This window comes from Podarcis raffonei, chromosome 7, assembly GCF_027172205.1.
Source record: "Podarcis raffonei isolate rPodRaf1 chromosome 7, rPodRaf1.pri, whole genome shotgun sequence".
Classification (NCBI taxonomy): domain Eukaryota; kingdom Metazoa; phylum Chordata; class Lepidosauria; order Squamata; family Lacertidae; genus Podarcis; species Podarcis raffonei.
The window spans coordinates 87617547-87826383 of record NC_070608.1 but is presented as its reverse complement, the minus strand read 5'-3'; the positions used below and the strand labels follow the sequence as shown (position 1 = coordinate 87826383).

The following is a 208837-nucleotide window of genomic DNA, read 5'->3' as shown; positions in this document are numbered from 1 at the left end:
TATTTCCCTACGATACTATGTGATGGGCTTGTCAGAATTGTGCAAAGTATTCCAAGTGTGTCTGCACTGCAACTACATATTAGGACATTACAGTACTGACAGTTGTATTTTAGTCCTCTTTCTTATAATCAAAGCTACCACATATATCCAACATTAGCCAGAAGTATGACTAATTTTGGATGTTACCAAGTATCTCTCGGGTTGGGAGAATATTTTTTTATTCATGAAAGAAGATAGAATACAGAAAAGAAAAATACAGCTAATATCCTTTGAATACATTAGGACAATTCACAAATTACAAATCATATCCATAAATTATTGAAGTCAGAAGGATTCTACAGCATCAGAGTATCAATCAGAGTTCACAACTATCTCTCTGTATCTCGGTATTTAGAGATCTTCTGAAGAAAAACTTTCCATATTGTGTGGTGCTGGGAGCTGGTAACAAGTTCTAGACGTTGGTGTATTGTAGTAGGATCATGTGGCTGTTGCATGAAGAAATAAGGAGTTATTTAAGTCTCTGCTTAATCCAAGCTGATAATTCAATTTCTCTGATATGGCCATACTTGGTCATATATTTTTCTTTGCTTACACCTAGATAGTTTCAATATCTTGATATTAGCATTCTTGCAGTTGTAAGTATCTGCAGTTGTAAGTATCCATTGGTCTGGGGGCCATCCCCAAAGAGCCATGGTGGGGACTGGCTATGAGTTTTGCTTTGTGATCAGATTTCTGCAAACACAACTTCCCAAAATTCTGCTGCCCAACACTCCTGCCAGATGAGCATATGTTTGCCTTTTACTTTCTTGTATCTCCAGCATCACAGAGAGATTGTTGCTTTTGTAAGATAGAGCTGCAGGTGTGCAGTACCATCTCAAGGCCATTTTTAACAGGGCCGCTTGGGTGTGGGCTGAGATCAAGGGAATGGAGACTGAAAACCAAATGTTTCCCTAATCTGAGGTGTCTATTGTGCTAACTTTTCCCAGCACCCTTGGAACACCTGAGTCTAGCCCAGCCAATAGCCTATAATGTATGAATTTGGGAAACATGCCGTGGCATTGGTATTGTGGGTAAAAATCATTTGCTCAAAGTACCTTTTTTACTGCAGCATCATATGTTGTTGGCCTTTCTTGAGTAGACCTAGCAGTCACACTAATTTCAGTGGGCCTACTCTGAGTAAAATCTATTTGACTAGGACCCAAAGATGGTTTTAAAACCATTAAAATTGAAAATAATCATGCTAATAGATTAAAACTAAATACCAGTACACAAAGAAGAGCCAATCAAATCTAATGCTGTCAAAAGCTAAAGCATTTTTAAGTGGTACCTAAAACTTATCTTTGGGAAGGACCATAGCTCAATAGTAGAACATACGTCCAGCATGCAGAAGGTCCATGTTTTGCCTCCAGCACTTCTACATAAGGCTGAGAAAGCTGTTTGAACCCTGGAGAACTCCTGACTGTTAGTATAGAGTACATTGAGAAACTACAGGTGGTGGTCTAAAGTTTGAGACCCACCGAAGAAAAAATCCCTTCTGTGGCCACCCACCTTTCCTGTAGGGTCTTTTAATATATGGGTATGGTCGCATTTTTATTCGACATAAAGTATAAGTCCTTATATTTAAAACAAACTACACTAGGATTCTAGCAGTTTATTATTTTTTATGCACAATTTTGACCAAGCTCCCCAGCTTTCTCCTCCCAGCCCTGAGGCAGATTAGAGCTAGTGAAGGAGCCCAAGGTCACCCAGTGAGCTTCATGGCTAGTCCAGTGCTCCATGTTTGCCCTACACTGACTTGCACTTTGACTCCTTTGGACACTATATTTGTAGAGCAAATTGCCTCTAGTAGGTAAGAAACCAAGGCAGGGGAGCTGAATCTAAAACATTGGGAAGTAAATCACTGAATACAATTGCTATTGTTTTTCAATGTTGGTGTTGCAGTGTTGGGAAGTGGTTCTTGGAACACTTGAGAGAAGAGGAGCAAAAACATAGGGCAACCCTTGGTCACAACTCCATGGGTTAGTCTGGAGCTAAACAATGAGTCTGGGTTCAGACAACACACTAAGCCAAACTATGGTTTAGCTCAGCATGGCAGAAGAGAAAAGTGGCTGCTGTCTCTTCTCCTAGAGCCCACGTGCTCATACTAAGCCATGGTTTGGTTTAGCATAATGTGTGAATCATGCCAACATGTCGACTGTTGGCAATGTCCAGTACAGCCTAGATGGAGGATGACACCTTGCTTCTGAGGTGTCGTTGGCTTCTAGCTGCTGTTATGCTTGTGTACAGCAAGACATTTAAGAGGCCCATTTGCAGCCAACAGCTGGAAGCTGGGAACTTGTCTAATATGTGTATTATACAAGTTAAGATACAAGACTTGTTTCTAAGAATTAGCAAAATTAAGGTGACAACATAAGCCTTAACTTATAGATGCTGTCACTGAGCTGTCGTAGCTCAGTCGGTAGAGCGTGAAATGCTTAATATCAGGGTTCTGGGTTTGAGCCCCATGTGAGATAAAGGGGAAATAAAGTGTAATGCTACCTTGAAACTGTGTACACAGTATTCCAATTAAAACAAACAAACCACAAAAACTTATAGATGCTGTCAGCCGATCAGAAGGATCATTGCTGAATAACAGTAACTCCCCACCCAAAGGTTAATGGAATGTTACTATTGAATTACTATAGTAACCTTCAATAGTTGCCACAATGGAAAAATTACTTCCAGAATTAAACTGCATTGTTTAAGACTGAAAGAAGCAGGATGCACAGCAACTGTTGTCATCATATTCTCCACGCTGCCCCAAGAGCGTGTGGAAAGAACGTCACAGTGGGAACTGGTTGAATGGAAGCCAGTAGAGGGGTTACAGTAAAAAAACTTATAGCAGCATAATATCCTCTCTACAATGAAGACATTGCAGTAAAAAATGGTTCCTTTAAAATAAAATAGAAATAGCATCTATCCCAGGGGTCAGCAAACTTTTTCAGCAGGGGGCTGGTCCGCTGTCCCTCAGTCCTTGTGGGGGGCCAGACTATATTTTCTTTGGGGGGGGGGACGAATTCCTGTGCCCCACAAATAACCCAGAGATGCATTTTAAATAAAAGGACACATTCTACTCATGTAAAAACATGCTGATTCCCGGACCGTCTGTGGGCCCGATTTAGAAGGCAATTGGGCCAGATCCGGCCCCCAGACCTTAGTTTGCCTACCAATGATCTATCCCTTCATTTTGGTTGAATTTCTGAGGACAGATATGCAATTGCTGGGAAACATGAGACCTCACTTTTGTACAGCATACATTTTCCTAGAAAGATTTGAGTGAAAAATACAATGTACATGCAACCCAATCTATATGTGGGGGGGTGCGTTTCAGGTCATTGTGTCCAGTGGAGGAGCATGCACAAGCCCACGCCTCCCCATTCCACCCCCTTTTCCAGCCACTTCTGGGTTACCGCAATGCGCATGCGTGCAGTCACACGTAAATCGGTCGTTGCCTGTAGATGAAGACCAGGAACCTTATCCAAACTGAAATGAACTCCAGAGCAGCAGTAGCTGTAAGTGCAAGCTCTTCGTTTCAGTACCACATGTATCAGTCTGGACTTTCATTGTACACTTGCATTACAATTGCATCACCAAGTCACTTCCTTCCATTTTGTACCAAGTCCAGAAAGGGTTGGCTGTTTTTAACCACAGTCACCAATTTCAAATAGCTGCACAGAATTCTCCAGCTTACTTGAGAGATTCTCCTTAAGCTTTGAGCTTTGGTCAGATTGGCAAAAATTAACTTGAGTAGGTCACCAATGCTCAGGCGATAAAACACCTTCCTCTGCTGCTTAGGAAATCAGTCCCCTGCGGGCCCAGTCTTATACTGCCAACTCCTTGGACGTGGCCTAATCTTACTGGCATTCTGGTTCCAAAGAGGTTTCAACTTTTTGCTCGTAATCTTCTGTGGCCAGATCTTCTGTATGCAAGTTTCTTGTTTCTGCAATGAGCCTTTTCACTCCTACCATCCACTGGCTCACTTCAGTGACATGGTCCACAATTAGTGAGCGATGGATCTCATCAGCTGCATCCCAGTGCCGCTTCTTGAGCTCTGAAAGTAAAAAGAAAGCATCTCAGAACTGCAAAAGGTAATGAAAAAGTAGCCCAATTCAACTGCTTCCCCTGACTCTAGCTCCTAAGTCACTAAAGAATTAAGGAATGCAGATGTTTGTGGCTCCACAGGCCACACACATGGACTGCATGCTAATCCTACTGCAGCAGTAGTTCTGCTATAGGAATTATTTAAGGTGGCGAGAGGCTGTAAGATAAGAGTTTACAATGAGGAATGTTGCTGCAGAGCATTGAACCTTGTCCTTGCTGCTTACCTTGTGTCAGAATCTTCATTCCCTTTCTCACTGGGGCAGAGAGTTTCCCTTGTACCCACATCTGCTGCAGGATTCCTAAGCGCTTGCTGATGTCATCACAAACCTGTTTCTGAAAAAACCAATTCTTATTAGGAAGCACATCTCGCAAAGGTTATGTTTATAACTTCTCACCACAGTCTCCTTGGTCCTCTTAAGAGAAAAGGGAATGGCAAAACCCTCATTAGCTTTGAGCTCACAAAAAAAGGAAACCCTGGGTAAAGCTGTTTGCCTGCCTTCATTTTCATCCTACCAGTTTTATAATTTCACTCTAATCTCTGCTAAAGCAATAGCTATACCTAAGATTTGTCACTGCAGACATTGTGCCAAACCATAGTTCAATATGATGTCCTAGTTAAACCATCTATTTTCAGAGTCTGGCACGATCTCTAGCTCACTGAGGATGCCATCTTTTCAACACTGCCTGACACATTAATCAAGTCCTCATTGCAAGAAGTCCACAACAACAGAGCTCCAATTTTATATAATATCTAGACCTGTTGGAATTCCAGCTACAGAAAGTCAAAACCATTTCATGTTAGATGCTACACTTAGATGTGATCCACAGTAATGCAAGAGATAGAAGCCTCATTCCATATATTTGTAATGATCAGCACCTCCGTTTTTTAGGTATTTGGCTTACACACACATACAGGTGGCTGGAAAACTGCAAGCATCTTGCCATCTCATCCTCTTACTTCCCTTTCCCCAGAATGTCTCCAGTATCTGGGGATCATTTTGCCTGTGTTTTTGTTTGCTATGTCTTATGTTTTTTTTGTGGGGGGTTGCTTGCTATCTTTCTCTTCTTTTTCATCTTTCTATAGTTACTGGGAGTGTTGTGCCGTTTGTTTACTGGAAGATGTTTTGTCTGGGGGTTTTGCTACCTGCTTGCTTGTGTATGCTTGGGGCATGAGTTGTGGGGGAAGGCAGCCAGCTTTTTTTTTAAAAAAAGTGCTTTGTTTTGAGGTGTATATAGGTGTTTTTATTGTTTCATAAGGTTCTGAGCATTGCCAGTTTTTTCTTCTGTGAAATGGTCCCATTACACCTTCTTAGATTTCCAAATGCGCCCCCACACCCTCTGCTCTAGCTGATCAACTAATCACTTCAGTACAACGAAGCAAACCACAACTGCTCATACAGAGGCAAAAGAACTTTCTTCCCTCCAAAGTAAAATGGGGAAATCCTGAAAAGGCAGCAATTCTACTTACTGGTACAGATCTCCTGCAATTGGCCAGAGCCTCATTCAAGGGCTCAAGAACATCTTCCACATGGCAATCCTCTCCAGCCTCAGTGACGGGTTGGTTTGTGGCATCTACCCTCACAGAGCGGCCTGGCAAACCAGGAGGAGGCAAGCCCACCGGTGGCGGTGGAACAGCTGACAACGCTGCTGAGCAAGTAGCACTTTCTGGACCAGGTGCTAAAAATACAAGTCAGGAGAAAGACACAATCAAGCATACCACCAGTGTATAGTACATAGAGAAAATAGAATACTGGGTCTCAGAATCAGGCAAGCAAAGCAAAGCAAAGCCACACCCCTTAGATAGAAACCAAAACTTTTATGTCATTTGCCCAGTATTGTGGAACGCTCTGTCAACAGAGGTTCAGCAGACACCTTCTGTTTCAACTTTTAAACATCTGATGAAAACTTCTCTATTCCATCAGGCTTATGCAGAGAATTAAGAACACAACTTTCCACAATAGTTAGCTGATTTCAACTTTGTATATTTTTTGTTGTATGTTTTTATGTACAACTGTTGTAACTGTTGAAATCAACTGCTTTGATTTCTTTTTAAGAATAGCAGTATTTGTGTAAGTAAATAAATAAATTTGATTCAGTTATGTAGTTCCCACCCTCAGAATTTCTGCACGCACTTCCTTAGAACACACATCACACAAAAACCCAACCTCCTGATCAAAACCAAATAGCTCTCAGAGGATGACCAGTTTTTCTGAAGAATATCTATTGATCCCTTTAAAAAATGGGCTGGATGAAGCAGTTTCATGTTGAGAGTTTCACAGAATATTTTTAAATAGATATATCTGATGGGAAACCACTAGCAGAAAGAGTGCAATTGTGAGGTGGGTCCAGGAATTGCATCAGTAATCCTTAAGCAGGTCACAACTTTCTCCAAGAAGAAAGGGGTGGGGCTTCCGGTCTGGGAATGGAGCTGTGAGGGACGTCCTTCTGATCTCTCCGACTAAAAGGCCTTTAAATACTTAGAAAGCAGCTCTGTGCTGCCAAAAGATTAATGTCAAATGGTAAATGAACTTTCTACTATCTCTTTACTACTTAAGATAAATCACCATGTCTACCAACAAGAGAGCTGCTGAAAGAAAAAAAGCGGCAGAAACTAACACTGAAAAAAAATATGACTGATGCAAAAAAAAAAGCTGACTCACAGGCTACTGAGCATTAACAGGCAGATGCAAACACGGCTACTTTACAAAATATCCTGGCCCAATTTCAAAGCCTAAACCATATACAAGACCAGCTGAGAACTCTAACAAAAGACTTGAATGAGTTCTGGGTACAACTGGCGAACTGTGAAGGCGGACTAGACTTGCCCTCACTATATAACCAGCATCACAAATATCAAACAGAGAAAAGCCTTTACAGCTCTGCAGTTCCAGCCTATGCATTCTGCCATAGTTGAAGGACACTATTGCTGGATCCCTTATGAAGAGAGTTTGCCCACATGGAGGAAATCTGCCTGAAGACTTACCCCACTAGACTGGTTGCCCAGTCTATGAGGATTAAGAGCAGCCTTGTTCAACAAGTTAAATCTCACAGGTGGGAGATTGACTGGGTATTTGAACAACATTTTATTAGAGTACAAATAAAAAACAGCCAGCTTTGCTTTTAGAGTGGCAATTTTAATGAGACGTTTGTGGGGGTGACAAGTTGAGGTCTTCAGGGGAGCAAGCTCTTATCCTCACATAATGTCTGGTTTTAATAATTAAGCTAACTGTTTAATGTATGTCATTCTGTTTTATGTATTTTGCCCTTTGTAATAGCTTCAGCTCTTTGCATGTTTCTTATGGGTACAATATTTTTATTTTTTAAAAAACCAAACAAACTAATAATGCAAGCAAGACTCCTGAGTAGCCCTTCTACAGGAGGCCCTATGGCTTGGAGTGAAGTTGGTTACAGGAGGCAGTGGGAGAGAGGAAGGAAGGAAGGAAGGAAGGAAGGAAGGAAGGAAGGAAGGAAGGAAGGGCCTCAGGAGGTGGGCTCCTCGTTCCTGGCAGGTGTGGGGATCTTGACCCATCTCAGCACAGGAAGAGGTGGACAGTCCAAGAGGCTCCTCCTGGGGTCACATTAAGACAGCCGCTTGCAGGGGCTGTTTGCTGGGTTGTTTACAAATTCCATGAAACAAATAGATGGATGACTGAATAAGTGAATGTATCGTGATGGAGGCGGTCTCGTTTTGGGATGCGGGTGGTGCCGTGGGTTAAACCACAGAGCCTAGGACTTGCCGATCAGAAGGTCGGCGGTTCGAATCCCCGTGACAGGGTGAGCTCCTGTTGCTCGGTCCCTGCTCCTGCCAACCTAGCAGTTCAAAAGCACATCAAGTGCAAGTAGATAAATAGGTACCACTCCGGCGGGAAGGTAAAAGGTGTTTCCGTGATCTGCTCTGGTTCGCCAGAAGCGGCTTAGTCCTGCTGGCCACATGACCTGGAAGCAGTACGCTGGCTCCCTCGGCCAGTGAAGCGAGATGAGCGCCGCAACCCCAGAGTCGGCCACGACTGGACCTAATGGTCAGGGATCCCTTTACTATCGTGACGGAGAGGGCTAATCCGACAGCGAAGCGGATTTGGCTGGAAACCTTGATTTTATAGTCCCGAGTTTTGTTTTGTATTTACGCTTTCCCTGTTAACAATAAGGAACGGAGGGAGGGAGGGAGGGAGGGAGGGAGGAAGCATCTCCGCGTCTCCTCACCTGGCCCGGGAGGAGGAGGAGGGGGCGGCGGTGCTGCTCCCGGAGCCGCTGCCGGGCGTCGCGTCAGGATCCCCCGCTTCCCGCCGCCGCCGCCGCCGCCTCCTGCCCCGGAAGCCTGAAGCTGCTGCAGGCCGTACGAGAACTGAGGCGGGTCGTTCCAGCCGCGCTCCCGGTTCCCTGGAAAGGAAAGCGAGACATCAAGGCCGTCCCTCCGCCGGCAGCCCGCCCGCCCGCCCCTCCGGCGCCCCTCCGGCGCCCCTCACCCGGCTTCACGTAGAGCTCCGCCATGGCCTCCCCTCAGCCCGGCGCGCCCTCAGCCGCTTCCCGGCGCGTGACGTGGCGGGCCGGATCCGGAGGCGAAGGGCAAAGGACGCCTGGCCCGCATGCGCCGAGGAGGCGGCCCTTCGCGGGTGTCGGGCGGAGGCCGGGAGGCCGGCCTGCCGGGAGGGCGTGGGGTTGGCCGGCCTCGCCCGCCCCGCTCCCTTCGCCTGGAGCCGCCGAGGTAAAGGTTGCTGCGTAACTCAAAGGTAATACTTAGAAAAATAAATATGAATATGAATATACACATTTAATTAAAATAATATTAACAACTCGGTGGGTCCCCGCCGTTGCTGTGCAGAAAAGCAGCGCCTTTTTAATAACCATGTTAACAACAACAATAATAAATTTATAAAAGAAAGACAAGAAATGATTGTGGGCAGAGAAAAGAAGGGGCTTTTTGAGGCAGCGCTGGGTCGGAAGTGCGGACCTGGCTCCCTCCGGAGGCGGCGGAGACCCAACTCGGGCGGCTTTAAAGCAGGATCAGAGCAGTTCGCGGAGGAGGAGGAATTTTTATTATTTCGGTCACAGACCAGTTCCAGCCACATACAATATCAAGGAAGTCATAAAACACGATAGGGATACATTTGAATTTGCAATTAGGTATAACGGAGACAATGCAGGTATAGCAACAGTTAAAAAACATATAAATGCTTCCAAGTACCAGTTGCTGGAAACCGCAGGAGGGGAGAGTTGCTCTTGGCTCTGGTCCCGCTTGTGCCTCCCCATAACTGGCCCTGGCCCTCATCAGCTGTATGCCAAAGAAGGGCCTCCCTTTGTGATTGCAGGGTCCAGGTCAGTTCATAGGGAGGAAGCAGGCCTTGAGGTAATGTGATCCTGTGCCGTTTAAGACTTTATAGGTCAAAACCAGCACCTTGAATTGGGCCCAGAAACTAATTGGCAGCTTGTGTCGTTGGGCCAGGATCAGTGTAATATGCTTAAACCTTCTTGTCCTGGTGAGCAAAAAAATTCAAAATGTTTATTCGGCTTTACGCCCATCATGAAACACAACACAACAAAACAAATCAAATAAAACAGCGGACTCATACAAACCACAAGTAGTATAACACAGTTCACAACTCACAAGGACAGATATTAGCCGTTCATTAAAAAAAGTTTAAGATTAAGATTAAAAATTTTAGGCACTACACTAAAATCAATATCTGATGTCATTATAGAAAATTCTTATAACTATCAATAATCAGCTAACATTCCATTCTGTCTCTTGTACAAGAGGACGGCTGTTACGAATTTAGCAACCTGTAGGGTAATATAAGGATCCACATCTTGAAGAACCCAGGCAAGCTGTAGGTCTACTGGTTTGTCAGCCATAGGCTGGATTATGGAGTTTAGTATACTAGCACGGGCTGAACTGTACAAAGGGCAGATAAACATGACATGATGTAGAGATTCAGATGTTTTCATTTCACAAGCACACATAGAAGGGACTTGGCCCTTAGTGAATCTATGTCTCATCCTGGTGAGCAAATGTTGTACCAGCTGGAGTTTCTGAACCATCTTCCAAGACAGCCTATTTATAACACATTGCCGTAACCTAACCTAGAGGGAACCAGAACATAGATGGCAAAAGTATTCATCTTTGGTTTGCCCTTTTTGGCAATCACTGCAGCTCATGCATGACTAGTTCTGCATTTGATTAGCTTCATCTTAGAGCAATCTGGCAATCATACCGGCAGGCCATGTAACTCTTTTTTCATGCTATTTGTCAATCAATGCTGCTGTCATTATGATATTTCCCTTATTAAGTGACCTTGCTATCTTTACCATAATCCTTCTTATGTGTTGTAGCTAGAGATAGGCATTGCATCTCAGCCACTGTGTGGATTATATGACCTTTGTTTGCCTGCCTGTTTATATGATATAATAAAACAAAAAAATGTGTTGTATTTCCTACTCATACTCCACTTGGCTAATAACCCTGATGATGGCTCTATTCTTTCTCCATGATTGATGGCAGTGACGCTTCTGAATACCAGTTGCTTGAAACCACAGGAAAGTAGAGTGCTGTTATGCTCAGGTCTTTTGGGCTTCCCGCAGGCATCTGGTTGGCCACTGTGAGAATAGGTTGCTGGACTAGATGGGCCCCTGGCCTGATCCAGCAGGCTCTCCTTATAGTTCCCCCACAGCATTGCACATGCATTGTTAATACAGTGGTATGTCTGGATGTGGACGGGATCCATTCCGGAGCCCCGTTCACATCATGATTAGAATGCAACCTGGTCTGTGCATCTGCGCGTGCACGGGTCGCGATTCGCCGTGTCTGCGCATGTGTGTGACATTCTGAGCGTCTGCGCATGCGAGAGCGGCAAGACCTGGAAGTAACCTGTTCCGTTACTTCCAGGTCGCCGAGGGACGCAACCTGAAAAGATTCAACCTGAAGCAATCGTATGACTGTACAGAGTTTTTGTTTTATTGCATGCCAGTGTCTGCACAGCCAGTTTCTAATGGTCTGTTGCATCTTTGCCTTTTCGTTTCATAAAAGTGCACAGCCCAAGGCCCAGTATTTCCATAAGCCCTTTGGGTTAAGTCATTTTAACAGCTTTGTCTAAAATTAATCCAGCATGAATTACTATAATTTCGATGTACAGTGTTTGAGTTCAATCACACAAGATTCCTGTCCTTAAGTGTACCGCAAAGGTACAATCCTGAATTTCTCATAAGTTGTTTTAGTTGGGCCTTAATCCCTTTCATAGACGTTCCCTCTGTATGGAGGCATTTATCTTTGGGCTTTTATAGGCCTTTGGTAGTTTTTCTCCTAAAGGACAATTTTCTGCAGATATGCCTACTCTTTGACCAAGGCAGATTAGAAAATGAGCAGCTATACAGATGGCAGACCACTCACCTCACACTGTTCCTGCTAATATCCATTCACTCCTTCCATTTACTCCACTTCTCTGCTGCCATTCATGGTAGGTAACAAACCACAGGAGGCAGGAGCTGTTCAATCTAGGCTTACTTGCTGCCTATCCCCCTTTCTGCCTACTTATATCATAGAAAAGGACTCAGCTCCTCATTCAGAACTTGGCATTTTCCACTTCCAGTTTAGCCTTGAAGTGAGCATGGCCATAGAGTTGACACTGGACAGTGACACCAAAGGGAAGTCATTCATTTCCCACCCATATCAGCAGCTCATTCTAGCACCAATAAAATTACCTGGAAACAGAGACCAAAGATAAAACAACTCTAGATTTCTTCCATATTAGTAGTTTATTTGCACAAATGATCAGATATAAAGTATCACTGAGGTAGACTTGAGTCTATCTTAATCTGGGGCTAGTTATAAATAAGATAAAGTTGATGGGTTACCTTATCTCCCAAACAGAAAAGAAAGGAACTTGTTTGGAGATTTACGCTTTTATCGCACCAGCCTTACTCCCCATTTCTGGACACAGATCAAATGAGACTCAGCAGTCACTTTTGCCAATGTTGGTGCAATAAGCTCTCAATATTTATAGGCTTTTTCTTTTTTTAAAAAATGGGGGGGGGGGAGAATCCACAGGCAGCTTTATATTCTCCTTACCTGCATCTTACAAGTGTGAATCGCTTGTGTCTGTCAGAGTTGCTAGCCAGCATTGGGTCCTACCATGATGGCCTGGTCAATTGATTGTTCCCAATCCAAGTGCCTGACTAGGCATGCTGGTGTTATTAGGACAGTAATGAGTTCTGATGACTCTCTCACTCACATACCAGACATTTTGCTAGTGAGCACTGGAGCTAAGTGCACCCTTTGATTATTCTAGGCTTCATTATGGTCACTGGCTTGTTTCAAAAGAATAGTTGCTACAGCACGTACAGAAGTTAAAGGATTAGCCCAGATGTTGCCAAAGAAACACAGGCCTGTTGCAGGCTACACTGTGAAGAGATAATAGTGTGGTGGCATTGATGGAACAGTGTATGGGATGTAGCCAACATAGCACTGTGTGAAGAACATCCAATTGCACAACGTGGACCCCCCTCCTCCCCCTGTGTGCCCCCTAAACTGTTATGGAGCAGATTTAGGGAGGGAGGGAGGGAGGGGGGTTGAGAGAGTCCTTATGTCTCAGTATGCCGATTCAAAAAGAAGAAACTATTTGTCACTTTTCAAGGGAAATGTGTATCTGTACTGACATCTGATCAATCCAGAGGCTCACAAGCATCTATTTGCTGCCGCAAATTAACACGAGTGGCTGTTCCATGGCCTGCCTAGGGTTGCAGTCAGGTTTCGTATGCCAAGCATTCATGCTACAAGCTGGGGAAGGAAGAGTGGCGATGCTCACAGCTTTTACTGCAAAAAACCAAGTGGAGCTACTGCTTCAAGCTACTGCTTCAAGCTGGCATGCCTGCTCTGCCCTGTTCCATAACCCACCCTGGGCAAGCAGGAACAACGTTTTAAGCCTGTGTGGTGCATTGGATGCTGCCTACTCCACATGCCAGGGAACATTGTCGGAACATTCAGGTGCAGCTTTGTTTATTCTTCCCGCTGAAAACAACATTGCCTCCTTCTCAAAGCATCTACATGGCAAAGGACTAGCAAAACTATGCATAACATGTCTAGAATCAGCCACAGACCTCTCTCAGGGGCCAGATTTGCTTGGATCTGTTGGCTCTTAGATTCAATGAAAGAGTCAACAGACAAAAGTACGCTATTTACATTCTGAACCTGGATATCAAAGGAAGGCCACTGTTAAGTATCACGAGGGGCCCACCATCCCTGTCTCACACCATATATTTTGGGCTAAGGGGTGTGTAGTATGGAATGTTTTTGGCGAAATGCTTCGAAGAATGAGAATAAACCCCTCTTGCGTGTAGTGGCCGCGCTGCCATTTTTCTGCAGGGAGTGCCCTGTGACAGGAAAGGAACAGACTGGCGAGTCGACTGACACTGTCCTTTTCATCTTCAGGATGGAGCGTGAGCCACTCTTTGGTCTCATTCGCGATGTAGAAGCCACTAAGCACTTCTGATACTGGACCTACCAAAGAAACAATAAGCAAATCATGGTGGATTTACAAAAGGCAGAGCTTACCAAAACCTGGTGGTTGCTGAATCTAGTTATTTCCTGACATAAATTCTTTCAGTCTATGATATATGCTTATAAAGCTCGGAGCAGCACATTTGTAAGTGGGGGGGGGGGAGAGAGCTCCAACAGCATCATCAATGCTTACAATGCACATATGAGAACCTTTGATGCAGGATCCCAGCTTCAGAGGCTTTGAAACTGCTGAGGGCAGAGATCAAACACTAGGGTTTCTAACTGATGGGGTGGAAGTGGGGTGAGATTGGTCCACTCTGAAGCTCAAAGTGGGCAGTGTTGGTTAAGAGGCCTTGCAAAGGGTGCAGCCCCCTTGCAGAAGCTGAACAGTGCGTGGCCAGGGTTTGGAAGGGAACCTTTTGTATGGCGCCTGGGATCCTTTGGTGGAAAAAAGGTGGGATGTAAATGTAGTTAATAAATAAATGGACATGAACTACTGAGCAAGCCCTGCTTAAGTGTCTTGGCATTTACCATGCATGCGGCCTGCACCGCTTCTGAGATGGTGCCGGCATCTGGCTCACACCAAAAAGCTGTGCACTGGAAACGTTGTTGGCCCATGTCAGTAATGAGTGCGAAGGTGTGGGCGTCTTTCCCAATCCCAATAAAAGTCACGTAGCGGACCTGACATTCCCACAGGCAAGAGCCGTCCTCATCCTCAGCCTCAAGAAAGAACACAAAAGAGATTAGACTTAAGGATGCATTCAGGCCAGCATTCTTCCTGCATTTCAGTTTTATCCTAGGCACTAATATTTATATGTCCTAGGCCAAATATTGAACCTGTGTGCACATTCTAATAAACCTGATGCAGTGGCCTTGGTATACAAATTCAATACATAATCATAGCATAGGCTTCCAACATTGTAAAGCATGCTAAATGAAAACAATAAGAAAAAAGGTAGATTTCATTGTTATACTGCAGCTTGCCTGGTGGAATGGTCTCCCCTCTCCTCCCCCCACCCATGCACTGTTCTTGGAGTTCTTCTGACCCCTCAGAGCCAGTTGTGGGGGTGGGGTGGGGAGGGGGAATCCCTGTTGCACAAGGGGAAGTCCTTGCGCAGGGCTCTTGATTATCTTTCTGTAATCCTTACAGCAATAAGATCCAGAGGGAAGCACAAACTGTGGTTGACTTTAGTAACCAGCCCAAAATATGTGGTCACTAAGATTCTGTCCCTCTCCTTCAGCCCAGGTTGTAGGTTCAGGTTGTATTCATTGGGGCTTCCTCCTCCATAAATGTACATAGGATTGCAGCGTTAAGCCAGAGGGAAAGTAAAGCCAGGCAGTGTGTTGCAGAGGAATTTTGAGCACCATCTCTAGCCTTCCTTTGGAACTGGAAAGTAGGGAGGGGGTCTTCCCCATAGTTGTGCAGCACCCCCAGAGGCTCAGTGCAGCTCCAGGGGAAAATCCCAACCACTTTCACAATTTTACTAAAATAAAATGGTACGCGCCAGGTGCTCAACCATTTGGCAGAAATTAGCAAAAGAAGGGGGGATCTCGTAAGGTTTTAGGAAACAGTGGGAAAATGTCGCTGCCCAGCGTGTATCACGGGCAACTCTTTAGTAATTTCTTTCACCAGATACCGTATTTTTCGCCCCATAGGACGCACCAGCCCATAAGGTGCACCTAGTTTTTTGGGGGGGAAATAAAGGGGGGGAATAATTTCCCCTCCAGGCGCGGGGCTGGGGCGGGGGAAGCCCAAGCTTCCCCGGACCCCAGCCCCCAGAACAGGCAGCTCTCCGCAAGCCGTGGGAGCCCAGCGTGGGCTCCCACGGCTTGCGGAGAGCTGCGCGAAGCTTGAAGCCTGGGCGTGCTGAGCTCAGCGCGCCCAGGCTTCGGCATGCAGGCAACTCTCCGCAAGCCGTGGGAGCCCAGCGCCGGGCTCCCACCGCTTGCGGAGAGCTGCACGAAGCCTGGAGAGTCCGAGAGCGATGGCAAAGTTGCACGCAGCTTTGCCATCACTCTCGGAGCTTGCGGGGCTGGGAGCGGGGGAAGCCCGAGCTTCCCCCGACCCCAGGCCCCAGAATGGGTCCCAGAGCGATGGCGAAGTTGCGCGCAGCTTCGCCATCACTCCCGGAGCTTGCCGGGCTGGGGGGATAGCTTCCTGAAGCCTGGAGAGCGAGAGGGGACCCCCCTCGCTCTCCAGGCTTCAGCGAAAGCTTGCATTTGCCCCATAGGACGCACACAGATTTCCCCTTCATTTTTGGAGGGGAAAAAGTATGTCCTATAGGGCGAAAAATACGGTAATATCATTTTTGCTGTCTTCTGTACCAATTCAGTCCATCCAAAGGAAGGTCTTAACTATATATATGTTAAAAAAGAATATGGGCTGCAGCAGTTTTCTACAATAGACTTTTCTGTCCCCCTGGTGTTACCCTCCACGGCTTCCTTTCTTAATTCCTTCTTCACCCTTTGGCACTCTTGGTGGTGGGCAGTAGAAGGTTGATTTTTTAAAAGGACATGTGAAGGGGCGTGCAGAGTGAAGAATACTCAAGTGAACCAAGGAAGCCGTCAGTCAGTGCACATGCAGGATCTCAATGGAGACCCCAGCAATGCCTCCTAATGATTTGTGACTACCGCAAAAATATATATCTTAAGCGGCAGCATTATTCTGGTATTCTGCTTTGAGACTGTGCCTAACAATTAGAACTGCCACCAGCACATAATTCTTATAGACAGTTTGTTTTATTTTGTGAGAGCCTATGAACAGAATGTATCGGTATTTTCTCTGACTGCACCAATGTTTATTCAAACAAATTTCTTGTAGTTCTGCCTTCAATTTCAGAAATATGTATTCATGACTAAAAAGGGTTTGTGCAGGCAGCAAATTTTTTTAAAAAGATCAATAAAAGGAAAGATGTTTTGTAACTGTCTCAGCCTCATTCCACAGAAACTTGTGATTAGTTCTCATTGAAATCAATAGAACAAACCAGCTACAAGTCACTTTCTCTGGACTTGATTCAGAGTCTTATTGTGTTTGCCATCTGTTCTCCGAAAACTGAAATCACTGGGAACAAAAAAGGCTAATGAGGGGTTTGCATGCCCACTAGTGAACTATTTTCCAAATTTGTATTTAATAAATTAAATCAAACTATGCACATAATCCAGTCCCATTGATTTCAGTGGAAAAGATCAATGAAACTGTTCAACTCTGTGATTGAAATCAATTGGACTTGTATGATCCAGCCAAAACTAAGCACTTTAAGGTTCCATTGATTTTGGTGGGAGAATTAAGCAGTTGCATCAATCTCTTTCACTGAAATAAATGGGATCTGAAAGTGCTTAGCTTTGTCTAGATCACACGATTGCCATGGAAAATGGCTAGCGTACAGTAAAATACTGAGGCTACACTCATAACACAATGTCTGCTCTGCTGCCCTCCCTGCATTGGGGGAGAAACATCTGCAGGAGGAAGCCTGTGCTGCTCATGGAGGATCCCTACACCACCAAGCTGATGATGATCAAGTGCTTCCAGGACAGAGCAGGACAGAGTTTGGGGTCACACACATAACATAGATTGTGTAGCCTTGAATATCTGGAGAGAGCTCATAGATGAACTAGGGCATTGGAAATTAGGTATAAAATCACTGGATTTCTACTTGGCATATGTAGAGCTAAGATGTCCTGACTACATGTGGCAAACTCCTGATTATGGCATTCAGCGACTGGCTTTACACTAAAGTCCAACGGTCCTCTTGTCATTCTGGTCTAGCTCCTTTTCCAGTCTCTCAGCCTCTGGGGCAGGCAGGATGCCAGATAGGAGGGCTACTGTCAGTCACTTGGTCAGAGGAGAAAGCTGCCAGGGAGGCCAGTATCACAAGGAGCCTTACCTCAGCTTGGTCTGCTTGCATCACTGAGTCTGAAACACTGACAACAGATGGAGTCCACTGGTCACGGCCATGGCTGCTCACCAGGTCTTCGATGGCAGTATTTAGCATATCCATCCCTGAAGTGGTGAGGCAAGAAATACATGGGTGATCCAAGGGAAAGTGAGAATGCTCATCAGCCACAGAACAGGGTTCTCTCAAGACTTCCACCATAACTGGGGCACAGAGAAGGGCCCCCTTTCAGATTTTAGGGGTTGACAGACTTGGTAAGGGAGGAGGTGCCCCATAAGCAATAACTTCACCCATTGAACACACCAGAGATAGGTAGCAGAATTCAAAGAGCACAGCTACTTACCCATGGCCTTGGACACTGGTGAGGTGCCAATATACAAAGCTTCATATTTCCGGACAGACTCTCCCACGGCATCCAGAATGTCAACTGCCCGAAGCAAAAGGAGGAATTCAACGTCACACTGAAACAAATGCTTCATCAGCACAAACATTTATGTTTGCCTGATGGAACAACCTCTCTTCTTCCCAGACACAGTTCTGAGGGTTCTCTCAACCTTCTCCCAGCCAACTGGGGTGGGTGGGGAGTCCTATTAGCCAAATCCAGCACTTTATTTCAAGGAAGAAGTAGGGATGCTTCTTTAGACCAAGGATGGGAATAATTACTTCAATTCTGTCAGAGCACGGAACTGATAAAGTGCTGACAGGTGCCCCAGAAAGGGACTCATGGGATTTGTAACTTTTGTTACCTTGTAGAGAGACGTCATCTGGAGTGACAGGTTCAAAGGTAACAGATCGGCTGAGGCTGCTACTTGCCACGGCTCGCTCAGCCATGATCTGTAATACAGAGAAAGGTCATGAAAAGTTGGGACCACCTGCTGGAACTTCCCACCTAAACTTGGGTAGTGGTGGTGGCAAAGCTCAGGGAGAAGACCCTCCTAGATGGTAACCCAGGAGAAAGTATAGAAAGAACATTCCCAGTCTTCAATGACATGGCTAGAAGTTGCAATTCAAGTGGGAATCCCATTAGCTTTATGAATGTTTACTCAGAAGTAGGTTCCCCTTCTTTCAGTAGGACTTACTGCCAAGTAAGCATGCACAGAATTGCCACTCTCCTTATAGCTGTGCCCCTCTACCAACAAGGACTGCTAGACTCCTAGAAATCTGACAAGATTCATTTAATACAGAGGTCCGATGAATGCATGGTTCAGAGGAATTTCTTCCAGCCCCCAGCCAACCAGGATGAAATTCCATCTGCCACCTCCTTGCAAAATGAGAGCAGCCTGGTGCAGGGGACTGGTGCTGCACTTCAGGGGTTGGGACACTCTTCCTTCCTCGTGTGTGCATGTGTGTATGTAGGGAAAGAACCATGCCAGAATCAGCAGGGATACCTTGGAGCACATTTCATGCAGGGCCTTGGCAATGGCCTTGGCAGGCACATTGCAGTGGAAGACGTGGCACTTCAGCATACACGTGTCCTTGTCACTGGCCACGAAAGCAAAATCCCTGCAAGGAGAGGAGAGCCCAGTAAGCAAGGGCAGGGCTCCAGGCACTGGTCCTTGCTGCAGAAGGAAGAAGGGGCCTTACCTGTCCCTTGGGTCAAGCACAGCATGTAGGGAAAGAAAGAAAAATCTGGTTAATGCAGAATCCCTCAAGAAGCAACCCTCTTAATGGGCTGTGTGCTATCAGCTGTAATAGTTTCTGGCAAGAAGAGCAAAGGTTTCTTTGTAGTGAGCAGAAGGACCTCGTGGCAAGGCGAGGACAGCAAGATGGACACAGAGAGAGAAAGAGAGAGAGAGAGAGAGACCACCATTTCAAGATTCTCCCTCCTAAGGGGCCTGTGGCTCAGTTTGGTGCAATGCTACAAGACTGAGGAGTTGTCCTTCATATTAATTTCCAGCAGCAGAAAATGCCCTCTCCTCTCCACCCCCAGAGCAAAGGTTCCCTCACCTGCCGTGGTTGCATCCCACACCCCAGACACGGATGTTGATGATGGGTTGGGAGTGGATGAGGCTCTGGTCCAAAGGATCCACTAAACTCATTGTGTCCTTCTTCAGGATCATCACCATGTTTTGGCCCTGTAAAGTGAAGACTAGAGGACTGTGACTGAGATACAGTGCAGGGGTAGGAAAAAACTTCCACTTGCCTCTTGCAACTAGAGCGATAATGATGTCCCTTTCCTAGGGAAAACAGGGACTGGCATGTTTATCCACCCAGCAGTGCATAAGAACACCTGTATGTAATGCCATGGACTGAATGGGTGCATTTTTGGCAAATATGCACAAGGAAGAGGATATGCACAAGCTCATGCCTGGGTCCCTGCCAAAGGTGGAAAGGATGCAAAGCATGCCTAGACCCAGGAAATCAATTGCTCCATTGAAGGGTGACAACTTGAATAAAATATGGAGGGGGCAGACAGAGGTGGAGCTAGTTGCCTCAGTGCCCAGAGTGGCACAAATGCTGTGCACCCGGGGGCGGGGCTAGTCACCCGCAGGAGCGGGGCAGGCGTCCCAGGGGGTGGGGCAGTGATGTCAAACCCCCCCCCCATGGATGACACCCGGGGCAGACCGCACCTACCACACTCCCTTCCTCCGCCAGTGGCAGGTAAACCCCATCTCACATAATTGATCACAAGATATGGTACCAGCACACCATTGGAATGGCAATGCCCGTCCACATAGGAATTGGCCCCTATGGCTGCATTCAGCACAAGGGCTGCTGGAAGTCTATGTGGGAGAACACATTTGAGTAGATCTCTCCCTGGGCCTCCCGCACTCACCTCGCCCCACCTGTCCGCAGGGTCCCAGTCGTCACACTTGTTCTGGGAGAGCTGCTGGATGCAGTTATTCACGGCAATGCTGCTTTTGCCAGGAGCCAAGTCCTCCTCAGGGATTTCTACCCAGCCCAACGAACGCACAACGAAGCACTGGCAAGAGAGGGGCGGAGGGGTCACCATAAGGCCTTGGCCTTCCTAGCTCACCATTGGCTATGCAGCCCAGGCCATTGGCAGCTTTTTGTGACCTTTTCAGCTCATGTGAACTGGAGCAGCCCCTCCCTCCCTGACTGTACCTCAAATCTAGCCATCATGAACACTTCTGGAGAGCATCAACTGATACCAACACTGCCAATTCATTGTGCTCTTCTTTACCACATTGTATGTCACAAAGGAGTCCTCATGCCTCTCCTTATTCATAGGATGTCCCACCAGATTAGGGATGGGGAACTTTTTTCACCCTGAGGGCTGCAATCTTTTGGAGGGGGGCATGGCTCACATGCCAGAGGCAAAAGTGGGTGGAGCAAGAGGGACTGGACTAGATTATCCTTGGGGTCCCTTCCAACTCTACAGTTCTATTATTCTAAGAAATGTGGTTTTCACCTTTGCACAACAGATGAGTTCCTACTCACGCCCCTCTCTGTCCTCCACCTAGACAATCAGTAAGCATTATCAGTGTTCAGTGACACATCCCAGGCAGGCAGAAACATTCAAGGAGGGTGCAGGGCCAGTGAGGGTCTGGGGAAAGAGGCCTGGAGGGTCACACTCAGCCCCTGGGCCTCTGAGGTCCGTCCCCCACTCCTTGTGCTGCATGGAGGAGGACTAGAGGTATAGAAAGTGAGGCTTTCCTAGCTTCTTTTCCCTCATCAAATCGTAGCTTGTTAAGGATTCATAGCTCAGACTGGTGTGTCAGTGAACTAGTCTTAATTGCCTTCCTTCAAATCTCTAATTATTTACCCATGTAGGAAAAACACTTCCCCTCATTCCCATACTTCCCAAGTGCCCCAGGACATCCTGTTTTTTCACAGGAGATTGTGGTGGCCATTTTGGGTGCTGCACTCTTGCGCTGTGCTCTTGCCCTGAACAAAAATCACTTTTTTAGGGCCATGATCTCATGTGGCACCCAGGAGCGCATTCCAGAAGATGCGCATCCTGGTTTTGGCTCCAAAAAAGTTGGATGGCACGCCTTCAGGTGAGAGAAGGGAACAGCAAACCAGCTCTGTGTAATTGTATGTGAACTCTCAAAATGAAATAAATCACAGGTGACACTGCAGGGAGATGCTGTCAAGGATAAACCTACCTAAAAGGGTATGGATGGGAAAGGCCATTATCTCCTGCCCACATCAGAGACAAGTTCTTCTGCAGATAATATCTGACTGGAAGTGGTAGAAGTTCCAATCCTGAAAATTTGCTTTTAGAAAGTCCTTCCCTCTCCTGCTTTCTAAAGCATTCTTTAATTATTATTTTGCTATAAATTGGACTTGCAGTGCTGTGTGATTTAAGAGCTGTTTAATTCTGATTCGGTATTAGGTAACTCTGGACTGAATAACTTATTCTTCTGAGGCAGGGTACTTCATACATGTTTATAGTGATCTGACAACAGGGATGGATGGCACAGTTACTCATCTGTCTTCACCAAGCACAGCACACAAGCCAGTTCACAATTAAAATTACAACTTATCCAACTAAAACAATAGATTCCAAAATACTTGAGCTATGTTTAAGTTCTGGGGAAGGAGCTTGTAATTTTTAAAAATAATTATAAGAGAGGTATCATTCAGTTTTTAAAAAAACACATAGGTTAACCAGTTAAAAATAGTTCAGTTACTTGATAAACTATTTTATCAAGGAAAGAGGCCACAGGGTTCAAGGATAGTTGAGGGAACATCACAAAGGACATGGATAAGACCACTCAACATGCATAGATTACTCATTTATACCATCTAGCCAATCTTTCACATGAATGAAAGGGTAGTTATAACATATTGAGTGGTACTGGGAATGCACTGTAAAATGCCAAGGGAATATTCAAAGCAGCTGCCATGATTTTCAGAGCAGTACCAGAAGGTGATACATGCCAGCTTCTCCAAAATAGGAGAGACTCCCAGGTTCCAATGAAGAGCCTGATATATTGTGTTGTGAACTGCCCTAAGATATATGGGTATAGGGCAGTATACAAATTTAATAAACAAACAAACAAAGCTCACAGAGGGGTAAATTTTCTGCAGCAGTCTCGAAGGGCGGGCCTTACCTATGCTGAATCTGGACCCCTTGCCTCAAAGAAAGGAGCTTCCTCAATCAGCCAGGTTTCTGAGCTACATACCCCCTGTGTCCCCCACCTCACCTGACTGTACCTTGGAGCCAAGCTCTGGGTTGCCCTGGTGATGCTCCTCCCCATGCCAGCTCACTGATGTCCTGTAACAGGTAGACAAGCATAGCAGTGACATGGAGGTTCTCAGTCGTGGCATAACTCTAGCGAGCGTCTCTTCATCCCCAGAGTGGCAGCTGTGGATCCCATCGTTCTCTCAACTCTCCAACACATCATTAAGTTTAATTCACTTACATTAAGTTTAATTCAATGGTTCCAGCCTCCATTGGTCCTAACCAAAGGCTTGTCAGCTCTAACCCTATTGATGTGATTTGCAGGGACTAGGCACCTCAAGCCTGTACTTTGCAAAACCCAGTCCTTTCCCATTTTGGTGGAGCCATCTGAGTAGGATGGAGATTGGAGCAGACGATCAGTATTTCTTTATGACTCAAAAGTTAGACCAAAGACTTGTGGGATGGAAACAAACCTGCTTGCTTCTGCATCTGCACAGAGCTGGGCTACCTGTGAGGTCACCAGAAGAGACCATGAACAGGTCCTAGAGCCCTCTTTCACTTTTACTCAGATTCGATGTGCCCTAGTGTTTGGATGAAATGCCCCTGCCCCCAGGAGACAACCCTACCTTCTGGGCAGCGATGCCATCGGACTTGGGATAGGTCTCTCCCTTGGCAGATGTCTTACTGCTGCAACCTGAAGATCCTGAATGAAGACAGAAAAGAAGGTTGTGAAAGTGAAGAGAATGTGGCACTGTTGTTTTATTAACACTGAGGCTCAGCCGAGCAGCTAAACTGTGTAAGGAGAAATTCAGTCTATGGTTGCGAGCAGTTGAGCCATGAAACATTTGTGAGGATTTTTAAAATATAAAATAGAAGGGAAAATCCCGGGAGGAGGGGGAGAGGGAATTGGCCAGCTTAAGCCACTATAGTAGTCTGGAGGGATGTACACCTTGATATTAAAAAGCTCTTATCCCCACACTTCTAATGAAGTACTGAGTCCTTTAGCACTATTTAGACAGCACAGGAACATTTCAGAAAGGTGGGAAAGAAAAAAAAACATGTCATCTGCAAGCCCCAAGCAGAACTACAAGGACTTCTGTTTTGGGCTGGCTGGAGCTGTGAAGGAGAGAACTTGTGAAAGGAGCTGAGGGCATATTTTGTTGTACTCTCCATTTGTTTTCTTCTAAAAAAGCAAATTCTATCATGATTTTCAAAACAGATGCATTGAGCCAAGTCCTAATGGAAAGCAGTTTGGTACCCCAATAGACAATGTTACTTTACTGCATGAATAAAAAAAGATCATTATGGCAAATCAATAGATCTTAGCATTGATTACATCTATTTTATCCTAGGCATTCACAGTGCCTTACTGGATAGCTTCTGCTGACTAATGCTACAATCCTAAACATACCTGGAAGACCCATTGAAATCAATCCAAGTAAACGAATTTAGGCTTTTTAAGACATTGCATTTTACAGCAGAAGCGCCACGGAAAATGCAGCTGTAATCTCCCTCTCTCCACAGCTGTTCACCCAGTCAAGTGACTCAGTTGACCCCATCCCAGTTCATGCCCTCTGGATGTTATCAGTCAATGGAGTCAGCTTTGAAAGCCAGAAGTCCCTGTTGCCCAGTAAGAACAAGAAGATCATGCAGAAGCATGCAAACCTACAAATGGTGCCAGGTGGGACTGACAGTCCACAGTTACTACTCTGTTAAATTTTACCACACAAGGCTCTGTATATGTGTCACCACGAGACACAGGCGAGTGCATTTATGGGTATATGTAAAGAAAAACAGCAGCCCTAGAGAGAACAAGGGTTGGGCTGCTGGCATTACTTTCCACATGGGTCCTGTCAATCATACACAAAAAGGCTTTGGAATCCTGATACCGTTTCTGGCAATGCAGCTTCCCCAGTGTGCGCTAAACCAGAGGGGCAAGATGGGTGTTGCCACTGGGTGGTGCCCGTGGGCACATGCCAGTAGTAGGTCCCAGAGGAGTCGTGGATTTTCCTCCATCCTGGGGGAAGATCAAGATCTGCCTCCAGATTCTGGTCGTTCCATAGGTTGTCTAAAGAGAGAAAAGACTTCAGATGAGGAAAAGGGCAAGTTTCATTTCAAAGGATGGTGACAACAGCTTCTACAGAAAGGCAGAAAAAAGATACATCAAAATGCCACTCTCTCTGTTTTAAGACACATCATTTCTGAATATTCCAGCTGAAAAATCTAATGTGGAATAACAACAGAGGACAGGTGCATGAAGGATATACATGTACATGCTTCCATCTATTCTTACAAACCACAAAATATTTCTGGACATTTCCTGACTGTCCAGTCCTTGCTGGGCAGTCCAGTGGAAAATTTCAGTCAGTTTTTACTCCTATATTTGCAAGGGTTAAACTTAAAGCCTTCTTCTCCCTAGCTGGTTAATAAAGAGTTAACAAAAGTCAAGGATGTAGTAACATTACACAGTAGGGTGTTCAGCATTGAACAGAAGATTCAACACTGTAAAGATGTGAAATCAATACCCACAACCCCCACAGCCATCACACAGATACCAGAAGCAGAGCACATAGTAAAACTATGGAATTTGTTCCCAGAAACAGTGGTGATGGCCACCAACTTGGACGGCTTTTAAAAGGGATCTGACAAATGCATGCAGGATAAAGCTATCAGTGGCTACTAATCATGGTGTCTATGCACGATCTTCAGTATCAGAAGCAGTATGCAAAATTTCTGGAAATCCTAAAAAGCACGGTTTTAATGAGGAGTGAGATGGAGCCCAGTTTCCCTCCCTCTCTACTTTCCTGGAGAATGAATGTACAGGCACCAGAATGTGAAACCTGCTGTTTCCCTGCAGGACTTCCAGGAGCAGAGCTATGACCGTAACTGTATCTGCCCCAGCGCACACAGCTAAAAATACCCAAAGGTCAGTGTGCCCCTTCTGCTTTATTATCCTGTTGATTCTCCCAGTATGGAGGGGACAGAAGGTGAATAATCCATCACTTGCCATTCAATTACATACTGCAGGCCCTGCTGTCTCTTGCCTGCCAAGCTGCATTCTATTTAATCAGGTCTCACCATCCTTTAGAGTGGCTCAACCAGCTGCCAGAAGTAGCAGCACAGAGGTTGACACTTCCCGCCTGCAGAGATCAGAGCAGAGAAGCACCAACCAAACTGCTTTCTGACATTCACACATTTCCTGACTGCCAGTTGTCTCCCAGGAAACAGCACCCAAGAGCCTGACCTGCACCAGCAAAGGCTGCGCTGATGGACAGCCATGACGCACAGACCATCTGAAATTATTCTCCAGAGCAGCCTTCTTCAGGTAGCAAGCCGTTTACACGCAGCATCGCACCTCGCAGGCTGGGCAATTTTCTCCCTGCCACACGAAGCTATTTCTGTGCCAAACTTTGTGGCAAGATGCTAGATGTGAGCAGACGGATATGCTGAGGCTGTTGCTATGGGGAATAAGATAAAATAGCCTCCAAGTAGCAGTTGATTTGGGTGCCTCTGGCTGGACTGAATGTGGCTGGCTGTTCACACCATTCTGGAAAGGGTAGCCAGAGCAAAATGCAGGCACTCCTAGTGACTAATCAGTATGCACAAGCACAGCAAGAACTTAACTGTTAGAGTCAATAGACAAATTCTCCTGACTGCCACTGGATTCATCAAACTGGCTCCCAATTAACTAGTTGAAAATTATAATTAAAGCTTGTTGACTTCACCTTAATGATGCCCCCATTCAGGCAATTTCCTGAACTTGTCCGGGCTCAAAGTGGGGACAAGAAGGGCTGCACATGCAAGTCCCAGCCACTTGCATTCGGTTGAATGTGCTTAGAGACCTCATCACTGTCAGGATCCCTGTCTTATCAGCGTTTTTCTTCACAATGAGGATTTGAAGCATGTTCCCATGAATGCACTTAGAAACCCTGTGCAGATGTCTAAAAGGAAGCCTGTGTGCCCAGGGGGTGTTAGAATGGGGCTTAAGCACGCTCATCTCTGCCCATACCCACTTTGAGGCTACAGGTGAACACACAAACAGGTCTTATGTGTATTCTCACCTGGGGAAGCAGACTTAAATCCAAACCATAGCAAAATTGTTGGTCTTTCAGGTTTGTATTTTTTCTATAACAGACTGTGTCTCTAAAAGTTTTTCTGAAAATCCTGGAAATTGATAGTGGATCTGGCAAGTTTTCCTGAAAAAGAATGCTCCAATTTTCCATTTCCTCCAAATAGTGTCCTGCCCTGAAATTCATACTCAGCGTAGCTCAGGCAGTGAGCTGACATCTTAATTCAACCAAAGCTGAGTTCTAGTTTTAATCATTTACCTCTGCCATCTGCTCTTGTTTTCAGAAGTACCCACTTTGGAAAAATTGGTGATATCCACATTTTGCAAAGAGAAATGGAGTGTCTTCCATTTGCCTGGCCTCTCTTTTCCTTCAAAATCCTAGGAATGTGGGAGGCAAGTTTCCCTGTTCATCAGCGTGGCAGGGAGTTAGAGCAACAGCTAGTTTTGCTGTAAGACCACCTGCATAAAGGAATGCGGTCGGAATGAAGCCCCAGCCCTCCACTGTCCAACTCGGCCTATTTGTATCCAAATGCCGCAAATGGCACTCCATCCTTTTCCCACTTTAATCATCTAGCATCACAGGTGAGTCAGATTTGGCAAAGAAACTGTCAGCTGCTGACTTCCAAATGCAAGGACATAACAAAGGATTAGCATCTAACCAAGTCCACCACTAACTTGCCCTCTGTAGAGAAGCAGTTGGTCAGTAATGGTGCAATCTGAAGATCAGCAAGAATAAAAAGGAGAGATCACTGAAGAATAATACATGCTTTTCAAGGCAGCATTATTCTTTAAGAAGCAAAACAACAAACAAACATCAGTGAGGTAGCTGTAGGCTTAATTTTCTCTGTCGTGGGGTTTGGGAACTGGAATGGAGAGGCTATTCATACTAAACAGCAAGTTAATAAGAAAGATTATGTAGATTGGCAGGGTAGGGGAGAGATTTACAGGTTCTTTGCCATAGCCCTCTATGTGCATACCTGGCCTGCACACCAAGCTGTGTGTTGACTTGCCCAAAATTACACAAAATAAATAGTCCCTAATTCTGTGTGCACTCCAACTATTAGGATATGACAGCAACTAGGAACACTCAACACTACCCAGAATTAGAGCTTCTATTAACAGCTTTCATTAAACTACAGCATTCACCTCAAGGCCCCTTCATAATCAAAGTGTGTTGACTGAGTTATGAGACGTGAAAGAGGACAGAACACCTACACCTTGAAGAGTTATGCAGAAATGGGACTTGGAGCAGGCATAGCTTGTCACATATGCTGCACCTTCTAAAACTCCCACTACTACACAACTATTAAAGAACACCGTCTGCTTTTACATCTGGCCACGCTAATTGCCAAATGGTCAGTGGGAAAAGGGTTAAACATATCCTCCCTATCACTACAGCTCTGAGCAAATTCATACTGCAATAGAGTAAGAAGAAAAGAAGTTAGATAATTTGTGCATCTCACCATAGTATTTTGTTTGATAGGCTTTTGTATGGTGGCTTCTTATAAGATCTGTGCTGCTAAGGACCCTTTGTACAGTAGAATTGCCTCTTCTACTGTCCCTTTACTAAAATGGTTGCACGGGGGGGAAATAACATCTTAACCTTCCTCCTCCCTACCTTGGCAAACCAATAAATTGTTACGCTTGTGCCAAGCTCTGAGAATTTAATCAAGGAAATGCAGCTTTCACAGATGGGATTGATTTGGCTAGAACAGTGATGTCCACAACTCAGTGCAGCCCGTTCCTCCCAATTTTCAGGCCTTGGGAATGGAATATTTGGGATGAGGGATGGTAGTAACTTTCCTTCATTTTTACTTGCAAAGAAATGGAAGCATTTCCCCTCTTGGAAAAAGGCAGCAGATGGGCTCAAAAAAGCTGGGAAATTGTGTGGGAGTGATTTTCTTAGCAAGTACCGTACTTATCTTTAGCAAAATCCTGCTCTCTTTGCAAATCTTGCAGGTTCAGAGCAAAATTTTGTCTTTGAGAGTGAATCTTGAGAATCTCCAAATAACATAGCTCTTCTCAAACAGACCCAGATACATTTTAAGTGACAATTGGCAGGTGGTAACCAAGGAGAGGGTGTGGTGCCATGCCTATTAAAAGCTCTCGACACAGAGGTGCACTGGCACCAAGTTTATTGTCTTGCCAGCACCAGGCAAATATGCTTGTATTTGCCCAGGTTTGGAATATCAATATAGCATCTATGGATGCAATGGCCTCCCCTGGCATATGTAAGACCTATGTGTGCCCCCTCTCTGTGCTCACTACCCGTTTTGAGTACATACAGCTGGAGGAGGTGGTGGGAAGAGCAAAATGCAAAGCTCTGTGTGCTTTTTAAGACTCAGGCTCAGATCTGAACAGCAAATAAAATGACCAAGAGGTAAGAAGGAAAGTGAGTATCAGAGAGGAAGGAGAATGATCTGGGTGACTGAGAGAAGGAAAACATAGTAATGAAGGGGAAGGTGAGGCGATAGCAGGATGCCACATGAATCCAGGTGGAAGAAAGACCTGGAGAAAGAGAGACAGACAGACAGACAGACAGACAGACAGAATGGAGTGGCAGAGACAGGCGAAACACGTACACCCATGTCAGACCAGGAAACACCCATCCTCTTGAAACTTCAGGTTTTTTCACTGGCTTATCAGCAGTACCACATCACAGATCACATCTGTTCCTATTGACTGAACCATTGATCTGAGGCAAAGATCCCTATGGGCCCTCATCCTTTTTCAAAAGGGAACTCCTCAAAACCACCATCAAACCATAGTTCGCCCCTGTATCCACATATATTTATTGATTTTTTTGTCACCCTCTGCAAAACTCATGAAGATCCATGCCTAAATAATTTTTTTTTGTGATGCCTAGATAAATGTTTTTTGTGATGCTGGCAAGCACTGGATCTGTTACTTTTTACTGTGTAGTATACCACAATGAACTTTATCTTGGTGGTTTATTTTAGAGGACACTATGTGAAACTATTGAAATTGAAGGGGATCTGTTGTTTATTTTATCTTAAACTTTCATTGTCAGAAACAAATAAAACATCAAAATAACCATGTTGATATACCAGAGGTCCTGTAGCATAGACTGCACAGGTTTGGTTAGTGATATTACACCCGAGTGTATAGCTTCCCTACCCTTGAAGCATGCAGGCAACTTCATAACTACATTTCTCCCCTCCCCACCCCCTTTTTGACAAGTACCCTCCCTCATGGCCCCAGAGCTGCTGGGCCACGACAGCAGCATTGGAAAGCAAGGAGGAGGGAGGGAGGCAGCCAGCCAGTCAGCCAAGGCTGGTGAGGGCCCAGGTCAGCAAGCTGATGTTTGATGTGGTATAAGGGGTGAGTAGATGATGAGTTAGGCTTTCATGAGTAAGAAGAGGGAGAGGGGTGGCTTTGGCAAGGCATAAAGGGAGAGTATTGGTGGCTTTGGTGAGGGGTAAAGGGAGATAATGAGTGGATTTGGTGGGGGTGGGGTGGGGGTAGGCAGGGTTGGTGAGTGAAACAAGGAAGAACATAAGAAGGCCCTACTAGGTCAGGACAATGGGTTATCTAGTCCGGCATCATGTTTTCACAGTGGCCAAGTGGATGCCTATGGTGCAGAACTTGCTATGGTTCCCTGGAGACTTTCTTGCAGTTCAGAGTGCCTGAAGTAAGAGCTCTCCTGTCAATATGAAAGCAACGGGGAGTGAGTGTAATTCAGAAGGTGGTTAACCCTGGACTATTAGACTGAGATCCTAAGCGTATCTCTTGGGAATGAATTCCACTGAACTTGAAGGGACCTTCTTCCATACAGTTGTATTTAGACTGGGTTTTTGTTGGCCCTGTCATCGCAGGCTTGCCTTTCTATTCTGCACACAGTAAGAAACTGATGAAATATGGTACAATTTATCCTTTGCGTGTGTGTTGTACTCCTAATCCTGTGAAGTTGGGGAACTCAAGGGGGATTTCAGAACTCGAGCCAACTTTCCCTAGGGTCCAGCGGGCTTCTCCTTTCAGCACCATGGAAAGCTCCCCGGAGGCTGCTGCCCCCGCCCCCAACGCAAAGCCAGAGAGCGGGACAACAGGCGGCGCTGATCCTCTGCCCCACGGCGTCGTGCAAGGGGTCGCCATAACCCTTTCCCCGACAGCAAGTTTCCCACTCCCTCCTTTTCTCCCCAAGCGACAAACAGCCTGAGTGGTTTGTAGTACATAGGGGGGACCTGGGGACACGGAGAGGGAGCGCGCACCCTCGCTGCTTCAGCCGAGCCACTGGGTAACCCCTTACCCAACTCCCCGGGAGCAGAACTTGGTCGAAGAGCCCGAAGTCCCAAACCGGCCGGTGAGCGAGGCAATGCTCCCCGCACGGGGCTGGGGGGAGTCCGGGCGCCCCTTCCAAAACAGCCGCGCAGGCGAAGGGAAGAGGCGCTCGCTCGCGCGATCACGCCCGCCTCCGTCATGGAGACGCCCGCCTGGCTCTTCGGCGGCCCCCGCTCTCCGGAGGGGGCTCCACTTGGGGCTGCGCCCCCAGCACCCCCGGGTGGGCGCCGCGACCATCTTCCCCACCCCAGCCGGCGCCCCTTGCTCTTACCGTCGCAGTTGACCAGGATGATGGCCAGCATATAGTCCTTGCCGAGCATGGCTTCGCTCGGTGGGGCGGCGAGCAGCCCCGAGCGCGGAGGACGGCGGCAGGAGCAGCAGCGGCAGCAGGAGCGCTGTGCCAGAGGCCGGCCCCAGAATGCGGGGCGGGCGGAGCGAAGAGCCCGGACTGGGCAGATCCGGGAGGAGAGAGATGCTGACGAGGGAGGGCGATCCAAAGCCGTGACGCAAGAGGCATCGTGCAACACCGAGGCCCACGGGCTCCAGTGGGACTTGGCCTCCCAAATTGAGCGTGCACAGAATGGCAGCCCAAGGTGGGAGGAAGTGTCTGCTGATCTTACTTCCGAGTAAACAGGCTGGGGGGGAAAAGAGCCTTCCTGGATCAGGCCAAGGACCCACCTCGTCCAACCTCCTGCTCTCAGACTGGTGGACCACATGCCCCTGATAAGCCCACCAAAAGGACCAGAGCTTTCCACACCTGCGATTCCCAGCAACTGGTATTCTGAGGCACACTGCCTCAAGCACTGGAGCCAGAACACAGCCACAAACACTCCATAAATTTCTCCAGCCCTCTTTTAACGCAATCCAAGTGGGTGGCCATTACAGTCTCTCGAGGTAGCTAATTATTTAGCCTACCCTGAATGTTCCAACATTTAGCTTAATTGGAGAACCCCACTGTTCTAGCATTATGGGAGAGAGAAACTCCTTTCCCACTTCCTTTACACCTTGCATAATCTTATACACCTCTTAACACCTTATTACACATTTTTCTAAACGAAACAGCCCAAAATATTGTAACCTGCTCCAACCCCTTGATAATTTTGCTTGCCTTTTTCTGCCTCCTTTCCAGCTACACAATGTCCTCTTTGCAGTGAGGTGGCTAGAATTGTGCACAGTACTGTATTACAGTATAATGACACTTTGTATAACGGCATTATGATACTGGTAGTCTTATTTTCAATCCCTTTCCCAACGACTCCTATCATGGAATTCACCCTTTCACAGTTGTCACACACTGGGTCAAGATCTTCATCCAGCTACCCACTATGATGCTTCTTCTGTGCCTTGAAACACGTCCACTCTCTATGGGTTGGGCAACCAAGTCAGAACTTGGGAGGGACACCAGAAGCTGCCTTATAGCAGCTCAGCTCCACATTGTCTACTACACTGACTGGCAGTGGCTCTGGGGTTTTTTGGACATGGGTCTTTTCCAGTTCTGCCTGGAGATGCTAGTAGTTGAAAGAGTTGGAGGGGATTCCAATGGTCTTCTAGTCCAACCCCTTGCAATGCATGAATCTAAAGTATAAATGACAGATGACCATCCAATCCCTGCCTAAAAAAACTCCAAGGAAGGAGAGTCCACCACCTTCCGAGGAAGTCCGTTCCATTTCATGCAACCAAAGTAATGGGCTGTAATCCATCAAAGTGTAAACCTTAATAAATTTGTCCAGACTTTAAGGTGCCACAAAGCGCTTCGTTGCTATTTTTTTGCCCCAAGAGACTAACCCAACTACCCCTGTGGTTGACTGACACTCATCTGTCTTGGGAGACAATGGAAGTGTGCGCCTTTTGCGGTGTAGTCAAACCTTTGGAAAGTTAGTGTGTACTGTGGCTGTAGAGACCGATACCGGACATGTTTTGTTGCAGCTGGGGCAAATGAAGGTGTCTAGTTGTGGTGATCCTTGGGGATCCTGCCATTTTACATTCTATGGACATAACCAAGCCAGTGTGGATGTCACTGAGACAGGAGTGAAAACATTCTGGGAATACGGGCTTGGGAGAATAAGTACTTATCTGTCCTGCCATGTGAATCCCAAAATCTGCCTGACACAGGCATTGAGGAGTCTCTCCTGGTGGGTGCAAGTTGCCCACATCTCACTTCCATAAAGCAGCGTGCTCAAAACACAAGCCTGAAAAACACAAGCCTGGTAGACCTTCCTCTTGGTATCAGTCAATAGCATCACATTCTCCCATACTCTTTTGGAGAGGCGAGCCATTGCCATAGTTGCCTTGCCAATAGGCTTGAAATTGTATAGCTTAAGTCATGGTCCTGGCTGGTAGCCAGATTCTGCGCCCAGATTTGTAGGCACAGGTCATCCTCTAGAATAAAATAGCTCATTAGGGAAATGCTGAAGTCGCCCTTTGGGGCGCCTTAGGGTCCATTTTTTATGGTAGCCCAAATCTCAGTTGTATGGGTGTATGTATATATCTCAATTTTAACTCATGAGCTAATGCCGCAATCTGCTCCGATTGTATATTTTATCTTTATGAACGCTGTTTTTATTGTGTTATGTTACGTGAGCTGGTCTTTGACCGTAATAAATTATCTCATGGTCCATCCTTTAGTCTCTGTGGTGCCACAAGACTGGTCATTTCGTGGTTTGTTTGTCTGTATGTCTGTGTGTTATGCTGTGGCAGCAATAGCTCTTCCAGCTACGATGCCACTGCCGCTAGGCTGCTACCTGATGTTTAGTTTCCTATTTATTTACTGATTTATTACTTTTTTAAACCCCAAGCCCCGCATCCCCCTCAGTCACAGAGGCAGCAGCTCAGACCATGTGAGAGGAGGACAAGGGGGCCCTCAAGGACCCTGGGACCTTTAAGGGGTCGCGACAACCAAGATGGCGGCTCCTGCTGCCGCTTCGTCCCGCGCCTATTTCTGAGCCGAAAAACAAAACTTAACGAGCGCCCCGCTCGGCGAGGGCGACGCAAAACTGACGTCAGGAGCACGTGGCGACGCTGCGGCAGGAGAACGCCGTCGGTAGGCAGCTATACTGAAGCCATAGACACAAGAATCTGTAGAGTAAACCACCTCGATGGCTGGATAGGGATCTTCCGGATCAGCCTTGGGAAGCCGCAGAAATCGAAGCAGTTCTTCTTCTTCTTCCTTAGACGTTGCTTCATGTGGAAATGGTTGTTATTATGACTTCTTAAATCTGTTATCCGCCCTGCCTCCGAAGAGCCGGTTCACAACAGGGGGAGAACGAGAATGCAAAATTCGTAACAAAACAAACACACATAAAAAGCCATGGAATGTGAACCTGGCTGAGGAGAAGCGTTTCCGCCTGGCGCCTAAAGGCTGGCAATGGAGGCGCCGGGCGACACGTGTAACGTATAACGTGTGAATCCCCGTCCCCAGCCTCACTTCCTTTCCCTTGAGTCCTGCCTAGCAGGGGGCTGGACTAAGTGGCCCTTCCTCCTCTACCTTTCTACTGGGGGCGGGGGAGCAGCCCTCAGAGCCCCCCTCGCAGGGGCTCCTTGGCGAGAGGAGCCGGGGGAAGCGGCGAAGGCCGGTCCGGAAAGCAGGGCGGCGCCTGCGGAGGGCGGAGCCGCGAGGAAGATGGCGGACGACAAGGTACCGGACTCGTCCTCTCGGGGTGGCGGGAGGAAGGCGCTGGCGGCCTCCTCGGCCTCTCGGGTCTGGCGGGGCCTGCAAGTGGGGGGGGGGCGAGGGGGAAGCTTTGCGGCCACGTTTACTCGGGAGTCGTCGTGCCTGAGGGGAAGCGGGGCAGCTTCGGGGCGGAAGCCAGAACTCCTTAGGATGCGGCCTCTTTCTGGAAGCCCTGCTAGCTCCCCTTTTGCCAGCTGGGCATAAGCTGGATGCTCTTCTTTAACACCCGCACTTTTAGCTTCTGCTTACCCATGTTTTCCTGATAGTTGTGTGGAGGGTTTTTTGGGGGGTGGGATTGTAGCTTTCTTGATGATCTTTGGCTTCTTTTTTTGTAAACGGCCTCTTTGGAACTTTCTTGCTTTTTTAAACAGCCTCTTAGGCCTAGTTTGTAGGACAGAGACGTATCAAGTGAGGGAAAACGAAAACACGAAACTGCTTGTGTGAACATGGGCACTTGCTTGTATAAGACGGAACTTGAAGTGGGTTCTGTCGGGAGGAAGGGTGGAGTATAAATGGAATGAATAAATAAAATAAATAAATAAATGTTGACATTTCCTTCCCAGTTTTGGGAAGGAACTAAAATAACTTACCCCCCAATATATATTTTTTAATCCAGAAAATTCTAGCTGTATAAAAATGAAATCAAAATGCATGTCTTTTGTTAACCTATCCGGACTAAAATAGTGAGCTATCCATATGCAGCCTATAATTGTTCATGGCAGCAAAGTATAAAAAGACTAGACAGATGATTTTTTTCATTGATTTATAACACAAGTTAATATGTGAAAATTAATCCACTGATCAAGTCCATTTCCCACACCCAAAACAGCATCATACTAAATTGCTTTATACTATTGTATAGAACTCATTGCGGATAGAAGCACCTGGGATAGAAGTTGGAGAGTAAAAACTACCTAAAGTGCCCCCTCTGATGTGGTGGCAGTGATAGCCAGAAACAGAATACTGGTCTTAGATATTAGACATACCATTAGAATTTCTAGACTGTGCCTTTCCTCTTAGATATTTGCTTTCTATAACAAAGATACTAAAATGCATGTGTGCATGCAGTTTGGAATATGTCATTTATGTTTCCAATGTATAGGACTCTCTGCCAAAGCTGAAAGATCTTGCTTTTTTGAAGGATCAATTGGAAAGCTTGAAACGAAGAGTCGAAAATGAGGTACAGGCTGGAGTAGGACAGGTAAAAGTGGGGGTGTTTAATACTGATTTCTACAAGTCTGTTGTCACTGTATTTGTATCTCAAAAGTCATTAATAATGTGTTTGATATGTCTGGCCCAGTAACTCAGGCATAGGCAAACTCCAGCTCTCCATATGTTTGGGACTACAATTCCCATCATCGCTAGCTAACAGGACCAATTATCAGGGATTATGGAAATTGTAGTCCCAAACATCTGGAGGGCTGGAATTTGCCTATGCCTGCAGTAACTTATTAGAGTACAATGTACCGTATTTTTCGCCCTATAGGACGCACTTTTTCCTCTCCAAAAATGAAGGGGAAATGTGTGTGCGTCCTATGGGGTGAATGCAGGCTCTCCAGGCTACAGCGCTGCGCTCCCCGGGCTTCGGATAGCAGCAAGCTCCGGGAGCGATGGCGAGGTTGAGCGCAACCTCAGCATCGTTCTCGGACCCGTTCTGGGGTCGGGGGAAGCTCGGGCTTTCCCCACCCCCAGCCCCGCAAACTCTGGGAGCGATGGCGAGGTTGAATGCAACCTCGCCGTTGCTCCTGGACCCATTCTGGGGGCTGGGGTTGAGGGAACCTCGGGCTTCCCCCACCCCCAGCCCCGCAAGCTCGGAGGGGGGGGGAAATAATTCCCCCCTTTATTTCCCCCTCAAAAAAGTGCGCCCTGTGGGCCGGTGCGCCCTATAGGGCGAAAAATATGGTAATTATACCTGTACGGGACTGTAGTTTATTTTCAGTGTGTTACATCTGGAAAATACTGATACTGTGCTTGCTCCTTTGATTATAAATACTACATCAGCCTTGAATTGTAATCCAGCATATTAGGAAAAATGGATGAACCATGAGAACACATCCCAGTCTGCATTTTAGTTGTGTTCAGATGGCTGTTTCAATTGTCCATTTATGTTTATGTTTTTTGTTTTTTACAGGAAGTCTCTTTGCTGGCATCCCCATTTCTCAAAGGGTTTCTTGCTGGCTATGTTGTAGCCAAACTCAGATCGTCAGCAGTCCTTGGATTTTTAGTGGGGACTTGTACTGGTGTGTATGCTGCTCAAACCTATGCAGTTCCTGATGTGGAAAAGACAGTCAAAGACTATTTCAGTTCATTCAGGAAAGGACCAGACTAGAATATAGTCTGCAATACACTCCAGAAAACCCCTCTTATATTAGGCTTTCTAAACAATGTAAACTCAATTTAGGTCAGAAATGACTCCTTCTGCTCCCCTTTCACCAGTCATATCAATCGGAAGTGTTTTTATATTGGATGAGATGAAATTTCAGCAGGTCTGATTGTAAGTATTCTCAGACATTCAATCATGAAAAGTCTTGGTGGCTGCTTCAGCCATCCAGGGATTAGATGGTTTCTGACTATCAACTCGGACAGCTGCATTTCTCACGTGATGGGATTCTCATTCTGATGGAACACAGAGCAACTGCTGGGTCATCATGCCTGCCAGCTTTAAACTGGAACCCACCCCATGTCCTTTCATGTACCCAGAAAATGTGGCTTGAGTGGTTCACATTGTCCAAACCTTTTCTTAATCATGCATGCATATTATACTGACATGTGAATCTCATCACAAATGTGTCATATTGCTCTGATTCATTGGATACTTCTGCCTTTCCATGAGTATGACATTTTTTAAAAAAAAAAGCCTATATTAACTTCATTTTCCTCCTCCTATAAAAGTTAGAGGTTGATGTTTCCCTTGCCTCCACACTTCAGAGAAATGCTATTTGACAACGCTTGGACTGGTGATAGCCGGGTCAGCCCAGCTGCTGCTGTCGTTCTTGGGAAAATCTGGTGGGGGCTGATGCTGATCTTGTCTGTTTTTATCTATGGCTCCCATGCACCACTCCTGACTCTCTGTAAAGAAAATGGCCGGATCCCATTCAGTGCCTCCTCTGTGGTGGTTTTGATTGAGTTAACCAAGTTGATGCTCTCACTAGTCTTCCTGATGATCTGGGGCTGCGGACAACAAAAGCTGTCTGTGTCATGGCATCATGCTGCTCCCTTTGCTCTTTCGGCATTGCTCTATGCAGCCAACAACAACTTAGTAGTTCATTTGCAGCTGTTCATGGACCCTAGTACCTTCCAAGTGCTCAGCAACTTGAAAATTGGAAGCACCGCCCTCCTATTCAGCATGTTCTTGCACCAAAGACTGACTGCCCGCAAGTGGCTAGCTCTTTTCTTGTTGATTGCTGCTGGAGCCTTTTATACATATGGAGGCCTGCAGGACCCACAGCACATGCCTGCTTCTGACATGCAGTTGCACATCACCCCCATTGGCTTAGTGCTGATCTTTCTATATTGCCTGATCTCTGGCCTTTCAGCAGTCTACACTGAAGTTGTCTTGAAGACCCAGGATCTGCCTCTTAACCTCCAAAATGCATTTCTCTACTTTTTTGGTGTTTTGCTGAACATAATAATCCATCTGTCAAGCAGCTCAGGGGCTGGGTTCCTGGAGGGTTTCTCATTTTGGGTTCTGTTAATTATTGTGAGTCAAGCCTTGAATGGCTTGATAATGTCTGTGGTCATGAAGCACAGTAGTAACATCACTAGACTCTTTGTGATCTCCTCCTCTATTATGGTTAATGCTTTGCTCTCTGTCCTCCTATTTGGTCTTCATCTAACCACCTTTTTTTTCCTTTCTGTTTTGCTGATTAGCTTCGCTGTTTACTTTTATTATGGAATCAAATAGCTTCCTTGCCTCTGTGTATCTTTAGAGAAGTCATTTATATGGAAAGAATTTGCTGCTTATATATTTTACCTTGAAAAAAGTATAATAGAATGCACAAGTACTTTACACCTCCCTTGTGAATGGCTTAATAGCTATTGTTTCATACTTCTCCCTGGGCTCAGAAAAAGCATTTGTTGTTTGGGCTGAGCTGCAGCTTAAACCTAGTATGCTAGTATGCTAATCTTGTCATTAACCAGCAAGCATAGTTTGAGGAAGCAAATTGTTATCTAAAAGCCCACTTTCCTGTCATTTTGAATAGGCATTGGTGGAAAAGAGAAGAGTTGTATGTATTCTGTATATAGCTGGTTTCATCCCACAAGAGGTTAAAAATTATGCTTCCTTTTTTTGGTTACAGCTCTGTAGGATCTGCCACTCCTGATATCAAACAGGAAACTGGACAATATATCACTCCTCTACTCCTTCCCACTGTATTGTCTACCTAGTGTCTAGATTCATGAGTCCTCAAAAGGAAAGAATGAATTATTATTTCTTAATGAGCAAAAGCAGTCTCCCAGGCTCCCACTTCTACACTTGTGGAAAGGGAAGCTCTGTATCTTTCTTTTCTTTTTTAACTAACACTTTCATTGTTACTAATCTGGAAGAGTGTAGTATGAACAGCTATTTATTCTGCACAGGGAAGTGTTTTGCTTTTGATGTTCTTGGCAGAGGTTCTGCTTCAACCCAGTGATTACAAATGACAAGTGCCTTTTGCAAGTTAATGCCCTTCTGTGTTTGTCTGCTCCTGAAAGAGTCCATTGCTACCAGATAGTTTGTGATGAGTTGTGAATGTTTTGTAAAAACCCTCCAAAATAAATGGAGCACAGTTTCCTGTTATATTTCTCTGGATGTTTTCCAAACAGGACTCATTCTCGCTTTCAGTATTGAATCTGAATGTGTAGACCTGCCTCAATATACAGCCAGAGGTTCCAGCCATGTAAACACACATGCTTAACTTTTCCAGGTGATGTTCTGATAATCTGTATTCTGCTGAATTCAGCTGCTGGTAATTGGGAACACTATGCAATGCATCACCATTTCCTTATTGAAGCAACTATAATCCACCTCATCCAACACTAAAGTGTTCAGGTAGCTTCTGACAACATTCGCATTTCTGCTACCACACAGCTGAAATTCCCCACACCCTAATATTTCTGCCTGTAACATGTACTTTGCATATATATATATATATATATATATATATATATATATATATATATATAATTTGCTACCAGTACAGATGTTCAGAAATGTACTGTGCGCCTCTTGCTTTGTTTTATCTTCAGTATTACTGATAAACTTCACAAACTGGGTTGATCACTCTACCTCTCATGCACCTTCTGTGCCAATGTCTGGAACAGGTGTGGTGGGGTAACAGCTCTAAATGAGAGCTATGGTTACATAGGGTTTTTTATTACCATTTGTTTTGCTTTTTCTCTCTGTGTTTATCTGTGGTGCTGCGGCATTTATTCTAGCTCATGATTTTGATAACATTTTGATAGCTCAGTGATTGGATGGGATTGTATCTGGATTGTTATACACTCAGGTTCAACTAGTATCAATTCAATGCAGCAAAAATGTCTAGTTTGAAATAAAATTAAAATTTAGTTTACAGGGTTGTGTGTTTGTGTGATCTCTTATTGTTTGCTTGTTGCAGAGGAAACTATTTAAAATGCTGAAACACAAAGACAACTTTGAATTTGACATGGAATAGAATTGAGCACCTTCATGTAGAGATAATAGAGAAAGCTTAATCACACAACTCTTCCAGAACAGTTTCTGTGTGCAGTTTCAAGGTGGGGGCACAGTACTTATCTGATGTTTGGGAGAAGGTAGTTTCACTAGCCAGGCAAAGAGCAAAAGAACTGATCTGTTCCACTGGGCAAGCCTGCCTCTTCCGAATGCAACTTCGGGTTCCTCTTCCAGAGAAAGTTATTTCAACAAATGTTTTACTATTTTGATTATGGTAGCCTATGTTTTCCTTAGGGGACTGTTTTATTTAACACAGTTGAAATAAGCATATGCTTAGCACACATTCCCATATTCAGTTACAGTGGTACCTCAGTTTACAAACAGTCCTATTTACGAACTATACGGTTTAAGAACTCTGCAAAACCGGAAGTAGTGTTCCAGTTTGTGAACTTTACCTCAGTCTACGAACGGAAGCCAAATGGTGGAAGGGCACCGGCAGCGGGAGGCCTCATTAGGGAAAGCGTGCCTTGGTTTAAGAACCAGTTTGGTTTAAGAATGGACTTCAGGAACAGATGAAGATCGTAAACCAAGGTACCACTGTATTTACATCTCCAGTGGACAAAGGATCTTGAGTAGAAGAAAGCCTCCTATGGCTTTATTTTTAAACAGTATTATCTAACTTACTGCTTGAAGAAAGTAGCATAGTGACTATGCAGTGGTGTCCAAACTTTTTTTAAAGAGGGCCAGATTTGATGAAGTGAAGGGCCGTTGACCTTTATTTAGGGTTGAAGTTGTTGAGGTTTTTTAGGATTTTACCCCAGGAAATAAACTGCCACAGGGGCTGGATTAAACCGACCAATGGGCTGGATTAGGCCCCCAAAATAGACTTTGGGCATGCCTGATCTAATGGAAATAGACACAAAAACAATGAAATATAAGCAATTGAGAATATCTGAATTGAATAGGCTAGTCGAGGAGACCTCAGAGAAGATTGGCTTACAGTATTTACTATGGGTTCCATAGTAAATATTTGCTTGCTAATATGGGACAGGTGTAAACAAATATTTTTTTCCAGTAATGTCATGTATATTACCAATACTTTATGGTGAGAGATTTAAGTTAGACACTTTGTGAACTTACACATTTGGAGGGAAAAACAGCTGTACTTCCCTTAACTCCAAATAAGATCATATTTACTCAAATGTAGCGCGGGTGGCGCTGTGGGTTAAACCACAGAGCCTAGGGCTTGCCGATCAGAAGGTCAGCGGTTCGAATCCCTGTGATGGGGTGAGCTCCCGTTGCTCAGTCCCTGCTCCTGCCAACCTAGCAGTTCGAAAGCACGTCAAAGTGCAAGTAGATAAATAGGTATTGGTCCGGCGGGACGGTAAACAGCATTTCCGTGCTCTGCTCTGGTTCGCCAGAAGCGGCTTAGTCATGCTGGCCACATGACCCAGAAGCTGTATGCCGGCTCCCTTGGCCAGTAATGCGAGATGAGCGCCGCAACCCCAGAGTTGTCCGTGACTGGACCTAATGGTCAGGGGTCCCTTTGCCTTCTTAATGCTCCATTAAATCTAATGCGCACCTCAATTTTCAAAACCTTGAAACCAAATTTTTTTTGCTGGAGGATGTAAATGTGCCATCGAATCTAATGCACACCCTAATTTTCGCCATGTAATTTGGCCAAAAAAGGTGCACATTACATTCAAGTAAATACAGTAATCTGAGCATGTGGTAGAGAAAATATAGCTAACTGTACACACACCCTTCCAGTAGGGTAATAGTTTCATATGAGAAGAGGTAGTATTATATTGTGGGCTCCAGCCATTCAGGACAAAGTATTGCTCAATGCATGGTGTGTAGAAGTGCATTGTAGCATTAAACTTACTCGAGAATGACTTACTCAGTTCTGATGGGGAACCAGTCTTCCATACTACCTTGGTGGTCAACACCAACCCATGGAGACCAGGTAGAATACTAAACCCCAAGCCCAAGGGGGCAGAGTAGTAGCTTCTAATGCCACCTTTTGAAACCCACCATCCCAGAACAGCAGCGCCCTGTGTTCTGTCCCACATCACAGCCCAAAGCTACCAAACCAATGCACAGAAATAGAAAATGCAAAAGACTATATGATTTTGAAACTGGCAAACAGTCCAAGAGCCACCTTCCCATCATACATTGCAGGTTGTTAACCAGGCCGCTGAGGCCATTTCCATCCCCCAAATCAGATCAGATTGAGAGGGATTCAAGCACCCTTCAAGCAAGCCACACATAGAAGGGTATGCCAGTGGTCTATTCATATATCCAACCCGTGTTTGCTCAAAACTGAATGTTACTCAGTATTAATCTGTTCCAATGAAACAGGTTTCCTGTCTTAGTTGAGATTCCATCATCATCATCATCATCATTATTATTATTATTTCTACCCCGCCCATCTGGACGGCTTTCAACAGAACGTTAAAAACATAAAAACTTCAAACATTAAAAACTTCCCTAAACAGGGCTGCCTTCAGATGTCTTCTGAAAGTCAGATAGTTGTTTATTTCCTTGACATCTGATGGGAGGGCGTTTCACAGGGCGGGCGCCACTACCGAGAAGGCCCTCTGCCTGGTATTGAACCAGCTGGATGTGGATAATCTCTGTTCCTGTCATAGAATGCCATTCTGCCTTCTCAAATTTACTTTGGAGAGAGATCATTCTTCAGTTTCAACCATTGCTTTCTTTACATTTCAGCGTGTGTACTGGCCACAAGGAAGCAAATAGGGATGAAACATCATTAAAGTACTTACTAAATGTTTGCCTAGGCTGGGGAAGTGTCATCCGTGAGACAAAATTTCAGGTAACTTTGTGTAAGCAATACCTTAGTTGTGAAAGCTAATGTGTCAAAAGCACATAAAAATGAAATTACAAAGCACAAATACAACTCTTAGGATGGGGCGGCTCTCTCGTGGCTCTGTGTAAGGGTCTGGAAGTCAGTCTGGGTAGCTTTCTCCATGTAGCCCAGTTGCTTCTGAGCTTGTAGTTGCTGGTTCTGAGTGGAAAGGAGAACCGCATCCTGAAGGGACTCCTGGAGCAGCTTTCGATATCTCTGTTCAAGGACATCTATATGCTCTTCAGCATGTTTCCTATAAGCCTGGAATACCTGTAGAAGAAGTTCAACAAGCCTTTTAGTAGATGAAAGAGAGAGGTCAAGGCATGAAAAGGGCATCATCTAGTACTGCTGAACTCTCCCATTCTCTTACACATTCAACAGGAAATAGCCTGGCCTGACAACTGAAACTGTGCTCTCTTCCTCTACTGCTGCCCTGCAGAGCAAGTATATATATGGAGAGATGTCCCAGTGATCCAATAAATAAAGGAATTGCAGGGTTTTTATTGTAACATAGAATTTTCTTGCTCCAGCTCCAAAAAAAGAAAAATCAATTGGGCTCTTTAGGAGGTTATACCATTGGAATCATGTGTTTTAGTCCTTCAGGCAAGCTGCTAAGCTGTCAGCTATATTGATATTTATTTCAAACTTCTAATGTTGCAGAGGGTTGCTGTTTCTCTCACGCAATCAAATGAAGCACTTATCTGATGCTGCCACTAGAGGTCTGTCACTCCTGAAGATTCCCTGAATCTAAAGGTTCCCACTGAGCCTCCAAACAATGAAACAAAAGAGCTAGTTATGAGCTTAAACCTGCCATCTCAAAGGGGCTACCAAACAATGGCTGGTTTGAAACTCAGAAGGACCCTTCCCCAGGATTAGTTTGAACTGACAGCTCTCTTGACCTGCAGGATGTGTTGTTTTTGTGTTTCAGTTTCTCGCTGGCATTCTTGGTACAGCTCCTCCAGATCCCTTTCTGCTTCTGCCTGTTCTCTTTGCAATGCCTCCATGCGCAAAATCAGCAAAGACTTTTCTTTCTGCCAGAGCATGGCTCCTTGCTGGCCTGGAGGAAGCTGCAATTTGAGAAGAGAAAGAACCTTTCAGATGAGTTGTTGTGAGACTGCAGACTATGGGACAGATAAAACAGAGGTTTGGAATTTGTTTAGTTACGATGTTAAGTCCTGGTACTGGTTCCAGCATTGTGTGATTGGCGGGAGAGCCCTTGTCTCATCTGCCCTCCCTTGCTGTATGTTTCTCTCCCACACACAGTCTGCTTCCTCAAGGAGCTGATAAGTTGGTCTCCTGCCACCACAGACAGGAACTATTCACCTCTTGACTTGCCAGCTCCTCTTCCATTCTCAAAAGTTCTTGTTGTATCAGGAGATGGTGTTGCTCTTGAAGAACCTGCCAGCGGGCTTTTGCTTGAGAGAACCTTCCCTTTGTGTCTTGGTGCTGCTCACCAACCAGGCTCTGAAAAAGAGCAGCGCAGGAAGACAGTCCAAAGTACTGCAATAAGTGCTCACAATGCAAATCTTCTCCAATCTCTGGTTTTCTCAAAGCAATATAAATAATTGTTCATGCAGCTCAATCTCTTTGAGTGCATTGAGTTACATAAAGTATACACATGAAATATTTGTGGTCTGGGGCTGTTTCTGCTCCCTCCTGTGCCTTTAAGAATTATGCAAAACATTATCAGGCAAAGCTTTTCCTGCTACAGGACTGGAAAAAAACAGAAAGCCAGGGCCCTTGTTTCTAAGGTCCAGTTTTTACGTGCGTAGAGCCATGTGGTTGCTACTTAAAAACGCAAACAGCTGGAGGCTGTCTATGACGCTGTGGCAATGTTCATGTCCCTGGTACAAACCATTGAATGGGGTGGGGTTGAACGGATGTCCTGGAAATCACCATGCATGCCGTGTGTGGCTGCCTCTGTTCATATTACATTTCAATTAGCATGCAACTACTTGTAGTTAAAAGTAGTTCACACAAGTGTTTAGGGGAGAAGCTGTTGAAGTGTTCACATACTTTCAGCATTCTATGGGCAATTATTAAAATAGTCTGCATTGTGGGGGCATATTCCATGATGCAGGTGTGAGCTACTGTAGACTCAGGATCCCCTGCTACATTCAAAAGCAATTCAAGTGCATTGCACTTGAAAAATCTCACTGCTGGTGGTGAAATCAAATCTTCCCAGTCTTCTGAGGACTTGGATTCAGGCACAGACCATGGTCTGAGACTCCCACATGTCACTTACAGGGCTGGATGATTTGGTTGCCTCGCTCAAGTCTCTGGCTCTGTGCATTGCAGCAGTGAAAGGTTTGTCTTCCATGGCACTTTGAAGTACACCAACCTGCTCAAGCTGGATCTTTGGGATGTTGCCACCTCCTGTCAGAAACAAGTCTTGTATGAAAGAAAGCTAGTAGCAAGGAGGAATAAGACAATATTTAGACACAAGGAAGGGGATGTCTTGCTGTGTATGGTGAAATAAAATGTACCAATTCCTGCCCCCCCGCCATATAAAGATACCTGATTTATATTAGTACGTCTTGCCGTACAGCGTGTTGTTTACATACACAGGTCTTTATACTGTAAAACCATCGCTCTCTCCATATTTCTTTCCCACACTTCATGTTTTCCCTTGATTGCTTCCCGTAGGAGCTGAAAGGGCAATACCAAAGGGTCTTTTGGGCGATTCACAGGCAGGCTCCATGAGTGGAGATTGTAGCCAGAGATGGTCCATGGGGGCGGGGGAATGGGGGGTGATGACAGCCAGGTAGACCTGGGTGAGTCAGGTGTGATGGATATCAGGCTGTGATCTCAACTGCAGTTGTATTAGCATTCAGTTCATTATCTCCTAATACTTGCTTCTTATATACAGTACTCTGCAGCAGAACTTTATGAATTAGCACTTGTGAATTATTAGTTCTTAGCATTTTGTGTGATTGCTTTCCTGAATCTGGGAGGTGTTGTGGTGACCTGTTAGTTGTTCTTGGATCCACCATTGTTAACGAAGATCCCATGTGGCCGGGGTGGCTAGGCCTACTTTCAGCTACAGCTGTTTCACCAGCTACAGCCTCTCTGAGACACTATATTCCATGCTCCAGTAGCCTACAGGCTGCTGACAGGCTACTGGCAGTTGCAATGTGCTCTACGTGGGGCTGCCATTGATGATGGTTTGGAGGCCACAACTAGTGCAGAGTGCAGCAGCCAGGATGGTGTCTGACATGGCAGAAAGGACTCATAGTACATGTATCCTGAAAATTGTGCCAATTCAAGGTGCTTATTTTAATGTATAAATCCCTAAATAATGTTGACCCCAAACTTCTGAAGGAGCGCCTCCCCCAATATGTGCCAGCTTGGGTATTGAAATCAATGGAGAAAGCTTTGGCAGTGCTGCCACCTTTAGAGGCTCAGGGTGGTGATGGCTCATGACAGGGTCTTATCTGTGGCAGCCCCCAAACTGTGAAACTCCTTTCTCATAGGAGTGTGCCTGGCACTTTACATGTTTTGGCAGATAACTTAGGTTGCAACTGTTCATCCTGGCCTTTGGATGGTTTATCTATTTCATGCCTTTATTGTTGTTCTGTGGTTTAAAGATCACTCACCGTTTCATTTATCCTACAAATCAATGAGTTATCTATATATTTATCAAGCTGTTTCACCTCCAGATAGGTACAGAGTAATTCCGGCCTTGAATTGTTTTCAAACCTGATGTTTCTTTGTTCTGCCATGTATCATCTTGGCTTTGCTGATTCCCAAGTTCACCCCCATCATCCATATCTGATGTAATTTTACCCTGAAGTGGAACACAGTCAAGTGATTCAAAATACAGAGTGGCGATGATACTGGTAGCTTAACAGAATTCTCTCTACCTTGAACCCCCTTCACACAGAGACTGAAAGAGACTTCAGTGGACATTTTGGGGCCTAGCAGGTTCCTTGGTTTGCTCAGTTAGGACTGGGGGTTGGCAGACACCCGCTCCCTCTCAAACACGCATACATGCACTTTCATGTAACACTGCTTATTTTTGTTATTCCTAAAATAATAAACAAGATGCAATAAGATTCTTTTCCAAATGAAAGGGCCAGTTCACTTCAAAAGCTAATTGTATAAAGACTAAACCATATGAGGGTACTTTTACAGTTTTGGGGTTCCTGACAGTTCCACTGTGAACTTCTACACTGGGCTTCCTGCCACACTGTATACTATGATAAAACATTTATTCCCCTAAGGTTACAGGGTGGGTCTGATAAGCTGAAACACCTGAGAAGTACTTACCTTGCCTTCAGGAGAAGTCTCCTTTGCTTCATATGCTGAGGCCTCTTTCTTTTTCTTCCAGCGTTGGCTTTTCAGGACCTTAAAAACAGTCGAGCCCAATTCCTCAGCCTCAAAATAGTCTACAGCTATTGTGGGCACGCTTCTTGGAGCCCTACACCCAGCCCTGCTGTAATAGCCAAACAGTTAGCAAGCAAAACCATGCAAATGGTTACCATCTCCACTAGTTTCTATGGCCATTCAGAAAGACTCAATGAATCTGAATGGCAGCAGTGGCTTCTGGAAGCCGGAAGCTGCCACAGATGCTTCTCCTTGCTTTTCTGGCAGCGGGGGCGGAGGGGAGGCATGCCCAGGGGGTGCCCCTTGGATTCTGCCACCCGAGGCAGCTGACTCATGGATGGGCGGGCCCTGAGTTGGCACAATGTGAGTTTTAAAGTGCAGTTCATTTCTCTCCTGCCAGCATCCTTCGCATAGGGACACACGCACACACACGGACAGGCTCGAACCAACCCCTACCCTATCTGAAATTTCTTGCAACATGGAGGAACAGAAATGTTGTTGCGATGGATGAATGATGGTATATAAATTTAATCAATAATAATAACAAATGTTATGGGCAGCCCATTGTACTTTATATTTTTGCCACATTCTGCCGGGTGACAGAAATCAACACAAAGCAACAGGTGCACCAGGATTGTCTTACCAGTTCACTCAATTATGGAACATATTCAGCCTACTGATTAGTCTAAGCCAGTGGTTATGCTATTCCTCGACTAGGGGTGGGGAAACCTCCAGCCTCCAAGCGCACGAAGCCAAATCAAGCAGCCCTGGGTTTTTGCAGGCATCAGCTCTAAAAGGGACTTCTCCCTCATGCAGCTGATGTTTGCAAAATGCAGCCTTCTTCTCCCCTCCCCATCAGCTGATGGAAACGAGAGAAAGAAGGCTTTGCCAGCCCTGTGCTCAGAGCTTTGGAAAGTACCTCAACCTACACAAATGCACATCTACCACAACTGTGTACCCTAAGAGACTGTGAGATAACCCCTTGATTTTTTAAACCAGAGAAGGGATATCCCTTCAAAAGCACTTCATGGAATGCATCGTAAGATTCCTTATCCACTACCAGGCCAGTAAAGTGTAGCATCTGAAGCACTATGACAGCTAAATTAAAAACCTGGAGCACAGGGGCAGCTGGGGACAAACAACACGGGGAGTTCTGCCTCCATTCCCCACTGTTGAGCTTCCCAGAAGTACTTTTTTTAAAAAAAATATTTATTGAAATTTTCAAAAAATAACAAAACCATAAAAAACATAAAAGAAAAACAACAATTAAAAACACTTAAAATTCACCTCTTACTGTCAATGCCAAATTTCCTTGACTTCCCCACACCTCCCCTTCTTGTATTCCAGTTCCAATTTTAGCTCAGCAAGTTCTTGTCCCCAAACTTTACCATATTTTCTCTAATTCATTTTAGTTATCCAATTTTAACTTATAAACCTCAGTCTTTGTACATCAATACTTATTCTTAAAAATCTTTTTCTAAGTTCACCCCATCAATTTAATTAACCAACTTTAACAAGTACCTCAATCTTTAAACGTCAATACTTATTCTTAAAAGTCTTTTTCTAAGGTCGGCCCCAATTCCCTTCCCTAAAATCCCCATTTTTATGTTAATGGCAAAGCCAAATTAATTAAAACAATATATAGTTACACACCCTTCGGATTCCCAGGACCCCACCAAGTACTTGACTGGCCTCTTTGGAAACAGAATTGACCTGATCCAGGATGCCAAATCATATGTTCTGATCTGATTTAAAGCAATATAATTTACTGTAAAACCACTTTTCATTCAGATTTTTTTAAATGTCTGAATTTTCATTTTTTTTATTACAGTCAAACCCTGGTTGTCGAACGGAATCCGTTCCGGGAGTCCATTTGACTTCCGAAAACGTTCAGCAACCCAGGTGCGGCTTCTGATTGGCTGCAGGAGCTTCCTGAACTCAATCGGAATCCACGGAAGCTGCGTCAGATGTTCAGGTTCCAAAGAACATTCGCAAACTGGAACACTCACTTCCAGGTTTGCGGCGTTTGGGAGCCAAAACGTTCAAGTTGCAAGGTCTTTGGGATCCAAGGTACGACTGTACTGATTTTTTTGGGGGGGGAACAGTGCAATTAAGGGGGGGAACCCCCCACATAGGTTAGATACCATAATTAAAATGTAAGAGACTGGTCAATGATTAGCATTTTCAAAATTAACTTGTTTTTAAATTGCTAAACATTTTTCAAAATCTTTTATATATCTATTTATAAGAAGAAAATAGTAATATTACAGTTTAATTTTAATTTAGCTTAGTGAGATGAATTCAGTGTTAGGGATAACTAGGAAACAGACTGAGACTAAAACTGAGTTTCAGTATTGCAATGACCACAGACAAACCTACAGTGCAGCTGCAATTAGAACATGGCATATAAATGGAGTTGTCCCATCTCTAAAAGGATGTTGTAAACTTGGAAAAGTGAAGGAAAGAGCAGCCAAAATGATCAGGGATGACTGGAGCACCTTGCCTACAATGAAAGGCTAATGTGTTCGAGGTTTTATAACATAGGGAAAAAAATTCTAAGGGACAGGGGCTGACACACACTCGAGCTTTATCAATTATGCATGGTGTAGAGAAAATGAACATAAGTTTTTCTCATTATAATAAAATTTGGAATCCACCCATGAAACTAATTGGTGCCTAATTAATTTATGGAACTTGCTGCCACAAGATGTGCTTATATAGCAAATAAACTTGGTTTTAGCATACAATGTGACGTGTTCACAGCTGTCCTGTACCAACTATTAGTCATAATGGCCATGTGAAACTCTCACACATGGGGGCAGTATCCCATGGAATACCAGTTGCGAGGCAGCAATAACAGGAGAGGGCTCCTCTTTCTGACACCCCTGGAGGCATCCGGCTGGTCCCTTTGGGAGGCAGGATGCTCTGTTGGTCTGATCCAGCAGAGCTCTATGGGTGGCTGTGTTCTACTTATTTAGGCTTTAATTCAGATAACTGTCCATTAAATGCAGATCATTCTTGTGAGTGCCTGAGAGATTCTACAGTTAACTGCCCAGTCTTCTGCGAGTCCAGAATACTGTGCTTCAAACATGGCCTTTCAACTCTGGCTGCATGAGATTTCCGGCAAATACTTCATTATGCAGAGTTCATACCAACTAGAGTGGTACCTTGGTTTGCAACCCTTTTGGATTACAACCATTTTGGATTACAAGCACGTCAAACCCTGAAGTGTGTGTCCCTGTTTTTTGGATTACAACCTCTCTCTTTTTGGATTACAACCAATATTTTGTTTGGAGGCCCCATTGGCAAAAGCACGCCTTGGGTTACAACCTGTTTTGGTTTACAACCGGAATGGACCAAGGTATCGCTGTATGCTGATGCTGCGCAGTTACCTGTATCTCCTTGATCACCCTCTCCAATTGGCTGAGCATGCTCTCCTGCTCCACCCGACTCCTGAAGGACAGCTGGGCTCTCAGTTCTCCTATCACCTCTCTGCGTTTCTGAGCCTCATGAATGGGATCCCAATGGACTGGTGCCACTTTCTTTGTCACAGTCCTCACTTGTTCAGTCAGTGAGATTGCAGACCGTATCTCTTCTCCAGAAGCATCTGGGGAAAACCCCACAAAACTCTCAGCCAGACTTTGTAACATCTGGGTTTCTTGGTTGACCTCTTGAGTAGTAGTCACCACTTGAGGCAAACACCATTCTCTTTTAAAACTCTGATAAAGACACACTGTGGGCTTATCCACACATATTTTGCCTTGCTCATTCCAAGTACAGGTCCATGCTTAAAAGCTCTATGTCCAAGTGTTCATTTGGTGTGTGTGTGTTTTTCTCCAGAGCTTTCCCTGCAAAAACCTGCTCTTTAGCACTTGGACATCAATTCAGGTTTTCCATTATTGCTGTTTGCTCCAACTGAGCTTTAAAAAGCGGGTTTTTGCAGAGGAAGCTCCAGAGCAAAAAAGAAATGCAAAAGGGCAATCAGACCCAGTGCTTTAAAATGTGGACTGTTCCTAGACAGAGCAGAGGAAAGGTAAGTGAGGTAAGCCCTGAGTTAGCACAGCTAACTTTAGTACTTTAGTAGTACTCTGCAAAGATTTTGTTTCCAGATTAAACGGGTAGCAGTGGCTACTGAGACTAACTGCCTTTCCTGCTAAAAAAATAAATCAGATCTTCCCCTAAAGCAATATACTTGTGCTGGATCTGAACCAACACGAGAAGGATAACTATCCTACAACCACAAGTTTAAAACTTGTTTTATTTTGATGTTATTTTGATATGTGTTTAATTTTATGTTCTTGTTGTATTTTTATATTTCATGGTGGTAGTTTTTGTTTTATAAAACTATTGCAGTAAAATTTTAAAACTCTTTTACACAGACCATTATTTGCGTGAGAATTGCAGTGTTTTATTCTAGTGCAAGTTAGCCGTATACACTTGCTGCAGCCACTTCCCACTTGGTTTGCGCTGTTTCCTTCATGCTTTCAACAGGCAAAGAAATCTTATCATTGGCCTAAAAAATATCTAGCTAGCATTTTTCACTGCTCGTTAGTTAAAGGATAAATATTAAAACCCTACACAACAGTCCCAGTTTGGTGATTTTGAATTCTCAAAGTGCGCCTTTTCAAGGAGGAGCAAACAGATTCTAGCTTGTTTATTTTAAATTCTGTAGTGCAGAAGCAGGCTGGTTTTATATTTAAGCTGCAACCTATGTTAAGAATTCCTCTGCCCTATATGTTTTATGAAGAAACAAATCCAAGCTATGTACTTGCTAATATTTTGGCCTTAGAGTGGTTGAGTAAATGTTGGGGCTATGTATTTGTGGCAATGTTTTTTCTTACCAATTCCACTGAAAAACAACCACTGCTGCTTATAAGACAGAGTGGAAAAATTGCATTGCATAACCATGTTTCACATTGGTTGAAACAGTCACTTCCTATGAGTTTTTAAAATGTTAGGGCTTTTAAGACAGATGTTTCTCCAGTTCCCTTTTGCAGTGAAGAGGCAGAATCAGCTCAGCACACCAGAATAAAATAAAAGGAACACAAAATTACCTTACTTATTCAAAGCACAATATTTTTTGAATAATGCAAACCACCTAGAGAATGAATTGTTAATGGGGAGTATGAAAATGCTGTAAATTGATAATAAATTGATATTACTCATGGAAGTGTAGTTTGGTAAGGTGATAAGAACCTTAGTTCCCTGTCACAGAACTGCAGTTCTCAGCGTCCCAAGATTAATATTAAACTGTTTTAAGCCTGTGGTATGGAAATGCCCAGAAGCCGAGTATCCTTTCCCCATCTAATGGGTGGAGAGATTGTCTACTTCAGGCAGAAGAGCCTTTTTCAGGTCTTTGTAGAAAAACCAACAAGCCTCACAATCAGATCATGGAACATGTATGTACAGTGGTACCTCGGGTTACATACGCTTCAGGTTACAGATACTTCAGGTTACAGACTCCGCTAAGCCAGAAATAGTGCTTCAGTTTAAGAACTTTGCTTCAGGATGAGAACAGAAATCGTGCAGCGGTGGCATGGTGGCAGCGGGAGGCCCCATTAGCTAAAGTGGTGCTTCAGGTTAAGAACAGTTCCAGGTTAAGAACAGACCTCCGGAACGAATTAAGTACTTAACCCGAGGTACCACTGTACTTGAGAAGGGAACAGTGCTTGACGAGCTACAGCAAAAACAAAAAACAACCTTCCTTCAAAATCATACAGAAAAAGAAAAAGATACGTGTAATTGTGGTACCTGGCAGGGTCAGGCACAACAGCAGGAAGGTGAGGGCATTTTCTTCCAGCAAATGCTTCAGCATCCAGCAGAGGAACCCTGTGTCAGCAGGAAGAGCCGCAGCCGATGAAGCTCGGAAAAGAGGCAAAAAACTGTACAGGAAAGGAACAGATCACCCAGCAGGCAGAGAATAAGCACATTTCTTAAAGCAGAATTAATTTGGCCGAGTCCCGAGCAGTGAAGGTTACTGTGCCCCAGTACCAAAGATTTAGGGGCTACACATTCCCAGAAAAGGAGGCCTTGTGCTTCCTGCGCATTCTCTGATAATCTGCTTGACCTCTACTCAGGCCCACCCCATACTCACGGATCAGCAGAGTGTTGCTCATTTCCTCCAGAAAACTCAAAGATCTTGATGGCAACACGTTGAAGCCCCTGACCACTCTCTGCTTTTGTCTCCATGGTGATGGTGAAGAGGTTGCCACATCTCAGGGGGAAGGTAGGAAAGAGAAGGTTAGGATAGTCTGGGTAGATAGGTGAGAATTGCCATCTCTAAGCTCTCACTACCAGTCTCTGGCCATTGTCATTTACGTTTTACATAAAGCTGTTGTCCTAAACTCAGTTTCACTGTTAATGCTCCACTGTGTAATTTCCAGTGCTGTCTTCACCTCTGCTTCTGCAATGTTCTGGAATGGCGGTGAGGGAAAGGATACTGGAAGGCCTTCTTCTAAGTTGCATCAGGAATCCTGATGGAGCAAACAGCCCTGAGCTATATGGACCAATGTATGACTCGGGCTGTGTCCAGACTAGGGCGTTAATGCATACATGGGTTGCTGTTTCCATGTGCACATATGTGCACCTTTGCCCACACATGAGTCACTCAAGTATATACAGTACTTCCAAAATCTACCTTTATGCTTCCTGGACGGTGCTTGATGGGAGGTTTTTGTGTGGTTTTGTGTTGCCTCCTCCCCTGAGTGTTTCCCCACTCACTATAAGTTTCTGGAAGCTGAGGTCTGGCATGCATGCAAGTATGAGGACTGCAACCAACACTGCAGCTCTGCTGCTGCAAGGGACTTCTGTGTCTGCAATGGAACTTCCTTTCCTGTCACTTCCATCACGCTCTGCACCCTCAGTATCAGTTCTGGAGGGTTGCAGAACCTTCCACAGCAGATTTTGAGGGCACGCTGGGGGCCGGGTGGGAGTGCGAAGAGGAAGCAGAAGTCCTCTTGCACCAGTGGAGCTCTGCTAGCACAGCATTTAATACTACCCCTTTTTTACATTTCCTTGCATGAATATGCATATATGATTTGCACAAAAGAGTAGTTTTAAAAATGTATGTGGGTCGCTGCTAGCCAGGAAACTTGAGTTCCTTTGTGGGTATCCAGACATGCATTTGCAGCTACGAACACATACCTTTTTAAAGAAAAATAATGAAATACAAGTTTTTAATATATACCAGATTTGCACAAAAGAGCAGTCAATGAATGAATGAGTGTGCCTCTCTAAGCCAGGCAAAGGTTTGGAGTCACTTGGACAAAACGCTGCCACTTCCTTTCCTGCCTTCCTTTCTCACCTGCAAGGGCAATTGTTATTTTTAATACAGCTGTGCTATTTTTGGAGATTGATTCTCTTAAGTTTAATTTGGTTTTATTACAGTGTGGTTTTACTGTTACGTTTTTGTTCTCTTTTATATGTACAGCCCCCTAGACAAATTATTTTATGAGGTGTCTCGCAAGCAAGCAAGCAAATAGAGTTGGTGGCAAAGTAGGCAATGGGTGCTCTCAAGGATCGGGGCCATTAGCAACAAACTGCCTGATGGTACCAATTCTTGATCCTGGGCCTGCTCTGCTGTCGGGTGGAGCAAAGGTCTCTGCCAGATATTGATGTCCTGCACCGCTTCCCTAAGCAACATCCCTCATCCAGACAGACTGGTATACTCTGGAACCCCTTGGCATACCAGGACTGCTACAGCTTAAGTTTCTGATTACCTCTCAGATCAGGTTTTTTCTTTTTATAGTGCAGTGCATGACTGTTTTCCAAGGCCAGGTGCAGAAGGCAGTGGGCTGGTGGCAGCAGGGGGGCACTAGTGTGTGTGTATCTGTGCTCCTCACCTCCAACCTAGTGCTTCCCTTGCCCTTCTCCCTCACAGTCCTAGCAAGCAATAGCACCCCACCTCTTGCCCCATGGCTGAATTAGTAAGATCCAAACCCTGGAAATGCAAGGTCCCAAATGTGCAGAGAAGAGACAACTTTGGATGGACGGGTGTCTGTTAAACTTCAGGTTGAATGTATATAAGTTAAAGGGACAGCTCACTGCTGGGATGCTGCTGTGTACATTCTAAAACCACGTGAAACGGCTGTGGCATTACTGTAAAACCTGGGGCGTGAAGCGCCAACTGCAGAATCGGTTCCTAGCAGGCATTGTGCAAGTTCTTAGCTCTTTCCTTCCTCAAACTGAAAGGACTGGCAGGGAAGTATTCTTGTGTCATCATGAGTAAGAATAGCCTTGGTTTTCAGCAAGAAATGATGATGCTTTAAAAAGCAAATCTTTGATCGTAAGTCACAGAAGCCAAAGGCCTAGTGCAGGAGATGCCAATGTGGTGCCCTCCCAATGTTCTGGGCTACAGCTGCCATCCTAATTGGCCATGCTGACTGGGTCTGGTGGAAGTTCTCATTCAAATAATCTGCAGGGCACCAAGTTGGTCACCCCTGGCCTAGGAAGAACCAGGAAAAAGTGTGTGGGCTGACTCAGTCTAAACTTTCCACCAAAGAGTAGTGATTGTACCAGTGACTGTGCAGCTCCTGATGCTAAACTGCATGTCCATGATGCAAGCAGCTTATGAGCTGCACATATGTGAGCAAGGCCAAAGTCTGGCCAGTACACTTCTAAGCGGCACTCAAGTGGCACAGATTGCAGGAGGAGAATATTCAGCCTCTCAAGTGGAGATCTCCAAGATGGGTTCAGGAAGGTGCATCAGAGAGAATGTCAGAATCTTGAGCAGCGTTAGCTGTGTGTGTTACTCTCTTCCCCTCGAAAGAGCATTCCCCTTCCTGCGGCCCTTACATGGCTGCTTTGTGCTGCTTCTGGAAAGATTTCTGCAAATAACTTTGGTGCAACGACATCCCCTGCAAGTAGCAATGAGTGGCAGCTTGTGAATTGGCTACAACTACTTCAGTCGCTTCTTCTACCATCCTAAAGAGAGAAGGAGAGAGTTGATAGTGTGAGGCATCTTAATTAGGCAGTCAGAGGTACCTCAGAAACTCGGGGCTCATCCAGAATTTACGCCACCCTTTCCAGGCACAGGTCTGAGCTTTACAGCTCCATGATCAAGCAGGATGTTGGGTGTTGCTTTTTTACCCTGGCACTTTTCCTGGAAAAACCCGATTGCTGTTTGCTCCGATTCAGTGGTAAAACACAGATTTTCCTAGGGCAAGTGCCAGGACAAGAAAACCAAGAACATATTCACATTCCTTATGTCTTAAACTGTAATCTGTCTGAACTACATTTCTTGTGCATACCATCCCGTCAGATCCCTCCCCAGCCATTCACAGAATCATAGAATTGTAGGGTTGGAAGGGACACCAAGGGTCATCTAGTCCAGCCCTCTGCAAGGCAGGAATCTCAACTAAAGCACCCATGACAGACAGGCATCCAAGCTCTGCTTAAAATCCTCTAAGGGAGGAGAGCCCACCACCTCCCAAGGGAGGCATTCCACTGTTGAACAGCCCTGTCATATTCTGTTCCATTGGGTGAAATTCTCCCTGATCTCTGAGTAATAAAAAGTGAAATCCCAGATTCTTCTCTGTTTTCTGTGCTAATGTTTCCTCTCCTCCTCAAAAAAGACCAATCCAACACCATAGCCTTGGAATTGGATGCTTACAGCCCCAGCGGAGGGAGGTCCATCACCTGCAGGACATGACTTTTGGGGCTGAGGAGGTCTTGAGCCTTTCCATCTGTGTAGATCTGAAATGGGATGGATGTGAGAAAAGTATCAATACAGCTGGGACTGGGATGAACCCTGGAAAATGGCAGTGGCAAACCCGAAAGGGCAAAAACTATTATAGTCACATCAGTCAAAACGAAAATACAGCTTCCATGGCTTGCAGAACAAACAGATACTTGGGACAGTGACCCGTGGGCCACAGCAATGAGGACACAGTCAACTTACAAGAACGTTTTTATGGAAGAGCATTGAGTGCATAAAGCTGGTGCCACCCTATGCAAGGTATGCTCACCTGGACAAAGGTGATGGTTTGGAGGTACTGAGTACTATTTTTGGCAGGGCTAGTTTCTTGCAAGACAGATTCTATTACCTGAAGACAAATGGGAGAAAGAAAGAAAAATGTGTATGCCTTGCATACACTAGTGACTGCTTACAACTGATACTTTTGCATCCTTTTGGAATTGTTGTTCAGTACTTTGGTGAGTATTTGCTCACCTATTACAAAGCAGCCCAGTGATGTCATTATCAGCCCACAATGCAATCCAGTGTTTTCTGAGCTGCTGATTTGTGGTGAGTTTCTCAGTGTGCAATGGAATTGAAGCCTTTCACGTGTAGACTGGCAAAGTGCTATTGGGCCAGTGAGGGCTTTGGACTGGGGATGAGGCACAGATTGGGGAAAGTCTTGAGGACCACATGGAGAACATTGGAGGGCCACATTCAGCCCCTTAGCCTGAGGTTCCCCACCCCAATGTTATGGGGAATGAACTGCATGTAAGCTCTCATGCATCCTGCTTTCTAAGGTGCCATCTATCATCCTCCCCTGATCATAATTTCATTCCATAATGACTACATATTATAGAAGTCTCCCTCACCTTCCGGACAAAGGCTTGGATTTGTGTCTGGGTTCCGTCGTGATGGGCTTCACAAACCAGCAGGGACACACTGTAGCCCAAAGGCACCATGTCCAGCAGAGGTTGCAGCTGCTCCAGGAAAAGCTTGTCCTGGAGTGAAGGACAAAAAATGATAATCTGCATGCCCAGCATTAGTGCATATCAACCCAGATAAGGCCTTGGGTTAGGTACCAGGGCTCCAGACACTTGACAAAATGAAGCCCTCTTTACTGGTTTATTCCCTAAATACAACCTACTGTACAGCATGAACCGTTTTCCTTTTTCTTTTTTACAAATTAAATGTTGAAAAATTTAGTGAAAACATTCTTCCCCAAATTTATTTTGGAACTTGTTTGCAACAAATTATGCTGCTAATGCTAACACATTTGTTGTTTTCACATGGAAGAAAAGCTCAGTAGCTTAGCTTAGAAAAAGGCCGGGGAATGCATAATAGAAATTTATAAAATTATACATGGTGGAGATAAAGTCCCTCTGCCATGATACTAGAACTCAGGACCATCTAGTGATACTAAATGGCAGAAAAGACAAAAAAAAAAAAAGGGTATTTCTTCACACAGTGCAAAATTAATTCATAGACTTCACTGCCACAACAGCTGCCCTAGGTTGTGGAGGTGGGGACTTGAACCTCTCAAAATATCCTAAGAACTAGCTCTCATTTGTGAAATCAAAGCTGTCATGTCAGAAATCAAAATTGGTGCACCAAGTGTTCCACCCTAGCTCAGCACATCATCAAGTTACATATTGCAAGGGCTGCACAGAACAATATCCTGGGTTTGTTGTACCTGCCCAGTGTCCAGACTGAAGACTCCATCAATGGTGAAGCATCCTTCCTGGAAAGAGACAGCAGTGCTCAATTAGTGCTTGAAGATTTGAGGTCTCTCTCAAATCCTTCCAGTAATTTACCCATCTTTCTTTGTTGTCAGTGTCTGGTTCACGGGATAATACAGACAAGGCAGATGCGGTCAGGACCTTGGGCAAATCACTGTGAGAAAGCTGGCTAATGTATCTTGCGTCTAGAAAGAAACTGTGCACAGATCTCCCATAGCCAACTGAAGGCTGGCTAGCCTAGAACGAGTTGGACCTATCCGCTCAGAGGAGCTGTCTGTAGCCTAAAAGGGCCACTGCCTTATTTTGGAGCCATTGACTCTTATGACATTGAGGTGATGGAGACTGCCCTGAGAGTGAGTCTTCTGAATCTGATAATGCCTTATGGCCTGGAAGAACCCAGGGGCTGGCAGCATTCCAAGAGGTGTCTTCCTCTGTGCTTGAATGGGGTTAGGGCTTGGGAACACAAAAACATCATTCCTGACCATTGGCCATGCTGGCTGGGGGCGATGGGAGCTGGAGTACAACAATATCTGGAGGGTACCCCTGCTCTGGGAGCTTTCTCACCTTCACTCCTTTGTCTGCCTTACTAATGAATATCAGACGGTTAGAATCTTTGTTCACCACCAGGAAGCTGTCTTGTTTCAATGAGCCTGGAAGGAACAACAAGCAAGAGAACTAATTAGATATACAGCCACCTTATTCTTTAGCATCATATGGGCACAGGGAGAAACTTTATTAATTATCATTTCTGAATAATAATGTCATTAATTAAAGGCTCTCCACCCTTATGGGAAGAAAAATCTGGGATGGGGCAATTCACAAAGAGATCAAGTGGAAATGACTCATAGGTATCCCAGCCAGAATCAATACAAAGCAATAACATGGGCAGAACCTGAAAGCAATGCAGGTTTTTTTAAAGTGGCCTTTGCTGAATGAAACCTTTGTTGGTAAAGTCTACATGATTTCCATAAGACAACCCGTGCAACACATGCTGCCTTTGGCTTTAATCTCAGGAGAGATTAAGAGCAAGGGAAGACTCACTCACACTTTGCCCTGTGCTTTCTAAGTACAGGTTTATACTTTAAACTGAATGCTTTCTTTCTTTCTTTCTTTCTTTCTTTCTTTCTTTCTTTCTTTCTTTCTTTCTTTCTGCCCCACTGCTTTCCCTGGGGAACCCCTCTCTTTAACGGTGAATCAGAAGAAACAGCAAACTGGATTTTCCGCAGATTGCCATTTGTTCTGATTCAGTGGTAAAGAACGGATTTTCATAGGGAACGTTTTGGAGCAGTAAAAAGGAAAAGGGGAAAAAAGGGCTCAGACACAGAGCTTTGAATCGCAGACCTGCTCCTAGAAACATACCACAAAAGAAAGTCTGGAGGACTGACCAAAACAAAAACAAAAAACTAGAATGGAATCCTATCTCACAGTAGGTAAACAGTTCACACGTCTTCTGGGCATCCCCTGCAACCAAGCTCATTCCAGGTGTGTGGCTGTCTATCCTTCTTCTGGATTTACTCCTTTGAACTTGAGTAGGTTAAAGTCTTGAGAGAGGCTTTAGCGCAGGCCAGAGGGAACATTTTGTCTTTGGTTTTGAGGCATCTGATCATAGCCTGCATTTTTAATCAAGGCTTATATTTTGATCAGATTCCTGTATTCTAAAAATGACCTTAAAGAAATATATATTTGTAAATGTTTGTATCTCTCATGCCAGGCAGAAACCATACTCTGGCAGCTGTTTATCTTCTTGATCAAGGGCCCCCCTGATCTATAGCAGTGTCTCAGGGTTGTAAAAGGAAATTACAGGCTAGGAGCAAAAGGTCACACTGACCATACAAATTATAGAATACAATCAAGGTTGCAAAAATAGTAATAATTATGGTGCCTCCCATTAAACTTGAGCCACATCTTCCTAAGGTTAAAAGGGCAAATAAACAGCAGCTAGACTAGGGAAGAGGCAGCTCTCTGAAACTGCTTTGAATCTTTGAAGCTTCAGAGAATTTAGAGAACCTAGCTTTTACTAAGTTCCTTTTTACTTAGACAAGATCTTTGCTTCTAAAAATCTATATATGTTATGTTATGAAATATATTGGCTTAAATGTAATTATGCAAAGGATTTAGAAGAAATGTTAAATAGAATCATAGAAGAGTTGGAATAGACCATGAGGGCCATTGGGTCCGGACCCCTGCCAGACAGAGAGACGCCATCGGAGCACTCCTGACATATGGTTGTCGGGCCTCTGCTTGATGACCTCCAAAGAAGGAGATCTTTCATTGATAATGTGTGGGAAGATGAAATGTTAGTTAAGGCGCCTAGTCTAGGGCAAAAGGTTATCTGGTAATTAAGGTGCCTGGTCGAGGTAAATGTAAGATATATGACTACTTATTTGCCAATTATAAATAGAAGGAAATATAGCTCTTTGTCTCCCATAAAAGGTAATAGGAAATGGGTGTATCTTTTATGATTGGTTCTAGCAAACAGCCAATAGGAATTTTAACCAGGCTGATTGGACAGAGGCAGCCAAAGGAGGAGCAAGGGGGCTGAGCTGAGGGAATATAAGTGCTGGCCATAATGGCAGGAGGCCAGGCCAGAGCTTGGTAACCATATACCACTGTGCCTCTTATTTATTTGTCCGACAAATAAATTATTATTTTAATTTCTCTATTGCTGCGTTGAATATTTCATTCCAGCTAAGCGTTAACCACAAGCAGGGTGCTACAGTTTCATCCAGAGTATCACATTATGAATGAAAATTGAGTCCTGCTAACCACAGTGCTGAGTAGAACATCACCCATATGCAAATCTTTTGTCAAAGAAAGGGCAAGGAGGTTCATGTTATATATTTTTGTACCCCATAACTTATTATCTCCATGTTAAAATGATCTAATCAGACTCCTTACTTATAGGATTAATTATAGAATAATAGAATTGTAAAGTCTGAAGGGACCCAAAGAGTCATTCAGTCCAACCTTCCTCTTCTGTCTGTCATGGATTGACTGGACGCAGAAGAGTGGTGGGAGGCACCAGCTGGGGAACCCCCAAGGGAAGAAGGCTCAGAGCCCAGGGAGTGGTGGTGGGACGACAATGATGAGTGGTCAGAGCGATCAGACTGGGAGGAGGAGGTGTCAGAAGCTGAAGAGGTAACAGGGTTTAGTAAGCAGGAAGAGGCTATGGCAGAGAACAGTCCAGACTCAGAGGCAGAAGGGGAGGCTGGAGACGAGGGGGGCCAAGAGGAGGAAGTGATGAGTCAGGCTGGTGAGGAAGCCAGGCTTTCCCCCTCCTCCCAAAACAGGCAAGACAATGGAGCCTCAGATAGGGAAGGAACTGGGGGAGGAAGAGACTTAGGGAGCTGTGTGAAGGCGGGAACTTCAGTCCCCACAACTGCCTCATGGGGCAAGTTCTACTGGGGAGAGCTGCTGTGCTGTCTAGGCCTGATCTCCTGAGCTGTCTGGTTTCTTGAATAAAGAGTTAGCTTCACTGAAGCCGTGGAAATTATTCTTGACCTGCTCCTGACACCTCACACCTTCCAGCTTGTCAATGCCCTTCTTAAACTGTGGTGCCCAGAACTGGACACAGTACTCCAAGTGGAATCTGACCAAGACAACAGAGTAGAGCAGTACTCTTACTTCCCTTGACCTGAACACTATAACTTCTGTTAATGCAGTCTAGAATTGAATTAACTTTCTTTTTGCTGCTGCATCACACTGTTGACTCGTGTTAAGCTTGTGGCCTACTATTGTCGTGCAGTTTGATAAAGTGGAAGTTGCGGCAGAAAAACTATTTTAAAGGAAATTATGAATATGCCCAGTGCTTTTTTTCTGGAGAGACGCAGGGGTAAGCATACCCCTGAACATTTTGTGATTCTAAATTTGGCCTCATTGAGGGGCAGTATTTCAATATGAGTAGGCAAATGAGAGTACCCCTAGACTTTTTAAAGGAAAAAAAGCACTGTGTATGCCTAGCATGCAGCATGTGATAGGGTTAGCTGTGGAACTGCTGAATCAAGAGTTATGCAGCTGATTTAGGAACACCCATACCCCCCTTAGCATCTTACAAGAACCCTGAAGCCTCAGCACATGTAGTCCATCTCTCAGCCCCAAAGGCTTCCTAGAATCTCTGAGAGGCACAACCTTTTCTGTAAAGGTCTCTGAATGATGCTGGGTCCTTTAGGTGACATCATGAAGCCCAGGGGTTTAGGGCCAATGGCAGAGTGTTTCAGCTAGATTTTCTAATCAGAATAAAGATTGACAGGATTGAGAAGTGAAGTGCAACAGTACCTAGTAAATACTCGCTAAAGACATTCTTGGATCAAGAAGGCAACAAACATTTATTCCCACACCACATATGGAAATAGAGGAGAAGACAGCCCACAATGGCAAGCAGGCAGCATTGACCTGAAAGCAGGAAGGGATTGTCAAAGTGGAAGACAATCTTTACTATTACAAAAAAGTGCCATCAATAAAAATGGGACAAGGAAAATTAGCTTTTGCCAACTCCTGCTAGTCCCTCGTTGCTCACATCTGTACATGTCACTCCTCAAGGCCATTTTTATTCTTGTTAAGAAGAGGTTGTTCCTCATTGTAGGCTGCAGAGAAGGTTCCTGTTTCCCCTAAATGTTATTGCTGCTTATATGTAATTAGCCAATATGAGAAAGGAATAGTGTAGAATAGGATACAGCAAAGTTTTTGGTGCTATGCAGCCATCCCCAAAGAAAGCGGGTTCCCATTCTCCAGCTGTTGAGTACTATACCTGGTATCTGTCGAATTCCCACAGCTGCTTGAACACGCACTTCCTGTTCAGCCTGTAAGGAAACACAGCAGAGACAGCTCAGTTTGGGGTGTCAGTGAGAGTCAGTCCTTGGGAATCTGTTTTGGAGAGGCAAGTGCAACCAGGCAGCCAGGTCCCAAATTCTGGTGGACATCAATATCAACATAGAGCTCTAGCAGAAGATGGAAACCTTGAGCAGGGTGCAGGGGAGACAGAACAGTTCTCAGCTCCCTAGAAAGAGTGTTCTCTACAACGCCCTGCATGTTGACTAGCTCATGCAGGGCTCTCCTCTGCAGTACCCACCTGCCCAGCATCCATGGCTGACTGTATTGCGCTCTTATTTGCCTAATGCTTTCCTCATGGGAGCTGTGAAAAGCAGATAGCATTACCAGAGTGATAGGGTTACCGTTAATGTTTCATCCTTCTGTCTGTGGCCCAGGCATTTCCTGGCAGCTGTCCTTGAAGCACTAGAAAGGGCAGATTGGGGCCTAGCAGTGGCAGCAAGAAATGGACAGGCAGGCTAAGGGAGAGAATTAACTGGCCCTGTGGCAACATTGGCTAGGGCTTCTGGGTGTGAAGAGTTAGGCAGCAAACAGCCGTTGCTCTTCTGCTTTAACCTGCAAGTGGAACAGCTTCTCTGCTTCCAGACTTCTGGAATGTTATTTCAACATTCTGTAGCCAGGAACGCAACCCCCGTTTCCCCAACCCCAAAAGTTGGAGGGGCAATTTATTTTTGGATTATGATCCCTACTCCCTTGATATAGCCCAGAACATGATTGTTCCCCATTCTGGAATTTGGAGGGGGGGAGAGAGAAAAGAAGCAGACATGAAAGCAATGCTGTTTGGAAAGTGAAAGGTTACAGCTGCCCTAGAGCAGAAAGATGAACCCCACAGAGATAGAAACTGCTTGCACATTCCATATAGCCTGTGGTTGGCCATAAACCCTACCATAGCTGTCAACTTTTCCCTTTTTTTAAGGGAAATCCTATTCGGAATAAGGTAATTTCCCTTCAAAAAAAGGGAAACGTTGACAGCTATGAACCCTACTGAGTAGCAGAACTTAGTCCACATCATGACTCAGTTATTGTGCAATGTTGTCCCAGAAAAACAGCAGCATACATTACACCATTTCCACTGAGATTTATTGAGAGCCTGGGAAGAAGGGCAGGAAAAAGGGACGGGGTGGTCAAATCAAACTTACCCGATGGTTGAAATGGGAATCAAAGGCCCGCTCTGAATCACTCTGGGTGGGTGAAGACCCCAGGAGGACTTCCTAGGGTTAGGAGGAGACCAGCAGTGCCTCTGATTTGTCGAGAGTCTGCTGTGGAGGAGGCATGGGGGACACTGCTGAGGAGGGGGCAGAGCTTGTGAGCCACAAGGAGGGAGCCACCGCTGCCGACAGTGATGCATTCCTTGGAGGCCAGATCTGCTGCCCCTGGAGATCCTGCCGCCTGAGGCAGTTGCCTCCTGGGCCCTGACCAAGACCTATATCCCACCCCTCCATTATCATTCAGGTGACATGGAACGTAATGGGGGCATACACCACTCTGGCCTCATGTGGCACTCAGAGCATGCATGGTGAATCTTTGGCAATGGCAACTATGGCAAAAGGGCACTTTGCAGAAGAAAGCAGTATGGTGTAGAAGCAATTTTCACTGCTTCCTAACTGTTGGCTCCGAGCCCTACCTAATTACAGTGGTACCTCGGGTTAAGAACTTAATTTGTTCTGCAGATCCGTTCTTAACCTGAAACTGTTCTTAAACTGAAGCACCACTTTAGCTAATGGGGCCTCCTGCTGCCACCGCGCCACCGGAGCACGATTTCTGTTCTCATCCTGAAGCAAAGTTCTTAACCTGAGGTACTATTTCTGGGTTAGTGGAGTCTGTAACCTAAAGCGTCTGTAACCTGAAGTGTATGTAACCCGAGGTACCACTGTAAGCCTTCTGAAGCTCAGCCCCTGAGCCTCAGGCAATGAAGCCTGTCACAGCAGAAAGGGAGCAGCATCTGAACTAGCCAGGGAGGCTTTTAAAAAGATCTAAAGCCACACCTTCTAGCTGACTTCCAACATAGAATCATTGTCCCATTTCCTCTTTATTTTATAATTTTCATTTTATTAGATATAGCTTCTCAAGTCTACAAAGAGTATTACCTTTCAAGATAACATGGGATAGCTAATACAATTTTATAATGACATCTGTCAGCGCTGCCCAAGGTCCCAGCTCACACAAGACCAACGCTGCTTCTTGCTCAAGTTTAAAAGTCTTTATTGAAGTTCAGTCTCATTTCCAGACGCGCAGCGCGCAATGCTACATCTATCCGTCAGACCGTAGAAGTCCCATCTGAATCTCCTCCCCCCTGACACCAGCTTAAGATTCTAGCCTTACTCCACCTCTTCCTCTGTTCCTTCTTTCTCTGGGTCCTTCTGCTAGTCGGAGTCTCTGCCCTCCGAGATTCTTCTGACGCTGATTCTCCCGACTCCTCCCCCCCCCCTCTTTCGGGCTTTAGGACCTGGCTCCCAATCCGGGTTTTCTGCTGTCCCGCGCTCCTCCACATTTGAACTTGGCGCGCGCGCGCAGCCTCCCACTTTCCTTCTGACCGTTACACTTGTGTCACTGCTCCCCCTTTCGGGGAGGCTAGCTGGACCTGGCCTTCCCTCCGTCTCCCCACTCCCCGATGGAGGAGAAGCTGGTCCTGACTCACGTGACTCTTCCCCCCCACTGTGCTCTGGTGGGGGAACTGGCCCTACTCCTCCGCTGCTCCTTTGGGACTCCCCTCTGGTTCCTTGTTTATGGATCGTCCCCTCTGGGATTCGCCTCGCCCTTACCATAGGCGCCCTCTCCTGGGAATCTTCTGATTCGCTGGAGAAGCTCATGGAATCTCTTGGTCCACTGTCATATTCCCCTACGCTCCCCTCTGATTCCTCTCCTCCGCTCTCTATCTGCTCTCTCCCCTGCTCTTCTGCTCCTGAGCCTCTGACAACATCTTATTTTCAACGGTCCAAGGAAGGAAAGTATATTAATCCAAGGTCCATCCAAGGTTTCTTTCTAGGGTCATACAACCTATTAAACTGTTTATAATAGATTTATTAGTTTTCTAGTAGGCTGACTGTACTTGTACACCTCCCTCTCCCCCACAGTGAGAAAAAGATTCTGAAGACCAAACTGGACATATAGGTGGCTGGGTCTCTTACGGTTTTTAAACATGGCAAATGCAGCCATGGGAGATTCAGATCACAGTGGCACTGGGGAAGGAGTGGAGCACATGGAAATTGCCTCTCACTGTTTTCCACATCCACGGATGACCCCTCTTAGAGCAGGCTCTGTGGGATGTATGCTGTGTATGGGATCATTATATCTCTCTCTTAAAAATGGCATCTGTAAGCAGCTGGAGATAAAATGTACACTCTACCTTTTTGTTGTTGCTTTATAACAATTGTAAATATTTATGAGTTTTTAGTACAGGGGGTTATTTTAAAAAGATGTTGGAAGACTGTGGTTAATTTTTAATAAAAATAACATGTGTGTTTCAGCAGGTAGGGGAAAAGTTACAGTTAAAGCAACATGGAATATTCTAACTGAAGCATACTCTTGCTCCCCCTCTTTATTTTATTTTTTTACAAATTCTTCACTCATACCATTTGCCCAGTAATATTCAATACCCAACCCCAAATTCTAATTTTCTAGTTTATTTATTTATTGAGGTTTTTATATACCACCTGTTATGCAGGCATTTTTATTGCATTTATAACCCAGCTTTTCCTCCAATAAGCTTATGGTTCTGCCCCACCTCATTTAATCCCCTGCAACAACCCTGGGAGGTAGGCTAGGCTGAGTGATAATGACTGGCCCAAGCTCACCTAGTGCACTTCATTGAAAGTGGGGATTTGAACCCTGGTCTCCCACGTCTGATCGCTACACCACACAGGCAGTGTCATAAAATAGTATCATAAAATACAGTACAAAATGTACAAATACGATTCAATCTAGCCCAGTCGAGCAGCTTACACTTAATTCATGCCACAATCAATTGTGATCTGCTTGTTAGTTCCCTGACGAGTCCCAACAGTTCAGAATTGCTGAAAGAAAATGTCCAGAAATTGTAGCACTGAAAGCAAACAGAAAAACAAGGTGAAGGCATATCAGCAAGTTGAATATTGAGCCACGAGTGACCAGAGCCTTGCACCGCAGTGATGAAAAATGTGCATTTTTTACCAGGGAGCCCTGGTAATTGAGAGGGGAATGGCATGTATAATCCTGAGGCCAATCAGGCAGCAATGATGGTTTTGCTGCTAAGTCCTGGATATCCCTGGAACAAGAACAATTGTAGAGATTGTGGCCAGCTTTCAAGCTCTGCAGACGCAGGAGATGGTTGCTGGGAAGCTGTGAGATCTGGTTTTGATCAAGACTGAGGACCTGCAAACTAGGAAGCCTGTCAAGTGAGGGAACAGTTTGCAGCCTGTTTTTGGACAGGTAGAGCTCTTTCAAGGCAGGGAGTGAGAAGTCAAGGGTAAAAATGTTATTGGCACTCAGGTCTAATATCTCAATGTTGGGTGGCAGAGAGTTGCCTATTTGCTCTAACCCTGTACTGGACAAATTAAAAATATGAAGTGAATGTGGCCACGTGCAGGAGGAGGAAAAGACTCGGGGCTGAAAGTTATTCTGACTTAGGTCTAAGTGAGTGAGCATCTTGAGATGGCCTAGAGTCCTGCACACAGTCTCAAAAGAGGTCAGATTGTTGTGGTGGAGTTTTAAGATTTGGAGTTGCAGGAAAACTCCTTCGCAGAATGTTGACTTCAAGGTTTGGTCCTGGAAATTGTTTCCCGAAACATCCAGTAAATGCAACGCTGTGAACATCTTGCTAATTTCGCACGGGACAGATGTGACTTGTGACTCTGTAACTGTCAGATTCTGCAGGGTCTCCAGCCACCTTCTCAGGCGGGACATGTTCAGTCTGTCATCCAGGGGGGCAGACGTCACTTTGTGAAAGCGCAAGGAAGAAACCTTCAGGTCCCGCCAACCTTGGAGGCTCCAGTCAGTGGCTCTAAGGAAAGTACAGTTTACAAATTCAAGTTCTGAGACCTGAGTGTAGGAAAGAAATTGCAGGGACCCTGGCACGAGAACCTCTGGCACAATGAGGTCTGAAAAGATGAGCTTGCGAACTAGCAGGGCCTCCAGAATTTCAATTATCTGTGAGTTTGGCTTGATTCCAGAAGAACCTGCAAATTGTTCCAGATTTCCTCCTCGAAGCTCATATGTGGTGGCTGGAAGGCACTGAATGAAGTTATTCGCCTCTAGTGAACAAACACAGTGACGTTGGGACTCTGTAAAGTTACAGTTGGCTTTTGCTTTGGGGAGTTCCAGTCCCAGGAGAAGGGAGAACACAAAGGCCTGAGCTCTGAGCATGGTGCAAACCCTGAAAAGAGAAAAGCCACAGTTGTTGTTTTTTAAAATAATTTTTTTGTTAAAGATTTTATTGGTTTACAAAAGCACATGCCAGAAAAGTCATAGTTAAATCACAACATTATTTCCTAAAGTGTCAGCAACGATCTGTATGCTGCAGGATTTGACAGATCACATGGGAAGTCAGTGGGAACAACGTACTCCAAGTAATGCCACACACCTCTGAGGTTTTAACTATTTTCCCATCCTGGATTCCTTTGCTAGTGGAGATGGGAGAGGTAGCATGGCACCCGAGACCCTCAAATGCCTCTTCCCTCTAGAAACTATATATATATTGTTAAGTTGTGGGCGAACATATCAGATGACACAGCGATTCTTCCAAAGCAACTCTTTATTTGTAAGCTGGAACTGAACTAACTGAGGAGCTCAGTCAGCCTGCTTATATAGAGCTCCAGAACAATTGCAACCGTTGCAACTTTCTAAAACTATCCAATCACAGAACATCACTTTTCAATCCTTCATTTGCATACAAACTATCCAATCACTGAACGTTCCTTTGGATCCTTCATTTGCATAACTATCTACAGTATCCCCCTGCTGGCCCAGGGTGAGAACACCAGTACATAACATATATATATATATAATATATATAATATAATTTTTATTGATACACAAGAAAAAAGAAAAAACACAAATACACACAGTAATAACCATAGACACATAATTTTCTTAACAAACAATAAAACATATATTGGTCTTAACACTAAAGACCCAACCTCCCGTCTATTCCATATTTCGATTTCATATTACTTATTGCCAATACACACTTTTATCATAATTAATTTTTTTCTTTATATATCTAGTTTCTTATATCCACCTTGCAACTATTACTGAAGTTCCTCGAATGCTGCTACAGAATTTAAACAACTATATTTATTTTTCAAATATTCTTTGAAAACCTCCCATTTTGAAACAAATTCCTGTTTTGATTTATTCTTAATTTTTTCTGATAGACCGTCTAATTCAGCATATTCTGTCAGCTTTTGGATCCAATCTTGTATAGAGGGGATTTCATTACTCTTCCATTTTGCCGCAATCAGAACTCTTGCTGCCGCCGTCGCATATAAAAAGATACCCTTCCATCCCTCTAGAAACTATAATGGAGACACAGCGCAGGTTTGGCCTTGTGATGCTACACGCCACTATGCCAGTTTCCACTCCTGGCTCAGCCCCATCTGCATTTCCATCCAAAATATACCCCTCACAGGCTCACACCATGTGAAATAGCGGTGTGTGCAAAAACTTCCCTCACATAGAAAACTAGCAGCCCAGGGAGAAGCTAGAGCACTTTGTCCTGATAGACAAGTTTTCTATGTACAATGATTATTTGATTTTATTTTTTGCATGGAAAGGCATTCAGTCTCATGAAGTGCCACCTGCAGTCAGAAATGGGACATTTGTCTCAGTAGGCAAGGAAATTGCTGCTCACTACTTAACAAAACAAACAGGAGATGGGTTTTGTTGTTTGTGAGCAATGAGGAGCTGGAGAGAGGAGAGGATCTTTTCCCTGGATACTTTTAATTAAAGAGAGAGGGGACACAGCCCTGTCCGTCTTACTTCAAATAGCACATAGCCAAGGAAACACTCCTAACAAGCCTATTGTTGAGAGAAATGTGACACAAATGACACTATTGTGCTACAACTTGCTGTTGGTTTATGGTTGCATTCAGTGATGTGGGACACAAAATTTTCCAGGGCTTAATTTTTCTGCAGAAAAGTTTACATTTCACAAGTTCTTTAATAACAATGGGTGCCAATTGCAACTAAATATTAGACAAGCTTGACACTATCAAAGTTCATAGCTTTCTTTACTAAATTCAGTACAAGTAAAAATAAACATGCTAAATGAAATCACTCTCTAAGGGCATCAGATAATCACTATATGCAAATCACCCTATTTGCATGTGCAATTTTTCCTGGAAGACTCACACCACTGACTATGTATAGTTCATCCTTAGAAAATAATAATGTTCGTGTCTGGGGTTTTTGTTTTTGGTTTTTTTTTGCATTCTGCCAGTTATAGTGCTCTCCTGGAACTGAAATCTATTTAAATATTGCTATGTTCAGAGGTAGGCCACAAAGCTAAAATAGAACTGGAAAGTAGTGTAGCGTATGAGATGGCATTTCTTTACCTGCAAGGTATGTCAGAATCACAAAATGCTTTTGTTTTTTGTGTTTTTTTTTAAATTATATTTTATTAATTTTCCATACATTTATACCACATTAACAATTTGCATTAAACTTTTCGGTTTTTTTACTTCCTTCGGCTTCTCTGCCAATCATTCAAATTCTAACTTTTTTTTAAATACACATTTCCAAATTTTAGTATTGCCTTTATACCTTCCCCCCTCTTATATTTTGCTTTTTTACAATATTTCTTATTCTGTTACAGAGCTTCTTTAAATGCCACTAACGTTATTCCGTTATCACTTATACATTCCCAGTATTCTACTAATTTTCTCCAGTCCTCGATGAATTTTTGATCTCGTTGATATCTAATCTTCCCAGTCAGTTTATCAAGTTCTGCATAGTCCACCAGCTTCGTTCTCCACTCCTCCAACGTTGGTATTTGTTCTTGTTTCCATTTCTGGGCCAGTAGTATTCTTGCCGCTGTCACTGCATATTGGAAAATTTTGTAATCCTTTCTATTTATTTCATTACCAACAATTCCTAAGAGAAAAGCCTCTGGTTTCTTAACAAATGTATATTTCAACATTTTTTTCAGCTCATTATATATCAACTCCCAGAAGCTTTTCACTTTCTTGCATTCCCACCACAAATGAAAAAATGTACCATCTTTTTCTTTACATTTCCAACACTTCTTACATGTTTTGTACATTTTTGCAAGTTTTACTGGTGTAATATACCATCTATATATCATTTTCATAACATTTTCCTTTAATGCAGTACATGCAGTAAATTTAATACTTTCATTCCATAGTTTTATCCAATCGTTAAATTGTATATTATGTCCAATATCTCTGGCCCATTTTATCATAACTGATTTAACTTCTTCATCCTTTGTATGCCATTCCAACAATATCTTATACATTTTGGATAGGATTTTATATTCATTATTTATTATTTCTATTTGAAATTTAGAATCCTTCTCTGCATATCCATATTCTTTAAGATCTTTCTTAAACATTTCATTTATTTGGAAATAATGTAGCCAATCATACACAAACTCTTTCACTTCTTCATAAGGTTTCATTTTCCATTTCCCCCCTTCTTTAATAATCAAATTTCCATATGTAATCCAATTCTTTCTCATATTAATTTTTTTAACAGTCATAACCTCTAACGGAGACAACCAGTGTGGAATTTTTGCTTCCAGTAGGTTTTTATACCTCTCCCATATTTCTATTAACGGTTCTCGGAAAATATGGTTTCCAAAACCTCTATGGATTTTCTTCTTTCCAGCCCATAAATACGCGTGCCATCCAGATCTATTATCAAATCCTTCCAAATCCAGCAGCTCTGTATTTTCTAATTTTATCCATTCCTTTAACCAACAGAGACATGAGGCTTCATAATACAATTTCAGGTCTGGCAAGGCGAAGCCACCTCTTTCTTTTGCATCAGTTAATAACTTAAATTGAATTCTTGGCTTCTTTCCCTGCCAGATATACCTCGAAATCACTCTTTGCCATTCTTTAAAAACCCCAGTCCCCTTGATTATTGGAATCGTTTGATACAAAAACAATAGTTTTGGTAACACGCTCATCTTTATCGTTGAAATCCTTCCCCAAAATGACAATTTCATTCGTCCCCACACATCCAGATCTTTCTTTATCCCATTCCACACTGGTGTGTAATTATTCTGATATAAATCTACATTCTTGGGGGTTATCCAAATACCTAAATATTTCACCTTTTTCACCACCTCTATACCAGTTTGTTGCTGTATATTTTCTATCTTATCTAAATCCATATTCTTAACAATTATTTTAGTCTTTTTCTTATTCAGTATAAATCCTGCCACTTGGCCGAATCTCTCTACCTCCATAAGTACATTTTTTATACTTTCCAAAGGATCTTCCACCGTTATGACCACCGTATATGTGCTTCGGCAGCACATATACTAAAATTGGAACGATACAGAGAAGATTAGCATGGCCCCTGCACAAAACGCTTTTGCATACTTAGCTGGAAGAAAGCTACCACTGAACACGGTGGGTGGGTGGCAGGGCTTACTTCCGAAAATACATGGATAATACGTACAGGATTGTGCTGTACATGTGCCAGAATGGCCCTCTAGTGCTTAGGAGGAGAAAAATGGCATTTCAACAACAAAGCTAAAAGTTACCTACCAACTGCTCTGGAAGTTGAGACTCGTTTCTGCCACAGATCTGCCACAGATACCCTTCTGCTCCTTTCCACACACAACACGTTGTCTTAGGAACTGTCCCGTTGTGTTCAGTAGCAGCAAAGGGTCAGAGATTACTCAGTTTTAATTTTCCAGCTGAGTTCTTCCTCCCAACCTACTTCTAGTTATTTTAGCAGAATTTCACAAGCCTTTTTGAGGAACTTCCAACACAGGAAGATTACATAACGAAGAGCTCCAAATTGGGAAAAAGTGAATCGGAAAGTGATCTCAACTTTCAAGTTCATTTCCGAAAAATAACAGGCAGAAGGCATTATTGTCAAAAGTAGCCTAGCAGCTACATTTGTTTTACTAATTCCACATGTCCATCCTGCACACACTTCCTGAAAGTCAGGCTAGCTCCCGGGCAGAGGATGGTATTTGTTAGTATTCCAGCCACCACCTTAAAGAACAACAAGATAAATAGACCAGACTACTCAACCCCAGGCTGGCTCCTATTCAGAGCAGACAGCATGTGGTTATTGTGGTATGAAAAGCAAACAGTGAAATCACATTCCTGAGTGCTGCTTTGTACAGGATTTTGGGCTGTACTGTGCTAATTTTTATGTTGGTGGTACGGTACTGATAATGTTCTGATAGTGCTTTTAAGCTTATTTTTGTTTACATTTTTACCAATTTGTATGCTTTGTATATAAAACTCATGCAAATTCATGAGGATCTATGCAAATAATACTAGATCTGGTTTTTTATCAAGGTCCATAAAGGTTAATAAATGTAATTCAGTAACATGGAGGGAATGCCAAAATACAAGCAGGCACTTGTAGCATACAAATTGTGAGTGACTATACATGCAATGAATATGCATTTTCTGTTGAATTGATGGCAACCAGTTCCATCATGTTCCCTTCATAGATAAGGAGGGAGCGGGGAATGGACAGACTTGAATTTCCAGTTTCAACAGACCTGTGGGGTTTTTTTTAATCTTCTGGGGTGGGGAAGTGAGCTGTCCACATAAATCAATTAATTTTAGGCTGGCATGACCACAAAGAAACCAAAAGAAACAACCAAGGATGTGGTTTGTTTGTGTTCTTTCTCACTTATGTCTTCATGTGTGTTAAAAAAATTAATGTGGGGTTGTTTTTTTTACCATTTAATCTGCATTGTCCAAGAAGGTATTTTGCTCCCTGAGGGGAAGGAAAAATGTTGTCCTAGTAGACACAGCTACTAAATTTCACATCAACACTGGCAAAAAGGTCAGCACACATGAAGGCAGCAAGCTTGCTCAGGGATCACTGGGCAGGCAATGTGGCACCCAGTTCTCTCCCCCTCAGACACCTCACAACTGTACATTGCCCAGCATCTGTGCCTGAGGCAGCCACTTCACTCTGCCTACTATCAAGGCTGGCCCTGCAGTAGAGCACAAGACTTCTGCATGCAGTTGGCTGCTGGATTTGGCCTGAAGTTGTTAGCCAATCATGGGGACACAGGTGGTGCTGTGGGTTAAACCACAGAGCCTAGGACTTGCCCATCAGAAGGTCGGCAGTTCGAATCCCTGCGATGGGGTGAGCTCCCATTGCTCAGTCCCTGCTCCTGCCAACCTAGCAGTTCGAAAGCACGTCAAAGTGCAAGTAGATAAATAGGTACCGCTTCGGCGGGAAGGTAAACGGTGTTTCTGTGCGCTGCTCTGGTTCGCCAGAAGCGGCTTAGTCATGCTGGCCACATGACCCGGAAACTGTACACTGGCTGCCTCGGCCAATAAAGCCAGATGAGTCGGTCACTACTGGACCTAATGGTCACGAGTCCCTTTACCTTTACTGTTAGCCAATCAGGTTCTTGATCACCAAATATATACTGATTTTGCCAGCTTTCATCATGTCATGGTTGATGTACCTGATTGTCCTAAAAAGGGATTTTATACAGCCAGTGACCACTGGTATTTTTTGTTACAGATGCAAGAGAAGACAGACGCAAAATGCCTTTGTGATGCTTTATTCATCTTATGATAAATACAACTCTTATAAGCAATACTTCGATACACACACATTATTCTAATAATCAATCCCATCAACTGGTTGATCAGGCCAATCAGCTGGTAGGAATCACACTAAACCAGCAGTTGCTGAGGTTAGATAACGTGGGGTCCCTTTTCAAATGTATACTGTCTATGTGTATATCCTAATGGTGAACACTGGAGTTTGTATATGATTTTTATCAAAATGCCTTGCTTAGGCCGGTGCAGATTCACGAGCTGCTCTAGTGTGGATAAGCCCTCAGCCTTCTAATTCTACCTACTATCAGCAGTCAAAACGTTATGCTTCAATTAACCTAAGCTATTTTAGCCATTTCACCATCGAAATTCCCCTCTTCTATGCTAATATAATTCTCTATTCCTTAACTTAACATATCAATATTTCTTTCATATATTAAAGTTCTTTCCCATAGCTGGTATGATAACCAAGCATGATTTATTTAGAGGTCCCATCAAAGAGATTATTTCTGTACTTCTTTATTTCAACGTCGTCCCCACCCCAACCAAAGCATTAATATGAGTAGATTGACGCCTTTGCTGCAACCTGTGGGGTGCTTTCTTTGGGGGAGTTTTGTCTGTAACTCAAACCACCTCTCCCGCCCTAAAAATATTTGACTTGTAGCATTAACAGTAGGCTTCACTGCAGGGCTATCATAAGCTACCCTCACAATATATCCTTTCTTGCCACAGGGCTACTGAAGTTCACAAAAAGGAAAAGGAAAAGAAACTTACGTTGCTTCATGGGCGTAGTCAGGATTTTTTTGGGGGGGTGCAGAACCGACATGGTTGGTCAGTTACTAAAGTATTTCTGTTGTTTTACTTGATCGCGGGGGAGGGCAGTGACGTGTACAGTGGTACCTCGGGTTAAGTACTTAATTTGTTCCGGAGGTCCGTTCTTAACCTGAAACTGTTCTTCACCTGAAGCACCACTTTAGCTAATGGGACCTCCTGCCTCCGCTGCGCTGCCGGAGCACGATTTCTCTTCTTATCCTGAAGCAAAGTTCTTAACCCGAGGTACTATTTCTGAGTTAGCGGAGTCTGTAACCAGATGCGTATGTAACCTAAGGTACCACTGTATTGCAGGGTTGTGGCAAACCGCCCTCTCAGCCTTAGTTAGACCCCCCCGTCAGTCCCAATATTAAACACTGGCCTGCGCTGCAGGTCTGGTGTAAGTCACAAGCTTTCCTCCAAACTCACCCTTCCTGTCCTCAGTAAGGAGCTAAGAGGGGCTGTGTGTGCATTGGAATAGGCAGTATAAATTATAAGACCCGAATGACCTCATCTCTTTGCTCCTATCTCGCTTCCAAATGATGCTAAAGAAAAACCTCGAATTCCTAAGGGCATCCCTCACTTCTGCCCCGGGGAGACGGTTGAAAATAACATCGCAATGTGACAAGAGAAGTCTTTCATCCAGGGAGCTCGACGACTCTACACTTTTTGGGTCTATGGTTCCCTTCATTGAGCTTTTCCTTTCCCGGACGGAGTGCGCAGGCGCACTGAGCCAATAGTGGAAACATCCGCCAAGATGGCTGCCCCGCCCTCTCCTTACTTCCTTTCCTCCGGCCGCGACCCCGCCTGATAGCTCTGGGTTTGTTGTCCTGGCAACCGCGCGGAGTTGGTCTGTGCCTGGACCAAGGCCTCCGCCCGGCCCGCACTCCGGTTGCGGCGGCTCTGCTGGTCCATCTCTCTTGCCATTCAGAGACCTTCCCCGCCCTCCTCCTCCTCCTCCTCCTCCCGGCCTCGCTGGTGTTGGCCCCTGAGAGGCAGGCCCGGCTCCTCTGGGCGGCAGCCCCTTGCTGGGAAGAGGGAGAAGGCCCCTGAGCCGTGGCCCGCGCGGGGGGAGCCATATCATGGGGTCCATGTCAGGGAAAAAGGCGGGGTGCAAATAAATATATAATAATAATTGCACCCAAATGTGTGGCTCTGTGGACACGAGTTGGGAGCCGACAGTAGTGACCGGCTGCTGGTCCTTTTAAAGGGACAGCTCCGCCCCCATTTTTAGGAGGGGTGCTCTGTATGTTGCTACCTGCTGCTAAGGGGGCATCCCAGGCTCAGAGCAGGAGTTATGATTTCTCTTGGGTCAGCCCCTGGTGCTGAAGTAGCGGCAGCTGCTGCCTCCCATGGAGTCGCTGGTCCAAGGAGCTGGAGAAAAAGCCGCTGGGGGCCACGCAACTGCAGCGTGGAGGACCTGCGGACTTGGAGGAGAGAACGCGAGTCAGGTTTGTGCGTGACATCCTTCTGCAGCTTTATTGGGGCGAGAGAGAGTTGCATATTACTTTGCTCTGTCTCGCAGTCTCATAAGTCACATTTAACAAGCTCTTTTTGCTCCTTGTATTGCGGCAGTTTCATAACAATGTGCTGCTTTGTTTGCAGCTCTACGGAGTGCGCGGAGGCATCAGCAGTTGATCAGCAAGCGGCTTTTATGTGAGGACACCTTGATGGATGAAGGGCAGGTTGGAGCAGACAGTGGGGCAGCAGCTCCTTTCTCTGAAGAAGAGGTAGGAAGATCGTCCATTTTTTGAAGTTGATTGGGTCTTAGATATTAATAAATGCAGTGCATTTAATCACACAACCCTTTGATTTGTTTAGAGATAACTGATATTTTTGATTTATAGCCAGCTTATGATCACAGTATATGAAAGTGCCATGTAAGTGCTACAATGTCCAAGTAATATTTCAAGTTGATGTCCTTTTTCTTTCAAAAAAGATGTTAAAAATTTCATAGCCCACCGCACCCTGGTCTATGAGACTCCAGGATTGTTTCAGCCCTTCATACCACAGAGGTGGACAGCAGCAAGAGGCTTCCACCTGAAATTTGCTTTCTCTTCAAGTTCTGTCACTGATTTAGTATTGCTCACTAGCAGATTTCACTGCTGCTGAAAAACATCCAAAAAGGAAAAGAAGACAGGGCAACATCTCTGCGTCTCCTTCGACAAGGACTACAGCACAGAGAAAACCAGCAGAAATTCATCAGGTTAGTTAATGTGCACTTGACCTGCTGACGCCTATTCTGAGGGGGGCGGGGCGGGTGCTGCTTGTCTGTGCTGAAGTAAATGGAACTATTTAGGTGCAGTACAACATCTTACCTTGTGCAGAAACAACCCAACTTAAGTGGAGAGAGGTCCAACTTCCTTGTTAGCTCGATTTGTATTAGATGTCCATGACCTTGAAAGTGTGGCAGCTCCAGAGATTAGATGAGCACCCCAGAAGAAGAGAGGCACTCTCTAGTGCACAGAAATGCTCTCCTCTTCTTCATCCAACAGGGTGTTGAATGCTGGTCTGTTATAGTTTCTGGCCTCCCAAGGACAAACTTTCTTTTAGATTTTGGATGTTTGTTTTCACTATTCTTTGGCTGTGGCCAGTGTGTGCACAACCTCCTGTTTTTTAAGACAGACTCTAACTTTGAATTGATAACCTGAACAAACTTGTGGGGGTTTGGTGTGGGAAGAACGGGTAAACTTTATATTCTGTTCCAATCTGGGTTAAATAAACTTTCCAATGTTCTATTCCAGTTTGGGCTGGGTGGGAAATAAGTTGTCAAGTTGTTTAGGTTTCTTAAGTGCCATTCAGTTGGAATTCGTCTGATTTCCTGGGCCATGCAGATGAACAGTAATATCCCATGGGATATTTTTTGATGAGTGGCTATGTCAATGTAAAAGATAAATATAATGATAATAATGATGATAGTAGGAGCAATAGTGACAACTACTAGGCTATTGGGATAGCTCCAACTTCACACTTACTTTCCTTCAGTAGAAGAGATAAGTAAAAAGAGTATGTGATTCTGGCAGAGGACTGCATAAAGATGGTGTTTTAATTTTGTAGGCTGGAGGGCAGTATGCGTGTGCTGATTGGTCTCTTCACTGGCAATCTGGCAGATCTGCAGATGGATGCAGCTCGCTGTTTACATGAACTCTCCCATTCCAGTGACCCTGATGTGGTTGAGGCGTGTTTGCCGGCAACCTCCTACTTCTTGACGTACCTCTCTGGACACAGTGTAGCCCTTATGGTAAGATCCAGGCTGGCGGTACTTGGCTGTTCCAGCTTCTGGTAAGGCAAGTGAAGGGTGACCTTTTGCCTACACGTTACAGAGTATGAAAACTATCCTCTCCAGCATACTCTTTATTTTTTGAGTTTAAAAAGTGGCTCAAGGTGGAACAAAGTACATTGCTATTGACTTCAACTTAATTGGGTTTTATCTGATAAAACAGGCCCTTTTGCACATTTGAAGCAAATGTACCCCAGTGTAGGCCACTAGATACCAGCAAAGTGTGAATTAAAGGTCTGAAGAACATGGGAGAGGTAAAAGTGAAGACTAGAGAAAGTTGCGGCTGCCTGGGCCTTTTGCAGTGACATGAATTTGGCTGCAAGTACATTCTGGAATGAGGGAGTGATTGTAGTCCGGCTATAGTTGGAAGAATCATTGTGAGGTTCATTGGATAGGAGGTTTCCCATTGAGGGGTGGTAGCAAAGGCTCACATGGATGCTGACCTCTGACAATTGGTGTAAAGTTATTGATCACATTAATATTATTTTCAGAAGTATATGCTTCCATTGCCTATATTTCTTTTCGCTGCTTGAGCTGTTACATCTCTGCATCCCCAAATGTTCTCAGCTACTCTCCGCTCCAGTGGAAATGTTCCCTGTCCCTAGAGCTGTTTGCAGGTATTGTAACATTGTGCAAGAAGTTGCAGTTATAGAATAGTGAATACGGAGCATGTTCCTCCCCGCTGTATTTCAGGAGCTGTGTTTGTACACATTGGGGAACTTGGTGGTTGAGATGACGGCTGTGAAGAAACAACTTCTACCTCAGGGCATTATCCCAGTATTGGCATCCTGCATCCAGGTAAGTGGGAAACAGTCTTTGCCCAGACATTCTGAATGCCAGCTGCGTACAAGCCTTGTCAAATCAAAGAGTGCATTTGAGTCATGCACTATCCATTTACCACTGTTAGAATAAGTAGAATCCCTCGACTGCATACGCAACACAGAGACTGAGGACTCTGTACCCTGCTGCCCAGAACTGAATGATTTATTGTGACTTATTTCATTTGATTATACAATAACCCATGAAAGCAATTAATAAGATGTTCTCAAAGAGCAGCTTGCTGTTCTTAGCATCGTTAAGCTTTTTGCTTATATTTTTAACTTCCTGAGAAATGTCTGAAGGAATACAGCAGTTAATCAGCACCCTCCACCCCTGCAACCACGTATGTGTTTCCACAGGGTACATAACACACTGAAGCCTTTTACTCTGAACCAGTGGATGGTGACTGTTGTACTCTGATTTCAGTCCCCTCATGTGGTGGTGCGGGAAGGTGTTGGCTACGTTCTGTCACAGCTCTTGCAGTCTAAGGAAGCTGCAGCTGAAATCATACCGTAAGTGGAATAATCTCTTCATTTCAGAATTTGACGTGTATCTGTGTGTGTCTGTGCATGACATAGCCAGCTTCCTTCTTGGTTACTCCAAACCCTTAAAAAAAGTATATGTGCACACGAGGCACCAATCTTGGTGTCACTCATTTACTAACTTATTATTTATTTTATTAATTGCATTTATATATCTCATTTGTCTTCCAAAGAGCTTGAGGTGGTGTACAAGGTTCTCCTCCTGCCCATTTCATCCTCATAAGAACCCTGATGGTGACTGGCTCAAGGTCACCCAGTGGGCTTCATGGCTGAGTGGAGATTCAAACCCTGGTCTCCTGTATGCTGGCAGCAGAAGTGAATCAATCAGCTCCACAAATAAGCTTTCTATGGGGACATACTTTAGCTGTAATCTTAGTCTTTAACATTAATAGGATGATCTGACTTTAAAATCCTGAAGATTTATTTTGCCACACCAACATCTTTCTCATTGGAGTTTGTGTCGTGTTAACCATTTTAGGCGGTGGACCTTGCCTATGCCCTGTGAAATTTCTTCCTTTATTTTATGCTGTCTTTCATATCCCTAATTTACAGTTAGATTCATAGAAACTGTCACTTTTATATCATTGTTGCAAGAAGATCAACCCCACAAATTATACACTGTATTTTGAAGTATCAATCATGTGAATCTTGGTACCTTGTCCTATTCAAAATACCCTTTTAACATTCCAAGTTCTGCATGTTAATTAAGCAAGTAGATAATAAGCTGCACATTTAGTTTCTGAAATGCTGATGTTTTGGGGAGGCTGGGAGGGAGGAAATCATGTGGCTTGAGGAGAGGTGGATGTATTGTTAAAAGGCTGTGTCTGATGCCCATGTCCTGACAGTGGAGCTGTTGGAGGAGTTTCATGTGTATCTTCCTCAACCCCTCACTAGAACAGATATATTTAAAAAGTCAATCAGATTTTTTTTTGTCAAATATATCTATGGAATGGTAGATGATATGTAGCTTGTCCTTAAAACTATACAGAAAGGCATGTGTAAAGCTACCAAAAGCAATATCTCCTCCAGCTACTATCACTCTCTGCCTCTGGGATAGTTGACATGGTTCCCCTAATAACTTAACAAAGTATTTTCTTTCTTCTGCCCCCAGCTTGGTCCTAAATTCCACCCTCCCCAAAGACATGCTTCACTTGGTTTGTTCCAACCTGGAAGAAGGAATAGGAGCTGCAGTGGAATTTGCATGGGGTCTTCACTACATTATTTGTAGGTAAATGTTTCTTTGGTACATAGGAGGTCTAAACAGTGGGTTAGGATTCTTGAGTGAGACATGGAGGTGGGTTGTCTGTGCATGTTGGTAGTGCACATTGGGAACAAAGATGCAAAGGGCATGGGCCTGACTTCCAGTTTAGGGATGCTTGCACAATATTTGCTCCGTAAACAAACTACGTTCCCCACCTCCCACCCCTTTGCTGAGGAAATATGAAGAATGGAAAATGTTGGCTCTTTAATGGCAGATCATTTTTATCCATGCCAGCCATCTTGATAAGTGGGAAGTATCCGTTGGTTCTAAATCCTGCTGGTCCCCTGAAGCTGTCAAGTGAGGTTCACCTGAAAATGGCCTAAGACCCATTGAGCCTCATCACCCAGGGTGATGAGGGAGATAATATAGCAAGGTCACAAAGTCTAAGTCAGTTTTTCATGGCTACTGTTGCCTGCACCTTACAACCATTTCTAACATCCCATTCTCCCCACTTTCAACTTTGCATATTCAGAAACTGATTTCACTTGAAAAATGAGCAGACTGAATAGGAGAAAAGCCTTTTAATGGGTTGGATAGAGGTGGGACTCTACCTAGTCCTACTCAAGTGGGATAGCTGTCCTTTATTTTCCTTTCTGTAGCCGGGTGAACAACTCACTGCTGATCTCTCAAAGGACTGTGCCATCCCTTGTGCAGCTGTTGCTAGAACTGGCTTCTGTGATGTCAACAACTTCAATTGAGGGTGTAGAACTGGTAAAGTAAATAGGAAATATATCTGAGGTGCCAGGCTGTGCCCCTGACTCTCCTTCTGAATGTATTTTTTTTCAATTCTCTTGTCAGTTGATTTGTCCTGTGGTGCGGTGTGTGGCCAATCTTCTTGCAGAAGATGAAGTAGGCGATGCTGAACTTGTAGAACAGGAAGAGAGACTTCTAAGGGCCTTGTTTGAATTCATACAGTACTTTGTCTCCGAACACCTCTTCATTGCCCAGGAGTGTCTGTGGCTCATCAACAACCTGACAGGTATGTCCTGGCACACACAGTTAGCACTAGATGACAAACCAAGTGGTACTGCTGCCTTGCCTTTCCTTTGTTATCTATTGGAGTCTTCTAATTGGGCAAAGAATATTGACCTTGATAGTACTAAGGCTAGGTAGATCTCAACAGTTACAGTAAATTGATGAGATTAGCATTTTCTTTTACAGCCTAATAATTTACTTTACTTATAACGGGGCAGGGACCTTTTTGGCTCCACAAGCCAGTTTCTTATCAGGATTGGTAGGTGGGGCTGCCTGCTTGTCAATCACATGACATCACAATGATATGTGCAAGGTGCTGCTAAAAATAAGAGGCTTTCCCGCATCGTTTTAGCAGGCTTGTATGGAATCACCTGCTAAAACAATGTGAAAAACACCCCTTTAGCAGGAGATTCTGATGCATACCCCCTTCTGATACATGAAGGGAGTGAATGGAATCCTCTGCTAAAGGGTGAGGTGGGTGTCCATTTTAGCAGGTGATTGCAGTGCAAACACCCTCCTGAATCAGGGTTTGCATTGAATCCTGCCAGACTGAAAAGATCTAACCCCTGCTCCTAAGCTGATGTGTGGGGCTTAAATTCTTCAGGATTTAAACCCGCCTGCACACCCATTTAAAGTCACCTAATAACATTGTTGTCTAGGTGGCATACAGCAGAAGGTATTATTAAAAGTTTCCAGTACAGAGAGGTTTTCAGGCAGACAATATGATTTGTGAGATCTACTATCCTTGCTCCATGCAGCAAAAAACTAGGGTGACTTGCTCGGCTTCTCTCCATTGGGGCTGGGAAAGGCTAGATTCAGTAGTTAAAGCCTGTTTTAGCTGCCTACTGTAAACATGCTGAAAGTTTCCTCTGCAGATGACTCTTCCAGGTAGCTCAGTTTTTCTCTGTTGAACAGAATGCCAATAGGGATTGAGATTTTTCTTTCTTTCCCCAGCTGACAGCATCAGATCATGTTCTGCTTTGCTCAACCCAGACCTCTTTCCAGCTCTACTGAAACTCTTGAGCTACGAGAGGCTGAGCTTGCTGGTAGGTTACAGTATTGATCAGGGTTGAGGATGGATTTCCTCCCCTCTATGAACACCAGAGAATTTGAAACTGTGCAGTTTTGGGAAAGGTGACTTTTGGCAATTAGGGCTGCCTCTTAATACTGATTGGTATTGGTAGAGAGCCTCACCAAAATCAGCCATATTAGGAAGTATCCATTGGGAACCCCCTAGTGCAGCTGCTTGGCTTTTAGTGTTCATCAGCCGATGGGTGCTGAGAGCCATCCCTTTGAAGTGTGTTGTGTTCAAATTGCTTGCAGATGGACGCATATCGGGATGGCTCTTAACAGCAATTTCAGCCACTGATGTGAAACTGGCAATCTGTCTTTTTAAATTATTCTTACTTTATTGTTTGTTCAATTTGTATACCATCCTTAATCCTTAGATCTCAAAGTGGTTCACAACATAAAAATAGGAAAGAAAAATGCAAAATACATAATAAAAACAAGGAACAAAAAAATAAAAACAAGGAAAAAATACTACAAACCAAATGCAATAACCTCCCTCCCCTCTCCCATAAATACATTTAAAAGGGTATTTAGTAGAATAAAAATACTAATTTATAAATACTGGATTTGTCAATGGCGATGAGATTCATTCTGTACTTAAATTCTTCTTAGCAAAACTTTTTTTGCTGTTTTGTCAGTTTTTGTCTTTTGGTTCTGTAATACACCATTTTCCAAGGGGTTTTAGAGGCTAGGGAGTTTAATTTATATATTGCCTTTCCCCACAAAGGGAGGAAGCATTCTAAAAGCAATTAAACATTTTCTCAACCTCTGATTTCAAGGGTTGCCAGGAGCAGTATCTTTCAGCCATCAAAAGCTTGGCTAAACAGTAATGTTTTTAAACTCTTCCTGAATGTCAGTGGTGAGGGAGACAAATGCACTTCACCAGGAACTGCCACTAAGAAGGCTCTGTCGCAGGGCAACGCCAACAAGGCAGCCCTCACCAGCAAGGCCTCATCTGCTGATTGTAGGGTCCAAGGTGGTTGGTACTGGGGAAGGTAGTTGGGTCCCAAGCCCTGCTAGTATTCCTCAGGGTTCCACTAGGTATGTGGAAACCTTCATTTTGCTTGAGGGTGCCCTTCTTGCTTCCAGCCCAATTGAAATTAAGAGAGATGCATCAGCTAAGGGAACTGAGCAGGCTACATATACTGAGCGCCAGTTCAACAATATAGGAAGTTCTAGGTATGTCACTAGCTGGTACAGCTTCCTGAATCTTCAAAGAGGAGGCAGTGAAAAGCAAACAGGCAATCAGTGCCAGATATTTAAGGCCATAGAAGTTCATTGATACTACTGTAAAGATCAGAGTGGCAGAATCCTAACCTTAGCCTTTTGGTGTCGTCTTCAGGTTCTGACAGTGCTGTGCAACATAGCTGCTAAGGGCTCTGTCTACTGCCAGGCACTGCATCAGAAGGCTGTACTCTTCCCCCTCATTAGCATCCTTGCCCTTCCTGATGACCAAGTCGTGGCTCAAGATCTTGAACTACTGCACCTCGTCTTCCATCACTGGCCAGAGGTATTTAGCTATCTGTTGTTCCTGTATTTTCTGAAGGCTCAAGAGTCATGAGCAAGCTCAGAACTAACTTTGGTCTTCTCTTTTTTGCCCCAGGCTGCCGCTGATTTTGTAGGTCAGTCAGGACTGCAGGCCCTAGAGCAGCATCAGGATAAACTACAGCTGCAAGAACGGGTCAAAGTGCTCATTTGGACTGCCAAAGAGCTGACCGCTCTCCCTCAGAATTGTCCCCTTCGTGCTTCAGCTGAAAATCTACCGTCTACTTCCTTACAAAGTTGATAGTGATACATACAAAGCAGCCATGCTGGTTTGTTGCTAACAAGCCTGTGAACAGAACACTTTCTTGTTTTTCTGAAGAGTGGTAAAAGTAAATATCCTGGCACTTCTAGAGAAGCCTTATTCTGTGATGTTTACTGTTCTCTAAACTGTTCTTTAGCCTAGCACTGGGTGTGCAAAGATTAACAATAGTGAGAAGAATCAACTCACAGGGGACCATCTTGGCTTAAACAAGATACTTCAGCTTTATTTTCTAAGTTGGATTCTTTTATATGCAAGTTACACATAGAAGTGATCTACATCCGGAATTAGACTCAAATTCAGTTGCCATTTGTTTTCCTTATGCTTTGCTGTTAACAACATTCTCCAAGGCTTTGGCAACTTGGTCCACGTTTAGGTTATTCAGTGGTACACTCTTCTCTCTGCCAAACGCTGAGGAAAACACAAAAGTTGGGTGAAAGGCATATACCATGGACGGTTTTCATTTGAAGAAATGATTTCAGACACTTTGATTGAGCCACCATGTGTTTGCAACCTACACTGCTAACAGCTCCCTTTAGACATGCTCTGCTTTACTATAAAGGTACCCCTGCCCGTACGGGCCAGTCTTGCCAGACTCTAGGGTTGTGCGCCCATCTCACTCTATAGGCCGGAGGGCCAGCGCTGTCCGCAGACACTTCCGGGTCACGTGGCCAGCGTGACAAGCTGCATCTGGCGAGCCAGCGCAGCACACGGAACGCTGTTTACCTTCCCGCTAGTAAGCGGTCCCTATTTATCTACTTGCACCTGGGGGTGCTTTCGAACTGCTAGGTTGGCAGGCGCTGGGACCGAGCAGCGGGAGCGCACCCCGCCACGGGGATTCGAACCGCCGACCTTTCGATCGGCAAGTCCTAGGCGCTGAGGCTTTAACCCACAGCGCCACCCGCGTCCCTACCTGCTTTACTATACACAGATGTAAATGTAGGTACAGCAATAAAACTCAGGAAATGCATACACATAGCAGCCTCACTTTTCTACAGTTTCACTGACAAGCAGTGTTAGGAAACAAAACGCCCTGCACAGACAATGCATGATACAGGGATTTCTACTTTCAGGAAGCCACTACATTAAAAACTGATGTGTTCCACCTATAACCTGAATTGCTTTTGGATGCACTAGCACAGGCTTGGTGCAAAGAAATGCTTTTCAGAAGAGCTGACATTCACTTCTGCTTTAGGGGTGGGGAACAGGATTTGGCCAGCAGGTCCATCCTTAGCTCCCCCACTTTGTGGAATACCCAGTTGAAATCAAAGCTGCCACATCAGATAAAGCTAGAAGAAAGGTTTTCAATATCACCTCAGTCCTCAGCTACTTTAGCTATTGGGAACTCTCTAGTCTGCTGTAGGACTGACGCTATGTCAGTATTTACAGAAGGTGTTAAAGCATATGATTCAATGCCAGTATTCTCTATTTAGATGTATCTGGCAAAGTACTAGTAAAGAGGCCTCATGGTGCCAGTTATCAGAAATAGTAAGTCAGGGGCCTGAGCCTTAATTAAGTCAAGACTAGCTAAGTTTACTTTAAAACTTTAACACTGTTGAAGTTTTTCAACAGCTCCTAAACTTAAGTACCTATTTTCGAAGAAAATGACTGGGATAAGTGTTGAAACAAGAGCCCTTGGATGGCGGGAGAGAGGGAGATAATTCATTATTTGCCATAGGCCATGTGCTCAATTAACTTTCCTCTCTGGCAGCCACAGACCATTGTGATCCACTCTCTTGTCTTACGTTCATAAATTTTTCTCTTCGTCCCTTCTGCATTACAGAGATGCAGCAATTTCCAACAAAAGCAGCTTTCATGTGAACCAAAAATTTCTAACTCTATTTTTTTGACTTTTTAAAAAAAAAAATTCTAAAAGGTAAATCCGGGGGGGGGGGGGGGGGAGAGAAGCACCCTGGGGACACACATTTGAAATATTTCTATCAGAAGAGAGTGCCAGCTTTTTTCCCACTAGATACTACATGTAGGCTGCCAGCCAACATTTGAAAAAGCTGCCTAGGTTTCTGTTGTCTGTCAATGGAAATGTTTTCTGGCACGATCTATTTGTATAGGAGAGAAAACATTACAGAGCAGATTTGGAGTAGTTGTGGGGAGAAAGTGTAGGTGGCTTACTGGGCTGGAGTTGTCCAACTCCAGTGTTTGCTAGTGGCCTTCAACAACAGAAATCCAGGCAGGGCTGAAAAGCTTTATTCCTCAAGGAAAGGCTAATACTTGAACTGTCCAACATATTATTTCTACCTAATCGTACAGCAAACTTGTAACATACATCCCATCCCCCCCCCCAACTCACCATATCTAGCCCAGAGCTTGGGTTGCACATCTGAGCACTCTCTGATCAGGATAGGGAAATCTGGATTTGCTTTCTTTAAAGTCACATAATGTTGTTTAATGAAATCTCTGCAAAGAAGAAGCAAACACACCAGCATGCATTAGAGTGAGGGTCTTCTACACTTTCATGAAAAGTCAGTAGGATACAGATAGTGGCTTTCAAATGTCAAACCTTCAGAGAATACTTCCTATATTTATCTGGAGCACAGGGTTTTGGGGGCATGTTCCAGGAGTCTTGCCATTTTTGAAACAACTGGGTGTGCTCCAAAATTCCAGAGTTGTAGTGATGAGTACACTGTATTTCAGAGCAGCTTGTCCAACATTACAAATTTCTTAAAAACCCAGTTTCCCATGAACACAGTTTAAAAAACTGAGCTAAAGCTCAGCAAGGTGTGAAGAAAACAAGATGACTAGTACAGTTAAACCTCAGTTGTTGAATGTAATCCGTTCCGGAAGCCCGTTCAACTTCTGAAATGTTTGACAACTGAGGCACGACTTCTAATTGCTTGCAGGAGCTTCCTGCACTCAAGCAGAAGCTGCACTTTCCCCCTACAATATCACTTTTTTCCTACAATTTTCCCAGTAGCCTAAGAGGTTAATATAATCCAGTAATGTTCAGTATATCCTGAGGATACCAGATGTGTTTAAGCTTTAGCAAACTTATTGAGTGGCATATACTGTATATATAACAACTAGAACAGCACTGGACTTGGCTTTGTGGCTTCTCTGCTCAGCTGGTTAGCTGCTATCACAATAAAGTGTTCAAGGTGGGTTGACCTATTGGATACATCCAAATCAAATTAGCATAATCCGTGTTAGGACACCCACAGCACCTTTGTCAAGATAGGAGTATTTGTTGGAACCTCATTTTTTACTCTTCCTGCTCCCCCCCTCCATAAAAGCACAAGTTGGCCTTGTAAAGGTATTACTTCTAATATTATTGGCTGATTAACATCCTTTATCATTTAAAATGTGGGGGTTATTTGAATGGTTTTTGTTCTTGTTTTATTAAATATTTTGTGTTTTTATCTTTTATTTTTGTGCTGTGAACTGCCCTGTTATCCAGATAAAGGGCGGTATACAAATTTAATAAATAAGAAAAATAATATGCCTTTTGGGCTTTTTTCCTTATCGGTCAACATGGTTTTTACCTTTACTTTTGTGATTCAAAACCAATGTCCATTCCTAGTAGTAAAGCTAGTGCTCTGCTGTTTCTATTGTAATACACACACACACAAATTTCTATCAATCTAGTCCAACCCCTGCAATGCAGGAATCTCAGATAAAGCATCCAGTTCAGATTCCTGCATTGCAGGCGGTCGACTAGATCACCCTCGGGATTTCTTCCAACCCGACTATGATTCTATGATTCCTTTTTGAGTATAAGTCCACTATGGCTTATTCTGGGAGTTTTTTCAAGTGTTTGATACGAACACGCAAAAGGACAACTAACGGCCACTATTACTGCTTTTCATACCGGCGCCCCCTCATTCCCTAAGCAAACCAGCAAACCTCATCTTGCGAAAGAGGAGAGAGGCTAACAATTCTATGATTCTATGAATACTTAATTGTTTTTAATTATTGCTTTTCCTATTTTTGTTTTGTGGTTCTTAATTTTTATCTCTAAGCCGCTTCAAGTCCCTGAAAGTGAAACAAGAGGGACATGAGCACAGTAAATATATGATAGTAACATTGAGGATTGGACATGTAACATCTAATTCCTTAAAAATCAGCACTAGCACACCACAGGGATGTGTGCTAAGTCCCTACCTGTATTCATTGTATACATATGATTGTGTATCATCTGACCCGTCTACTGCAATTATTAAGTTTGCAGATGACACCATCATAATAGGTTTAATAACAGGTGGAGACAAATCAGCGTATAGAGGGGAGGTCCAAAAAATATCTACATGGTGCACCTTAATATCAGCAAGACAAAGGAGATGGTGTTGGACTTTTGGAGGAAGAGAGGAGAACTAGCCCCGCTGTACATCAGGGAGGGCAGTGTGGAGAGAGTCTCTTCCTTTAAATTCCTAGGAGTTTATCTCATTGAAGACCTTGGAAAATAAATACAATCCAGGTGGTTAAGAAAGCCCAACAGAGACTCCATCTCCTCAGAGTATTGCGGAAGAACAATGTCAATCAACATTTGATTATCTCCTTCTACCAGTCAACCTTAGAAAGTGTCCTTTCATACTGCCTCACGGTGTGGTACGCTGGTTTGACATCAACTGATAGGAAGTGCCTACAGAGGATGGTGAATACAGCACAGGATATTATGGGCTGTCCCGTGAATCCGCTGGATGAAACAGAAGAACGTTTCCTCAGGAGAGTGAGGAAAATTCTCAGGGATGATTCACACTCTGGCCTGCACTTTCTTGATCTCCTGCCCTCGGGCAGAAGATATAGAAGCAGGATTAGTCGTACCAACAGGGTAAAGAACAGCTTCTATCCGTGGGCTGTTAGGCTGCTGAATGAAGAGAGAACAACAGGACAGCTGACTTTCAGGTTTGGTGGGTGTGCGTCAATAAACGAGGGGAATTAAGGCTAAGAGAGCTGAGTGGAGGGTGCTCGTGTAATCTCACTGTATACAAGTTGCACAAGTGACAATAAAGTATTTCAATTAAATATTATAATAAAGCTGCCTGTGAGCACCTGCCCCCCCCCACGACCTATCAAGCTGCAACCTTTTAAAAAAATGAGCGGAAAAGGCCGGGCTGTCAGGGGAGGGAAAGGCCTCCCCTCGCCTCGCGTACCTGACCCCTTGGCTGGCCGGCGAGCGCTGGCAGAGGTGGATCCGGAGCTCCTTGAGGTTCCGAGAGAGTCCGCCCTGAACGACCCGCGCAGCTGAGGAGGCCGCCATCTTGGCACTCGGGGTTCCCCCGATCCCCGAAGCGCAACCTGCTGGCCAATCGGCGCGTCCCGTTGGTTTAGTCTTGTCGTCTTCGCGGCCAATCAGCACAAGGCGACGGGCGTGGCTATGCAAAGTTCTTCTGGGGAGTCGCGCGGTATTGTGGGTAAATCATCAATCAGTCAATCGGGGGCACCGAACCATAGACTTAATAAATAGAGTGATACACCAATGGTGCAATGTGGCTACTTCTAATTTTACCCCCGCCCGACGCCTCTCTCCCTGGGGCCGAATAGAGACCACCAACCCATTGGAAATCCAAAATTTCATGCTCGAGTCTAAATGCATATCCATTAATTAAGATTGGCACGGCTATTTTCAAAAAAATAAAATGTGAGTGTTTTTGTTGGGGGTGACGGGTGACCACATGAAATAAAGCCCAAGTCAGAAGAAGTAGGAACTGCTTATCTTCTTGGTGAACATGCTACATTCCCGGGTGGATTTCCAGCGCCAAATTTCACGCCCCAACCCCCTGCCAGGGGAGTAGTATTATAATAATAATAATAATAATAATAATAATAATAATAATAATAATAATAATAATATAATACGTGGCTTCCCAAGTAAACCCGGAATTTTACTACTGAGGCAAATGACAGACAGGTTTATAATATTATTTCTCTCTATATTCTCGATCTCCGCGCAGGGCGTTGTGGGTCACAGGCTGTGCCCCTTCCCCCGCCTCCTTCCGCCGCGCGGTGCCTTGTGGGAAAAGCGAAGGGGTTTCGCTGCGTTGTTGTTGTGTTTCTTTTTACCTCAGGCCGAGACCCGCGGCGGCGGCGGCGGCGAGAGCGAAGATGCCGGAGCGGGAGAGTGAGTGTCCCCGGAGGGGGCGGACGGCGGGCCGTGTTTCTCCGTGGGGGGGGGAGCGGTGGGGAGGGGGGGTATAGTTGCCCACTGAGGCACCGGCCGCGTTGAGAGAGTTTTCGTCGTCTTCTTGGCCGCCGCCTCGCCCCCTCACGCGCCCCCGAGTTGCAAGGCCCGCTGCGCCCCCGGAAGAGCGCGGCGCTTGAGACCAGGCCGGCGCCTTCGCCGTGTCCCCCTTTGGGGCGCCTGCCGCGCTCAACCTTCCCGCGTTTCAATCTGGGGTTGTGAATCTTCCTCGATTTTATCGCCTCACCTTTGTGTAAACCGCTCTGAGGGTTTTGTGTTGTTTTAACGACCAAGGAATGTGTACGTTTTGTGAAATACCGGCAGGTAGATAAACTTAGTTGTGCCTGTGGCACATTGCCTGGGACTTAATCTGTGGGGTGGCTGGGAAGGAAGGGGGCGATCCTGACTTGGGTAGGCAGTGGCAATCCAGAGCAACTGTGGGGAAAACGCTGCAGCCCTCCAGGCACTGGTGTACTACAACTCCCATTTTTCTCTTGCCATTAGCCACATTTGCTGGGGCTGATGGAAATTGTAGCTCAACAACACTGTGTGTGTGTGTGTAGGTTCCTCACTCCTGCTGTTAGAGCCTCCTGCTCTTTGATAACTTTGTCTCCAGTCACTTCCTTGCAGCAGATATAGCAGCTGGTCACACAACTCATTGCAGAGCTGCAAATGTGCTGTCTCTCTGACACACTGAAGTTCCATCTTCATTGTTTGTTTGTTTCTTTTTCTCTGGGTGGTTTCATTTCTGAATGAAAACCCTGCAATAATCTGTGCAAATGGTATGTTTACATGTTTGGCAGCGCAGCATGCATGTCACATTGGCTTGGAATCACTTCTTTTTCTTCTTTCTAGGTGAGCCGTTCTCTAATCCTCTGGCCCCAGATGGCCATGAGGTGGATGACTCTCATTCTTTTCACCAGTGAGTAGAACTTTTCGTTATGTTTTGTGTTGGTTCAAGCGTCCTGTTTTTACCATTGCTGCTGTCCAAGTGTCACTAAACTACTCACTGTGGTGAATGTATTATTGGCTTCCAGCAAGGGTGATTCAAGGATTGCCCATCCTTCTCTTTTCTACCTTAGAGCTGGAGAGGGGTGGGAATATCCTACCAGTTGTGCTGGGATAGCGAATCCCAAGGCAACCACATGGACAGTCCTGAACTTGAAACTGGAGGTGAGATCACGGGATTGTCCATAGCGTCCTACAGAGATGCAGCATGTCATTTGGGATAAGGGGTCTTGGCAACCATGAGCCCGGCTATCAAGATTACTGAAAAGTTCTGGATTCATGCCACTACTATTGCAAAGTACCAAAAGAACTGGATAGGTGGAATTCTAGCCAGTGTAAATGAGGGAATCATGTGTAGTTCATTACAACTACCAAATCACGGTGGAACAATAGTGTGTGTCCTGCAGTGGCCCTAATGCATTTTTTGTTCAGCGCCCTCCCACCCACCAGTGTCTCACCATCCATCAGCTAATTTTCCTGCTTCAACCAGTGGAGGAGGACAGGACACCCAGGGGTCAGCAAACTTTTTCAGCAGGGGGCCGGTCCACTGTCCCTCAGACCTTGTGGGGGTCCGGAATATATTTTGAAAAAAAGATATGAACGAATTCCTATGCCCCACAAATAACCCAGAGATGCATATTACATAAAAGGACACATTCTACTCATGTAAAAACAAGCTGATTCCCAGATGGTCAGCAGGCTGGATTAAGAAGGCGATTGGGCCAGATCTGGCCCCCGGGCCTTAGTTTGCCTACCCATGGGATAGCCTGTTTGTTTTTGTTTTTTTGTTTTGTTTGCAGAGGTTTTTCAGTCCATACAAGCATGTTGACTATTTGGTATCATAAAATGGAATTTGGAAAGTTTTTGTCCTTCAGTAAATCTTGTACCATGATGTGTTGAAGGCAGGATAATGTATTGAGGGGTTTTTTTTGGCAGTAAATCACAATTGTTTTTATTCTAGATCTAAACTGACCAATGAAGACTTCCGAAAACTTCTTATGACCCCACGAGCAGCTCCAACATCTGCACCACCTTCCAAATCTCGCCATCATGAGTAAGCATGCAATTTCTGTATCATTTAACAAAACTTTGTTGAGGTCTTTCTCCCTGTCCCCTGCCCACCCCTGGTCAGCTGGTACATATTTATTCAGTACTTAGTTTTGGCATAAGCTTGTGTATTCTGTATAATTTGGGCACAAAATAGAAAGAAACTAAATTCAGAATTAGGTATCTAATGAGGCTAAGCAATAATGAGGCTAAACTTCAAACAATAGTGATCATGCTTGGCAGTAATATAACACCTCAGAGCAGCAGTATTGTTTTTAGTGCCCTCTGGATGTTGCTGGATTATAACTCTCGTCACCCTAATCATTGGCCATGCTGGTTAGGCCTCATGGGAGTTGGCTACCAAGAGGGCATCAAGTTGGCTACCCCTGCTTTTGAGTGTTCAAAGCATTTCACATACATTATATCAGTCCTTACAGCAATGAGAGATAAGATAGTATTATCCTAAATTGTTAATGAGATGGGCAAAGACTGAGAGAACGCTACCATAAATGACTGGGGCAAAAATTGTTTTGGGGATCTTGCAGCTCCTAGGTTTTGCCAGTATGCTACATAGCTCTCAAAATCTATATGCATATCTTAAAGCATCTTCAAAAGTTACTCAGAAGGCTTTCATGGTCACCTTTGGCTTCTTTTGACTGAGCTAGTTGTTTTATTAAATGGCATGAAATGTTCCTAGCACATTCTCAAAGTTGGGCATTCTGTGAGCACAATTTTTTGTCCTGTTTAGGATGCCAAGAGAGTACAATGAAGATGAAGATCCAGCTGCTCGGAGGAGAAAAAAGAAAAGGTAAATTGAGAGATTTTGATCCAAAGCTTTCCTAAGGCCCTGATGTTTCCTTAATATGGAGGAAAATTTCTAAATAAAAAACCCTGCCAGAAAATGTCGGGCTCCCAGCTGTCTCCTCGCTAAGAGAGGGATACCCAGTGATTAGTTGACCTTAAAAGAAATATTGTGCCTTATTTATCCCCATTGAATTACCTTCTGTATAGTGGTGGTAATGGACATCTTCAGAAACACCTGGGAACTTAGTTTTCAGTGCTTCTGCCATCTTGACTTTTACCCTTGTTGTAGTGCTGAGATTACACTTGTGACTTCAGTCAGTGATTCACTTGGAGCTTGATGGGGTATTGCTTATCCTCTTGATCTTATTAGATCTTTCTGTGGCCTTTGAAATCATTGAACATGAAATATTGGTGACATGTCTACAAAGCCTGTAGCCATGTGTAGCTCATCACTTCAGGGAGGCAGGATCCAGAAAAAAGGCATGTAACTGGAGATGCCAGAGACAAGCCTTCACGATTCTAGCTATTATCTCTGAAGCTGTTAAGAGAACTGGGAATTCTCCTATAATACCATGGTCTGAATATTTCAGTGATAATCGGTTTGTCTTTCTCACTCCAGCTACTATGCAAAGCTACGCCAACAAGAGATTGAGCGAGAGAGGGAGCTGGCTGAGAAATACAGGGACCGTGCAAAGGAGAGAAGAGATGGTGTCAACAAGGACTACGAGGAAACGGAGCTGATCAGCACAACAGCTAACTACAGGGCAGTGGGACCCACTGCAGAAGCGTGAGTGCAGTCACTGTTTTTGCCTTTCTGCTTTGCAATACAATGTGGCTCTGATGTCATGGAGTTCTTTTTATTGCATTAGGGACAAATCAGCTGCAGAAAAGAGGCGGCAGTTGATTCAGGAGTCCAAATTCTTGGGTGGTGACATGGAGCACACTCACTTGGTGAAGGGTCTGGATTTTGCTTTGCTACAGAAGGTAAGCCAGATGATACAATCAATAGTAAATCAGCAATTCTCTTGTTTGAGAACCTCTTCCCCATGTGTTCAGTGAGATCTCCAGTAATACATGTTGTTGATAGCTAAATTGCTATTCACTTTGCCACCATTCCATATTTGATATGTAATGTCTGTCCCTTTAAGGATTTTTTACTTCTGTTTGATCAAGAACACTATGATAATCTATGTAGCATTAAACTTGTCTGGAATTTTGGAATAACTCTGGATTATGCTCTCTGCTTTAAGAGCTAATTAATTTTCTGCAATGCTTTTTCTGAAGAACGTCTTTCATAAATCTCCAGTGTCTTTTATTGGCTGCTAGAGATTTGGTTGTTAAGAAATTGTTGTTGGTTGTTAAGCTATGCAGTTGGCCTTTAACTGCATAAGATAAAGTGCTTCATATATGTGGTCACCTGGTACTTCCACTGTCTGAATGGCCACTGACTGTATTTTTCAGATGTGAATAAAGCAACAGGTGGGGGAAATTTGACTTTATTCAGCCTCCACCTTGTTCTGGTAATTTATCTCTTCCTGAAGAGATTAAGGCTATTATAAACAAACAAACAAACAAACAAACAAACAGTACTGTTGATTTATTTTTCAGTTCTCAATATTGTTTATAAATTATTTATAGCTTAGAGTAGCATTTTTTAAAGTCTTCATTGAGTTTTCCAACATACATTGTATACAGAGCACACATGGTGTGATAAAAATCACATCCACCCAAAATTAGTAACAAAACCAGGAGTAACATAACACACAGTCTCATACAAATAACTTCAGGTTCATATATTCTGTGTAGATCAGCAATTGATACTGCCACACAGGTAATTCCAGAGCAACATACATTCCTTTGCCAACGTGTAAGATAAAGGGCATCTAAACCTTATCCAATTTGTTGGGTTTTGGGACTCTGCTAGCATTTTGAAGAAAATTTCTCTCTGGTCAGGTGCGTGCTGAGATTTCCAGCAAAGAAAAGGAAGAAGAGGAACTGATGGAGAAGCCCCAAAAAGAAACCAAGTAAGTGGTAACAAGACAAACTCTGGCTTGTGACTTTCTAGCTCAGGCATAGGCAAACTCTGGCCCTCCAGATGTTTGGGACTACAGTTCCCTTCATCCCTGACCACTGGTCCTGTTAGCTAGGGATGATGGGAATTGTAGTACTAAACATCTGGAGGGCCGGAGTTTGCCTATGCCTGTTCTAGCTTAACAGAGAATGTGGTCTAGAGAAGAGGCGTATTATATCTTCATTTTTTTCTCTTTTAGAAAAGATGAAGATCCAGAAAACAAAATTGAATTCAAGACTCGTTTGGGTAGGCATGTTCATATATGTTCCATGAACCTTGGTGCAATGTTATGACTATCACGGTACCATGAGCAAGTAGCTGAAATATTCTAGTGTCACCAAATCCCCATCTTTCCTAGGTCGAAACATCTACCGAATGCTATTCAAGAGCAAGGCGTATGAGCGAAATGAGCTCTTCCTGCCAGGGAGGATGGCGTATGTGGTGGATCTTGATGATGAATATGCAGACACAGATATTCCTACCACCTTGATCCGAAGCAAGGCAGATTGCCCTACCATGGAGGTATAAGTTATGAGTGCTTTCTCTGAATGAGCAGGTGCTTTTCTTGTTGTATGATGAGGCACACATTATCTATTGGGGTCTGATACCTTTGACTTTCCTTCTAGGCCCAAACAACACTGACTACAAATGACATCGTTATCAGTAAACTGACCCAGATTCTTTCCTACTTGAGGCAAGGCACTCGTAACAAAAAGTTGAAGAAGAAAGACAAAGGTGGGCCTTGTATTTTGGGATCTGATGGGATGTACGGATCTGACGGGATCTTTTCCCATAAGCACAAGGGGAAAGTGTCATTAAAAATTTGTACAAATTAAGCAAATGGCAGGGAGACACCAGAGTTTTGCTTATCAGAATTCTGATGCTAGTGTTGTTGTCTTTTACCCTGCAGGGGTGAGTTCCTAGTTGAGGAAACCACTTAAAATGGGAGAAATTAGGGTGAACTGTACTTAATCTGCAACTTCTTGCCTCTTCAGCAGGTGAAGAGGCACAAGCTGAGTGACCTCAACTGTCGAGCATGTAGTTTCACATGCCACAATGCACAGATGCCACATATATCTTGCAGTATAGTGTTTTCATTATCCCCTCCTAAGACAACAAAACTGAAACAGATAACATGAATACAGAAGTAGGTTTATTCTGATTTCTCTCTGTTTGTAGGAAAACTAGATGAAAAGAAACCTCCAGAAGCAGATATGAGGTAAGTAAGCTGGGTGGATTATCCTCCAGGGTTTTAGCAAGACTCCTTTTAATTGCATTTGGCACCCTTGACAAGAAGCTCTTACTTGGTTGAAATGAGAGGTCTTGAAAGCTCCTCCAGCAGACCTTGGGAGGGAATAAGTAAGTGGGCTAATTTTGGCTTATCACTCTCCCAGAGCGAAGGAAACAGTAATATTTTAGCAAGTAGATGCCACCTTGGGATCTATCAGATTGGTAGCAGGATTGATTGATGGGAGTAATTTGTTCAAGGAGCCTGTAAGAAATGTTCTGCTGTTTTTGAGGCTAGTGTATATTTATGTTTCATGTGTTTTTATCTTTGTGGCAAAAAGTATTTTTGAGGACATTGGTGATTATGTGCCGTCTGCTGCAAAAGTGCCACGAGAGAAGGAGCGAGAGAGGTACAGGGAACGGGACCGAGAGCGGGAAAGAGAGAGAGAGAGAGACAGGGAACATGAGAGAGATCGTGAGCGCGACCGAGAGAGAGAGCGTGAACGTGAGGAGGAGAAGAAGAGGCACAGCTACTTTGAGAAACCCAAAGCTGATGACGAGGTGAGCAGACAGTACTTTGGCCATGAAAACTTTCTATACTGCCCTTCCTTCAAGGGTCACAGGGCTGGTTACAATATAAAAACACAAAAATACACAACATAGTAACAAACAAAAAATAATCACCCACATTTAAAAGGCCATAGCTGGTTTAATCAGCTGGAAGAAGAGGAATGTTTTTGCCTGGCACCTAAACACTACTGGGATAAAAATGGGTATAAAATCCTCCTAGAGTTAGGGATAATTTGATACTGGTGATTTGTTTTAAATAAGTTGAGACTGTGTTAAATGGTGCAGATTTTCCAGTCTGGGCTCAGGATGAATATTTTGGCAAGGGAGAGAAGGCAGTGGAGTATACTGTATGTATGGAGAAGAATTTGCACTTAACAGCACCACTTCACCCTGCTCCCAACAAAAGACTGATGTTCACCTTGCTTTTTAGTTGCCATGTTAGAGTAATGTGCTCTTTCTTTCCTCCTTAGCCCATTGATATCGACAAAGGTATGCTTCTTTAATTGGTTTTTCACAATTTTATACATTTCATACATTAAAATAAAAGGTTCTTTTGAACCAAAGGTATGCTTCTTTCTTAACCTTCTTATGAAACTGTTTCCAGGACCTGGCTCAGCCAAAGAGTTGATTAAATCAATCAATGAGAAGTTTGCTGGAGCAGGTGGCTGGGAAGGGCCAGAATCATATCCTTTTTATATGCATGTACAAATGTGTGCTGGCACTGGGTGCAAATGGCTACAGTTGGCTGTTTGATTTATCTTTTCTAGCCTCTTTTATAGAAAATTGTCTCTCGCTCTAGGCTTAGACTTTCATTTGAAGGTGATATTTTCCTCTTATGTAGTTGGGAAAGCTCCAGAAGACACTGGTCCTTTAGGCAGAAGCAGTTAGTTTTAAGTATTCAGTTGTTGTTCATAGGAGATCCTTTCTGTGTATGTTTCAAGTGACCAAGAAGCTGCTGGCTACTGGCTTCTGAGAACAAGATGGGATGGGAAGATTTCCTTGACTTGAACTAACATGGTAGAGCATTTTAATTACCACTGTGAGACAAACAAGTGTAGGGAAAAGGTATTTCCAAATACCTGTAACTTGCCTCAAGTACTGCTGGTGTCTATAAAGAAGTAGCTGCTTTAGATGGAGAATTGGAGCAATAAGTGGGGAGGGTCCATCTCTGACCATCAAATTTTGGGGCCATTAACTCCTTGGCTTGCTAAGGAGAAATGAGGGACTCTTAAGGACTGCTTCTTTTCTATTCTGCCATCCCATATAGATCTAAACTCCCCAATTACTTTGGGTGACAACGCTTTCCTATGTCAGATGCTTTCTGACCCTAGATATGCCTGTATTCTATTTTCCCTTAACTTTGGGCACATTAAAAAAGCCTGAAGACAAAAAGCAATTGGGCGACTTCTTTGGGATGTCAAACAGCTATGCTGAATGCTACCCTGCAACGTAAGTATTCCTTGAAATGGGATGTTGGCTCTGGGGAACCACATGAAGCCAAGCAAGATATTTACTTGCCTTACCCTAATATTTAGTGGACAATGTTAAGGGCAGCTGTTTGCCATATTTGTGATTAAGTACTCCTCTTCACTGGCAAGCTAATTATATTAATCTGGAATCTTTGCAAACTGGTGAAACTTGGAATTATCCAGACTTGGGGCTGCAAGTATAAATAAGAGCTGCCAATTGTATCCCTTTTCTTTTTAGCATGGATGACATGGCTGTGGATAGTGATGAAGAAGTAGACTACAGCAAAATGGATCAGGTAAACTGTCAATTGGTTAGCTTCAAGAGAAGCATCTCTACTTCAGGGTGGGGCTGATATTTGGGGGGAATATTATTAGTTGTGATGTCTCCTAAAGTGTAGATTTTGAACTGCCTAAGATTTCACATGACTCTCATTTCCCATTGGACTATGTGGTGGCAGCTCCTCACACACTGGCCTGGCTGGTGGCAGAATGATTCTACTGCTTCAGGCTGCATGTGTGGGACTAATCCTGCCCCCACCCCAGGTGCTCCTCAATATAACAACCAACCTCCTTGCAAGTAGAAAACTATTATAGCAAGGGTCAGTGTGGTCTTAAACGTTCCTCCTTGGCATGATAGCTGTGGGGAGTCCAGTGGAATTTTTGGTTGCTGTTTCTTAGGGAGGCCTGCAGAAATATGGTTCTCCTACATGGATATATTGAGATTATCTTTTTTTCTCTCTCTCCTCAAGGGAAATAAAAAGGGACCCCTTGGTCGCTGGGACTTTGACACACAAGAAGAATATAGCGAGTATATGAATAACAAAGAGGCTCTGCCCAAGTAAGTTTGTCACTTGTCCTGAGGGTAAGAATGGGAGAAGCAGAAGCAGTGGGTTAGGTGGGTCCAACATTTTAAGCTTTTGGGAGGACCCTACAGGTCAGCTGCTTCCTGTAAAATTGGTGGGAATGTATATTTAGACCATGGGAAGGCTTTTTTGAACCTAGCCTTCCTGCTGAAGGAATTTCACCTCCATTTTTGAGTTTTTGCTGTTTTATCCTAGAGCGGCTTTCCAGTATGGAATTAAGATGTCTGAAGGCCGTAAGACACGTCGTTTCAAGGAGACCAATGACAAAGCAGAGTTGGATCGGCAGTGGAAAAAGATCAGTGCGGTGAGCATTTTGAGCAGAATGGCTCTTTAGTTATATTCCCTTTTCCCAGCTGAATGTGCAGTTTTTTCAGAACTTTATTCAGAGTACCACTGACACTTTCCTGAGTTTATTTTAAGATTAAGAGGAGAATGGATCTTTGGCCAGCTTACTCAGTCACATGCATATATTTTCTCCGTCTTTGTGTATTGGTCTTCAGTATTCCCAAGTTGTTCTACGATCCTGTTTATTCTATTGCTGCTGAGAAGCCCAGCAAGGAAAACAATGCCTTCTCCTATAGAACTTGTAGACTGTTCCTCTGCTTTCCCTTGTGTAACAGATCAAATGCTGATCTAGCCTGCTAGAAATCAGTTGTTTTCTGTTACGTGTTGTTGCATGCTCCTTTGCTAAACCTCAGTACCGTCCTAACATAGGAAGTTTTAAAAGTTGTGGGTTGTATGTAATGAAGTGGTTTGGTTTGTGCAGTGGAACTGCTCTCTGCCAGTGCTGCCCCCAAACCTGCTCCAAAACACATCTGAGAGGCATGGGGGGGGGGAGGGGAAGTTTTGTTGTGCAAGTGGAAGTCCTTGCGCAAACTTACGTATGTCCTTGGATACAACCCTGTATACATAATACAGTAATTGTAATGCATTGATTTTAACTTCTCTGCAGATCATCGAGAAAAGGAAGAAGTTGGAGGCTGATGGGTTAGTAGAAATGCTTTTACTTGAGAATCTGTTGCTGTATGAGTGCTACTCCTAGAGTCCACTCCCTGCTGTGCACTTGCCCTTATGGGTCTTCAACAGAGTGCTGTGACTTAGTTTTGGTGGTCTTGTGGTCCAGGGGGTGAGGGTTCAGCATGTATGAACTGAGGAATAGTCTCCTTGAAGGTTTTTCCTCTGACCCATGCATTTTTTTTCACATTCCTAAAAAGTGAGGCCAAATTACACCTTTCACAAGTCCAATTGTCCAGACCCCCAACTATGATTCATTAACTATGGGGTGCACATTAAACTGAAATAGGGCCTCATCTTTATTCTGTCACCTCTGTACTCTGTAGAGTTTTGCCCATGCAATTTATCTGCTATTTCATCCACCCCTTTACGGTTTTATTGCTGGCAATATGTGGGTGCCGATAGATCAGAATCCCACTGAAATTACCTGCCCATTCAGTCTTCACCATGTCAGCCTTGTACAAAGGCTGAAACTCTTCTCTGGTCCTTTAGTTCTGATGTTCTGCTTGTAACTGCATTCTAGCAGAAGCCTTGTCTCTGCAGTACTTGTTAGCTGTGAAGGAAAAGGCACTTGCCAGAAGGATTCTTTTGTATGTCTTAGTAACTTTGCATGTTACCATCCCTGAGGTTATGCAAGGCCATATTTTGTTCTCATGGCTTGAAAAGGTGATAGATGTTACTGCACACAGTGCAGATTCTTCGCATTAGTGAGCATGTCTGCGTCTGTGATGGAGTGCAACTCTGAAGATTTGAGTGCAAGCCTGAAAGAGTTGAATTAGTGCTGAAGTCCCACTGAATGTAAATTTTACTTCCTGTGAGCTGTATTCTGTATTGGACTCTTCTGTATCATGTGTCTCATAAAATGTCTGTATTTTCAGGGTTGAGGTGAAGAGACCAAAATATTGAAGTTACCGTGAACTCCTGGCCCCTTCAGCTGTATTGGAGATGGGGCTTTGATGGAAGTGTTTAGATCTTCTTCCTGCTCTGGAGCAAAGCTAATTTGTTTCCTGCTCTCAGAATCATGTCTTGGGCATATAAGCACAAAGGGCAACTGCTGAGGAACCTTCTTGCCACATCTCCTTGTCCTGTATTGGCAGCACTGGTGCCTGTTCACTGGGAGCCTGTACTTTAGGTTTTTGTGGCTTGTAATCCTTTTAGATGCAATAAAATCTCTTATTGGTGTCTGTATTACAAACCTTTTGATCTTTTTCTTTTCTTGCAAACAGTAATGCAGTTAGACTTTCCTTGAATAGTATGATGGAGTGGGGGGCGGGTATTTGCTTTTGGAAAGTAATGATTTCTTCATTCTATTAAAAGCATTACGGCAAGTCTTTCTTGAGTTGATCGTTAGAATATGATGTCAATCGATAATGTTCTGCAGTGTCTTTACGTTTTTCTCCTCACTCCCAGCTCATTAATGTCTCTAGGGGAGCGTTTATAAGAATACTAACGGATTGCAGAGAAGAAAAGGAAACATTTGGATACAGTTTAATTAAAAATAATAATTTCCCAAAAATAACATGACAGGGAGGTAAACAGCAGGTTAACAGCAATCTTATATACTAATTAGCATGTCTTGATCAGATACAACAGGGATTGTGTGTACTTCTGTTACTTGTATAAATGTTACATAAATCAGCTCTATTTGAATAATATTTACATAACTTAAAACCGTCTACCAGGCATTGGTATGGAAAACTGCAGAATAAATCTGGTCTTTTAACCACACAGTTGAGATACTCATCTGGCTTCTATTATAAGTAACCCTATTAGGGTTAGAAACTCAAACTGGCAAGTACTCAATCAGGCCAGTTCCCTCCTTCTCTTTACTTTTCCTTTAACACCCTTGACATTCCATAGTTATCGGATCTTTTCAGCATCTTCTTCAACAGACAGTTGGGCTTTTGGGCTGGCATACATGACAGATAATACAGGTGCTTGGGTGCCTGTCCCACTCTTGGCAATTGGTGGGCAAAGTGGTGGCAGGAGACGAGCCATAGTTTCACTTGGTCAACAAAGTCTCTTAAAAAATCTAGTTACAGGTAGGTAGCCGTGTTGGTCTGCCGTAGTCGAAACAAAATAAAAAAAATCCTTCTAGTAGCACCTTAGAGACCAACTAAGTTTGTTAAATCTGTTCATTTGGTCATGAAAAAGGAAGGCTGAAGCACACTGGCTGCTTCCTCATTCTTGGGCTTTTGTAGAAAGGCAAACACTAGAAGTTTAGATACAGAAGTGTATAAATCAAAAGTACATTTCAATGAAGTTGAGGCAAAAAGATCAATTTCTGTGGGATTTGAAGCACCACCGATTCAGAGTTGTGGTGTGAGAAAACACATCCTTCAAGGACACAAGAGGCTGCTAATAGAGATAAGTATCCCCCTTTATCAAATCCCCACACAAACCTCATTTTCGTTTTCTCTCTTCTAGCGCAAAGGTGAAGCAAATTTAGACTGATATCTTGTCCCACTGTTAGTGTGATTAAAAAGTTCATTTGGAACTGCATGAAAGTCAATTGAGCACATAAATTCCAGGTAGAGGTACTTCGTGACCAACAGCTGGCAATATGAAAGCTAAGAGGGTGTGGAAAATTGGGTGAAGGATCTAATGTATATGCAGCCAAATGAGATGTATCATGAAGTGTCGTGAAACGCTGGGTGGGAAGTCAAATAGATTTATTGTACAGGAAGACGAACAGAATCCATTCCAGAAGTCTGTTGGACTTCCAAAACATTCGGAAACCAAAGCACAGCTTCTGATTGACTGCAGGACGCTTCTGTGGAAGCCCTGCCGGACATTCGGGTTCCAAAAAAACGTTTGGAAACCAGAACCTGGGATCCAAGGTACGACTGTATATAGTATGGAAAAGAAGATGTAACTGTAAAACTGAAAAAACATTCAAGTATTTTTTTTAAAAGTCAATTGAGCACAAGGCTTCTGTGTACTGTACAACTTAGTGCTAGATTTCCCTGGGTGGGTGAGCTTTGGAGGGACCTATTTAAGATTACGTTTGTTTGCATAGTATGGTATCACTTGCACTTTGCCCTTCATCAACGATATGTTTTTGGTGGTATACTGAACCAGCCCTCAAGTGATGGGGAGCAGCACTGCAACAGCATTTTAAAGCAGCTTTTAACCACAGTCCAAACTACATACCTTTTTTAATTTTTTTTTTACAGAAGGTGTTTTCTGGGTGGGGTGCAGGAGATGCCTGCATAGTTAATCATAACAGCAGTGGGGCTTCAGAAGGGAGTGATTAGCTCAATGCTGGCAGCAGCAAAAAGCCTATAGCTGCCCCTGCCACCGTTTCAACTAGAAGATTGGATAATGATGGTTTTCTTCACTATGGTGTTGCTATACGGGTGTAATTCTGGATTGCATTACAGTGTTGCTGTAAACCTCTCTGCTTCAGTTCTACCTCAAACATGCATTAAGTAGCAGGCTCAATCTCTGAGCTTCTCTGGTGCACAATGCTCTTCCACCGTTTGTTTGTTTGTTGTGGGGGAGGAAGGGAAAGGGGAATTGTTGGCTGCTTTGAGACTCCTTAGGGAAGTGATAAAGCAGGATATCAAATCCAAACTCTTCTTATTCACTGCTACCAGAGAAATAATATGGATGGATTGCATTGACATTTTTTCATTGACGACAATTTCAAAAAGTTTAAAAATTCCACATCTGGTGCTTTTTTTCTGGGGAGATGCAGGGGTACACATGCCCGTAAACATTTTGTGAATCCTTATACTTTTGTCCATTTACTGTATTTATTTTTCCTGATTTAAACTATAAAATGGTGATTTTCTTGAGTCAAAATGAGAGTACCTACCTCTGAAGATTTTTTTTAGAAAAAATGCACTGTCAACATCACTTTGTAGCATTTACACACTGCCTTCCACCATCAGCAACCAGAATCTTTCACACAACTGGGTCAGAAAGAGCATTATTTGGGCAACACACAATAGTTTCTTTACTACTATTTATAATTTCCGAGCAAATTAAATTCCTTGGAGGTTTTTAAACAGAGGTTAGACGGCCATCTGTCATGGATGCTTTAGCTGAGTTCCCTGCATTGCAGGGGGCTGGACCCTGGGGAATCCTTTCCAATTGTATAATTCTATGACCATAAATTAAATCCAATCGACATCAGTCAGAAAACGCAGTTATTGCGGAAAAACAAGATTTCATATGGACAGATCGCACAATATAAGTCATAACCCAGTTTTCACGAATCCGGCTACCAACCTTCCAAACAAAACTGGCATTAAACAAGGAATCAAATTGCCGCCTCCCGCTTTTAGGCGTTGAACTCTCCTCCTCTAATCGCATCTGCGAGCCCGGGAGGGAAATCCCTCCTCCGCGCCTTCCTCTCCGCCCTCCCGGCCCCGCGCCGGCGCCAGCATTTCCGGGCGCATCTGCCGGAGCAAGACGCGCGTGCGTAAAAATGGCTGCATCCGAGCAGGTGAGTGCCGCCCCTGAGCGCCTCTTGGCAGCTAAGCGGAGACCCCTCCGCCTTTGCCAGAACAAGACCCCGGTGCCCACCGGGGGCCAGGGGTGGCTGCTCGCCCTCCCGCCCGCCTGCCCTGCGGAGGCTCGCCCGAGCGGCGGCTGCCTTTTCCCGGCCCCAGAAGAGGCTCGGGAGCCTCGCGTGCTGCTGGAGAAATGCGCCCCCGAAGAGGGAGAGAGGGTGATAGCCGGAGAAAGGCGGGGTTGCCTCCGTGGCCTCTCGAGCTATACGGTTTAGGAGCAAAAGCACGGGGCCGCTGCCGCCGCCGCTTTATTTTTATTTTGCACTTTATTTATTATTAATGTTGCATTACATATATGAAATCTTTACAAATTGATACATATACATTATATGCGTAAATTCACATTTTCACATTTCATTGTGTACCAACATTTATCCATTTCTTATTTCTTGCCCTGTGTCTTCCCTCCACCCTTGGGTGACTTCCTTGTTACTATTTTGTAACTTTATTATTGAGATTGTAATTTCATATCTTAATAATTAAACATTCAATTTTATATATCTGCTTAGATTAGCTTAACTTAACTTTGTTGGAGCATCTTTTGGTTATGTATTCTTCTACACATTTCCATTCCAGTTTGAGATTTGGATTAGACTGCATTCTAATTGTTGCCGTCATTTTTGCTAATTCAATCATTTCAAAAAAATTATTTTGCCAATCTTTCAATGTTGGTACTTTAAGGGGAAGCCACGCACACCTTGGGGGCGTGGGCTGAATCTGCAATGTAAAAGGTTCCCCCGAGTCTCTTTTGGTGCCATGTGGATTGCAGCATGCGAGACATACATCATCATCATCATATTTTATTTATACCCCGCCCTTCCCGGTTCAAAAAACCAGGCTCAAGGTGGCTAACAACAAATTTAAAGCACTTCATTGTAAAAGCAACATAAAACACAGTATAAAAACATGAATAACAATAAAATTCAAAGTTCAGAAATCAATTTAGGGGAAATCCATCTAATAAGCATTAGTCACCAGGGCTAGCTGGCTGAATTAGTCCTACCTGGGCCAGCGAGGAGGCCAGAGGAGAATTAGCTGTGGGGTCTCAGAGCAGGTAATCTTCATAAAAGGGGAGGGGGAGGGAAGAGAAGGGGAAAAAAAGATCAAGCTGAATTCAAATTAAAGGCCAGGCAGAATAGCTCTGTCTTACAGGGCCGATGGAAGGAGGTTAAATCCTGAAGGGCCCTAGTCTCATGGGACAGAGCATTCCACCAGGTCGGAGCCATCACTGAAAAGGCCCTGGCCCTGGTGGAGGATGATCTGACTTCCTTAGGGCCCGAGACCTCTAAACTATGGTTATTCATGGACCTTAAGGTCCTCTGCAGGGCATACCAGGTGAGGCGGTCCCGTAAATATTTGTCTTGGAAGAGGCAACACTTCATTCTAGGTAATTGTGTTAAAAGTGTTCAATAAAAGTTTGTAATTTAAAAGAGAGAGGGTTTTTGCCCCCTAGCTGGTAACTCCGCCCCCCTTTTTTTTAAGGCGTCGGACAGCATATCAATACAGGACAGTAAGTATCCCATACCGCCCCCTCCCTCGCCTCGCAGAATGCAGAATACACACATACGCCAATTACAACGTTTCAGCACTGCAGGAGCAAAACTGGGGGCAAGAGTGTTACCGTAAGTTCTGTGATGCCTCCCATAGTCAGCTTTGCTAACTATGCAATGAGATGACTCACCAGCTTAATGTGAGAGGCATTGCAGAGGAGATGTAGGCATTCACTGGTCAGATGGGAATGTGGTGCACAAGAGAAATCTGGCTTTAAAAAAATGCTTGGCAGGGTCAAGCCAGTGACGTCAGTGTTACTTGTCCAAATGCCCCATCTCTGGATGTTTGGATGCGAGACCCCATTTAATACTGCGGCTGTGGCATTCAGCGTTTTGTGTGACCTTGATCTAAACTAGAGCAGGAGCCTGGGATGTTTCTGTTAGTGAATGGATAACAAGGTTCATGAATGTATACCACAGATCAGGAAAGGTACTGCCAGTGCAGTTCAAGAGCAGAGTAGAGAAAGCTGTTTTCCTTCAGGAAATGGAAATCCTCTGCTTGAGGAGAAGAAAAGAGGAACACAAACTTGAGCCAAAGAAAATGCAAGCAGACAATAAGGGATTTTTAGAAAAATAATTGAAGGAGCATGTTGCTGAAAGTAAAGATCATCAACAACAAAAATATCTGAATACATTATATGCAGGAAACAGGTAAGGGGGTGGTTGGAAATTTGGATAAGGAAGTCTCTGAAGACCCATTGCTGAAAACTGCAAAGGAGGAGGGTGCAGTTGTGCTCAGGTCCTGCTTGAAGGCGTCCTGCAGGGATCTAGTTGGCCACTCTAAAAACAGGCCTAGACAGGTTTTAGGACTGATCCAGTAGGACTTTTCCTATGTTCTTACGTTCTTACTAGGTGGCTGTGCTGATTCAGACGTGTATGGCAATCAGCTAAAGGTAAAGGTAGAGGGACCCCTGACCATTAGGTCCAGTCGTGACCGACTCTGGGGTTGCGGCGCTCATCTCGCTTTATTGGCCGAGGAAGCTGGCATACAGCTTTCGAGTCATGTGGCCAGCAGGACTAAGCCGCTTATGGCAAACCAGAGCAGTGCATGGAAACGCCGTTTTCCTTCCTGCCAGAGCGGTACCTATTTATCTACTTGCACTTTGACGTGCTTTTGAACTGCTAGGTGGGCAGGAGCAGGGACTGAGCAACGGGAGCTCACTCTGCCGTGGGGATTCGAACCGCCGAACTTCTGATAGGCAAGCCCTAGGCTCTGTGGTTTAACCCACAGCACCACCTGCGTCCCCTATTGCAATCAGCTACTGCTGTATAATTCATGATTGGCATGGACTGAACAATTCTAGCCTGACTCCAAAGTACAAAGCAAAGGTAGGTGTTTTGACCCATTATAAAAATTCAATAATCCATAGTATAGCAATTTTGGTTGACCTAATAAAGGTGTTTGCCTACTATGTATTTTGGAATTGCACAAAAAACAAAAAATCAGAAAGTTCTATGTTGGTACATCAAGACCCATCAGCGGTTGGTGAAGACCAGGCATGTCTAAACCAGTTCTGAATAGTTCAACCAAAATATAACATAGTGCCTATGATGGTGACCTCTGAAAGTTGAGGGTTGTAGGGCCTCTGCGGAGTTCTGATTCTTTCCTTTTATTCCCCACCAAGGCATATTCAAGTGAGGAGGAAACAGAACCTGAGCCTAGACCTCGAGACACCCCGGAAGACATTTCCCTTGAGGCAGCAGCAAACACCATCGCTTTCCACCCTTGTCGGGATGTCCTAGCTGCTGGAGACGTGGATGGTGATGTCTATTTGTGAGTACAGCTTCTCTGAGAAAAGTACTGATGGCGTAACTGGGTGAGCCCTTATGGGGGCGATGGAAGAATGAAACCCAAAGAGTGCTCCTCCTTCCCATATCAGTAGTCCAGCAAGATAGAGGACTTACATTGTCAGTTTGCACTATAGGGAGAACCTATCATGACATAGTTATCTGATGAATGAGAATCTCCTGCGTAAGAGAGCTTGGTGATGGAGCTGTTCTAGAGCCTTTTTCTACCCATCACCCCAGTTGCTGGCAGAAAATACATTCTGCAGCCAGATGAAGGCATGCCAAGAAAAGTTTGCAAATATTAATAATATTCCACTTGCAAGTTTTTTGTTCCTTCATCTGTTCATATCATATCAAGGGCTCATAAGCAGGGCATGAAGGCAACAGCTTTCATGGCTGCAGAACTGGGGAGTTTCAAGACACAATCCTACAGATATCTAGCTTGCCCTTCCTTTCAAAAATAAAATAAAATAAGGTTGTTATAAATTTTTGTTGTGTACCATATCTGAGACTGAAATTCCCTTTTCTTCTTCCTCCTCTTCTTCTTCTTCATTGAAATCCCCTTTCAACTCTTCTGCCAATCTTCCTGCAGTACAAATTTCATCTTTAAGTATAATTTTTCCAGTTGCTTTCAACAGGTTCTTTGATTATCCCTCCACCTTCTTCTATATTTCAGGTATTCATATTCCTGTTTGGAAGGTGGGAACAAGGAGCTTTGGTCTTCAGGACATCATTTAAAATCCTGCCGGGAAGTGTCCTTTTCCCATGATGGACAAAGTGAGTACTTCCCTCTTTGGGGCTCGTTTATTTCATGGTTCCTAACTATGCAGTGTCTTGGAGACGTCTTCACTAGAACAATGAGCTTCCTCTGCTTATCATCCTGGAGAGGGGGTGTTAAGACTGCAATCCCAGGCACACCTTTGTGGGATTAAGCCCCCTTGAACAGAATAGGATTTCTGAGTAAACCTGTATAAGTCTGTTTGAATCCCAGTAGGAGAAAAAGCTTAGAGTAAACTTTTTTAAAATGCATTATGGCGTGACAATTTACTAGATATTTATGTTAATCCCAAAATAGCAAGCAAGTACCGTATTTTGGCTGTTGATCACAATAACAGGCAATGCAATTTCATGCTGGAGAACATTACATACAGTGCTTTTTTTCTTAAAAAAATGTTTAGGGATACTCTCATTTTCCTACTCATATAGAAATACTGACCCTCAATGAGGCCAATCTTAGATTCACAAAATGTTTAGGGATATGTGTCCCCCCAGAAAAAAGCACTGAATGTATATGTTAACAGTTTCTTGAAGAATTATCTGTATGTCATTATTTGCAGATTAACATTTATCTTCAATAAACTTCTGAATAATGCTGGGACAATGTCCTTTGAATATTTCTGGAAAGTCTAATCAAATAAACAGGACTGCTTTTATACTCTGTGGATTTCGATGTGAAGTTCTGGCTATTCTGTTTCAGAAGGGAGTCAGCAAATATTCCCTTTAAATTGCTGAGTATATCCAGTGATCTGTGTGTTCCTCTCCATTTTCTAGAGCTCTTTACGGTGTCCAAAGATAAATCCATTCATATTCTAAGTGTGGAGGAAGGTCGTCTCGTGACCAGGTTCTCCAAGGCTCACAAGTAAGCATTGGGGACTCCTTGATTGTTTGCTTTTATAGGAGTGCGCTTACTCCTTTTCCTCCAAGGAGCTCAAGGTGGTGTGCCTGGTTCTCCCCCTTCTCATTTAATCCCCACAGCAACCATGTGAGACAGATTGGGCTGGGAGGCCATGACTGGCCTTAGGCCACCCACAAGTTTCAAGCCCTAATGGGGATTTGAATCTTGGTCTCACTTCCTAGTTCTTCCATCAAGGTGGTGCTTCTAGTAGCCAGCAGGAAATCTGCAAACCTTCCTTGCAGTCCCCTCCTGTGGATGCTTGCAAAGGGTTGCTAACACCTGCAAGCAGTTAGCCTCCTGGCATCAGCAACCATCCTGTGACCTTCATGGCATGTCATTTGCTGGATGGTTGTGACCTATAAAGCCCTACACAGCTTAGGTTCGGGTTATCTGATAGACCATATTCCATCATACAAAGCTCGGGCTCTGAGATCTTTGGTGGGGGGGCCCTTCTCTCAGTCCTGCCACCTCACATGCATGCTTGGTGGGGACACAGAAGAAGGCCTTCTGGGTGGCTGCTCCCAGATTCTGGAACTCTCTCCCTGGAGAAGCTGGACTGGCTCACTCCTTCTTGTCTCTTCACTGGCTGGTGAAGACCTTCCAAAAGGCTTTGGGGAACTGACAGTTTTTAAGGAAGGGGCTGATGCCGTGTGTATGTATGGCTATAATGAGAGAGAGAGAGAGAGAGAGAGAGAGAGAGAGAGAGAGAGAGAGAGAGAGAGAGAGAAGAATAGTACACAGCCAGTGTGGTGCAGTGGTTAGGAGCGGTAGTCTCATAATCTGGTGAACCGGGTTCACTTCCCTGCTCCTCCACCTGCAGCTGCTGGGTGACCTTGGGCTAGTCACACTTCTCTGAAGTCTCTCAGCCCCACTCACCTCACAGAGTGTTTGTTGTAGGGAAGGAAGGGAAAGGAGATTGTTAGCCGCTTTGAGACTCCTTAGGTGGTAAAGCGGGATATCAAATCCCAACACTTCCTCTTCTCTTCTTTATAGTATATACACACTATAACTTTTCACCACCACTTTAGGGGGCAAAGCAGGGCCAGAGATGGAGTGACCTGGGGAGAGTTCTGAGGGCCAAACCAAGAAGCCTTAAGGCAGCGGTTCTCAACCTGTGGGTCCCCAGATGTTCTTGGACTACAACTCCCATCATCCCTGAACTCTGGCCTTGCTAGCTAGGGGTGATGGGAGTTGTAGTTCAACAACATCCAGGGACCCACAGGTTGAGAAAGGCTGCCTTAAGGGCTGCCTTTTGGCCCTGGGCCAGGTTGCCCACCCTTCCTTCAAACCCTGCCTGTACCTCTATTGTTATTCCCTTGTACACTTCATTCAGGGTGAGGAGGGAATACTGCGAGCTGGAGAGCGTGGACCCCTTGAAGTTAATGGTCATGACTGACAGGTTCACTAATTTCATCTGCAGTTGGGGCCTCATCATGGTTGACCCATGATTAAGGCCCAAGTGCAGATGAAGTAAGTCTTGACATCTTTCAGGGAGGGAAAATGAATTTTCTCTTGCTCGTGTGGCTCCCATAATAGGAGTGTGTGGAGAAAGAATTCCCTTTGTTCATAGGATCAGATGAGCCTCTCTATCACACCCCTCATCCTGCCCTTTAGCACAGTTCCAGTTTGCTTCCCTTCTTCGTGGTCCCTCTGTGGGGCTGTTGAGACCTTGCAGAGGGCAACAACTCTGAGAGGGAATAAGGCACATGTGTAATATAGTGGCTATCTGTAGCGTGGATTCTGCTGCTACAACTCTGGAATTTCCACAGTTCTGCTCTGAACAGTCTGCTGGTGATAGATGAGCACTTGTTTGCCACAGGAGATGACCGTGGGGAGTTGAAAGTGTGGGATCTGCGCAAAGGCACCTCCGTTATGGAGATGAAACAGCACGAGGAGTATATCAGTGACATGGCCGTCGATGGGAACAAGAAACTGCTGCTCACTACCAGGTATTCCTGAATTCTCCAGTTTAAACAAAGGGATTAGTGGGCTTGATTTATTCTCCCTCGGTGGTGGAGATGCATTGACTGCAGTGGGAGGCCAAGAGCTGTTAAGAGTCTGTCTCCCTCTGTCTCACACACACAATTCTTTTCCAAGGGCCACTGAAATGGATACCTATTGATATCCTGAAATGTACTTCTGGGGGGCAGAACACCAAACTAACTGGAAACACTTGATTCTGCTGCCTTGGATGCTCCCGATAAGTAAATGATCACTGTGTTCCATTCTGTTTCTTGCAGCGGAGACGGAACTATGGGAGTCTTCAACATCAGGAGAAGGCGCTTCGAGCTGCTCTCAGAGCCTCAGAATGGAGACCTGTCAGCCATCGCCCTGATGAAGGTCAGCCCTATTACGCAGCGGCCCCTGAGGAGCAGCTGCTGCAGAACTGATAGGGACTGATAAGCTGAACATTTCTGGGAGCAGGGACTTAAAAACATGTTCTTGCCCAAAAAAGTACGCATTGATGGGCAGCATAATATTCCTATTTCATTGCCATTTGCTTTAGCATAAGACAGGAAAAGGCCTTTTTCAGGGGGAACTCAGTTCCAGCACCTCTCAGGTGGGTACCATTGCCATTCTAAGAGAACGAGGGAGGTTTCTATGGTGAGCTCCAGCCCCTCTTTTTCTAGGAAAATAGCACTGGTGAGGGGAATCATGACAGTGCTTTTTTAGGGAATCATAGAATCATAGAGTTGGAATAGACCACAAGGGCCATTGAGTCCAACCCCCTGCCAAGCAGGAAACACCATCAGAGCACTCCTGACATATGGTTGTCAAGCCTCTGCTTAAAGACCTCCAAAGAAGGAGTTAAACAGTATTTATTTCTTGTTTGCTGCTCAGAGAGGAAAGAAAGTGGCCTGTGGCTCCAGTGAGGGAACCATTTACCTCTTCAACTGGGATGGTTTTGGTGCTACTAGTGATCGGTTTGCACTGAAGGCGGAGTCCATTGACTGCATGGTTCCTGTAACAGAGAGCATTGTGTGCACAGGCTGCACTGACGGAGTCATCAGGTGAGAGGGCATTGGGTAGTTTGTCAACCTGGGAACCACAGGCTTATCCTGAAACCTGCGGGTATAGGGCAATATACAAATTTAATAAATAATAACAGTGTACATCTCTAGAGGATTGTTGTTAAGATTTGCATCCCGCCCACCCTCCCCCTTTTAAGCTTCATTCTTGTGGTTTGTTTATACAGCTTTGTACAGAGTCTGCTACGGTAGTGTCTCATTGTTTTGCATGAATTATATTCCATAAAGCGATTAAACCTTTAAAAGGAATTTTGAGCCCTACAAAGATTCCTTTCCCAACCCTCACCGGAGCATCTTAAAGTGCAGGTAGAATGAATTTCAGGTGCTGTTCTGGAGGAGCTGGCTTTTTTCTTAATCAGGCCTTTTCCTGTTGTTTCAGGGCCGTGAACATCTTGCCCAATCGGGTGATTGGCAGTGTTGGGCAACATGTTGGGGAGCCTATTGAGCAGCTAGCCAAAAGCCATACTGGCCCATTTCTGGCCAGCTGCGCCCATGACCAGAAGGTGAAGTTCTGGGACATCTCTTCGCTTAACTCAGTCATTGTGGACGATTACAGAAAGAAAAAGAAGAAAAGTGGGCAGCTGAAGTCTTTGAGTCACAAGGCATTTGGTACCGGGGAGGATTTCTTTGCAGGCTTAAGAGAGGAGGCAGCAGAGCCAAAGGATGAAGACTCCAGTGGCACGGAAACGGATAGTGACTAAAATATGAGCAGCACTCTCCCCTGAAGGGACCTTTATAACCTAAGACTGTTTGAAACTCTCATGTTTTTGCAGAGATTTGGCTGAACAAACAGCAGGATATTGGGCAAAGGTGTGGGAGCCTAATGAAACCCGTACTGCAGTCTTCTGGGTACTCCTGCAATCCAGTGAAACAAATGTGTGTTTCCACAGCAAAGTCATGAGAAAAGCATGGCCTGGCTGCTACAAAAGGGGAAGGTGTAGATCTCAAGTTACCCAGGACAAAGCCTGTGCTTTCTGTTGGAAGAGGAGTATCTCATGGAATGAAAAGGCTAGAAAACAGGATTAATACTAGTGAGGAGGGAAGCTGTTGGCTCTATATGTATGTACTGGTTTAACTACTACTTTCAAAGGAGGGTGGCCAGACACAAAAAGGGGATAGGGCTCCTGTTCTTCAATACAGAAGGACGACTCTGAAACACACAACATGAAAATGTCGGCCTTTGGCTAATTGACCCCCAATGCCCTTTTTAATGTGCTGTGGGAAGGGGGATTATTGGTTTGCTGTCTTTATTATGGATTTTATATTGTAATTTTATGTTGTGAACCACCTACGGAACTATGAAGGGCAGCATACAAATTTAATAAAATAAACAAAACCCAGCATAAATATCATCTTATCAGATTTCAGATGCTTCACACAAGGAGATTGCAACACTTATTTCTTTCAAAACAATTTTAATATTCAAGTGCCTATGTTTCCAATGTTACATATTCATTCACTATTTTTGATGCACATTAAAAAGTCAAAGAATTTGAAGGGACTCTGCCTGATCCTTTCCCTAAAATCTTCATACATCCCATATGTTACTCACTGGGTACTTTTTCTAGTGTTAAAAAGACACCTGGTGTTCTGCTATTAAGAGGCACATGAAGGAATTCAGGGAACACCATCCTGAATCCCCAGGAAGACATAATCAGTACAGGCGGGTTTCTTCCTAAAGAAAAAGGCTGGATTGTAGAGCAGCACACAAGGAACTTGTTACATACCAGCCTTGTGCATGAAATATTGTCCAATGCCCCTCGCCTAAAGCTACAAAACAAATTCAAACTGTCACAAACAAGTGAGAAAGCTCTCCAAACTCTTAAATAAATACAAAGAATAATAATGTTTTCTATGTGTAAACAAAGAAGATAAGCAGCCCTAAATCTTGGTGTTGAAAGGGGCGGGAGTCATCCCTATAGTTTTACACAGTACTTGTCATGCTTGAGGGGCAGAAATAAAGTTGTGAATGCAAGATATGCCCCCAGTTTAAGATTGCCTGCGGAGAAATATGCATGCATATTTTTCCCCAAACTGAAAAGGATACTCAAATAACTAACCAAAAACAATTTAGTACCGAGATCTGCATGGACAACCTTTTTAAATCTAACAAGACTCCAAAAGCAGCAATGCTTCCCGCCAAAAAACAAAAAAAAGACAAGATGTCAGGCAAACTTTCTCTCCCCATGGGTTTTAGTGGGCAAGCTGGTTTTAGTGGGCAAGGACAGGACACAGAGACCTCTCCCGAACTTGAAGACTGTCCTCTTACACCATTGGGCATCCTGTTGGAAAGAGAAATAGGTTAGGCTTTAGGGTTGCCAACATACAGAAAAGCAGTCAGCACACTCAAAACAGGGAAAAAGCAGGAAGGCACCTATTCTGCAAACATACAAGGCAGGAAAACTTGCTTTTCTGAAGTGCTTGGAGGCTGAAAAGGCCCGGCACTGGCCTCCACTTGTCTCACCCTCTATCCTTATTGTTACCTCTGTCTCTTAGGGATGCCCCAGAGGCATTCTCTCTCCAGGCAGCCTAGCCTGGAAAGTTGAAAGAATTTGTAGTGCGAGGGACCTCCGGCCAGGTTCCAAAGATATCTAGGGCACCCACAGGCACTGTGTTGCAGTCTCAAGCAAGTGAAGCTCAAGTTTTCTACCTCCAGCTTTAACTTACCCCTCTCAGCCCTGTGCTCTTCTATATATAATGCTGCCACCATTCATTAGCTTCAATCTCTCAGCAAGTTTCATATTCCTATCACTTTGTGCCGGGTGAAAAGAACAGGCATCCTTCTTTGACAAAAGATTTACTGCTTAAAGAGCTGCTAATTTAGGTAGGTTCTACCTCCTTATGTCAATTTTATAATGGTTAAAAGCCCCATGACCTAGCTGAAGATTTCACGTGCCTTGCTCACCATCTGAGAGGCCTGAAGGCATCCTAGTGTCTCTTTGCTGCCTTCAGCAAATCTGAAGCACTGCTTCCAAGATGAAGTTGTGCCAGGACACTTACCCAGAGCTTTGAGTAGCTGCAGTGCCACTGCATTCTTGGCCTTCTCATGGGCCTCCAAGCCAGAACGTTCTGGCTTGATCCAGATAAACCCACTGAAAGGTGATGGATATTTAGGTATCACCACTTGATACCAGAACTGCAACCATCCTTCAGGATTCTTTTGCATACATTTTGTAAGAAATACAGGGAGCCCCAGCTGCCGTTCCTTGCACTGCAAATTCAGGTAGTCCAGCACACTGCCCACTGCGGGTTGCACAGGCCCAGAAGGTGCTTTGTAGGGAACATCTCTGTGGGGAAAATTGGATGGTGGAATCTCTGGAAAGCCCTGAACAGAGGCACTGTGGAGTTCCTGTTTTATATTTGGTTTTAGCCAATCCACTTCAATGTCATCTCCACAGAGGCACAAACTACCTGCGGAACAGAAGAAACAATTTAAAATTTGGTTCAAATATAGGCCTCTCCTCACAGTATTCCACCTGCAATTTACAGCAACGCAGGAAAAAATAAAAGTAGACTACATATGAAAGTACAGCTTAAAAATATATATGGATACTAACTGCATTGCTTGCATAATTTGAGTTTGTATGTATGCACTAGTGATAGCTCCAAAGTTCTCATCTACATTAAGTGATGTAATAATTCTCATAGTGGTTAATATTGTCACTGAAATTTCCATGAAGGTGAAATTGACAGGTAACTAGGTGACCAGTGCCACTTAATAATAATAATTTTATTATTTATACCCCTCCCATCTGGCTGGGTTTCCCCAGCCACTCTGGGCGGCTTCCAGAAAAATATTTTTTTTAAATAAAAAAGCCAAACATTAACAACTTCTCAATATATGGCTGCCTTCAGATGTCTTCTAAAAGTTGTGTAAGTTCTTTTATCTCCTTGACACCTGAAGGGAGGGCGTTCCACAGGGAGGGTGCCACTGCCAAGAAGGCCCTCTGCCTGGTTCCCTGAAATTTCACTTCCCGCAGTAAGGGAACTGCCAGAAGACCCTTGGAGGTGAACCTCAGTGTCCGGGCTGAATGATGGGGGTGGAGTTTGGCCCCTGTACTTGAGTGGTGGATACAATGAAGAGCCAGTTGCACCCCATGCTCCCAGCCTCTATTGCCTACGGTACATGAGACTTTACTGCTATATTTATGAGACAAACCTTCCACAAGCGCTTTCCTGGCGATTGCAGCAGCCTGGTGGGAGCTGTATTTCACCTCTGCCAACTGCCTCTCCCTTCTGAAAGGGCTTGGGTGCAAGGAAACACTCAGGACTCCGGCAGTAAGTTCCTGCAGCATTGGAAGAAGGTGTCCCTCTCTCACAGTGAGAGACAAACCATCAATGGAGAGCTCACACTTGTCTGTACTTCTGCAGACCAAAATGGGGTGGCCGGCCTGGATTTCAAAGGCGTTGAGCACAGCAATAGCATCCTGGGCACTGCGTCTGTTTGCGTATTTCGCATAGGCAAAGCCGCGGTTAAGCCCGCTGAACGTCATCATGAGACGAAATTCATAGAGCCTCCCAACACTCTGGAAGAGAGGAATTAGTTTATCCTCATATATATCCTGTGGAATCTTCCCTATGAAAATCTCAGAGCCAGGTGGTGGAACACTGCCAGTCCAACCTGCGGAAAAAGAAAATGCATAATTGACTTGTCTTTTTTAAAAATGTTCCATACAAGGAAAACAGAGCTAAGAAGTTGTACAGAAAAGAAAAACAGCAGCTGATGGTTGTCATTTTAGATTTCCAAGAAAGGAATCAAATGAAAGTGTCTCTCTATAAGGCTCCATGAGTTAGGGTGAAAACAATGCTTGATTGTCTTAAAGTAAATAAAAGAATTCCATGTCTTAGCCGTCTTGTCTTTTATACCAGCTTCATCCCCATACAAGATTCTACAGCAAAGGGAAAGACTTCAGGCAGTAGCGTACGTGAATGCAGGCCTTTAGTTTATAGCAATTTTTATTACAATTCTGTACAATAAGCAAGTAAAATAGAAAGACTTCATGGAACTTCTAAGGGCTTGGGCATTAGCAGGGAAATCCAGGCTCCCCTCACCCACTTTGGGGGGGACAACAGCTTGAGAGATTTCCAGCAACCAGTACAGTGGTACCTCAGGTTACATACGCTTCAGGTTACAGACTCTGCTAACCCAGAAATAGTGCTTCAGGTTAAGAACTTTGCTTCAGGATGAGAACAGAAATCGTGCTCCGGCGGCGCGGCAGCAGCAGCAGGCCCCATTAGCTAAAGTGGTGCTTCAGGTTAAGAACAGTTTCAGCAGGAGGTCCCACTAGCTAAAGTGGTGCTTCAGGTTAAGAACAGTTTCAGGTTAAGAAGGGACCTCCGGAACAAATTAAGTACTTAACCCGAGGTACCACTGTAATGACAATTGAAAGATGGGTAACCTTTCAATTGCCTCCAAGCAGCTGAAGTACATACAAGTATTTCTAAAGGTGATCCTTGGGTATCTGTGTATCCCAGGCTAATAATCTTCCACTTACCTGGAGGAGGGCCACCGTATTTCCTCTGGCCATTGATCTGTACCAGTTTGATTCCAGTCTCTTCCACCCAAGCCAGAAGGGCAGTTTTTTTAGCCTGGTTTACTTCCTCGCTCCACGCAGGAGAAGACATCTACAAACACAACACGGAATCAGGGGCGGACTTGGGTCATCTTTCCTAATTTGGCACCCCCAAGCATATATTCTCCATAATGGATCTTCTCGATCCTGCTGCCCTGATGGCACTAAGGGGGGCCCATTCTCAAGCCCTTCCAAAAGCAGCAGCCCAGGAACGACGAAGCTTTTGCTCAGCAGCCCCATGAAGCAGAGCGTTTGCTTCTGGAGCACCTTGGGTACTTCGGAGTCACGACGACTCTGGCGCTGCACTAACAAGCCGCTCGCACTTCGGCAACGGGGCTTTGCTTTGGGGGGAAGGAGTGCAGCTAACCCGGCCGGCTTCGACCATTTTAGAAGGTAATGCCCCTCCAGGGAAAGGAAAGTTGAAATTTCCTTTTTTTGGGGGGGGCGGGGGCGGGACAGGACCAGTACCTCAGTAATCAATCATGGCCAAGAGCGGTCTCGCAAAGACACGTGTCAGTCGCGAAACACACTGCGCACCCCTGATTTCAGAAACCAAGAACCTGTTTCCCAACTCCTTGGGAGCATTTTTGGGGAGCGGGGGGAGTCCCTTTGCGCGAGAGGACCTCGTGCCGCGCAGCCGACTTGTCTTGCGAGGGAGGGAAGTAGCGACAGCGGCGCTCCAAAGTCAGCGCCACGAGATTCGCTCCCAGGTAACAAGAGCATCGCCAGGTCCCTGGTTTGCGCCAGGCGAGCTCCCCGCCCGCCCAAGAACTAGATTTGGCTCAGACTCTCCCCCCCCCCCAGTGGATAAAACGAAGAGGCTTCATTCAGTCTACCAACCTGCGCGCCATCCATAGCGCCCTTCTCGGCCAACGCCTTCCCAGCCACACCCTCCTCGCTGGCGGGGGCGGCCGCTCCTTTTCTAGCCCGGGGGGGGTTGCTCCCCCGGCCGCTTTCCTCTGCTGATTGGTAGATTAACAACCCGCCCCCGGGGCGGGGGTCCTTCCTGGTCAGCGGGATCCCTTGCGCGCGCGACAGGCGCCGTCGGCTTCTTTCGCAGAAACTGCGCGAAGCCCGCCGTTCTCTTCGCTTCGACCCCGAGATCGTTCCCACCACTTTCCAATCCTTTGATTAGCGGGCCCAGGCCATTCACACGTGACGCAGCCAAGTAGTAGCAGGCTGGGGCCATAAGCGCGCCTTGCATAGCGCCGGCGGCCTGCTAAGTTTAGGCGCCAGGAGAGCAGCGGCGCCCCCTTGCAGGCTGAACTTCTTGGGGTTTTTTTTCAGAAATAAAGACGCACAGGACCACATTTAAAAAATATTCCGAGCTGCTGGTGGGCTATTTATTGAACAGCCTTATGTCGCTAACGCGGCAAATTGGGTTTCTTTTGTTGGTGGTGGCAAAGGCTGAAATGTCAACTCCTCCTCTCCCATATAATACCGAAATTCAACAGGTGACTATTTTCTAGGGAGAAAAATTTCACCAATGTCTCACACTTCCCTGGCACAGCCTACCACCATTGTGCTGACCAGAGAGAGAACTCCTTTGAAGGAGGGACTCATTCCGCATGCAATCCACTATGTGTGAAAGACACCTTCACCCAATACTTAAGGAGAACAGGAGGCAGAGATAAGCCTGATAAGCTGTGAAAACTCCTGGAATATTTGCAGGCTAGAGATTGTCCACACCTGAGTAGTGCACCATTATTGTTAATTGAAATACCTGTGAATCACTCGCAAAGGCTTCACCAACTGCACTATTCTGCCCAGTCCACACCAGCACCCCCCTTTAAATATATCATGGTAAAGATTGTAAGGGTTGCTGTTGCATACTTTTAACTGCACCAGTCTGGGGCCCACCTTAAAGGCAAGCAATTTTCATACAAGTTGGCTGGGCACAGGGCCCATGTTCACTCTTTTGAAAGCTTTGGCTATTCTGTTGTTATTTTGTTTAGGGAGAAGTAAACAGTTCCTGTGAGTAATAAAGGGCTACCAGGTCTGCTCCTGAGGCAACACCTGGCCAAAGCTAAAACCAATTATTTGACATGCAGAGGATTGGTAAAATAGCACCCCTGCTGTGAAATGTGCTTAATTTGAGAAATGCAATGGTGGCTGCGCATCATGTTTGTGTAGCTGAAAGGGAAAACATGAACACAGCAGAAAGCATGGGGTTGTAATAAGCTTTATTAATATAATGCTGACAGATGAAGTCAGAACAGGGAGCGTGCATAGACCAGAATGCTGAAAGGGTCATGCACTCTCCCTGTTTAAACACCAAGATGCTCACAGAGCAGATGGCATTCCCTAGAAAACAAAGGTTTTTTTGAATTATTTTATAGGAGCAACTTTAAAAATAAAATAAAATAATGTCCTGTCACTCCTCAAATCCAGCGAAAAGAAGCTTCATGGTAAAATAAATACAGCTTTGAGGACCGCCCCCCCCCACGTCCAAGGATGTATTATGAGCAAAACAGGCATTATGTTTTGAAAAGGGTCTCAGCAAATCTTCCCAAGGGAATCCAGTGAAAACCTCTAGGGAAGACACGTTCGTCTCTTGATTTCCTCAATAATTCCTTCTCTGCGAACATTCACCTGCAAAGCAGAAACATGAGTAAGCTACAAAACACTGGTCTCTCACTCCCTACCCCAGCGCATTCGCCCCTCAAGAGCCTACTGAAATATCCCCCAACACAATGGCTTAGTTTGTACAATACAGTAAGCCCAGCTATGCCTTACTGGGGCCATGCAACTGTGTGGGCTCCCAGAAGAGAGCTTGCAGAGCCGCTTTGCTGCACCTCAACCCTTTGCTAAGCGAAGCTTTGGCTTAGCCTGTCATCATGGTTAAGCTCTCTCTCTGCTCCCTAATCACCAACTATAGCCAAGAACAAGCCAAGAGTTTGACTTAGACACGTGAATCAGGCCAGTGTATTCTGTGTTATAATAAACCACCCCTCTAGCTACCTTTTCCTCTGTTAAATTGACTTTGCAATTTTTCTATCACTTTAAAGTTGCAGAAGGTTTATCAAGTCCTCAGCTGGATCACTCATTTGCCATATTTTTTGACACTATTGAAGTCTACATGTGCCCTGAATGACTGCTTTTACATTGCTTTTTCTTGGATGTCACAGAATGTGTGTGGGGGGAGGGGGGACAGGGTTTTTTTAGGCAGAGCCTAGCAAGATAAGATCTCCTGTGGTTTTGCAACTGTGTGAGAGAAATCCTAGACAGAGGAACCGGGGTGGGGGAGGCGGAAATCTGCCCTCCAAACAAAGTTGAAGAAAGTTTTGTTGCCTTTTCTTTTTCCCTCTCCTCCACGTCTCAGAGATCAATTAACAGCAATGAAGAGATCAGACCTCCTCACCCTGTCCTTTTTTGGAAACAGGAGGTTTTGCCATGCTTAAACAATTTAAATGGCAAGTTCACAAGATAAGCCAAATTAGTCGTATTTCCTTGCTCTGTAGCTAAGAACTATTACTCCTCAAATGGGACATACACTGCACTTTCAGTACTGCAGTATTTCAAGAGCATGATTCACCTTGTCCTGCCCTATGAAACAGTCACTGGCAACACCACCAGTACAGGTGTAAGGAAGGCAGGATGGAAAAGTGGTCAGACAGACGTATTTGTGCACTTGGATGAAGTTAGTTGTGAGATTAAGCAAGAATGCATATGTTTAATATATAGTTTAAGTGTATAATATCTAGGTTCCCATATAGTTTGTATTCTCGAACTGTTAAGCAGTTCCCTTGGGCTTTCTGTTACCCAACATAGCTGCTGTGGCTGGCTAAACAAGATCAGGAAAGAAAAACAAACATTTGAATTATTGGGTTAGCAAGGAATGTATTGCTGTCTCCAAAATATATGTGGAACTGGCCTGAAAAACAAGTTGTAATTGCTTAAATTATAATAAAGTGTGATGTACCTCATTCAATACAAAGGAGCCAGTAAGAGCACCTTTATCTTTGGATTAGATAATTCACACCTTATTCGAGACTTCTCTAATCTTACGACTTCTTATCTCCTGCCTTTGAAAGACTTAAATGAATAGCATCAGTGAGCCTGAGTAGCAGCAAACAACAAGAACACTAAATTTGACCCCAGGGCAGACCTGATAACACTTGAGAACCAGTGTGACACAGTTGTTCTAATGCTGGACTAGATTGAAATCTCTGCTCCAGCCATATAGCTCAGTGGGTGATAACTGGCCAGGCACTGTCTCTCAGTTGAACTTATCTCACAGGATTGTTGAGAAGATAAAATAAAGTGGGGAGAATGATGTATACTGCTTTGAGCTACTTGTAGAAACGTATAATATAAATGTAATAAATACATTTACGTTTGCGCAGATATAGCTTTATGTTGTGTGCAGAGCCCTTCTGGCTAATAAGACAAAGGAATTCAATTTTTATGAAATTACTCCTGCTTTTAGCTGGACATTAGTTATAGTTCTACCATCAGTATCTTTCTCTTTGCAAAAACCTAAGATGAAGAGCCATGAGTACCTCTTCTCTAGTAGCTACATCTCGCAGTTTGACCACTCCGTCATTTAGCTCCTGCTCTCCCAGGATGGCAACAAGAGGGATTCCCGCCTCCTCACAGTACTGCAACTGGTTCAATAGTTTGGGGTTCTTCTTATAAAGCACCTCTGCCTAAAAAGCAGAGAAAAAAGTTAGTAGGCCAAGACAGAGTAACCTCCACTGTTCTTTGCAAGTAGGTTTCAAACCGTGGTGTTGGGGGACCATTTAGAAAGCTTATCCAGGTTTTCTCAATGAAAAGAACACTGATTGTACATAAAAAGTAAAGTAAAGGTACCCCTGCCCGTACGGGCCAGTCTTGACAGACTCTGGGGTTGTGCGCCCATCTCACTCAAGAGGCCAGAGGCCAGCGCTGTCCGCAGACACTTCCGGGTCACGTGGCCAGCGTGACAAGCTGCATCTGGCGAGCCAGCGCAGCACACGGAACGCTGTTTACCTTCCCGCTGGTAAGCGGTCCCTATTTATCTACTTGCACCCGGGGGTGCTTTCGAACTGCTAGGTTGGCAGGCGCTGGGACCGAGCAGCGGGAGCGCACCACGCCACGGGGATTTGAACCGCCGACCTTTCGATCGGCAAGCCCTAGGCGCTGAGGCTTTTACCCACAGCGCCACCTGCGACCCATGATTGTATATAGGCTTATCTAAAAAGAGGCTATTCATCATTCCCATCCCTCCCCAGCAATCTGGAAATGTATGCCTAGTGTGTTTCCTAGGGCAAACTGTTAGCCCACATGAAATTCAGTAGACTTGACCAATGACCCGTGTGAACCAATCAAACATACCCAGAAACTTCAACACATTGGCTTTCCATGGCAGTTTTAGGGGGTTCTTGGTAGGAGTAATGATGCAAATAATATTTCCTGATGACAGAAAGATTGAAGCCTGTTGTGCTATACACTACCCACTGGCAGATGCCTCTAAATGCCAGGAATATATTGAAATCAACACCTATATTCCCTTATTGCAGAACATAATGATCCTCATAATGCAAACTTAATTATACAAAGTCCAAGTCATCGCCACTGCATGTTTCACTTAAGGCTGTAGATCTAGCAGGATTTTACGTTTTTTTAAAAACGAAGGGTATGTAATATAAATTTATCTAACTATTTTAGGATGAAGTATTAGGCTATTTAATTAACTACAGGGCAAATCATGTAGCTACATTGCCACAGCTAAGCACCTCCCCCAGGCCACACCCATCCTCAAATGCCTTTCTCAAGGTGCCTCATCCTTTGGAAGTGCCTTGAACTGCAATATTATTTTTTGCTGCTTGAATGGAGGGTGAATTGTGCATGGGTGTAGCCGGGGGGGGCAACTGCCCCCCCAGTTCAAGTAAAACAATAGAAATATTTAACTAACTGACCAATCACGTTGGTTCTGCCCCCCTAACAAAAGTCCTGCCCCCCCTTAACAAAAATCCTGACTATTCCCATGTAGATGTGTGTAGTAAGGTCTGGTCCCCCCACCTGTCAAACACACCCCTATTCCTATTATTCATTCCTGCCACATGACAAAGACAGAGCAATAGAAAGAACTCCCCTTCTCCCCACCCCCAATTCTATGACCCCTATTTTGGGCCCAACCCCTTATATACTGCATTTGCACCTTGATCCCAGAATCCCACAGCTCAGAAACAAGCTTTAGCCTCTCTTCAAGGAGTTTCTTCTGAGCAGACGCCACGAGCACCTGGGTCCCGGTTGTCCGGATCTTTTCCTCAGAAGCCTGAAGGTGGAGACAGAAGTTTGAAAAAGATACATAGAAGCACTCTAACAAGAGAATCCCAAAATTCATGTATGCCAGACGATTTCAAGTACAGTCATACCTCGTGTTACAGGTGCTTCAGGTTGCGTTTTTTCAGGTTGTGGACCGCCGAAACCAGGAAGTACCGGAACTGGTTACTTCTGGGTTTCGGTGGTTGTGCATGCACAGAAGCGCCGAATTGCAACCCGTGCGTGCGCAGACGCACCGCTGCGGGGTGCGGATGCTGTGGGTTGCAAACGTGCATCCCGCACGGATCACGTTTGCAACCCAAGCGTTCATTCTAGTTACATGAGCTTATTGCACCATGCAATAGACTACTGAACCATCCCAACAGTACTGAAGAACTATGCTACCCTTGGTACTACAGCAGGCAAATAGGTGCTGTTGCGCATTAGAGACAGATGTGTTTATAGCAAACCTGTAGATCAGGGGTGTCCAACCCATCAACCACGATCGACAGGTCAATCCCTGGATGATCCCCAGATCCTTATCTCCGCCATCTCCCCCCTCGGTCTTTCCCTGCATCGTTCCTTTGTTGTCTCCTGTAGAGCTGCGTTCATCTGTTAGCGGCTGTGTTGTTGGTGAACAATTTATTTTAATCCTGGTCACTTACTGTTTTAAAAAAGCTCAACAACCTTGGGAAGCCCCCCTAAAAAAAATGGGTAGATCACTGCCAGTCCCCCCCCCCCCCGGAGTAGATCGCAGTCTCCTGGGAGTTTGACGTCCAACTACTCTATTAAACTTAAAAATGGAAAGCGTAATGCTGGTGGTCAACAAAAGAGGTTTAAAGACAGTCTCAAAGCAAATCTAAAAAAATGTAGTATAAACACTGACAACTGGGAAACACTGGCCTGCTAGCACGCCTTTACCAAAGGTATCATGGGCTTTGAAGACACTCGAACTCAGGACGCAAGGGAGAAACGTGCTAAGAGGAAGGCACGCTTGGCAAATCCACACTGTGATCAACTCCCACCTGGAAATGTGTGGATCCAGAACTGGCCTCCACAGTCACTTACGGACTCATTGTTAAAACTGTGTTTATGGAAGACAATCTTACCCAGCTATGAGTGATCGCCAAAGAAGAAGAAGCTGTAGATGCAGCACATATCCCAGTGTAAAAAACAGTGAGATTCAAGTAGAAATTCCCCACCACCACAAACACAACAAATCGTACCACAACAGAGCCTTCCTACTACTGATGGACCTGCTAGCTATCATAAGGAAAGTACGCCTTTCCACCCTTTTCACAGCAGGAACAGCTTAAACAGTTAGGGTCAAGACTGGATAATAAGCTCTCTGGCTGTTAAAATAATAATACATTCATTTTTCTTTTGAAAAAAAAAAGATCAAGGAGAAATGTGATATGAAGTTTATAAAATAATGGATTGTGCAGATGAAGAGAACATAAGAGGAAATGTTCTATTTGTACATACCCTCAAAGAACTTCAAAAAGCTGGCGTGCAAGCGTAATGTATCCTCTGAACTGAATTACATTTTTCACTTTGAATTTCTATGCAAAGTGATTCTGTGGAGAAGTTTATCACTCCAAAGATTTCTAGTTTGGGACTCTGTACCCTGGCATACAGAGTAACCTCTTCCACACTCTGTCTTTTCTAGAGAGTTTAAGCATACACATAACTCTATCCCCATTCCATTGAGACACTGATACAAATCTCATTTAGCCCCCACTCCCTTAAATACTTGTGTAAAGAAACTATGGGGTCAGCTTGGTATGTCTACAACTATGTTGTTCAGCTAAGCTCCAGTTCCTCCAATAATGGATATATTCCTCAACATTTTGGATGAGCAGGTACTCACATGACAACTTTAGTTGATGTAAAAAGTCTCTCAAAATATACAGTGTACTTAAAAGCTCTTGAGAGTCACATGGCCACAGACTCCAAAACTGACAGAGCTTGTAGCTGTTTGTTGTCAGCTAACCAAACCTTGAGAAAGGGAAAAGCAAGCAGTCCTTACCGCCACTTTTTGTTCCATGATGGAGAAGATCCGTTCAATGCCAACGCTGAATCCAACACAAGGCACTTTCCGCCCCTTGGGGTCAAACATCCCTACTAGTCCATCATAGCGGCCACCTCCAGCTATGCTGCCCACACTAACAGACTCATCTGTTTGCTCACTTTGCTGGAGAACAGCCTCACAGATTACTCCAGTGTAGTAATCCAAGCCACGAGCCAGGCTCAGGTCAAAGGAAACCTGCAAAATAGGATCAGAACCTCCTTAGCGGTCAGAAACACACAGGTGATTAGATAGACCAGGATTAGAATTGCACTGCCCTCACTCACTTGCTCCAAAATGCCGAAAATAGTCAAGTACTCAAACAGCAGCTTCATTTCTTCAAGGCCTTCCCTAGCCAGCTTGTTCTGTGACAGCTTTGGATCTTGGAGCAACTGCTCGATCAGACTCAGCCCACCTGCAGAAGTGATACATGTGGTACGTATTATCCTCTGCAAAATATGCATCAGGACCGACAGAAAACCATCTCCTGCCAACCCAGCTCAACAGTTCTTTCTCACTTCTCTCATCTGATGCAGTTGTGTCTGTTTTAATATGGCTATACTTAGGTTAAATAGAATTTTAGACACTGGAAAGTTAAACCCACAGACTCCTTTGCCCATCAGCTAAGTGCTTTAGCCGCAGTTGCCAGGAATCTCCAGAGGGGGTGAGGAGGCTGACGACCCCTTTGGTATTTCAGACTATGTGCAGAGTCAGACATGACGACCTTACAGGAAAATACAATGACCCGTGTGCTTTTGCTTCCAGACTTTGGATTGTGCTTCTCTTTTGATCAGTATGGAGATATACTTCCCTTCTCCCTGCAATGTGTCCACAGAAATACAAGAGAACAAACAACATCGTTTCCTGTTCTCTGTCCCTCCCCCGCTCAGTTGTGTATGCATTGGTGCTAACACAACATCCCTTTCTGTGTCACAGAGATTAAACACTATCTTGAACAGCAGCTAGATGGATTGCATGAGCATGAGATCCCAAGCCCACATGCCTCAGAATAAGAATGACAAAGCTTTCCTTTTTCATACTCACCCCTAAGCTGAACATATTCACCAATATGATCTGCAATCTCTGGCGAGAGACCCTTCTCTCCAACCATCTCACTTCTCACATCATCCCAAGCAATCTGTGTACAGAATGAGAGTTATATGGTCTCTTAATGTTTTAACAAGTCATTTATCCAGTGTTTTTTTTAACCACTTATAAGAGCCTGGGATAGTTCAGAAGCATTTTCCTTGTCTCATTTCTATTCTGATTCCATGGGACTTCTCTCCATATTTCAAACCCCCGTTGACTACAAATGAGAAAATCATCTCCAGAGCATTCTACACAGTCCCTGAGGGGTGGTGTGCAATAAAAAAGCAACAGCATTACTGCAGAAAAAGGTGCCTCATTTGATGGGAGATACACATAAGACATGTTCAGGCATTTGCCATAGTGAGTATAGGGCCAGGAGTATATATACAAGCTCTGCCTCGAAACATGCACTCTCCTCCCCTCCCCTGCCCAGTCCCTGCCCTTCCTTAGGTTGCACAGATCCTTCATCACACAAAACTATTGAGAGCACGGCTTCCCTGATCCTACCCACACTTAATTTTGCATTAATTTGAAAAAAAGGAGCAGGGAAAGCAAAATATTGTTGTGGTGCAAATTAACTAGACACTTGGGATTTGTGATACATGTACTGGAACCTAACCTTTCCACAGAAAACAATTCAAAAATGAAATAATGTTAGCATTCTGCCTTGGCCTTATTAAGTGTGTACTATTGCATGTGGAACTCTGTGTGCTAACTTGGGTCTGCCATATTTGAATGGCAGCCCTTTGAAGAGGTAAATAGTGTGATGTGGCAATCCAAGCATTTCAATAGGACAAAAAGAGATCCGCAAACTGAGCAGTTAAGCTAAGAAGTCAAGGTAATCATTACTCATTACTCCCAGCATGTGGGATCTTAAGAAGACATAAAGAGTAACTTTAAACTGCGGACGTCTCAAGTTGTCATGAAATACTAGATTAATGTTAATGGAGCAATTAAAAGAGTAATTATAGAATGAGTGTTGATCTGAAAACTTTATTATACCAAGATATAAACAGTAGCTATAGCGAAAATTAGTCTGCAAGATATGAGCACTGATAAGCACCTTCTTTCCGAGGGTTAAAAAAGAAAAACCCTCAAGGTCAGCCTAAGGGGAAACTGTCCACTGATCCCAGTTGCAGGATCGTGCCAAAAAAACAGAAGCAAATAAAAAGTACCCCACTACCACTATGGCTCATGATTATGCATTTAGTTATGTCATATTGAATGTTATCTGTAAACTGTTCTGTCCAGTTTCCTCTTTTTGTTTAAACGAATTCACAAAACAAGAACTTATACGCTGATCACTAATGACCCATATGTTGTAGATATCACTGCAAATGTATTATGCTATTTTTGTAATATACGAATGGCATGAAAAGGCTTGGTCTATTTATTAGTAGATATTAGTAATATTCCTATGATCCTTGCTTATAAAAGGCAATAAATTCTCCCCCCCAAAAAAAGTTTTTCAAAAGAACAAAAGCTGCACCTCCTGCATATGTGTCAACTTCTTCTAGACTTGACAGTTTCTCTGCCACTCATAAATAGCAATCCAGTATGCGTTTCATTCTCAAGGAGCAGGGTTTCAGAAAAGGGGTGAGGGTGAATATTCAATGCTGTACCCACGAGGAAAGTTCTTAGGAAGCCTTGAAGACCCTCTTTTCTCTGATTATCATAAGCGTTGCCTTCCTAGACCCAGCCAGCAGCCCCCAACACACTGTAGTTCTGAGGGAGGACCAAAAACTATCGCAACGTCTTCTGGTAGCCTTAGGTGCCCAACTTTTTCTTTCTTTCTTTCTTTTTATTATACACTTTGATATTTTCTCTATGGTCACACCATGGGAAATGCAGTGGGATGTCAATGCCTTTCCATGTTTACCAAACACTTGAGCCACGGTAAAAACAGTATTTATTATCCTGATGTCCTTACCTTGTCTAGCTTGTCCACAGCAGAGCAGATGGACCGGAATTTGCTCTCTGGAACTCCACATACTGCAAACATCCCATCAAGGATACGACGGTCATTGACCTGCAGGGAAATTGATTTTTTTCCCCAAGTAGCAATTCATGGTTCATGCTTCCGCATGTTATTACCTCTGAGGGGCAGGGGAAAGATGAGGCCATTGGATGGGCAGCTGCCTCTGGCTCACTTTCCTCCCTCAAGAAAGCTAAGTAAATTTTTGTGGTGAAAAAGGTCCCTGAAGTACTGTAACTGAAACCAATAGGAGTTGGTATTGAAGTACTGAAACTGAAATCAATAGGAGATACATGTGCACATGTATCTTGTGGAAACATTATCTCACTCACGGCAGAACTGAACACAGCCCTCCTCTTTCTTTCTACAGTATGGAGAAGATACCAGCATTGAGATAATTAGTAACAATCTAACTCTGAAATGGGCCTTTTCTGCAGTGGCTCCCTGCTTGTGGGATGCTCTCCCCAGGAAGACTCATTACGTTTCTTTAGGCACCAGGCAAAAACATTCCTCTTCTCCCATGCCTTTGGCTAATTAAACAATCTATGGCCTATCAACAGTCTATGTATAGTCTATCAAGGTATATATACAATGTAAGTGATTTAAGTTTGCTAGGACAATTCTGGTAAGGGACCTGCAAATACAAATAAGGAAAAAGCAACAAAAGCTGGGGAAATAAATTATTTCTAATTAAATTTGAGGAAGCACAATGAATATATACTGAAAAATTAAGACAAAACCAACTGTGTTCCTCATTTTATGTTCACAGCAAAGGACAAGATTAAATAAATAGAATAATATTTTGTGTACATTCTGGATAAAACTGCTCTAGATTTCTAGACTTGTTCTCACCTTGATAACAAATGCTCCTATTTGTAGGGCACTCAGGATCTCATGAATAATCTTCAGGCACTCTGCATCAGGAATCATGGGGTCATACTGGCCAGCAATGTCAAAATCCTGGGGCACAAATTGCAGATGTGAAAATCCTTAAAGCATAAAGCATGCACCTGAGTGACAGACATGTAGGTTGCTTGATACATAGTTCACATCTTCCCCAAGTCTTGACAGCACAGCAAGGCAGTTAAGTCGTTTAAACCAATTTTAACATTGTATATTTATATTCTTGTAACCTGCCTTGGAACTCTATGGTGAAGGGCAGGTAAGAAATGTAAAAAATAATAGCAGCATGGATTGTCAGTCATATGGGATTTGGAACAAGGCACACATTCAAGTATCTTTATTCATATCAAGGTACCCACAAATATAAAAAGGTGCCAAAGATGATTAAAAAATGTTCAGGCAAATCAAGGTTGAAAAAGCATAGTGAATGTATGCAGACAAATTAAGACAAGATGTCAGTTAACTGCACTTTGGTGGCAGCCGGTAAACAAGCATGTAGGCACAGCAGTGTATCATTTATACAGCACCATTTATGAACATACAAAGCAGCATATCAACAGAAAGGAGATAAAAGCCCAGTTCAGACATTGTGCCTGAACAGAGTACTACAACACGGGGTGAGGGGCTTGCTTGTTTGGTTCTGCTTGCTGCATCCCTAACTTCCTCCCACTGAGTCCACTTAAAAGTGTTCTCCAGGTTTCCTGCTGTGAGATTTCATGGCTGAATACACTAAAAAACAAAAGAACTGGAATCCGTAGAACTCCAATATACTCTAGAATAAAGGAAATCTGGAAAGGAAACCACAGACTGCGCTACAGGGAGTTTTCCACCTTCTCCCTCCAGGCAGTGTTCTTTCCCTTATTTCTGTAAGGCAGCCCTTCCCTCCATTCCTGAAGCAGCTGATTGTCAGTCGACAGCCTAGCCACTATATCGACTGTATCTTTTTGGCAGCTGTTCCAGGTCCTTCTATAGTTGTCAGTCAAAATGAAAACAATTGCTTGTGTGTCCCACTACCTTTAAGGTATTTTCATCAGGCTTTCACTGAATCAAGGGAAGTGTTCCTGTAGAAAAAGGGCAGGGGGGTTGAGGATAACTACAAAACACTCTGTTACATTACTCTATTTTAAGCTCTGGAAGCAATTCAGGCAGGAGAAAGACGTGACAGCCAAATACAGGAGGAAATGGGAAAGGCACCAGCTGGGTCTGACTGGGAGAAGGAAGTAGAGCAAAAATGTTATATGCAGAATGAGAAGGGAGGAACAAGCAGGAAACCAATTAGAGCCACATACGCTTTAAGGCCATCCTACAGATACTCACACACTGGTAGAACTCTCTGTATCGGCCTTTTGTCATGGCTGGGTTGTCCCGCCTGTAGACCTTAGCAATATGGTAACGTTTAATATTGGTAATTTTGTTCATAGCCAGAAAACGAGCAAATGGAACCTGAGAAGAGAAGGCTAAGGAAAACATCTAAAATCCTAATGTATATAATTCAACCTATACAGTGGTGCCCCGCAAGACGAATGCCTCGCAAGACGAAAAACTCGCTAGACGAAAGGGTTTTCTGTTTTTTGAGTCGTTCCACAAGACAAATTTCCCTGTGGGCTTGCTTCGCAAGACGAAACGTCTTGCGAGTTCTTGCAAGTTTGTTTCCTTTTTATTAAAGCCGCTAAGCCGTTAATAGCCGCTAAGCTGCTAAGCCGTTAATAGCTGCTAAGCTGCTAATAGCCACTAAGCCGCTAAGCCACTAATAGCCGTGCTTCGCAAGACGAGAAAACCGCAAGACGAAGAGACTCGCGGAACGGATTAATTTTGTCTTGCGAGGCACCACTGTACTACTGGATGCATTTGATCTAGTGGTTTGAAATGAGTTGAAGAAATGACTTGGCATCTGCTAGCTGACATTAGGAGGCAAAAAGAACAAGATGCGTAAATGAATAGAAGCAATGGTGCATATTCACTTTTTGAAAAGCTTATACTTCTTTAAATGAGGCACACCATTTTTTTAAAAAAATGCAAATACTCCTAAAAATTGAGAGCAACAATTGTTCCTGTGATTCAGCATCAACTGTGACCTCCTCTTTCAAAAAAACAGGATTGTACAAAACCTGCTAGTCTGCATGACCCAACGTACACGTATTACCTCAATTTTTACACGTCATTGCCTGTTTCCATGCTTGTGACAAAGTGACAAAAAAAAATTGTTTGTTTTTAAAAAGAATTGTGCCATCAAAATGATGTTCCAAAAGTTTCTGAATCTACTTAGCTTGAGTAATAAAAAACCTGCATTTTTTAATTGGAATAAGTGCAATGTTCCTCATCTGCTGAAGAGTAGTTTTCTGCCCAAGCTAGGAGCATGGGATTTAAGGATACAGTTAAATCATAGCGAAGAGATAGGAGCTCTCCCCCCTGATCTTTCAGATCATAGATCAGCTTGGAATCTTCTCCATACTTCCCTGTCAAAGTTTCCTAAAAAGTAAGGGACAGGGGAGGAGATAGAAAAAATAAAATAAATCAAAGGCAAGTAAAGAGTTATGGTAAGCAATAGGTTTTTATAGGGCAAAACAAATGCATATTCAGGCAAATTTGCTCTTATAAAGCCGTAAGGTGCATGGGGAGGGACCTTAATAAAATCTGTATTCTTTCCACCCAACTTTTCTTCTTCCCTATGAAAGTGCCCCTTACAAAATGTACCTAACAAAAACCAACAGAATAATAAACTAAATAAACTAAATAAATGTAAAACTGACACCGCAATCCTATACATACCTAGTCAGAAGTCTCACTGGGTTCAGTGTGACATTCCTGAGCAGGTGTAGGACTGCAGCCTAAGTTAGGAAGTAATTCCACAGGAAGGAAATTCAGTATGACACTGGCTCTTTAAAACATTTCTTTATTCCCCCTTCTGGTGTTATTACGTTTCAGAACTTGGAATCTATGTCTGACTTCTGGACTAACGTTTGACACTTCTACAAGTATTGTACCTTTCCTCAGTTGCCCTATTCCCCCTGCTGCCCCCTCTCACCTTTAGTTCAAATACTGGAGTATCTATTGTCTCAGCTCCATGGCGTTTGAAGCAATCGATGATGACGCTGAAGACTCTGTCTCTGATTGCCATCTGCTTGGGACTGTAATCCCGGGTACCCTGAAAGTCCAGAACAGAAGACAACTTGATGGACTTCTGTTCCATGGAATGCATGCTATGTTCAGGCAAAGTGAACAGAGAAGGTAGGCAAAGTGGTGAACCATTTTCAGCACTCAGTAATGGGAAGAAATTCCATGACAACTCTTCTAGAACATGGTTCTGGTAGGATCTTACCTGGGCAGAAAGGCAAAAGAATTTTGTGGTTTAAGAAAAGGTTTTAAAGTTATGACTTTGCCCTAGGACTCCCCACCCCTAAACAGGGTCATCTACCACCAATGGCCCTAAAGGGAGGGTCCTCATGAATATTATATTTTTATTTTCCTTATAAGCCGCCTTGCTTTTTGTCCCCCTGACAAGGCAGCCAAAATCTAAACAGTTATCAGTCAGAAGGAAGAAGTCTGACTGTTCTAGGGTGGAAGACCTACATGTGGAGGTCTATTCCTGATAAGAATGCAAATAAGCAATTCGACATGCTTGTAAGCCACCTTGTATATATTTTGAAAAAGTTGAGATGCTTAATCAAACTATAAATCAACACTAAAGCAGGTAATTCATAGATTAAAACCAGCCAAGCTTTAAAACAACTATAAAAATAGTCTGCTAACTGTTTTTCTCCAGTCTGCATTGGGGTTTTAGCAATTCAGCAATTGTTTTACTTCCTGCAGTTTTAAAATGTCATTGTTTTTATTTTAATAATTTAGAATCTTAAAATCTTATACTGTTACATGTTACAGTTGAGGTTGCAATCTGTTTTGTGAGGGTAAATAACTAAACAGATATCAAAGGCAAAGGAACTATGCCAAACTTTGGAATTCCAAGTGTAAGTGGAATTTAACATAAAGTTTTCAAGCTTCAAAGCCTAACAAGCCAACTAAGCTAGGAAACAAATTAACAAGCAAAACTAGCTCTTACCTTTACTACATTCTACATGAATTTTTATATTGAGCTGGGGTTTAAATGTGGCTGCTTGTGATAGCATCCAGATCTTACCAACCCAGTTCTGACCTAGCAATTGCCATACTGTACTAGCCTGTTACAACCAAAACAAAGAAGAGGCTTGTGGCACAGTAGGCAGGGATAGACAAGCTTCAGGTCTGATGTACCGACTTTTTAAAAGCTAGAACCTTGAGTTCCACCAACCAGAAACAAAATGATGGCTCTGAACACTTAGAACGAAGGGCCAGGATGTCTCTGAGCTGGTCTAGTGTGCGCCTACACACAATCATGCTGAACTTCAGTCTTTTTTTCAGAACCCAGTGTGGAAAAACAGTACAGTGGTGGCCCGCAAGACGAATGCCTCGCAAGACGAAAAACCCGCTAGACGAAAGGGTTTTCCGTTTTTGAGTTGCTTCGCAAGACGATTTTCCCTATGGGCTTGCTTCGCAAGACAAAAACGTCTTGCGAGTCTTGCGATTTTTTCCGCTCCCCCCCCTTTTCTAAGCCGCTAAGCCTTTAATAGCCTTTTAGCCGCTAAGCCTTTAATAGCCGCTAAACCGCTAATAGCGCTAATAGCGCTAATCCGCTAATAGGGTTGCTTCGCAAGACGAAAAAACCGCTAGACGAAGAGACTCGCGGAACGGATTATTTTCGTCTTGCGAGGCACCACTGTATTTATGAAGCAGTGTGTTATTTGCGCAAGAGCATCCTCTAGTGGCTGCAAGATTTTATAACAGCTGTATTTGAGATACAGTAAATGGAAAATGGAGAGTAGGAATTTCTGTAAAGTGTTTTCTTGTCAGTGGAGAGTAGAACATATTGGAAAGGATTAATTTATCTTCTGGTAGGCAGGGGCCAAAGTTTATAAAAACTATGGTAGTGGCCAGCTGGAACAGGAGGGAAACTTCCTCTCAGGTGGCAGCCATAACTTTTAAAAAGTAACTAATTTCAATTAAGAACAATACTGTATATAAGGAAAAGGAAACCTCTTGACTGGAGCACCCAAGAAATGAATGTAACAAAGCAGTAGCCACCAGAAGGTGGGAAGAGAACCCTGTGACAGAACCTGCTGGAGCAACCTCCTGCCAAAGGATGTTTCTGCAGAAATGCACTAGGCCGCCTTAGAATGTCTGATGAACATGGCTGGATGGGATCAGGCTGCCTCTGATTTACGCAGATAAATTTATGCAGTGTGGCAGTCATATATAGAACTGCTGTGGTCACTGCCCCCTCAGAGAGATGTCAGTGGGCAGAATCTGGGATCTGGCATGATAAAGCTGTGCAATAACTACCTCTGGAGGGGATGGCATGACTTGGTCTGGAAAAACCCTGTCTCTCAGTGTACTCCATTCAACCTCCTGACATGGAGCTGGAGCCCATCCAGATTTGAGTGGAGAATAAAAAAAAGCCAACAGTAAATCCAAAGAAACAAGTTCAATGTCTTCTAGATTAGTTGGTAACACCCTTTCCTCAAAGTCTTTGTGCTGTTCAAGTGCAGCGTTTATCAAAATGAGAATGGTGGTTCCTGTTCCAAAACATATTGGAAAAACAGGATGTTGGGGAATTCCAAAACAGAAAGACAAAGCCTTAAAAACTTATCCTTTGAAAAGTGGAAAAATGAAAACATACTAGCAGCTCAGATTATAATGTGAAATGTAACTTTTTCAAAAATGCAAGATGTTTTTTAAAAGGCTAGGTAAATAAATAAGTCTTCCACGTGCCACCAAAAACCCACAAAAAATGGAAGCTGAGGTGTCGATGTAACAAGGCCCTCTTCCAAGCAGCCATCTGGTTCACTTTCCTTGATAGGAACACATGGAATACAGCTTCAGAAAAGGATCTGAAGGATCAGGGAGGTATATATGAAAGGCAATCCTTCAGGTAGTCTAGTCCCAAGATGATAAAATCAAAACAGGGCACAGAATTGGAAGCAGACTGGGAGCCGGTGCATCTTATAAAGCACTAGCATAATATGATGAAAATGTCCTGTCCCAGTTATCTTGCAGTCCTGTTTAGGACCAGCAACAGTTCCCCAACCATAATTAAGGGCAGTACCACAAACAATGCATTTTAACAGTCTAATGAGAAGGTTGCTATCTCCACTCAGGTATGGTTGCAGCAGGTATAACAGCTGAAGTGGATGGAATTTGTCTAATGATTGTGCTGGATCAATAAACACCCAGATTGTGAACATGATCCTTTAGGACAGGAATGGGCAACCTGTGGCCTTCCAAATGTTGCTGGAATCCACAACTCCCATCTGCCCCAATCCGCATGGCCTACAATGATGGGAGTTGTAGTACAAGAACACCAGGAGAGCCATAGTTCCATATCTTTGTTTAAACAGATATATACCTGGAAGAAGGCTGGTGCAGATTTTCTTCAAGGCCAACACATCCCAGTTTTCTATTTCAACCAGGGGCAAAACTAGACTTTATTTCATCCAGGTCAAAGACCGAGTTGGCATCTCCCACCCGCATTTCCGTACACCCACCCACACAGGATGGGAGCCTCAATGGTGCCCTTCTGGAGGCTTCACCTAGGGCAAGAACCCAGATAGCCCCCCCGTCCCATAAGCCACAGCACTGATTCCAACAATGTATGGTCTTTGAAGATAAAGTGGCCACTCAGTACTACATGAAAGTTAGGATCCTACTGCTTGGTAAGAACTGCACAAGCAGGAAGATTACAACATAAGTCCCCTTGCACTGGTGCAATGCAGCTAATTACTATGCTAAACCTCTGAACTCATTTAGAATTTGGTGCAGCAGTGCAAAGTGTTTGTTATATGCAGCTAAAGTAGCCTAGCTGCACTGGGAAAGTGTGGAATTGGGTAGGAAAGTTATTTTGGTGAGAGAGGGAGAAATGGCCAATTTAGTCAGTGTCCTATTCGTTATTCCTGGATCCGGTCTGCATCTTGCACCAGCACAGCAAAGCACATTGAAACATGAATGGGATAGCATTGCTAGTAGCAAATCACAGCACCCTTGACATATAAGCAGCAGCAGGAGATGCACTTCAGTCATCAGGTCACTATTCCAAATTAATGAAACCATAGGGTTAAAAGCTGTCATTGGCAAATTAATTAACTATACAGTAACTTTAGTCTATTCCTAAACTGGACTGCAAATTACTTATTTTTATTTGAAAGAAGCATGCACTAGTGGAATGGAACTTAATCCTCCTCTCTTCTGTAGCCCCCTCACCCAGTCCTCAAAATCACCTCTGAGAGGTTGGTGGACTCTCTGGAGAAGATTTTGGGAGGGCATGGGGCAGAGAGGAGGAAATGGAAGTGCCAGTGAGCTCTACTGCCACTGCTTGGATGCAATCCATAGTGGAAAGCTTGATGTGGAAATCAACCCAATGTGCAACACCTGCAAAAAGGGCAAATTTCATGTTAGGAATGATTGGAAAGGGATTGGAAATAAAACTGCCAATATCATAACACTGTTATATGAATCTACAGTAATATCACACTTGGAATATTGTGTACAGTTCTGGTTACCTCACCTCAAACAGTAAAGATGGAAAAGACTGAGAAAAGGGCAACTAAAGCTACAACACCTTGTAGGGACATTTATGGAGTATTGGGTCTGAGTCTTTTCATATCTCCTATATTGCTGGAGGCTTCAAAGAAAACTGATCCCAGTTTGAGTATATAGGACTCCACAGTGAGCGGTGCAGCCTGAGGAAGGAGGGCAGATTGGGATGTATAAAAAAGGCCAGATACAAGAAGACTGAAATACTGCATTCAATTCACAGGATTTAGGTTCCGCACCCCTGCTATGTACACTTACCAGACAACAAGACCCACAGAAGAGAGTGGGGCTCACTTCTGAATACACACCTAGAATTTGCAGGTGTAGGAGCAACAAACAAATCCCCTATAGTTTCACTGAGAGAAAGACATGTTAGATTCCAGGAGGACATGACTTGAGCCATCAGAATGGAAATCACAAGACAGTCTTCCTAAACCCTCGTAAGCTTTCATTTGCATAAAAAGTGTGCACACTTGAGAAAATAAGAGTACTGTACATGAAGGAATTTTGCTCTGCCATGCACTGGTGCTTATCACAGTACTGGTGGGGCTAAAAGGTTTACCTTTGGTGTCTTGAGGACAAACTTAGGTCTGTCTTCTTCGGGACATATTTTTGCCTTCATGTCCAGCAGCTTTGCCACCTGCTCTGCAATCTGAAAGGTAGCATTTTTTTAATCAATTCAAGTTACACAGCTTTTATCTAATTCATATTTATACAATAGCTTTACTTAAGTAAGCTTGGTAATGGTTAATACTCTAACCCTGATACCATCCTCAATCCATTAAAACTCACTAATAATGGCAAATCCTGCTGTGGGTGAAGCCTCTCTCCTATGCTCATTTTACGAAATACAAATCTTTCAGCACAAGATGGATTTAAAACAGTTTGGATCCATTTACAAATTGCTTATTTTAATTGATGTGTGTTAGAACTCGCTTGTTAGAGAGAGAGAGAGAGAGAGAGAGAGAGAGAGAGGGGAAGGAGAAAGGAAAATAGAGGAAAACTCTCCTTCCTTGGAGGCCTTTAAGCATCTGTCAAGGATGCTTTAGCCAAGATTCCTGCAATGCAGGGGGTTGGACTAGATGACACCTGGGCGATCCCTTCCCACTCTAAAATTCTGTGATAAATTAGGTCTATTAATTTTGACATGTCCAGTCTGAGACCTTGTCAGGGAAAAACATAGAATAATAATAATAATAATAATAATAATAATAATAAGGTCCCCGTTTCCTAATTACGTATACAGTATGTGTTTATATTTATCCTGTAGAGATCCATCTTTTTCGCCCCCGATAACGACTTGCGCGGAAACCTCTGGGTCGCTTCTTCCAGGCTGTTAGCGCCTCGGAGGCCTCCTCGCCCGCGTCCCAAATGACAGGGACAGGCAAGGAAGGAGGAGGCGGCGGCGGCGGCGGCGGCCGCTCTTTCCCGCAGCCTCTGCCGGGGGCGCCGCTCGCCCGCCCGCCCGCCCACCTTCGGCCTGAAATATGAGGGCCACCCCCGCCCCGCCTCACCTCCTCCTGGGGGGCCTTGTCCTGCTTCAGGCGCCGCACCAAGTCGGCCTGCTTCCTCAGCGACTCCTCCTCAGCCATGGCCACCGCCGCCCGCCTCGCTCAGCGGCTGAAAGGGAAAAGAGGCCGCCGGCGCCTCGGTTCCTCCGCGCTCGCTACCTCAGCGCCTCCGAGCATGCGCAGTCGCCTGTATCGAGGCTGCGAGGGCTGCCCGCTCTTTAGGGGGCGGGGCATTCAGCCGCGCGCAGGCGATGCCGGCTTCTGAGCATGCGCAGTGGCTCGCGTCGATGCCCCGAGAGCTGCCCGCCCTTCAGTCTTCGGCTGGCGTCCGGGAGGCTGATGCAAGACGGGCTCGGAATGGCACGAGGAGGAGAGGGGCGGGGCGGGAAAGGAAAGAATGGGAGAGAGGAAGTGACGCGAATAGCACATTGTTTACATGTCCCCTTCTCTGAACCCATGTGCATATATTTAGCTCCCAAGTCTGACATCAGAAATGGCTCTGTTTGTGTGTGTGTTTAAACAGGGAAGGGGACATTTCAGCCTTCCAGGATACTCTGGCAATAAAAATAAAAAATATTTCCTTAGAGCATTTGGTACTCCTCTCTTCAGCCAAAAAAGGCCCCTAAAGTGGAATTACCATATCGATAAAAACAAGACTGTCTCTGCCTGCAGGCTTTATAAAACTCCCCCAAACCATATGCAACATACAAGGGGAAAGGAGGAAAGTGGTTAATATTAAAATATCCCTTATTTGGGAAACGATACTAAAAGGAAGACTGCAACGCTGAAACTGCAGAATTCATTTGAGAGGTTTGCTTGTGGGACTGAGGGTTGCATGCTCACTAATGCTTACTCAAAATGAGACCTGTTGAGTCATGTTCATTAATTTCTGGTCTTGTAGAACTTCATTCAGAAATCGGAACCGAGACCTGCTTACTGTCAGGATGCCTGTGTTATCAACAACTGTTACATTAATAATAGTACTAATAATAAATCACATAATTATCACTGTTGCTGAATTTTCCCATTTAGTTTCCCTCAGACCCCGTGTGTGTATACCTGTAACTCAGCATTTCAAGCATATGAATTGTAACGCAGTCCAATAAAGCTGGGGGACGCGGGTGGCGCTGTGGGTAAAAGACTCAGCGCCTAGGACTTCCCAATCGAAAGGTCGGCGGTTCGAATCCCCGCGGTGGGGTGCGCTCCCGTCGCTCAGTCCCAGCGCCTGCCAACCTAGCAGTTCGAAAGCACCCCCGGGTGCAAGTAGATAAATAGGGACCGCTTACCAGCGGGAAGGTAAACGGCGTTTCCGTGTGCTGCACTGGCTCGCCAGATGCAGCTTGTCACGCTGGCCACGTGACCCGGAAGTGTCTGCGGACAGCGCTGGCTCCCGGCCTCTAGAGTGAGATGAGCGCACAACCCTAGAGTCGGACACGACTGGCCCGTACGGGCAGGGGTACCTTTACCTTTACCAATAAAGCTTAAATAATAAATGTCACAGTTTCTAAGGTGCTGAAAGACTGCTAATTTTGTTGCAACAAGCTAACACCACTAGCTATATGGAAAATATCTTCCAACTGAGTCTTGTATTTAACCATGCAATCCTATGCACATCTGCTTGGATTCAAAATCCCACTGGGCTCAGAGGAACCACTGCTAGGCAGTTGTGTACAAAGTTGCTGACTAACCCTGTGATCTTATACGTGTATGTCAGTGTTTCCAGTGCAACTATTGCAGAGGTCACATGACCGGATGATATAATTTGTTATGATTGTATGTGTGGGAACGGAAGGTTGTAAAACTTCTGTTCTTTGTTCTTCTCTCTCAGAGAGGATGATTGTGTGAGATGCAACTCGCACTGCTAGTTATGCTCTTTTACTTAATTTGCTGTAAATAATAAAATACTTGATGCCACATATCTGGACAGTTTGGCTTCTCGCTGACTCTGCTATTAGCATGCACACAGGTCCATCAGATGTGTGTCGCTGGAGGTACGGGACTGCTGCCGCCAAGTCTTGATAGTCTACTCAATTTGATGGGGCTTACACAAATGTGTGTATAGGATTGTAAGGTAAAGGTAAACCTTACAAAGTTGCGACAATTTGCTACACGGTAGGCAAAAACCAAGTGGCACCAGCCAATCAGCCAAGTGGCAAAATTCCTACCGGGCCCCTGCTCCAAAAACAGATGGCCCCTAGACAGGCATAGCAAGGTTAAAAGGTAAAGGTAAAGGGACCCTTGACCATTAGGTCCAGTCGTGACCGACTCTGGGGTTGCGGCGCTCATCTTGCTTTATTGGCCGAGGGAGCCGGCGTACAGCTTCCAGGTCATGTGGCCAGCAGGACTAAGCCGCTTATGGCAAACCAGAGCAGCGCATGGAAACGCCGTTTTCCTTCCCGCTGGAGCGGTACCTATTTATCTGCTTGCACTTTGATGTGCTTTTGAACTGCTAGGTTGGCAGGAGCAGGGACTGAGCAACGGGAGCTCACCCTGTTGAGGGGATTCGAACCGCAGACCTTCTGAACAGCAAGTCCTAGGCTCTGTGGTTTAACCCACAGTGCTACCCGCTATGACCATTTCTGCTGTAACAGACTAATACAGTTCACCCTGAGGAACTTGGCACTGAATGAAACCAGTCTTTGCATCTGAACCTCTCCTAATTTAACATCAATGGAGCTCAATGGAGTTTATTTTCAATTCTGTCCTGCAGGATTTACTGTAGTTAACTGGTGGAATCTAGGCACATTAATGTGAAGTAAGTTCTGCTGTGTTCCATGGGGCTTAGAACTGAAGATGAAAGTGAGCTGTTTCAGTGGAATGGCCATAAATTTCAGACAGGTTGCTCCGTGTGAAAATGTCCATGCAAGTCAGCCCGCTTGGGCATAACTTGATAACATTTTATTAATTTTCAAAAAACAAAAAACCACAAATAAAAAACAATACAAAATCAAATCAAATCAAAACAAAACAAAACAGATTGACTTCCTCCAAGTCCCTTCCTTGGTTCCTTTATTAATCAACATACCACACGCCCATTGTTAAAATTGAAAACCATTTAAATTACCTATTGCCCATTCATATCAAAATTACAAGTAGTCCTAAAACCCTGCTAATGTATTAACCTGTGTACAATGTATTGTATATATGCAATAAACATCTTCCATTCTTCCTTAAATTCATTGTAGTCTCTTCCTCTTAGTTTGTCAATTTTGCCATTTCAGCCTATTCCGTTAATTTAACTTGCCAATCTTTTTTTAGCTGGGGCATAACTTGGTGACATCAAAGAATAGCCCATCATCAGAGCAACAGAGAGACATTAAAAAAAAACAAACCTACAGAATTATTTTATTTTTAAGTGAATAGTCCTTTTTAAAAAAAATAAAATACATGAGCAACCTTTACATTTTATAGGCTCATCATGCTCAGAGAATGTGGAGACTGTACCAGAGAAGAAAGTGTGCAGGTTTTAAACGTATGGACTTTCTTTGGGCTTGATATGAGGCTGCCACTAGATTTGTATTTATTTGTGTGCATGCATCACAGTTAACCTGCATCACAGTTAAATTTTCTGCTATATACAGGAATGCATGATACAGGCAGCGGCCATTTTATGTATGTCTGATATGTGTGCAACTGTGCACATGTGCATCGTGCCAAACCTGGAAGTGACCTGAAAATGTCACAAAACATGACAAAAGGGGATTGGGATAGGATGGGGGCAGGTGAGACAGCATTATGTGGGCCCCACCAATGCGCATGGGGGTCTGGTACGTAACCCCCGTGCAAATCAGTTACTGCCTGTACAGTGGTACCTTGGTTTAAGAACAGCTTAGTGTATGAACAACTTGGATTAAGAACGCTGCAAACCTGGAAGTCTGTGTTTTGGTTTGTGAACTTTGCCTTGGAAGCAGAACATGTTCCGCTTCCTGCTGAGTGTGTTCCATTTGTAAATTGAGTCCCCCGCTGCTATGGGAAAGCATGCCTTGGTTTAAGAATGCTTTAGTTTAAGAACGGACTTCCAGAACGGATTAAGTTCATAAACCAAGGTACCACTATACAGTCATACCTTGTTTTGCAACCGGGATCCATTCCGGAGCCCCGGCCGCTATCTGAAAAGGATGCAGGGCAAAGTGCCGCATCTGCGTGTGCACACGGAGCAGTTTGCACCTCTGCACGTGCGTGAAGCACTATTTGGTGGGCCTGCGCATGCGGCAAACTCGGAAGTAACCCATTCCAGTACTTCCGGGTTTGCCGCAGACGTTCGCCGGATTGGATGCTAGACGAGGTGGACATTCGCAGAGATATTACTGTACAATGCTCAGTAAAAGTTAGCTACAATAGTAGCAATGACAAACTTCTCCACTAGGGGGATTTTCATTATTATTGTTATTCAATGTCATTAAGAACATCTAACTGTACATTATACACAGTATAATTTAAATGCTATTTATATAAAAATATAGAGATATATAGTAAGTCATATGCAGAGTAGGCCTACTGCTGTTAATGAACTTCATTCCATTTATTTCAATGGGGTCATACAGAGCATGGCGAACATAGGGTATCACCCTATTTGGGTTGTTCCAAGAGACACGAACAACTATGGAGCACATTGTCCTAACTAAGGATGTTGTTGTTTTTAGAGGGGGGAAAACCAAGGCTGCAAGTTTCAGTATTAAGTATTCAAACCCTTCTGTGAGAATGCAGAATTCACTATTCCCTTTCATTCAGTTCAAAGTGGCACAGTCCAGTGCGTAGGTTTTCTGCAGAGTGTTTGGAAAACAGAAAGGAAGAGCACCTGTACCACATTTCATGTTGCTTTTTCTGTACTCTCCAACAAAGACCAAAGAAAGAAGTTTTGCTTTTTGCCAGCTTAGGTTCAGGTAAATGAACCTGTTATATTTAGATACTATCAGGACATCAACTTGCTGTCAAGAATTTTGTCCCTGTAAACTGGTCGTGAAATCCTAATATTTTGCCTGTTCAGGAGAAATATTCTGATTTCACATATAAAAGTAGAAGTAATTAAATAGAATACATAATTCCTGGTTGCTGTAATATCAGATGCTATTCCTGTACATTTTCATTGTGATTTAGTTATGCAATGTGGATATAAGAGCAAATTTATGCTGGTTAGAAATTAGCATCAGTCATTGACTGCCACTATTGGTTTTAGGGTCAAAACTACAATATATTTCCCAGACACAGATGATTTGGATTCCACAAACAAATTCCTATAAAATAGCCTCAAAACCTGGGAATCTCCCAAATCATTATTAAAGGCACAAAAACAGGGTGGAAAAAGGTGGCAACTGAATGCAATGTGAAAACTTGCTTTCAACTTCTAAAATGTTATTTGTCCCAATAAAAGCATTGTCTCATCTGTTCTGTATTCCATGTTTCTCAAAAGTCCAGTTCTTCAAAAATGCTGAATAACTCCAGGTGGCTTTATGGACCTGCAAAATTCTCTTGAGGGCACACAGCTGCCAGATTTAAAAAAGGGAAAAGAAAAGAAATGAAAGGGTTCTATTTTTCCAATCTCTTCTTGATCTCCTCTATGAAATTCTCCTTAGGAACAATGATCTGAAAAGCAGATAGAGAACATGGGATTAGCATAATTTATCAAAACTAATTATCTTCCACTGAAGGAAATTCAAACTATAAACTTTTTTTTTTTTTAATAAAAATGAGTGACAGATCAAGGGGTTCTGGTAGCCTCCTTTGAAGCACTAACCTCTTTCCTGCTAGAGACATCCCGAAGTTTCACAACTCCATCTTTCTGCTCCTCTTCCCCTATGATGAGAACAAGTGGGATCCCATTTTTTTCACAGTACTGAAGTTGGTCCAGAAGTTTGGGGTTTTTCTTATACAGCATCTCTGCCTGAAATAAATGCACAGTGACTGGAAAGTTAGACATTCACACTGTGTGTAGCATGTAGTAGCAAGTGAACTGCCCAGATATTTATTTGAATCATTAGCACTACTCTATAGGCTTTCTACCAAATCAGAGGCTGATGCTGTCCCTAAATTTCAGGTCTGCATCAAGCATGAAACAGACTGGAGGGCCTGGTTATGACCTTATTCTCTGAGAAGGCTTTCCCACTTCCTTGTACTTTGGACTCAAATAATACCAGCTTCTAGAAATGCAGCAGTATAGCCTGACTCCTCAGTGTTACCTTGATGCCAGCACCCCACAGTTCAGAGATGAGCTTTATTCTCTCCGCAAGAAAGTTTTTCTGAGCAGCTGCCACCAGCACTTCCGTCTCTGTTGCGCGGATCTTCTCCTTGGACATCTGAAGGGGGAGCAGGGACAGAAGCTCATCACATCAACTGGAACCTTATTACAGTATTTACCAATCAAGCCAAAACTCAGTTCAAGTCTTTGTTGAGACCTGGAAATTGGTCCTAATAAATGCGCTCTAATAATGCTGCTTTTGTACTTTTTCTTTTTCCAATGAAGTTTAGTTTCACCTCTAATTTTAAGAAGTTGGCCATCCGTACTTATCTAAATTCCAAAATATGATTAGGTATACAGTATACTAAAATTAAAAAGATAAAAGGAGAGAACTAAAAGCACTGATGTGGTCACATTTTGTTGTGGTTGTTGGTATTCATCTGTCTCGAGAGACAATGGAGTGTGCCTCTGGGGATGAAGTCAAACCACTGCGTTAGCAGCAGCAAAGTGACCTCTCTGGGGGTGCAAGCCTGGGCAATGTGCATATGAAGGACCTGAGCTGCCCAGACAAGAAGACTCTCCTCTCAGTCTCGCTGACATGGTCCAAAGGAAAGCAGAGCATGGCGTTTGGCATCAGCTTGGCTGCAGGAATTGCCAGAAGGTGGCATACAAGACTCTGGATTTGTGTAGGGTTTATTCTTTAGCTTTTGCTTTCCCCAAATATATCCCACAAGGCAGAAGAGGTTTAGGATCAGAGCTTTTCTTCTCCTAGATGGGCTACCTTCCCATCTGCCCCATCTGCCCCTCACTTCCCTCTACAGCATGTGCACAATGCCTTCTTGATCATTAGACTCACTCATCCGCTCAATCTGCCAGAGCAGAGAATTTCTTTGCATGCAGAGAAAGTCCCTAACCTCACCAGGTTTAGACAGCCATTTGAAGTCGTTCCCAGGGTGATGTATTGCTGCACTGTAGTTACTACGAGGATCTACGCCTGACCCTTATTGCCCCAGTTCTACAAAAGCTTAAAAATGAACCAGAACTCCAACGTATGAGAGCCTTGGTAGAAGATAAGGTTCCTGAAATTACGATCAATGTTGCCAAATTCTGTGTAGCCGCTATTAGGCGCAGGAAACAAGAGCTTTCCAATGCCAATATGCAGGCGAAGGCAAATACTTAATTTTATTTATGCTGTCTAATTTTAAATTGCTGTTATGGCCTAATCTGTATTGAAATTGTCCTTTGTTTTTTCCGATGTTATGCTTTGCTGACTAGCTGTACGAGTTAATCTGGTCTGTGACCGTTTAATAAAATTTGATTTGATTCCCAGGGTGTGGCTGCTGCTGCATGCTGACAGCTTCTGGGAGGCACAGATGAGAGATGAATCCCCCAACAGAGGTACTACCCTTCCCCTAACACCCCGCGGTAACATCAACATACACCATGAGTAGGCAAACTAAGGCCTGGGGGCCGGATCTGGCCCAATCGCCTTCTCAATCCGGCCCATGGAAGATCCGGGAATCAGCGTGTTTTTACATAAGTAAAATGTGTGCTTTCATTTAAAATGCCTCTCAGGGTTATTTGTGGGGTATAAGAATTTGTTCTTTTTAAAAAATATAATCCGCGCCCCCACAAGGTCTGAGGGACAGTGGACCAGCCCCTGCTGAAAAGGTTTGCTGACCCCTGGCATACACTGTTCATGGAAAGCTGAAGCCACCTAGACAATTTGTGTACTGAGAGTAATAAAGAGCATGAGCTTAAATCATCACAGTCTACATCAATTGTGAATTCATTGGCTGGCCTGCTTGTCTCTCTTACAGAGATTGCTGAGATAATGTAGTGACTATCACTGTCTTTGGTGCCTTTTCAAAAAGATTTAGGAACTGATGAAGAAGTCGTCTAATAGCTATTCACCACAATAGCTAAATGGAACATCCAAGTTCCGAGGCAGCATATGAGGCACTTGGGACTGGGAGAAAAACAGAGAAAGCCGCCCCCTCGTGCGTTGCTTGTGATTCTGCACAGGCACCTGCATGAATTCTGATGGAAACAGAAAGGACCTTTATCCTGTGACCCTTATCCTGTCCTGATAATTCAGTTGAGGGAAAGAGATCAACTAAGTAACTCAGTACTGCTGTATCTGGGGTAGGGCAAATTTCACACACATATTTGCCTTTGTGGATTTTTGTTGTAAAGCTACTCTAATACATATTAACCAACCACTTGTTATTTAGTTATTTAGCAAAATCAAGCTAATAATAATAATAATAATAATAATTATTATTAAATGCCAGAAGTTAAGCTGTTTGTGCAGTGTCACCTCTGCGCCATTCCAAATGCATGCTAGCCGTCAGAGACTTTAAGCAGACATGCAATGCTTGTGTCTTCTTTCATTGCATAAGAGGGCTGGTATTGGAGAAGTCAAGCAATAGTTCAGTATTGCTTTCTGTTGTCCATTAAAAGATGCAGCCATTCCCTCATGCATTGCTAAAACCCTGCCCTGAATATTTTAGTGGAACTTTCCCCAAGATCTGAGTGCAGTGTTAAATAAGCATCAGTGATTTTGCTTTCCTGCATAAGAGGCAAACCAGTAGAGCACAGGAAATTTGTACCTCTCCAGCAACAAATGATGTTCATAGAACAATTAACAGAATAAAAATCAAATAAAAAACAAACCTTGTCAGAAAAGCACCATTTAAAAGAAATAAAACTAGATATAGTGGACTTTAAACCAAATATCTGCTTTTATTATTTACTGTTTTAAAAGCCTGCTTAAAAAAACTAACTCAAACATTCAAAGTCAGGTTTTTATAGGTCTCCCTTTCTTTCTGCTGATAGGAAAGTGTGTTGTATGAAGTTTTCATGAAAAAGAAGGCATGCCAAGAATCATAATGTATTAAATATTTGGCTTAAATAACACGTTCAGGTAATATCCATGCCCACTAGACCAAAGAAAAGGAATTGCTACTTTCTCACTACTTCAGATGACATGTGACTACAAGCACCCCGTTTACTATCCTGTGAATTGTGCATCATAGAACACATAGAATCACTATATGCAACTGTCAGGGAACTGCCATCAGAGAAACAGGAGGTGAAAGGGCTCACAGAGGCTGAGAGAGACTTATCAGCTGGGGAAGGAACCAGCAGGGGGAGAGGAAGAGCTCCAAGGGAAAGTGAGTCGGAGGGAGGGCTCAGAGACACTTCCAGCGAAAATAGTGGGGAGGTTTCAGGACCTCCCATAGGGACACCCACTCCTCGCCGGAAACTGTCACGCCGAGAGTCCAGAAGACGCGTTTCCGTTAAGGAGCTTTTATGCTGGAAGAAGTTCCGTAAACGCCCACTGTCCGATTCTACGAGCGACTGATGGAGCCATGCTTAAGGAGCTCCGTCACAGACAGAGGTTTGTGGACTTAGCCAAACTCTGAGGGACTAGGACTTTACGCACAAGCAGCTCATCATCCCATCACAGCAATCGGACAGTCTCTGAAAGCAGCTTGTGCAGAGAGGCATCATGAGCAACCCAGCCGGAACCGGGGGAGCAGGAGGAGCTGGAGAGGGTCCAAGCCTGGAAGAAAGGTACCGGGTGTTGGAGGTCCAGCTAGCGCTGCAAACGGCGAGGCTAGAGGAAAGGAGGGCGCAGGATGCAGAAAAGGCAAAAGGCGCCCCACTAGCAAGAAAGATGCCAGGATTGGTGCAGAAGTTTGGGGGGGACCCCAGGAACTATCAAGCCTTTAGGACAGAGATGCAGTATGCTCTCGAGCTGCAGTTTGACGACTTTCCCGACGAAGCATCGCGAGTGGCGTTTGTGGTTGGCCATCTCGAAGGGGGGGCGAGAGACTGGGTTAGACCCCTGATGGCAGGGAATAGTGAAATGCTGAAGGACACGAGGAAGTTTTTTCGCGCCATGGATTTGATGTTTTCCAGCGAGATTGAGCAGGGACTGGTGCGCAGACAGTTGATGGCTTGTAAACAGGGGAGCCGATCGGTTCGTGAGTACTGGACTGAGTTTACCATGCTGATACATAAATTGGGGTGGGACCTATCGGCGGAACCCATTCAAATGCTTTTTGAAGAGGGGCTTTCTTCGGCGGTGAAAGACGAACTTTCCCGGGCGCCCAGGGCGGAGTCTATGGACCAGCTGACCAAATCAGCGCTGACCATTGGAGCGCGCCAGGAGGCGAGAGCCTTGGAGAAGCGGGAAGGGAAAGGAGAGCGTTGGAGGGATTTCCGCATTCCAGAGATTCCGGAGCCAAATTTCCCGCCAGGAGAGCCGATGGAAATTGGAACAGCGCGCGCGCGCGCAGTTTCAAATCCCAGTGAAGGGCGGAAGAAGGAGGGGAAGAGCACCAAGAAATGTTATCTCTGCCAGCAGCCAGGTCACTTTGCCAGAGTCTGCCTGCAAAGAAAGGAATGGCAAGGGATGGCGGGAGCTGTTGGGGGAAAGGAGGAGGGAGTCCAGGAGCCAGTAAAAGCCAACGCCTGGCTGCCACCGTCAGGGCACAGCAGCCAGGCCAAGGAGCAGTAAAAGTGCCCACGCCGGAACCTCCAAGACCAGCCCTAGTGATAGAGGTGTTGCTAGAGCTGGCAAACGGACACCCACTAAAGACAAAGGCGCTATTGGACTCAGGCAGCTCCTGTAATTTTATGAGTAAGGAGTTTGCAGCTGAACACCAGATACAGATACTCCCTTTAAGTAACCCCCTGCAGGTGACCACGATCGATGGGAGGGAGCTGTTGGGAGGAGAAGTTAGCCTACAGACCGTCCCAATGGTTATGAGGGTGGCCAGGCACACCGAAAGGATAGCGTTCAATGTGGCCACCCTGGGAGGGGCTCCCGTTATTTTGGGAATGAGCTGGCTAGCGTTGCATGATCCGCTAGTGGGCTGGCATCAGAGAGTGGTCTCCTTTGGGTCAGCACATTGCCTGGAACACTGCAAAGAGGGAAAGGCGCCGGAAGGGGCAAAAGCCTTTCTAGCAGGGACGGAAGTAACGGACAAAGGGAAGGTGCCCAAACAATACGCTGACCTGAGCAAGGTCTTCAGCGAAAGGGAAGCAGATAAACTACCACCGCATAGAGCCTTTGACTGCCAAATCAACCTGGTCCCTGGAGCCCAGCTCCCAGTGGGCAAGCTGTACGCCATGTCAGACAGGGAAATGCAGGAGTTAAGGGAGTTTATTGATAAAAACCTGAAGAGAGGCTTCATAAGAGAGTCCAGAGCGGTGGGGGGCAGCCCAGTGTTTTTTGTGGACAAAAAAAACACGGATAAACCCAGACTTGTAGTGGACTTTAGAGCCTTAAATGCAGTGTCAGAACCAGTGGCTTTCCCCATGCCCAGAATTGATGACATTTTGACCAGGGTGAGGAAGGGAAAGATATTCACGAAACTGGACCTGAGAGGGGCATACAACCTGATACGGATAAGGAAAGGGGATGAATGGAAAACCACCATGTTCACCCCTTTGGGGGCTTTTGAATATTTAGTTATGCCCTTCGGATTACAAGGAGGCTCAGCATGTTTTCAATCGTTCATGAACCACGTCCTGGGACCTCTGCTCTACAAGAATTGCGTGGCCTTCCTAGATGACGTGTTGATATATTCAGAGAATGAGGAGCAGCATGTAAAGGATGTCAGGGAAGTGCTGAGCCAACTGCAAGCAAACCAGCTGTGGGTGAAATTGGAGAAGTGTCAGTTTCACACCAAGGAGGTGGAATTCCTGGGGTACCGCTTGTCAGACAAGGGATTAGCCATGGATCCAGGCAAGGTCCAGGCGGTGCTGGAATGGAAGACACCGAAAAGGAAAAAGGATGTGCAAAGGTTCTTAGGGTTTGGGAACTTTTACCGTAAGTTCATCAAGAACTTTGCCCACTTAACGGCTCCCATCACGGACTGTCTCAGCAGCAAGAAGAAATTTGTTTGGACGGCGGAGGCGGAGCAAGCATTTGAGGAATTGAAAAGGGCATTCGCTTCGGAAGAACAGCTCCTGCATGTGGATTTACAAAAACCAATGAGAGTGGAAACTGATGCATCAGACCGGGCGGTGGGGGCGGTGCTTCTTCAGCCGGGGAAGAATAAGTCGGAGTGGAGACCGTGTGCCTTCTTTTCGCGTAAGCTGAACAAATCCGAGATGAACTACACCGTATATGACCGAGAACTACTCGCCATTCACGAAGCGTTCCGGAGATGGAGACATTTACTAATTGGCGCACAGCATAAGGTGCAAGTGTGTACGGACCACAAGAATTTGGAGTATTGGAGAACGGCACGAGTGCTCAACCAACGACAAGTGAGGTGGGCCCAGGAGTTCTCCAAATTCCATTTTGAAATTTGCTATGTGCCAGGTCCAGAAAACGTCAGAGCGGACGCTCTCTCACGCAAACCTGAATATTTGGAGGGGGAGGGAGCGCCTGAAGAGAGACATATCATCCCAGAGGACCGCTGGGTGTGTGGGGTGGCCTGGGTGGGGCAAAGGGAACTGGTAGAGGGAACGGTGAATGATGAATACGCCCAGAATAAGCTCAGAGGTTTAAGGAGAGAGGGAGAAGACCCCGGAGGTTTTGAAGAAAGAAACGGGGCATTGTATTACAAAGGGGCACTATATATACCCGAAGGGGAATTGAGGGGGAGAGTACTCAAACAGCTGCACGACAACCTCACAGCGGGGCATTTTGGGCAACACAAGACCATGTGGTTGGTGACCAGGGAATTTTGGTGGCCCAAGGTGAGGGAGGATGTACGGGAGTATGTAAGAGGGTGTGACCAATGCCAGAGAGCCAAAGGAGAAAGGCGGGCGCCGGCGGGGTTATTAGAACCGTTACCCACACCAGAACGACCGTGGGAGGCGGTATCGATAGATTTTATGACTGATCTGCCTAAATCCCAGGGGAAAACCGCCATACTGGTCGTAGTAGACCTGTTAACTAAGATGGGCCACTTTGTAGCTTGCTCACATGCAGTCACGGCGGAAGAGACAGCGAAATTGTTTGTAGAACATATTTTTAGGCTGCATGGCGCCCCCTTGAGGGTGGTCTCCGACAGAGGGAAACAGTTCACGTCCAGGTTCTGGAGGAAACTTATGAGCTTACTGCACGTAGAGGTCAATTTTTCGACTGCCAGGCACCCTGAGACCAATGGGCAGGCGGAGAGAGCAAACGGTATCCTCCAACAATACCTGAGGTGTTATGTCAATGACAGAGAGAACGATTGGGTCGAAAAGTTGGCGCTAGCGGAATTTGCCTACAATAATGAGGAGAATGTGTCCACCGGGATGAGCCCCTTTTTGACTAATTATGGGTGCCACCCCAGGGCGTTTCCAGGGGGAGGAGGGGAGAGATGGAGTGTCCCGGCCGCCGAACATTTTGTAGAAGAAATGGAAGCGATCCATCGTCAACTCCAACTCAACTTAGAAAGGGCCAAAGAAGAATATAAGAGGCAGGCAGACAAGAGCAGAAGGGAAGGTGAAACCATTAGGGTGGGGAGTCAGGTCTGGCTGTCAACCCAAGGGTTGCCGTTCAAGGGGGGTTGCAAGAAATTGAGACCCAAAAGATTGGGACCATTTGAGGTCATTCAACAGGTCAACCCAGTGGCCTGTTGGGTAATCAGGTGGAGTATTTGGTCGCGTGGGAAGGGGAACCGGAGTCGGAAAACACCTGGGTGACGGCAGAGGAGGTCAGTGACGAGATCTTGATCGAAACGTTCCACCAAAGGTTCCCCAGGAAACCTCAGCCAGTAGCGAGGTTCCGGAGGGAGTACTTTGGCACCACCGACGATGAGGAGGAACTGGAAGGATTCAGGGAATCGGAGTTGGAAGAAGGAACAGACTCCGATGAGGAGGAGTACTTAGAAACCGGAAACAGCAACCGGTGGAGGGAAGTGTTCGAAACTTCGGAAGATGAGGGAGGTTCTTTCAGGGGTTTTGCTCCCTCGCCTCCCGCAGAGGAGGGAAGGGGAGGTGGTGAAGGGGGCCCTGGAGGGGAGGTGGATGTCAGGGAACTGCCATCAGAGAAACAGGAGGTGAAAGGGCTCACAGAGGCTGAGAGAGACTTATCAGCTGGGGAAGGAACCAGCAGGGGGAGAGGAAGAGCTCCAAGGGAAAGTGAGTCGGAGGGAGGGCTCAGAGACACTTCCAGCGAAAATAGTGGGGAGGTTTCAGGACCTCCCATAGGGACACCCACTCCTCGCCGGAAACTGTCACGCCGAGAGTCCAGAAGACGCGTTTCCGTTAAGGAGCTTTTATGCTGGAAGAAGTTCCGTAAACGCCCACTGTCCGATTCTACGAGCGACTGATGGAGCCATGCTTAAGGAGCTCCGTCACAGACAGAAGTTTGTGGACTTAGCCAAACTCTGAGGGACTAGGACTTTACGCACAAGCAGCTCATCATCCCATCACAGCAACTCTATCATTTCCTTTCTGATCACACATTAAGAATAAATCTTACCTCAGCATTCCGTTCTAGGATGGAAAAGATCCTTTCAACACCGATACTCACTCCTACACAAGGAACCTTTTTCCCTTTGGGGTCAAATTTTGCTACAAGTCCATCATAGCGTCCACCGGCAGCCACACTGCCTATCCTGAGAGACTCCTTTGCGTCACTTTGTTGGTGCAGCAGCACAGCCTCAAAGATCACGCCAGTGTAATAATTTAGACCGCGAGCCAGACTCAGGTCCATGGTTACCTGCAGTGCAGCCAGGAATCTCATTAGTAGGCAAGAGTGAAAGAACGCCAGGAAAAGCCAGAAAGGGCTAATGTAATATCCCAACTCACCTGATCTATGATTCCAAACAGGGTAAGGTATTCAAACAGCAACTTCATGTCCTCCAGTCCTTCTATGGCCAGCTTACTCTGCGAGAGCTTTGGATCCTGAAGTAGCTTCTCAATCAGACATATCCCCCCTGCAGGAGAGGCAAATACAGGATGGAAGAAGCTCCAACTCCAGCAGTCTCCACAACACTTGGTCCATCAATTTTAGTCTTTTTCAAGGCTGCTACTCCTTGCCCAGTCTGAAATGTTTCCATTTCTCTCAACACTAGAGCCAGATAATTCTATGAGCACAGGAAATAGCAGCAGGGCACTTGATTTGCACAGAAACATGCATGAGTTCTCAGCCAGTCTGGCTGTGTCAGACTAGGGGTCAAGTACGTACACACTAAATGGTGCCCAAATTGAAACTCACCATGGAGCTGAACATATTCACCAATGCGATCTACAGCATCTGGAGAAATCCCATCCTCTTCAACCATCTCATTTTTCACTTCCTTCCATGTCACCTGTAGAGGAGAGGAGAGAATTAGCTTGGAATATGCTCAACTAAAGCAGTTCTTCTCCTGGCTGATCACTAAAACTTTGCTAGCAATAGACCATTTAAACGGATAGTTTTACCAAGATTTATGTGACAGTGGCATGACGAATGGCAGTTTGACAAGGCCTAATAATAATTATTATTCCACTTATTTTTTTTTTAAATAAATGTTTATTAAGATTTTACAAAACAAAAGATTCATCATTTCAAAATGTATCATTTCCATACATAAAGTTCATATAGAAAACAAATACAACAGAAAAACAAAAATATATAGCAGAAAAAAAAGAAAAATAGGAAAAAAGAAAAAGAAAAACCCACTTTCTTAAATTTATAAAGTTCCATACCCCTCTGTCTTGACCTCCTCACATCCCCCTTTTTTGTGTTCCTCTTTATTCCAATCAAATTCAGCAAATTCAAAACCTTATTTAAACCATACTTAATTTTATATTCTTCTAGTTATTATGTCCCGATTTTCCATTATTTTAGTCCATACCTCATCTTATATGCTATGACATAATAATGTTCTGTTCATAACCCCCTATCCTTTTTAACATTCTTCTTTTTATTCACATTTAACAAAATCACACAAACCCTGTTACCTTCACTTCCCACATCATATTAACACTCAAAGATTTTACAGTGTTTTTGTAAATAGTCCTTAAACTTTTTCCAGTCCTGTTCAATCAAATCTTCTCCCTGATCACGGATTCTGCCAGTCATTTCAGCCATCTCCATGTAGTCGATCACTTGCGTCTGCCATTCCTCCACGGTGGGTAGATCTTGTGTCTTCCAGTACTTGGCAAGAAGTATTCTTGCTGCTGTTGTTGCATACATAAAAAATGTTCTATCTTTCTTTGGCACCCATTGGCCAACTATGCCCAAAAGAAAGGCCTCTGGTTTCTTAGGAAAGGTAATTCTAAATACCTTCTTGAGTTCATTATATATCATTTCCCAGTAAGCCTTGACCCTTGGGCACGTCCACCAAAGGTGAAAGAATGTTCCCTCAGCTTCTTTACATTTCCAACACTTGTTGTCAGGCAGGTGATAAATTTTTGCAAGCTTAACTGGGGTCATGTACCACCTGTAAATCATTTTCATAATATTCTCCTTTAAGGCAATGCATGCCGTAAACTTCATACCGGTGGTCCACAACTGCTCCCAGTCAGCAAACATAATGTTATGACCTATATCCTGCGCCCATTTAATCATTGCTGATTTAACCGTTTCATCCTGCGTGTTCCATTTCAACAGCAAGTTATACATCTTTGACAAAATCTTAGTTTTTGGTTCTAACAGTTCTGTTTCCAATTTTGATTTCTCCACCTGGAAGCCATTTTTTTTGTCCAAATTGTAGGCCTCTCTTATTTGATAATAATGAAGCCAATCTCGCACTTTGTCTTTTAATTTCTCAAAACTCTGCAGTTTCAATCTGTCACCTTCTTGTTCCAAAATTTCCCAATATTTTGGCCATTTGGCCTCCATATTGAGCTTTTTCTGAGACTTAGCTTCCATGTTATTCCACTTATTTGGTGTATGCTCAATGACAACACAGCTGAGCTGTTTTAAGATGTCGTCCAGGCTTAGCAGATTAAAACGGAATATACTTTAACTGTTTACCTTGCCCAGCTTGTCAAGGGTGGAGCAAGCTGTTTCAAATTTGGTACTGGGAACACCACATATTGTAAAGATCCCATTCAAAATACGCCTTTCATTGATCTGGAGAAAAAGAAGAAACATTCTGTAGAAGTCAGACACAGACATCAGAATAAAGTCACTCATTTCAGCATTCCTTTCTTCCGCTTTGACTTTCATCCCATTTTCATTTTTCACAGGCTTGTAAGCATAGGCCCATTCTGGCCAAGCTCTCTTACTTTGATGAGGAAATCTCCAAACTGCAGGGCACTTAGGATCTCGTGCATGACCTTCAGACACTCTGCATCAGGAATCATGGGGTCATATTGGCCAGCAATGTCAAAATCCTAGAGCACAGAAGGCAGCAATCAAAATCACAGAAGCAGAGCCTAGGTGTCATTAGCAGAAATATTCAACAAAGCACTTCCATCTCCCAGAAGTGCAAGGAAGGCAAAACTTGTATCAGCACTCAACTCTCTTGCAATCCCTCTGCTCCCTCCCTACCCCAGCCTGATATTTTGAGGGAGGAAACTTCCGTAGTGCTCACTCTCTATCCATAGATGAGAAACCTGCAAATACTTACACACTGGCAGAATTCTCTGTAGCGTCCTGTTGCCAATGATGGGCTCTCACGTCTGTAGACTTTTGCAATGTGATAGCGCTTAAAATGGGAAACTTTGTTCATGGCCAAATAACGAGCAAATGGCACCTGGGGAGCCTTTGTTAAGAAAAATCGTGTGTAGTTCACAGAGCAAGAACAATCTTGTTTTGTCAGCAGTCTTATGGTTGCTATTATGTCACTCCTACTTCACGAATAGCTAGTTGCAGTGCCTTCTGAAAAGCGCAAGTTTAAAAGCAGTTGAAGACATGTCTCCGAAAAAGCTGCAGAAGAATATTTCTGAAGAACATAGACAATTAGGTGTCTTTCTATGGTTCTCTTACATTAAATGTAGAAAATATCTTATCTCACTTACTCACTGTCATTTCTAAATGTATGATAGACCCAAGACAGAAAAAATAGCAAAAAGCTAAAACTTGGTAGCGGCAAAGCAAGGAGAGTCTCTCTAGGTAGAACATTTCAAAGTTGTAGCACAAAAGAGGCGATAACATGCTATGGCTTTGATGTAGGAATCTTCCTAACAAATGGAATGTGGAGCAGCACTTCCCAAAAAGATCTCAACTGTTTTGGAGGCTTTCTTGGGACAAGACACCCCCGAAGCCCAAGGTATGCTGCCCTTGCACAATTTACGGCTTTAAACTTCAACATCAGCATACTTGGTTGTGCCCAGAATCACACTGGAAGCAGGGCAACTGTAAGCACTTTGATCTTATGTGCTCCCTATAACCACAGTCCAATAAAAAGTGGTAGCTGTCTTCTGAACCAGTTGCATTTTTTAACCTATATTCAACAGCAATCACTGGCATGCAGGATACAACATGATCTCCATTCTTCAGGAAGAGGCAAAGCTGCCATATCCTAATTCGACTATCTTACCCAAGAAAAACAGCAACCCCCACTGTCAAGGAGAGTTCCTATCCTTTGGTAGGATACAGTCAAGTCATAGCGAAGACACAGCAACTCTCCCGCTTGGTCTTTCAGCTCATAAACCAGCTTTGATTCCTCCCCATAGTGATCAAACAAGAGGTCCTTGAAGAAAAAGAAAACAAAAACACAGTATATTTTGTCAAGTATGGACCAGTGTTTAATATTGTGGGATATATCATTATGTACCCCCCCCCAATAATATTTCCTTTAAAGAAAGTTATTCTGTACCTAGCCACAGGTAATTCGTGCTTTGGTCATATCTAGACTAGAGTACTGTAATGGGCTTTATATGGGCTGCCTTTTAAGCATTCTCAGAAACACCATTACAGAATACTGCCATTAGACTTTTGACTGAGCTGGGTCAAAGAGAACACAATGCCCATTTTGCATGGCCTCCCAGTGGGTTTCCAAGTCCAATTCAAGTTGCTGGTGCTGACCTTTAAATCCCTACACAGCTGGGTCAGGGATACCTAAAAGGCCACATCCTTCCACGGGCAACTTCATAGGCTCTGCTAAAGCTCAATATTTCTCCACCCTCTGAAGTACCCTGAGAGAGTCCTTGGGATCTTTTTAGAAATGGCCCTATTAGGATTTCCTTTCACCATGTTATTTGGAAAGGGATTTGGTGCCAATCCTGTGTAGGCAATTTGTATATCTTAGTTTTGGGGCTGAGCATCTTCTGCTGGCTTTATCTGTGCTGCTTACCACCCAACAGGTAGTACATATTTTATGACTGATTAATCCGCTCCACTTCCCAGTGGGGAGAAGTTGCGGTGGACCGCATGGCCACCCACTCCCCACTAGGGGCGGGGGACTTTGTCCCCCATTGCCCGGGGGATCCCAGCCACGTCAGAGCCCGGCCAGCCAATCCACCGGCTGGGGCCATTTAAACCGAGGAGCGAGCCAGAGGACTTCCTCTTTGGCTCGCTTCCTCAATCACCCGCCCTCCCTCCCTATTTTGCAGGTTAGTCAACGGCCTTGCTATGGACTTTGGTTGGTCGCCTTGGTTGTCCGAGGGGCCTGCTAGGAATTTTTCCACTTGGCAAATTGGCACTGGCCACTTGGTTTTTGCCTACCTTGTAGCAATCATCACAACTTTGTTAGGGTTGCGGTTAGGCATTGTTTGACCTTGTGTGGGGGAGGGGAGGTGTGGCCATCACCTGCCCCTCCATGCTTAAGGGTATTCCGTTAAAGGAATCCGGGGGTGTTGATCTTTTCCGAAGCCTGGCTGGGGGCTAGGGCCTTGACATGACCCCAACGGGAACACCAGGGGGAGCTTGAGTTGGTTCACGTCGACAGGGCTCCCCCTACCGGTGGCTTATCCCTACTGGACTTCCTGCACAATGGGCAGGAGTCAGATATAGTCAGGTCCAATCAATGCCTAAGCCAATACCGCTCACATTCTGTAATTCAATAAAGCTGTGGCCAAAATTTGCCCAATAACATAAACCTAATATCTGTGTCCTTGTGTGAGTTATTTCCAAAGAGGGGGCAGCTGTGGGGTCTCGACACGCAAAACAAAGGGCTGTGTAACATGGAAAGCTGACTTGTGCAACACTGAAATATTTATGCCGAAATATTTCTGAAATATAAACACTGAAATATTTATGCCAATGACACCCAACTCTATCTGTTGATGGATGGCCATCCTGGCTCGGCCCCAGACACACTGACCAGATGTCTGGAGGCTGTGGCTGGATGGTTACGTGGGAGCCGGTTGAAGTTAAATCCTTTGAAGACAGAGGTCCTCTGGCTGGGACGGGACGATATGGGATTGAGGGGGCAACTCCCATCCCTTGCGGGGGTGCAATTAGTGCCAGCACCGTCCATTAAGAGTTTGGGTGTAATCTTCGATACCTCCCTCTCTATGGAGGCGCAGATTACAGCTATAACAAAGGCGGCATTTTTTCATCTCCGCCAAGCTAAGCAGTTGGCTCCTTATCTCTCTCGCCCTGACCTAGCCACTGTGATCCACGCGACGGTCACCTCCAGACTGGATTATTGTAACTCGCTCTACATGGGGCTGCCCTTGAGACTGACCCAGAAACTCCAGCGGGTGCAGAATGCCGCGGCGATACTCCTTACGGGGTCTTCGCTGCGAGATCACATTCATCCGGTATTATACCAGCTGCACTGGCTCCCGGTGGAGTACAGGATCAGGTTTAAGGTGCTGGTTTTAACCTTTAAAGCCCTATACGGCCTAGAACCCTCGTACCTATGGGACCGCCTCTCCTGGTATGTTCCACAGAGGAACCTACTGTCTGCAAATAAAAACATCCTGAAGGTCCCAGGCCACAGAGAGGTTAGTCTGGCCTCAACTAGAGCCAGGGCTTTCTCGGCCGCGGCTCCAATCTGGTGGAACGCTCTGTCACAAGAGACTAGGGCCCTGCGGGACCTGACATCTTTCCGCAGGGCCTGCAAGACAGAGGTGTTCCACCAGGCCTTTGGTCAGGGCGCAGCCTGACCCCCTCCTCTGGCAATCTGCACAGAATTTTGCTTAATGGTTGCCATCAATTTGATTTTAATTAATTTTATAATGGAATGTTTTTAGAATGTGGGATTATTTGATTGTTGTTAGCTGCCCTGAGCCCGGCTTCGGCTGGGGAGGGCGGGATATAAATAAAATTATTATTATTATTATTTGCTCTGTCTTTGTAAGAATAGCCTGCTGGATCCGGCCATCTAGTCCAGAATCCTGTTCTCGCAGTGGTCAACCAGATGCCTATAGGAAACGTGTAGGCAGAACATGGCTTAACTAATAATGATACTGCACAAGAGATGGAGAAGAAGAAAACCTTGTTACATTTATTCAGTGCTTCTTGTTTTCTACAAATGATTGCATGTCTTGTACCAGGGTATACTGGAAGCATTGGAACCAGACCTGAAAGCTCCAGCTTCATGAGAAAGAACAAGTGCGTTTTCTATGGCAGAAGCTATGCTTCATACAATTGTCCTACTGATCTGGATCTAAGTGGCACCAAAACCCAATTGAGTCAACCTACAAAAGTTTCCATCTTTTGCCTAAGGCTTAATCCTATACAGAGTTAAGTTGCTTCAGTTCCACTGAAGCTAATGGAATTGAAGCAACCTATGTGCAGAATCTCAGCCAGCCTTCAAAAGATACAGGTCAGATGATTTTTGTCAGCCATTAGAGCCAGTTCCATTTCTGAAAGAAAAGATCTAAGTGACTGTCCTCACCTTCCGCTCAAACACAGGGGTATCTATTGTTGCAGCTCCATGACGTTTGAAACAGCTGATTATGGTGTTGAAAATTTTTTCTCGAATGACCATCTGCTTTGGGCTAAAATCCCTGGTGCCCTAAGGGTCCAGGCAAAGGAAAAGGTGGGGGGTTAGAAGAGATCTTTTTAAAAGGAGGAAGTGCTGAATAAAAATTACAGAGTTATAATAGTAACAAGAGCCAATTATTGAAGGGCTTCCAGATGCTTCAATAGTTGAATACTGAATATTTGGATCGATGCCCAAAAGCTCCAAATAAGAATCAAGTACAGCTAAAAATAATAGAAAGTGATTGGGAGAACAAAACTGAACAAGCAGCAGATTAAGCTTTTTAAAAAGCTGCATGCTCTATGGGAAACGGCTGGATTGTGCGGAGGATGATGCACAGCTTGTTCCACTGCAGGGAGGACTAGAGCCAAACACCCCTTGAAGGGGACTCTGGGAGAGGAAGCAGAACACAGAAGACCCAGATGGGTAGCTGAAGTGCAGAATTACTTTGGCAGTTTTTATAATCACGTTTCCTTTTTCTGTAGCAGTTCCCAGCTGTGACGATGGCCGATTTATTACATCTTCAATCACCTGGAAAATAGTAGAGCAGGTTTGATAAAACAGACAAGACTGAACTGTTACTGTCACAAAATACAAGCACAGGGTTCAGTGTCTGTGTTAACATTTGTACATTTCATTCTATAGAAATTTCATTAAAAGTATTCTAGGTTTTAGTGGGGACCTAGAAAGCAGGTAAGTGATAATATTTGTCTCTAAAGATAACATCCTCAAAGAGATTTAGTCCATTTGTTGAAGTCCTGAAAACTTTCCTGAGGAGTACATTGTTAACAAGCTACAAGCCTGGGACCTCCTGCTCTTGGGCCTGCTACCCTATCTATTTTCAGCTGAGCTATGCTGATAGATTCACTCTTTACTTACTGCTGTGCTGAATCAGACCATTGGTCCATCTAGCACCAATCTATCTGATAGCAATTTCCAAGGCTATCAGACAGACAGAATGTGCTTTCCTAATCCAGCAGCAGAAATTCTTTTAACTAGAGATGTCAAGGACTGAATGAGGGACCAAACATGTGTGGTAAGGAAGAGCTTCAGCTCTGGGACAGAGCACATGCTTTGCATGCAGAAGTTCCCAATGTCTCCAGGCGGGGCTGGAAGAGATCCATGTCTGAAACGCAAGAAAGCCACCACTAGGTTGCTGCAAAGTGTTAACAATACTGAGCTAGATGGACCAATGGTCTGACTTAGTATAAGGCAACATTCAATATTCCCACGTGTGCAAACTATATGCTTTGCCAGCAATTAATGGCACCCCCCAAGTGCTGCATTAGTACAACCTGACTGAAAGAAAGATACTAGGGCTGCAAGAGTGCTTTGTAAATAAAAAAGACACAATGGCAAAGAAGATGGCCAAAATAACGATTACATGAATACTTTTGCTTGGCTAACATTCGCAATTGGTTAGAGACAGATTTGAGTAAAAAATCAGAGATACAGCTGCCTGACGTAATAATAGAATCATGGAGTTGGAAGGGTCCCTAAGGGTCATCTAGCCAAACCCTCTGCATTGCAGAAATCTTAACTAAAGCATCCGTGACAGAGAGTCATCCAATCTCTGCTTAAAAGGAAGGACAGTCCACTACCTTCTGAAGGAGTCTGTTCCACTGACTCTATCCAGAAAATCTAACAACACAGAATCGATCTCAAAAATCCCTAAGATTTCGTGATTCTCAAACAGTAGCAATGCTTTTCTGCACACCCAAGCACAAAAGGAGGAACAATAGACTTTTACCAACACTTACCTTCCTGTATTGCTGTAAATAAGACACTTCAAAACTTAACAACACAAAAGTCTAAGAACTAGATGATGAAGCCGTGGAAAATGAAACACACCTGATTTGGGAGATGACTGGAAAAGGCCCGTAGGATGCATAACCGCACTGGCAGGTGCTGACCCCTGGAGGAAGCTTTTGTGAAGAAGGGGCAGATCCAATGCATGGTGGGGAATTTATGCAATTAACCTCAGCAGATGGAGTTCCCCACTGCAGATATTTCAGGTCTTGCTGTGCCAGATAGGAACTTCTTGTATTCTAGTTAGCAATAGACACTGTTGTGAAGTATACAGCATGAAGAAAGGAGAGAAAAGGAAAACTGAATGACAAAATTCCTTTAAGTGGGGAGTCACATAAGCCATCCATTACTATGTGAATAGGCAAATCCCGAGTGCATTGCTCCTGGAAACAATGAGCGGTTGTTCTTACTAACATGCCCCCCAGGAGATTGGACCTACACTCTTGGATGTTGTGCAATGCAGCTAAGAAATCTGCTTAATGATTGGATCATTTTACAACATGCTGGTGGTTATGTTTGCGACATTTTTATACCATGCTTTCTCCAGAGCTCAAGTACATATGCATAATATACACACACCTTCCCCAAACCTAGAAGAGAAAGGTTAGGCTGTGAAAGGAAATGGCTGCTCCAAAGATCACTTCGCGAGTTCTGTGGCTGCCTGGGAGATATGAGGCCAGGTCAGCTAGGCCCAAGTCTGCCACTTTGGGCCCCCAGCTCCCCCATTAGCTGAACAGTCCTCACACAGCTGCCCTTTAAGATTGGCCAGGCTGAAGTGACAATGAGGTGGGGTTTTAGCGAAAATTAAAATGTTTAATCTCCACGTTTTAGCTGATGGGCACAGAATCTGAGGACCAAGAAGGAAATGTTGGTTTGCCTAAGGCCACCACCTACTGGATTCATGGCTGATGGGGAAATTTGCATCTCCAGGAACTTACTGATTGATCGAATTTATTTATATGCCACTTTTCCACAATGAGCTGTTCAATATTACACCACCAGCCCGCTGCCCCCCCCCCCCCCAGCCTCCAGGATTGGTACATAAATAGAAAGCAAAACAATATGAGTAGAGAGTTGCTTGTTACAGCAGATTGGGGTGGGGATGACCAACCACCCTATAATATGATATTCACATTCCTGATTCTCATCGTTATCGCCACTTTGAATCTGTACACCGCCTCTCTGCATTGCTGCACACGAGGCGGTTGTCAAGCTAAGGGAAACAGATCAGGCAATGAAGCTCACGCTCCTAATAACAATCGGATCCAACACCAAGTAAGCCGTAATTATTGCAAGTCATTTTTAAAAACAGCTGGCATCAAATGAAGCCATATTCAACAGACCCTTTGAATCTACCGGTGCGCGACACAGTTAACCCTAAAAATACCAGCGAGCAGAAGGATGAACGGAAATTCACTCCCAGAAATTACTACAAAGCATCGCTAAAGTGTAACCGATAAAAACAACAATATCGGCCCGCTGACCGGCGCTCTGAACGGAGGGAAATGGAGGCCGCGGAGGGAAAGATCTCGGCGAAGCCATCCAGGCTGCGTGTGTCACTCTTCAACACCTGCTGGCTCTATGCGCTCGCGGGCGGCCACTGCAACCCGGAAGAACTTACTAAGAGCCGGCGCCGCTTCCTGTCGGTGCTTTACGATCGTGGCGGGAGGGAAACGGCGATGCGCGCGACACTTTACGACTCACCGGGTCGCTTCCTGGGCAAGATGGCGTCGGGCAGCGGGGTAGGTAATGGGCTTACTTTGGAAAAGGAGGAGGAAGGAAGGACTCTGTCTGTTCCTTGTTTTAACCTTTAAGCATTTCGGGGGGCAGGGGCGGAAAGCCACCTCAGCTCCCGTCCCTGCCACCCCACACCCTGCGCCCACCGGCCTCCCGTGGGGGGACGACACCGGGGACCCCCCTCAGGCCCCGTTCGGGCGGTCGAGGGTCCCGCCTCCTTGGCCGCCCAGCGCCTGTCACGTGCTTGCCCGTGTTTACTCACAAGTAAGCGCCCTGCAAGCCGCGTCTTGGCGGGTGCCGGCAAGGAAAGCTAACGAAGAGCCTCTGTGCTCACCTGTGTCCTGTGGGATGCAGCGCTCGACTTCCACAGACCTCAGGGACTCGCAGCTTGGCCCTGCGGAAGTTAGCTGCGCTTAAGCCCCTTGAAGTAATCCAGTTTAGGTAGCTCGGCTCTGCATGAGACTGAACTGCCAGCTGGGTATGAAAGGGGTATGTAGAAATGACATGGCTGCAAGCCGCGTCTTGGCGGGTGCCGGCTAGGAAAGCTAACGAAGATCCCGCGGCGCCTGAAAGGAAGGCGGACCCGAGTTTCGTCCTCGCCCGAGATCAGCCGGAGCTGCGGACGTGGCAGCTCATGGTCTCTGATGCGCTGTGGTGAAAGTTCCGGACTGGCCAGGAGGCAGAAACATGCCTTTGCTCCGTCTTAGGTTGGTGCTGCCCCAAAGTCCTGAGGGGAAGAATTCCAAACATCATTCTGGGCGCGTGCGGGGAGTCACATCTTCATTTTACAGCTCTTGGTGCTTCTCGGCCACGGTTGCTTCTCGCTGTTCCGCAGCCGCTCGCCTCCCTGCTCTCTCTCTGCTTTGCGCCTTCGGACTTCTGGGTGAGATCTGGGAGCTGCTGTGCCCGCGGAGGCGCCTCTGTGCTCACCTGTGTCTTGTGGGATGCAGCGCCCTTAACTGCCACAGACCTCAGGGACTCGCAGCTTGGCCCTGTGGAAGTTAGCTGCTCTTAAGCCCCTTGAAGTAATCCAGTTTAGGCAGCTCGGCTCTGCATGAGACTGAACTGCCAGCTGGGTATGAAAGGGTATGTAGAAATGACATGGCTGGTGTCTTTTTGGAGCTGGTAATATTTTGGGCATGCACAAAGAGAAAGAGAGAGAGAAATGGTTTCTGCAAAATTCAGAGGTGCAACCTTCATTTGCGGTGTCACCCAAGACCCCAAAATAGCACAAGAAATCTGTAGATCCAAAAGCTGCCTTTGGTTGCTTTCTTTCCAAAGAGGAACTTAAATATTTTATTTACTTATTTCCGCAGGAGAACTTGATTTTTACTGACTTAACATTTTTATTGCATCCTTTCCCCCAGGAAGCTTAGAGCAGCATATATTCAAAACAAACCTATGAGATAGGATCATTCTGGAATGGTCAAAGTGTCAGCAAGTCAGTTTTATAGCTTTGAACACCCTAGCCACTACATCACTCACAGAACAATAAAATACTTTTATTACTCTGGGGCTTCAGGTACACAGCTGTTAGGCAGGTTGAACAACTGCTGTATCCATTGCATGTTTAATTTGGATGGACGGGAGAGGAACTTGCACAATCAGAAGATACAAAAATGGTGTAAAAATATCAGATATGCACCAAGTGTCTCCTTGAAAGTCCACCAGTTCTCACCAGATTGGGACTGTGCCCATATTCCAGCGACACACTGTAGGAGCCAATGAAGCTCACAGTGTTGGGGACACACTATGCCTCACCATACACACATCACTTAAGGCACCCCCATTCTCAGCCCCTGTGGCACAGCCAGCAGTGAACCTGATACTGCAAGTCTTCAGGCATTCCAACAGACAGGAGTTCAAATCCCCATATGCCACAAGCTGTTCACAAGTGCTGTTTTATTTTTTTATTTTTTTAAATAAATGTTTATTAGAGTTTTACAAAACAAAAAGTTTGTCATTTCACATAGATCATTCCATTAATTAAAGCCCACAGAAAAAACAAAAAACAAAAATATATAGCAAAAAAGAAAAAATAGAAAAGAAAAAAAAACCACTTAAAAAAATTACAAAGTTCCATAACCCTCTGTCCTGACCTCCTCACATCTCCCTTTTTTGTGTTCCTCTTTATTCCAATCTGATTCAGCAAGTTCAAACCCTTTATTCATACCATGCTTACAATTATATTTTTCTAATTATTATGTCCCAAGTTTTCGTTATCTTAGCCCATTCCTCATTTTATATACTAGGACATAATTTTAATCTGTTCATAACCCCCTTCTCCTTTTTAAAATTCTTCTTTTCATTCGCATTTAACCAAATCCCACATGCCCTGTTGCCTTCACTTCCCACATCATATTAACACTCAAACATTTTGCAATATTTTTGTAGATAGTCCTTAAACTTTTTCCAGTCTTGTTCCATCAGTTCTTCTCCCTGGTCCCGAATTCTGCCAGTCATTTCAGCCATCTCCATGTAGTCAATCACTTGCATCTGCCATTCTTCCACGGTGGGTAGATCTTGTGTCTTCCAATACTTGGCGAGAAGTATTCTTGCTGCTGTTGTTGCATACATAAAAAATGTTCTGTCTTTCTTTAGCACCCGTTGGCCAACTATGCCCAAAAGGAAGGCCTCTGGTTTCTTGGGAAAGGTAAATTTAAATACCTTCTTCAGTTCATTCACAAGTGCTGTTTTAAAGCACAACTCCCCAAAAGAAGGATGGTGAGGATACAAAACACAGTGTCTACATAGCTCCTCAGCAAGATATCTGCAGAGGACACACACAGGCCTCTTGGGAGAAGAGCCTACTCAGCTGGGGGGGGGGACATTTTTGCTAAGAAACCATGGGAAGACGCAAACTGAAAGCAGCTGTTTTCAGTAACTCACTTCATAGGGTACAGGGTTGAGAAGTTGGAGAACCCTATTCACCTTTTACATGCCTGCCCCCACCCGCTACCCCCCAAGACATGTCAGAACCAGAAGAGGTGAGGCTCTCAGAACTTGAACCCAAACAGCAAGCTTCACAGGGCAGTTTTTTTAAGCAGCCACAGCAGTAGACAGGAATTGCACTCGTGGGCCATTTGGCTCCTGGTCCCTAAACCCAACACCCACTCCTAACTGCCAGGAGTACAAAGCGTAGAGGAGGAGCCTTGGACTAGCAGGATAGCTTATTTTTCACATTCTTGGGGTCCTGGTTCAGATCGGGTACACCCCCAAACTAGGAAAGGTGGGAAGTGATCCGCACAATGTGGCACATCTGAACCTGTTAGGAGGAGCACTGTATAGGCCCATAGTCCCTTTGGCCCACCAACTCCCTTGGCAACCCCCCCCCCCAATCTATCTCCTACCTTTATTCTGGTGGACCAACCTTGTTGGGTGGCATCCCAGCTGGGCTTATTGCCTCTGCTCCTCATCTCTCTCTGCCCACTAGTTCACCCTGAGAGACCTGATCCCTCACAGTCCTGCAAAATTAAGTGATTAGGGAGAAGCAGGGCCACTGCCCATGAAGCTCCCTGCTCCTTCTCACAGTCCCATCTTGAGGCTAGGTGAAGCCAGATTTTTCTAGGTGGGAAAAGAATTCAGCATTCTCCAGCAACAGAGATACACCATTTGTCAATGTCAGAGCCTTTATTGAGCAGCTTCAGTGAAAGAAAGACACGTGATGCTACAAATCAATTGCCTCAGCAGGGCCCCTGGTTGTACACCAGTTCCGTGCTAGGAACACTTGCACCTCCTGCCAGACTGTCTGTCATGGAGCTTGCAAGAGTACAGGAGCCTGCTAGGGACAAGTAGGCTAACAATCTCTTTTTATAAATTTATTTAAATGTTCGGATTAACAAATAATCATCAAGCAAAAAAATAAAACAATTTCCATAAGTTCCCTTGGACGTCCCTCCTCCCCTTTTGTGGGTCCTTATGTTCACTTTTTCTTCTGCATCTTCTCTGTTAGTCCAATTCTATTAAATCTCCGATAAAACCATAGTCCAAATTTTAACTACAGGCGTCATTCCAATCCTACTAATAATTTTAATTGTTTACAATGATTTTTTAGGTACATTATATATTTTCCCCATTCCTTATTGAAATTTTGGTCTTCCTGATTCTTCCAGTCAGTTTTGCCATTTCTGCATAGTCCATCATTTTAATCTGCAATTCTCCTTTGGTAAGGACTGTGCCTTCTTTCCATCTCTGGGCTAGTAGTGTCCAGGCAGCAGTAGTCACATACATGAAAAGTCTTTTCTGGTCACTTGGAATTTCGGCACCTACAATTCCTAAAAGAAAAGCTTCTGGTTTTTTAGAAAAGGTTATTTTAAACATTTTTTTTTATTCATTGTATATCACCTCCCAAAATTCTTTTACTACTTTACAAGGCCACCACATATGATAGAAGGTGCCCTCTTTTTCCTTACATTTCCAGCATGTGTTTGATCTTGCTTTATACATTTTAGCTAATTTGCTAGTAGTTAAATACCACCGACACACCATTTTCATATAATTTTCTTTCAAAGTATAGCACACTGTAAATTTTAAGTCCTAATTCCATAACTTCTCCCATGCTGCTGATTGTATTATATCCAAAATCCCTCACCCAGTGTATCATTACTGATTTGTTTTTTAAAAAAAATGAGATTTATTAAGAATTTTCCATTATCAAAAAAACCAAAGCAAAACACAAAAAAGAAAACGAAACAAAAAACAAAATTTAAAAACACATAAAATTCCAAGTCATTATTTTCAATAACCTATTTTCCTGACTTCGCCACACCTCCCCCTCTTGTATTCCAGTTCAAATTGTTGGTTCAACAAGTTCTTGTCCCCAATTTTTAACCTTTTTATATTTCAATCATTTTAGAAAAGCCAATTTTAACTTTTAAACTTTTAACTTATAAATTTATAACTTATCACTTATAAACATCAATAATTATACATCTGTTCTTATTCTTAAAGCCTTTTTCTAAAGTCGACCTAAATTCCCTTCCACGATTTCCTCAATTCTCATACAAATAACAAAACAAAATAAAAGCAAAACAAATTATAATTATGCACCCTTTGGATTCCCAATCTCCACCCCCCCCTTTCCCGGTTCCAATCCCAATAATCGTCCATCAGTCAATCTGCTCTCAGCCTGGGGATCTCATGTCCGAGGCTCTCAATTCTCTCTCAGTTCCTCTCTGCCGGCTTTTGGGATAGTCCTTAGTATTAATCACCAAATCTCGGAGAAGCTCTAGTCCAATAAAGTCCATATTTCTTCCAACCAGACCTCCATACTCAAAAGTGGAGCCTAAGTCTTGTTTCTTACTCTTTTTAAGTCCAAATGTCCCAAAAGCTCCAACTTCCACCTTAATCAGATTTGTAATCCTTAGATCTTCAGATCTCCACACAAGAAGATCTCTCCATTCTTCAGTCTCCAATTCAAACCAAATTTTCACCATCGAGTTCTTATTTTCCTTTGCATCCATCATGCCAGGCCTCTGGCTCTCCTTTACCATCTGTAAAATTACAGCTCCTCCTTCCTTTTTCTCAGGAACACCATATATCTCTTTCTTCCCACTCTCAAAGCTCTCAGGTTTCTCTTCTTGTTCAGCTGCATGAGCTTCCTGAGTCGGTTCCTTGTCAGATTCAATGAATTTGTTTACTGTTAAGTCCAGAGTTGTAACATTTGTAGCCAAAACATCAATTTGGCCTTGTAACTTTCCCAAGAGAACAAAGACTCTGTCCAGTTCAGCTTGAATTTCCCCTCCTTCAGCCATTCTTGTAATGTCCCAAAACCCCCTCTAGAGGGATTTTGGTTACTTAGTGTTCTTTCCAGTTCAAATCCAAAAATCAAATCAGTTTGTATCAGTTCTTCCTTGTTTTCAACAAAATATAGTCAAATTGTAACAAGTATAGCCAGCAGAAGCAACAAAGTTCTCTTTTTCCGTCTGACAGCTAATTTGACAGCTGTCAAACTCTTCCAATACCTTCAACAGGCTCTCTTGCGGATCACTCCCGGGTCCGGGGGGGTGGCACTTCAACTCCCAAAATTAGCTCTTATCCTCCAGTAAAATTTCTTGTAGTGCCAAATCGTGAAATTAATGTCTTTTGCCAAATAATAAAAGAAAAATTCTCTCAACCTTGGTTAGCAGGTCCTTGCTTTAGATTATTTACAGGAGGAGGAGGCTGACTTCCTGTTTACACCTCCCCCGATCGTACCTAATTCATCAAAAAAAATTCTTTAAAAATCCAATTTCCGTACTACTCACGGGTTGTTATTTTGAAGTCCAATTCACAAGAAGAAGTCAGCGCTCTCCGGCCATGGCAGCGCGGCTTCACTCCACAGGAGAAGCAGACGACTCACAGCACCGCGCCGCTCACCCCGTCCCCCGTTCTGGAGCCTTTAAAAAGGCTCCTTCGCAGGTCGGGGGGGCGCAAATGCTGCCCGCCGAGTCACCAGGTTCACAGGCTTCTCCGCCTGTGATTTTTAAGGGTCTCCGCGTCGCCGCAGCGGTACGACCCTAATCCTGTGGAGCCGATTCCCTCCGGAGCTCGGAGGGAATCCGCCATTAGCCGTTGGCGCTAACCCGGAAGTCTTGTATCATTACTGATTTGACCTGTTCGTCTTCCGTATGCCATTCTAATAATTTATACATTTTTAAAAGTAATTTAGTCTTGTTTTCTAACAGCTCCTTTTCAAATTTAGAGGTTTCATTAAAGAAATCTTTCTTTTTGTCAATCTTAAATATATAATTAAGTTGATGGTATTGTAACCAATATGTTATGCAGACAACTTATAATCATTATTTAATAGAGAGATTGGCCTATAATTTTTGACTAACAATACATCCGTTTCCGGTTTTGGGACAAGTGTGATATAGGCATCTTTGCAGGAATCTGGCACCTTCCCTGTGATTAATATCTGATTCATTATGTCTTTTAATGATTGTGCCAGGTAGACTTTGAATTTCTTATAGTACTTTGCTGATAGTCCATCTGGCGCTGGCAAGAAGGCTAACAATCTTAGTCATTGGGAGTAACTGCAAGGAACACCACTGCTGCTTGGTATGGTGTGGGCCACCCTCCTGTTCAACATAGAACAGGTGTGGGATAGTTCTTGGGAGAGTGCAAGGGAGACACAGATAATGAACCATGACTTTTGTCAGCAGCTGGAGCACATAGTCCCTGGATGAATGTGTTTCAGGGAGAAGAGCAAATGGTGTCACCTCCACCACCTTCGGGGTTGCAGTGGGATTCTGTAAACTGAGAACCACTCTCAGTTGGATGGCCAGATCAAATAGTGGCCAGTCTTCCAGAGGCCACACATGATATCTGGCTGTCCCGTCATCTGACATCCTATGTAGCCAAGCGAAACCAATCCAACCCAAAAAGCAATAGGGCTTGTGTTCAGCACCAAATTTAAACAGTGGTGAATGCAAGCTGGGACTGCAAAAGAACAATTGGGAGCCACTCCAAGGTACACACAAACTGGTTGCTCCTTTGCAACTACTTCTTTACCTTTCATTGCCTGACATAATATGATGTCAGGTTAGTGTGTCAGCCCAAAACAGTCTTGAGGGTCAAATTAGGAGACCTGTCAGGCTTAAGATTCTCCACTGCTGCTGCTGGTGTGCTCCCCATGCATCTGGGCTGTGATCACGCAAGGCAAATGTGTCCACAAGTCACTTCCAGCAGTGGGAATGAGTGGAATGCCTGCTTTTTGTCAGCAGAGAGCTTTCTTGTGTGTGGGAGACAGTGCTCCCTGCTGTTGGGGGAAGAGTGTTAAAGCAATATACAGCATTTGTATATAGCAAGGAGGGTTGGGGGAGACACGAGAGACAGTTATGATAGCTATTCAGTATTGTTTCTGTCCTCCGTTCCTTGTTCCGCCTGATGCTGTCCTGGCACCTCCAGTTGTTGGGTGTTTGTGTCTGGGGTCCTGAAGAGAGGCCATCTTGGGAATTTTGGAATAGCAGTGTGCTATTCTACGTGTGTTCTGTGGGCGGGCTGTTATGTGCAAAGTGCCCTGTCTCCATCATCTTCCACTGTGAGCTCTAAGTGTGCATGACATGAAACAGAGAGATAAAGATCCATGTTTTCACTTGTGCATAGGTGATCTGGAATTAGGAGTGAGGTTGCTGATGGTACCAAATTGTACAGGGTGGTAAAACCCAAAAAGGGGCTCCAAATTTATCTCTCCATGCTCAGTGAGTGAGCATCAAAATGGCAAACGTGATTAGATGTAAGCAAGTGTAAAGTGATGCAAATTGGGGCAAAGAATCAACCTCACATATATACTAATGATGTCTGATCTGGCAGTGGCTGATCAGGAAAGAGATATTGTGATCAAGGTGGGTAGTTCAATGAAAATATTGACTCAGTGTGTTACAGTGCTGATAAAGGTGGATTCCATATTAGGGGTCAGTAGAAAAAGGATCAGTAAGCTGCCAGGATTATTGGAGATCATTCTTACCCTGTGCAACTTGGATGGGCTTAGGCTCTCCAGGTAAACATAGAAGCATTTAATATGTTGGGAACACAAAAATGCTGGCAACAGCCACCTTTTCTGACAACTGTAAACCTTGCATTCTACATACCTTGGTTTATGAACAGCCCTGTTAACGAACTATTTGGTTTACGACCTCACAAAACTGAAAAGTAGTGTTCCAGAACTTTACCTCGGTCTACAAACGGAAGCCAAATGGTGGAAGGGCACGGTGGCGGGAGGCCTCATTAGGTAAAGCGTGCCTCGGTTTAAGAACGGATTTGGTTTAAGAACAGATTACAGGAACGGATTAAGTTCGTAAACCGAGGTACCACTGTACATGATTTTCAAATGGGTATTTAGAGGTGTTTGTGAGTAAACAATGGTGGAAACACTCCTCTAAATTTCCAGGTCTGGGATGTTAGCCTGGGACTCATGCAGAGTTTAGAAATTAAGCCTTTGGTTGAGGCCTCTATGAACTGTTGAAGATGTCTGTTTAAAGGAAGTGAAATTGAGGGAGAGAGAAATGACCTGGTAGCTTATAGTGTTGTGGAGGCAAGCATTAGGTTGGGAGCACCGCATTCCTAGTCTGAGTCCTTTGGCACCATTGAATGATTGCCTTTGTATCCCACCTTTCCTCCAAGGAATTGAGATATAAAAGCTAGGAGCCAAATGTTACCACAACGGAATGCCTAGGTGCCCCACAGATCAGCTGATCTGCACAGCAGCGCAGCACCAAAAGAAACATTTCTTTTAGTGCCATGCTGCCCCACAAGCTAGCTGACTGGCATGGTATGGCAGCAGCAGCAGCCTGCCAGATGGAGGTGTTAGTCGCCAAACTTGATGCCCAGACATCTCCACTTCCCCAGTGACTTTCGTAGCTGATCAGGGATTTGAACCCTGTTCTCTCAGGTTCTGGTCCAACACTCTAGCCGTTACACCACACTAGCACAGTAGGAAAGAAAGAAGGGAATAGGCAGACAGGAGTTTGACCATTTGGGGATTGCAGACCAGGAAGCCAAGGAAGCTAGGTCTGCCAGGTTTATATACGAGGATGGCATCTGTACTTTTTAGGGTGGCATAGAAGAGAAAATCCCACTAGGGGCAGGGGAACCATATCTCTGGTACAATTTCCCCATGGGTCCAGGGGCTGGATCTGGAAGTGGGATCCAGTTGGAAAGCAGCAGAGAGTGTTTGGTTATAAATTTTACAAATTGACATTCTCTGACAAATCTGCCAATGCAAGGCAATGTAAACTCTGGTTTGACTTGCCCTCAACAGCAGTGTGCCTGTGGGTACAGCTAAGAAACTTGTACCAGGAGCCAAGAACTTGGGTGATGTACATGTCCAGCTCAGACATCAGATTGATGAGCTCCGGCTGAAATTCTATCCTCAACTGTAGGTTTGAAAGAGATGCGCTGCACAGCGACCTTTGTGAGAACAGGAAGCTGGGCTAGATTGACCTTTGCTGTGATCCAGTAGGGTTATTCTTGTGTTTCCCTGCCACAGCAGACACAAACTATTTTCTTCTCTAGAGCTTCACCTTAACTACGCTTTTGTTTATCCAAACATTTTGCTACCCAAATGTGTTTTTTTGTTTGAAGAAATGCATTTGTACAATCGTTAAGAACAAAAGTATCACATTAGAGGTCCTTTTTCTGGTGGCAGCTTTGACTGAATCTTGTTTTATGCAGCTGAACATTTCCTGTGTTTTTGTGCCCTGTGATGAACGGTAGCCTGAGGTCCTTTTTTCTCCTTAGCTTATGTCTTCTCTTGGGGAGAGATTCACTGTAGCTGCTAAGCACTTGTTAAAAGATGTTGGGGCTTCCAGCAAACCCCTCGTTTGATCACACTGGAAAAGTTTCTTTGGAATCACAAGCCATGCCTTATTACAGCAAGATCTGAAGTTGAGTTTGATTCATTTCTCTCTGCCTGGCCTAGGGACATGGCTAAAAGATCTTCAAAAGGCTACAGCTTCTTTTTATTATCTAGGAGAAAAGTGAAGCAGCTAGTAAATTGCCTTCTCTCCAGGCACAGGCCAACTTTGATTTGTGATAGTGCTGCTTCAGTGAGGTTGAATCTGGAAAATACCCTCCCCCTCTAATGTTAATTTCTGCCTTGTAAATCTCCTTTCTTCTTTTTACCTGGAGAAGTGGCTAATGATCTTAGTCATGACATGTTTAAACCACTTAACAGGCTCTGGGAATAAATGAATCAAGATTTCAACCTCTCTCTGGGGCTCTCTTAATTCTTAGCTGTAGTTGTTTGCAGTGATTCCATTTTAAGAATTGCAAGGGGTAAGAGTGGCATGAAAATTTGATTCCAGTGCTGCTCTTCTTTTAAATGAGGCTTCTGTTGCTTGTTTTTATTGTTGTAAGATCATTCATTTGACTAATAAGGGGGAATATGACTTGTTAGGGTGTCAAGGCTTTTCCCGTTTCCCCCAAAGTCATAATTAGATAGAGAGAACTGTTTGCAGACCACTCCCCCCTCTTCTGCTTTATCAATACAGACTTTAAAATGCACATATTTGAAACCACCCAGTAGTGTATCCCACCTACGTCCATGCTCTGTAGTGTTACCCTCACTGTTAAACGACTCACGATTCTCAAGGGTCTGGCAGACCTTTCTGCAGTGGCAGAGCATGCCCCGCTGGCACCCAGGGCATGCGCATGCTGCGCCATGGAGGTGGAGTGTGTTGCTGGAGCGACTGCATCCTTCTCTGATTCCCTCCAGCTGTGAGTGTAACTTAGTTGAGATCCTGTGCACCCCTCAGAAAAGCGGAACGGGGAGAAACCCAACTCACCCTAAAAGCCTATAGGGGCACCAGTCACTCTCTCAGTGTCCATGGTACCATCCCTGACTCCTACCATTCACAGAGCTCTGTGCTGTTAACTCCCCATTGTAAGGAGCCAATCTGTGCAGTGACAAGGAAATGTCCCAATTATACCCTTCCCTCAGCACCAACCCATACAATCAGCCAAAAACAGACACATCACAGTGCCTGCATGAACCACTGCCTGCAGGAAAAATACAGCAACTGTAAATCTCCAGGAATCCCTGCACATAGGGGTCCTTATTTCCTTATATCATCCACACAGATTAGTAGCCATCATGCTTTGACTGCACAACACAAAGGGAAGAAAAGAGAGGCAGTACAACAGAGCATTCAGATAGCCCCCAGTAAAGGTAGCATCAGTGCAAGAAGGGCTCAAGGTCCAGTGTTAGACAGGAAGGAGGTAGGAACTAAGACAGGGGTCGGCAACCTAAGGCCCATGGGTTGGAGGAGCACCGGAAATAGCATATGCGCCCGGGCGCTCCTCCGACCTAGAAGAGTGTGTGTGTGCACATGCTCCAGCCCATCCAACGGACGGAGCATTGACCAGCCCATCCTCTGGTTATGGTTGCCAACCTCTGAACTAAGACAACCTACAATGAATGAAAAACTCCCTGGAACTTGAGATAACGAGGCTGGAAAATGGGAGATGCAAGTTTGAGCCCTGTCCTGAAGAGTGGTGGGAACAAGGCCCAACCCATCTTTTGCATGGTTGGTCAGCAGCAGTCATCTCAAGAAGCAAAAACAAGAGATCAGACAAAACTAGAACCATATGCATTCAGTGTCTTGATTCTCTATCCAAATCTGCTGGATTCTGGGAGTACCTGGTTCCTCTAGCATTTGTTTCCTGGTCTCAACTCCTCCCCTTCTTGCCTGTTGCAACCTGCCAATCCCAAGCCGGGATTGGGACTCGTGATATTCAACTACTTCAGGAGATAGGAGAAGGACACATAAAATCATGGAATTTGTAGAGTCGGAAATGACCCTGAGGATCACCTAGTCCAGGCATCCCCAACCTTCAGCCCTCCAGATGTTTTGGACTACAATTCCCATAATCCCTGACCACTAGTCCTGTTAGCTAGGGATCATGGGAGTTGTAGGCCAAAACGTCTGGGAGGCCGCAGGTTGGGGATGCCTGACCCTTCAATGCAGGAGTACACAGCTGTCACATACAGGGAACAAACCTGCAACGTTGGCATCATCAGCACCACGCTTTAACCAACTGAGTTATCCAGGCCACATGACAGGGCATTTGCTATCTCTCAGCCACAAACACACATACATAATGGATGGCGGCTAACAGTTTGAGGTTGAATCCTGACAAGACAGAAGTACCGTTTTGGGGGGACAGGAAGTGGGCAGGTGTGGAGGACTCCCTGGTTCTGAATGGGGTAACTGTGCCCCTGAAGGACCAGGTGCACAGCCTGGAAGGCATTTTGGACTCGCAGCTGTCCATGGAGGCGCAGGTCAATTCTGTGTCCAGGGCAGCTGTTTACCAGCTCCACCTGGTATGCACCACTGAGGCTGAGACCCTATCTGCCCGCGGACTGTCTCACCAGAGTGGTGCATGCTCTGGTTATCCCTCGCTTGGACTACTGCAATGTGCTCTATGTGGGGCTACCTTTGAAGGTGACCTGGAAACTGCAACTAATCCAGAATGCGGCAGCTAGACTGGTGGCTGGGAGCGGCCGTCGAGACCACATAACACCGGTCTTGAAAGACCTATATTGGCTTGCAGTATGTTTCCAAGCTCAATTCAGAGTGTTGGTGGTGACCTTTAAAGCCCTAAATGGCCTCGGTCTAGTATACCTTGAAGGAGTGTCTCCACCCCCATCGTTCTACCTGGAGACTGAGGTCCAGTGCCGAGGGCCTTCTGGCGGTTCCCTCACTGTGAGAAGCCAAGTTACAGGGAAACAGGCAGAGGGCCTTCTCGGTGGTGGCACCCACCCTGTGGAACGCCCTCCCACCAGATAACAACAACTACCAGACTTTTAGAAGACATCTGAAGGCAGCCCAGTTTAGGGAAGCTTTTAATGTTTGATGGATTACTGTATTTTAATATTTTGTTTTGGAAGCCACCCAGAGTGGCTGGGGAAGTCCAGTCAGATAGGCGGGGTATAAATAAATTAATAATAAATTAATAATAATAATAATTTCATTTGTATGCCACTTTTCCATAGTTGAAATCATGCTCAAGGCAGCTTACATAATTACAAACATCACAAAAGTAGTCATAAACAATAAATAAAACTTCAAAAAGTACACTGCCAAACGGAACAATTTCTACATGAATAATAAGAAAATATAAAATTAAGATACAAAATATGAATATCAATAACAGCAACAACAGCCCCTCCCCCAGCAATGCTCTCTGAACAATATCCTAGCCCAAGAGTCTGTTCAGCAGTCTCAGCTTTGTAGCTGGAGTCAGTCAGGCCCCACCCTCCCAGGCCAGGTGGAAAAAGGCTTGCGAGGCAGGGAGCAGAGCACTGGTCTGGTGTAAAGTGGGCCCAAGTTCAAGGGTTTTATTCAACTAACATTTATTCAGAGTAGACCCAATGGTCATGTCTAATTAGGGCAATTATTTTAAATGGGTCTATCTACTCTGAGTAATTTTAGTTGGATATAACCTAATGTCCTGATTGTGGTTGCCTAATAGGCAAGGTTGGGAGCAGTCCAAAGCTGAGAGCGTTGCCAGGCCACTCCAACAGGAGGTGTCTTTTGATGGTCCAGCATCCACATATAGCTTATTGCCTGCCTATCATCTTAATTGCTTGTCTGTCATGGGTTTCCTTTTATATTAGGGCTAGGGCCAGGGCCCCTGGGCCCCAGCTCTGGCTCCAGCTCCTGTGAAGTGTGAGAGGCATGCAGGTTATTTGAAGCACAACATAAACCCAAATGAAGCTGCCCAGACCCATACAATCCGCCATGGAAGCCATAAGTGCAGGCCCACAACTAAGAAATATCAGGTTGGGGAATACCAGGAAGAAAGGCTTTTCAGTGGTTGCCCTAATTCTATGAAACCTTATTTGTGGTTAGTGATGTTAAATTCTCGAGAATAATCTTTCGGAGAATATTCTCGTTTATTGAGAATATTAGAGAATTTTCATTTAAAATAGGAGAATATTCATTTTAATGCATTGAAAATGATATGTAAGCTTGTTCGGATGGCAACCAAAAACTGTTCAGATACTGTTATTAAATGGGGCAATGCAGTGAATTCACATTCTTTGATTTTTTGCACCAAACTTGAAATTGAAAATTCAGCGTGAATGACTCACGTTAATCACTAAGCCTGCCACTAACTGTATATTTATCATCAACTTTGAATTCTAATTATGATGTGTATGTATGAAATGTAGATTTTAAAGTAAAAGGAATATAAAATAACCCAGATCCACTACATGAATACATACAAATTCAAATGTTCATCACATTAAATGAATAGCATTTTCAAAACTAAAAAAAAAAAGTTTTCTGTAGCTCACATTTCAGAACTGCCAATGGTGAATGACACAATGCCCAGTAATTGGAACTGGATCAAAAAAATAATTATTCATTATTCATTACTTACATTGGCAGTATCACAGCTTGACTTATTATTTACTAGATTTTTTTAATGTGGGTTGTAAAACTAGAATTTATAGTTTGTGGAGAATATTCTCCAGGGAATTTTCTAGCAGAGAATATTTTCACCTCACCTCACTATTTGTGGTGGACCTAATTCTTGGAAACTTTATTTGTGGACCCTAAAATCCTTTCTATTCCAACAAGCTCTTTCTTTTAATTGCCAGTTTTCTGTTTTTAAATGGCTGTCGCTTTATGGATTGTTTTTACTATGATGTTCTTAATGTAATTTCTTATTTGTTGAGCTGCCTTGTGAAGGCTTGGCTCAAAAAGGCAAGATAAAGATAACACACACACACACTGTGTCCATTCAGATGTTTATTCTAAATTGATTATGTGTGTTTCAGTGTAGAAATTCTTTCTTGAGTCAAATGAAATAAATTAGAGATATGCTTACTGTGTGTAAAATAATGCTGGGGTGTTTTTGGGGGGAGGAATTATGGAATGGTGCTTGGTATCATAGGCTATTTCATGTACAGTGGTACCTCGGGTTACATACGCTTCAGGTTACAGACTCCGCTAACCCAGAAATAGTACCTTGGGTTAAGAACTTTGCTTCAGGATGAGAACAGAAATTGTGCTCTACCGGCACGGCGGCAGCAGAAGGCCCCATTAGCTAAAGTGGTGCTTCAGGTTAAGAACAGTTTCAGGTTAAGAACGGACCTCCGGAACGAATTAAGTACTTAACCCGAGGTACCACTGTACATTTGCTTTATTCTTAGGAATGAAGTTGTGTGGATTTTGTCACTTATTAATGCAACCCCTTCAACCCAGAGGTTGTAGCATACAGCTGACGTACGCAGAGGGGTGTTGTGCAATCTGAGCTCCTTCTCTCTTAACTTTGTTTGATGGTCTCCCCCATAGGTTTATTCATGAACAGGGAGAAACTCAGAATGAAAAACCATACAGGGGAACCTGTTTTTGTGCTTATTTAGTTGTTTCAGGGTTGGGATCCAATGTTAGAGCAGGAAGAGAAGATGCTGTCTTGCTGGGCTAAATGAGAAAGCATCTGTCAGTAGAACTACCACCCCGAAGAAGAAAAGGAAAAACAGCTAAAGAGAGAGGTCTCAAGGCTCTTACGCTGAAATTCAAATCTTGTAATCCTGCAAAGGGTGAAAGAAATAACAAGAAAAAAGCACCAAAATTAAAATGCTTGTGTAGAAATGCTTGACTAATTTTATTTTAGATTTTTCATTTTAAGTATCCCTTAGGCTCAGGCTTAGTAACAATTTAAAAATGTAAAACTTAACATAATTTAAATTTGAAGCTCTCCTCTCCTGAATGCTTTGGGCAGGCAACATTAATTTAAAACAGTCATAGTATTTTTGAAGGCAGATTAAAAAACTTGAAAAATGCTAAGACTCTTCTCTTCTTTTCTCTTCTCCCCTCTTCTTTTCTTTTAAAAGTTGAAAGCTACAACTCAGCTACCCATATTACATCTGGCTACGAAATGGTAGTTTAAGTAGAGGTCCAGGTTTGGAACATCCAGAAAAAAATGGGTTTCCAGAATTGGAACTGCTGTTTGAGAACACCTTGCTTTTTGCTGTTTGGTGCAGGAATGGCAGAGAGAGAATGGCAGAGAGAGTCAGTGTGGTGTACTGGTTAAGAGCGGTAGTCACGTAATCTGGGGAACCGGGTTCACGTCTCCGCTCCTCCACATGCAGCTGCTGGGTGACCTTGGACCAGTCACACTTCTCTGAAGTCTCTCAGCCCCACTCACCTCACAGAGTGTTTGTTGTGGGGGAGGAAGGGAAAGGAGAATGTTAGCCGCTTTGAGACTCCTTAAAGGGAGTGAAAGGCGGGATATCAAATCCAAACTCTTCTTCTCTTCTTCAGAATTAAGAGGCTCACTCAACCAGATGGAGGGCTGGCCACATGTGGTTATCCTTGAAGAGCACATCTGTCTGGCCAAGCAGGTGGTTCTATGTCCTGTGCTGCTAATTGTTACGAGATTTAAAAAGATGGGAAGCAAGTATAACCCACATTCCTAAAATAAATTGGCTTTTTAACCTTTAACCTTAAATGGGTCTAAGAGTAGATCTTTGGATGTTGCCGAGTTTTGCACCCCATCTGTGAAATAGTTCCCCGCTCTCTTGTACTATGTATCTGTGTTTCTTTATCAGGAGGAGAATTTGCCCTAGAATTTCCTAACATGGCATCTGGGTGGCTAGGTGTCACTGTGCCAAATGCTTGCCCCATTCTATTGGGAAGCCTCTTTATTTTTTAAAGATATGATGCTTGTTTCCTTGGGAAAAACTTAAGGCACACTCTGCCTCTTCCTGTTTTACAAATCTGCCCTGGCCTGCTTCATAGGAGTCCTATTGGGTCAGATCAAAGGTTCATCTGGTTCCACAACCTGTTTCCAACAGTGGTTAAGCAGATGCTTTGGAGAAGCCCTGAAGGTGGACAGCAAGGCAACAACTTTTCTCAATTTTATGTTCACCAGCAACTGATAGGCGCTGCCTTAGAAACTAGTGATTCCATTTAGCTATCCTGGCTAATAACCATTGATAAATTTAGCCTCCATAAATTTATCTAATGTATTTTTAAAACCAGCCAAGCTAATGGCCATCACCGTACAGTAAATTCCATAAGTTAGCTCTATATTGGGTGAAGAACTACTTCTTTTGCCTGTTCTGAATATATTGGTCATCCATTCCACTGAGAGTGTTTTACTTGGTGCTCACTTTCATTTCATGGATTTATATCCTTGAGTGTCAGCCTGCTTCCTGGACACACTCAGATTCTTGCGTGCTTTTCAGAAGCTCAAGTTAGCATTGTATAAGAAAGAGTTCTACTGTCACAGGAGGGGGGGACTTTTTTGTACCCTTTGCATATCTTTTTAAAAAGTCATTTCATTCTTTATTTACAGATGCAAAATATTTTTAATCAGGCACACACAGTCAGTAAAACAATCTTATAAATGATATCTCATTTCTGTATCCGAACAAATTATACCATGTTTAATTTTATAAACCCCTATCATGACCCACTCTTACTTACATTTCCCCCTTGTACTTAAAAGCTCTTGAAAGTCAAGTAGTATCCTTTAAAGCTTTCCAGGTATAAGTCTGTTTTTCTACTGACTTGGTGATACCACCCTCATTTCACAAATGTATATCATGGTTGTGCCAGCCTCCCATATCTACTCAAGTTCCTGCATGCTTGTTGGAAATCTTCTGCCTTTATTTTGCTATAGTTAGCAGAGAATAAGCAATACTATACACAGTGCCAGCTTCTTGGTCTTGTAGCTGTCTCCATCTGCTGTAAAGCATATTTCAGTCAGTGGAGGAGTAAAGCCATGCCCTGCATCTGCAAAGCAGCTATTTAAAGATAATTTTTTAAAGTAATCTGTTCTTGGGACTCACTGTGCAGTCCTATATATGTCCCAGGCGTCAGGTATCTGATGCAGCTACCTTGCCGAAGCTAAGCAAGTCCGAGTCTGGTCAGTAGGGGGACCCTGTGCCTGCCACATTTAGCTCTATGAAGGAAGGAAGAGGGGATATAGATCAAACAAACAAACAAACAAACAAACAAAGGTTTACTCAGAAGCAAGTCCCACTTTATTCAATAGGGCTGAACCCCCAAGAAGAGTTCTTTGGATTGCACTTTCAATTGGTTGGATTGCTGTAATGCTCTCTATGTGGGGCTGCCTTTGAAAAGTGCTTAGAAACTTTGACTGGCTCAAAGAGTAGCAGCCAGATTGCTTGGGCTACTTGTTTGTAGTCACCCTTGGTGGTTTGCAGGACTAAGACTTCCTTGCTTTGCTGAATTGAATGTTGAATTTCTGCATTTTCCTTTGGTTTGTAGGCTAAAAACCTGGACTTCCGCCGGAAGTGGGACAAAGATGAATATGAGAAGCTTGCAGAGAAACGACTCACGGAAGAGAGAGAAAAGAAAGATGGTTTGTAACATACTGACTTCTTCTGTTAAGAGCCACTGGCTTAGTTTGTAGAACATAATGCAAAATTGCAGAGGAAAAATACGGACCACTTAATTCTGTGTTCTGCTTCCATCCAAAACAAATTGTAATAACCTGTTCCTTTCCTGATGCTCTTGATGCAGTTCATGAAACAAAGAACGACTAAGAGCAGGTTCATCTGATTTTAGAAGCAGGGAATTAAAAGTAAACGAGAAGACTAAGTTGAAGTTCTTGAGGAGCATATTTTGTCCAGTGCATAAACAAAGTATTGTTTTGCATTTTGAAATACAGTTTTGAATTCCCAGTTTAAACTGAAGCAGTTTAAGAAAACCTTATTGATTATGTTTTAGGCAAACCAGTGCAACCTGTCAAGCGTGAGCTTCTTCGGCACCGAGACTACAAGGTGGACCTGGAATCCAAACTGGGCAAAACCATTGTTATTACCAAAACAACGCCGCAGTCTGAGATGGGAGGGTGAGTCATCCTGAGTCTTTGCAATGCTTGTTCAAAGAGCACACAGCAACTAAACATCCAGATGCCTCTATCTCTGTTCTAAATCTGTGCCTGGGAGCTATGGTCAGGTGGATGAGGGCTAACAGATTGAAATTGAATCCAGACATGGTCATGGAGGGCACAGATTTTTCTGCGGCTAAGGAGGTTGGAATTTCCTCTGGATTTTTTGAATTGCACACTTCCGATAAGTAGACCTATTTTGTACTGGGCTCCACCCCTTAGGCATTACCTGATTACCAGAATTTTAGTTTCAAAGTACTAGTGACCCTCAGGGGAACATGCCTGGTCCTTAACCCCTGTCGATATTTTACACTGGTGAACAAGTCTGTAAAGCAAGAGGTTAAAAAGGCACACCCACCCCTCCAAACTTCACGTGGGGGGAAATGAAACTTCAAAAGTGATGTGCATTGGGAATTTGTGCTGCCCTCTGCTGTTTGGAGCGAGCTTTTTAGCAGAGCTAATAGGTGATAGCTGCTGCTAAGGATGAATGGCCTCAGAATACCACTCCATACCACCATGTCTGCCTATCTACCTTAATATCATGGCAGTACAAGAAGGAGAAAATGTGCAGTGGGACCAGTGCTCTGATTTGCTGTGCAAATTCTCATGTGCTGCTCTTGCTTTGTGAGATAGCCCATGAGCCCCTGAAGTCTTGGGTACATGGCAAGTAGCAAAGTTCAGTCTCTTAGGCTCAGCAATTTTTTTTAATATTTTCTTGCACATGCAAGTTCCAGACTGCAGGACAAGGGGCTTTGTGTGGGATTATTTCCATAGATGGCAAGGCAGAGCACTTAATGAAGAGAAATTGTGCCTGTATTCAACCTGTTTCTGAAAGTTCAGTAACATTGACTAGACAGCCCTCGTGTAGTTCTCACCTTAATTTGATATGAAATAGAAACTGAGAATCCTTACGTAAAATAAATCTCCTGTTAGATATGAGAACTGATGTCCTTTCCCCCTTTCTCTCCAGGTATTACTGTAATGTCTGTGACTGTGTAGTTAAAGATTCCATCAACTTCTTGGACCATATCAATGGCAAAAAACGTAAGGATAAAGCACTTTTTTTTTCATTTGCCAAGAAATACAATATTACCTGTCTTGGAAAACAGAGGAAGCTATCCTGATTGTCCTTCAGCAGCTTTTGGTCCTGTGGGACCTGCCAAGTATTCATTCACAGATCTAGTTCCCTTTGATTCTGCTCATTTATTGGGAGATCCCAGAGGGAGAGCAGGTGCTTGTTACTCCTTTGAAACTTGTCTTCAGGGTTCCATCCTCTTGTCCAACGTGGACATGTAGCTCCAAGAGAGGTGATGTGAAGATATGATGTATTAGTGCTCCTCTTAGTACTCCATGTACAGGTCTCCTTGGCCCTATGATCTCAAGTCTTTCTCAGTTCTGATTGAAACTAGATACAAACAAACTAATTGCAGTTTAATAATAATATTAATAATAATGAGGCTTGAGATAATGGTGGCTGACAAGGCCAAGTGGCGGAACAGGCTCACTTCTCACTGATGTGGTTCAGTTTTCCTTCACCACTGAGGCCTTTGGGTGCTTTTGTATCCTATTCATCTTCATGGGTAAGTGAGAACACCTAGGAGCAGTTTTCACAATGTTTATTTGAAGGAAAGGCTGCAGTCTCAGACTAGAACTGAGCAACTTTCATTCATGTCTTCATGGTCTCAGGATCTGAGCACTGCAGGGCATAGTTGATTGGACTGTGTTGGCAGGGTTTCTATGAGATGAGTCACTGGGATGAATCTGTTTTATAGTGAGTCAGATCATTCACTCAAGACCTCACAGAGTTTCCCCCTTGCTCTGCTGCCTGAGGGACATTCAACATGCAAAATCATAGGCTCTGCCCTTGAACTGTGGTCCTTCTTCAATAGCTTCCTCTAGTTTTTCAAGCACAATTTATGGTTCATGTTTTATTGGATAGATCAGCCTTGCAACTCTTTATTCCATGAGTGGTTGCATACTCCTCCTTCCCCTCCCACTCTGCTGCCATACCAACTTCCTCTGGGCTTAGGAAGACACATCCCCCATCATCAAAATGGGAAGCCAAACATAGGAAGCTTTCTCTCTTGGCTGTCCCCCCCCTTGATATTTGGTGGTCCAAGGAAAGAAGCAGCATAGTTGAAATGTGTTTTGTGTAATTTGATCTGCCTCCGTGGTTGGAAGCTGTATGTTGAATACTAGTTGCTGCAAACCACAGGAGGGGAGGGTGCTGTTGTGCGCAGGTCCTCCTTGTGGGCTTCCCATAGGCATCTGGCTGGCTCCTGTGAGAGCTGGATGCTGTGCTAGGTGGGCCATTGGCCTGATCCAGGAGGCTCTTCTTTTGTTCTTGTAAGCTTTTGTTTAATAAGAAGAGGGAATCTCTGACTTTTCTAGACATAAAAGCTGTTCCCTTGGAGATTAGAGAACACCTTGGAGGTGTGGAAGCCATCACTCAGAAGGCTAGAGGGTTGGGCGTTGATGAGGTCCCTGATTCATCCACCCCTTTCCCCCTATTTCATTTTATGACTTCCTTGATCTTAGAGGAAGTCACATGAACACCCATCAGAAGGTGGCTTCTTCGGTGTGGCATTCTTTATTTGGAGCAAACTAGAATCTCTAGGTAAAGGTAAAGGGACCCCTGACCATTAGGTCCAGTCATGGCCGACTCTGGGGTTGCGGCGCTCATCTTGTTTTATTGGCCGAGGGAGCCGGCGTACAGCTTCCGGGTCATGTGGCCAGCATGACTAAGCCGCTTCTGGCGAACCAGAGCAGCGCACGGAAACACCGTTTACGTTCCCGCCGGAGCGGTACCTATTTATCTACTTGCACTTTGACAGGGACCGAGCAATGGGAGCTCACCCCGTCGCGGGGATTTGAACCGCCAACCTTCTGATCGGCAAGTCCTAGGCTCTGTGGTTTAACCCACAGCGCCACCCACGAATCCCCCTAATAATGGTGTTGTGGAGAGTGTAGGGTTCTTGATGTGTGGGGCCATTCTGCAACAATGGCTATGCATATGGAGGCAGACTCCATGTGGTGCTTTGATAGCAGACCCTACATGGTGGAGGTTAACTGGATCTCTCCACAGGGACCTATTGGTTTTTGCATCCCAGCAGCAGAATTCTTAGAGAGATGCAATATGTGTTTGTATTAATATATACAAAAGCTTATGCTGTATTTGCCAAGACGCTTGGATGCAAGCATGAATCAAGGTTCAGACATTGGGAATGCACTGTGGAGCTCGTTGAAGATGCAGAAACAACTGCTGTCGTATCAGGTCTTTTTTTATTAGGTTTTGTTAACCAAACAAAAAACCTTCGTACTTGCTCCAACTAGACTGTCCCTTCCCCCACTCCCAGCAGGAGGACCATCTCCCATCAACTGGCCTGTGGGAAGGAACAGGAGAGTAAAGGAGGCAGGCAAAGAGGATTTCAGAGCCTGCTCCAGCTGGTCTGTTTTCTCCCCATCACATGGCCAACTGACACCAGTTGTTCTGTGGCAGGAATCTTGATGACATTTATATTTTTTTATTGTTTTATTGTAGTTTTGAAACTAATGTGTTTTGATTTTGCTTGTAAATCCACCTTTGATGTCCTTAAATTAAGATATAAATAATAATTGACATTCCCTGATACAGTTACAGATTTCCATATCTTCCTGAATTTTATCTATAAATAGCTATTGTTCAAATTTCAAACTACCTTCTAGTGTTTCTAAACAGACATCTTTACACCATGAGCATGAGAGAACCTCCTCACCCCAAATTGTCCTTTAGTATACCTCCTAGATATAAATATATTCCAGGTGACTAAATGAATTCAGTTGGAGGAAAGTAAAAGTTTGGTTTGCTTTTGAATGCCATATATCTTGCAAGCTCTCATGTATCTGGGTCCCAACTGTTAGTCTTTTCCCATGTATTCATTTATATTACTGCATTTTTCTATTTCTGTTTTCTTACATGCCTAGTTTTATGTTCTATTTTTTTCTAAATAAATTTGAGGTTATTCAAGGTTCTGCCACTTGCCCTATGTTATTAAGGTTATGCTTAACAGCCCTAGGTTACTTGATCATTGTCATATTTGGTCAGTTCACTGTCTTCACAGTTCAGCTATGATCCTGCTGTCTTACATGACAGATTTATTGTATTTTATTATACTTTTATAGTATTAAAACTGTGTCCACTGCTTTAACGGACTCTGGGCCAAAAAGCAGTACAGAAAAAAATGTAACATAACACTTATTCTTTGATTACTTCCAATAAATGCAGAGGAGTGATGAATGATATAGTTGGAAAGCCCCAATTTTTTAGTATCCTTAGTTCTTGTTTGTGCTAACCAGATATCTCTACAGTTACAGACTAAAGGATAATCTTTTTAATAGAAATGTTGATCTGTTCCCTTCAATATGTAAACCAAGGCAGTTAATAAAAGATAGATAACCAAAAAGGTTCTGCTCCTGGCCCACACCGATTGCACCTCATGTCTAGATGATATATGCAGTGCATTCTAGCTTAATTAAACTCTGACAGATATAGATGCAAGAAGCAAGCAGAGTATGACTCATTAGCTACCCGTTTGTAGGAGATACAAGTCCAGCAGGCAAATTTGGTCTCATCCCACTTCAGACATGCAGTTTATGGAATTTGTCAACATGATCACTCAGGTGCACTCCCCCACCCCCACGGAATTGCTTCCTGTAGGGAAAAAAGAGTATTTGCAAGCTCAGTTGGCTTAGAGGCAATCCTGCAATGTTACAGAAGGCACCAGTCACTTGCAGCACAAGTCTAATTTGCTATGCATAGTTGGATATTAGCTGGGGTGGGGATGGAGGTAATCAGAAAGAGGGAGAGAGCACAGAGGATAGTTATTCCACTTCTTCCCTGCTGGGTCAATCAAGACCTTCAACTCTGATGCACTATTAATTAAGAGCTTGGCGAGCATGATTGCCTATATCTCAAATTAACCTTCGGAGTTAGCATAGCCTGCCCATATAAAAACAGGGCTGTACTGTACTGTGCAAAGCAGCCAGTTTCAAAGACAGCATTTTCACAGTTCTTTGCTACAGAAATGTAAGGATGAAAATGATTTTCAAGATGCAGCTTGGCTCTTAATCTTTTTCTCTATTGCCTAAGAGAGTCTGAAGTTTGGTCGGCTGTGAAGAGAGATGCTGGGGGAAGATGAAGCTAGGTATCCAGAAAAGTATAATATTTTGCTCCCATCGGGACAAAGGTTTTTGCTTGGCTGCTGAATATTGGCAGGATTTCTGAGACAGTGTTGTTGGTTCCCTCTTTTTCTAGATCAGAGGAATCTGGGCATGTCTATGAGAGTGGAGCGCTCCACACTGGATCAAGTGAAAAAACGCTTTGAGGTGAACAAGAAGAAAATGGAGGAGAAGCAGAAGGATTATGACTTTGAGGAGAGGATGAAGGAGCTCAGAGAAGAGGTGAACTGTTGCCCGGAATTGAAACAATTAGCATACCTGGAAAGGAATAACACCTAACTAAGGGGCTTTCTGTCACAATTGGATGGCTAAAAAGAGCCATTTAACATGCTAAAAAATGAAAGTGTGGCAATACATTTTCTTAACTTTCCAGTATTTCTGAAATAGTGGTTGCTTTTGATCCCATCATAGTGCTGATACTAGTTTATTCTCACTCCAAAAATTGCTCTGGTCCTGTTGCTTAGGCAGGGAGCTAAAGCTGCCAGGGAGATATTTCTCTGTGTTTGGTCTCCTCAGTGCAACACTGACCTGCAGGTGGCAGCCAAGATTTTTCCTGTTGTAGTTCATTCTGTCTGCAGCAACCTCAGGAGGGCTTGCATTATTTCCAGTGTGTCTTGCTCTCTTTATAGGGAAGCTGTGCAGTCCCAGCACTTTTCCTTTTATAAACCAAAGTGTGCCAAAGATTAGAATGATTTCTCTCACACAGTAGGTGGACAGATTGGGGGAGATAGTCTGTCTCCCCCCTGCCCTTTCTGATACAGGCAGAACCTCTTTCTTTAACACGTTTTTGTCTGTGGGGGGTTTTTACTTGTCATGGGAGAGACTTCAGTGCCATCCATTGCAGCTTGCCCTTCCAAAAACAAAAGAAAACATTTCTTCACTTAACTCCTTCAGGGCCTATGTGCATATTTTATGCAGGTTGCGGAACTCAGCTTTTTTTTGCATAGAAAGTTGATATTTAACACAGAATGCACAGACCCCTTTATAGATCCCAGTAAAGAACACAGGCTGATCCTTCCCTGGATGTGTGATTTGTAGACCTTCTTTCATAGGCAAGTCAGTCTTTCGTAGGCACAGTCACCTTTTTCTCCCTGGAGAATCACAGAAGAATTACAGGTAACTCACAACTTATGTGTGTTTAACATATGTGATTTCAGCTTTACATGGTTGAAGGCCGGCTGGTTGAAATCACACAAATTAAATGCACAGAAGGTGGAGAGCTGAAAAGGTCTTTTTGCGCAGGGTTTTCTTGGCATGGAAAGAGCATTTAAGCTCCCAGGTGTCCTTACTGGGCTCTGGAAGGCTCTTGCGAGATCTCATGGGAACTTGGATGGCCATGTGAGATCACACAAGAGCCTCCCTGGACTTAGGGCAGGGTGCCCTTAAGACTCGTTGGGTGCACTGACTCTAGAAAGTAAGATTGTGTGTAAACGCTATCCTCAAAATGTAACCCCTGCGTAAGACATGTGACTTACCTGTATAAGGTTTCATAGCAGCTTTGGTGAAACCTTTAGATAAGCCACACCAGCGCTTCTCTCTCTCCCCCTCCCCCTCTCCCTTTTACTGACTGTTTGGCTGTAGGTGAGGAAAACCAATTGCTCACCAGTTTAGGGAAATGAAATTACCATGTCATATGGGAAATGCAGAAGTAGCTTCCTTTACAATTCCAACAGCATTTTTTTTTTAATTTTACAAATCAAGCCAATGGGTTTGATCTCTCCGTGTTTGCCAATGGCTGCTCTGAAAGAGTCCCACGGTGCCCCTGCATGTTTGAGAGAGTTGTGCAAACAGGAGAGTCCTTTGAGCTTCAACAGCCTCAATAGCTGCCAAGGAGTCAGTCGCTGAAGTCACACTTCTGCATCCCCCAACACATCTGGCGCCGTTCCAGGCCTTGTGATCTCACAGAACGAAACATTTTGATTAGAGCTGTGGAAACCCTTTGATGCCAAAACCCCCCAAAGCCACTCAGAGCACAGCTTATGTTCCACTGAGCAGCTGTCACTCGGCTGTTCCAACAGCCATCAGATACTGACATTGTCTGTCGCCATCGTTCAGCACCACAGTTGTTGGAATGGGGCATCAGTACAGAATCCATGTCCATTGCTTTTAAAGCAAAGCTGCATTTTCATTACTGTTAATTTCTGATGAAGCCTTTGGCATTTGTTTAATAGCAGTTGCTGACAGTTGCTGGACACACTGTATTCTTCACATGTCACTTCGGTGTGAGTGTCTTTGGGCTGCTGTCTTTCCACTGCTCCTCTGGGACCAACCAGAGGAGCCAACATTTCTCTTCCATCCATTGTTTGCTGTGCAGACAGGGAAGAAAATGTTGCCTCTGCGGTCTGATTCCCTAAGTTGTGTCTTCCGTGTCTTTAAGATTTTGGTTGCGCAAGCGAGCTTGACTCATTTGGCAGTTTCCCTTTGTTGCAGGAGGAAAAGGCCAAAGCCTACAAAAAGGAAAAACAGAGGGAGAAGAAAAGGAGAGCTGAGGAAGACTTGACGTTTGAGGAAGACGATGAGATGGCGGCTGTGATGGGTTTCTCTGGTTTTGGCTCTACCAAGAAGAGCCACTGATCAGCCATGAACTTCCACCTGGATGGATATTGTTTCTGCCCTCATGATGCTTGAAAACCCTTGGAAGACTTTATTAGAGAATTTGTATCGAAATGTCCTGGTAGAAGCTGGCTGTAGGAGTTGGGAAGGAATCACACACTCTTCCTGTGTGGGGCTGGCTACTCCCTGCTGTTGCTAGTATCCTGCCTGCCTGCAAAGATAACATCACAATTGCCTGTGAGGTGGTAAACCTAAATATCTGATAAAGAACTTTAGCATCCCCCACCCCCCCAAGCTCCTTGGGGGATAAACCCATTTTAAAGATTTTTTTAACTCTTCATTTCCTATGATGAGCCTGCAGTTGGAGGTTTCTTTTGGAGCCCCCAATTCTTGCCCCTGCCTTCAGCTGCCCCTTTCCCTATATGAGTTCTGCTTGCTTCATGTTGTATGGCCTTCTGCACGAGAGACATTCTGCTGAGTACACTTTTCCTGTTAATAAAGTGTTACAAATCTTATACGTGGCTTTCTTTCAAAACTGTACTTCCCTCCATAAACGTTCATCCTTGTAGGTTGTGCTAGTGTGTGTTATCTTTAAGGAACCTTGGGAATCTATTATAGCTTGTATGGCTGAGCATGGAGCTGAAATGTCCCCCTTATTTTTTATATCTCCAATAGATTGCTAAAAAGAGGAGGGTTTGGGTATGATCTCCCCCTCACAGTAAAATACACACACGAGAGAAATGAATTTGGGGCTTCAGTAGGGCCACGCTGATGGTTGGAGGGGGGATAGAAAGTAGGGAGATCATAAGGAAAGGCAGCAGATTGTGGTGCTCTAATCTGAACAAAGAACTTGGACCCTCTCAGCAGGAGTAGATGATCTTGCTGGCTCTGTGTGCGTCTTAAGAAGAAAAATAACTGAACAGACACTCACATTGACTATCTCCAGCTTCAAGGTTGAAACAATAAATTGTCCTCCTTTTGGCTTAATGCAGGTATTGAGGAGGGAATCTCTGTTGAATTCCAGTATCTTCTTTTCACTGGCCGTATTGAAAGCATGTTGCTGAATTTTATTGAAGCAGGTGAGGGTTTTTAGGGAGGATGGGGCTCCTTCCCCATCTTGGTTCAGGTTGGAGAAGTGTTATCTGCACTGCTCCAGCTGCTCTTTATGCCCCATGTCATTTTCATTGCTTTCTTGATTTAGTTCAGGCAAACCTGCCGTGACTCATTCATTACCTTTTTGGGTTTAGGACGATTTACATCTGGTGTAGCTGATTTTCATAGTGCCTGCCTTTTTTATATTGATGGGATCATTGTTCTTGTCTTTCTCTGTACCTTTATGGAGCCTCGCAGTGTATTGAGTCTTCTTTCAAATACATGTAGAATAAATCCTATCATGCTCTGCTGCTGTTTTAATTCCTTAATCTTAGACTGCTGACAGCTTCATTGCCTCAGATATTTCCACTTCAATTCAGATTATAATCCCCATTGAAGATGCCATTGAAATGATACATAGCCTGTAGCTATGCCAGCTGAGATACAAATGTCCTTGGAGACTTGACCCTTTAAACTAAAAAAAAAAATCCTTTTAATGTGCCTCAAACTCCTTCTGTGCACCAAATAGAAATGAGCATTTAATTCCAATCACGTACCTGTTCCTGTTCAAACCAAAAGAGTAAACTCCATTTGAATGTGAGAGAGAAATGAAGCCTGTGACTAAATATCCTACAAGATTTGAGGAGAGGAGGAGCAGCAGAAAAGGAAGTGAGATTACAGTGCCATGTAGCTCCTTTCATGCACATTAAAAGTTTGGTACATTTTGGATGATTTTACCCTAGGTAGCAGCTTTGTAGATTCTCACAGCCCCCTTGTCCTGCCTAGACACATTTACAAACTGCTCATTATTGCACATTGAACTAATTGAGTTTGGTTAGTGTTGATGAGAAATGGCATGGTCCAGTGGATCCCTGATGGAGGTGGGCACTGGGACCGGCTGTGTCCTATTCCTCGTTCTAGAGCTGCTGCTGTGTGATCTTGACAAAGTGATGGGTGGAGTTAGATGCCTCTGGTTCCCCTTGATCAGGAGCTCTGGGCAGCTGCTGGGGATGTTAGAGCCATGCTAATTGCTGCTGGAGCTGCAGACTGCAATCTTCACTCGACTCCCTTTCTCTTACCTACTTTGTGCCCTTGGGGGGAAAAGACATGTCTTTGTTTATGAAAGACAAAAATAGATTTTAAAAATGTTTTTGTTCTTTTAAGGATGTAGAACCTTGGCCTTCTTGTAATGCACAACAATGCTATGTCTTGATAACCTTTTGTCTGTGAAATTGCTGTAGACATTGCAGAGGTGACTTGTAAAGAATCGTCACTGTGACAGTTAATAGGAAAACTAGTTAAAATAGAAATATGTACTCCCTTGACAAAGAGTAGATTCACTGCAGTTGCCTACCTGCTCTGGATGTGGGGGGTGGGCCCCTCCGCATAATATGGTTATGTGTCTCTGTGTCTCAGCAGTGGGAAGGGGGGGTACAATTTCATTTCCCTGGTACTTTTTTTCCACATCCCATCCTCCATTAAAAGCCTTTTACCTAAACTCCAGCCTAAGGGCATCTTCCTCCACAGGGCCTGAGCATCCGCCTCTACGTGCCAATATTTCCGCCTGCCTCTCCTGTCCCAGCGCAGGGGCTTTGCTCACAGGGATGGAGGGGGAGTCTCTTTGTCTTGGTTACTTGCTGGGAGCAGTGGAGTGTGTAGTGGCAGAGATACAGACTCCTGCTGGATTCCCAGCAGCAGGAGCTGCCTCCAGCCAAGGATGAAAAGCTAGTTTCATGGGAGGAAATAATATTTAGAAAAGAGAGCAAGAGAGAGAAAGCTTCCTGCAAAGAGCATTAACCCCCTGCACACCAGGTTTCTCAACAGAGGTGTTGACTCTGCCTCTTTCTTTTTGCTGAAATGAAGCCTTCTGTTTCCTGCTCTTCATATCAGTGCTCCAGACACTGAACACTAGGAATTCACTGGTCTTCTGCTCTCCTTTGCATGCCAGTTCTGCCTTGTCCTTTCCAAATGTATGTGTAACATTTTTCCAAGTGGGGCCATTGAGAATCATGTGTCTTAACATTCCCAGCTGGGCTGATACTGTGCCATACCCTCTTAAAACAGCTGTTGGGGCTGCCCTGCTTTTGTAAGACACACAGGGAAGAGACATAGAAAGAGGAGGAGGTCCTGGCTAAGGATGGGGAAGAAATTAGACCCAGGTCTCATCTGAAGCCGAATCTATCAGATTCACACTGTTTGAAACAGTATGTGAACCAAAACACAGCTGTCCTTTGAAATTCACACTGATCTGAATTTTGCTACACAGTTCGCCAACCATCTACAAAAATGGGAAAGTGTGGATAAAAATGAATATATTGGTGAAAATAACACAAAAATGCATTATATCAGGGAAAACTACTTGGGAAATGTTTATGGTAGTCAAAACTATATGTCAATGTGTATGTTAGGGGAGAAATCACACTAAAATGCTCATGAATGTACATGAGGATTTAAATTTGTTGCTGCAAATTGCTGCAAAATGGGGAGAACTGAATTTAAGCCTGGAAAAATGAGAAACAGGGAGAACCAAAATGGACAGATTCTTCCATCCCTTAATTCTGGGTCTAGTTCACTGCTCCTGTTCTTTCATTTATTGCTGCAAAAGCTAGATCCTAGAAATCACATACAGTTGGAATGTCCAGGTTTCGTTGCCCAGTTTCAAGCCAGCAGGCAGTTGAAGATGGATTGCATCCAAGCACTTATGACCAAGCACTGAACATACGAAACTGCCTTATATTGAGACTTACTCTTGGTCCATGTAGCCTAGTGCTGTGACTGACAATAACTCTTTAGAGTCGCCAAATGTCCTACCTGATATAATTTGTCCCTGCAGATGGAGCCTAGGATCTTCTGCACGTAAAGCCTCAATTTGGCCACTGAGCTATGGCCTCTTCCCATCAAACGGGTGGCTAGCCTTTTTTGGCCTGAGGGCCGTATATAGTCAGCTGCCCCTCCATGGGCTGCACGCCAGCAATCAGTACATTGAATGTATGTGCAGCAGTGTGTGCATGCATGCATATGCAAGGTAACATAAAGGTAAAGGACCCCTGGACGGTTAAGTCCAGTCAAAGGTGACTATGGGGTGTGGCACTCATCTTGCTTTCAGGCTGAGGGAGCCGGCATTTGTCCATAGACAGCTTTTCTGGGTCATGTGGCCAGCATGACTAAACAATTTCTGACGCTTCCATGATAGAAGCCAGAGCACACGGAAATGCAGTTTATCTTCCCACCACAGCGGTACCTATTTATCTACTTGTACTGGTGTGCTTTCAGACTGCTAGGTTGGCAGTGACACATAGACCCAACACTGCAGAGCACATATACATGTACCACACATGCATCACACACCCGTACCAGGCATTAAATCACCCAGAACACTCACATACAGTACTTTGTTCCCCCCTCTCCCCCCCCCCCGATACAGACACAAACACATATGCAGATCATTTTGTGCAAAGTAAAAAACAACATTTCTCACCATCTACAGGGGTGGGCATAGTTGGAAGTTCTGGATTTTACTCTTAAAGAGCAAGTATGGGGATTTTTCTCCCATCGTACTGTGGGGCCTAGTACTAAGATTTAAAATAGAAGATTCCCCTGTCTGCTCTTCAGAGAGGCACTCTTAAAGATGAGGCAGATGCTCTGTCTCCCAATCCATGCAGGGTATGGTGGGCCACCTCTGCTAACCAACTCTGCCAGAACACATTTAAAACTGACTCCTGAGTTAAGTCTCTCTTCTCATCTAACTGGCCTAGGTCCCTTTCCCAGCCCTACTACCTGAGATTATTCAGCTTTTAACATGTGTGCTCAGTTACATTATGCTTTCTTCAGAGGACCCACTTCATATCTCAAATCTATGAAATCAACTGTAGCAGGTGTTGGATTGGCTAATGTCAGTGACCTCTCACCCCCAGGTCTCACACCATCAACTAAAAAAAAATGTAGAAGAATGAGGATGGTATCCAACTGTAAGTCCATTGATTTCAGTGGGTCTGCTCTGAATATGGCATGGTTGGAAAGAAGCCTATATAACTATGTGGCCATTTCCTGCCCTGGTTGAGAGATCCTTCTTTTTGGGGAGAAGGGTATGTGTTTGATCAAGAATAGTGATATACTCGTAATTTCCCCTTTAAGGGGCAAAGAGGTGGAGCCCTCCCCAACTGTTCAGCTCAGTGTGAAGTCACAGTTCAAAGGACCATTAAAATGGTTCCCTCATCCTTTACTACAGCATTTAACTCTTCATAGTCCAGTCGGAGTCTAAGTAGGAGTGTCACTACTATGCTTGGATCAGGTTCTCTGGTCTGTGATGCAGGACACCAACTCCTCAAAATGAGGTGCTGCTGCTCTAGACCTTGGCACAGTCCCACCTATCCAGTACCAGGCCCCATCTCTGCCACTTGGCTCATGCTCCACTCCCCGAAACAAGCTATTGACTGTGTATCACTCCAGGTCAAACAATATGGCTTTAAAATAGTGGTAGTCATTAGAATGATTTCTCTCACACAGTAGGTGGACAGACTGGGAAAGATAAGCTGTCTCCCTGTGCCAGATGGCAAATATGACCTTGTTGTTGTTGTTGTTTAGTCGTTTAGTCGTGTCCGACTCTTCGTGACCCCATGGACCAGAGCACGCCAGGCACCTCTGTCCTCCACTACCTCCCGCAGTTTGGTCAGACTCATGTTTGTGGCTTCGAGAACACTATCCAACCATCTCATCCTCTGTCGCCCCCTTCTCCTTGTGCCCTCCATCTTTCCCAGCATCAGTGTCTTCTCCAGGGAGTCTTCTCTTCTCATGAGGTGGCCAAAGTACTGGAGCCTCAGCTTCACGATCTGTCCTTCCAGTGAGCACTCAGGGCTGATTTCATTAAGAATGGATGCGTTTGATCTTCTTGCAGTCCATGGGACTCTCAAGAGTCTTCTCCAGCACCATAATTCAAAAGCATCAATTCTTCGGCGATCAGCCTTCTTTATGGTCCAGCTCTCACTTCCATACATCACTACTGGGAAAACCATGGCTTTAACTATACGGACCTTTGTTGGCAAGGTGACGTCTCTACTTCTCAAGATGCTGTCTAGGCCTGTCATTGCCCTTCTCCCAAGAAGCAGGCGTCTTTTAATTTCGTGGCTGCTGTCACCATCTGCAGTGATCATGGAGCCCAAGAAAGTAAAATCTCTCACTGCCTCCATTTCTTCCCCTTCTATTTGCCAGGAGGTGATGGGACCAGTGGCCATGATCTTCGTTTTTTTGATGTTGAGCCTCAGACCATATTTTGCGCTCTCCTCTTTCACCCTCATTAAAAGGTTCTTTAATTCCTCCTCACTTTCTGCCATCAAGGTTGTGTCATCTGCATATCTGAGGTTGTTGATATTTCTTCCGGCAATCTTAATTCCAGCTTGGGATTCATCCAGCCCAGCCTTTTGCATGATGTATTCTGCGTATAAATTAAATAAGCAGGGAGACAAAATACAGCCTTGTCGTACGCCTTTCCCAATTTTGAACCAATCAGTTGTTCCATATCCAGTTCTAACTGTAGCTTCTTGTCCCATATAGAGATTTCTCAGGAGACAGATGAGGTGATCAGGCACTCCCATTTCTTTAAGAACTTGCCATAGTTTGCTGTGGTCGACACAGTCAAAGGCTTTTGCATAGTCAATGAAGCAGAAGTAGATGTCTTTCTGGAACTCTCTAGCTTTCTCCATAATCCAGCGCATGTTTGCAATTTGGTCTCTGGTTCCTCTGCCTCTTCTAAATCCAGCTTGCACTTCTGGGAGTTCTCGATCCACATACTGTTTGAGCCTTCCTTGTAGAATTTTAAGCATAACCTTGCTAGCGTGTGAAATGAGTGCAATTGTGCGGTAGTTGGAGCATTCTTTGGCACTGCCCTTCTTTGGGATTGGGATGTAGACTGATCTTCTCCAATCTTCTGGCCACTGCTGAGTTTTCCAAATTTGCTGGCATATTGAGTGTAGCACCTTAACAGCATCATCTTTTAAAATTTTAAATAGTTCAGCTGGAATACCATCACTTCCACTGGCCTTGTTATTTGCAGTGCTTTCTAAGGCCCATTTGACTTCACTTTCCAGGATGTCTGGCTCAAGGTCAGCAACCACACTACCTGGGGTGTACGAGACATCCATATCTTTCTGGTATAATTCCTCTGTGTATTCTTGCCACCTCTTCTTGATGTCTTCTGCTTCTGTTAGGTCCTTACCACTTTTGTCCTTTATTATGGTAATCTTTGTACGAAATGTTCCTTTCATATCTCCAATTTTCTTGAACAGATCTCTGGTTCTTCCTATTCTGTTGTTTTCCTCTATTTGTTTGCATTGCTCGTTTAAGAAGGCCTTCTTGTCTCTCCTTGCTATTCTTTGGAAATCTGCATTCAATTTCCTGTATCTTTCACTATCTCCCTCGCATTTTGCTTGCCTTCTCTCCTCCGCTATTTGTAAGGCCTCGTTGGACAGCCACTTTGCTTTCTTGCATTTCCTTTTCATTGGGATGGTTTTCGTTGCTGCCTCCTGTACAATGTTACGAGCCTCCATCCATAGTTCTTCAGGCACTCTGTCCACCAAATCTAAATCCTTAAACCTGTTCGTCACTTCCACTGTGTATTCATAAGGGATTTGACTTAGATTGTATCTTACCGGCCCAGTGGTTTTTCCTACTTTCTTCAGTTTAAGCTTGAATTTTGCTATAAGAAGCTGATGATCTGAGCCACAGTCAGCTCCAGGTCTTGTTTTTGCTGACTGTATAGAGCTTCTCCATCTTTGGCTGCAGAGAATATAATCAATCTGATTTCGATACTGCCCATCTGGTGATGTCCATGTGTAGAGTCGTCTCTTGTGTTGTTGAAAAAGCGTGTTTGTGATGACCAGCTTGTTCTCTTGACAGAACTCTATTAGCCTTTGCCCTGCTTCGTTTTGATCTCCAAGGCCAAACTTGCCAGTTGTTCCTTTTATCTCTTGATTCCCTACTTTAGCATTCCAATCCCCTATAATGAGAAGAACATCCTTCTTTGGTGTCACTTCTATAAGGTCTTGTAAGTCTTCATAGAATTGGTCTATTTCAGTTTCTTCAGCACCAGTGGTTGGTGCATAAACTTGGATTACTGTGATGTTAAAAGGTCTGCCTTGGATTCGTATCGAGATCATTCTATCATTTTTGAGATTGCATCCCAGTACAGCTTTCGCCACTCTTTTGTTGACTATGAGGGCCACTCCATTTCTTTTACGGGTTTCTTGCCCACAGTAGTAGATGTGATGGTCATCCGAACTGAATTCGCCCATTCCTGTCCATTTTAGTTCACTGATGCCCAGGATGTCAATATTTATTCTTGCCATCTCATTTTTGACCACCTCCAACTTACCCAGGTTCATGGTTCTTACATTCCAGGTTCCTATGCAATATTTTTCTTTACAGCATTGGACTTTCCTTTCGCTTCCAGGCATATCCGCAACTGAGCGTCCTTTCGGCTTTGTCCCAGCCGCTTCATCAGCTCTGGATCTACTTGTACTTGCCCTCCGCTCTTCCCCAGTAGCATGTTGGACGCCTTCCGACCTGAGGGGCTCATCTTCCAGCGTCATAACTTTTATATGCCTGTTGTCTTTGTCCATGGAGTTTTCTTGGCAAGGATACTGGAGTGGCTTGCCGGTTCCTCCTCCAGGTGGATCACGTTTGGTCAAAACTCTCCACTATGACCTGTTCATCTTGTGTGCCCTGCTCGGCGTAGTTCATTGCTTCTCTGAGTTCTTCAAGCCCCTTCGCCACGGCAAGGCAGTGATCCATGAAGGGGAAAATATGACCTAGGATATGAAATAAACTTTACCCAGTGGTTGAAAATGTGGTTTAAATCACCACTCAAATCCATCTTAGCCAAAAGAAGAGAATTCACTCTGACACTCTATGGGAGCTGGCACTGATACACCCAGGAACTTCATCTAAATGCTGGAGAGGCTACACCTCCACAGGCACATACCTCCACAAGTGGTAGGAATGCCCCAAAATTCAACCCTTTTGGATATTAGTGGTGCAGAAAACCTGCAAAATAACAAAACAAGTAAAAAAAGCAACTCCAGAATTAGCCCTTTTAAATATCTTCCAAGACAACAACAATATTCACATGACAATGAACTCATAAGTCACTTTCTCTCTGCAGCTAGAAATGTTATAACTAGACACTGGACCTTGGAAAGACCTATTAGGAGTGAATATAGACCACTAGTAACCAAATCTAGGGGAAACCTCCCTATTAGAAAGGTTAACCACCAAACTCAAACTAGCACAGGGACAAGCATAAGAGGACTCCTTCACCCTGGTGTGGCTCCCCTTTATCACATATACAGCACAAGAGACAATGACCTATCTCCCCCACCCCCGCCCAACAGCATCTGAATTGATATGGCTAATCTGACTCAACAACACACACACCCCAACACATACAAACAAACCACACAGGACTCAACCAAACATAAAAGGTAAAGGTAAAGGTACCCCTGCCCGTATGGGCCAGTCATGTCCGACTCTAGGGTTGTGCGCCCATCTCACTTAAGAGGCCGGGGGCCAGCGCTGTCCGGAGACACTTCCGGGTCACGTGGCCAGCGTGATGGAGCTGCTCTGACGAGCCAGCACCAGCGCAGCACACGGAAACGCCGTTTACCTTCCCGCTATAAAGCGGTACCTATTTATCTACTTGCACTTAGGGGTGCTTTCGAACTCCTAGGTGGGCAGGAGCTGGGACTGAAAGACGGGAGCTCACCCCGCCGCGGGGATTCGAACCGCCGACCATGCGATCGGCAAGCCCTAGGCACTGAGGTTTTACCCACAGCGCCAGCCACGTCCCCAAACATAGACATAGGCAACCAAACATAGACATAGGCAAACTCTGCCCTCCAGATGTTTTGGGACTACAACTCCCATCATCCCTAGCTAACAGGACCAGTGGTCAGGGATGATGGGAACTGTAGTCTCAAAACATCTGGAGGGCCGAGTTTGCCTATGCCTGACCAAACACAACCAACCCAGCTCTGAAACCTCTAATCTCTCCCACCGTTAACCAAAATAAATACATATATAAATAAAGGCTCTACTCACGTGACACTGACACAAAATCCTCACACAAACACTATGCAATAGAATGAAAGATCATTATCCTCCTATCTCTCCCTCCCTCCCCTCTCTTTCCCCATAACCGCATGTCTATGACAACAGTGTCTCATACTCAATGTAAATGAACTGTGGAAAAGACTCTCTGACTTGAAAGTGGAAAGTGGAATATCTGCCTACCAACTGAAGTAAGGTGGGTTGTGACGGGAGAGAGCCTTCACAGTGATGGCACCCCATTCCTAGAATTCCTTCCCTAGAGAGGCCCACCTAGTGCCAGCATTGTTGTTATATATTCAGTGCCAGGCAAAGATGTTTTTATTTTCCTGGGCTTTTAAATGTGTCTTAACATATTAATAATTTTAAAAATTGTGCTATGTTTTGTTTGTATTTTATATCATTTTTGCAAATCACCCCAGAACAGACTGTGGAGGCTAGAGGCTGGGACAAGGTGTAAGGCATGCAGGAGATTTCCGATTACTCAGCACAACAGAGGACTCTGTATGGGATGTGAGAGTGAATTGCCTGCAGCTGAGTGGAGTCTGCTACAAAAATGATGACCGAGCGTTCTCAATTTATGATGCCTCTGACTGGCCAGCCTGGGGTGGGGGGAGGGATTGTAGTGGCATTTCAGTAGTTCTGAGTATCTAGAGAAATTTTGATTTGACCTTTTCGTAGAGCTGCATGAAAGCACAGCTGTAACTTATGGCATGGTTTTGACATGTAGATGGGGAGGCTGGCAATCATTTGGGCCTCTTTATGCAGCCAAGCTGCAGAATCCAGAACTGTGCAGCTTGCCATTTTCTAGAGACACTGCTCTCAGTCAAGGACACAATGACCGAAACACCAGCACCCCTTGGCAAGAGGCATCCAGGGAAATAAAGTCTTCATTTGCAATTTTATGTACAAAAGGCTATATTTTAGTTTTAGCCCATTTTAAAAAATCTGCTGAGCTGGGGTTGAACTTCTTGGTGTTGGGGACATTCTTCTCCATTAGAGAGTATATATGCTAATAGAACGCTGTCCCAGTTAAGCAGCAGCTACTGCCATTCATTGTCATTAGGGGCAAATCACTTTCGCAGAGACTTCCCAGTCAGAGACAGCCTGATTTACCTTGCTGTGCCTCAGGGGCATAGAGAGTATACCTTCCCATCTGAGCCATTTAAAAATTGCTTGTGTGTAGCAGCCGGAAATTGGAGAGGCGTTGAAAATGTTTCCTTACTGTGGTGGCAGGTGTGCCCTGCGGTGTAAGGCAGTTTCATATTTCTGGTAGGCTAAACGTGGAAGGAACTAGGTTTGCTAGTTCCAAATGGATGGGGTGGCGGGTGGATTGCAACCAATGGTGTTGGCTCCATAGAAGAATGCAGCCTGCAACAGACACATCAGATTTTTATTAGGACCAACCAAAAAGTCACCAAGTAGTGAGCAAGCTTTTCAGTTTTTTCAGAATTCTCAGCCTGGATAGTAAGCGATACGACAAGGACTGATGGTAGATTAAAGAAAACTGATAATTAATTATATGTGGTTAATTGAGTGTTTAAATCTGCATATATTCCCTCTGGTAAAAACAATAGTTTTTAAAGGTGGAAAGGATATTTTGTGTATAGATTATGTGTGCAAATAATGGTAGGAGGGGCATGCTCTTTTTGCTTCTCACTCACACAGGAGGGAATGCCTCTTCTAAAACGGAGCTTTTGTTCTTAAAATGATTTTTTTTTAAAAAAGAAAAAGAAAATCTGCTACCTGTGAAGGCAACTTTTTAGCCAATCAAAATGTCTTAAACTGATTAATCTCAACTAAAAGTCACATCTCTTAATAAATAGATGGTGGTGAAAGGAATCTATGTTGCTATGCATACTGACACCCCCCCTGCACACACGCAGAGCACAGTTTGAGATGCAATGCAGATTTAATTAGGCTAGACTATGCTTGGTGCAAAATAATCTCAGGTTGCAGCAAGGCATGCTGTGGTGAAGGAGCTATAATTGCTCTTCCTTTGAAAGTATAAAAGCTGGCAGTTATTCGGATCTATTTCTGGCACATCTAAATAACTGGCAGATTTTTTTATTTTTAAAGAGAGAGCACTTATTGCTCTTTCACCCCAGCATGTCTTGCTGCAACCTGAGATTATTTTGCACCCAGCAGGGTCTAACCTAATTAGGTCTGCATCTCATCACCTCCCTCCTGAACTATAGACTGGGAGTTTTAAGCATGTTTAGCAACATGCTCCCCGCCTATATATATATATATATATATATACATACACATATATAATATATATAAAATTTTGTTTTGTGTTTTTAAAGAGATGCAATGTTTAGTTGCTTAAACAATTAAACATAGTAATCTGCTAAAAAATTGCCTTCATAGGGCTGCAGATTTTTCGAAAACCAGTCAGTTAACTAAAATATATTTTAGCCAACAGTTTTCTGTTTTGCTTAATACCCAACTGAAAAGGAGCCCTGAAGAACTCAGAAGGCTTGCTCACTGCTCTGTGACATTTGAGTTCGTCCTAATAAAAGAATCATGTGGCTGCTGCAGTAAAACTCAGCCCCTTCTGCCCACGGAGGGTCAGCTCCACTGTGCATTTTCATGCACATGATAGGACTGTTACTGGCAACTGAATGTCATGTGAAGCTGAAATGGGTCTAGGCAGCAAGTATGGCTCAGAAGAGGCACTCTGATGCAGAATAATGATTGTGCGGTCAGTCTTGCAGTGGGACTTTAATTTCCCAGCTTTTCAGGCATTAAATTTGAAAGGGAAAGGGAGGATGGATGGTATGCATGCAAATAGGAAAACGTTAGGTGCACATTTCAGTAGGCTTAAAGGTAAAGGTAAAGGGACCCCTGACCATTAGGTCCAGTTGTGACCGACTCTGGAGTTGCGGCGCTCATCTTGCTTTATTGGCCGAGGGAGCTGGCATACAGCTTCTGGGTCATGTGGCCAGCATGACTAAGCCGCTTCTGGCAAACCAGAGCAGCGCATGGAAACGCCGTTTACCTTCCCGCCAGAGGGGTACCTATTTATCTACTTGCACTTCGTGCTTTCAAACTGCTAGGTTGGCAGGAGCAGGGACTGAGCAACAGGAGCTCACCCTGTTGCAGGGATTCGAACCAATGACCTAGGCTCTGTGGTTTAACCCATGTCCACTCTATGTCCACTCTAGGGTGGTAATGCACACATGGGCCACTATTTCCACATGCACCTTCATCCACACAGGAGCGTTTTCAATTTTATGTGTCCCAAATCTATCTCTGCCTTTCCCATTCACTTTATTGGGGTTGTATTCACATGACATGTTCTTGTTCCCTCCCCTCAACCAGGTCTTCCTCACCTTCTGCATGTTCTGCAAACCCAAGATCCATTGTGGGCATGTGCACAGGTAGTTTCTTTACCTGTGCATCATCATCACCATTATTATTATTATTATTATTATTATTATTATTATTATTTTATTTAGACCCCACCTTTTCCCCTGAGAGGGACTCAAAGTGGCTTACAGATAAAATAGGAACAGCAGAAAACACAGGGGAAAAACAATTATTAATAAAACATTTAAACATTAATACTATAGAATTAAAACTATAGAGAGGGAGACAGAGGCCATCACAACAAAAACAGCATGGCACCAGCCCTTCATTAAATGCTGTCGTTTCCCAAAAGCCTGTTGGAACACAAAGGTCTTCTCACCTGTGGAAGCAATTTTTTAAAAATTGTTTATGAAATGGCACAACAACCTTCCCCCAAAGTCAACACTTCAAGCATGTTTTCCACTGGGCAAAATAGTCTTCAATTTTTTTTAAAAAAAATACAAGGTTTTTTGATTTACCAGATTTGCACAAAGGCAGGTTCTTTCTTTTTTCTCTTTAATGTGTATCTCTGTCACAACTGGGACACGGGTGGCGCTGTGGGTTAAACCACAGAGCCTAGGACTTGCCGATCAGAAGGTCGGCGGTTCGAATCCCCGTGACAGGGTGAGCTCCTGTTGCTCGGTCCCTGCTCCTGCCAACCTAGCAGTTCAAAAGCACATCAAGTGCAAGTAGATAAATAGGTACCGCTCCGGCGGGAAGGTAAAAGGTGTTTCCGTGATCTGCTCTGGTTCGCCAGAAGCGGCTTAGTCATGCTGGCCACATGACCTGGAAGCAGTACGCCGGCTCCCTCGGCCAATAAAGCGAGATGAGCGCCGCAACCCCAGAGTCGGCCACGGCTGGACCTAATGGTCAGGGGTCCCTTTACCTGTCACACCTGGTACCACCAGCTGGTCTCCGAGTTGTCCCTTGCAA

At 44.3% G+C, this 208837-nt stretch overlaps 14 protein-coding genes and 1 pseudogene across 26 annotated transcripts; 7 read left to right on the top strand and 8 right to left on the bottom strand.

Annotated features, from left to right (window-relative positions):
- Positions 1-711: 711 nt before the first annotated feature.
- On the bottom strand, positions 712-8704 carry SRA1 (steroid receptor RNA activator 1). Its single transcript, XM_053397457.1, has 5 exons — positions 8604-8704; positions 8341-8517; positions 5609-5817; positions 4365-4473; positions 712-4090 (listed from the first exon to the last, which is right to left on the bottom strand). The coding sequence occupies exons 1-5, from the start codon at positions 8626-8628 to the stop codon at positions 3894-3896; spliced, it is 717 nt and encodes a 238-aa protein (XP_053253432.1). The 5' UTR covers positions 8629-8704; the 3' UTR covers positions 712-3893.
- A 3163-nt stretch (positions 8705-11867) lies between these two features.
- Positions 11868-31399, bottom strand: APBB3 (amyloid beta precursor protein binding family B member 3). Of its 3 annotated transcripts, XM_053397448.1 has the most exons (13): positions 31252-31399; positions 24502-24680; positions 23239-23315; positions 22645-22705; positions 20297-20443; positions 19468-19595; positions 19105-19110; positions 18909-19023; positions 18267-18354; positions 17864-17947; positions 17512-17627; positions 14159-14347; positions 11868-13627 (listed from the first exon to the last, which is right to left on the bottom strand). In XM_053397448.1, exons 1-13 carry the CDS (start codon positions 31298-31300, stop codon positions 13394-13396), a joined length of 1473 nt encoding a protein of 490 aa, XP_053253423.1. In that variant the 5' UTR covers positions 31301-31399; the 3' UTR covers positions 11868-13393. The 3 variants fall into 3 exon arrangements, with proteins under 3 accessions (XP_053253423.1, XP_053253424.1, XP_053253425.1); XM_053397449.1 differs by lacking the exon at positions 19105-19110; XM_053397450.1 differs by lacking the exon at positions 22645-22705 and having other exon boundaries at positions 31252-31360.
- Positions 31400-34453: 3054 nt separating this feature from the next.
- On the top strand, positions 34454-37436 carry LOC128418055 (SLC35A4 upstream open reading frame protein-like). Of its 4 annotated transcripts, none has more exons than XM_053397456.1 (3): positions 34454-34614; positions 35792-35830; positions 36782-37436. In XM_053397456.1, the coding sequence occupies exons 1-3, from the start codon at positions 34600-34602 to the stop codon at positions 36977-36979; spliced, it is 252 nt and encodes an 83-aa protein (XP_053253431.1). In that variant the 5' UTR covers positions 34454-34599; the 3' UTR covers positions 36980-37436. The 4 variants fall into 4 exon arrangements, with proteins under 4 accessions (XP_053253431.1, XP_053253430.1, XP_053253429.1 ...); XM_053397455.1 differs by having other exon boundaries at positions 35792-35851; XM_053397454.1 differs by having other exon boundaries at positions 35753-35830.
- A 109-nt stretch (positions 37437-37545) lies between these two features.
- On the top strand, positions 37546-39559 carry LOC128418054 (probable UDP-sugar transporter protein SLC35A4). The gene has a single exon (XM_053397451.1). The coding sequence runs from the start codon at positions 37553-37555 to the stop codon at positions 38552-38554; it is 1002 nt and encodes a 333-aa protein (XP_053253426.1). The 5' UTR covers positions 37546-37552; the 3' UTR covers positions 38555-39559.
- A 3545-nt stretch (positions 39560-43104) lies between these two features.
- LOC128418052 (uncharacterized) lies at positions 43105-65153 on the bottom strand. 2 transcript variants are annotated; one of them, XM_053397446.1, is made up of 17 exons: positions 64856-65153; positions 63637-63688; positions 59454-59539; positions 58844-58891; positions 58023-58151; positions 57443-57520; positions 57088-57170; positions 56271-56399; positions 53572-53691; positions 53229-53359; positions 50870-51084; positions 47421-47498; positions 46851-46938; positions 45397-45527; positions 44475-44615; positions 44051-44218; positions 43105-43421 (listed from the first exon to the last, which is right to left on the bottom strand). In XM_053397446.1, the coding sequence occupies exons 5-17, from the start codon at positions 58110-58112 to the stop codon at positions 43206-43208; spliced, it is 1668 nt and encodes a 555-aa protein (XP_053253421.1). In that variant the 5' UTR covers positions 58113-58151; positions 58844-58891; positions 59454-59539; positions 63637-63688; positions 64856-65153; the 3' UTR covers positions 43105-43205. The 2 variants fall into 2 exon arrangements, with proteins under 2 accessions (XP_053253421.1, XP_053253422.1); XM_053397447.1 differs by lacking the exon at positions 64856-65153 and having other exon boundaries at positions 63637-63964.
- Positions 65154-67143: 1990 nt separating this feature from the next.
- Positions 67144-73787, bottom strand: CD14 (CD14 molecule). Its single transcript, XM_053397445.1, has 2 exons — positions 73427-73787; positions 67144-69066 (listed from the first exon to the last, which is right to left on the bottom strand). Exon 2 carries the CDS (start codon positions 69054-69056, stop codon positions 67695-67697), a length of 1362 nt encoding a protein of 453 aa, XP_053253420.1. The 5' UTR covers positions 69057-69066; positions 73427-73787; the 3' UTR covers positions 67144-67694.
- Positions 73178-73243, top strand: LOC128418128 (uncharacterized; annotated as a pseudogene).
- Positions 73788-76967: 3180 nt separating the features above from the next.
- TMCO6 (transmembrane and coiled-coil domains 6) lies at positions 76968-86091 on the top strand. 2 transcript variants are annotated; one of them, XM_053397442.1, is made up of 12 exons: positions 76968-77688; positions 77843-77967; positions 78334-78443; positions 79295-79478; positions 80211-80315; positions 80763-80848; positions 81990-82106; positions 82739-82850; positions 82938-83118; positions 84069-84160; positions 85528-85695; positions 85789-86091. In XM_053397442.1, exons 1-12 carry the CDS (start codon positions 77535-77537, stop codon positions 85969-85971), a joined length of 1617 nt encoding a protein of 538 aa, XP_053253417.1. In that variant the 5' UTR covers positions 76968-77534; the 3' UTR covers positions 85972-86091. The 2 variants fall into 2 exon arrangements, with proteins under 2 accessions (XP_053253417.1, XP_053253416.1); XM_053397441.1 differs by having other exon boundaries at positions 78331-78443.
- A 98-nt stretch (positions 86092-86189) lies between these two features.
- Positions 86190-91243, bottom strand: NDUFA2 (NADH:ubiquinone oxidoreductase subunit A2). Its single transcript, XM_053397443.1, has 3 exons — positions 91095-91243; positions 88298-88404; positions 86190-86400 (listed from the first exon to the last, which is right to left on the bottom strand). Exons 1-3 carry the CDS (start codon positions 91199-91201, stop codon positions 86309-86311), a joined length of 306 nt encoding a protein of 101 aa, XP_053253418.1. The 5' UTR covers positions 91202-91243; the 3' UTR covers positions 86190-86308.
- A 692-nt stretch (positions 91244-91935) lies between these two features.
- Positions 91936-103390, top strand: IK (IK cytokine). Its single transcript, XM_053397439.1, has 20 exons — positions 91936-92062; positions 92978-93044; positions 94092-94184; positions 94926-94985; positions 95601-95768; positions 95851-95965; positions 96935-97005; positions 97252-97298; positions 97411-97574; positions 97679-97787; positions 98232-98271; positions 98621-98840; positions 99320-99338; positions 99454-99534; positions 100220-100298; positions 100557-100614; positions 101068-101156; positions 101377-101485; positions 102134-102168; positions 103074-103390. Exons 1-20 carry the CDS (start codon positions 92047-92049, stop codon positions 103099-103101), a joined length of 1668 nt encoding a protein of 555 aa, XP_053253414.1. The 5' UTR covers positions 91936-92046; the 3' UTR covers positions 103102-103390.
- Positions 103391-105662: 2272 nt separating this feature from the next.
- WDR55 (WD repeat domain 55) lies at positions 105663-115919 on the top strand. The gene is made up of 9 exons (XM_053397579.1): positions 105663-105675; positions 106398-106648; positions 109891-110039; positions 110730-110830; positions 111605-111692; positions 113498-113677; positions 113969-114068; positions 114570-114739; positions 115137-115919. Exons 1-9 carry the CDS (start codon positions 105663-105665, stop codon positions 115456-115458), a joined length of 1374 nt encoding a protein of 457 aa, XP_053253554.1. The 3' UTR covers positions 115459-115919.
- Positions 115920-115935: 16 nt separating this feature from the next.
- Positions 115936-121348, bottom strand: DND1 (DND microRNA-mediated repression inhibitor 1). Its single transcript, XM_053397440.1, has 5 exons — positions 121171-121348; positions 120253-120382; positions 118917-119378; positions 117758-118168; positions 115936-117039 (listed from the first exon to the last, which is right to left on the bottom strand). The coding sequence occupies exons 1-5, from the start codon at positions 121183-121185 to the stop codon at positions 117023-117025; spliced, it is 1035 nt and encodes a 344-aa protein (XP_053253415.1). The 5' UTR covers positions 121186-121348; the 3' UTR covers positions 115936-117022.
- A 1148-nt stretch (positions 121349-122496) lies between these two features.
- HARS1 (histidyl-tRNA synthetase 1) lies at positions 122497-141929 on the bottom strand. Its single transcript, XM_053397438.1, has 13 exons — positions 141746-141929; positions 140794-140883; positions 135637-135756; positions 134985-135080; positions 133929-134054; positions 132561-132668; positions 131664-131762; positions 129689-129782; positions 128932-129059; positions 128606-128842; positions 126473-126589; positions 124833-124979; positions 122497-122922 (listed from the first exon to the last, which is right to left on the bottom strand). Exons 1-13 carry the CDS (start codon positions 141821-141823, stop codon positions 122863-122865), a joined length of 1500 nt encoding a protein of 499 aa, XP_053253413.1. The 5' UTR covers positions 141824-141929; the 3' UTR covers positions 122497-122862.
- A 2656-nt stretch (positions 141930-144585) lies between these two features.
- Positions 144586-167860, bottom strand: LOC128418044 (histidine--tRNA ligase, cytoplasmic-like). 6 transcript variants are annotated; one of them, XM_053397434.1, is made up of 14 exons: positions 167568-167860; positions 165539-165752; positions 164135-164218; positions 163601-163720; positions 160409-160504; positions 159440-159565; positions 159096-159203; positions 158842-158940; positions 157096-157189; positions 156687-156814; positions 156358-156597; positions 147919-148035; positions 147477-147623; positions 144586-147325 (listed from the first exon to the last, which is right to left on the bottom strand). In XM_053397434.1, the coding sequence occupies exons 2-14, from the start codon at positions 165641-165643 to the stop codon at positions 147269-147271; spliced, it is 1521 nt and encodes a 506-aa protein (XP_053253409.1). In that variant the 5' UTR covers positions 165644-165752; positions 167568-167860; the 3' UTR covers positions 144586-147268. The 6 variants fall into 6 exon arrangements, with proteins under 6 accessions (XP_053253409.1, XP_053253407.1, XP_053253405.1 ...); XM_053397432.1 differs by having other exon boundaries at positions 167496-167574; XM_053397430.1 differs by lacking the exon at positions 167568-167860 and adding an exon at positions 166981-167076.
- On the top strand, positions 167002-194877 carry ZMAT2 (zinc finger matrin-type 2). The gene is made up of 6 exons (XM_053397437.1): positions 167002-167238; positions 185968-186061; positions 186430-186553; positions 187563-187636; positions 191886-192031; positions 194240-194877. The coding sequence occupies exons 1-6, from the start codon at positions 167002-167004 to the stop codon at positions 194381-194383; spliced, it is 819 nt and encodes a 272-aa protein (XP_053253412.1). The 3' UTR covers positions 194384-194877.
- The last annotated feature ends 13960 nt before the right edge of the window (positions 194878-208837 follow it).

What these genes read in the sequence shown, in the direction of transcription:
- ZMAT2 (XM_053397437.1), top strand. Translation starts at nt 167,002, where the DNA reads ATGGAGGCCGCGGAGGGAAAGATCTCGGCGAAGCCATCCAGGCTGCGT. An exon ending in CCGCAGTCTGAGATGGGAGG is followed by an intron (nt 186,554 to 187,562) that starts GTGAGTCATCCT and finishes CTTTCTCTCCAG; the next exon opens with GTATTACTGTAATGTCTGTG. An exon ending in TGAAGGAGCTCAGAGAAGAG is followed by an intron (nt 192,032 to 194,239) that starts GTGAACTGTTGC and finishes CCTTTGTTGCAG; the next exon opens with GAGGAAAAGGCCAAAGCCTA.
- CD14 (XM_053397445.1), bottom strand. Translation starts at nt 69,056, where the DNA reads ATGCTCAGAGCTCAGGCCTTTGTGTTCTCCCTTCTCCTGGGACTGGAA.
- NDUFA2 (XM_053397443.1), bottom strand. Translation starts at nt 91,201, where the DNA reads ATGGCGGCCTCCTCAGCTGCGCGGGTCGTTCAGGGCGGACTCTCTCGG. An exon ending in CCGGCCAGCCAAGGGGTCAG is followed by an intron (nt 88,405 to 91,094) that starts GTACGCGAGGCG and finishes TCTTCTTTGCAG; the next exon opens with AGATTTCATTAAACAACATT. An exon ending in CAAGCTCTGGGCTAGATATG is followed by an intron (nt 86,401 to 88,297) that starts GTGAGTTGGGGG and finishes TGTTTTCCTCAG; the next exon opens with CGTTTGGCAGAGAGAAGAGT.
- SRA1 (XM_053397457.1), bottom strand. Translation starts at nt 8,628, where the DNA reads ATGGCGGAGCTCTACGTGAAGCCGG. An exon ending in TCCTCCTCCTCCCGGGCCAG is followed by an intron (nt 5,818 to 8,340) that starts GTGAGGAGACGC and finishes TTGTATTTTTAG; the next exon opens with CACCTGGTCCAGAAAGTGCT. An exon ending in AATGAAGATTCTGACACAAG is followed by an intron (nt 4,091 to 4,364) that starts GTAAGCAGCAAG and finishes TTTTACTTTCAG; the next exon opens with AGCTCAAGAAGCGGCACTGG.
- APBB3 (XM_053397448.1), bottom strand. Translation starts at nt 31,300, where the DNA reads ATGCTCGGCAAGGACTATATGCTGGCCATCATCCTGGTCAACTGCGAC. An exon ending in AAGCTGCATTGCCAGAAACG is followed by an intron (nt 23,316 to 24,501) that starts GTATCAGGATTC and finishes GTCTTCATTCAG; the next exon opens with GATCTTCAGGTTGCAGCAGT. An exon ending in TGCATGAAATGTGCTCCAAG is followed by an intron (nt 18,355 to 18,908) that starts GTATCCCTGCTG and finishes TCTGTATTACAG; the next exon opens with ATCATGGCTGAGCGAGCCGT.
- HARS1 (XM_053397438.1), bottom strand. Translation starts at nt 141,823, where the DNA reads ATGGCTGAGGAGGAGTCGCTGAGGAAGCAGGCCGACTTGGTGCGGCGC. An exon ending in TGAATATGTTCAGCTTAGGG is followed by an intron (nt 129,060 to 129,688) that starts GTGAGTATGAAA and finishes TCACTTCTGCAG; the next exon opens with GTGGGCTGAGTCTGATCGAG. An exon ending in ATGTAGCTACTAGAGAAGAG is followed by an intron (nt 122,923 to 124,832) that starts GTACTCATGGCT and finishes TCTGCTTTGCAG; the next exon opens with GTGAATGTTCGCAGAGAAGG.
- LOC128418054 (XM_053397451.1), top strand. Translation starts at nt 37,553, where the DNA reads ATGTTTCCCTTGCCTCCACACTTCAGAGAAATGCTATTTGACAACGCT.
- LOC128418055 (XM_053397452.1), top strand. An exon ending in TACAGGCTGGAGTAGGACAG is followed by an intron (nt 35,852 to 36,781) that starts GTAAAAGTGGGG and finishes TGTTTTTTACAG; the next exon opens with GAAGTCTCTTTGCTGGCATC.
- LOC128418052 (XM_053397446.1), bottom strand. Translation starts at nt 58,112, where the DNA reads ATGGTGCCTTTGGGCTACAGTGTGTCCCTGCTGGTTTGTGAAGCCCAT. An exon ending in AGGAGCTGGCAAGTCAAGAG is followed by an intron (nt 44,219 to 44,474) that starts GTGAATAGTTCC and finishes CTCAAATTGCAG; the next exon opens with CTTCCTCCAGGCCAGCAAGG. An exon ending in AAAAACAACACATCCTGCAG is followed by an intron (nt 43,422 to 44,050) that starts GTCAAGAGAGCT and finishes CTTCTTCTACAG; the next exon opens with GTATTCCAGGCTTATAGGAA.
- IK (XM_053397439.1), top strand. An exon ending in CGGAGGAGAAAAAAGAAAAG is followed by an intron (nt 94,986 to 95,600) that starts GTAAATTGAGAG and finishes TTCTCACTCCAG; the next exon opens with CTACTATGCAAAGCTACGCC. An exon ending in TGAATTCAAGACTCGTTTGG is followed by an intron (nt 97,299 to 97,410) that starts GTAGGCATGTTC and finishes CATCTTTCCTAG; the next exon opens with GTCGAAACATCTACCGAATG.
- DND1 (XM_053397440.1), bottom strand. An exon ending in ATACGGTGGCCCTCCTCCAG is followed by an intron (nt 119,379 to 120,252) that starts GTAAGTGGAAGA and finishes CTTTTTCCGCAG; the next exon opens with GTTGGACTGGCAGTGTTCCA. An exon ending in CAGGAAAGCGCTTGTGGAAG is followed by an intron (nt 118,169 to 118,916) that starts GTTTGTCTCATA and finishes TCTGTTCCGCAG; the next exon opens with GTAGTTTGTGCCTCTGTGGA.
- WDR55 (XM_053397579.1), top strand. An exon ending in CTTTTCCCATGATGGACAAA is followed by an intron (nt 110,831 to 111,604) that starts GTGAGTACTTCC and finishes TCCATTTTCTAG; the next exon opens with AGCTCTTTACGGTGTCCAAA. An exon ending in TGCACTGACGGAGTCATCAG is followed by an intron (nt 114,740 to 115,136) that starts GTGAGAGGGCAT and finishes CTGTTGTTTCAG; the next exon opens with GGCCGTGAACATCTTGCCCA.
- LOC128418044 (XM_053397434.1), bottom strand. Translation starts at nt 165,643, where the DNA reads ATGCATTGGATCTGCCCCTTCTTCACAAAAGCTTCCTCCAGGGGTCAG. An exon ending in GTCTTCGCTATGACTTGACT is followed by an intron (nt 159,566 to 160,408) that starts GTATCCTACCAA and finishes AAGGCTCCCCAG; the next exon opens with GTGCCATTTGCTCGTTATTT. An exon ending in CCCTTGACAAGCTGGGCAAG is followed by an intron (nt 157,190 to 158,841) that starts GTAAACAGTTAA and finishes TCTCCTCTACAG; the next exon opens with GTGACATGGAAGGAAGTGAA.
- TMCO6 (XM_053397441.1), top strand. Translation starts at nt 77,535, where the DNA reads ATGATTTCTCTTGGGTCAGCCCCTGGTGCTGAAGTAGCGGCAGCTGCT. An exon ending in TATTGGCATCCTGCATCCAG is followed by an intron (nt 80,316 to 80,762) that starts GTAAGTGGGAAA and finishes CTCTGATTTCAG; the next exon opens with TCCCCTCATGTGGTGGTGCG. An exon ending in GCTGCAGCTGAAATCATACC is followed by an intron (nt 80,849 to 81,989) that starts GTAAGTGGAATA and finishes TTCTGCCCCCAG; the next exon opens with CTTGGTCCTAAATTCCACCC.